At 42.7% G+C, this 250,979-nt stretch overlaps 1 protein-coding gene across 3 annotated transcripts; it reads right to left on the bottom strand.

Annotated features, from left to right (window-relative positions):
* Positions 1 to 27,510: 27,510 nt before the first annotated feature.
* AIG1 (androgen induced 1) lies at positions 27,511 to 202,931 on the bottom strand. 3 transcript variants are annotated; one of them, XM_025187614.3, is made up of 7 exons: positions 202,364 to 202,931; positions 185,042 to 185,119; positions 147,415 to 147,570; positions 131,826 to 131,927; positions 49,084 to 49,199; positions 35,577 to 35,740; positions 27,513 to 31,195 (listed from the first exon to the last, which is right to left on the bottom strand). In XM_025187614.3, the coding sequence occupies exons 1-7, from the start codon at positions 202,502 to 202,504 to the stop codon at positions 31,158 to 31,160; spliced, it is 795 nt and encodes a 264-aa protein (XP_025043399.3). In that variant the 5' UTR covers positions 202,505 to 202,931; the 3' UTR covers positions 27,513 to 31,157. The 3 variants fall into 3 exon arrangements, with proteins under 3 accessions (XP_075780453.2, XP_025043399.3, XP_006128853.3); XM_006128791.5 differs by lacking the exon at positions 185,042 to 185,119 and having other exon boundaries at positions 27,519 to 31,195; positions 202,364 to 202,902; XM_075924338.2 differs by lacking the exons at positions 147,415 to 147,570; positions 185,042 to 185,119 and having other exon boundaries at positions 27,511 to 31,195; positions 202,364 to 202,925.
* Between the last annotated feature and the right edge of the window lie 48,048 nt (positions 202,932 to 250,979).

Below are 250,979 nucleotides of genomic sequence, written 5' to 3'. Positions count from 1 at the left end.
TGACCAAGCAATTCATTAATATCATATTAACTTCTGTGAAATTAGCTGACATTAAATTAATTCCATGTTCACTTGTTAAATTATGTTCTCCTTCAGAACATTTTATCTAAAAAAAGAAAAAGGATAAAAAGACAACTACAGTCCACTAATTATTTCTAAATCGTATGCTATAGATTGATGGTAACTAACACTCTCCATTCTGTATTTATATTAAAATAACTATTTCATATGTATGCATCAAATATTATAGCAATTATACCAGCTGAAGAAATAAATTTGATATAAATAATAAATTAATGCCCATGTTACCATTTGTTAACATCACCTCTTTGCAAGAAATTCCTTTTTATTTCATACTATAGTATACTGTAAGGTTAATGCAACTACACAATATAACCGTATAATTTAGCTATATAGGCTTCTAAATACTTAGAACCCGCACATGAGCAATGAAACAGAACTCTAGGTTACAATATATTTAAATCAATATACAATATACTAACCAGAATGCCAGAGAATAAGAAATAATGTCAAAGTTAAATTTTCCTAGCTACTGGCACTTATTTGGCTAGATTCAGCCCCATTAACTTCAATGGTTTTAAACCCGGAGGAATATGGGATAACATTTTTAATAGCATCTAAATGATTTAGGGCCCAAGCTCTTGATCTATTCAGCTTTGGGATTAATAAGGCAAGGAACGGTTCAAGAAATGGCCAATGGAATCATTTTTCACTTTCATATTTCTGCTTTCAATCCAGACCATACTGTCTGACTGAAAGTTATTACCATCTGTTGGCTGTTCAGTGGCCCATGTGAAATGAGTTGGTGGTCTCATTCCCATTCCTAATTAACAAGGGGCAAATAAAAGAAGTGATTGTTGTGGGCATTCATTGGTATAGTTGCTGATAGTTTCACTAGACAGTCCACAATAAGTGGAGAATGAACTATCCTCTCCTAAAGGCTACATCTATGCTTAGAGCTTGGGGTGGGATTCCCAGTTTCTACAGGTGTACTCACACTACCCCTTAATGAGCAGTGGTGAGCAACAACACAGCCTAACCACCCTACGTATAACCCTGCCTGGAGTTTGTGGGTATGTATTCTGTGGAGCTGACCCATGCCACTGCTCACTACTGCCTGTGCTACCACAGGTACACTACTATTGTTAGCACACTAGCTCAGTGACAGCTAGCGTAAGCGTGTCTGCGTGAGCTGATAATCCAGGTGTCTGGCTGCTGGGGTAGATGTAGTCTTAGAAATGATGCCCTCAGGCTCAGCACAAGCATTTTGGCACAGCATTCTGTAGAAAGCTTGCTCTGCTGCTCTAGTGCTACAGTTTCCCCACATTGTCATAGGACCCTAAACTGGAAAAGATTTACTGTACTAAATGCTTGACACTTTTGCATCATACAACATGGAGTATTAAGTCTCCAAACTAAGCAACATTCTGGCTGGGCCTTTTTGATGATGCTATATCTGTACACCAGCTTCCAAGATTGGCCTTGTTAGGAACCGTAACAGCATAAAGCCAACCAACCAACCTAAGCCCCTTCTACTAAATGGAGGGATGAAAAAGTGAATTAATAACAGAGGGTATGTCTACACTACAAAGTTAGTTCGAACTAATAGACGTTAGTTCGAACTAACTTTGATAGGCGCTACGCTAGCGCTCCGTTAGTTCGAATTTAATTCGAACTAACGGAGCGTTTAGTTCGAACTAGGAAATCCTCATTTAAGCCTAGTTCGAACTAGCTAGGGGTTGGCCACTCTGGCCAACACCAGGGAAACTCATCTGCCCCCCTCCCGGCCCCAGACCCCTTAAAGGGGCACGGGCTGGCTACGGTGCCCATGCCAGGTGCAAGCCTGCCAGCACCCAGCCAGCAGACCCTGCACCTGGCACGGATCGAGCCACCCACCCGATGCCCCCCAGCCCTCCCCCTCTTCCCGGGACCAGGCTGGCGGCTCCCGGGAGCTTGCCCGGGACCACAAGAGGTGGGCACCTGCCTGGGCTAGTGCAGACATCGTGGACCTCGTCTACGATCTCCGCACTAGGCACAGGAAAGTGGCCGTCTAGGGCAGGAAAGCTGCCAGCCTGGCCTCCCAGGAGCAGGTGTGCAAGAGAATCAAGGGGGTCCACTGAGACCCCCGACCCTGAGCCCTGAGCTTACAATGGCCGTCCTAGGTCAGACCAAAGGTCCATCTAGCACAGTAGCCTGTCTGCCGACAGTGGCCAACCCTAGGGACCCTGGAGGGAATGGACCGAAGACAGTGACCAAGCCATTTGTCTCGTGCCATCCCTCTCCAGCCTTCCACAAACCTGGGGCAGGGACACCACTCCTACCCCCTGGCTAATACCACTCCATGGACCCAGCCTCCATGACTTGATCTCACTTCTCTTTAAACTCTGTTCTAGTTGTAGCCTTCACAGCCTCCTGCAGCAAGGAGTTCCACAGGTTGACTCTTTGCTTTGTGAAGAACAACTTTCTCTTACTAGTTTAAAGCCTGCTACCCATTCCTTTCCTTTGGTGTCCTCTAGTCCTTCTATTATGGGAACTAATGAAGAACTTTTCTATATGCACCCTCTCCACCCCACTCATGCTTTTAGAGACCTCTATCCTGTCCCCCCTCCGTCTCCTCTTTTCTAAGCTGAAAAGTCCCAGTCTCTTTAGCCTCTCTTCATATGGGACCTGTTCCCAACCCCTGATCATTGTAGTTGCTCTCCCCTCTCCCAGCCTCTCTCTTCCCCTCTCCCACCTCCTTTTCCCAGTCTCCCCCAGTTTTGTTCAATAAAGACAAATTCCATTTTGGAAGACATGTTATCTTTATTTTGTACATCAAGAAGAGGGGCTAGGGAAGCGTAAGTGGAAGGAGGTGAGGGAGGAATGGGGTACGAGCCCCCGATGGGGAGGACTGGGCTGGCTCTGCAGGTTTCTGGGGGTGGAAGCTCTCCTGCAGCCCCCCAATTGCCCCCTCTCCCCAGATGGCAGCCTGCGGCAAATGCAGCCAGGCTGATGGCCGAGTGGTGTGATGTGCCCAGTGTGGGTAGTCCGGGCAATCCAAGCCAGGACTGCTTTGCAAGCGGGGCACCCCTGAGAACTGTCTGTCCGGGGTGGGGGTTGGGACCCTTTAAGCACAGCCCTCGGCTAGCCTGAGAAAGCATCTCCATGCTCTAAGTTCTTCTCTGATGCCCTGCCGGCACTGCTTCCGGCCATCCTTAAGCCCGGTTCAGGGTCCACTTAATGTGGACATGCTAGTTTGAATTAGCAAAACGCTAATTCAAACTAGTTTTTTAGTCTGGATCCGTTAGTTCGAATTAGCTTAGTTCGAATTAACTAATTCGAACTAAGTTAGTTCGAATTAACGTTGCAGTGTAGACGTACCCAGAGATAATGAGGGAAGCCAGAGAGTAGGAAGAGAAAGGTGATTAGATTTAAACTGTCCTCTGCTCTTTATCTCTAATAACCTGAAAATCCAAGCTGTTCAATATTCCAGTTTTAGAACCTCATTGCCATTTTCATATAACTTCCAAAACATATTAGGCATTTCCCAGACATAAACAGACAACATCCCTGCCCTGCTGAGCTTAGTATTTGAATTATTAAGACATACTGAAATACCAATAAGCCACACCAGGAGGTACATCAGTAGGCTACTTATTGATGAGCTTTAGTCAAATGAATGAAAGGCATGTACCAGTACTCAGATAATACAGACACCATTATTGTTTATTGCTATAATGCATAGGAAGGGAGTGGTTGAGTAGCACTCCGGGGCTCTATTTCCACTTCTGCTATTGACTGTGTGCAAATAGCATAACCACTGAGTCTCAGTTTATCCCTCCATAATGCAGTGCACATGATAATGCCTCACAAGGTTGTTGTGAGGCTTAACGTTTGCAAAGCAATTCAGTGCCTTCCATTGAGATTCTCATTAAGCGTAAAGTATCTCCAGGGAAAGGCAGCTGATATAATAGATTCATATGTACCATAATGGATCCACAGAGCTTAGTTTGGAGATGGCTGTGGAAAGATTAAATTCAGTCACTGATAGCAACATCCCCTGGCTCCTTCTGTAAGTGCATAAGGCAAAAGTGTTCCAATTCCTATGGTTAAAGGGACTAGCAAAACAGAAATCCCTCATGGACGGTCTCCCTGTCCCCGTCCCTAGTTCTCTGCAAAGGAGTGGGGGAAGTTCTGGGCAGCCCAGGGAGTGGCAGGGATGTGGCCAGCTAGGACAAGCAAGGATCCATTGACTCCAAATATTGCACAGTTTGTGGGCACGATGTGCCGCAGCAACTACTGTCTGCATCAGACCCGGCCCTGCACCCTGGGGTGATGCTACGTTCCCAACTCCATCCTTGCACAGGCCACACAGCACAAAGCCCCTTTACTCAGGAGAAATTGGCCTGAAGTGCCGAATAAAAGGAAAGAAGAAAAGTGACTTTTTTTTCCAGTAGTCGTATCCTGGTTTAACTATGACTCAGCTCTGGAGAGTCCATAAGGTTCACATGAGTTGTGCTTTGTTAGCAATTAGGTTAATGCGTAGAAATAAAAGGCTGGTGGCGTTATTTGTTTAATTGCTTGATGCTGCCAAGAGCTATGGTAAGCACAGTTCAATAGTGCATGAAGGGAGTAAAGAGTGACGTTCACTACTCACTGTTACAATCTGCACATTTAAATACAAGGAGTGCAGCCCTCTGGCTGGAGCAGTAAATCAGTCTCATAGCTATCTGAGTGATTCAGTAGTAATTGTTCTCCATATAGGGTTTTAAACCTCTCTTCACTGAAAGAAATGGAGAAGAGCTAGGTTAACACTGAAACTTAGGGCTGTGTCTAGACTGGCCAGTTTTTCCGGAAAATCGGCCACTTTTCCGGAAAAACATGCCAGCTATCTACACTGGCTGCTTGAATTTCCGCAAAAGCACTGACGATCTCATGTAAGATTGTCAGTGTTCTTGCGGAAATACTATGCTGCTCCCATTCGGGCAAAAGTCCTTTTGTGCAAAACTTTTGCGCAAAAGGGCCAGTGTAGACGGCCCAGATTTTTTGCAGCCCCGATCGTGAAAATGGCGATCGGGGCTTTTTTGCAGAAAAGTGCATCTAGATCGGCATGGACGCTTTTCCGCAAAAAGTGCTTTTGCGGAAAAGCATCAGTGCCAATCTAGACGCTCTGTTCTGAAAATGCTTTTAATGGAAAACTTTTCCATTAAAAGCATTTCTGGAAAATCATGCAAGTCTAGACGTAGCCTAGCAGTATATTGTTCAACATACCTCAGAGTACACTGGGCAGTGTCTTTTGCCTTCATTTCTCACCTTGTGGTGTGAGAAGCTAACAAATAAATGTCCCTTTCAGACACCAATCCTCTCCCCCTCCATATTCACTGCTGCAGTCCTTGGTTGGCAAAGATCCAGAGTTCTGAGGTATGTTTCATGTGAGTTCACCTCCCATCCAGGGAAAGAAACTTCAGGCCTGAGACAGGGAAGAGAGAGGGAAAACGAAGCGTGGTCTGGAGTCTAGGGCAGGGCTGGGTGAGGGAATACTGGCTCTTCCTGGGGCCAAGAGCTGGGGAGAAAGGAGAAAAGCCAGTACCTCCCGGGTCTGGAGGGCAAGGGAAGGAAGCGAGCACTTCCCAGGGCCAAGTGGGGGGAAGTGAGCTTCTGTGCCCCCCAAAAGGGGTCAAATTTAGATGTCTGTGCACACCCCTGTAGCAAAACAAATACGTTTATTAGACGCAGAGAAGGGTTCTCTTTGGCCCTCCCTTGCATATTCAGCAGGGTTCTTTGCCTTTTACCTGAAAATGATGCTCAGTGTGACTTCTCAGTTGTGTAAGATCAAAAAAGAGTCAGGCCAAGGCACCAGCTATGCCAGAAGTGGGCAAGATACAGCCTGTGGGTCGGATCCAGCTCACCAACTCTTTTAATCCAGCCCGCCCACCCCTGCAGCATGGAGCAGTGCTGCTCAAAGTGGCTAGCATGTTCCCAGTAGGATCGGGAAAACCAGATGTCAGAGGCTGCTTAAAGATACAACATGTTCACTCATCTCCTGCATAGCGTGAGTCAATAACCCCTGCTACCAGGGCTGTCCACTTTCACTGACACATAGTGGGGCACAAAGGCAGAATCTGGGGCTTTACCATTAACCCTGCCTCTTTCTTATGCACTTACTCAGGAATATCCAGGGCACAACTCCAGGCATTGCACAGGACCTGGACACAAGATTGGAGTAGCCTAAAACAGGGATGAAATGAAGCCTTAGATCCCTTTACTGCCCTGCTTAGCCACATTAGGGCTAGTCACAAAGTGGACCTGGGGTGGCATGCTTTTGGGGGAAGGAAATCCATGTGCATTTGTATTTTAAAGCACCATGCACCCATATGGTGCTACCTTCCTTAAGTCATAAATCATAAACAAAGCAATACATATCTTTTTATAAATAAGCCTGCTGCCAGCTTCTTTGCCCACATCTCCCTTGCCCGGGTTCTAGGACAGCTTTGGTCAGGGAGCATCGCCAGCCTTGCACTTTCAGCCTCACCATCCTATTGAGAAATCTTTACCAACCAGATCTCACTTTTACTGCACTCTTTGTAATCAAGGCAAACACAGTGCGGGGGGAGCAAAGTGGGGAGAACTTGGCTCAAGCACAGAAATTGTATTTTGTTCCCCAAATGCACATCAGGTTCCTTTGTGGCCACAGCTTCAAGAATGGCTGATGATCAGGCAGAAAGAACAAATAACCTGGAAAGAAGACTTAAAGGGCTGGCAAATGAGCTGTAACAAAGGTGGAAGGAAAGGATTAAATGTTGCACTTGCATGTGAGCATGCACCACACCCTTGGTTCAGGCTATTTTTATCTGGTAAGTGTTAGTTGAGAGTCCATGGATCAGATATTTGCTTAACTGGGAATTATCCACATTGTTCTATATTTTCATTCTGATTATTTGTTTTGATCTATTTTGTTTGCTATACTTCAGTCACAGCTGATTGGGCAGGGTTTGCTTTCGCCTTGGCTGGTGTGAAATTTTAAAAATACATATTCTAAGTATGCTCTGTCAATTCTCTCCCTCAGGAGTTTGATTGGCAGAAATCAGAGGATAAAAGCAGAGCTTATTCCTGTGTTCTGAATATGAAATGGCCGCCTACATTTTATAGCACAGTTTATTCGGTTGAAAGTGCCTGTGCATGCTAAAACACACTGAAGGCCCATCCTCTTTTGTTTTCTGATTTAGGCTCTCTGCTAAGAATGCCCAATGCACTACTTGTGCATTGTTTCTTCTGCACATGCCACTCACACATCTTTGTATATTTACTTCCATGAAATATAAAGAGCAAACAAGAGTTAATAGACCTGGGTGCTGGTACCCATGTGCAGAAGAGGCGGCGGCTACGGGTGCCTGTGAAACACACCCTGCAGCTGATGGAAGTGGAAGCAACATGTGTCTTTGGAAATTAATAAGCAAACGGATATAGCGGTTGTTTATATTTCAAATATATCACCTTGGTTCCTTTTTGTTAAAAAGATTAATGAGTTCAAGAGATAATTAGATAATTTCACACTAAGGGGAGGCCTTTACTGCTTTCCATTTTCAGTCCATGCAGACAGTTTACTGGGAAAGCTAATATACTGGCACAGAGAAATGTGACCACTCCAGTGAATGCGGCTTAGGACATATAGAAGATCTACCCCCACTAATTATTACATTGAAATTTGTGTTGCCATGTGAGGTCAAAATGGCGTTTTTGTCCCAGGAGCTTTTGTCTATGACCTCTCAGAAAATAGACGGTTAGCAACTGACAATGTGTCTGTGACCAGAGGAGTTGCTCTGTCTGCATTAAAATAAGCAAAGGGCAAGTAGCTTGGGGAATCACATAGGGTATGTCTACACTACCACCCTCGTTCGAACTAGGGTGGTAATGTAGGCAACCAGAGTTGCAAATGAAGCCCGGGATTTGAATTTCCTGGGCTTCATTTGCATAAAGCCGGGCGCTGCCATTTTTAAATGTCCGCTAGTGAGGACTCTGTGCGGACTAGTGAAACGAGGAGTAACGGTAGTTCGGACTAGGAAGCCTAGTCCGAACTACCTAGTCCGTGCTGTGTGTAGCCGCGCGGCACGGAGTCCGCACTAGTGGACATTTAAAAATGGCGGCACCCGGCTTTATGCAAATGAAGCCCGGGAAATTCAAATCCCGGGCTTCATTTGCAACTCCGGTTGCCTACATTACCACCCTAGTTCGAACTAGGGTGGTAGTGTAGACATACCCTTTGGCTGTGTCTACACTGGCATGAATTTCCGGAAATGCTTAAAACAGAATAGTTTTCGTTATAAGTATTTCCGGAAAAAGAGCGTCTACACTGGCAGGCTGCTTTTCCGGAAAAGCCCTTTCCGCGATCATCATTTCCGCGATCGGGGCTTTTTTCCGGAAAAGACTACTGGGCTGTCTACACTGGCCCTTTTCCGGAACAGTGTTCTGGAATAAGGACTTATGCCCGAGCGGGAGCAGAATAATTTTTCCAGAATAGCGGCTGATTTTGTACAGTTCAACATTGTTGCTTTTCCGGAAATTCAAGGGCCAGTGTAGACAGCTCGCAGCTTATTCCGGAAAAGTGGCTGATTTTCCGGAATAAGTGGCCCAGTGTAGACACAGCCATAGGGTTTAATGTTGTACATCCCTTGTAATCTTTATTTCTAAGCATTTTAACATTTTATCATTTTACATGTAGTTTTATTGTAATTGTAATAGTTGTTTTGTTTTCTTGTACCATGGCCCACGCTCAATTGTTGTGAATACACATTTCTTTACTTCTGTAAAACATTGCATCAACTCTGCCTAACCGAAAGGGCAGTTGTTCCTGCCCAGATGCCGAGAGATTTACAGGTTTTTTTTACCTAGAACATGAAATCGTAATGATATACACCAGACAGTTTTGGGCTGTGTTCTGGCCTCTTTACTCTGCTCCAGTAGAGTAAAAGGACCAGAAAACAACTGGGTCTCACAATCCAGGAAGCCTCCCAGCACATAGGTGTACCATGAGTGCTACTACGACTGCTTGCTCTCCTTTTACATCCAGCACAGGGATAGGAAGAGGATCTGTTAGGAGATGGAGAGAACATGATCCTATTACTCTGCTCTCTGTGTTCTAGCTATTCTGGACCACCAATGCTTCCTTTTGGGACCAAGCTAGATGAGCTTCTAGCGCTGTTCCAGCTCATTCAAGGGCTGGCACTAGAGGCTCTTACTAGCCTGTGAATTCAGGAGCACACAAGGGTTACATGAAGCTACTTTCACCTCTTGCCTTACTATTTTGCCAGTCCTTCTGGGAGGCACAGCTAGAGCTTAGGCTTATGCAGGGGCCTGGGTGCATGCACAAGCATTTTGTTTATCCCTTAGATGCTCTGGATGTATACTGTGCACAGAGGTCTACTCTGATGCTGGCAGACCGAGAAGTCCCAGAGAATTCACTTGTCCATTAGAATAGAGCAAAGTTTTTGTTAAATGTGTCAGAGTGTATTTGGTGTTTAAACTGTATGGAAACTAGTGGATTGTTATTTGCATTTTTACTTATCTGTATCGTGTTACAAACATTCACACTGTATATATCTAGGTAACTAACTAACCCATTGGACAAAAAAGAAGACCGGTGAAAAACAAATGAAGAACTGTAAGGGTGCATCCTTACAGCACCGGAAACTTGAAATAAGATATGCGTAGCTTATTTCGAGTCTATTTCAAAATAGGCTATTTCAAAACTTGGCACTGTCTACACAGCACCAAATTTCGAAATAACGTGCTATTTGAGCCATCCCTTAATCCTTGTGCAATGAGGTTTACAGAGATGGCAAAATAGCGCACCAGTTATTTTGAAAAATATTTCGAAATAACGGGCATGTTTCTAAGACATGGGGATGTTATTTCGAGATACCTTGTTATCCTGAAATATCTCCGCTGTGTAGACGTGCCCTTACAAAAAAGTGCTAGTTTCAATGCAAGGGGTCATCGTGTGTGACCCCTTGACTGGAGGTCAAAGACTCAGAATGCATTCCTCACTCTCCAGCATCAAGGAAAAGCCTGTGGAGACAGTGACCCTGTCAGCTTTTTTTGTTAGAAGCTATAAGTAGCTGTAGCCATCTGGTCTGTGCCTTCTCCGCTGCCAGTGAGTGAAGCAGGGAGAGGGGGTAGTGGTGCCGGCAACATGTGGATTGTTGGCACTGGCCCTGACCCTCCTGCCCTGGAGGCATGGGGGGTGCATGTGCACCTGTGTGCACCTCCTATGTGTCACCACTGTGTCTAACGTCCTTTATTAACCCACAGCACAGGCAGCAGCACCGCTCATCTCACCACTAGTATGTTTCAGGCCTCACATGGAGGGTCTGCTAATAAGAGAAGTAATAGATTCCAAGGCCAGGAGGGACCATTGTGATAATCTATTCTGACCTCTTACATAACATAGAATTTTCCCAATACACAGGAGAGTTAAAACAAGACCCAGAGTCCTTGATCTTTCCATTGAGACTACCAGCTGTGGTGGTGTTTGTGGTCTGTCCCAAATGTCAATTTGCTAGGGAATAGGCTGCTTTATAGTATACTAATAAAAATACCACAACTAAATCCAGCTGCATTAACATTTGCTGGAAAAGGTAATATTTATTTTATTTGTTTTGCTTCCAGTATTTAATAACAAATTGCCTCTCTCCTGGCACTTGGAAGAAAACACAGTAAGGCTTAGAGGCGTGCCTTTTCATTCTGCAGAATGGAGCCTTGAACCTGAAATCTGTTTTGTGGCTGTTCCACTTCGTGTGTTTGGTGTTACATATCAAAGTGAGCACCCTCATGCTTGAACATCTTGTCTGTTTCCCGTAGTAAAATGGCAAAACACATCACTTAAAAATGAGAAGAGACAAAAAGTGAAACTCACTTCAAACATGTTTTCAGAGGAGATCATTTAGCGGCACCAGGGAAGCAAATTCTTGGCCTTGGGTCTTAAAATCAACCGCTTTGGGCTATTGCTAGGAATTGGAGTGAACACCAGGGTTCTTCTCCTGAGTTCTAGGGACCTATATGCTGAATCTTTCCATGGAATACGACCCATGATGCTACTGCTATGTTTATGTATTCTTATGTAACATAAGAACTATGGTCACCAAATTAAATTAATAGGTGGCAGGTTTTAAACAAACAAAATGAAGTATTTCTTCACACAATGCTCAGTCAACCTGTGGAACTCCTTGCCAGAGACTGTTGTGAAGGCCAGGACTTTAATGGGGTTTCAAATAAGAACTAGATAAATTCATGGAGGTTAGGTCCATCAATACTTATTAGCCAGGATGGGTAGGAATAGTGTCCCACGCCTCTGTTTGTCAGAATCTGGGATGGGTGCCAGGGAACACTTGATGATGACCTGTTCTGTTCATTCCCTATGGGGCACCTGGCCTTGGCCACTGTCGGATACTGGGGTAGATGGATCTTTGGTCTGACCCAATAGGGCTGTTCTTATGTTCTTATTTTTTTTTGCAGTGAAAATACAGAAACTGAGGTAACCTTTTCTAGTGAGCAAACGTGTTTTGTGGAAGAAAGCTAATGCCATATGGAAGATTTGATATTTGTGTTCTGTGAAAAAAGCAAACATGTTTTTAAGATGGACTAAAAGAAGATGGCAAACACCCTGGCTCTGGAGGTCAATTAGTTAAAAAGTGTCAGTATCCTCCAGTCACGTGCGGTTTGCCAATGCCAGAGTCACAGTGTTCCTCATTCCCCACACCCATCTTTCCAGGACCTTCCCTTGTTTTTCAGACATAGCATGTTATGACATATGTTTTAAGAGTAAAGATTTAATTGCAGCAAGGATTACAGTTCACCCAGCTCATGGGTCTTGCCAAACAGTTTCTCCTTCAAGGAGTAGGTCTGGTCCCCCTCTTCTCCCTCCTCCCCTCCCTGCCCTGTTTACATGCCAGTGAACTGTATGCCATTTCAAACTCCAAGTCTGGATCCCTTACACCCTTCCGGGCCCTACCTCATTAAATCCTTAAATTGTGCACTGGGATATCTTCTTTAGCTCCAGCACATTCTTGTGAGAAGCTTTCTTGGGCTGCTTTGCTTTGTCTCAGATATTATGCATCCCGGGATTGCTCCTTCAATGTTAAATCCAATCTGCAGCCTCTGCCATCCAGGCAGCCAGTGACTGCAGGGTCAACTCAGTTGCTTCTGTAGTAGAGATAATTTTAGCCATGTTCTCTGACATTGCTTTGAGCAATGGAAATACCTGCTCATTCCTCATGCCTGGCCACATGGCTAAGATTCCATTCTTAATGGTGGGTTTCTCTCATCTCAATGGTTACAGCAGTTTTTGTGTTGTCTGGGACCTCTGTGAAGATCTTGTTCATAGCATACAGGAGAAGCTTTTCGGGGCAAAGTGCATTACGTTTAAAAAAAATCTTGCCTCTCCAGCACTGAGCAGGTGACACCGTACTATCGTATCTGACAATTATTTAGGTGTTGCAGTTGATATGGCCTTCAATAGGAGGTCTTCAAATCAGTGGGGCTCTTTCAGGTCCACGGCACAGTCCCTGTGCACTAGTCTAGCAGCAGGAAGAGCTGCACAGCAGGAGTGAGGGAATCCTTAGCAGGTATAGACAGAGCCAGCTTAGCTGGCTCTATGCATTTCCCTTTTGTAGGGGCATGTTGGGGGTGTATCTGAAGAAAGGGGACCTTGGCAATTCCCAACTGGAGTAATAGCCCTTTGAAAGGTATTACTAGCCAGCATTAATTAAAGCAGCTCACAGTCTATGGGTTAGTCAATTTTGTGCAAGGAATTGAAACAATTCCCAGCATCGCAGGGTGTGGGGGAGTGCAGATGTGGCATACAGTTTCTTTTTCCTCCCCCTCCTCCAAGTCGTGTGCTCAGATGGACTCAGGGATTGGTGCCAGAGAACTTAACATACTAAATAAGCTTCAGAAGCCACAGTGAATTGGGGTGAGTTAAGGACATACTTTCCAGCCTTAATTCTGAGTTTCCTAGCTTTTGTCAGCTTAAGCCAGATTCTTAATGTTATTTTAATGCAGTTGTTTTGTGTGTGAATAATATGCTCTTGATGCCAAACCACAAGCCCTGGAACTAATATCTCATAAAAATGCTGAGAGCCCAAAGCTAATAGCTGTTATGTAGCAAATGGGGTGATGCCTAAAAAGTTACAGACTGATGTTATTCCCCCTGTGGAGATAAAATTAATTGTGATCAGTGATTGGTGCTGGGTTCTACTGAATGTATATGATCAGTGACTAGGGAGGAAATACCATATTATTAGTTTTAAACCAGACCTTGCCATGGTGCATCATTCAAAAGGGTGTATAAAATGTGCCTAAACTTTAACCGGAGTGCAGGGAATCAGAATTCAGGGCATTTGGGGATTTCCAGCTGTTTGTTCTTTTAAGGAGGCATTTAAAAAAAATGTTCATTTAAAATAACACTCCACCCACTGATGGGTCAGTACAACTCATCCTTGCCTGTAAGCATTGCTGTGGGCAATGGTTCCCTGGAGGGAGAACGCAGGACACCAAAAAGACTGATGGATCCTTTCGCCCAAGGTCAGTGGTTTTTGAGCGAATCACGGAAAGTGGTGAAGTCAGGCTCCTCAGTACACGGCAGCCCCTGCCAGCTGGACAATAAGCAGCAGTGGTGTCAGCTTAGGGGCAGGTGCTTGTTTGCCTTTCCAGCCAGCAAGAGTGTGTGGCGATGGAAATAGCAGCAAGTCATGAGGAGTGGGAGGGGAAAGAGTATGAAGGGGAAGGGAAGGGACATAAGAACGGGAATTCAGTGTTTGTAAGTTTCAGCCATGTTCATATCTGACTCAGAAATCAAGCCAGATGATGTCAGTACAGCCTGTGGGGACGTCTACACAGTTGCACGTAGCACAAAATGAGCTATGGAATTTGAGCTACGCAAAGTGCGTCACTTATTTCGAAATAGCTTATTTCAAGATTTGGCGCTGTCTACACAGCACTAATTTAGAATAAATTGCTATTCTGGCATCTTCTTTATTCCTTGTGCAACCAGGTTTACAGGAAGCCAGAATAAGATGTCCGTTATTTCAAATATATTTTGAAATAATGGGCGTGCTGTTAAGACCTGCAGAACGCTATTTAGGGATAACAGACGTCATCCTGAAATAGTGCCGCTTTGTAGACATACCCTGTGAGTGCCAAGATTTCGGGAAGGAGTTGCTATCTTTTCTCTAGGGCAGGGGTGGCCAACCTAAACCTGAGAAGGAGCCAGAATTTACCAATGCACATTGCCAAAGAGCAACAGTTACTTGTCACCAGCCCTGATCATCTCCCCACCACCACTCACAGCACATCCCGCCCACTGGCAGTCCCACTGGTCAGTGCCTCTTTCTCCTTTTCCTCCTGTTCACTGTGATCAGCTCTTTCTCAGGCCACATCTACACTGCAGAGTTTTTGCTCAAAATCAGCTGTTTTTGTGCAAAAACTTGTGGAGCGTCCACAGTACAAGCATGTTTTTGCACAAGAAAAAGTATAGTAGATCATCAGAAGACAGGGCTTTTTGCGCAAGAGTTAGTCCTCTTTCTACAAGGAATAAGCCTTTTTGCGCAAGAGCTCTTGTGCAAAAAGGCGTGTGGACGGACAACGGGTTTCTTGCGCAAGAAACCCCTATCAGAAAAAGCACAGGTACTCTGATGGCTGTTATCTTCTGTGGGGAACCAGTCATAGAGGGGGCTAAGACACACACCTGGTCTCTGGATTTCACAGATATTGGTGAGACTTGGGACTGCGGGTTCAATTCAAAGCTCTTCAGGGGAATGTGTCCTGCTAGTTATAGATCCTTCAGTTCTGTCCCCACCATGGCTCCAAGCCAGTCTTTGCCCACCCTCTCCAATCTACAGCTCCCCCCCCCTCCAAAGCGCCTCTTCCAGATCTCCTTCCTCGCCTTCTATCCACCCTGGCTCCTGCTCCTCTCCACCGTTTGGCCGCTGCAGTTCTCTCCCTGGCACACATCTCATTCACCACTCCTCCTCTGTATTCTAATCAATTGGCTTCTTCCTTCTCCCCTCTGCCTGGGCCCCAGTACACTGAGACATTTACTGCACAGGAGACACAACCTCGCTGCGTTTGATTCTTGTGCCTGGTGCCACTGCAGTCCCCTGCCACCAGGAGGCGCAAGTTCAGGAAAAGTCCTGCCCAGCCGCAGGATGGAGATGCTCACTTGCAGGGATGGTGCATGCTCAGGCTGCTCACGGGCAGCAGCTGGGAGAGGAGGAAGAATGTCTGGTGCAGGGGAAATGTTTGGAGAATTGAGGGCCCAAATTCTAGCAAGTCTCTGCTGAGTGTGGGTGAACTGAGATTTTTCAAAGGCTCCTAAGGGTATGTCTACACAGCAAAGTTATTTCGGGATACCAGAGGTACCCTGAAATAGCTACCCCATGTCTTTTGAACACATTTGCTATTTTGAAATTCTACGAGACATAAGGGATGGCTCGAAATAGCGCTTTATTTCAAAATTTGGCACTGTGTAGACAGCACCAAATGACAAAATAAGCTAGTCTGAAATAGATTCGAAATAATCTATGCAATTTGCATAGTGCAGATTGTTTATCTTATTTTGAGTTTCAGGTGCTGTGTAGACACACCCTAATTGACCAAATTTGGGCAGACTGTCACAGGTTCAGAAAAAGCCATAAGCCTAATTCTTGTGACCACCTTGCCATGAAATTTCATGACTTTGCTCCATAGCAGCAAAGTGCTAGAGTTTTTGAATGAAATGGTTAGACACTATTTTTTTTTAACATGGGCAAAACTACGTATTTTCCCCAACCACATTCTTGGAAACAACTGAACCATTTTAGTTTTACTTAAAAAAAGAAAAAAGAAAAAAAAAAGTGCTGCTGAAGGCAGACACCAGGCATGGAAAATGGTTAAAGGCTGGCAAAGTTATACTCATCTGAAAACAGTCTTATAACAGGAAATCTTGGGCAATCTTAATCATAGGGGGTGTTGCCAGTTCTTCCTCTAACACAGGAATCAATCTTTACTGCCACTGATATGTAACCACCTCTGGCAAGGAGCTGGCCTATTGGCGTAGTCACACAAAGCAGCAGTACAGAAATGTTTAGGGCAGGAAATGAAGTTGAATTTTATATCTAATGTAAAGATCACGTGCAGCTAGCGAAGCAGGATAGAAAGGGAGCCTCTTCCCAATCTGGCACGCCTAAGCAGGATTCCAACCTGGTGCGCCCTGAGCACTAAATGAGGACATCGTTAGTGAAACTGGTAGTGCTCCATGGCCCCAAGGTGGTATGACTCATTCGGCTGGAGGAGTAACCAACTCTTGCATCCCGTCACGTGTATAGTGCCAGTGGTAGCTGGCAAAGGGGAACACATTGCTCCCTTATGAAGCAAAAGTAATGAGTGCAGGATTACCTAAGGCATTCAGCCCAACACCAGTACAATGATTTTGGACCTGTGGGCCGCAGGGGACTTGCCTGTGTCTTTGGGGCTTCCTTAACAAGTTTGCAATTCAAAGGACTCAGGATAAGCTGGGAAAGAGCTAACTGCAGAATTCAATTACATCTCTATCTAGAGAAGCATCTGTATCATGGGAACCTGGGAAATGTATTTTATGGGGGCTTGTAAAGCCCAGGGCAGAAAACAATGTTGTGCCTATTCAAGGGAATAGATAAATATTATTTAACATTTGGTGAATTCAAAACATTTGGTGAGTTCCTAAGCGAAGGTGAGTTCATAAATGAACATGCTTGACTGTGGACTGGCTTGTTTGTTAACTTAATATTCAGTAAAGGGAGCAATTACCATGGCAACATTCACATCTTATGACACATATCATGCAGATTATGCAGTCAAAGAAGCACAACACACACACACACACACACATACACACACAGAGTGAACTTTAGTATTTATGATCAAATTAAAGAGCAAATACATCTCCCGTTTGACACATTTGTCTGCATTTTTTTATTGCTCCTTTTTAAAAAATAAAAATGTCCTCCCTCTACCCTTCTTCAAATTGTTTTCTCTCCATCCCACTGAAATGTTGAAAACAGCTCATGCCTCCCCCGGATCTTCAGATATATGTTCCTGACAGTAATCCTACGCTATGCAAATGTAAACTGCAAAGTGCAGGTTTTTTTTTTTTAAATTAAGTACATCCAGTGCAGTGTAAATTGTGAGTAAAAGTGCTAAGGGGAATAAAAGTCTTCTAGTGCCTGCATAATTATAGTTTCGTTGAACAAAAGCTCACATCATTTTGTTTCAGAGTTAATCTTAAATCTCTAGACATATGTGCCGACCATACCTACTATATTTAGAAGGGAAAGTCCTTATATTTTTAATTTCTTTCTATCTTTTTCTTTAAAAGTTTGTCTTTCACTCTGGAAAAACCTTAAAGGTCTAATGTATTCCAAGGGAGTTAATTGTTTATTCCTATTTTTCTCACAGATTTCCCTAATGATAGCTTTTAAATGTTTATGTTCAAGATCGAGGGCAATTAAGCCCTTACACCAGGTATCTTTAACCCTGACCCATTAAGATAATCCTTTCTGTTGTGCTGCAGCTTCCCCTAGGATGAATACTGAGCCTACCACTCCTTTTAAGCCTGTGTAAAGGGTCCATTTTAGAGTGCCAGCTGGTGTTACCTGGGATGGGGATGGGTGGAGGGGTGGAAGAGAAGGGGTGGAGGACACAGGGAGGTGCTGCTTGTACTCAAAGCATCCCAGCACATGGGGTTGCCTGGGAGAGGAAGAAGATGGAGGGGACAGGGAGCTGTCACTGGCTTTTATTCAAAAGCAGCCCAGCACAAGGAGCCTCCCGGAAGAGGGAGTGGAGGAGGGGGGCTGCTCCTATTTGCAGGCTCACTTTGGGTGCATTTACACTGCACTGTAACTTGAAAGAAGATACTCAATTTGAGCTACGCAAATTGCGTATCTTATTTCAATGCTATTTCTAAATAGCTTATTTCATCATTTGGCACCGTCTACACAGAGCCAGATTTTAATATAAAGTGTTATTCCAAAATGTCCCTTACTCCTCGTAGAATGAGGTTTACAGGGACGTTGGACTAGCGAGCTTGAAATAAAAGGCTTGTTGTGAAGACGCGGGATAGCTATTTTGGGATACTGCGGTATCCCAAAATAGCATTGCTATGTAGACATAGACGTAGCCTATGACAGCTGCCCAGCTGCTGGGCGTGGCTGAGAAAGAGGAGGTGCCGCTCTTACGGGCACAGTGATGGCAGCTGGAGCTGCTTGAGAGAGTTGGACTCTCAGAGTCAACTCTTCCTCTTCCACTTGGCCTCCCTGCGTACTCTCCCCACTCCTAATCCCCCCACCAAGACCACCAAATTACCTTTTTCCAGCTTCTCCATCTATAGCTGTGGTGTCCAACAGGCTAGGCACTAGCCATATGTGGCTATTTGGCCAGTTGAGCAGCTAGTTTGCTATAATGGCTACAGCTTCAGAACTGGCTGGACACCACAGATCTACAGGGTTAGGACTCAGGAGGAGATAGCTAATTAGTATAGGCATGCTGCACAGCTCCACTAATGAGGTAGACGGGTCTTAATTTCTTCCTGTGTGGCCACTCAGCTGTGCACTTTACAAGGAACTATGGCTAGAGAGATCAATCCACCAGCATTTGATTTAGTGAGTCTAGTAAAGACCCTCTAATAGACCGCCAATCAATCTCCTGTTGACTCTGGTACTCCAGCAAAACAAAATGAGTAAGGGGAAATCAATGGGAAAGTTTTTTTCTTTTGACCCTCCATAGTGTTGGCCCAGTGGTAACTAGAGCTAAGCTATGTCAATTTGAGTTATGCTACTAACATAACTCAACTTGTATAGCTTAAATTGACCTGTCCTTGTTGTACAGACCGACAACTATTCGTGACCTTCTGTTTGCTGATGACTGTACATTGCTGGCTCATTCAATGAAGGATGCACAGGAACTTTTTGATCACTTTGTTACTTCTGCTTATCATTTTGGACTCACAGCGAGCCTCAAGAAGACAGAAGTTATGCCTCAGCCTGTCTGGAAAGAGCCAACCACTCCAGTGATCACAGCTGCTGGTACAGTCCTTAAGGCTGTTGACAGGTTCTGCTACCTGGGAAGTATACTGTCCTCTAGCATAAACGTGGATTGTGATGTAGCTGCTCAACTAGCCAAAGCCAGCGCTCCCTTTGGAAAATTGACCAAACGCCTATGGAATTACCATGGTATTAAACTCCATACCAAGATAGCAGTTTATCAAGCAGTTGTCCTAAATGGCCAGCTGTATGGCTCAGAGTCGTGGACAATATATCATTGCCATGTTTTGAAGCTCGATCAGTTCCATATGTGTTGTCTGAGGAAGATTGCCCACGTGAATTGGTGGGACAAAATTCCTAATACAGAGGATCTTAAGATGTGTGGTGTCATGGGCATGGAAGCAATGCTTATGAACAAACAGTTTCACTGGATTGGTCATGTTATGAGGATGGATGATACATGGATACCAAAGATGGTCTTCTATGGCCAGCTTGCTCATTGAAAGCGCTCTATCGATGGTCAGTATAAGCGCTACAAAGAGATCTTAAAAGCCAATATGAAGTCATGTGGCATATCTCCCAGTGATCTGGAAACTCTAGTTCAGGACAGATTGTCCTGGTAACAAACCATTGTAAAGGCTCTTAATTGCTTTGAGAGTCAGCATATCCAAGCATTGCAGGAAAAGCACAGGATCAGATGAGAACATACAGCGCCTGCAGTTGGCGGCTTTTTATGTGACATCTGTAATCGCCTCTGTCGATCAAGGATTGGTTTAGTCACTCACCAACGGTGTCATAGAAGATGAGATCTATCAATAGACGGCTCAGTCCAAGAAGTATAGACCTGCCCCAAGTTTGTAATGTAGACCAAGCCACAGAGTCTAAACACTAAAAGCATTCTTACAAGTTCAACAGCCATCTTGAACCATATCAACATACAGGTGAGCTGGTCTGGTTTCCAGCTATGAATTTGTTAATGCTTGACTGACACCTATAGCCTTGGCAAATGCTGTCACATGGTTTGCCAACCTCACATTAGTTCTAATGGAGTTCTCATTTTAGGAACAGGAGTTAGATATGGGTCAAAAGATGGGTCCTTGGAATGAATGGTAGAAAGGCACCACCAGAAGAAGGTACACTGTTGACCAGAGATAATCCCCAGGACAGTTAGCAGGAGGTCCACAGTAGGGAGTCTATTCCATCACAGACAGGTTTATTTTAAAGTTTGCACATGTGCAGTGGGGTTGTTTACCTTAGACTGTAGTGGGGGCAGTTGTTCCAATCCTCTCAGACATTGGATGACAGCAGACGGAGAACCTCTAGCTTTGTAATCTGGAGGGGCAGCAAGAACAGAGTGAGGATTAAATAAAACCATACATAGCGCATTTGTACTCTTGGGCTATAGTATTGCCCAATAAACTATGCATGTTTTATGGAGCAAATCTCCTAGCTGGAAATAATGTAGTCCAGAACTTAACATAAGAACATAAGAACGGCCATACTGCGTCAGACCAGAGGTCCATCTAGCCCAGTATCCTGTCTGCCCACAGTGGCCAGTACCAGAGGCCTCAGAGGAAAGGAACACAACAGGTAATCATCATGTGATTCCCTCTCCCATCATCCATTTCCAGACAAACAGAGGCTAGGGACACCATTCCTACCCATCCTGGTTAATAGCCATTGATGGACTTTACCTCCATGAATCTATCCAGCTCTTTTTTGGAACCCTGTTAAAGTCCTTGTCTTCACAACATCCTCTGGCAAGGAGCTCCACAGGTTGACTGTGCGCTAAGTGAAGAAAAACTTCCTTTTGTTTGTTTTAAACCTGCTGCCTATTAATTTCATTTGGTGAAATTACCCTTATTAGCAGGGTAGCAAATTGATGCTTGAACAAGGACCCACAGGCTAAGAAACTATGTATCAGTCAATTGATAGTAGTATAGGCTCACTTGTGGGGAAGGTTGCAACCTTTCACCACGTGTCTAAAATGAATTATGAGTGAGGCCACTGCCCTGGCAGGACAAAACTTTGTTTGGCCTGGTACTTTACCTTGGATTTAGTGAGGTACAGTGGTGATATTGGCCACATCAACAACAGCAGAGGCTCCATGTAATGGCTGGGAGACTAGTCTAGGAATGACCTGTTTTGTAAGCTGTGCTTAGTGGCATACATGGTTGGAAAAGATAGTTAGGGAGTCTTCTCAAACTCACTGAAAAGAATAAAAAATGAGTTGCCTTAAAGGGACTTCATATGGTTGCCAAAGAAGGCTCCCAGCATCTAGGTGACGCTCTGGAGCAAATACTGGTTGCTGAAAGAAGTGGTTGCCAGTCAAGAGCATTGCAAACAGAAGGAGAAAATGCTTCCTTGCAGGCCAAGGTGCTTACAGATGCCCTAAAGCTTGAGCAACTGGTAACAGCTATTGCTGAGAGGAAATTTAGAAAATGAGAGACCAGAACCACACGTTAGACCAGAGGCATACGGCAGCATATGCTGTGGTTGTAGTATTTGACACACACGCACAGGGTGCCATGGTTGTTCATGCTGCATGTAGGCCAGAAATATTGTTGCAGCAGCAACTGCAGCAAGCCTGAGCTGTTGTTAGTGTGGTACATGCTCACTGCCCTCTCCTCTTGCCCTCGGGAACAAGAGATGAGAACCCTTATGACAATGATGATGATGATTTGTACTCCAGGCAGCGTGAGTGGGACAGTAGGATCATAGAGCCATTACTGCTTGTGGCTCACTTCCCTACACCCTTTTGAAAAAACAGTTGGCCTTTTTGGATCCTGGAGGAGATAACCTCTCCAGGGGCCCAGTAACCCTTCACTGAATATAGCTCAGGCTGCTTTCCTGAGGAGATCGGGGCTAGAAGTCCTCACCTGGCACCTCTCACGGAGAAAACATCTGCCTCCTGGATTTTGGGTTTAGAGCTGAGAAGAGATACTTATGGATGAATGAAGCCAGATGGATGGTGGTCTGGCTACTGACAGCAGCAATGAAACCTGTGGAAGGTATTACATGGACAGGCTCAGGTGGGACAGTGGTGAAAGGAGCTGAAGAAGGTTGCATGTTCCAGCTGTCCAATTCAATGGGATATATGAGTACTCAAATAACAGGAATACTCAGGGGATCCATGGGGAAAGTCAAGCAAAATATATAGATAGATCCAACAGGTGTTGTGTAAATTTAAGGATCTCTAGGCTACACCTCAGGTCTGCCTCAGGCTTTGGGTAATACCACATGATATATCTGGTCCAGGAAAAAGAAGAGGGGACATAAAAGAATAATCACCTTTGAAGGCCCTTGATGGTGTAACCTTGTTGGTGGTAGTGGAATACTTGCTAACTCCTTCATTTTTGTTGTAAATCCCTTCCCTGCAACAATGCATATCTCCATCCCAATTAGGTTAAACCTCACAGCTGATATTCATTGAAAGTCAGACTATTTATCTAAGTCAGTCATTATGGTATCAGGAGGGATCGTATGCAAAAAGTTCTAGTTAATACTCTTCACACTCAGAAGAGAGTAGAATTGTTTCTCAAAATGTGTCAGGGGCAAGTATCAAACCTGAGCATAACAAATACATAATGCCATTGCTGACAGAATGGGACAAGTGATGAGATATCATAGTGCCTCAACAAAGACTAACTAACAGAGATGGAGCACAGAGGGAGATGTGTTGCGAACTGTGAGCAAAATCTGAGTTATAACTTGGATTCATTTTGCCGTGAAGACCAGGCCTTAGATTTACTTGTTCCTTAAGCAGCCATGCCAAATCTAAAGACTTTATATTTCTTTACTTTTCAATTAGCTTCCTCTTTCCCCGTACCCCTCAAGTTTAGCATCATTGTACTAAATTTTGGTACCTTGCCTCCCTAAGGATGTTGGATTTAATTACACTGTGGTCACTATTGCTTAATGACTCATCTATAATTATTTCTTGAACCAATTCCTGCATTTTACTTAATTTTAAGCTGAAAATAGTCTCTCCTGTTGTGTGCTCTAGAACTAGCTATTCCAAGAAGCAATCTTTCAATGCGTCAAGAAAAACCTGCCCTGTTGTGACATCTGACCAGATAATATGCAGGTAGTTGAAGTCCTTCATTATTATAATTTTTGCTGCCTCTTTGATCTCTCTCAGTATTGTGCACTTAATAGCCTCTTCCCGATCTACCAGCTGATATTACTGCTGTCCTTTTTAATCCAACTCTATAGAAAACTGTTTCCAGACAAATAATAATAGAAAAGTTGTAAACTTCTAACTCTCCTACTCTAGTCACACTATTATGTGTGAATTTAAAAGCCAAATTGGGACCATTACTAAGTAAAGGCTATTTATTTTATTTTCACTTAATAAACCAAGACAATTAAATGTAGAAAATTATTCTGGCAATGTTATACTCATAGAGTAAAAAATAAAATAAAAAATCCAGAAATGCAGAAGGTAAATTTTCTTCAGCATCATTAACGCAATCAAGTTGCACAGCCTGTACATTTAATTTTACATGTTCATAAATAGACTATATAATAGTATGTCTGCAGGTAATCCCAAATGAGAGTCTTCAGATGTTACTGATAGTATCTTCTGAATATCAATATCATCTGAAGTTTTTTAGAATCACATTTAACAAGAGAAATAGAAATAAAACAAGCTGCATATTTGCTATTTGGTTTCTGATTCCTTTTCATTTTAACCATGTAACTGTGTATCTTTAACATCTACTATATTTCCCTGTATGTCTCTATAAAAAAAGTTCTGTTTTCTGTTTTGCATCAGTGTAAGAGACAGAATCTGGTCCAGTTTATATGTATTTGTGTGTGTTTAACTTTTATATATAGTATATATACACAGGCAGTGGGAACTATTTATACATTAAAAAGTAAACAAATTTTATATCATGGTACTGATTTTACCACAATATTCTCTATATTTAGAACATACACCACAGAGGTACAATATTTATGCAAAATCCCAGTAAAATGTTTACTTTTTAATGCACATACTATGTATAAAAGTCTGAACTTGGAGACAGTGGCTAGCTACAGTATGAACTATATGAAGAAACTACGGTTTTCTTTTTGCACCATTTCATTTTGTTTTAAACTACAGCAGATGCATCATTTGATGGGTGAAGAAATACGTGGCTTAGCTTCTTCATCACTATCATGGCATTTAGTAAGTTGAGTTCAAAATGTAATTCTGACTTTACAGCTGTGGTCTGAAAAAGAAAAAAGGCACTTTAGGGAATAAGACTACAATTTACTTCTTTGGTGAAATTAAATCAATTGATTTCCATCTGTCACTTGTGCAAAACAGAGTGTATTGTAGATAAAAATAGAATTGGTTACTTGGGAGCCTATTATATAAAATCTTTGCTGTTTACAGTCTGTATATTGTACTGTACTATTATTAGGGTTACTAATAGTGCAAATCAGAACAATCAGCTATGCTCACATTGTCTGATTTTGACAAAAGGCTCGAAAGGACATTGCATTTTACTACCTCCTATTATTATTAGAATTACAGAAAAGTGGGTGACTGAAGCCTCACTTAGGCCCTGATTGAGGAAAACATCCCTCTTCTGGACAGCATTTATGTATATGGTCAAGTTCCCCTTGAGGCAATGGGGCACTAGAATGTGTGTTTTCCTGAATCAAGGCATTAGCCAGCAGTTGGGGTAAGGCAGTGAATCCCACCTATTATGTAGGACTATATCTTTGGCAGGATACTTGCTTGCATTATCACTGAATGACAAATGGTTATTCATCAACTCCTGCACCTCTGCTGTAGCAGAGGGTACAATAAAACACATTGTTTCACACTGTCTCACATTTCACAAGCTGCATTTAGAGCATAACACACCAGTGCACACATTATAGTTTGTGTATTGAACCCAAATGCCAGATTTCCTGCACTCACTGTAACCCGATGCTTTGTAATAGCTTTGCTAGGATTTGCGGCTCACATTCCACATTGTGAAACCTCATGACATCCAGTAGCGGGATATCAGCCACTGACAAACACCGAGTGTGCCTTATAGTTCTCTTTTCATGCTGAGCCATCTTGATATGAAATGAGAGAAGCAGCACTGGTCATCAGAGTTTGGAAGAGTCTCGGTGCAAATTCAAAAGATAAAGCCAAGGGAAAAGCAGAAACCGTATGCACCATTGCTCTAAGAGCCTCTGCCATCACAGGCCACCTCCCATGGCTTTGGCATGCCCAGAACAGAAGCCTCTTGCCAGTGAGCTGAACAGTTGACAGAGATCCACAGCTCATCATTTCTTCTTTTGGCCTGCAATCACTGCTAACTCATTCACGTCATAAAGGAGGAGTAGTGTAAGAGGGAGGGAAAAGATGTGACTCAAAGTGGAATAAACATTTGACAATATAACCTACAACCATGAGACAGTACAACGGGCTTCTTTCTCACAGGAATTCACAGACTTCAACCACTGAAGTGTCATAGTTGGGGAGCAATTAGCAGATGTGTGGCATTTGGCTAGTAATGTTTAAAGACCTATGCACACAGGACATACCTACTTCTAGTTGCACATAGAAATTAGGGGCGAGATTTTTCAAAGCCAGCTTGGGGACTTACGCATAGAATTCCCATTAAAAGCAGTGTGAGTTGTGTGGCCCGTGAGTTGTGCCCACGAAAGCTCATGATACCATCCACATATTTTGTTATTCTTTAAGGTGCTACTAGACTATTTGTTGTGTTTTTAAGTTTTTCCAAATCTACTAGTCAGCCCTGAACATCTCAATCTATTTCTCTATTACCCAAAAGAAAAAAAAAACCCTGTTAAAATAACATTCTTAAGGTTGAAAAATCAAGCACTTAAAATTTAGAAAAGTACACAGCATCTTCCCCAAGCTCCCAGTCTCCTTGGCCAGTTAGGTGCAGTCTCTGCCCCACAACTTCCTGTCCCATCTTATCTCCCATCCTGCTAGCCTCCAGTCCTGGTCTTCCCTCCGGCTCCTTGTCTCAATCTAATTCCCTTCCCTAACCCCAGTTCTTATCTCTTCAGCATTCAATTAAGGCAGCTTCCTCTTCCATATTGTCTAGGCACCAGTGAGGGTGCTGAGGGCAGGGACAGCCAGGATCCCTGCTCTCAGGTCTGGTACCCAGATCCAGACCTGGAATGAGCTGAGCTGCTGCCTCCTACCCCACCCGCTCAGTGCCGGACTGAGCCACTGGTCTGACCCCAATGCCTGGCTTGCTCAAGCGTTGCCTTGGCCAACCAGCGGGCCTGAGCTCAGGGCCGCTAGCTGTGGCTGAGCATTGTCAGGCTTCATGTAGAGAAGGATGTTGGGGCTTTGGGGCACAACATGCATGGAGCCACGGCCAGTGTCAGGGTCTATAATACTTGTAGACATGGGTGGTGAGTATTATGAATTGTATATTTCTGAAGGAAAACAATCTTCTCTGCAGTTGTACTCTACACCAGCAAAAACTGTACAACATAGGTCTTGTATTAAAAGCTGGAATTCATTGCCCACTCTTTCTGTTCTTGAAAGCATCCAGGAGCAGTAGAACTTTTTGATATAAAGGGATAACCGAGTTCAAACCTTGCCAGATTACTTTGCATTTAGCTATCTAGCTCATATGACAGCTTTTATCTCTGTCAGCTCCATGATGGGCGTAGTCAGGCCTACTGGCTGAAGCCAAGCCAGACCAGATGCACCAGCTCAAAGTGGCACCAGACCCTGCAAAGACAACAGATGCAAAACCTGCAGACATATCTTCACAGTTACAATAATCAACACCCCCCACAACACCCTTTTCAAGATCTCTTGGTCCTACACATACCTATCAGAGTATGTGGGGAACCTCATCCAGTGCACTGAATGCCTCAACCAAAACTGTGTGGGTGAAATGAGACCACCACTACCCACTCAAATGAACTCAAATAGAAAAAAAAGCGATAAAAGGCAAAATGATCGGACTATCCACGGACAAACATGGACCTCTCAGTCCTTGTCCTCCAAGGAAATCTGCACAACACTTTCAAAAGACATGCCAGCAGCTTAAATTCATAAATTTGCTAGACATCAGAAAGGGTATGTCTACACTACCACCCTAGTTCGAACTAGGGTGGTAATGTAGTCAACCGGAGTTGCAAATGAAGCCCGGGATTTGAATTTCCCGGGCTTCGTTTGCATGTTGCCGGGCGCCGCCATTTTTAAATGTCCGCTAGTTCGGACTCCGTGCCACACGGCTACACGCGGCACGAACTAGGTAGTTCCACGAGGAGTAACGGTAGTTCGGAATAGGAAGCCTAGTCCGAACTACCTAGTTTGTGCCGTGTGTAGCCGCGGGGCACGGAGTCCGAACTAGCGGACATTTAAAAATGGCGGCGCCCGGCAACATGCAAATGAAGCCCGGGAAATTCAAATCCCGGGCTTCATTTGCAACTCCAGTTGACTACATTACCACCCTAGTTCGAAGTAGTGTGGTAGTGTAGACATACCCAAACATAGTCTTAATAAAAACATTGGGTTTATAGGTTTTTATAACAAATATGTAACCTACTAGCCCCATCTTTTTTGTCCTCTGACTGTAAAAGTGTTAATGGACCACTTCACCTTGAATGGTCCCTTTATGTGTTAACTTCTTATGCTAAACAATCTGTTCCATACTGAAGTTAGTTATGACACACTTGCGCAGGGGGAGGGCGGCTTGTCATCATGCACATTGCTACAGTGGGTTTCTCACACCGAGTGATGTAATTTTAGGTCTGTAATGTAGACCTGGTTTATGCTAGTGTTGTTGACCTAACTATGTCAGTGTATACACTACAGCCAATGTATGTGGCCTACTACACCACCATAATATATCTAGCTCTACGATAGGTGTAGGGTTTATGTTGGTGTATTTATGAAGATGCAGTATCAATATAAATGCTGCATTACTTACATTGGCTGTCTTGTCAATTTCACACTCCACGGCCAGGAGCTGAAAGCCCAGCTCCCCAACCCAGGGCTGCCAGGTCTCTGCTCCAAGCTGGGCTGTCACCCAGGTTCCTGAACTGTGCTGCAGCTGCCTCTACCCAGGTGCCCCAATTTCTGCTGGGAGCCCTGCTGCCCCCTGGGGTCCTGACTCCCTGCTCCCAGCAGGGAACCCAGCTGCACTGAAGTTCCCAGCTTGGAGCCTGGCTGCCCCCCAGACACTAGGTTCCCTGCCACCTGAACAGATTGTGGGAATGGATTTATCTCTGCCAGAGGCCCCTCGTGGCTTCCTCCCTATTCTTACTGGGCTCCACAGGGAGCTGTGCAGAACTGAGCACCCAGACCCTTAGCCCCTCACACTGCCTGTCTCTAGTCAGTGGAAAAGCTGCTGGTGAGGACACGTGCCATAGACAGAAGGAGGGTAGTGTGGACATCAGCCAGCACAGTAGTTACTGTGGTGGCTGTATGCTAACCTAATTGATTTAAGATTGTTGAGTAGACATACTCTTAGTTGCCCAGACCTGAAGAAAAGCTCGAAAGCTTGTGTCTCTCACCAGCAGAAGCATGTCAAATAAGAGATATTTCCTCACCAGCCTAGTCTCTCTAAGATCTTGGGATCAACATGGTTAAAACAATACTGCAACGAGGCGTGAGTAGGACAAGAATGTGGTGGAGATTTAATTCAGATTTTCTCTGTTACTGAAGCTGAAAGGAACATTGTAAAAATTGTAAGAGTTAAAACTTTTTCTATATTTTCATATTTATTCCATCTAGAATACCTAGCCAACTGTATTCTAAAACTATATTTTAAATAGGTCCTTATTTTTATACAACCAACTACCATATCCCAAAAATCTCTCTTTAACCTCCACCCCAAGAAACTCCAGCAATGTCTCTTATCATACTGCATGTATACCAAATAGTTGATAGTAAGTCACACTGCAATTTGCATGTCATATTCTGCAGTTAAATCCAGAATGTACACACTAACTGGCTATGTCTACACTGCAGGCTTCTTGCACAAGAACTGTTTTGCACAAGAGTTCTTGTGCAAAAGCTCTTGTGCAAGAGCACATCCACACTGCCATGTACTTTTGCGCAAGAGATGTGCTTTTGCGCAAGAGCATCCATAGCAGTGTGGACACTCTCTTGCGCAAGAAAGCTCTGATGGACATTTTAGCCATAGGAGTTTCTTGCGCAAAACCCCTGTTGCCCATCCACACTGCCTTCTTGCACAAGAGCTCTTGCGCAAGAAGCCCTCTGTTCCGACGCTTTACTGTAAATCTACTTGCACAAGAACGTGCATGCAGTGTAGATGCTCTACAAGTTTTTGCGCAAGAATGGCCATTCTTGCACAAGAAGCCTGTAGTGTAGATGTAGCCACTAAATTTAATCCAGATAAGGGCTACTGTCAAGTCAAATCAACTCCCTGACAGTGTTCCTCTCGCTAAAGATATATTAACAAATGTACACCACTTTGCACATTCAGAGTGCTTTACAAACACTTACGTAAATGCATTTTAGTATATTCAAAAATTCAATATCATCGTAAAGTGTGAGAGTGGAACATGAAGGTACTTGCATATATAGAATATTATTTTTTAAGTATAGCATCCTGTTAAAAATAATTCCATTCATTAATTTTATTCCCACACAGTGATTCCCTGGCTGTTACATTTTCCTCTTAATTGCCTGATAGTCAATTGGAATCCACAAAAAAACATAGACCATGGTAAGTACTCAAAAAATAAGGCCTTAAAACACGCAAGCGACTTCCTGACTGCATTCTCCCTGGTACAATCTGTACTGCCACTTACCTGTTAAGCGCTCAGGACTTGGTTACTCAGTTTCAGGATTTCAGCATATATTATACAACAGTCAATTTTGTATTAGAAATGGGAAGGAAACAACTTCATACAGAAATATCATCATCTACAGGCGATATAAAAAAAATTGGAAATATATTATACTGTACCTGCTATATCAATCCATCTGGAATTCTGAGAAGCAGCTTTCAGAAACATTAAACTGAATATATTTTGGTCTTTATTTATGTGCTTTTGTAGTTAAGAAAAACTCCATCAAATGAACAAAGGTTCTAATTACAGTTAAGGTCCGATTCAATTGATATAATGACTACTGGTCCAGATATAATTACTCTGTGGTCCAGCAACATCCGTGGTCCGGCAGAATTTTAGTTTGCCAGATGCCTGCTTATTGTGGGTAGGGCCAAGTTTTCTGTGGTCCCATAAAGGTCATTTACAGCCACCAGTCCTGGCTCTCAGTGTTCTGTGCTGTTATTTAGCTTTAATTTACCCCTAAATGTCTTCTGAGAGACCAGGAAGCAGTGGAAGTGCTGGTAATGCTGCTAAACATAAGCATGTTTTTTATGCTTTATCTACTTATTTCCTTGTGCCAATATAGTTGTTATGAAGAGAACTGATAAGCTTTGGCTAGATGTAGGCTTATATGTAGGGTGTATCAGTACAGTCATACATTACTAAGCAGCATTGCAAGCATTGTTCCGTTTATTTGCCTTGGCGAAATAAATCTAAAAAGAGACCCACTCCCTACAATATTGACCTTCCATGGTTTGGCATATTCTCTGGTTTCGCACCAGTCAGGTTCCAGGGTGCTGGACTAGAGAGGTTCCATCTGTATTAACATTGCCTACTTAAGGCACCTGTTCTACACTGGTACATTAGTATCTCATAGTTTGATTAGATTATTTCTTCAGGTAAGTTTAGGTAGTGGTCTTTTAATGGATCTTTACAACATATTCTGAAATATAAAGGTTTATTATATTTATCCAGAATAGGCTTATCTGCTTAACCTCTTTCTGAAAATGACACACAAATGGACCCATTATTCTTCCCACAATAAATGGAAATGTATTTTTACTGATATAGATAATAATACATGCTGAGGACATTGTGGAGATAATTAATGTACATGATATGGAAAGAGGAGGGTCAAAACATAGCTAATGGTTTTCATTAAAAATCAATTTTCCCCTAAACCAAGTAAAATCATCCTTGCATTGAGCACATGGTCCATAGAAACATCTTTCCAAGAAATTCATCTCCCTGCTAGCATCTGTTCAAGCTGAGAAGTCTTCCATGGAGGAACAAGTAAATACTCCTTGTTGCTTTCAATGCTCAGTCCATTTTAGGCTTTTCTTTTCCTTCTTCCATAGCTGAAACAATATGGAGAATAGCTTTCAAAACACCAGAATGAATAAAAACTGATTGTAAACATAGTCTGAATGAGTTCTCTCCTGACATCTTATGATGAACTGGGGAAGAGGATTACAGAAGCTGATCTAATTTGCATGGGCACCCCCACCCGCCTAAGTGCTCAGCATGATGGGATTGCTCGTCCAAAGGATCACTTTTGGCAGGTGTTGGATCCCCACTTTCCTTGTTTTTGGGGTTGGACTAATAAAACATTGTTATTCTTGTAGCATGAATAGAGGGCAGCAGAACTGTGCTTGGTTTATACTGATTAAAGAACTCACCCTCAACTAAGTGGCATTCATTGGGCCAATGAATGGGTTCCAAAGCCCAGTGAGTGGTTGTAGGCATTGACTGATTATTGTGTAATAGAAGAGGTAATTTCAATTCAGTGGAGGGTTTTGTTATGTGTTACAGGGCTGAAATTGTTGATTCTTATGCTTAAGTATTAGACTTGCTTTGGGACAGTATCTCTGGTATAAGAGAGTGAGTTCAGGAAGTGAGGCTTCCTTTGTAACAGCTGAAATCATTGAGAGTTATGTTAAACAATGGGCCCTGAAGATATGTTGGTGATTGTTTAGTATGGTGGCTGGTGGAGAGGCATGGCAATTGGCAGCCCTGCTGATAGGGGGCAAGGGAGGTAAGTGCCCTGGGTCCTGGTGATTCTAAAGGGCCTGGGGCTCCCAGTTGCCCTGGTCTTGGGGGGGCGGGGCTTTGTGGTGTGCTCAGGGCAGCACTGAGGGCTGGCTTCCTCCAGCCCTGCCCCCTCTGCCTGAAGCCCTGCCTATTCCAGGAGCATGGAGCATCTCCCCACCTTGCCCTGAGGCCCGGCACAGCTGTTGGCTCCCCTGGCAATTAGGTGGCTGGCAGAAAGAGATTGTGAACGAGTACCTTAGTAACACATAAAGAATCAATTACGGCTAATAGGGCTTTTTCCTCTTTAATGTCCATTCCTTTTAGTTATCTAGGTAGCATGACCACAGTATATACAGGCAGTCCCCGAGTTACGCGGATCCGACTTATGTCGGATCCGCAGTTACGAACGGGGATTTCTCGCCCCGGAGAACTAGAGCAGCGGGACGCCTGGTCCCGCCGCCCGCCTTCTCCGGGGCGAGAAAAGCTGCTCCCCGTCTCCCTGGTCTGCTGGCGGAGCCAGCAGACCAGGGAGATGGGAGCAAAGCGGCGGAGCACCGGGGGCCGGACCCGCGGCCACTTCCAGATCAGCTGGAAGCGGCGCGGGTCCTGCCGGGTGCTCCGCCGCTTTGTTCAGCGTCTCCCTGGTCTGCAGACCTTGTCAACAGCCTGAATACAATGGGCTGTGTATTTTGGGCTTGCCAGTAAGCATGGGATAGCCATAGTCAAAAAGGTCAAAAACAAAACAAATGTGCTGGCTCCAAAAGACTAATCTTGGATCCCTTGTGTCCTCTGTGTGAGGAACCTACCCAGTGGTTTCAATTGAAGCATTGTGTTTGTCTTTCAGAAAGGGCCTTTTTCCTTTCTTCTGAGGAATTCTCCTGCAGATGGATCAATTAGTTTGGCAGGAATGCAGGTATCTTCAACACTGAGAGAAGGCCTGTGAAAAGGGCAAATTTTTTCTTCCCCATGATGTTTGTGGTTTAGGTTGGAAAAACTAACTACAAAATCATTTAGTCAGTTCTGGGTTTTTTTCTTAATGCACCTCCGGAGGAAAAGGAACACAAAAATAAATGAAACCTTTTCAAGTCAGATTGTATTAATCTAGAAACCTCTCTTCAAGGTCTGGTTTCCAAACATTTATTTCTTCAAATCTTCCATATAATTATTATTTTACATTTTTATGGTTGTGGTATTGCTACCATACACTTTAGGTCTGAATTATATGCCATGTTTCATACATGGCAACACAGCAGGTGACTCATGCCATTTACATGTCTTTGAACGGAACAATTTGAATCAGTGTGTCCTAACCAACTGGGAGGGGGGGAAATTGAATAGTAGCTGAGCCTGTTGAGACGATGTCAATATTAACCTCTGTTCTCTTGGGTAAGGAACCAAAGTAACTAAAGTTTCTATTATACATACTATGGAACAGTGAGAGAGATTTTTTGAGCTATTTGTTTGTGGATTCAATCAGAACATATGTTGCTCCATCACATTATTATGATGTTTTCTATTATATGGAATTTATACACTGGGAAGCCTTCTTTTTTTCAATAACCTTTCTTTAAAGGACCTTGCCTGAATTATCTGAAGACAAGGTAAGTGGTTTAAATAGATATGAACATGAAATTGAATTACCGGCTCAGGGCCAGCCATGAGAATCGTGCCAAATGACCAGAGGCTCTCCAGCTTAGAAAAGAGGCACCTGATGTCTAGACTCTAGCACTGAAAAGGTAGAAGTGTGGTACACAGAAAAGGAGGTTTTGAAGCATGTTTCAGATTCTAATTACTTAGAATTGAAAGGTGACATTCCGGCCCCACCAATGTTAATGATGAAATGCCCTTTGACTTTAATGGGGCAAGGATTTCACTTGATTAGCTGCTGTTTCAACGTGATGATGAAGAAGACCATATGTGAGGGGGCACACCTCACTCTGTTAGAGAAGAGGCTAATGAGCTCTTCTGGGCATAGCCAGCACTAACCAGGCATATCTGCTAGGCTTGCTGTGCCTGAGGGAAGAAGCTTAGAAAGAAGCCTGCCACATGAAGGAGGAGTTGTGATGACTGCTGGCTACAGCAAAGAGGAACATAGCTGTAGAGCTTGCTACTCTTGAAACTATATGAACCAGGTTTGAAGTGGGGGTGACCCTAAAGGAGAGATTGGAGGCCGACTCTAACCCTAATTAAAGGCACTCTACCTGCAGATTAGCCACGCTCCAAAGGGGTGATAAAAAAATTGCTGCTGAAGAGACTGACTCCCCTTTATCCTTCTTTTCCAACTCTGATTCTGCCCTCACTCCCGGGGGAGGGAAAAGGACCTTGTTTTTGTTTGAAGAATCCCTTGTGTACCACAGACTGGGAAGAAATCTGTAAGTAGCTCAATCACTGTCTGCTGCGGATGTGGGCTGGGGTAATGTAATCTGTTTGTATGGCTGGAGAGAGGAAATCTATAAAAGTTTTATATGTGAGGAATCAGGGGAGCCTGTAGCCACACTGGGCCCCTGGGTAAGGTGGAGGGGGAGCTGGCTCCATACTCCCAGAAGAAGTGAGGCCTTGGGCAAAAGAAGAGAGGCTGGAACAGCCAACCCTGACTCCTCAGCACTTCCCATAGTGTGCCAAGCTGCCCTTTCCCCCCACCCCATAGAGTCGCACAATGCTCTAGTGGCAATTTAAAGAGCTTAGGGTTCTGAGCACTGCCACTGTCACAGTAGCAGCAGCTGGGAGCCTCGGGCCCTTTTTAATTGCCAGGCCTCGGGGCACTTGCCCCCTTTGCCTCCTGGTCACCTTCCACCCTGCTGCCAGGTCTGTGAGGGATCCACTAAGTTTTGTGCATGTCATTTTACATGCCTCATTGTTAGTGATTGGTTACCTAACTAGGATGCAGATATTTATCCTGTAGAATTCTGCAGTAAGGTTCTCTGTTATCCCTATTATTTGGACTGTTTGATAAGTACATATTTCATTTCATAGGGCAAACTGATTTATAAACAGTTAAGTATCTTAGACTTGAAAATGTCTTTAAAACAATCTTTCTTCCTAACCTCATGCATGACAATAAGATCATTTCCAAAGAATGGCACCTTATTCTAGCTAGATTTCACTGGTTCCTTAACTAATAAAACATAGTGGGTACATCTAGACTGGCAAGATTTTGCGCAAAAACTTGCCAGTTGTCTACACTGGCCGCTTGAATTTGCGCAAGAACACTGATGTTCTAATGTAAGAATTCAGTGCTTCTTGCGCAAATACTTTGATGCTCCCGGTCAGGGATAAGCCCTCTTGCGCAAGAATACTTGCGCAAGAGGGCCAGTGTAGACAGGCACCTTAATTTTTTGTGCAAGAAAGCCTGATGGCTAAAATGGCCATCGGAGCTTTCTTGCGCAAAAGCGCGTCTATACTGGGCATGGATGCTTTTGCACAAAAGCACTTTTTGCGCAAAAGCATCCGTGCCAATCTAGACGCTCTTTTGCGGAAATACTTTTAACGGAAAAAGTTATAAAAATGAATACATATTCATAGCTAATCATATTACCTACTAGACATGTCATTCATTTGACTCTTTTTAAGAGGAAGAAAGAAAAGTTACAATGAAATCTTGTCAGTTCCCCATGTTTTAATCCTCAAACTTCCATTGACTTCAATGGGAGCAGGATCAAGCCCAGGAGAGTAATTGCACTAGTTAGTGCTCCTGACAACAATACTTACATTTTTGTGTATCCCAAATGTAGTTGTTTAGAACCTCTCCCAGCAAGTAGATAATGTTAAGTACTATGGTGGTAGTTGCAAATAAGATTATCTTGGCACCAGGGCTGAGATAATCCAGGAGAGGATACACCCACACTCCTGTAACTTGATGGATCCAGCACACCCTAAAATGGAATATATAGAAGACCAGTGAAGATACTGCTTTTATACTGGTTTTAAAGCAGCTCTGGCTATCATCATGTTTACTGTTACCCATCAATGCATCAATTTTTCCAAAGGGCTACAAACTGTAATTCAGGGGTGGGCAATAATTTTTGATGGGGGAGCCACTCCCAAGATTTTGGAAAGGGCTGCATTCTTCCATGATATTAATGGAGGAGGTCCGGGGTCTGGGATAGAGGTTGGGTGCAGAAGGGAGCGCGGGGTAAGGGATTGGGGTACAGGAGGGAGAATGGGGTCTACGAGGGCATTTGGGTGCAGGAGTTAGTTGTGACCTAGGACAGGGAACTGGGGTGCAGGGGTTTGGGATGTGACCTAGGGTAGGAGGGGATTGTGATCTCAGGCAGGAGATTGGGGTGCCAGATCTGGGAGGAGGTATGGATGCATGTGGAGTTGCAGGGGCATGAGTTTGGGGCAGAAGGTTGGGGAAGGGAGGGGCCAGAGGCAGGTTCTCACTAGGGGTATGTCTACACTACCCCGCTAGTTCGAACTAGCGGGGTAATGTATGCATACCGCACTTGCTAATGAAGCCCGGGATTTGAATTTCCCGGGCTTCATTAGCATAAGCGGGGAGCCGCCATTTTTAAATCCCCGCTGCTTCGAACCCCGTGTAGCGCGGCTACACGGGGCTCGAACTAGGTAGTTCGGACTAGGGTGCCTATTCCGAACTACCGTTACTCCTCGTTTCACTCCACGTAGTGGAGTAACGGTAGTTACGGTAGTAACGGTAGTTCGGAATAGGCACCCTAGTCCGAACTACCTAGTTCGAGCCCCGTGTAGCCGCGCTACACGGGGTTCGAAGCAGCGGGGATTTAAAAATGGCGGCTCCCCGCTTATGCTAATGAAGCCCGGGAAATTCAAATCCCGGGCTTCATTAGCAAGTACGGTATGCATACATTACCCCGCTAGTTCGAACTAGCGGGGTAGTGTAGACATACCCCAAGAGACTTACCAGCCTGCCTGCAAAGCTAAAGGCTTGCAGAGCTTAAAATGTTTCTGGCTGCTTGACCATGTGCTTGAGTGAGTGAACAGTGGTTGTGCCTGTTATTCAAACCTCGTGGAATGAGGTGTAACAGTTAACTCAAACTAAGGACTTAGTTCGAGTTAACGTTTGACTGCTGCGTGTAGCCGCGGACAGTTAGTTCGGTCTAGGGGGATTTAAAAATGGCGCCTGGATGGGAAGATGCAAATAAACCCCGGGATATTTAAATCCCGGGCTTCATTTGCAAGTTCGAATGCCTATATTAGCCTCCCTCGTTCGAACTAAGGGGCTAGTGTAGACATACCCTCACTGCTTTCACCAGCTTGAGGATGGATTGAAATAAACTCTGGTGGCTTGGGTGAGTGGTGATAGTGTACTGTGTTCGAGTAGCCTCATGCTTTAAGGGAGGCCTGGGCAAAATTCCCTCTGCGGGCCAGATCCAGCCTGCCAAGCCACCGGATCTGGCCTCCCACATGCTGCTGAGAAAAGCAGCTGCTGCGGGGCTCTGATTGAACAGCTGAAAACCTAGGAGAGGGGGGAGGCTTTATACACTGTCCCCGCCCCCAGCACAATTCCATTGGCTTCTTTCCATTGGCCCTCACCCCCATGCTCATAGCTGTTCATAAACTTCTGCAGCCAGTATAGGGGCAGAGCAGGCAGGGAGTCTGCTTGAGAAGGCTGCTGGCCAGGAGTCAAGCAGGTGAGTGTCCTGGCCAGAGCCTGCCTCTGGCACCCCAACTCTCTGCTCTCCTACACCCCACATAACCCCAACTCTCTACTCCCATATCCTGCACCCTAATCCCCTGTCCCAACCCAAACCCAGTGCCCCCTCCTGCACCCATATTTCCTCCCAGATCCTGCACCCCAATCCCCTGTTCCAGGTCACCCCCCAGCCTTAGATCACAGCTCAAAGCCCACCAACCCCTTATGCACCCTAGTCCCTTGCCTCAAGACACAATCCCCTCTTGCCCAAAGTCACAACCCAAACCCCTGCACCCTCGTCAAGGTCACAACTGCTTCTTTTACCCAAATCCCCTCCCAGACCTTCTCCTGTACCCCAATCCCTTACTGCAAGCTCCCTTCTGCACCCAACCTCCGTGCCAGACTCTGCACCTCCTCCCTTGACCACTTCCCAAATTCTTGGCGTGGCCCCCTGTCAAAAAGTATTACCTACCCCTGGGAGATGTCTTGTAAAAATTGTGAAAAAATTCTCACCTTTACATTCACTGGGTGAAATTCCATGGCCTGTGGTATGCAGCTGGTTATGCTAGATCACAGTGGACATCTCTAGACTTAAAAATAATCTGAGCTCTCTCCATCCCACAGGCTCTACCTTAACCGTGGTCCTATAGATGGTATTCTCTCCTCCTTCAGCAGCTTGTTATAAAAGCTTTGATTATACAGTCACATCCCAAATGGCTAGAAACTTCATATAAGAATTAAAATCTTGGCAGTAGGTTAATTGGTGAGAGAACCATGACTGGCGGCTGACCCTAAAATGCCCTTTCTGAAGTAGCTTCTACTCTGAAATCATATACTGTGCTAGGCTGTGTTTGGGAAAAGGTAAAAGTGCTGAAGACTGTAAATGAATGACAGGTCCCAGTTGGTCACATGGCTTCTGGGGGAAGACTATAAAAGGAAGGAGAGTTGGGCCGAAGGCAAATAGTGTATTTTCTCGCATTCCAGCCAACTCAAAACAGAGAATCCCTATGGGAACTATTGCTTAGTGGTGTTTTTAGTTGATTTGATTTTGTTTTGTGATCACCATGGATAATAAAATGAATCTTGAAGAAAAAGTCTTAAAATGACTAATGCTTGGAGCTTTAGTTCCCTTCCCTGGCTGGTGAAGCTGCCCACCAGCTTATAGCACCTTTTAGAGGAAGACTAATCAAAGGGGTCTTTGATCTACTGCTGTGCTCTTGAGTGATTGGTTTATGAACCAAGTGGAGTGACATTTACTAGAATTAATTCATTTTAGGCACCAGAAATATTGTCTAAATCCAACTGAGTCACTAAAGAATTCTTGAATGCCATCTGTAGCGTGAGCCTTGCTTACATTCCAGAAGTTTTACTTTTTGCCAGCCAAAATAGTATACCCTTTAGCTGTTTTAACATATGATGGATGCAATTCCATCCAATTTAACTGTATGGGCTAGATTCATAAAGGTATTTAGGTTCCACTGACATTCTGAACACCACCATTTTGCTGCCATCTAACCATGTGCATAGCTAAATTTTCTTTGGGTAGGCAAAGATAAAGCTGCCTAAAGCTTACTGCTGCTCCTTGGCTAACTGTTTGGAGCCCTAACTCACCCCAGAGTTGTGGCAGCCTTCTTCAATTAGGCACTCCCTTGTCTATCACACCTGAGGGGGGTAATCTCCCAGGTGTGCTTACAGCATGCCTAAAGGATCAGGGCTCTCACAAGACACACATACACATCCTAGAATATCCAACAGTGTACTGGTTATGGCACTTACTTAGTATTTGTGAGGCTAAGGTTTGAATCTCCTATGTGCCTGATTTGAAGTATAGACCTGAAATGACATCTCTTGTGTGGGGACCCTAAACTGTAGATAATTGGGTATTCTTGGGCTTTCTATCCTAGTAGAGCTGTTCTAATTTGAATGTATAAATATTCAAGCAGGGACCTGAACCTGACTTTCCCACATGCCAGGGGGTGCCCCAGACAACAGGGCCACACTCTAGCTCAAGGACTTATTCTTATAGGGTATGTCTACACTACCCCGCTAGTTCGAACTAGCGGGGTAATGTATGCATACCAAACTTGCTAATGAAGCCTGGGATTTGAATTTCCCAGGCTTCATTAGCATAAAGCCAGCGCCGCCATTTTTAAAAGCCGGCTAGTGCGAACCCCGTGCCGCGCGGCTACACGCGGCACGGGCTAGATAGTTCGAACTACGTAGCCATTCCGAACTATCTGTACTCCTCGTTCCACGAGGAGTACAGATAGTTCGGAATGGCTACGTAGTTCGAACTATCTAGCCCGTGCCGCGCGGCTACACTAGCTGGCTTTTAAAAATGGCGGCGCCGGCTTTATGCTAATGAAGCCCGGGAAATTCAAATCCCGGGCTTCATTAGCAAGTTCGGTATGCATACATTACCCCGCTAGTTCGAACTAGCGGGGTAGTGTAGACATACCCATACAAAGTAGAACAGCTCCAAAGAGAGAGGCCCACCATGAGTAGGGTCGCCAGATAGTTTCACAAAAAATACCAAACATGACAGGGAAAAAATTGGTTGTGGAACCCCCCCCCCAAAAAAAAACCCAACAACTGGACACACACACAAAAAAAAGAGTCATGGCACCTTTACATCTCCACACTCCCTGTGCCCCCACCAAACGCGGCAGGGGAAGAATGTCCCAAGTGGCCTTCCGTCCAAGAAAAACAGAAAATACCGGATATTTTACATGTCGGGTGTTTTCTGTGTTTTTGTTTTTTTTACTGGACAGAAGCTGCAAATACCAGACTATCCAGGCCAATACTGGACACCTGGCAACCCTAACCATGAATAGGACACCCAACATGGGAGGCAGGAGATCTGGTTTCAAAGCTGTGCTTATGATCAGGTGGAGCAGTAATTGGAATCTGGTGAGTGCCTTAACCATGGGGCTATGTAGTGTGTATGCTGGGAGCTGGGGTGTTCCTAACCCACCCCCCACTCCCACTCCTCAGCCAAATTGATCTGGTTTAGGTGCCTGGCTCCAGTAAAGAGTTCACAGCTAAAAATCTTCAGTCTGTCAGCCAGGTACATAAGACCCATTTCTACAGCAATGAGGCTGCTAAGTATCTTTCTGAATCTGGGCTTTTTTCTCCACATTTCACTCCGGACTAGCATCAGTGGCTCTGCATTTATCATCAGTGGCTCTGCATTTAGCTTGTTGGCTTCTAAGAATTCTCTTCTTAGGCACTTAACTTTCTTCATATTTTGTATGGGGGAGCCTGGACATATAATAGAGGACAGAAGATTCTACTAGGTCTCAGGGCACCTAGGAATTAGGCATTGCAATGCCCAAGTCCTTGTGTGGATCCAGCTTTTATGTGCCTGTCCTTTGAGCATCATAACCAGGTCACTATCAGGACTAAAATAATAAGAACAAAATTCAAAAGTACACCTGACTAGCCATCCTAACCTTGTTGAAAATCAACCATACAGCCTAGTTTACTATGCTGGAATTACTAATATTGTTCTTCTTTCCACTGAGCAATGACACAGCGAGTATTCCTGCATTGTCTACACTACAAACGAGAATAGCAAAAGTAGGGCTGCTACCATGGAAACATTACCTGACGTCCTTTGTTAGTTTGTATTCAAGTAGGAATGAACTCACTAACTCAACACTGCACAATAAAAGGCTGATCAACCGTAGGCATATGTCTTCGATACAAGACTACTGACTATTAACTTTAATGAATGCCTTCAACATGGCAATTGTAGCAATCATTATTCTTGTTCAACCTCATTATTAGATAAGCACAGGGGAACATGCATTAAGACACACTTTGGCTCTCGTTTTGCGATCCAATTTCAGACCTTACTTTTGTACAGGTTAAAAAAAGCTGCTATTTGAGATATAGAATATGTGTATGTGTGCGAACTGGAGGCTGAGAGGGGGGGAAGGAGGAAATCAAACTAAAATGGGACCAGCTAACTTTGCACTAGGAAAAGTTAACTTAGTTGTATAATACACCTGTAGGTGCATTAAGTGGTTTGTGTTCACATGTGCAATGTTTGGGGTTTTACAGATACAAAAATATTAGAGGCTTAGAACCTCTGCATTCCCTCAGATTCTGTGATTGCATATACATTGTTCCTATTACACAACACATTGTTGGAAGATGATTAACTATTCCAGGGGTCCCATATAGCATCCTGCCATTATTATGAGTTCCACTGATGGTGAAGACATTTCTCAAGAAATTTCTTACGATATATTTGTCCCTATGCCTAAAGAAAAAATTGAAATCTATCAATCTGCTCTAAACTGAAGAAAAAATGTCTCTCTTCTTAAATAAACATTTTTGGAGGAGGAAACCAGTTTTATTATGGGACTCAAGAAATTGAGGTTTATCTATTTCTATTTTACTGCCACTAGTGTAGCTGATCCTCTGTCTCCCTCCTCTCAAAATATTGAGTCTTCCTCTGCCATTTTTCTAGTATATGCATTAAAAAACAAACTTTCTTGAGGAAGTGGAATATGCAAGGGGAAAATCTGTATCTCTATTGACGTAAACCAACTAAGCCAAAGCATGGAGTGAGAGATTTGTGTGACATTCTGTACACATCTAAATGGAAAAAAATCTTCACATGCAGAGTGATATAACATCTAAAACAATATGGGTCACATGAAGAAGAGCCTGGGTAAGCCTGAAAACTTGTCTGTCTCTCACCAACAGAAGCTGATGCAATAAAAAGTATTACTTCACCCAGCTTGCGTCTTTCTACTATCCTGGGACCAACATCTTGACAGCAACACTGCAGACAGTGGAATGTCTCCCAGAGACAAATGAGGGTGTTGTATCAGCTGAGTCATTCAAAACTGGAATGAATGACTCACTCAAGATTATAGTTTAGGGAACAACCCTGAACTTTCAGGGTCATGAACTCAATGACCCATAGTAAGTCTAGTCCAGTGTTTCTCAACCTTTTTGTTATAAAGTACCCCTTAAAAAAAAAAAAGGTACTCCTAGTACCTACAGTTTTCAGACACACAATTTTTTTTTCTACCATTGCAACACATTTGTTTAAACAACTTAATTGTAGCCGGGCAGGTGATTAAATTTTTGGGTATAAAAAGTATAAAAATAATAAAGCACTGTAAAACTTAAAACAAAAATTCAGTTTTCGCCATATTTCAGTTGTGTTGACATACCCCCCCAGACTTCTCTGAAGTACCCCTAAGGGTACTCGTACCACTGGTTGACAAACACTGGTCTAGTCTACCCCTGAGCTCTATGAGGTGGGGTAGATAGATTGAGAGAGCTGCTGTAACTTTTCTGCAAATTTGAGACCTGATCTGGTGACATACAGCTTGCTCCGAATTCAATGGGAACTGCAGGTACCCAGCACCTCCCAGGGTTGGGCCATATTAATGCTCTACAGGCCCCAAAACTCTAAACTAACAAACTTATATTGTTTAAGAAATTTCAAATTCTGAAAAATAAGTCAAACACTTTTAAAAATATAATTCTCATGTTTCTCCCTGCTTTAGATGTTGCCTCCTCCTTTGCTTTCCTTATGTTCCAACCCATCATTGTGATAACAATATATAAGGGCTCAGGTGTTTTGAAAAAACAGTTTTCTGAGAACTGAAGGTGCAAGTGATATTTCCTACTGGGCAATAATAATCTGACATGGTGATAGCAGCTTTCAAGAGGAACAAAACATAACAGCTTCCCTTTTAAATAGGAGTAGTTCCACTAGGGTGACCTCTGCATGGTCATTAGCAGGTATTTGCTGTCATGTTACAATTTTGTAAACAATATGTATGTTTAAACAATGCATGATCTATATATTTTCTATAGCCATATTTCCCTCAGATGAGTGAGATAACTCTTATTGGACCAACAAAAGTTGGTCCAATAAGAGAGATTACCTCAAGTATCTTGTCTCATTAATGTCCTGGGATCCAAATAGCTAGAATATCATTGCGTATGCAATACTTGAGCATGTCATATGAGATTTTATTATTATTCTGGCAAACCACTTGAAGTTGTGGGGAACATCATGCACCTAGAAGAAAGAAGCACAGAATGCAGTATTCCATGGTGAAATCAAATTTGTATTGATCCTGTTCTTCTCCTCTGTTTGTTTTGGAAGAAAGTAGCATGAACTTTAGTACACATGGGCTACGTCTACACTGGCCCCTGTTCCGGAAGGGGCATGTAAATTTCACCAGTCATCGTAGGGAAATCCGCGGGGGATTTAAATATCCCCCGCGGCATTTAAATAAAAATGTCCGCCGCTTTTTTCCGGCTTTTAAAAAAGCCGGAAAAGAGCGTCTACACTGGCCCCGATCCTCCGGAAAAAGTGCCCTTTTCCGGAGGGTCTTATTCCTACTTTTTATTTTTTATTTAAATGCCGCGGGGGATATTTAAATCCCCCGCGGATTTCCCTACGACGACTGGTGAAATTTACATGCCCCTTCCGGAAAAGGGGCCAGTGTAGACGTAGCCATGGGGTTTAAAAAAGAAAGGCAGGCTTTAGTAAATGAAACACCCAGCTCCCTGATAAATGGAGACACTACTGGGAGGGGACTAAGATGTAAGAGAACATATGGGATGCCTAAGATCAGTGAATGTAAATTTATTTTTTCTTTTGTATGTATTAAAACCTAACAACTTACTTTAAAAAAAAAAGTTACAACCCTCACAGAGCATACCATACAATGCAACTTCCCTTCCTCCCCTAATCAAATTAACATACCTTCCAAAAAGCAGCTGTAAGAGAATTAACGTGTTTTTCTAAGTACCTTTGAGTTGACATGCCGGGCCTGAATTGTTTGCTTTGTTTTATTAAGTAGTGAAAGAATGAGTCCTAGGTCAGGCAGGGGTAGCTCCCAGTGTACTGAATGTAGGAAGAAGAGTACTGATCAACTGCTTTAATCCCAGATACCTACTCCATTATGACTAAAGCACAGTCACATCCTTATGACTTGCTCTTTGGTATCCAGCATATTTCAGCAGCAGAACTACTCCTCTCTGGCTTCATTTCCTTTGTGGCCACATATGGCTCAGATTGTAGTTGCTATGAGATCATGCTTGCTCCAATGAGCAAAACATATCTTGCTATTTTTTCTGCTTTGACAATCGAATACACAGGCCCTATGGCATTGGAGTTTGTTTTTGGTAGCGGGGGAGAGGGGTATTCATAAGTTTTCTAGCATTAATGAAAATAAATTCTGATATTTTCAATCCCTGTGTATGTGAAACAAATTGGATTTTCATTATACTGAGGCCTTGATCCTGAAAGTCCACATAAGGTGGGCAGTATGAGGTGCAAGACTATTATCCCTTGCTGCAAAACAGAGAATTCTACACATGGCCATGAGAAAAGTTAATTAAAAGCTAAATCTTGTCCTTCCATACCAAATGACTCCAGTGTGTGCACCTGCTCTAGTCCTTTCATGAATGCAGGGTGAAAGAGTGAACATGTAGGGTTGCCAGATGGTTTCAACAAAAATACCAGACACACTTGACATTACATCACAACCTACATTACAGCTTATTTAGAAAATACTGGACATTTATATTTTCTCAATTTGTTTCCCAAACAGAAAGCTCAAATACTGGACTGTCCAGTTCAAAACTGGACACCTGGCAACCCTATGAGTGGGGGGGAATGAGCTTCAATGTAGGCCTCAGCACACAATTTAGCTATGCTTCTCTCTGTTGCTACTTGTTTGTTATTTTTGAACAATATCTATTAAAAAGCACCTCTTTTAGCACCCTAGCTCCTTTCTGTAAATGAAACAGACACATGACAGACACCTGCCTCCCCTCACCCCAAAACCAGAAAATACCCAATCACCAAAAAAGTCAAACTTAAACACTCAGGGTATGTCTACACTACCACCCTAGTTCAAACTAGGGTGGTAATGTAGGCAACCGGAGTTGCAAAGAGGAAGCTGGTGCTAGGCTTCCTAGTCCGAACTACCGTTACTCCTCGTTTCACTAGGAAGCCTAGTCCAAACTACCTAGTCCGTGCCGCGTGTAGCCGCACGGCACAGAGTCCGCACTAGCGGACATTTAAAAATGGCGGCGCCCGGCTTTATGCAAATGAAGCCCGGGAAATTCAAATCCCGGGCTTCATTTGCAACTCCGGTTGCCTACATTACCACCCTAGTTCAAACTAGGGTGGTAATGTAGACATACCCTCAGATCCCATGTGCTCCTTTCTCCCCAACAACTAGCTCCAGCCATGGATCCTTGCACTATGCTAGGAAGGTCACAAGAGCTGGGTGAGGTCAGACATATGCAGGAGGTTACTTTTTAAAACCTGAGCACAAACCACACTAGCACCAGCTTCCTCTTTTCTATCCAGGCTGTTCCAGCACAAGTGTAGGGTTGCCAGATGCTTGAAACAAAAATACCATCTCCCTCCTTTCCCTCCCCTCCCAAAAGGGAAAAAATTCAGTTGAAGGGAAAAAAAAGGGAGGGGAGACCAAAGTTGTTGAGCAAAAAAAAAAAAAAAGGACTCCAAGGACTTATTAAGACCCCCCCCCCCAAAAATTAAACACCATTAAATCACGTCTCCTTTAAGAGTGAGTGCAGGGATAGCAACAGGAGAGAAGTTGAGCACTAAGACCCAGGGGAAGGCATTGCTTCCCCTAGCTGTTTTGGCCAGCATCCATTTTGTGCCAGCAGCCTTGGGGAACCAGGTAAGTATGGGGGCTGCGGGTGTTGGGAGCCAGTGGGGAGAGGCCGGGCGCTGAGTGCTTTTAGGGTTGCCAGGTGCCCAGCATTTTTGCCTCCTGGCCGGGGAAAAATTCATTAAATACCGGACATTTTAGGTGTCCGGTATTCTCTGAATATTTTTACCAGACAGGAGCTGAAAATACCGGACTGTCTGGGTGAATACTGGACACCTGGCAACCCTACACATGTGCCTTTCCTGTGCTTGAGGGAAGAGAGGCAGTCTCTCAAGCAGGCAAGTCACAGGCTTTATAGGCAGAAGTCTCACAAATTCATGGTCATGAAAAATGCATCAGGGACTGTGACAACTGGTTTTTGGTCATGTGTGTGCTTTCACTCTCTGCTATGCAGATTTTTTTTGCGGGAGGGGAGATCAGTGATTCCCATGTTGGGGGTCCAGACCCAAAAGGGAATTTCTGAGGGTCACCAGGTTATTTTAAGTTTGTCAATACGTTGACTCTACTACTTCTGCAGTGCCTTCAGAGCTGGGCAGCCGGAGAGTGGTGGCTGTTGGCCCGGCCCTCAGCTCTGAAGGCAGCACCCCACCAAGCAGCAGCATGGAAGCCGGTCCACTAACAGAGGGGAGCAAAGAGGGGAGTTGCTTGCACTGGGTCCAGGATCTCAACCCTTATCCCACAGACAGGCTGCTACCGCCCCGTGCAAAAGAGGCAGTTGCACAGGGTAACAAGCAGCTGGTCTGCGATGGGAGCTGGTTTTTAAATGGCCTCCCACTGGGCACCCTGCGCTGCTGCCTCGATATAGAGGTAGCACTGCGGAGTGGCAGGGGGCTCCTTTGGAGTGAAGCCAGAGCGTACTGGCTGCCGGCTCCACCCTTGGGGACTAAAGAATAGTCGACTAACTGATAAGAATTCATGAGGTTACTCGACTATTCAATTAATCGATATTTAACATCCCTAATATGGAGGATGTAATGTAACCATGTAGAAGCTGCAAGATAATATATCCCCTAACACAGTGATTCCCAACCTTTTTCCCATGGAGGAACCCCTAAAATAATTTTTCATATCCCGAGGAACCCCTACCTATGAAAACGTTTGCAGGACAGAAAAAGTTGACAGCGGGGAGCGCAATTCAGTTGCTGCTAAATTATTGTCAAGAAAATGTATTCGTAAAGAGCTGTTGTATAGACATGTCAGCTTACATTGTAAGAATTTTTTTTTAAATGTATTTATTCCACGATTTCTTGCGGAACCCCTGATGATGGTCAGCAGAACCCCGGAGTTCTGCGGAACTCTGGTTGGGAAACACTGTCCTAGCACCTTGAATCACTGTCAATTTATGTTTGCAAAACACTCGAGAGAAAAAATAAACACGTGAAACAATTTTTTCATACTGATTTTGTAACCCTTCCTTAAAAAGCCCTTAAGACACTACTTGAATTTATTTCTACTTACACAAGTGAACTGCTTCAACTTTTCCATTCCTGTGGAATAATTTTCCATGGGCCTCATCACATGATTTTCACAGATTCATAGACTCTAAGACCAGAAGGGACATTTTGGGAAAAAAGACAAGTTGCCATACTAAAGCAGCCCATTGATTTATTAAGTCTGGTACCCTGCTGTGGTGTATTGTTCAGAAGAAAGTGAAAAAACACACGTAACATATCTAGCTAGTTGTGTAATTTTACATACGGGGAAAAAATCCTTCTTTCATAGAGCAATCAGTTCATGTTCTGATGCATGAGATTTGTTTATCTTTATTTCACCAAGCACAATTACAACTATTATTATAATAAAACTATACAGGTCTTTTTGAAACCCAGCCACAGAATGTGACTCTGATCTCCTGGAGCAGTGAATTCCAATCAACTTTCACTTTGGTTATTATTACATGATCATTCTCTGTGCATTTACAATGCTATACATGAGTATAATGTCTTCTTTTTTTCCTTGGTCCATAAGGTCAGAGAGCACTGAAAAGGTAGCACTTTTAACTTAAGACCCTAGGTTGCTTTTTAACTAATCCCTCCTTTTGATGGGAAAAAAGAGCATCCCTGAGTTCTGGAAGGAGCTATTTTTCGTTCTCTTAGTCTATGGGAAGGCTGTAGTGAGGTAAAGCCTCAGAGGAAGGGAGTAGAAGGAGAGGTAAACAGGACATCATAAAAGGCCTCTGGGGACGGGTGGGGAGAGAGAGAGGAGTGTGCGTGTGTGAATGTGTATGCATGGGAGGACTGGGGAGGCGAAGGGGAACAGACTTTTTAACCAAAAAAGGATTTTTGGGTGGGGGGGGGAGTGACAATGATTAAATAATTGCAGGGTTAAAAAAAAAGATGGGTAAAGTTGCTCAGTCAGATAAGTCAAATTGTTTAAAAGTGGAAAACTCCCCAAAGACCAAGTTTAGTATTGCTTATGCTTTCTTTATTTAAACATTTTTTTCCAAATATTTGCATTTGAAATAAATTACAGAATGTTTGGAATTCTGTAACTGATTCTAACCCAAGAATTAGTGAACTAAAAAGAAAAAAGCATTATCTTTTCTGAAGGGGCTTAAAATGCTGTCGCAGGAAATCATTTGCCCACTCTCAATCTTGGTCTGATAGAACAAAAAACCGTAAGCAATAAAACCAGGGTCCAAGTAAAACATTTAGTTTGTAAAAAGGCTGAAATATGTAGCCTTGGAAAGACCACTGCTTACATGGGATTGTTCAACAAATTCCTGTTGTGTGAGGTTTGGCATATACTTTCTAAAAATATCAGCATCTGGGGAAGCCAGACAAAACCCAGGTCTTGGACCAAACGAGGCATGCAGTGTGAATCTGTTAGTGATTATATTCATAATGAAATATGTGCCCAAATTTAGCAGTACAACCCCCCAATACAATATGAACACAGCATGTACAGTCCTTACCATAATATATAGCCAACCGAGAAGGTACATATTGCAGCCAGTCCACAGCTCCTGCTGGGATACTGATGATGTGTTGTTCTCATCTCGATTAATATAAAGGGCAAAACTGTTGTATGCTAAGGAAAAAACAGAACGCAACAGGAGAAAACCAGGTGATACAAAAGATTCTCACTGCATTTCAACACTTGTTCTACAACAAGAAATGTAAGAGCAAAGACTTCTCACAAGAAAAACAAAATTCAGAGATAATTTCTTTATAGATATAGCAAAACACAAAACTATATGCATGTAAAGCCAATCAAATTTAACCTCTGTTGCTTAAATTGGCCTCTTTCATGCTTACATGCTGAAGGCAGTGAAATAGTTTATTTTATTTTGTCTATGGGTGGTTGCGAAGAATTGTATTGTAATTAAGGGATAGGAACTAGATTGCACTCCCAATTTTGCTCTACAGTTGCTAAATAACCTTTGCCGCTTCACTTAGGCGAGACACATTCACTATTTTGGGAGGCCCAGCTTTCGACCCTGATGATTGAAAGCACAGAGCTCCTAGAACTCCAAGTGAATCAATGGAAACTGTAGGGCTACCTCTACATTGTACTCTCTTGCACAATAACATATGCAAATGAGGCGCGGTGATGAATATCGCTATATATCATTTGCATACTTAATGAGCCACCATTTTTGCATAAGGGAATACATGTTCTGATTTTCAATACATTAGTAATAAGCGGCAGAACGGCTCTTGCGCAAGAGGGTTTTTTTCATCGCTATGCCTCATTTACATTCGTTATTGTGCAAGAGAGTGCCTATGGCTACGTCTACACTGCAGGCTTTTTGCACAAGAACTGTTTTGTGCAAGAGTTCTTGCTCAAAAGGTCTTGCGCAACAGCGCATCCATACTGCCATGTGCTTTTGCGCAAGAGATGTGCTTTTGTGCAAGAGCGTCCATGGCAGTGTGGACGTGCTCTTGCACAAGAAAGCTCTGATGGCCATTTTACCCATAGGGGTTTCTTGCGCAAGAAACCCCTGTTGCCCATCCACACTGCCTTCTTACACAAGAGATCTTGTGCAAAGGGGCTTATTCTTCATGGGGAGAGGAATAACTCTTGTGCAAGAAGTCCTCTTTTCCGACGCTTTAATGTAAATTTACTTGGGCAAGAATGCGTGTGCAGTGTAGATGCTCTGTAAGTTTTTGCGCAAGAAGCAAAAAGCCGTCAGTGTAGACGTAGCTTAGGTGTTTAGCACATCTGAAATGGACCTAATGTGTCTCAACTTGAAGAACTAAAAATAGGGGGTAAAATAGGGATAAATTCCTTTCCTTATGAAGGTGGTGTGAGTCTCTACTTGCCTCTATAGGACCTTACAGATGACAGTCTATAGGACTTGTCCATGTTCAGAAGGGACAGACCTTCTTTTATCATTTCATCTTATGGTTTTCCTGTGCTGTACCTCCTAAAATGGTCGTGGCCAATTAATAGCAGCAGAGTGAAAAACAGTGTCTTCTCTCTATTGCCCAAACTATATATAATTTGATTCACAGATTGCAAAAAGTTAGCAGTCACGAAAATGTACATAAATGAGGAGTAAATATATCTCAAAGTAAGTTTTGGATTAAAATGTTCATTTCTGGCCATACAGCTCAGGCATAAGTGCTCTTTTTGGTGACTCCAGCAGCACACATTACATTGCAGACCTGCTGTGGATCTGTACACCAACCTCCTGCTAAATTCAAAGAGAGGGTTGCGGGTGTCAGGATGGCAGGAGCAGTCTAAATCATAAACCAGTTTCAATCCTTTCTTAATGCTGGCTCAGGAATGAGAAAAGAACATTATTGCTTACGGCCAAATGCTGTCATTAGATGTGCATGTGCAGCTCTCAATCATTGACTTCAGTGGAAGTCTCACATTAAGGTCTGAATTTGGAATTTAATAATTATACTGCAAACCGCTTAAAATGATACTAATATTATGATGGGAAGGGCAGAGATGCTAAACACATCTTTGTGGGGATGGCAGGCCTTAATGAGATAAAACAGAATAGTTTTTTTGTAGACTTGCTCTTTAACAACTGTAAAAAAAAATATTTAGATGGGAAAGACTAAAACAGAGGAAATATCTCTGGCTCACAGATGTAACATAATCTGGATTGGATAAGTGTTCTGATTTTCAATACACTAGTAATTAATGACTGGCATTTAGAGAATGTCAGGTGGATAGTATAGCAGTTAAGGGAGCTTTCAATTTCTTCATCTTTTAACAGCTTGTTCCACCCCCATCCCTTTAAACAATATAAATCAGCACCAAGGGAATGCATGCATGTTGTACATGTGGTCTATTATAGTGGCGCCCACTACTATCTTAAGGTCTATTAACTGTGCAAAACCTTCAGAGTGCACTGACAGGTGTTGGCACCAAACCAACCCTAGTATATTCATTTGGAGATTTCAGGTCTATATGTAAAACCCTTTAGATATGGCTCTGGTATCCAGCTCTATGTGCCTGGAAATAATGTGGTATAGCTGAAGCTGTGCAAAGAATTTCTCCCCATGCTCACTAACAGGCTCGCTGATGGGGAGTAGAAAAGGGGGCAGTTGTCCCAGGGCCCGGCAATTCAAAAGGGCCTGGAACTTCTGTCTGCTGTCACCAATCCTGAGGTAGAAGTAGCGAGGGGAGCCCTGGCCCCTTTAAATTGCTGCTGGAGCACCACACAGCATGCTCCAGGTGGCTCAGATGGCTAGGGAAGGCAACACACTGTGCTCTGGGTGGCACTGAGGGCTGGCTGATCTGGCCCTGCCCTTTCCACTAAGGCTCCCTTCTGCGAGTGTGGTGCTGGTGCTGGCCCCCTCCCCCATCTTGCCTAGGGCCTGGCGAGGAAATAATCTATTTAGGAATCAGGGATCAATAAATATGCTAGCCTCCAATCTCCCTCTCCCCTCCCCCCTTGATACTGTGCAGGTTATCACTTCTTTCTGATTTGTTCACCAAGTCTTAGGGCTCCTGATTTCAATGTGGCACTTCAGAGCCCAAGTTACAGACCAAGACTCCATTGTGTTGGGTGCTGTATAGAAACAACAAAAGTACAGTCCCTACTCCCAAAAAGCTAAGCATAAGAGTGACAACTGTCTATGTGGACTCATGGGAGAGTCCAAGGAAATGAGACAATATCTTTCAGAATGATAGGTTGTAGTGTCCGCACATTAGCAGCCTAAGGGTACATCTACACTACACCCTTAGCTTGAAAAAATAAGCGTAGCTTATTTCAAGTTAATTTTGTAATAGCTTATTCTGAAATTTGGCACTGCCTACACAGTGTCAAATTTTGAAATAACCCGCTATTCCGAAACGTCCCTTAATCCTTGTGGAACAAGGTTTACAGGGATGTCAGAATAGCACTCCTGTTATTGTGAAAGCTAATTTGAAATAATGGCCGCTCTGTCAAGACATGGAAAACGCTATTTCGGGATACCGGAAGTATTCCAGAATAGTGCCGCTGTCTAGACCCTCCCTAACTGTTGTCAAGTTCGCACTACATTAGTTTAATAACTGTCACATGGTATGTGTCATTATTCCCCAATTCCAGTGGCTGCTGTTTCAGGTCCTCACAATGGTCCTTAACGTTGAGGTACACAAATGGAAAAGGTCAGGGGAACTTCACTGTATTCCTTGCACAGATACATATAGCTCTGCAGCTCATCTGTGCCTTAAGTCAGCTCTCATTTTGACTCCACTCTTTGGGTATGTCTACACAGAAGGGAAAAACCCATTGGCCTGTGTCAGGCAACTCAGGCTTGCGGGGCTCTGGCTGCGTAGCTGTTTCCTTGGTGTGTAGACTTCTGGGCTCAGAACCCAGAATACGGCCTACGACACACTTAGGTGGGAGGGTCCCAGAGCTCAGGCTCTAGCCCACATCCAGAAGTCCGTGCTGCAATGAAACAGTCCTGCAACCAGAGTCGGCTGGTGCAGGCCAGCCCTAGGTTTTTCTTTGCTTAGTAGGCAAACCCATTGAATCACTGCACTAATGCTCTATCAATTTAAATCTTCAGAGGGGCAGCCGAGTTAGTCTGTAACAGGAAAAACTTAAAAAACAACCAATAGTCTAGTAGCACCTTAAAGACTAACAAAACATGTAGACGGAATCATGAGCTTTCGTGGGCACAGCTGTCATCTGAAGCCAATTTAAATCGTATGGCTCTCACCCTTCTACACTGCGCTACACCTCTGTTCCCACCTCTTCCTATTCCCCTTCTTGCTCTGCTGCTGCCTGCCTCTTTGTTCCATTCTGTATGCTTTCCCATGCTGCCTCTCCTGGCTGTGACCATCTCATACCTTGAGAGACAGGCAATCTTCCTGATCTTCATGCAAATCAGTCTTTAAAACACACTTCAGCTAAGCCTAGGCTAAAGTATTGTGGTTCACACCTTAAAAAAAAAAGCAGTGCTAACTACTCTGGACGTTAATGTGTTTGTACTGTTTCACATTTCTCTTTCACTCTTGTTTTAATTGAGTGGGGACTGTAAGTGATAGAGAGGAGAGGAATGGAAAGCATGGGGCCTCAAGGAAGGGGTGGGGTATTGGGGAAGAGATGGGGTAGATCTCGGCTTGCCCTGATATTTAAAAAGTTATCTTGGGTGTAAAAAGGTTGGAGACCACTGCTCTACTGGATTCAGAGGGAGACTGAGTTGTACTAAGACATATGCTCAAAAGACCTGTCAAAAGGGTATTTTTAAAAAATATCTCCCATTCCCTGCATGAGATTTGGAGAGAGAGAGACAGAGAGAGAGAGAGAGAGAGAGAGAGAGAGAGAGAGAGAGAGAGAGATAGTGTATATGTGTATTTATATGACTCTAGTGAAATTTTAGACTGAAAAATCATATTACAAATAGGCACATCTGTACTGCCAGCCCAACCAACTTAGATTTGATGTACTGTACTTCCCATTTCTAATTTTATACTGCAACAGATATTCAGAAGAAATGCTTTATGCAAATCAAACACATTAAGAATGAGTCTGTAATAGTCTTATTATTTAAAAAAATACTCCGGTATTGAAAGTCTGATTATGTTTTTTGTCTTCCACCCAGTAAATACTGCTTCAACACTATTTTCATCAGCACCGTACTTAACTCCCTCCCTCCCCAATTATGTTTTAAAATAAGTTTTAGGTGAATTATAAAAGGTAGTAGCTGTATTATCAGACTCACATATTAACATCTTTTTTCTGCAGGGCAGGTACAGCACCTAAAGTGGCTATGGGAGAGGTAGCTGTGTTAGTCTGTTTCAGCAAAAACAACAAGGATTCCAGTGACATTTTAAAGATTAAAAAATTTATTAGGGTACTAATACCCTAATAAATTTAAATGTGTTAGTCTTTAAAGTGCCACTGGACTCCTCGTTGTTTTGCTTAAATTGATAATGCAACGTTCCTCACCAATTTGATCCAATCCTGACCTGAAATGATCATCTTGGAGGAAGAGCACCTCTCTCCTGGCTATATTAGGTCCGTAATGCTTGGGATGGTGAGATGGGAACTTTGACAAGGCCCCTCTTCCTCAACTGCTGCACCTCCCTACTGGGGCTGGTACAAATGTGCACTCCTCTGGGCCCAACAGCTCCCTGCTGTAGCCAGGGGAGAGGCACAGTCCTCCGGCTTCAACAACACCAGCAGGGAGCTTTTGCAAAGGGATCTCAAAAAACTGGGGGAACTAGGCAAGAAAATGGCAGATGAAATTCAAAGTTGATAAGTACAAAGTAATGCATATTGGAAAATGTAATCCCAAGTCAGTGATCTAAATTAGATGTTACCACTCAAGAGAGAGATCATGAAAACAACGTGGATAGTTCTCTGAAAACATCTCAAACACCCGGTCAAAAAGAGGCTCTGGTGGCTCCACTAAGCACCACCAACTTGGCAGTTAAAAGTACACAGTCAGATGTGCGCAGGGCTTAAACAAGCTAGTCCCTATCTGTTCTAGCACCACACTGCATCCTGAAAGTGGCCAGCAGATCTGGTTTCTAGGTGGAACTGGCCAATGGGAAGAAGGCTTTTCCCAGTCTCTGCCATAGCTTTCCCCAACCCTTTATAGGAAAATCAATGTTCTCCATCAGGCCTCATCAAGGCTATTAAAACAACCCAGCTGGGTTGGAACAGTTCCTTCAGTTCTCAGAACTGGCTGGCCTCTGGCCTCCACATTGATACTGGCTGTAAGTTCTGAAGGTGTTTATTGTGATGTGGGCACCTGATCACCAGGACATGGCCTAATTTCACATTAGTCACTAAAGAGCCATCAGAAGATAATTTTGTTTGTTTGTTTGTTTTGTTATGTAGGGTATGTCTACACTACCACCCTAGTTCGAATTAGGGTGGTAATGTAGGCAACCGGAGTTGCAAATGAAGCCCGGGATTTGAATTTCCTGGGTTTCATTTGCATAAAGCCGGGCACCGCCATTTTTAAATGTCCGCTAGTGCGGATTCCTTGCCGTGCGGCTACACGCAGCATGGACTAGGTAGTTCGGACTAGGCTTCCTAGTCCGAACTACCGTTACTCCTCGTTTCACTAGGAAGCCTAGTCCGAACTACCTAGTCCGTGCCGCATGTAGCCGCACTAGCGGACATTTAAAAATGGCGGTGCCTGGCTTTATGCAAATGAAGCCCGGGAAATTCAAATCCCGGGCTTCATTTGCAACTCCGGTTGCCTACATTACCACCCTAGTTCGAACTAGGGTGGTAGTGTAGACATACCCTGAACTCAGGCTAGATTCAAAACTAAAGATCTAAAGATGAAAAATTGTTTTAGTTCAGTGGAAATCCCATGAGCCATCTTGTCTTGGTAGGAAAAGGGTTTAATTATGACAGGTATATAGCCGAGGCTTAATAATTAGTAAAAGTCAACAAATGGATGAAAAAAGGCAGTTTATGGCTTTGATATCAGAAATAAATCTTTTGTAACAACAGACTGTGAAGGTCTGAAGTATTGGCTTCTCCACAGAATAATAAGCTTGAATGATTCTACAGGAATTAATGAGTAATTATGTCTCTGTCCTTTGACGATAGAGTGTAGGTATCCATGGATACTATATACACCTATAAAGAACTGCAGTGCTTCATTAGCAGTAAGGGATGCAGCAGACCAACAGAAGTGCAGGAAACAGAATGTTATGGAATATTGCGAGAGGCCAGCATAACATGCTGTGGCTCTAGTGATAATGTGGCAGCAGCCTGGTCTTGGCCTGCATTCCTGAGCCCCCAGTATCCCTCCTGAAACCTGAACTTCCCATCTTCAGTTCCAGTTATCATATTACAGGCAGTATTTCTATATATACAACAGACACTTCCATGATTAATCAGAACATTTGTTCTAAAGCATTTCACTTATGAAAGTGAGACTTAGGCAAATCATTAGACTAAGATGACAGCACATGGTCTAAACCAAGCATGGGCAAATACCCGCCTGCAGGCTGGATCTGGTCGGCCAGGATTAGCCCCTGGAGGGTGCCCCACACCACCGTAGTTACCTGCGCCTCTGTGGATCACAGCTTCCATTGGCCGTGGATCGCCGTTCCCTCCCCATAGGAGCTGCGATCCCCTGTACCTGTGGATAAATATAGCGGCAGCAGCCCACCAGGGGCTAACCCTGGCGAACCGCTGCTGTTTTATTGTCCACCCCTTGTCTAAACTTACCACTTTGGGCTGTGATCCCACAAGATACAATACTGATCCAGCGCAGTACTTGAATGGGAGACTTCTATGGGTATTTCTTTGCTATGGCTGGGAGTGAGTCTCCAAGCAGTAGTAGAAGGACTTGCACTGGTGGGACTCAAATTACGATGCTAAAAATAGCAATGTGAATGTTCTGAACTAGGGTCTCAAGCCCAGCTTAGCTCAAGAGCCCAAAGTCCGGCCTGAACTGAAATATCCACATTGCTAGCACAAGTTTGTTTTCCCAGACTAGGAGACTGCAGCTCTATGCAGTGGTCAGCAGCTCTATGCAGTATAGCCATACCAGATACTGAATAATGCTCCAGAATGGTATTAATAAGGGATGCCAAAGGGATTGACTTTTGAATAAGAAACACTTCCAAGATCCTGATCACGTAGGGTAATTGAAAATATAATCTCATGATGCATTTTGTAAGGGCACGAGAACTCCTGGGGTGTTAACTTCTCTTATGGGCATCCTATTGTCTATTAACAGGGCTTAATGTCTCCCTCTGAAGCATTTGGTACTTCTGAGAGATAGGTTATTGGACCAGATGGACTATTGGTCAGTGTGTGGCAATTCCTATATTCCTAACCTCAGTGTCCTGACCAAATTCCAATAATATTTTGCTTTTCTAAATGTCTTTCTACCCTTTCAATCAGATATTATCCTTCTCTTTCTGTTCTAAATTCAAATGTAGTTGTGTGCTGTTAAACAGCTGCTGCATTTCAGAGTGGGTGAAGCACTCCACGTACCTCCCTCCCCTACTTCCCACGAGCATGTAAAACATTTTGAGATTAAAGGTGTTACAGAAATGAAAAAAAAAATAGCAAAATAACCTACATACTTTCTTCTACTAAATTTAAAATCTCTGCCTGTGTGTTCACCTTAGCAACACATATCTAAAAATTGCCACAATAGCAGGCAGCCACACTTGTAGAATAGCAGCTGTACTAATGATGCCTCCATGTTCTGTTCTTGGGGTAAAATGGAGAACTAGATAGCTATCTGATAAAACAAGGGGCAGTGTTATATTTTTTGAGAGCTGCAATCGTGGATTAGGGAATATTTGTGTCATTTGAAGGATGGCATCTTCTACCAATGCAGCATAATCCACACAAAGAACAGCAGGATATCAGCAATGGGCATGTTATAAATTGGAATCCTTAAGTGAGTCTCAAACCTTACTAGATTGAGTGCTGGCAGCACTTTCCCTTTTACCAATGAGAAATTGATGCACAGGATGCACTCTAAGGCAGCTCATTAATTATTATTGTACAGTTTAAGAGAGGAAGAAGTATTATGTGATCTAAACAAAGACCCATACTATCCGATGCCACAAGAGCCAGAGAAAACAATTTTCAATCAATATGTGAGTGTAATGCTCTTTGAAAAAAATTAACACTTTCTTTTGTGTTGTTATATAGACAGAACATTGTACATTTGAATTAACTGGCTTTGTACAGTAAGCCTTTTCACTTTACCCATTGTTGACAGGCTCACCCTCCTTCCTTCTGATAAACACAATAGATACTGTAATTAAAACAGCAATAGTGGTCCATTTTCACCATATTCCTGGATGGATTAGTGAGTGTTATTTAGGTATAGTTATTTATAGCTTTTCCAAAATCCCAATCACTGCTGTAATTGAACACTTCAAAAATATGAATAAACTTAGCTTCATAATATTGTAATAAGGAATGGAAAGGAAGTACTATAATTCCCATTTTGCAGAAAAGGAACTGAGTGAGAGGGAAATTAAATTACTTGCCTAAAGTCACTAAGGAAGTCTGGGGCAGAGCTGAGCACAGACATCAAGACAGAGTTTACTCTAGTGCTTTAACCACAAGAATATTCTCTCTAATACAGAAGGGAGACAGGGTAACAAAAAAGTTGGCTAAAATCATTTCCAGATCATAATGTCTGTAGCTTTGAGCCACTCTGGACTTCTCTGCATCTCTCAGTTCCTTTGATCCACCGTCTGTCCTTGATCCTCCTCTATCAGTTTTTCCAGGCTGCTTTGATTACCTCTCTCAGCTATTCCACTCCCATTTTTTTAGCTCCTGCTGCTTCAAGCTGCTCTTTCAGCTACTGTCCTGTCAAGCCAAGGTACTCCCCTCCATTACCTAATCTCTGTTTCTAGGCATCTTCCAGTTGTCACAGCGCCTCTCTTTTCAGAATTAAGTGTTTCCTCGAGGTATTCATAGTACTCTATAATTGGGCCACTTAAAAAACTTTGTCACTAAGGCTTGAAACAAAGTGGAATGGAAGTTTATGTAGCAAAATTAGCAATTTTTTATGTTAGTGCAATATTTCCACACACACAAACCCCCAAATAAAACAAAATTTTACAAGAATTCTGCACCTTTGATTGAAACGGCAGTGCTACATAATATATGGTAATATGTCTATCCTTTTTACCCTTTTGACTGATACAAGAAATAATAAACCAAGCAAATAATTTACTCTACTTATTTCTCCAATAGCAAATCCTACTGCTTTCTTCCCTGAGACCAAAAAGTACCTGTGAACCATAATTTAACTTTCTACATCAAGTCAAAACATTCACAGAAAAAAAATGCACCAGCAGAATATCTGAACTTTGGAGAATGCCACTTGTTAATAAGTGCCATAATTAGTATTTAATGAGTGTTTTAATTCATGAACCTCTTGTCTACTAAATTTGAGATCAGTTGGATGTTTTTTTCATCCTCATACCTAATCTTCCAGTTTTGAAGTTGATATTCCTTTGTGAATTTCAGAGGGAGAGGAGCAAGTTGGATGTATCATAGAAACTCAGTACAACTGTCACTGTGCAGCAGCTCCAGCCAATCCATTGTAATAATACACACATTGTGTGACAATTCTCATGTGATTAATTGCAGAGATATGATAAATTGCTTTTAACATGCACTTCTGAATAACTTACCTGCACTCTACTCACTAAACTATCTGCACTGAGACTACTTCAAACCAGTGCCATTTTTTAAAAGATCTATCCAAAGAAACCAAACCAAACCACCCAAACACCATTTTCTCATTTCTTGCAATTTCCCTCCAAAATCACAGTCCCAGTGCATTTATACAGAATTATGCATACCATAAAGTCTTGGCATGACTGTTGGATGGTTACTTTGTGCAGAAATGAATGCCAACAGAATCTTTATACCATACTGCACTGTGATTTTTTACTATGCCACATTTCATGAAAATCTTTGTAAGTGTATTTTAGAGATAATTATAGACAATATTACTAATATGAAAATAGTTTTACTCTCCCTGAAAAGCAAGGCTCCCTGAGTAGCATGAGTCCAACTTTACAGGTTTCTAATAGAAAGAAAAATAACAACCAATACCTTTTGTAAACCACTTAAAGTCATCTAAAATATAGCCACTACAATCTACCATGGCTAGAACAAAGCCATTGAAACTTGGGGAAGGATATTTCTGGCTTTACAAAGCTGAAAAGCTTCTGTTTCTAGTTTGGAGATACTGGACTTTGAACCTGTGTCTGATCCAGGGCTGAACATTGTGTGTCCTGGGCCACAGTCCAGTGTAATTTTGGAGAAGAAGTTCTACATTTGGGAAAACAAGCAACACTTCTTGGAAGTCTCTTTAGAGGTGTTAGAAGTTGCTTAGAAATCTGGACACTTGGAAGTGAATACTGAGGAGATGGATTTACTGGACATTGTTCAGGTGAGATAGCCAAAGTTACATAGTTGTAATCTATCACATGGTTCTACAATTCATCATGTGGTTCAACTCTTAATCTCAAGGCTATTGCCACTATATATATATATAATGTGCTTATACATTACACACATAGGGTGAGTCTAGACTACAGGGTTTTGTTGACAAAAGTGGACTTTTGTAGACAAAACTATACCTGTGTCTACACTACCACCAAGTTCTGTAGACATAACGTCGACAGAACTCGGCAGTTTTGTTGACGATGGTAAACCTCATTCTACGAGGAATAATGCCTTTTGTCAACAGAGTTCTGTCGACAGAAGGCATTATTGCATCTACACTGCCCTTTGTGTCTACATTCTCATGTCAACAAAGCAGCTTGCTTTGTCAGAGCTGGATGTAGTCTAGAAGATCTTTGTCGACAGAAGGTTTGTCGACAGTATCTGTTGACAAAGCCTCTGTTGACAAAACCCTGTAGTCTAAATGTACCCATATATACTATAACAGACAGTTTTACATAAGCCTGGAAACCCTTTCTCTCTGAAATTACAAAAAGAAACATGAAAATATGAATTCAGTACCATGAATGTGCACAGCAATCCAATTTGTAATTTATGTTGCATGATGTGTATGGAACTATACATTTTAAATAGCCAGTATTCCACTGTGAGAGAGATACAGCAATGTGTTTTGTCATAAAATACACATTTCCAACACATTCTGCCTATTGTGTTTCAAGCTTCTTTACTTCAAAGAGCTAATAGCTTATATTCGAAATGCAATTATTGTAAATTATTTTAATTTGGCATTGTTTATGTTAAAATAAATGTTATTTTGATTGATCTGCAAAAGTCTACAAGCTGCAGTAAAGACAATTATGTCTGCCATAGGGACAGTATAGAAATCTATAACCTGAACCTTTAAAACCTGACTTGAACCATCAAGTTTGACTTATGAGACCAGTTACAAAACTGTTTTATACAAAAAGCATTAGGATAATGCTGGATCAAGCAGTTTTACCAAACATGCACTGGCATAATTAATCAAGAATATTTCAGAAATGGATTGCCTGCAAGAGATTATTGACTTCCTGTCACGACATGTTTTCCTTATGAGGTGCTATGATGCTATGTATCTGAGATGTTTTGGCATGTATTTTTCAGTGACTAAGCCTTGATCTCTCTTCCTGGATTTCTGCCATTGGTGCACTGACATCTGAAACTACTCATGTTTGACAGCCTCATGCATGAGCTATGTGGCTTCCAAGTTGGATGGGATTAGTACAGGAGGCTTTCTGAATACTTCAAATTTAATTGAAAGCAGATAAATACAAGGGTCTCAAGAGGGTAGCATACTTCTTACAAATGGCATCACACTAAATCACACACAATCATGTTTAAAATGAGAAAGATTTCAGGGTTAACCAGTGTAGTATGCTCAAGTAATCATTTGCATTTGTTTTAATATATATGAATAATTCTGATGACACATCTTCCTAAGATATGAATGTGCTGCATAAGTGGGTAGATGCCAAATACATGCTGGTGCACACATTTTCTGGGGAACATCATTTCTTATTGTGACTGGAAGATGTTTTGCTTTCCATCCAAACTTTTATTAAGGCATTATTAGATTTCTTTTGTTAACCACGTTGGCTGTATTATGATAGCTGAACACAAACTATTCTGTAGTGCAATCTTAAAGTCGTACAGTTACCATTAAAAATGTCAGAAAATATGAAAGATAAGGTTCCTGTAACAGCATAGATTCAGCCACATTATTTATTTTTATATATGTAATATTTTATTTTCCTGTTTTTCTTAATAAATGTGCAAATTAAGATATTTTGAACATATTTATGGATCAGTAACTGAAAGCCTGTCTCAAACAGGTGTAATTAGTAAATTCATGTGTATAAAAGGTCTCAAAATTGTAGAGCATATAAACATTGGATGGTAACATGCCACAAATTGCAGTGATGACCCAACATTCATGATACTCTGAACAAAAAGAGCTCTCAATCATTTTTGTAGCTCTTTCCAGCACTTCACACTGACCCAACAGACATTAGAGGCTGCAGAAGGCTAATTGTGGTTATTGCATGTTCTGTAGTGAGGAACTATATGTACCTGTATTTGGAGTTGTTGTGTCTACTTGGTGTTGGGTGGGTGGCTGTGTTGATTTGTGTCCAGAGGAATTGTGCTGGGAGAATCTGTGTTGGTCTGTGCAGGTGGCAGTGGGGTACCCGTATATGGCCACGGGACCAAGTAAATCACTATCAGTGCAGTGTCCGTCATACATACAATGAAATTGTTGCTCCAAAAATAGTTGTAGAATAAGGATAATGTTTGAGTTATTTTTGATATCTCAGTGGTCTAGAACTTTCGCCGTTGCATAGATTCATGCCTTACTGTATCTGGACACTGCACAAGTGCAATGTGTAAAGTCAAAACTTCTGAGCGTTTAAAAACAGAATGGTAACAGACTGCAAATTCCAGTGATTGCTGATCCTGCTGATAGTCTGCACAAAAAAAATTAAATTAAATTAACACACACACACACACACACACACACACACACACACACACACACACACACACCTCTCTCAACCATGTTAGTAACTGCTTCCATTCCTTCATACTGTCTCAACAGACATTTTTTAGGCTTCAGAATAACACAGAGTGTCATCAGTGGAATTATACAGATTGACTATTTGCGGGATAGAAAATGCCTAAATTACTATTGCTGAATGGAGCTTATCTTTTGCATTTCCTCTCTCTTTTTTTTTTTTTTTTTTAAGATTTCAACTGTGCATACATAATGGTGCTTTAATGTAGAGTATGAGCTTAATGCATTCTTTTGGTAGAACAAATACTGTTGATCTCTGATATCAGAAAGCCCACCTATCAGGATTGTGCAATATGGGAAGACCCAGCAATATAGTCCAAAAAGCTGTGTAAAAGGTGGGTTGTGGGTAAAAGCATTCTGAAAAGTGACCTCTAGCATTCACCGTACTTCTGACACACCTTTCACCTCAGAATCTTGAAGCATTTCATAAACAATTTTCATAACAGCTTTGTGAAGTAGATGGGGACACATAAAGATCATGGTTACATGTGCTAACCACTAGCCTATGCTCCCTTCCTATTAATGATTATGTTGTATATAAATGCTCATCTACCTTGGAAAAGATGGGAATATTGTGGGTAGCAAAAGACTGCCCAATGTCTAGAAAAAGTTCAACATTGTGTCCTGCGTTGTTGCTGTTAAAACAATCACAGTAATTATAAGGTACATCCCTTTCTTGTTTGATAAATCTAATCCTTTTTGGATAATCTCGGCTGCCTCTTATACAGTACTTTTTATTTGGCTACTGTCCTTCACATTAACAGTCTTTGGACAGTGTATGCCATATTATGGGACAAGCTAGCTTCCATTCCACACTAACTTTTCATATACTTAGCCCAATGAAAAAAAAATCAATAACCTAAGTGTAATTTTCTTCTCAGGTCTTTTTCAGCCCAAAGGAAAACTTTTAGCTTTGCACTCATGCACAAGATAAAGGTGGCAATTTATTAGTTTATTGAAAGGTGACTCTACTACTTCCCATATGGAGTGTCTCATGAGAGGCACAGAGACACAGTTGGAACCAATTACCACAAAACCAAATCAAACCAGTATCCCAGGCAGATTGGACTGGCACCCAGGACTGAAAGAGACCCCAGCCATCCCACAATCCTTACTGGATCATCAGTGACAGCCACCTAATAAGTGGCTGCATATTTTTTATTAATACTTAAAGAGCTTTATATGAACTTTTCATTTTTATTGTGCTGTCTAGAAATATTAATTAATCCTCACATCACCCCTGTGAGATAGGAAAATACTAACAACTGCATTTCACCAGTGAAGAAACAGAGAGAGATACACAAGCAACCTGCCTAAAGCCACAGAGGAAATCCATGTCTGAGCCAGGACTGGAATGCAGAAATTTTTAGTGCCTAGTGACTCCTCAGCCCACATCTTTTTGCCTTATTTGATGGGGCTGAATTCCAAAGTGTCAGTGTGAGGTCAACGACTTTGGGCTGAAAAAGAGGCTGAGAGCACTAACCATATCTAACAATGGAAATAGGAGACAATTACATGTATAACATTCAGTAATAGGTTCCAAATCAAAACAGATTATCTGAAATGTTTTAATTAAATGTGTGTGCATCTGCCTATGTAAATGTCAGCATAGTCATGCAAGAGGAAATATAAGAAGACCAGAGGAATACTTTGGCCTTTCCCTGAGAAATAGATCCTTGCCAACTGCTTTTCTGATGAAAAACACCAAACAACTAAGACTTCATCTAATGGAAGCCTGAAGGGCGGATGTAGACAGGGTCTTTGGATCTAGTCCAGGAACTAGCAGAGTGCACAACGACCCACAAGGTTTGAATTCAGGGATCCATGAGGCTTCTTTTGCCAGGGAATTCTATGGTCTATCTTGGGAAATAGCAGAAGGTTAGCACTGGCAAACTAGGGAACCAGGCATGTCTCCGGCATTTCTGGGAGAGAGCTATTGTACTATCTCTAAATTAGTGGTGGGCAACCTGCAGCCCACGGGCCGTAGGCAGCCCATTTGGGGCTTTATATGTGGCCTGTGAGACATTTTGTTTACTGTTGCTCACATGCACGGTTGCCAGATTCTGCTGGTTTCCTTCCATGTGTGTTTTTAGCGGCATTATTACTGAAGTGACATGCACATAAAGCAAGGGCACTTGAAGTGAGAAGCATGCTGAATGCACACAATATAGACTGCGAGAGCCATCCATTCCTTCTGCATTCCCACCTCACTTTGCTAGATGCTATACAGACACCAAACAAAAAGATGGTGTGGCAGGGTCAGTCCCACTCCTGGGTCCCTGACCCCTGTTCAGCCCACTGTCCCACAGTCTAGAAGTCACAGTAATATGGCTTACTCGCCTTGGTTACAGTATAAAGATAAGACGTGAGACTGATGGATACAAGCAGATAGAAAGGGAAGTACATGGAAATGAGATAATATTGGTCAGCGTGACAGTTAATGGACCTGATACATTAGTGACCGGTGTGTTAAATTTTATTATAGGCATCACAGGCAAACGTGCATGGGCATGTCAAAGTGCAACAGCTCAACCAGCACACCAAGGACAGTTAGCAAAACTACTCTCTCCTAGGATGTTGTCTAGGATGGTTATGACAACCTTGTGGCCTAGAGATGAAGGAGGGCAACTCATGTAGACCACTCACGAGCCTCGGGTGCCAACTGCTGCTCTAAACTCTCCTTTTTAGGAAAAGTCACCAGACAGGGTGGCAACAACCACACATCAACACAAGTCAGCAAATGCTGGAAGTACAGACTCCTCTTAATCAGCCTTCACACAAGGTCACGGCATGGAGATGGGGCTAGCTGCATTAACGTGTGATCTCATTAGGGTGTGGATAGAATACAAACTTCAGTTGCTTACGTTACTCATTCTCTTCTTAGCTAGGTACTTGTGTTTCCCCCTCACCATAACATCCCTGCACCTTACAAACTTTTATGAATTCACCCTCCTAATACCCCTGCTAGTATGGTAATATCCCCATTTTACAGAGGAGGAACTCAGGAACAGAGATTAAGTTGTTGTGAAGGCCAAGACTGTAACAGGTTTCAAAAAAGAACTAGATAAGTTCATGGAGGATAGTTCCATCAACGGCTATTAGCTAGGATGGGCAGGAATGTCCTTAGCCTTTGACTGCCAGAAGATGGGAATAAGAGATAGGGAATGGATCACTTGATGATTGCCTGTTCTGTTTATTCCCTCTGGGGCACCTGGCACTGGCCACTGTTGGAAGACAGGATACTGAACTGCTAGATAGACCTTTGGTATGATCCAGTATGGCCATTCTTATGCTCTTAAGTAATGTGCACACAGTAAATCTGTGGAGGCATGTCTACACATGGGCTGTGTCTACACTGGCGCGATCTTGCGCAAAAGTGGCCGCCCTTGCGCAAAAACTTGCTGCCTGTCTACACTGGCTGCGTGTTCTTGTGCAAGTAAACTGACGTTCTACTGTATGAAATCAGGGCTTCTTGCACCAGAACTCTGATGCTCCCACTCAGAAATAAGCCCTTTTGTTCAACTGTTCTTGAGAAAGAGGCCAGCGTAGACGGGCAACATGAATTTCTTGTGCAAGAAAACCCAATGGTTAAAATGGCCATCAGAGCTTTCTTGCACAAGAGAGCGTTTACACTGGCATGGATGTTCTTGTACAAAAGCACATCTCTTGCGCAAAAGCACATGCACAGTGTAGACGTTCTCTTCTGGAAGAGTTTTTGCAGAAGAACTCTTCCACAAAAGAGTTCTTGCGCAAGAACCTGCCAGTGTAGAAGGAGCCTAGGGCTATGTCTACACTGCAGAGTTTTTGTGCAAAAACAGCTGATTTGCACAAAAACTTGTGGCGCGTCCACACTACAAGCCCATTCTTGTGCAAGAAAAAGTACAGCAAAGCTTAAGAACACAGGGCTTTTTGCACAAGAGTTATTCCTCTCCCCATGAGGAATAAGCCTTTTTGTGCAAGAGCTCTTGTGCAAAAAGGCATGTGTAGACAGGCAACAAGGGTTTCTTGCGCAAGAAACCCCTATGGCTAAAATGGCTATCAGAGCTTTCTTGCACAAGAGAGTGTCCACACTGCCGTGGATGCTCTTGCGCAAAAGCACATCTCTTGCGCGCAAGGTGCTTCTTACATGACATGATGGAGGGAATGACACTGCACCACAAAGATTTCCATAATTTCACTTATGAACCAGAGAGTGGAGGTGGTTGGCATCTACATCACTGCTTCTGCAATATCTATGAAACCACTTAGAGGCTGTCAGGGCTGTTCCCCACTCTGGCACTCCGAGTGCAGAAGATGGTGGCCCACAAAGAGCTCAAACCCCCCCCCAAAAACCTTTGCCTCTACCGGTTACCAAAAACTTCCCCCAGAATCACAATACACAGATTTTGGGGCATAACTGCCACCATCAAGTAATTTTTTTATCCTTAAAATTGGGGGTGAACAATGAACCGGGGGGGGGGGGGGGGAAGTATTCCAAGCTCTTTTGCTCCAAAAGATCTTGAAAAAAGACAAGCTGCAGTCTCTGTCGAAGGCATGCAGATACACACAGACAGACAGACCTTCCAGGACACAAGAATCAAATCATCACCTTAAAAAAGTGATTTTTTTAGTACAAAACAAAAAGATAAACTTGATAAAGCATACTTGGTTGCTAGATGTTATACAGCGACTAAGGAAAACAAATTAAAACAGAGAAAAGTCTCTGGGCACAGTGCTAGATGGTTAATGGGAAGAGGAGCCATAGATTCACACAGAGAAGTTCAAAACAAACCATAAAATAAAGAAAAATTACCCTGAACACGACTAGATTCACTTTTCCTTTTACTTAATTCCAATTTTCTCTTTGTTCAGTCCACTCCCATGCCCCAAATTCCTTGGAGACATGGTAGTCCTCCCTGGGTTTAAATCATTCTGTCTCTCTCTGGTTTTTTTCTCTCCCACATAAAGAAAGCAGAAAAGGAATCTATATCCAATTCAAACGTCAACACTCTATCTCGATTAGTTCTCACAGCCCCGTGGCCAACACCTCCGCTACCTAACTGAGTTTAACCCCTTAATCACCAGGTGCTGGTCAGCAATTCTCCTGTCTATTACAGAAGCTGTGACCAGAGTTGCTCAAAACTTATCAGTTGTCTTTCATGGGAAATATTGACAACCCCCCCCCCGCGCAAAAAAACCCCCACATAAAAATACTGTATTGAACTGCTAAAACTGAAACATGTTGTTATTAAGTTTTTGGAAGGCGGAGGGTGGAGGGAAGGGAAAACAGGGAGGTTTCCAGTAAATTTTCATTCAGTTCCGGAAAATTGTAGTTCTTTTGTTGTTTTTGTTATTGAAAAAAGTTTCAAAAACCTGAAAATGTTTTTTTATTTTCAATTTCCCATGAAAAATAGGAAAAGTACAAAAGAAACAAATTTTAAAAAATTGTTTCTTATCAAATATCATATTTCATTTAAAAAACGGTAATGATGAAAAATTGGTAAGAGGAGGAGAGCACAGAAATTCTTGGACAGCATTCATTTTGTTGAATTCAGTGACAAAAAGGGAGAGGGAGAGAAAGGAAGGGAGAAGACAAATAGCTGGAAAACACAACAACAACAAAAGAAAAATGTGAAATTCCAGAAGCTTTTTTTGATGGAAAAATAAAAAAATACATTTAAAAACTCATCCCTTATACTTTTAAAGAGAGATTTTTTATGTAAAAATATTAATTGGAAAATAGATGTAAGTGAAACATTTTGACTAGCTACATAAGTACCTTTCCTGTGCTGACAACTTTACAGACAATCTGAATAATCCATAAAAAATTAAAAATCATTTTATGATGCATTTTTATTATAATGTCCTCATCAAGATATATTAAAGATATCTTAGAGATATGGACTCTTCAGATTTCAATATTATCATCTTCATTCTAAGCTCTGAGGAGTCATAAATATGCAAAATATCGTCAACGTGTCTTGATGAGGGTATTTAGAAAAAATGCCTTATGCAACTGACACATTTTATTTTAACTCTCATTATTTTATGTACAATATAAAATTACATTTTTCCACTATAAGTACTTATAAAATATGTGCTTCTTTAAGTATTTTTTGTTTTATTTTAGATACATACTGGCTCAACTTCATTCTTTACATATTTTGCATGAGAAACTTTTTGTTGCATATTATTATTCAAATCCATATGCAACCACACAGAAAATATCTGTTATTCTCAAGCTTTCCATCATGCAAAACCTAGGACCTCTGAGGGCTGATCTAAACTACTGCTTAAATCAATGTAACTTATGTTGCTCAGCTGTGTGAAAAAGACATCCTTTAAGCAATATAAGTTACACTGACCTAAGCACTATCCATGGAAGACACTCTCTCCTGTGAAATTGCTTCTGCCTATCATAGAGGTGGAGTAATTATGTCAACAAGAGAGCACTCTCCTGTCAGCTTAGCACGTCTTCACCAGATGCAGTGCAGTTGGGTGATGCAGTGTAGTAATATATTCTTGCTCTTAGACACTTTATTTATTCCTCCCCATGTTTGAGTTCTGAGGTCAACTTGCTTGTGAAAGGATGAGTTAATACAGAGACATTATTCTTGTATAAAGAATACTGAACAAAGCTGGTCCATAAGTGAGATTGTTTTCCCAAATGTGGTTAACAAGTGCTTCTTTTCTACCTATTTCTGATTTTATAATTTTCAAAGCTTTATTGCCATAGTCTGGTAATGGCATCTGATGTGATCAAATAATTCCCAGAGACTACACGGAGGTGGAAATGATGTCACTCTCTATGCATATTCTATTGTAATGTTTATTACAATGATTGGTTGTCTAAAGCTAGTTAGATTTCCTTGGCGCAGGTTAAATTTACTAGTAGATTTTTGTTTTGTTTTTTATTTTATTAAGCAGTACTATTTAAATACTTCCTCCTAAGAATCTCTAAACTGCTTTTTGTGTTTTGGCTCACTAAACATTCATGGCAGGGCAGTAAATATTTAAGAAACAGCTTGAAAATGTCATCCTAATACATTTTTCAACAGCACGGTAGGCTAGAAAGACACTTTCCAGAATAATAATCTCCTTTACGAGACTGACCATAACTATCTCCTTTTTTTTTATTGCTCAGAAACCAAAGGATTATTAATTAATTCTGGTAGACTGCAACAAAATTAAATATGGGCAGAGGGGAGGAGAGGAGAGGAAAACACTTAACCCAGATCCTGCCATTGCGGTTGGTGAGGGATGGGGAACGGGGAAGAGATAGGGGGTATGTCTATACTGCCACCCTAGTTCGAACTAGGGTGGCTAATGTAGTCATTCAAAGTTGCAAATGAAGCCCGGGATTTAAATATCCCGGGCTTCATTTGCATCTTGCCGGCGCCGCCATTTTTAAATCCCCGTTAGTGCGGACTCCGTGCCCGCGGCTACACGCGGCACGGAGTAGGTAGTTCGAATTAGGCTTTCTAATTCGAACTGCCGTTACTCCTAGTTCGAACTAGGGTGGCAGTGTAGACATACCCAGAAGGCTTGGCTCCACAGTAGTGCAGACCTTGACCTGTTCCACCTCATTTCACCAGAAGAATTGGAGAGTAATTTTGTAAAGTGAAACTGACAGACTATTCCTCCCCTGGATCCTTCCAAAACCAACAACCAGTTCAGCAGAAGACTCAAACTGTTGCCAGTGAGTTTAAGGTCACCCATCTAACCAAATCAGAGCCATCTACAATATGATTTTTGCTGAGACATCTGACTTAAATTTCATCGCGAAGATCAGAGATACCACCACCTTTCCTGTCATACCTCAGCTAGTCCCCGTAGGAAATTCTATATAATACAAACCAAAAAGGACTTCAGTATGAGTCTTATTTTCTAATAACCTCAGATACAGAACTGGTCACTTCCCAGTAAACAAACTGTTTGAACACATCCACATGATCGGTGAGGCAAAACACTGAGGGTATATCTACACTACCCTCCTATTTCAAAATAGGAGGGTAGTGTAGACATACCCTAAAGGAACTAAAATCCCTAGTGATCTCCATACCCGTGCAAATGGATCTTCTCTTTCCTTAGCATGGTGCTGCTGAAGCCCAAAGTTCATTGCTGTCAGTGACTGCAACTTCCCTGCAGACAGTCTCCAAGGACGACACAGCCTCCAAACTCTTCTCCTGCACAGGTTTTGCACAAAGATCCCACACATGCAGCTAGGCACACGTTGGCCAGACCCTTGGCGGAGGAGCAGATGCACGGGAGGTAACAAATATTTGGCTTCATCTGTCTGAGTACTTGTATGCCTTTCTTCACCATAGTATCTGAGTACCATCCTGGTCTGATCTACACCTCATCCAGGCAAAGATTATTTCATTCCTTTTGTCTCACCAGGGGAATGAAGCAAGAAAGCAGGTTTGCATGCTAACACTGTATGTAGTTTTCAGCATACCCTGCAATCACTGCCTGGCTGTAAGGCCAAAGTGCCTATTAGATGATATTATGATCATCTGACAAATTAATCTTTCCACTCCTCAGCCACAAGCTGTCCCTCTCCACTCATGAGGGAGGGAAATCTATATGGCTCGCCTACAAACTATGAGTTAGGTTCTAGTAAGCACCTCTTGTGAAACTCAGCACAGAAGAGGCAGCCCAGGAACAGAGAGGCAAAGATAGCTTTTATGTTGCCATTATACTGCCCAGCGTGGGCCCTCAAACTCCCTGTCTGTCCCATTTTCCGTTAAGAAGAATCATTGCTGCTCTGTTCTGAGCAGGGAGCAGAAGTTGCTGCACAGAATAGGAATAATTTAACACACACACACACAAAACAGCTCTCATCTCACTATCTAACTTAAAAACTTTTGCTGGAGCCTATATAATTAAATGGATGAAAGGGTTTTTTTTTTAAATGCTGGTTACTCCGACAGACTGTGCAATGAAGCTGCAACAATTTCAAAGGCTTCCACTCCCTGCATAGAGCAGAGCAGCTGCAGAACAGTTCTTTGAAGAGGAAATGGCACCCAATGGGACATGCAGGCAGCTCAAGGCTGTGCTCAAACATCCCTAGAAATCCTAGGGAGCATCTGAGGACATCAAAAGAGGGAAGATCCAGGCTTAGCGAAATCTGAAATTGATCGAAAAGACTTCCCACCTCCCTGGAGTGTTCTTCAGTGCAAGCAGCAGTGATTGGAGGAAGGTGCCTTTCACAGATCACATGACATCTGACTGAGGCAGTCCTAACTATTGGGGCCTGCGAATTAAGGGTCCAACTTGAGTTGTGGCAGGCTTCTCAGGGTATGCATTGAAAATATTGATCTATACTTCAAACAATAACAGTATGTTTTTTAAAAAAAGACTTCTGAATTTGAGTCACATGGCGTGTCCTCAGAGCAGGAGAGGGTTTAAACTGGAGTGATTTGGACACACATTATTTAATTTGCAGAGAGCTAGGTACAGCAATAGCATGCACATGGGATGCTGTGCCTTCTTTCACCTAGCATCATTGTGTGCACAGGGCAGCCGCTTGCTGCATACTAAGTATGCAGCAGTCTCAGAAGGTACCCCATGGGTTCTTTGTGTGTCTGCTCAGCAGCATGCTTTCTGGGATTTTTCTTGCTCTGTCTGGCAGAAGCCTCCTGGGCTCCAAGTTTTTAAAAATCTCATGTTTCCATTGTCTTCACCTCACGCTTCATTTCCAGGCAAACTAGCACCATTTTCAAATTGCTGTGGGTCGGCATGGATCTAAAAATACTCCGCACTATTATGCTGGCAACTGCAAGTATGCAGAGGAGGCGCATGTGTATTTCAGCTCTTAAAGCCAGAGTAATTCAGCATTGGACTTCACCTGCTGGAGCACCGAGTGGAAGATGTGCCAGCAGCAGCAGATTCTGTGACCCAGAGGAAGTGAGGCAAGAATGAAACAGAGGAGGACTTACAGAAACTGATACTAGAGGAACACTTCTTCCCACTGGACAGCATTACTTCTGAGCTTGCAAAACCAATGTGGGTTGGTGGGGAAGTACTGCTGATCATCCCAGGTCTGCAGACCGTTGAGAAAGAATTTCAGGATAGTGAAGGAAACTTTTATTGAGATATCTGCTGAGCGAGCCTTGGAGCTGCAGTGGCAGTGTACCCCCATGCAGTGGCCTGTATCCATGGAGAAGCATTTTTTTTATTATGAGGTTTTTATTATTAAACACTGTATTCAATTAGAATACTGAAACCAACATTTACAGTCCTGCAAAGTGGAGGGCAGAACACAACTAGAGGAAGGGGATTCAAGTCCCAGGTATATTGTCTTCTCTCTGCCACTTCTTGTTCGTGGGTCTTCTGTTTGAGTGGTGCTGTTCTCAATGTCCTGGGTTTATGAAGGGAATGGCCTCTGAGAGCACAACTAAAGCGATACAGAAGGGAGGAATTGCTGGCATTGTTTACCCTGCATTGTCCAGGGAAGGGCTTATATTCTCATAGAATATGACCTGTTGGTCAGGGGACCCACAAGAGGTGCCAAGGGCTGAGAGCTTCAGCCCTGTGGGAGGCACCAGGGTTCAGGACCTTAGCCCCATGAGTTTGAAACTATTTACCAGAGCACCATTCTAGCTAGTTCCAAATGAATTTAAGCCCTGGTCCGTGGGCAACAGAACATTCTAGATCTGTATTTGCATCTCCCTGTCTTTTCCAATACCGTATTGTATTTTGCCATGGCAACATTGTCCCTAGTCACTGCAACACAGACTTTTGCCAGTCCAAAGATCTCTTTGGAGCTTCATTTCTTTTTCCATTTGCGTCCTCAAGTGCTGCTTCCACCTTTCTGCTCTTTTCATTTTCCTTTGGGACTCTGCAGTTATATCTGCAAACACTTCATCCTGTGTTTTCGGTCCCATCAAACTGTTGATAAAGGCCTTGCCCTTTAGGGTATGTCTACACTACAGAGATGTGTCCGAAAAACAGCTGTTTTTCTGACAAAACTTGAGGACTGTCCACACTGCAATTGTATTCTTCCGCAAGAAAATTGAAAGAACAGAGAGGGTTTTCTGGCATTGGTAAGCCACATTCTTCGAGGAAGAAGGCTTTTTGCGAAAGAGCTCTTTAACAAAAATGCATGTGTGGATGGGGAAGAGAGAGTTCTTTTGGAAGAAGAGGAAATAGGAAAAATCACAGGTGCCCTGGTGGCCATTCCATCCATAGCAATCACAGCTTACATGCGAGAAAGCATCCATTCAGTCTGGACGCTCTCTTTTGAAAAAACAGATGGCTTTTTTGATTCACTTTTGCAGTATGGACGCACTCTTTTGGAAGAAGTTTTTTCAGAAGATCTCTTCCAAAAAAAGCTTCTTTCGAAAGAAGCCTGCAGCGTAAACGTAGCTTTCGGGTCTGGCCGCAGCATTTTTTTTATATGCATTTCTGACTTTTACCTCTAAGGGTACGTCTAGACTACCGCGTTTTGTCGACGGAAGTTTTGTCGACAGATACTGTCGACAAAACTTCCGTCGACAAAGAGCGTCCAGACACATGGAGTTCTGTCGACAAAGCAAGCCGCTTTGGTCGACAGAACTCCGTAGTCTGGACGCAGTGTTACAGGCAATAACACCTTCTGTCGACAGAACTCTGTCGACAGAAGGTGTTTTGCCTCGTAAAATGAGGTATACCAGCGTCGACAAAACCGCGGAGTTCTGTCGACGTTATGTCGACAGAACTCCGCGGTAGTGTAGACGCTGGTATTGTTTTGTCGACAAAAGTCCACTTTTGTCGACAAAACTAGGTAGTCTAGACACACCCTAAGATTCTTTCCAGTCCTGAAGGAACAAGAGTGGTGTACACAGAAGGAGAATTATATTGGTATTTGTATCAGTGCAATCAGTTTAGGTTTGTTTTTGTGCCTTAAATGCCAGATGGAAGGAGCATGATGGGAATTATGTTTCCTGTTTGGGTTTTTGCTTATATGGCATCAGAGGGGAGGAATTAGTGAGGAGGTATCTGGGGTAAGGTGCATAGTAATTCATCCCTTTTAAGATGTCCTGTCTCTTCATGACATTACACTGAGGCTATGTCTAGACTACATTCCTCTTTTGAAAGAGGAATGTAAATGAAGCAAATCGAAAGTGCACATGAAGCACGGATTTAAATATCCCACGCTTCATTTGCATATTTGCATCCCAGCACTTTTTCGAAAAAGTTTAGATGTGCCCTGAAGTAGATAGGCAGGCCTCCAATGGAAAGACTAGTAAGACAGAGATATTTTGTAAAGTTATTCACGAGGCTGATTGCCCAGAAGTGTGGCAGATGCGGAAAAGAGTTGCAAGCTATTCTAGGGGGGTGGTAGCCATGAGGCACCTGCAACAGAAGCCAGCATGCTCAAATAGCACAATAATAAAGATAGGAATTTAAATGCTAAAGTTCCCTTGAGATAATCCTCTCCAGATCCCAGCTCTTGAACCTTTGACTCTCATTCCTATCCTTGTTTTATCATTTCTTGCCTCACCTGGCCCCTACACGAACCAGTGGCCCATGCCCTTAATCTCAGGACGGGATTTAGATATTCAGGTGGCCCCCCCATCCTCAATAGGTGCAACGTCCCTGTGCTCCCTGGCCTGGGTTTCTGATTGGGAATCAGACTCAGCTACTTCATTGCAGAAATTGGGCCTGCTATCTACCTGGCTGGCTTCAAGATGCACAGACCTGAAGATACTGGTTTTCCAGAGAGCGCTCTTCACTGGCCTCTCCTACTCATCCTCCAGTGAGTCTTGCTGGCTCTCCTTACGGAGGGTAGAGGGGTGTGGAAAGAGAGAGGGTTACAAGGTTCATCCTGGGTTGGGAAGTTGTGTAATTGTGCAAAATCCTGTCCAGCTCCTCAAAAAACAGACCGGTCACAATTCCACTACCTGACCTTTTTCTGGATATCCATGGTTTGAACATACGTCCTCTTGAGCTGTTTGCTCCTTCTACTGCACTGGCCAGCATCTTGGTTCTGCCCCCTCATGGTCATCTGCTTAGCAATGCCCATAAAAAGATCTTTATTCCATAGCTGGCCACAAGATCTTCCTGCATGGTCATCAATGAGATCCAGGGTCTCAGCAAGGGGCTCTCCCAGGCCCATTGTAAAAGTTTTTGGAGTACCACTGCACAGTGCTGATTCATAGAATCATAGAACCATAGAGCTGGAAGAGACCTCAGAAGGTCATCAAGTCCAGCCTCCTGCTCTAGGCAGGATCAATTCCAACTAAATCAACCGGGCCAGGGCTTTGTCAAGCCGAGACTTAGAATCATAGAATCATAGAATAATAGGACTGGAAGGGACCTCGAGAGGTCATCGAGTCCAGCCCCCCGCCCTCAAGGCAGGATCAAGCTCCGTCTACACCATCCCTGACAGATGTCTATCTAACCTGTTCTTAAATATCTCCAGAGAGGGAGATTCCACCACCTCCCTTGGCAATTTATTCCAATATTTGACCACCCTGACAGTTAGGAATTTTTTCCTAATGTCCAATCTAAACCTCCCCTGCTGCACTTTAAGCCCATTACTCCTTGTCCTGTCCTCAGAAACCAAGAGGAACAAATTTTCTCCTTCCTCCTTGTGACACCCTTTTAGATATTTGAAAACCGCTATCATGTCCCCCCTTAATCTTCTTTTTTCCAAACTAAACAAGCCCAGTTCATGAAGCCTGGCTTCATAGGTCATGTTCTCTAAACCTTTAATCATTCTTGTCGCTCTTCTCTGTACCCTTTCCAATTTCTCCACATCTTTCTTGAAATGTGGCGCCCAGAACTGGACACAGTACTCCAGCTGAGGCCTAACTAGTGCAGAGTAGAGCGGCAGAATGACTTCACGAGTTTTGCTTACAACACACCTGTTGATACAACCTAGAATCATATTTGCTTTTTTTGCAACAGCATCACACTGTTGGCTCATATTCAACTTGTGGTCCACTATGACCCCTAGATCCCTTTCCGCCATGCTCCTTCCTAGACAGTCGCTTCCCATCTTGTATGTATGGAACTGATTGTTCCTTCCTAAGTGGAGCACTTTGCATTTCTCTTTATTAAACCTCATCCTGTTTACCTCTGACCATTTCTCTAACTTGCTAAGGTCATTTTGAATTATGTCCCTATCCTCCAAAGAAGTTGCAACCCCACCCAGTTTGGTATCATCTGCAAACTTAATAAGCGTACTCTCTATCCCAATATCTACATCATTGATGAAGATATTGAACAGTACGGGTCCCAAAACAGACCCTTGAGGAACTCCACTTGTTATCCCTTTCCAGCAGGATTTAGAACCATTAACAACAACTCTCTGACTACGGTTATCCAGCCAATTATGCACCCACCTTATCGTGGCCCTATCTAAGTTATATTTGCCTAGTTTATCAATAAGAATATCATGCGAGACCGTATCAAATGCCTTACTAAAGTCTAGGTATATGACATCCACCGCTTCTCCCTTATCCACAAGGCTCGTTATCCTATCAAAGAAAGCTATCAGATTAGTTTGGCATGACTTGTTCTTCACAAACCCATGCTGGCTATTCCCTATCACTTTATTACCTTCCAAGTGTTTGCATATGATTTCCTTAATTACCTGCTCCATTATCTTCCCTGGGACAGACGTTAAACTGACCGGTCTGTAGTTTCCTGGGTTGTTCTTATTCCCCTTTTTATAGATGGGCACAATATTTGCCCTTTTCCAGTCTTCTGGAATCTCCCCTATCTGCCATGATTTTTCAAAGATCATAGCTAAAGGCTCAGATACCTCCTCTATCAGCTCCTTGAGTATCCTGGGATGCATTTCATCAGGACCTGGTGACTTGCTGACATCTAACTTTCCTACGTGATTTTTAACTTGTTCTTTGTGTATCCTATCTTCTAAACTTACCCTCTCTCTGCTTGTATTCACCTCTAAACACCTCTAGGGATGGAGACTCCACTACTTCCCTAGGTAACCCATTCCAGTGCTTCACCACCTTCCTAGTGAAATAGTTTTTCCTAATATCCAACCTGGACCTTTCCCACAACAACTTCAGATCATTGCTCCTTGTTCTGCCATCTGTCACTACTAAGAACAGCCTTTTTCCATCCTCTTTGGAACCTCCCTTCAGGAAGTTGAAGGCTGCTATCAAATCCCCCCTCACTCTTTGCTTCTGCAGACTAAACAGACCCAATTCCCTCAGCCTCTCCTCGTAGGTCATATGCTCCAGCCCCCTAATCATTTTGGTTGCCCTCTGCTGGACCCTCTCCAATGCATCCACATCCTTTTTGTAGTGGGGGCCCAGAACTGGACACAATACTCCAGATGTGGCCTCACCAGAGCCAAATAAAGGAGAATAATGACATCTCTGGATCTGCTGGCAATGCTCCTCTTAATGCAACCTAATATGCCATTAGCCTTCTTGGCTACAAATCCAATGCGCAAGTGAGCAAATTTTGGCCCCATGCTAGTTTTTAAAATGGAGGAGGGGATATCCAGTCAGCTTGACACTACTGTGCACATCCCACTGCTGTAAACAGTCAGGTCATCAATAGCTGCTTGCAAAGATTTTGCAGGGCCACCAAAGTAGTATGTAGCAGCAGTACTTGTACATAAACAATGGAGTGAACAAACACAATTCATGGTACATTTAGTTCACTTTGACTGTGCATGGGTGGGCGGTAATATAGACGAGGGAAGACACAGTCTTCCCAAAACTGCTTACATGCTCGAGCGCCTAAGGCTGGGGCCACCGCTGGAGAAGGCAGCCCAGCTCAGCAGCCTGGCCGCCGGGGAAGGGTAGAGCTGCCACAAGGCAGCCCAACTTTTCCCGGCTCCTTAGGAGGAACAAGCCACAGCACAGCAGCCCAGTTCTGCCTGGCTACCAGAGAGGAATAGAAACGCTGTGCAGTAGCCTCACTTTCCTCGGCTCCCAGGAAGGGATAGGGCTACAGTGCAGCAGCTCAGCTTCCTCCAGCTATCAGGAAGGGCTGGACCAGGGCCGCAGCATGGCAGCCCCAGCTCTCCACATGGCCCGGAAGGATTGAACTGGGAGTGGGTGTGGCCTCAGGTGGAAGGGGCAGGACGCTGGGCAGAAGGAGCGGGAGTGGGGCTTGCCTTCCCCAGCTGGACTTTCACCCGATGCCCATGGGACTTGTAGTACAGAGTTAATGGGCTATTGTATGCAAGCTCCTTCAACTTGTGTAACTGGATGTAATCTAGTGTCTCTGTCACTCACACGCATGCAGCCCCGCGTAGACGAACCCTTAGTGACAGATTAATTTTCTAGAAGTCAGTGAAAATAATCTGGGCCTTCAGTTCAGGATTAAGCACAGGGCCAATTCACCAGGAGAATTCCAACATCTCAAGTGCAGTGGTCTCCTCACCCCCACAGGTGAACGTGGTCCTAAGGATGCTCTAGGAGACATTGTATTTCAGGGCACAATACCTTCCCAAACAATCCAAAATGCAAAGGGCATGCGCACATTGCAATATTCCTGGGGCTGAAGCAGCCTGTTCCTCCCCAAGCACGACCAGGCAGATTTGTGGGCTAGTGCAAAGAGAAGAGGGTCCATGGTCTCAACTTCTTCCCACATACTATGGGATAATTTGAATCAAAAGGGAAGCAACTCTTGTGCTCTCCTAGTATCAAAAGCTGTAACTATTCTCATCCATTTGTGATGTTCATGAGGAGGTGGGGAGTTTTCTTTCCCCCTTTTCCCCCTTATTCTCCTGGAGGAATTCTGTGACACTGCACATGCAGAATTTGCACAGGAATTAATGATTTTTGCATAGACTTTCCTTTTCCTCCACAGAAATGGGCTGCAGAGCTGCTGGCTGCCACTATGGGCTGCTGGACTGGACAGAGCAGAGTTTGCAAGTTTGCCTAGGGGAAAGGGAGGGAGCTGGAGGGTTCCTGGCAGCTTTAGTTTTTAGCATGTCCTGAAGGAAGCAGGCAGAGCATAGGAAACTCTAAACAAGTCTGGGACCCTGCATCAGGCAGTTTTTTCCTCTGGATTTCTGGGGTCTAAGGGAGGAAGGAATGAGAGTATCTGGGCTGGGGCAGAGCTCGCAGCTGGGGTCTGGGTGAGGGGAGCCTGCAGCTGAGGTCTCAGGGCTCTTCTGGTGGAGGAGGTGGTGAGTGTTAGGGGCGCTTGCAGCTGGGATCTCAGGAGAGGGGATGTGATTGTCTGAGCTAGGGGGTGCCCCACAGCTGGGCTCTGAGGCACATGTGAGTTTCTGGCCTGGGCAAGGGGTTTCTCGCAGTTGGCTCTGGGCAGTAGGAAGTGCCTGGGCTGGGCTGTGGTGGGGAAGATGTGTACATGAGTGTCTGGGCTTGGAGGGTGCCCTACAGCTGTGCGCTGGGAGGCAGGAGGCATTGGTGTCTTGGCCCCCACTGGGTTGTTGGGGGAAGGATCCAAGAAACAGGAACTCGGCTGTCAAATGGGTTTCCTTAACTCTCTCCTCCTGGAAGAATTTTTTGATCTCTGTATTATTACAGACATCGTTGCTGAAAGGTGTTTTGAAATTAACTACCAATATAAATCAAAACTGATGTGATTATATAATGTTATTTTGATAAAGTGTGCAGCATTTTAATACTGTGCACAGAATTTGTATTTTTGGAGCAGAGCACCCCTAACACTCCATGCTATCCTTTTGAGTACAGAGACAACCTCGCCCTTTGTTAACACTCCATTCTACATGAGGTCTGCATCAATTACTCACACTCAACCTGTATAGCCAAAATATGCATACAGTAAACTTCCTGATCCGGGACCCTCAGGACCTGACTGGTCCTGAAGGAGGGACTTTATTGGAGCAGAGGAATTCCAACCTCTGGCTCTCCGGGGGGGAGGGGGGGGGTCATCAGTCTCTTGGCTGAGCTCTCCTCCTGGCTGCCGACCCCACTGCCAGTCCTGGCCACCAAGCTCCACTCCCAGCTGGGCTCCCTGCTCCCTAGCCCAGACTGGCTTTGCTCTCAACTGCTGGCCTGGCTCTGCTGCTGGCTGCCCATCTGCCACTGGATTCCCAGCTGGCCCTGGCTCTCTGGTCCTGCAACATCTGCAGTCCTGCCAGACCATAGATGTTGCTAGATCAGATAGTCTTGGACCAGAGAGGCTCAACCTGTACTGAAAGTACTTAACTACCACACTTGCCCCAGTACACTGAAGGGTTGTGTCTAGACTGGCCAGTTTTTCCGGAAAATCAGCCGCTTTCCGGAAAAACTTGCCACCTGTTGTGCCAAGGGTTGTGTCTACACTGGCCGCTTGAATTTCCGCAAAAGCACTGACGATCTCATGTAAGATTGTCAGTGTTTTTTGCGGAAATACTATGCTGCTCCCGTTTGGGCAAAAGTCCTTTTGCACAAAACATTTGCGCTAAAGGGCCAGTGTAGACAGTCCAGATTTGTTTTCCGCAAAAAAGCCCCGATCGCAAAAGTGCTTTTGCAGAAAAGCATCCATGCCAATCTAGACGCTCTGTTCCAAAAATGCTTTTAACGGAAAAGTTTTCCCGTTAAAAGCATTTCAGGAAAATCATGCCAGTCTAGACGTAGCCAAGGTGTTTGTATGTTGACTGATAAACACTCATTCTGAAGTTTGTACCCACTTTGCCCTCATAACACACTCATAACTACCTTTTCTATGTAAGAGATTGTTAGCAATATCAATACATAAAAATCAACAAATCTTCTTGTCACTCTGTGTGATTTCAGAAGCATTCAGAAATTTCAGCCTAATTCTGTAACTCACAGAACTGTCCGGCTCAATCTGTAACCTTTATTCAAATAAACCCAAAGCTGTTCCTTTGATTTAGAAACATAATTTTCAGTTGATTTAGTTTTTCTAATAGATGACATTTGTTTTAATATTTAACATCTCCCTCAGACCCAAAACACAAGTGAAATATTGGCTTCAGTACACTGATCTATCCTAATTAGAGTGCAAAATACCACCAAAGCCACAATACAAATAGTTCACTTAGTGCAAGGCTCACAGAACAAAGATATTAGAATGAATGCATATTCTTCTATGGAAGCTGTGCACTCCCTTTATTACTAAAATGTAAATAGACAATTTTAGTACACACTGCTACAGCACGTAATCAAAATGTTGTCTAGAAAAAGAACTGAAACAACACATCTTGCAATCGGCTCTGGTTTGTTGGATTGTGCTAATTATACACCCATCACATCAAGACACTCTCTCTTTGTCCTATAACCAGCATTCTCTTTCTTCCCTTGTCAATTTCATGCTACTCTTCTCTCCATAGTTTTCAACTTTATTCTGTGCCTGTGTGTGTGCACTCATATAAGAGGGAAGAAGTGTGTGTATGTGAGAAATAGTCTAAGAGGACTAATATCAATTAATTAAGCCAAACTGAACAGAGAGACTGTACAAATTTTCACAAACAACTTCACCTTTGCATATCAATTCCCAGATGTCCGGGAAGCCAGTTTTTTCCTTTGAATCATTATGAGTTTGACAGGGCAATACTTTGTCTTGCAAAGAACTACCCCCAGAATAATTTCACATTATAAATACGTTTGTGTTGGAGGTAACCTTTTGTCACAATGTTGAGGTGTCAGTCTCATATGATTTGAGACATAGCATCATCATATTGTGACAAACTGCATTATAGGAATGAATTTGGCTGAAGATCTTAATTTTGAATCTTAAATTTGAATTTATTTTTCTGGCTTGCAAGCTAAAAATACTATTGTAACTGTAAACAATTGCCCACTCAGTTTTCATTCTACAACACTTGGTCTCATCATCCTTTCAAAATATGATTAAAGGGACTGAGATTTCACAGTAGATCATTAGGTCAATAACTTTAGATTATTGACTTTTACTATTACAGTCCTTAGTCTCCCCTGATCTGAATGCTATATTGTGATGTCATATGATATAGACAAGTAGAAGAACGCACTACGATAAAATCACTTCGCTAATTTATATTCGAACTTTCTTCCTGGGGAAGGAAAGGTGTAATGATCTACTGTGATATCTCACTCCCTTTAAGCCAATAGAGAGCGCTCTTCTGTTGGCTTAGAGGTTCTTCATTAAAGCACTCCAGTGGTGCAGTTGCAGTGGTGCTCATCCAGCATTTTAAATGGAGACCTGCTGGATTAAAAAAAACTACTATAGAAAAATTAAGGTCGCAAAGCCAAGCTTCTGAAAGTGAGGAATTGTCACCTTAAATATGTCACTTTGTACTCATACAAATTTCTTAAATTTAGAAATTCCACCATGTGGAACCATTTTAACCCCCACATACATCATCTGCAGGACTGGGCTCTTTAGATCTACAGCACTGTCCTCTGTGACTTGACTTAAGGGACTAACTGGTCACAGATGAAGACTGTTGCCTTCCGTGTGGATCTGCCACTACAGGTGGATGGAGAAACACACATTATCAGTGGGCTTCACAGCAAAGAGCTACTGAGACTCAGGAATCTTAGTTTCCATTCCATGTTCTGCAAGGGAGTGTGTGCTTGAGAGGGCACAGACCCTTCACCACGTCCGTCCCATGCAAGCCTACTGCCTTCTGTCCATGGCCCCTCCAGCCTGTCCTTGTCTCAGTGCCACTCTCCACTGAGCTCTTCATCCCAGTCTTCAGTCCTCCCTACTCTCTTGACTCCTTGTCCCAGTCCCAGTCTTCCTACACTGCTCTACTTCAGCTTGTCTCAGGTCCAGCTCTGCCCTCTCATCCCCAAGTGCATATCCCTGTCCTTCGCCCTTATCCTGTCATCCCCTCCAGCCTCTTGTCCAAGTCACCTTCCTTGCATTCTTCTGCCCAGCCCAGCTCAGCTCCTCATCCTTCCAGTGTGATTATTTCTTTCTCTATAATTCTGCTCCATGCTGCCTGGGCACCAGCAAGTGAGAACTGGCAGGGATGAGGGCACTGGAGATCCAGTCTTCCTTCTCTCAATTCTTGCACTTGTACTTCTCAAGTTATTGCTCCAACTGAAATGTGGGACCATCAACCCTGTCAATCTGGTCACCAGCTATGAAGCTATACAAGAAAAGAATGCGAAGAGACAATGTGTATTTTTTCTTCCCCACAAAGAGCTTATAATTTCTGGATGGAGTGCCTCGGCTGTTGTTCATTTTGTGTTAGCCTATCTGACCTCATGGGATGTAGTTGTTTGATTTCTCAATAAGGATTATTTGCACCTGAATATGGAAAATTAGGCATTGGCAAATATACTAAATTGACAATAGGAGCTAGGAGAATTCTTGTCAGCCTTTATGTGTACAACTGCTGAGTCCGATCAACAGTCTCCCACATCCTCAACCTTAGCCTCCTCATACAGGTGCATGACCATTAAAAAACAAATCTTAATTTGGCTGTTTCCTGAGTTTCACATTCTTCTTGGCTGAGCTAGACTAGTTTTCCCAAATTTTCTTCCATGCCTTCATCGTGTACTGACAGTCAGCAAAGCAGTTGCTCCACTAAGCATCTCTTAGTTGTAAAAGTGGGAGTAGATGGGAGTCAGATAGAAGCAAAAGGAACAGCAAACATGCATGCCTAGGTCTGGGCCTTTAACCTTCAAACTTGGGTCATCTGCACCCATTAGGGACTGGAAACTAGATCCTCAGCACTACCAAGTTCCTTTTATGGCATTATCTTAAACATAGTGTAGGCTGCTGAGGATACCATCAACATGAGGAAATCCACAGTTGGCACAAGGCCTCCTCTACACCAGGCTTTGCTGACCCTTACATCCTGCTTCAGCGGGCATGTAATGGGCAATCAGTGCAACCTGGCCATTTTTGCTGGCAAACACTCCTCTTTCATGGGAAATCCATGTCAGCATAAATTAGCACAAGTTGTATCAGGGATTGGTTGGGCCCTTACTAGTTTTGTTTCTCCCCTCATCTCAATTCTGTGTAATAGAGGACTAAGCCATAGTAGAGGGGAATGGAAAGAGTGAGCAACCACATTAGTTTAATGTAGTTTTGCAATATAGTACAGGGCAAGTCCCTCCAGCCTGTTGAGCAAAGGGACTACAGCTGTCTAGCTTTTGTGCATGGGGTAAAGGGAGTTCCCAAATTCTCCCAAGCATAACTATTAAAGGGTCTAAGATAGTTTAGCCTAAATTGTGCAAACCTATTCTCTGCTCCAATCACCTTCCAGGGCATTCTTGATATAGTTAAATTAGCCAGTCAGACAAATACAGTGAATCCTTCCATAATTAAGTTTAGAAAAAAAAGGAAAAAGAAAAAAAATTCTGCACCCACTCAGTATTTACAAAAGCTAATAGTTTGGTCAAATCAAAACCAATTTCCTCAAGAACAATGAAAAGCATTGCTTCTTAAAAAGGGCTATTTTCATGCCATATTTCACTTTTCAAAACCCAGGAAGTTTGACTATATAGCTGATCAAACAAAGTTGCAAGAGTTCTTTTATTTTGAGAAACAACTATTCCCTATTCCATCCAATGCTTAAAAAATCCCCAAACAGTGAACATTTTATGATTTAAAGGGTTTTTTTAAAAATTATATTTAGGCAGAGATCAATTCTAGAATATTTCAAGCCCAAATGATGGATGTTTAAAGACAATTATGAGCCTCTGAACACAGATTAGAATAGAAACTATTTTGCAACCTCAACTGCAGAGGTCGCTGCTTCAGCTGCTACAATTAGCCAAAAGACAGATGAAAATGTGTTATACTTCATCTATTTCATATTTCATTTGGCTTGTTTAAGAACCAGCCATACACATCTAATTTTTAGTATCTTGTGAGTTAGGGCAGAAAATAAAAACTTGAGCAGATGGTTTGAGAATGACAAAATAAATGAGAGCCTACTGCTGTTAGAGGAAAATTATGACTGCCAGGTTGGCTGAGCTTCACGCTTGTCCTACAAACAGTGCAACTGGCTCAGGAAGGACTGGACAAGACTGAAGAGTGGGTGTGTGGCATTGAAGAGCTAATAGCATACATCAGTAGCTGGCCGACTCTGTGCTGGGCTCTCACATAGACTCATTTAACAAGGATACAAACATCAAAGTTATGGCCAGATAATATCTCTATAAAGTAAAGTTAAGTACACAAGAGGGAACCATAATAAATATCAACAAAGATGATGTGCAGCACATGCAAAAGCTAACATAATGCTGCATATGCAGAGGAGGTGCTGTTGCATGCTCCGACAGGACAGGAGTACAAATCAGCATGCAAGTGTTTGTGGATGCTCTACCGGAGGTGGTTCATGCCGGGAAAGGCAAAAAACTATTACTTACAAAAGCAATATTGTTCTTAGCATGTTGGTAACAGGCCAAGACTTTGTGTCAATTTACATGTAAAGAATCACGGAAGCAGTGAAGTCAGAGAGGGAAGAGTGGGGAAAGGCAGGATCAGTGTTCCCTCTATGCTGCGCGGCTGCACGGCTTCACCAGGGGATTAATCAGTCCTGCCCAGACAGAGGCTCAGGGCTCCATGCACAGAACTTGCTGACTGGGCAGGGCTGTTTAATCACCTGTGCCCCTGTGCTGCCCTGCAGTTTAGGGGGAACACTGATTAGGACATGCCCATTAAATCTCCAGGATTGGTGGCAAGACTCCTTCCTATGGCTTCTGGGTGGCTACTTCCTTTCAGAGTGGTGCAGGGCTCTGGGAAAAGAACTCTAGCATGTTCTCATAAAATCATAGAATCATAGAACTGGAAGAGACCTCAGAAGGTCATCAAGTCCAGCCCCCTGCTCTAGGCAGGATCAATTCCAACTAATCAACCTGGCCAGGGCTTTGTCAAGCCAAGACTTAAACGCCTCTAGAGATGGAGACTCCACTACTTCCCTAGGTAACCCATTCCAGTGCTTCACCACCCTCCTGGTGAAATAGTTTTTCCTAATATCCAACCTGGACCTCTCCCACCACAACTTGAGACCATTGCTCCTTGTTCTGCCATCTGTCACTACTGAGAACAGCTTCTCTCCATCCTCTTTGGAACCTCCCTTCAGGAAGTTGAAGGCTGCTATCAAATCCCCCCTCACTCTTCGGTTCTGCAGACTAAACAGACCCAAGTCCCTCAGCCTCTCCTCATAAGTCATATGCTCCAGCCCCCTAATCATTTTGGTTGCCCTCCGTTGGACCCTCTCCAATGCATCCACATCCTTTTTGTAGTGAGGGGCCCAGAACTGGACACAATGCTCCAGATGAGACCTCACCAAAGCCAAATAAAGGGGAATAATGACATCTCTGGATCTGCTGGCAATGCTCCTCTTAATGCAACCTAATATGCCATTAGCCTTCTTGGCTACAAGGGCACACTGTTGACTCATATCCAGCTTCTCATCCACTGTAACCCCCAGGTCCTTTTCTGCAGAACTACTACTTAACTGGTTGGTCCCCAGCTTGTAACTATGCTTGGGATTCTTCCGTACCAAGTGCAGGACTCTGCACTTGTCCTTGTTGAACCTCATCAGATTTCTTGTGGCCCAATCCTCCAATTTGTCTAAGTCACTCTGGATCCTATCTCTGCCCTTAAGCGTATCTACCTCTCCCCCCAGCTTAGTGTCATCCGCAAACTTGCTGAGGGTGCAATCCATCCCCTCATCCAGGTCATTCATAAAGATATTGAACAAAACCGGTCCTAGAACTGAACCTTGGGCACTCCGCTAGAAACCGACCGCCATCCTGACATCGAGCCGTTGATCACTAGCCACTGGGCCCGGCCTTCAAGCCATCTTTCTATCCATCTTACCGTCCATTTATCCAGTCCACATTCCCTTAACTTGCTGGCAAGAATATTGTGGGAGACCGTATCAAAAGCCTTGCTAAAGTCAAGGTATATAACATCCACTGACTTTCCCATGTCCACCGAGCCAGTTACCTCATCATAGAAGCTAATCAGATTGGTCAGGCACGACTTGCCCTTTGTGAATCCATGCTGACTATTCCTAATCACTTTCTTCTCATCCAAGTGTCTCAAAATGGATTCCTTAAGGATCCCTTCCATGATTTTTCCAGGAACCGAGGTAAGACTGACCGGCCTATAGTTCCCTGGATTGTCCTTCTTCCCTTTTTTGAAGATGGACACTACATTTGCCTTTTTCCAATCATCCGGGATTTCTCCCAATCTCCACAACTTTTCAAAGATAATAGCCAAAGGCTCCTCAATGACATTTGCCAACTCCTTCAGTACCCTCAGATGCATTAAGTCCGGACCCATGGATTTGTGTACATTTAACTTTTCTCCTTTGAGGCTACGTCTACACTATGGAGTTATCCCGGAAAAACTCTGCCATGTCCAGGGAACGTGTTATTTTGGAATCCTGTAAACCTCGTTTCCTCACGAGCATGAAGGGCTCTGCTGAAAAAGGAGGTTTTTCCAAAATTTGGCCTGGTAAAGATGGGCCAAATTTCAGAAAAGCTTCTTCCAAAAAAAAAAAAAATCAGAAAAAGGTACGCAAATTGCAGAGTGCGATTTGCATATCTTTTTCCAAAAAAGAAGTGTAGTGTCGACAAAGTCCAAGTCTCTAGCCATAGCAACCCCACCTGGAGCACAGAATCCAACCCTTGAGAGTCATGGAAGTACGACTAGAGTGATGCTGAACTGTGAGAGCAGACTGGGACTACATTCCAGGTAAGAGTGGAGGGAGAAGCTTGAGGGGGAAGGAGAACCCAACGGGTAGGAGTAAATTTGAGGGAGTAATAGAGGAGCCAGGGGAGAGGAAAAAATGGCAGAAATCCAAATGGGGAGGAAATGTGGGGAGCCAGAGAGAGCAAGGAAAGATGGGGTTGAGATACTTGATCAGGAAGAAACTGGTTGAAGCAGAGCAGAAGATTTTTTTTTTTACCATGCTGCTATATATGAAGCGGCACTATGCAGAGCCCAGTCTGTGACAGATGTTATAATTTCCTGCCATATCCTTCAGAGATCTTATTTAATTACATTTCAGTAGTTTTTAGGTCCACTGTATTAAATGAATAATTTATGTATTGTTGTGACAGGGGTTTCATGTTACCTCTCAATGGGGTAGATGGGACAGTTCTGAGACCTGAGGATAGGGGTTCAAAAGACTGTACTGAACAATATGCTAGACAAGAATGTATTTTCAGAACAAAAGCATCAAGTTGTTTTTTTAGTGAATATTTTGGGGGAGGTGAATATAAATTCCCCATTTCTGGTTATGCAAAAAAACAAAAACAAAAACAAAACAACCCCAGTCTTTTAAATCTACTTCCTGCAGACTGGGCCTTTATTTGCTGATCTTCTTTTACATGAGGCCAAGGTCAAAGCCACATGCTGCATAAAGGAAAGAGTTAACTATTCCTGAGTTCTGGTTCTGAATATGAGGCAGTTATCCACTTGTAATCATAGGGAAAAGCCAGTTGTGAATTTTAAACGATTTTAAAGGAGGTTGGAAGGTGGGATGGTAGCTAACAAGCTTTCTAGCATTTGTCATGGTTCTTTTATTGCTTTCAGTATGTTTTTACCTTTAGAATTAACATGAATGCTCATAGAGAAAGCAAAGCTCAGACACTGGCCTATTAAGACAGTCTTGCTTAATGGGAATACCACACTGTAGTCAGGGAACTGTCCAGGAGAGGTGATGGCTGAGGAGCTGGCAGCATAGAATGAGTGCCCCAGTGAATCATGAGGCAAGGAAATACAAGTACAGTTACTATGTACTGTGACAGTATCACCAATATTGATTTAAGAGTCCAATATGATCCATTTAGCAACTAAAGACCAGGTTGAACAAGTTTGGTTAAATATCCCAGATCTGAACTACTATTCATCCCTCAAGTAGAAACAAATTCATTTTTTGATTTTCTTTAAGGTTTAGAAAAGATCAGTAGTCTTTAGTGTATGTTTCACTGTAATTAAAAAATAAATAAGGAGCAAACTAGCTTATACTTGACAGTGAGCCAGGTGATGATTTGTTTTTATTTGAGTTTTTTTTTAGAAAGGATATTTATAAAATCCCAAATATAGATTTGCTACTCTGTATGCACATTAAGTAGAACATTTGGTTGCACTGTGGTCATCTCAGTGCTATTAACCTGCATTCCTATGATGTATTATTTATAACAGAACTCACTCTGAGGTATCAGATCACAGTCCTCATAAAAAGCAAAAGTTTGCAGTTATGAAAGTTTTGATCATTTTGTGGGAGGAGATGGAAAAGGGAGTGGAAACAGTCATCCTAATGGGAAGGGATGATCAGATTTTCTGGACATCTGTCTAGGAGGTTGCCAACTCTACTAAGTCTAGAGATGACTAAACACTCTAGTGGAGGGATGCAGGTTTGTCAAATGACCATGCCGAGCCCTAGGATATATATGGTTGTCACGGCCTTATGTGGACCTACAAACGTTGGCACAGCAAGTTAGCATCTGGCATATGTGCACCATTAATTTCAGCTAGCGAGATTCAGAAGCGTGAATCTCAAATCCTTACTTAGGCTGTAAGATCTTTGAGGTAGGGATCATCTATCTAGTATGAGTTTGTACAGTGCCTGCCACAATAAGGCTGGGGACTCTAGAGGCTACCATAGTATCTCACCTTCTGATGGCTGGCCTGAAGACAGGATGTCAGTATGTACCAGGCTAGATTCACTCCAGGTTGATAATGGCTTCTGTGGCACTATCAGCAGCTGAAATATTGTGATGTTGCTTATTTTGGTGCAACCCAAACACCAACTGACTCCTGGTGGAATATGACTTGGAACATGGTCTCTGACCTTTATGTTAATGCATGCAATTTGCCCCACAATGTGCTTGATGGGAAGGAGACAGGTGGTGAATGAAAGCTCCTTATGTACGGCTCACAGTAGATTGTTGTATTTTGGGGAGCTGATGGTTCAATACAATGATGCTCCCATATGCAAAGATTTTATAAAGTGTGAGCCGATTGTCACTGCTATTCACCTCCATAAAACAAAAAAAGATGTAGATAAAGAGACCTGGTACAGCAACTGGCATCATAGCTTTATACCCAAGCTCTCTTCACTCTATGGGCCCATTTACTTAAATCACCACAGGAAAGTCAGTAAAGTGTCTGTAGTACGCTAAAAAGGCAGCATGTATTTTGCTGGGAGACAGCATCCAGAATGAGCGGGAGCCCTTAAAAGCGGACAGCTGCCAGGTGGGCACCCCTACAGATTTCCCAAGACAGACAGCTTGAAAAAGGGATGACCCTCAGAAAACCAGAGCAGGCTGCAGCCCTCTCCACTGTCCTTTCTTCCAGAGAGATAATATAAACACGGGGACACAGACGATGCCAATTCTTATGGAAAGCACGAACAGGACCAGTGTTTGAATCACCACCATCACCTTACTATTCCCACTGGCGTCAGTCCCATTATTTCATACTACATTTAAATTTTGTGTGTTTGTAGCAGAAAATAGGACTTTTAAATTAAAACTCTTAGTGTAAGATTTCCTTGAGGCAAAGGGTCAGACCATTATTCCTCTGTCTTGCCAATCACAAAATATTTTGCGGACAAGTCTCAGAGGGGTAGCCACGTTAGTCTGTATCCACAAAAACAATGAGGAGTCCTGTGACACCATAAAGACTAACAGATTTATTTGGACTTAAGCTTTCGTGGGCAAAAATCACTTTATTAAATGCATCTGCCAAAGTGGGTTTTAGCCCGTGAAAGCATATGTCCAATAAACCTGTTAGTTTTTAAGATGCCACAGGGTATAAAATATTTTGGTGTCCATTGGTTTGCAATACCTAATTCCCCATCGTCACTATTTCAATGTCATTATTAATTTCAGGACTTGATAAAGAATCCAGAGCCTTATAATCATCACGAGCAGCAAAGTATTCTCTTTGGGGATGTGTACCCTGTCCCTTTAGTACCCAATCAGTACTTAGATCCAAACAGGTTTGACAAATCAAAGGTAAGTTTGTGAACAAATCCCTAAAATTTGCAGGTAAAGCTGCCAGGTAAGGAGATCACCAGTGCTAAAGAAGCTATATATAGATATACACATATACAGGCACACAAACGTGGTCCCTTAATAATGGCACATTTCATTCTAAGCTGCATCTCCTTTTCTGCAGATGCTCATCTTGTGCTGGCCTAATAATGTCTAATAATGAAGCAAGCACAGACATGATACGAAACATTATGGGTCTGAATAATAAATAAATCAGTTTCCTGGCAATAAGTGAAGTATTTCCATAAGACAGTAATACCAGGATGTGGCGAGTGGATTGTAAGTCTTTCTCCATTGAAACTAAGAGGAACTTATGTCAGAACAACTCCACAGACATAGGTACTGTGGGTGTAGAGGGGGTGCCCCTGCACCTTGTAGCTTGAAATAGTTTTCATAATATACAAGGTTTATTACAATGTGGTACTAGGACTTTCAGCTTCCCCACTATAACAATTGTTCCAGCATGCCTGAATAACAAAAAAAAAAAAAAGTTTCCAAACTATTTATGAAATGTAATAAACATACTTGACTATTACCTGCCAGAGTCAGAGATACAGGAGGAAAGATGAGGAGAAAATGGTTCTTCCTCAGTTTTTCTCCTGGATGACATAACTCAGCTGATATATAGGCTTTCTGACCTTAGATACGCTCACGAGTTACAGTGTGAAAACTGTAACATATGTGAAACAGCAATACACTGTGAAATGCTTGGTACAGATAGGATTGCCAAATGGTTTTAACAAAAATACCAGACACACTTGACATTACATCACAATCTACATTACATCTTATTTAGAAAATACTGGACATTTATATTTTCTCATTTATATTTTCTCAATTTGTTTCTTGAACAGAAAGCTCAAATACTGGACTGTCCGGTTCAAAACCAGACACGTCAACCCTAGGTACAGACCATGGATGTTGTGCTTCAAATCCATGGGGTTAATGACAACCAGACAACTACATGATAGTCTTTGTCACATTGCATAAGATACCATAGTAGTTAACACATTCTAATATAGTGTTATTTCCCAGGGTAAACAGGCATCCCCACCCCTCATCTGAGCTGTGCTAACTTTGCTTGTAGAAAAGACTCAGCCAGTTTGGGATACATGAAAAGTACTATGATGTGTCCTGAATATTGTCTATCCCAACAAACAGCACTTGAGCTCTACATTCCACCTGGAAAGTTTTGGGGATATGCAAATGAAGCAAAAGAAAGTGTAAATAAGATTTTCTCCCCCACCACTTGTGGAAATTGAAACAAAAATCCTGATGATATGCAGATAAGTTAGATAAAGGCTAGTTGTAAGCAATTTTTCACTGTAAACATGGGTAGTTACTGACAATTTTCCGGATTCCAACCCTCCTTTGATTTCATGAACTACCATTGTTTCTATCGTCAAATTAAGTGAAGTCACGTATACTTTTCGAATGATTCTGGGTGGAGTTAATATTCTCATCAAATATTTGGCTTCTGACAGAAATCTGTGCTTGGCAGGCCTCATTTAAGACTAATGTTAATCTATCGTGGGCATTCTCTTTTAGGGTACGCCTAGACTGTGGGTTTTTTTGGGATACTGTAGGTATCCCGAAAAAACTTCGCCGTGTCCAGGAAACGCATTTGCTCTTCTGCTTTTTTTTTTAGGAAGAGCGAACGTGCTCTTTCGGAAGCCTCTGTATTTTTTGTTCCACAAGGAAGAAGGGGGCTTTCGAAAGAGAGTTTTTTTTCCAAAATTTGGCTCAGTCTAGATGGGCCAAATTTTGGAAAAGCCTCTTCGGACAAAAGTATCAGAAAATGATACTCAAAATGTGGAGCGCATTTTGTGTGTCTTTTTCCAATAGATCCTCGCAGTCTAGATGTACCATCAGACAAAGTGGCAGAGCCACTGCTTTTGGATTTCTCATTTCAGAATTCATTTAAAAATACAGGACACAGAGACAGTGGACTTTAATCCATTGTCATGCTATGTCCAATTAATTTAAGCTAAAATGATATATTATAGCAAAGTTCTGAATGTTCCTACCCCTTAGGAAGACTCATAGTTTGATTGTTAGAGTACTCGCAGCTCAGACTGACTTCAATGAGATTTGAGGAAGAGCTGAAAACAAGGCCAAACTGAGTAGTCTTTCAGTGAAGGGTAGATCCTCCATTGGCCAAGGGTACAACAGCATTATGATCAGATTCTATTCCTGAGTCTCTCATCTTGTTACAAGAGGCTCTGTGCCAAACAACTGTCAAAAAATACGCAGTGAGGTCACACAAACACACTTCTTCATGTTGAGATTGCAATTTTAGAAGCAGTAGCTGTAAATGAATATTTATAGTAAGTCTTGGCAAAACTGAAAGGCCATATATGAAAAGAATTCAGAATAAAACATAAAAGTCTATGGCACTGATTTGTCTAAAGAAGGAATTTGCAAAAATATCTCATTTCACACTCACACACAAAACGAGGCCCTGACATCTAGGCAAAAACTTTTGAAATAAAGCAGAGCACTTAATGTCTAAAATATTCAGCTTTGAAGACCTGACAACCCATATTTACCTCTGAGTCTTTAAATGGAATTCATCAGATGGCCTCAGCAATTAACATACAGTAATACAATAGTCAAATAATTTATTCATTAAAATGAGGATTTCAAAAAGTTGTCTCAGACTTACAATACCAGAAAGTCAGATTAATGCATTGTACACCATATTAGCAGCACAAATTGACCTTCAAATGCCTGCAAATAGTAAGTGGATAGTTCTCTGTTTGCACAAGAGTTTCTGCTGCCTCCTACACCAGTTCCTCCCACCACTCCCAATGTAAAGGAAAGGAGGGGATATGTCAAGGGAGTTTCACTGGCAGGACCTGGGAAGGAAGAGGGTGTGTTGGAGTGAGGCTCCGCTATATCTCATCCTCACTGATATAAAGTGCAGTGGCTTATACCGGGGCTGCCATAATTTGCACCAAGCCATGAAGCTCTCAATCAGGAAACCACAGCCCTCTGCTGCCAATCTCCACTAGTTCTGAGCTGCGATCAGGGTCATTGTGTTATGCTTAAAGGAGACAATAAAGGCTCAATTGTCTGTTGTATCCAAGTGCTACTCAGAAGCAGTAGAGAAAGGGGGTTGCTGGAAACCAGTTGTGGATCCCTGATCCTCTGCTGCCTGGCCCCAGCATAAATCAGAATGGCTCTTGTCAAAGGTGCATGATTCCTAATATGTAATCTACATTAGAAAAAGCCTGGTGGTATAGCAGTATCAGTAGAGCTACTGTAATGCCAAAAGACTCAGTTGACTGTAGGCAGAATTGAACCTGGAACCACTGTCTCAGTGCCACTAGATTGGACAGTACACCACACCCAGAAGATAGTGTGGGTTACACATTACTCCTAGCTGAGGAAGTGTGTCCTGAGCTTCAGAGACATCCCAGATAAAATACTGGATGAGCCCCCACTTGTAACACTGGCAGATCCCAGTTACCTGCGGGCAGAATCAAACCAGGGACCTCTGGAGCTTAGTGCACAAGCCTCTACCATATGAGCTAAAATTCAGCTGGCTGTCAGCTAAAGCTGTAAATCAGACTCATTATTCTCTCTGTAAGTGGTCCCAGTGCCATTAGATGGGACAGTACACCATGCCCAGAAGGTATGCCGGTTACACTACGCTGGCTAAGCTAGCTTGTTCTCGTAGCTGGAGATGCGTATCTTAGGTCGACTTTCTCGTGTATGGTGAAGCCATATTTTCTGAGACGACTGCAAGGGAAGAGGCAGCAGAAGACCTTGTTGTATCTTCTCCGTTGCATTCTCCTTTGCATCAAATGTAACAGAGGCTCTCCATCTTACTGCTTCAATGCTTGACCATTTTGACTACTACTGATAGAGAAAGAAAGAGTTATGCAAAATTTTAAAAAACAATATAATGGAAAGGAAATCATATATGTTCGTACCTGGCCAGGACAACTCAATTATAGGAGAAGTTGGTTTTTTTTTTTAAAATCTCTGGTTCATCTTTTTCTATCAAAGCTTTACTGCTTTTTCTGGCAAAATTCCAACGTGTTACTGGAGGCAATATGTTGAGCTTTTTAAAGTAGTTCAGGAAAATGTAGCCCCAAGTCTTCCATTATATTAGGATATGAGGAGGATGTTCGGCTAAATCCTCCTGCACATTTTTTAAACCATGAAGTTATTGTGAGTTATTAAGGAATGCCAAAACAAAGGTAGTAATGATGAAGCTGATATTAATTTGACTAGCTTAAATAACAATGCTTTATCTGATTGTATGTTTCCTCAATATGTAAGGTTTGGTTTCTGTGAAAACAGTAGCCTAGATATTTACGTCATTGTTTCATCATGGGTGGGTTTTAAGAGCAGCTATATACACTGGTAATGTATAATTTTAAAAAGGAAATGTTCATTGATTTGTGTCAGTTTTGCTCTTATTTAGCAATGAAACATTAGATGCAACCACAGCAAATTGCTGATTTTATATATACACAACAAATAGAGCAATCTTCACACAAGATACTGAGAGGGTTTTCATTTGACAAAATTACATTAAGAGAATTGTGATCTAATTTTTTTTTACCATGCTTCCAATTTGTCAATGATTTAATAAACAATTAACCATTGATGTCAAAATATAAATTCTACATTTAAAATACTAAGTTATATCACTAAAAATCTCTACCTCCTGAGGTTACCTAAACATCTCAATAACACAGCAGTGAAAACATAGCCTGAAAAAAATTGCCAACTGATTTTTTATGTTTATATAAACAAAACAGGTTCAAGGAAACAGCATCCACAGGACTTTCGTGTCACTTAACAGGGCAGTGAGGTGACCAATCTTTATATAAAGTTTCCTAAACAAATTTAAACAGGTGGTCTTTCCTTTTCCACTTGGAGAGTGTGATATTTTGTGCCTGCCCTTATGAACACTTTGATCTGGATCAGTTAGCAAGAATCAAAGAATTTGCTTCCTTTGGGGCTCTGGACAGATGACAGCAGCACAATCTGCCTTGCTTTGTAGGGCACACTCATCCGCAACTCAGATTCACATCACTGTGATAAGGAAAGACATTTCAATCTGTTAATATGTTTGAAAAAAATCTCAGCCCCTCCAATCTCTGCAGTCACCCCACCGGTATCATCTGCTTCATAGAGAGATAGAAATTGATATTGATTATTATTTTTACTAGCAGGGGGAAACAGTGATATGACTTCAATGGATATGAATGCAATGGTAAGGGTGACAAAATTTTGTCACAAAACAATTACCTTAAGAAAATAATTTGGCTCTGACTCACAAGAGTTTAAGAACTGCTCTTTATTTCTGGAATTGTATAGTGAGGAAAATATACTGACATCTATATATAGCAAGCAAAAACCAAAGAATCTATGTGCCATAAATAGTGATGGCAGTACACTGCATTTCTTAAGCATGTAATGAGGTGTAATCTTATTTCTGGAGATATGCTACTTTATCTAAAAAGACAATGGTGGGTACTTAGCAGTCATTTCAGTGAAGAATCACATTGAGACAGCACATATACAGAAGAAAACCTATCTGGTACACTGTTTTGTCTACCTGATATTTTCTTTTGTATTGTCTGGGGACAATTTAGTAGGGTCAGTTATTTCTTATCCCATATATTTTTCAAAATAAGCAAGAAACAATATAAAAAATAATTTGTCCTGACTGACACACTTACACCATTCAGGTATGTTCACCTTTAAGATCTATACGTAAGTACTTCTAATGGATTAAGAACTGTTCCCTCACTAAAAATGTGCCCCCCCTCCCCAAGAAAAAAAACCTCAAACAATGCCAGAAGCAATCCACCTGAGATTAGAGACTCAGGTGTTTACTTCGAAAATATGAGATCAGCTTAATGAAAACAAATTTTCTGTAATGCAGTGCAGCTTTTATTCAGCAACGAACTCCCCTCATGTTAAATGTATGTAAAAATACATGTACAGTTAAGGTTATTCAGACTTGGATACCTCCTGTTTACATTATTTAGGACTTGGCTGCCTCCTCATCCCTCCTATATTTCAAGAAGTGCAACACAAGGAGTTGATGAAGCTCATTTCTCATGGCACTCTGGAAAATGATTCAACTAAATGGTTTGGTGAATAGGTCCAATTTTTTGCCTCATTGTCTGTGTTCAGACTCCAACCTTGTATAATATTTTGGAAAAAGTTATCCTTTTCTGTACTGAGCAGAGTAAATATTTTGTCAGTTGTTAAGGATGAGCTAGAGAGTAAGACCCAACAACGTATCCAAATCTAGCAGTAAGATTTGGAACCACTTAAGAACTTTTTCCAGATTGTGATTTGTAATGCATTTCAGAAGCCAGCAGAAATACCAGCAACTTGAACTATTAAAGAAAGGCTGAATGAACCCTTTTAAGAGCAACGAAAATATATTTTCCACCCAACTTTTTTTTAAAATAATTAAATTAGCAAAGAAAGGGTAGATGACAAATAGAAATACTTTCCTTCCTTAAAGTTCTATTGTATGGTATCTTGAAGAACAATTTCACCACACTTCAGTCTCAAAGAGAAGAATCGTACTGAATTAAGCAAAAGTTAAAAGATTACTTCATACGTATGGTTCAAAACCCAAATCATATAAGTGACAGACACAGGCATACAAATAAAATCTTCATGTAATAAGGAAAGAGTAAGTTTTGTCTGGTATATGAGTTGGGCAGTTAGGCTGTAATTGGCTGTAACTGTCAGCCTTGAGTGACAAATTATGCTTTTCCCATGGCTAAGAGGCACTTTAATATTTCCAAGGTAGGAAAAATCTTTAAGAAAATCAAATAAATTTCTTCTTATCTGATACTTGGTGCCAAAAGCCCCACTAATAATTATAAACTAGGACCAAAGACATTACAGTCAACCATTTGGTGCTGTGACTTGATCAGCAAGGCACGAAATATCCTAGTAAAAGCACATTGTTCAAGAACCAGTCCTTCCTTGTTTGCAGTTTTGCTATAGAAAATCTGGCACCTGTCATTTTGTAAATCTGGAAAGAGCTTCTTTTTTGTATAAACATGGTACAAAACAGGAGGTGATGATGCAGCTGGCATGACAAGATGTAGAAGCCCTAAGGCACTGCTGAGGATGAGAATGATGAAAAGGGTGAGGAAAATGACAGAGAGAGAATGACACCTCGCTAGTAGTCACATCAGAGGAAATTCTCCCTCCACTCCTACTCTGGGCAGCTGCACAAGTCTGAAAACAAGTACTTTACAGGTGATTACATTTAACACTTGATTCTGGAGCCTGAATTTTGAAGTGCAAAATGGAAGACATTAGTGAACCCTCCATTCCCCTTTGTCAGGGAGTTTGTTTGCTGAGGGCAGGCACATACAGATCAGAACCTCTTTAGGGCAGGGACTATATTTTTGTTCTAGAGCCACAAGTCAGACATGTGCTTCTTACACAGTAAATGTGCTAGCAGAGAAATGCACTGGAAGTGAGTATTACATCTGAGCAGCTTTACAGGAAGCTGGTTTGGAATCAGTTATGACATAAGCTACTTTCCTAACAGACAGGGTGGGACAAGATGCTGTTACATACCACCTTGAGGAACACAGTCAGTCTTCTACTAAGAGTCTTAGAGTTGCACAGCAGCGCAAATAAATAAATAAATAAATCTCAGCAGCCATTATGCCTCCCAACACTCGTCCCCAGTTAAGTCTGCAATTTGAAAGGAAACCATGAAGTCACTCAGGCTGTGTCCAGACTCAGGGTTTTTTTCGAAAAAAGTAGCCTTTTTTCGAAAAAACCTCACCTGCGTCTAGACTGCAGCCGCGTTCTTTCGAAATTAAATCGAAAGAACACAGCTTTTCTTTCGATGGCGGTAAACCTCAATTTACGAGGAAGAACGCCTTCTTTCGAAAGTTCCTCTTTCAAAAGAAGGCGTTCTTGAATGTAAATAGGGCTTCTTCGAAAGAGAGCATCCAGACTCACTGGATGCTTTCTTTCAAAAAAGCAAGCCGCTTTTTCGAAAGTTCAACGTGCAGTCTAGACGCTCTCTTTCGAAAGAGGCTTGCAGTTTAGACATAGCCTCAGGGTAGCCAACAGAATTGCCCAGGCTATGGGCAAGGTGGTAGTGGGGGCACAGCTGCGTGCTCCAGGAAGGGGTGTAGTCTCAGGCAGTAGAGGTGGGGTGGGACCAGCAGGATAGTGGGGCCAGCATCAGAGCAGGAGCCATCCTGGAGGCTGTTGGGTAGGTAGTGGCAGGGGGCCATAAATGACCTCCCTTGGTCTGGCAAAATCCCTCATCTGGAACAGGTCAGGTCCCAATGGTGCCAGACCAGGGCAGTCCAACCTGTATGCCAATAATGAAAAATGTGATATTATTCCAACTACATTTTAATTATTCCTTCATTCTGTTCAAAATTTCTGATAAAAATGTGAAAGAATTTCTCTGGCCTTTCCCTGCCACCCATAAGCACTTACAATGTGATCACAGGCATAAGCCTTAACATCCTCAACCGGCTCAGCTCTTCTTTTTGTGTGGAACTGGTCTTGTCAAACAAAAATATCATTGAGCTCACGTGCCACTTGAGCATGTGTTTCTAATTATTTTCTTCCAGTTCCTTATCCAACATTGGAAATTGTATTAGTGTATGAACAAAAATGTTCTCTCGTGGTTTATCTTCTCATCTTTCTGCTGGACCAAACAATGAAGTCATAAGAATATATTTATATATATAAAAATTAGCTTCTATTTCTATTTATTTTCTGATACAGTTAATTAAGGGACTATCTTTAAAAAAATGAAAAAAATTCCAAGTAAAATGTCTTGTTTAGACCAAAATATGCTAAAAGCCAATGGATCTGGAAAATCTCTGTCCCAAAATGAGCTCCATGTGTGTGTCTGCTAAGTAACTGGGCTGTGGGGCTGTGGGTGAACGCAGACTGACTTCCACAGGGTAAAGGAATAGAAGATGTAGTCTTGTGACCCCCTTTTAACCAGGGTCTGGCTAAAACTAGCCTGAAGTGTGCACAAACCCATATATCTCCATTGGTAGGCAATGCACCCATGTTTCACTCCCAACATTTTCCTGAATACCTGCCTTGGACATCACTTCTACAATATGTACATGTTCACATCATTTGCTTAGCAGAAATGCATAATTTCTGGGGCATTTTACAATTAAAGATTTGGTCAAGTAGGTTTAAAGTGCACAAATAAATGTATATGTGCTAGCAATTTCTGGGATTATTTTGTCGTGGATACAGATCCACAGAGAAATTCCCTATTGTGACTTAGGTAGCACGTAAGCCAACAGAGGTGGTGGCACGTGAGAAAGAAAAAAAAGTGGACAGCCTTATAGATATGTAGTCCTACAATGGACCTTGAGATATTAAATATAGCCCTTGATCTCAGACAAATAAACCTAGACACTTCATGATGAGTATTTGTCCAACGTGGTCTTAAAAGCCTCCAATGATGGAGATCCCACAATTTCCCTTAGAAGCCTAGACCAGCACCTTACTACAGTTATAATGGGAAAGTTTTTCCTAATATCTAGCCTAAATTTCTCTTGTTGCAGATTAAACCCATTACTTCTTGTCCAACCTATAACAGATATGGATAACAATTTGTCACAGTCCTCTTTATAATAGCCTTTAACATATTTGAAGAATGTTATTAGGTCCCTGCTCAATTTTATTTTCCCAGGACTAAACATGCCGAGGTTTTTTAAACCTTTTAACATTTTTATTGCTCTCTTTTGGACTCTCAAATTCATTCACTTTATTCCTAAACTATGAGGCCCAACACTGGACACACTATATCAGTTGAGGCTTTACCAGAGCTGAGTAAAGCAGGACAATTACCTCTCATTTCTTACATAAAATTTTCCTGATAATACGCCCTAGAACAGGGGTGTGCAATAAGCAGCTCGGACGTGGTTCACCAGGGTTAGCTCCTGGCGAGCCTCCGACACTTTATTTACTCAGGCATCCAGAGGTATGACCGTTTGCAGTTCCCAGCCAATGGGAGTTGCAGGAAGCTGTGACCCGGTCTGCACTGCTTCTCACAGCTCGCACTGGCCAGGAATGGTGATCTTGGGCCAATGGGAGGTGCAAGCAGCCAGTACTAATGTCAAGGACTCACACTGTTTTCATCTATAGGGTTAGATTAAGCTTGATATAAACTATTCAATTGGGGAAGGGCTCAAACTAAACAATAAAGAGTGGGTTTCTTTTTATTTTACATCTATGGCTTTTCTTTATCTGTAGAACTTCTGACTTGAATACAACTCTATGGAGACAAACATGACATATTCAATTAATTAAATTTCCCCTTTCAGAAATATGATTTACGAATGTTTCCAGAGTTATCTTGCACAGACTGCTGCAGCAAAAAAATGCAAGACCCAGTTGATCAGAAGATTCTCCTATTGGCTTGTCTAACCTCACCTAGAGTGTGGAAGGTTTATACAAAAAGTCTAAAGACTAAACAATGAAACTAGTGCCAAAATTAGTTTGACTTGGTCATTTTTTCTAGAAACTGATGCTTAGATCACCAGTGGTATAGTCAGAGATTCTTGCTCCTGACTTCAAACAGATTTTATATTTGCCTGTCACAATTCTAGTGGTTACTAAATTCCAATAAGCCATAGTTTTAAAAATGCCTCATGTCATAATATACTATACTTCATTTTTCCTCTTTAAAGTGTGTAAGAAGTGCCATTTTTAATAAAAATGTTATTAACAGGACATAGATTGGCAGAGTAAAATGTGCATGTTACATGAATGAAAGAAAGACATATGTTCAGCTTCTGATTCAGCTTGCACTTAAAGTTTCTGGATATGTAAGAACTTATAAACCTAAACCAGGGCCTTAAAAAGAAACCAAACCCCACAACTGTCCAAGAGTAACAAAAGAGAAACTACTTTTTAGCTGGAGTTAACACTGTAATTCCATATCTGTAACATAAGGGAAACACTTAAAAAACATTGAAATTGGGGTGTGGGGGAGGGCATTTAGAAAGCCATACAATTTTTGGCTAAGGTCAAACTAAAAAAAAATTAGAAAATATGAAAATTCAGAGTTTACATGTTCCAATTTTGTACTCCCTGCCTCTGTGTTCATTCTAAACAGACTAGTAAAGAGTGGCATGTTGGCTGGGGAAGGCTGCAAGATCTCTGCCAACTCTGATCCAGTGATTCAAACCTTTTTTAGGGAAGGCAAAGAGGCAGTTGTCTTCATTTCTGTCAAAGCTGTGTAACAGGATATACTGGCCCTTTAAGACTGAGCTGGGATGTCTCTGAAGCAATACTACTCCTTCACAGGTATAGTGTCTTTACAATGACAGAACTGTAGGATAAAGGGACTGATTGCCTTGGGACCAGGGATTTAAGTGTGGGCAGGGTAAGACTCCCTTAGGGTATGTCTACACTACCACCCTAGTTTGAACTAGGGTGGTAATGTATGCATACCGAACGTGCAAATGAAGCCTGGGATTTGAATTTCCCAGGCTTCATTTGCATAAGCCGGCCGGCGCCATTTTTAAATGCGGGCTTGTTCGAACCCCGTGCCGCGCGGCTACACGCGGCACGGGCTAGATAGTTCGAACTAGCAAGCCATTCCGAACTATCTGTACGCCTCGTAGAACGAGGCGTACAGATAGTTCGGAATGGCATGCTAATTCGAACTATCTAGCCCGTGCCGCGTGTAGCCGCGCGGCACGGGATTCGAACAAGCCCGCATTTAAAAATGGCGCCGGCCGGCTTATGCAAATGAAGCCTGGGAAATTCAAATCCCGGGCTTCATTTGCATGTTCGGTATGCATACATTACCCCGCTAGTTCGAACTAGCGGGGTAGTGTAGACATACCCTTACATCTTAACCAGAACAAATGCTGGAAAATGTAACCCCAGGGTCTGACCTCTACAAAAAGGCATGCTCGGAGAGGCTGCGTGGTATGATCCTCTCCTTTCTAATAACTTTGGAGAGTGTGGAGGAAACTGGAACTGCCTCTAACCCCTGAAACAGGGAGAACACTGCTTAATTTGACTTTAACTGCCAAACCTCTGCAGAGAGCCTGGTAACCTGGGAACACTTGACAGGAAGAACCCTGTGGGCAGGCCACTCTTTAACAATATTACGCAACTTTTCCATTTGTTGTTTCTTTACTGCAAGAGCTCTGGGGAGAGAAATCTCTCCAGTGAGAAGCTGTACTGTTTGTTTTTAAAATAGCTTAATAAGCAAGACCTCCAGGGAACAATGGTCTCTTACAGCTGGAATAGCACACACAGAATGGATTCCAAGGTTAATGCAAAATCAATGAGACAATTAATTAGGTTAATGCAAACCCCCATGCACCTAAATATTTGAACCTGGCCTTCCCAATACAATGAGAATGCTGTATTCCTGCATAGGGTACATTTTCAAACTAGAGATGTTAAATATTGATGAACTGAATAATTGTGGAACTGCATCAAAACTTAGCGGTTACACAGTTATTTGATGGTCCCCGAAGGTGGGGCCGGCAGCCAGTGTGCCCCACTCCCAGGGAGCCCCCTGCCATCTCACCTTGCTGCCTCGGATACAGAGGCAGTAGCGTAAAGCGGCAACAGACTCTGTCCATGGAGGGGTCCAAGGTCTGTGTTGACAGAGGCTGCTCTGTGGCTGCCCGCAGGATCCCCTGCCCCCGCATGCTACCTCTGATAGAGACAGCAGCGGGAGAGGGTGGGTGCTCGTGAGGAGCCGACTTGTGGAAAGCTGGCTGTCAAAACACAGGCCAAAGACTTTCACCTTGTGATTCCTGCAGTTGCTGAAATTATTCTACCATATACATATATGTGAATGTTATGGAGCACAATACCATGTGGTTTAACTGAAGCCCACAGTCTGCACTCCCATGTACACACACAAGATTTACCCATTCTCCATGGCCACCTTTCCAGTACAGTTCTCTTTCACCAGCCACTGGAAATTTTACAAAGGGCTGTAAGAATTTACCAACCATGTCTTACACCTACCCAAGTTTTCAAACTTCCTCTTCTCAGAAATGACTAATTTTTTATATGGGGCTTCAACTAACTTCGTCCAAAATTTAAATCTAAATCAGTTATCTTACTCTGACTGGCTTATTCAGCATCATTCCCTCCATTTCCCACTTTTATTGAATGAGATACTAGCCTGAAGCTGTAGTGTATATAAAAACGTGGGTGCATTTATGTAAATGAAAAAGGGTGACAGATGTTCCTTGGAAGCAATATATCAGCTGAAGCCAGAAGCCATTAGGAAAACAAAAACTACAATATCTTGTTTCTCAATTATGATGGGTATATCCAGAGATGGCACCTCTATCACAACCTACCAGCAGATGTCTCGGCTATGATAATAACACTAATAACAAGGAGAGGGATTTTCTTGTGCTCAGGCTCCCAACCTAGGGTATGTGTACGTGCCGGGACAAGGTCAAATTAAGATATGTAACTTCAGCTATATTAACTCTGTAGCTGAAGTCAAAGTAGCTTAACTTGACTTTTGGCGGTCTTTACACTGCAGGAAGTTGAAGAGCACACTTTCCCTTCAACTTCCCTTACTCCTTGTGGAAGCAGGACTACTGGCATTGACCGGAGTGCCCCTCTCATTAGATCTGGAAGATTGACAGTGGCAGCTTTAATCTTCTCTGTATTGTAGACATTCCCTTAGTGGCCTTGTCTTTGCATCTTCCTCTGACATGAATCCCAGCTGGAATCTCTCTCTCCAGTCACCAAATCTGATAACTTACTTGGGTTGGCCTTTACCATTTTGCCATCTGTTGGCTGCTAATCTTTTCCCCATATGCTCTGAGTGTGCAGTAGATATGGCCTATCAGACTCATGTAAAATTAGATTTACCAAAAGGAACTGGCTATTTGTTACTAACAATGACAGTATATTAGAGACTTTATCCTTTCTCCCTTCCCATGTTGATATTTCACCTTGGACCTGTCCTATGAAATAAATAGTGCTACCTCATTATATTTTCATGTGTTGTAGTTCATATCTGAAAAGGTCAAAAGCTAAAAATAATCTAACCAGGCCATCTCTTCTACAATTGTTCTATTTAAAAGTGGCTGGGTATGTGTACATGCACGTGAGTCAGTAACAGTGATAGTCCGAACTAAAATTCAAACTTGACTGTGTATGGTTGCAACTTCACTTGGATACTGACAGTTTACAACAAACTGTTTTTGCAAAGTCATAATTTGCTTCCATGGAAAGAATTATATTAGCAGAAAATAAATGTGTTGCTTCAAATCTTCAGGGAAATAAGTATTACTGGAAGAGGGGAAAAAAAAAACCTCTTGGAGCTACAAGAAAGAATCCAGAAAAACAGAGAGGGGGAAGGGAGAGGAGTTTGGGTGCACAGTTTTAAGATCCTGGCATGAAAAATAGTAACCAAGGCTTGGGTAATAACTAAAATATAATACTGTTTCCGCCCAAACTCTAGGTTCAGGAGAGGGCATATCTGATATAAAACTCTTTGTAGAATTGTATTTTGTTGAACATTCAAATTGTTCTTAGAAGAATACAGGAGGCAAAGATTTATACCTGAAAAAGTAAATAACAGGTAGAAAACAAAATAACAGACACACTTTTAAAATGATAAATGTTTATATTTTGAAAGTCACATTAGGACTGGTGAGTAGTGCCAGATTAATAGCCCAGGAGAGTGAGGTATCCATAAAATAATAACAAAGTGATCAGTGCAAGTGCACAATCTGCCTCATCTTATCACTGGAGAGATCACCTATAGATCTCAGTTGGTATAAACTGTAATAGCTCAACTGAAGTCAAGGGGGCTCTAGACAATTTACAGCAACTTAAGAACTATTCCTGTTTGTCAATTTTTCTGACAATTTAACTCTTGACCTCTCTGCTGAGACTGCCAACACAGTTTCCAGTTAGCTTTCCTATGTCCTGTCCTTTTTAGGCCCAATTCTGTGAACCACTTTTCAATATAAATTGTTTCTTGGTATTGTCCACACCAATGTAAGTTAGGAAGAGACACTTAATAATAAGGAAAAATCCACTGCAAACATTTACTTCTCCTACTACTATTAAAACTATTGTCATCAATAGTGTGAAAGTATTAAATGAAGATTACAGAAACATGTTATTTATGCTAATCTGATTCCACATCTCTAAATTATTATTTTTCTAGCTGTCCTCATATTTTGTCCTTGGCCTACAATCCATCATATCCTGTTTGAGTCCAGAAAGGATGAAGGTGATTAAGTGAGAGATATTTTTATTGCTAGCATAATACATGTGCACATAGACTCAACCAAAACTTTCTTTTACAACCAGAAAGAAACCAAGAATTACTTCTGTGATTCATCAGAAAATAGGATTAATTTTTTATTGATACAAGCTGAAGTACTGTTTGGAGAGAATGCAAATGGAAATTATTAGACAGTTTTGCACACTGGTCTTTATTTAAAAAAAAAGCACAGTTCAGAAAATGTTGGGGGAATTCTGAGGTGCGGAGAACTATCATCATGTTATTGGAAGGTCGTGAGTGGATGGCTCAAATTCTACTCTACTATAATAAAACCAAAGCAAGAGCTCTCCCCCCTTCAAATTCATATTATTTTGCTAGTAAGGACATATCCTACTTTTCAGAAATTGAATGACAGAAATCATGTTTAGAATCCAACAGTCCCAGTCTTGCAAGTTGACCCATAGACACAGACTCATCGCATTCAGAGAGATCCCTATTCAAGCCACATTATCATGCATCAGACTACAGGATCAGGCTTTTGTAACTGCATTCATAAGCTTTTTAATTACTATTTTTTTAAACTTAAAGGTAAATAGATGTGTACACCATATATATATTTTCTGGTATAAAAATCTTGGGAGAAAAGAAGGGTTTAGATATATACAAGATAAGGGAACACCGCTGAACTTAGGCAATATTAGTTATACTACACAGTAAAGATACTATTGTATATCAATGATCTCTTTTCCATCACTTCATCCTACTTGGTCCATTTTTCCTGCATTCGCTTACCTGTTAACAAATGCATTATAAGTCTTTTTAATTTCTCTTATTCTTGCTAAACATATTTCTATAGTGAGTTTTTATTTCTGCACCCACAGAAAGGAGATGCAACTCTTGTGCTTTTATTTTCCTCTTTAGTCTGTTTCATTCTGCTAACTCTTAATGCCAAAGTTAATTGATCGATAAAAATCACAGCAGTTATGTGTGAAAGGAAATGAGGGGTGTTTATAATTGTGAGAAGTCAAAAAATGGGGGGAATCATCTGCTTATAATTGCATATAACTGATTAAAAATGACTGCCTTATTCATACTCACAAATGAAAAAACTCCAAGGTTACGTCTAGACTGCAAGCCTCTTTCGAAAGATACTTTCGAAAAAGCTTCTTTCGAAAAAGAACATCTAGACTACAATCAGTACTTTCGAAAAAGCAAGCTGCTTTTTTGAAAGAGAGCACCTAGGCAGTCTGGATGCTCTCTTTCGAAAAAGCACAGTTTGCATTACATAGCGCCCTTTTTTGAAAAAGCACTTTCGAAAAAAGGCGTTATTCCTCGTGAAATGAGGAGTACCTCCATCGAAAGAAAAGCCACGTTCTTTCAATTTAATTTCGAAAGAACAAGGCTGCAGGCTAGACACAGGTGAAGTTTTTTTTCGAAAAAAGGCTACTTTTTTTGAAAAAACCCTGCAGTCTAGACACAGCCCAACTGAGATTCTTAACAGAAATTTTAAAAACTCCTGCAATTTTCATCTCAAGTTAAATGAAAAAATTGAAGTGCTGACATGATACATTTTTAGAATAGACTTGTCATTCTGAATGAGAAATTAGTTAACAGATTACCCAAAATGCTGTAGCTCTTCATTCCTCCCCAAGCCCTACCCTTCCTGCAGGAAAATTACCAATACATTCCCTCAGAAGCATGGGTCACAACCAACACTTGTCCTTTGTGAAGAGTGAAATCTATAACTTGTATTTTAGTTGAGAAACCATCTGCTATGGTCTCAATTCATGCTTCATCTCTTGTGCATGGTACAGAACAAACTACCCTGCAAAGGAATGGGAAGTAAAACAGACTCTAATTCCTTAGAAAAACAACAACTCCTGAAGAGAGTAGTATGTCTAGGCACATGGACAGATAGGAGCTAATGGTTAAAAATAGCTCCAACCTGGCAGCACAGGAGCAGCAACAGAAGTCAGACTGTGGCAACAGCCGGCTTCGCAGTGGAACTTTTAATCTTAGTGCCATCCTGCTTCTTGTCCTTGGAGATGCACTGAAAATGGGTCTGGCTCAGAGCTTTATCATTCTTTTCAACATGCTTTCATAAGGCTACACTAGTAATTTTTTAATGTCACATTAAAATATTGTGTTATTTGGTCTTTATTTCAAGCTAATGCAGCAACCTATCAATTTAACCGCTTCCCACCAAAACAAACCTAAATCCTGAAGGGCTTCAGTGTTCTTGTAAAGTTGAATGCATTCAAATTTGCAAAGAACATGGAGATATTTTCAAGTGGAAATTGTTATTTATTCTCTTTATTAGGTAAGCTAGTGTGCAATTGGAAAATCTGTACAGCTAGTTATTTGCTTTTCATGAATCTGACAAAAAAATTAGGCCAGTTTCTCAGGTGTTGTTTAGGATGGTGGGATGGAGGGTGAGAGGGCAAGGAGCAGAGGGCTCCTTTCCATCCCTCTGACAGACAGGGCAGATGGGAGAAAGAGTGTCCCCTACCATAAATTAGAGTAAATTTAAGTCTGCTGTAGCTTACATTGATAGTAGCTGCCTTATAGATGCCAATCTGTTTGTCCAAGATTCCAATCCAGTCACACACCCTCAAACCCCAGCAAGGCCTATGTTGGGCTGAGGTGAGACAGGAACTGGTGATCTTATCCTGGGATTTCCCCACATCAGCCGAGTCTCCAGATATCTATTTAACTCAGGTCTCCTTCTAATTTGTGCAATCATTAAGAGGACTAAGCAGGGAACTAGATTTGGCTAATTATTTTCATTGAGATTCACCAGCAGTGCAATTTCTCAGGGCCCTTCCTGGACCCAGGAAGCAGAGAGAAAGGCACTCTGACCACAAGATCAGCTATGACACACAACGTAAATCAGAGACCACTTTTTCAAATGCCAAAAGATATTAAAGAGTCTCTTCTTTTATTGTGAAAAGTTCTAGAGTGATATCATTTGAAGCTTGTAGGATTCTCTTTTTTCCCTCTTTTAGGATACAGGGTGGTCAGGATCTATAACATCCAGGTGGTATGTTCTCTATATAATCCTGTTTGAGATAAACAGCTTTCAGGCTCACTGAGAGGTACTCTTCTCCACAAAGTAATACCCATTAAGAGGCTACATTGTATTATGTTACATGGTAATGGTATTTCCAGAAAAAAAATGAATTACACATTAATAAAGCAATGAAAGTATGCAGGTAACCATGGCTACTGTTGTGGACTCACAAACATCTCTTATACAGCTGTTAATATTTGTATTATTGCCAATTAAGCTGCAGAGATCAGATTTGAAAAAAAGCTAGCAAACAATAATTTCTCATCTGAAGGAAGTAAATGCAGGCTTCTATATTAGATTACATCTTTTTCTACTAAACAGGCATCTTCTTCCAACCTTAAAATTAATATCGAAAAGTAATGAAAATATAACCCCTCCATGGCCCTCAGTTACATAACTTGTATGTCAGTAACATGTTATACCCAAGCTACCTCTTTTATTTAAGTTACCTAAACTATATTTTCTTTTCTGATGCCCTGCACAAACTATTGATCTGTAAGTGGATTTCCACAAAGCTTCTTGAAGAGGCTCTTGAAAACATGTAAGCGGCTTCTCAATCCCTTTAAAAATGTGCAACCAAAATGCTAACATTTCTGTAATGGATCATAACATCTGCCCCTTCTCCTTGGGGCCCGAAGCAAGAGTCTTGGGCCAGGTCTACACCGGCAGAGAAGGACTGATGCAAGATACATAACTCCAGCTACGTGACTTGCATAGCTGGAACAGTTGTAGCTTGCATCAATTTTCTGGGACGGCCTCACAGCAGGAGGATGATGGGAAAAACTCCCTCCATCAACTTCACATTGCAAGGAGTACTGTAGGGTGCCCTCAGCATTTGATTTAGTGAATCTTTACTAGACCCACTAAATAGAACCCTGGAAGATCAATTGCAAGAGTGTCAATCCTCTGGTAAGTGGAGATGTGACATTAGTCACCAATAGTATTACTTCAAAGAAAGTCTGAAGGCAGCTGGGAAGAGGAAGAGGCAGCACTTTCCTCCTTGATAGCATTTGCATTTCCAAACTGTTTCTTCCTACATCACCTTTCTTTTTAGATTTTCTCCTTCTATAGCCCAAATTACCATAGAGGAGAAGACATTCATAGGGAATTAACCCCACATTAAAAATGCACAAAATAGGACTGTGCATTTGGGATATTTTGGAAGTAGCAATTAAAGTTGAAAGTGCGTCTAGACAGAGGTGGCCAATAAGCGGCCCATAGGCCAGATGTGGTTCAGACAGATGTTTTATTTACTTGTACACCTTCAGTTCTTATTGGCTGTGATTTGCTGTTCCTGGCCAACAGGAGTTGTGGGAAGAGGTGACCTGCTCTGCACCGCTTCCTGCAGCTCTCTGTGACTGGGAACAATGAACCGTGGCCAATGGAGGCTGCGAGCGGCTCTACCTGCAGGCACACGGATAAATAAAGTGTCTGGCAGCCAGCCAGGGGCTAACTCTGATGAACTGTGTCCAGCCTGCAGGCTGCTTCTTGCCCATCTAGACAGATGTGTTAGGAACTTGAGAACAGTTTGCAAAGTGAGCCAGTGCACTTAGAATCAGTTTCCAGTAACACCGCTAAAACGAAAATAATGAAAAATGCCAACTGTAAGCAGGGACCCTCACATCTCCCCCTCTCCCCATTCAGAGATTGAGTCACTTTATCCTCTCAACAGAACTGCCAAAACTCTGAGTTTGAATCACATACAACTCTCAATCCTATATGGCTGTGTCTACATTGGCAAGATTTTGCACAAAAGCAGTCGCTTTTGTGCAAAATCTTGCCGCTTGTCTACACTGGCCGCGAGTATTTGCGCAAGAACACTGATGTTCTACTGTATGAAATCAGTACTTCTTGTGCAAATAGTCAGACGCTCCCACTCAGGGATAAGTCCTCTTGCGCAAGTGTTCTTGCGCAAGAGGCCAGTGTAGACAGGTAACGTCAATTTCTTGCGCAAGAAAGTCCGATGGCTAAAATGGCCATCAGAGCTTTCTTGCGCAAAAGAGCATCTACACTGGCACGGATGCAAATCTTTTGTGCAAAGGCAGTGCTCACAGATAGGTTTGTGTTTCTCCTGGTGGTGCACATTCAGTGCACACAAAATTTATTTCACACATAGATGTAAAAGATTACAGAGAATATTGTTCAGGGACAATTTATAATTGCTATATACATTTCACCATGGTATTATTGACTGGTAAGTTCCTAGTTTTCAAATGATACATCACAAGGTATATTGGGTACAAAATTATTAGAATTGTGTGGAAGGTGTGAATACATAGGTGCATTCCATCTAAGTGCTGCTACCATGTACTTTCTGGGGCACACTAGCACAGACAAAGAGCCAATAAAAAGACTCGGGAGCTCTGAGGAAATTAGTGACTTTGAATTCAATGAGGCAGGTAAAACAAAATGAGGACTACTAGAAGCATATTTATGTTTCTTTAAGCTTTGCATTGGCAGAGACAGTAAGAAGGAGGAAACCCCTTCTCTGCCAAGGATGACCCTGCACGATATACTTCACAGGCAATCAAATAAAACCAAAATTATATATTATGGCCTGGAATGAAATAGAGGGAAATTTTCAATATCCACTATAACTTTAAACTTTAAACATTTCTCACTTCCCTGTTAAGCTTTCTCCTCAGCAATGTACAGGACATACAATCATCAGTACCTCATTCTATGGCTCTTCTCAGCTAACTACAGTACTATCATCACCTCTTTATTAAAATATTTGATTTCCTCCTCATTGACTCTTCCCCTGTCTGTCTTGTACTGTACATTACTTGCACCTTTATCACCTTTTCTGACACACACCTTTCTTCCTCCATTTGGCTCTTTCTCCTTCCGTTTCACCTGCAGTTCCTCTGTCTTACATCTAGCAAAACATCCTCAACCTAATTTTTTGATTCAAGAATAGACATGTACATACATGTTTTTAAAAGATTTTCACCCAACTGGAATTAGCCATGTTTGCTAGTGGAAATCTTATCTTTGCATGAAAGAAACTTCTTAGTATTATGATAAAATAAAAGAATAGGGCTTACAGGAAATGTCATTTTCCAGTTCTTAATTTTAAGAAGTATCTTAAAATATCTGTCATGTTTGTTTCTTTTCTAACTAGTTTTATGGAGCTACATATTTCACCCTTCCCATAAATATGTCATAACGCTTTTCTACACTGCCTACTGTATTTGCAGAAGAAGCCACAAAAGCATGTACGGCTGTGACTCAGCAAACTGGAACTCTGCATATAATACGGTTTATGAAAAATGGTAAAGTTCAAGATAAAATAAAACTCCACAAATACTACTGAACAAATGAAATTCCTTCCTCTGGAAAGTGAAGGATATAATTTGAATTTTAGTCCACTTCGCATAAGAGAGCACTCCTATTTTGCATTCATTTTACCTAGTTCCCATAGATCACAGGGACTAAGTCAATCTGAAGCATTTTATGAGATATTGGCAATGCTAATCTTTGAATAAAATCTAGGAAAGTTTTATCATTTTAAATGGAAGTCATGTACACCCTACTGGAGACTAGATAGCAATATTAATTCATCAGATCTGGTATCCTGCCTTTTAGTGACCAATAATTAACATGCATTACAAAAATAGCAATAATTTAGACTTTTATATTACATTTCATCTGAGGGTGTTATAGATATTAACTGACAGTATTATCTATAGTTCACAAGGCAGACAAGCTAAGGCAAAGAATGTTTAAGGGTTTTATCTTGTATTCTTGCTCTCTCATGCTAGCTGGGATGTTAACTTTGTGGATTTAAATAACGTTAATTAAACTCATTGCATCATTTGTTCTCAGCAAAAACATCTTACTTAAGACATGTAATAATTAGTAGCGGTAACAAGAATAGGAGAAGGCATCAGCTTCTGGAATGCTTTTTTTGCCATTTGTCTTATTTCCTCACTTATTTCATTGCACCAGGGGCCACTACGATGGTCGTTCTAAGAGACAGGCACACAGCCTTCCTCTCCCTTGTGCTGATCTCTAACCATAGGGTACTAGAAATGCAAATGGAAGTTCTTATTTACATCTTACAGGGTGGGATTGGTTTATGGGAGGCAAATGGACCCTCTGAACCAAAGACAGGTCATAATCAGCATTCCCTCTAATCTTTTCCATCCATGTGCGAATAAAATTTATTATATGAACTGAAGCATGTACAAATGTGCATCACCAGGAGAAACACAAACCTAGCTGTGGGTGCTCTGCTAATCAGCTGGGCAGATTTCGAATCTCTCCTGAGTGACCACACAATCACACAGCTTAAAGGGAACCCTGGTCATAATTGATGTTCACTGTTGTCATAAGGTGGACTAAGGGTATGTCTACACTTTATGCTTATTTTGAAATAAGCTATTCCAGAATAGTTATTCCGAAACAGCTTATTTCGAAATAGCATGTCTACACTGCTGGGAAGCCTCAAAAGGGAAACCTCAAAATTAGTCCAAGGCAGGCTCCCTAATGTAGACGTGCTATCTCAATATAGAGCCCCAGGAGAAACTGGCGAGGGGGTATTTTGAAATAGCAGCAGTGGAGTGTCTACACAGGCCTTATTTTGAAATAGCTATTTCAGAATAGGCATTATTCCTTATAGAATGAGGTTTACAGATTTTGGAATAAGCTGTCCATTATTTCAAAATTATTTCGAATAACAGAATGGCTGTGTAGATGCTTGCATTGTTATTTCAAAGTAAGGCTAGTTATCTCGAATTAATGGCGTAGTGTAGACTCCAGAATTCTTGATTTTTGCAGATCAGCAGGATTACTGCTGTGGAACTAGTTCCATTAGTCATTTGGTGTTACAGTATTTTCTGCAGAATTGCTGCCTGTCTTCCAGTACAACTGAATATAAAAAGAGTGTTATTAGAAAAGTTAAAAGAAAAAACCACCGAACTTTAAAAATGCGATTACAAAACCAGCAGAAGATAATTTCTGATATTACTTCCATGTGCAATAATAGATCACTACTGCAATGATAAACAGGTAAAAATCTGGTCACTGAGTTGATGCATATGTCTTCAATTGTAGGAAATACTGTCAGCCAAACTTAAACCAAGTAGATCATAGGTCTGCGGGAAAAAATAATAACAAACACCGCCACCACTCTAATGGGGTGGAATCTAGTTGCTATAGCAGCAAATTAAACAAATAAATGAGATACCATGGAATGCTGCAAAATATTTGTGGTCTGATTTTGTCATATTTGCCACATGTGTAAATACTGGCAGTCAGGTTTTAGCTTACTAAGCAAAGGTTCAATACATGGAGTATAGTATAGCACAATTATGCATTTTATAGCGTTTATAGATTTATTATTACCTGGTTAAGTGCTAATGGGTGTCAGCTAATGTTCTCTAGCATACATAACACCGCATTTTGCTAAGGGTACAAAAAGTTATCATAAAAATATTTTGTCCTCTTATTAGATAGAAGTATACTTGAAATAGTATAAAATGAATATGTACAAAATGCATTACTTTTTCCACGCCTCCCTGTGCTTGTAAGAAATGTTAAAAATACAATGCTTTTTTATAATGATTATATTCAGTGATTTGCTTCTGGGTTTTTTAGAATAATTTAAACTCTGTTAAATTCTCAAATAATCACTTCTTCTCCAATTAATTTACCAAATCATTGAAGCAGGCTATTGTACATTACACATAGTTCATGCCATTTCCTCTCCAACCCAAGAAAAACTACATTTAAATTTTCCATTGCAATATACTGCATTGTTCCTCTTGTGGATGAAAGGCATTATCTCAATATAAGCTATTAGTCATAATAGTGTATCATTTTCAATTTTGATCCTATTGTCCGCTTATGTTCTCTGTAAAAAGAGGAATATTTGAAATATAAAAAGGTAGTAGAAATCTGTGATGTCAGAGGGCACAAAAAACAAGTTTTTTATTTTAACTGAGGAGGAAGAGGAAGGAGAGCTGATCCTTAGCCATATTACTATATGGTTCGCATTTCATTGTTACAGGCTACGTCTAAACTGCAAGCTTTTTGCGCAAGAACAATTGTTCTTGCGCAAAAACTTGCAGAGCATCTACATTGCATGTGCATTCTTGCGCAAATAAATTTACAGTACAGCGTCAGAAAACAGGGCTTCTTCCGGAAGAGTTATTCCTCTCTCCATGAGGAATAAGCCCTCTTGTGCAAGAGCTCTTCCACAAGAAGGCAGTGTTGACAGGCAACATGAATTTCTTGTGCAAGAAACTCCTATGGCTAAAATGTCCATCAGAGCTTTCTTGCGCAAGAGAGTGTCCACACTGCCATGGACGCTCTTGCGCAAAAGCACATCTCTTGCGCAAAAGCACATGGCAGTGTGGATGCGCTATTGTGGAAGACCTTTTGCACAAGAACTCTTCTGCAAAACAGTTCTTGCGCAAAAAGCCTGCAGTGTAGACGTAGCCATAAAGTACTTTATATTTATTTATTGAGAATCATAAGGTAAAATGTGAACTAGCATCACAAAAATGCACTCGTTACAGAAAACTACTGTACGGTTTAAACACCAAAAAAAGAATTGCATGTGCTCACAAAAAATCATGTAGTCAGTAATGCATCTGTGTTTTAAATAAACATTAAAAAAATTAAAATCGGCATTTCAGAGCTTTCTGCATTTGGCCACGTATCATCAGAATTATGGAAGTGCATTATTAAATTGTAAATCAGCTTCTACCCTATTCTATCCAGCAGTATTGGTTTAAAAAAATCACAGCAACATTTTTATGGCAAAATCCCTGGTTCCAGATAGAGATGTAAGGGTATGTCTACACTACCACCCTAGTTCGAACTAGGGTGGTTAATGTAGGCAACCGAAGTTGCAAATGAAGCCCGGGATTTGAATTTCCCGGGCTTCATTTGCATCTTGCCGGGCGCCGCCATTTTTAAATGTCCGCTAGTTCGGACTCCGTGCCCGCAGCTACACGCGGCACGGACTAGGTAGTTCAGATTAGGTTTCCTATTCCGAACTACCGTTACTCCTCATAGAACCAGACTTCCTTATCTCTGGTGTCACAAAGTGAGTCACTTTCCATCTTAATAGTGATCCCTAGCAAGTGGTTCATTTAACTATTTTACTGTGAAACACATACAATGTGTTGCAGCCAAAATGCACAAATGGGCCTTATTCTAAATTGGCGATATTCTAAGACAGGGGACTGAGATAACGTATGACACTACTAAATAAAAATATGGACAAAAAGAAGCTGATACCTAGAGATACTGACACTGCTCTACCAATACCTCACAGACATAAAAACAATGAGGAGTCCTATGACACCTTAAAGACTGAGGGTATGTCTACACAGTAAAGTTATTTAGAAATAACAGCCCTTATTTCGAAATAACTTTCCTAGCGTCTACACAGCCAAACTGCCATTTCAAAATTAATTCAAAATAGTGGAGCACTTATTTCGAATTTGGTAAACCTCATTCTACGAGGAATAATGCCAAATTCGAAATAGCTATTTCGAAATAAGTGCTGTGTAGACACTTATTTCAAAATAGGGGGCCTCCAGCCCTTCCCAGGGTGCCCTGGTAGAAACTCCAGCCTCAACCAAGAACACTCCTCTCCTGCCCGCCCTCCTCAGAGCCCTTCAAGGGGTAGACTCTGGCCACAGTGCCTGTGCCAGCTCCAAGCCTGCCAGCCCAGAGCCAGCAGTCACTGCCCCTGACCCAGTGGCCCCAAAACATGAGCCAGCAAGCCACTGGCAGCCAGCCCTCCACCACTCCCCAGGAGCAGTCTGCCAGCTCCCAGGAGCCTGCCAGAGCCTGGAGAAGGTGGGCACCTTCCTGGTCCAGGGTGGAGATCATGGACCTTATTCAGATTTGGGAGGCATGTCCCCAATGTCCATGATCTCTACACTAGATGAAGGAATGTGGCTGTCTATGGCAGGATAGCTGCCAGCCTGGCTACCAAAGGCCACATGCGAACCCGGGAGCAGGTTCGCATGAAAACCAAGATGGTCCAGCGAGACCCCCAACCCTGAGCCCTGAGCTTCCCTTCCCCCTTCTTCCCGTTGCTGCTGCTTCCAGCTCCCTCCTCCCAGGTTTCCCTCTTCCTCCCCTCTCCTGCCTCCTTTCCCCAGTCTCAACAGAGTTTCATCCCTCCCCCCCAGTTTTGTTAACTAAAGAGAGTTCGTGTTCATGAAAATACATGTATTTTATTTGACATCAGGAAGGGGGGTTAGGGAGGGTTAAGTGGAAGGGCGTGAGGGAGGAATGAGGCACAAGCCCCCAGTGGGGCAGACCAGGGAGGCTCTTAGTGCTCCTCAGGGTGGAAGCTCTCCCGCAGGGCCTCCTGGATACTGACAGCCCCTCGATGGACCTCCCAGATGGCAGCCTGCAGAAAGTGCAGCCAGGCTCGCAGCAACACGTCCAAGGGAAGCACCAGAGTGACCAGGCAGCTCTGGCTCCATGTTGCAGAGTGCTGTGATGTCCCAAGTGAGCAGTGGCGGATATAGGGCAGGGTGAGCAGGGCAGCCGCCCCGGGCCCTGCGCTTCAAGAAGCCCCGCGCATGCACCTTGTCAAAGGTGGGGAGGGAATGAAATTGTGCTGCCCTGGGCCCCACAAAATCCTCATCTGCCCCTGCGAGTGAGGTCAACCAGAGCATGCAGAGACAAAATGCTTTGCTGTCCCTCATCAAGGTATACAAGCAAGCAGGGAAACCTGAGAACCGGCTGTCCGGGGGGGTCCCTTTAAGCACAGACCTCATATAGCCTCAGGCAGCAGGCCTACACAGTAAGTCCTGACCTGGTGCCCTGCCGGAACTGGTTCCAGCCCATCTTAAATGCGATTCAGAGTCCACTCAGTGCGGACGTGCTATTTTGAAATAGCAAAATGCTATTTCGAAATGCATTTTGAGTGTAGATACGTTATTTCGAAATAAGCTATTTTGAAATAACACTGTACTATAGACATACCCTAACAGATTTATTAGAGCATAGGCTTTTGTGGGCAAACCCACTTCATCAGTTGAACTGAAGTATAAGTTACAGAGGCAGAGGCATATATAAAAACAGAAGAAACACATTACTTGTGTTAATGAAGCTAATCAAGTCTTCTTTGAAACACCTGGCCCCTGTGCAACTGCCCGCTTTGCCCCTCCCGGTCTGCGGGCCTGCCTGTTCATATATTTACATGTCCAACAGTAACACCAGCGATTTGGCTCAAGTCTCACAAGCAGCATCATTACACCATCAGCTTCCTCCTCATCCCTGTAATTAACTAAACTGTGGGATGGTTCCCTGAGGGCGTGCAATGCAAAGTAAGACATATGAATGAATATATTTTATTTTTCCTCCTCTTTCCTTTTTAGCTTCTGTAGTTGTCTTCTCACCTCCCACCCTCCCATTCATCTTTCACAATTTTGTCTCTCCTTGTCTACGCAATTTTCTGCTCCCATTTGATTCCCTCTCCTCATTTGTCATTTATTTATTTTGTCACAAGCTGGAGCAATATCTGCTTTTTGTTTTGTGATTTGTCCCTGTTTTTCCAATCAGATGCACCACCGCTGCCAGTGCCTGTCTTTCCATCACAGTTTTCTATCACTTGCTGACCTCTTTCATTGTGTTTTTTTTATCCCTTTCTTTCCCTGGGTGTTCACATTTCTTGCCATCATCTCTATTTCCTGCTAGAATGAGTTAGATTCCTTTGTGGGTAGTGATAGGTGGCTTGCACAAAAATGATATGACCCGGGGAGTTTAATTTCATACCAGCTTTTAACTTTCAATAATATTTTTTTTTCCTGTGGAGATCACATCTAGGAACATTCAACTATCATTAAATGATATAGTCTCAGAGGGTTAGCCATGTTAGTCTATATCCGCAAAAAACAAGAAGAGTTTTGTGGCACCTTAAAGGCTAACAGATTTATTTGGACATAAGCTTTCATGGGCAAAAACCCACTTCAGATTCCCATGAATCCAAATAAATCTGTTAGGGTACGTCTACACAGTAACCTTATAACAAAATAACAGTATTATTTCAAAATAACTTAGTCCACATCTACACAGCAAGCAGTTATTTTAAATTAATGTCAAAATACTGTCAAGCTGAAGGACTTCTTACTCTGACTCCTATAGCCCTCATTGTACGAGGGGTAAGAGAAGTTGGAAGAAGAGTGCTCTATTTCAAAGTAAATGCTATGTAGATGCTCCCCATTTCGAAATAAGCTATTTTGAAATAAGCTACACAACTGACATAGCTCAATTTGCATAGCTTATTTCTAGTGAAACCCTGCTCTGTAGATGCACCCTTAGTATTTAAGGTGCCACAAGACTCCTCATTGTTTTTAAGTAATCAAGTGCCTTTTATGAGAGTCTATGACACTCCAGGGTGGAAGCCAGACCAGTAAGGGTCTGTGTCACCACTTGATGGTGCAACTTCAGATGCCTCACGACGCTTTGCCCCCAGCTTTGCCCCCAGCCAGCGACTCTCCTCAGTCTGTCCAGAGCAACCCTGCTCACCCTCCACCGCTTGTGTAACCCGCCCCGCCCCCCATGTGTAACCCCCTTGGGCACAGCCCGCCACCCCCATTTGGAAAAGCCTCCTCCCTGGGCACAGCCTGCGCTTAGCTCCCCACCCCAAATTTGCAAATACATTTTAAAATACTATTTTAAGGTTGCGAAGAATTAACAATTTCATTTTCTAGGCCCTTCACCTCATCTCTGGTGTGAAAATGTCTGCCCTGACTTGCTGCTAGCTTGGATCACCCATTTCTAATATTCCAACAAACAGCTCCCCACTACCCTTATCTATCAAATGACCTTCCCATCAACATCCACAGCTCCTCCAACTCCCTCCTGAAAGCCTACTTGTGCTATAATGTGTACAGCACCCACAGGCGGGCAGTCGGTGTTCTGTGACAGCTCTCCTTTTCACGGTGTTCCTTGCCTTTTCTCCCCATCCTTTTTCTCAGTTGTGCTCATCTGTTGTCTCACTTACATTTGGAATGTAGGTTTGTTCTGTGTTTCTATAACACCTAACACCTTGAACACTCTTACATGAATTCCAGTCATATTGAATTTTCTAGAAGCCCTTCCAAAAACATTTGTAAAAAAGTCTAGCTCAAAATATATAAGTGGATCAAAACAAACGTTCAGAGTTTGTTTTGAGTTGAAAAACACTAGATTCAAGATAAAAAAGACAAAATAAAAAAACTATAAAAAAAACTTTAAAAAGACAATCTTTCTAAAAGTGCACCAAAAGACTAAAAAAATTTAAAAAGAGCACCCACAAAGTCAAAAATAATGTTTTAAGCTAACAATGTAGGAGAAAGACTGGATGGTTAACAGTCAGCAACTACCTTGAATTGTACTTTCTCCTACACTGCTAGCTTAAAACTTTATTTTTGACCTTTTGGTTCACTTAATTTTTGTTAGTCTTTTGATGCGCTTTTAGAAAAATTATCTTTTTAAAGTTTTTATGTACTCTTTTATGTCTAGTTTCTCTTTAGACTTTATGCACAATTACAATACTACCTGACAGTAACAAGAAACAGATAATCCTCTCAAAAACAAAACAAACAATTTAAACAAACAAGCCCAGCAAAACACAAACCAGATCAACCAAATAAAACAAACAAACCTCTCTGTATATAAACTAAAGCGATTGTAATTGTTATAGCAAAGAAAGACAGACACTGGTAAAAAAGGCAAGAAATACTGTAAATTTTACCCTGATTCAACACAGGCTCTAAACATGCGCTTATCACTATTCATGTGAGCCGAAGGGTTTTGCACTGTTCTCTGAAGCATCTGCTTTGGTAATGCCGAAAATAAGATATTGGAGTAGGGGGGACCACTGCTTTGATGTAGTTGGTAGTTCTTATCTGGTATTTCAATGGCTTCACTGGAACTGCTCTCATTCTGAAAGTGAGGCTCAGACTTAAGTACCATGATAAGTAGTATTTTTATTCAGATAACAACCTTGTTCATTTACAAAGTAAGCTTGGCTGGGCAGCAACTCTATCTGTCACCTCTATGGTGTGCAGAGTTCTCAATTTCTGCAGACTTTTACGTTTTCATTAAAATTAAGTTGATAGCCCTTCTTGTGCTTTCCAAGTATGAACCAAAGCAGTACTAACTTTGCGAGTCTACAGACTCAAGCAATAGCTCTAAAAGATATTAATTTTTATATCAACAAGGAGTGACTCTGAATCCTAAAGATCATAGTTTAAAAACCAACATCGGGAGGTGTTGGGAGCAGGATATTAGAGAGATAAGGTCCGTGAGGTAATATCTTTTAGGGTATGTCTACACTACAGCACTAATTCGAACTAACTTAATTCGTATTAGTTAATTCGAACTAAGGTAATTCGAACTAGTGCATCTAGACCTAAAAACTAGTTCGAATTAGCATTTTGCTAATTCGAACTAGCATGTCCCCATTGAGTGGACCCTGAACTGGGGTTAAGGATGGCCGGAAGCAGTGCCAGCAGGGCATCAGATTAGGACTTAGAGCGTGGAGCTGCTGTCTCAGGCTACCCGAGGGCTGTGCTTAAAGGGACCCGACCCCCACCCCGGACAGACAGTTCTCAGGGGTTCCCCGCTCACTTGTCTAATTCGATGAGGGACAGCAAAGCAGTCCTGGCTTGGAGTGCCCTGAATGCCCACACTTGGCACATCACAGCACTAGGCCATCAGACCGGCTGCACTTGCCGCAGGCTGCCATCCGGGAGGGGGGGGGGGGTCAGTCGAGGGGCTTCAGGAAAGCTTCCAACCCGAAGAGCCCGCAGAGCCACCCCAGTCCTCCCCATTGGGGGCTCGTACCCCATTCCTCCCTCACCTCCTTCCACTTACCCCTCCCTAGCCCCCCTTCCTGATGTACAAAATAAAGGACTCTTTATTGAACAAAACTCGGGGAGACTGGGAAAAGGAGGTGGGAGAGGGGAAGAGACAGAGTGGGAGAGGGGAGGGCAACTAAAATGATCAGGGGTTTGGAACAGGTCCCATATGAAGAGAGGCTAAAGAGACTGGGACTTTTCAGCTTAGAAAAGAGAAGATGGAGGAGGGATATGATAGAGGTCTATAAAAGCATGAGTGGTGTGGAGAGGGTTCATAAAGAAAAGTTCTTCATTAGTTCCCATAATAGAAGGACTAGAGGACACCAAATGAAATGAATGGGTAGCAGGCTTCAAACTAATAACAGAAAGTTCTTCTTCACAAAGCAAATAGTCAACCTGTGGAACTCCTTGCTGCAGGAGGCTGTGAAGGCTACAACTAGAACAGAGTTTAAAGAGAAGTGAGATAAAGTCATGGAGGTTGGGTCCATGGAGTGGTATTAGCCAGGGGGTAGAAATGGTGTCTCTGGCCTCTGTTTGTGGAAGTCTAGAGATGGATGGCACGAGACAAATGGCTTGGTCATTGTCTTCGGTCCATCCCCTCCAGGGTACCTAGTGTTGGCCGCTGTCAGCAGACAGGCGACTGGGCTAGATGGACCTTTGGTCTGACCCAGTACAGCCATTCTAAGCTCAGGACTCAGGGTCAGGGGTCTCAGTGGACCACCTTGATTTTCATGCAAACCTGCTCCTGGGTGGCCAGGGTGGCAGCTATCCTGCCCTAGACGGCCACTTTCCTGTGCCTAGTGCGGAGGTCGTGGATGAGGTCCACGATGTCTGCACTAGACCAGGTGGGCGCCCGCCTCTTGTGGACCTGGGCAGGCTCCTGGGAGCCGCCAGCCTGGTCCCGGGAAGAGGCGGAGGGCTGGGTGGGAGCGGGTGGCTGGCTCGAGCTGTGCCAGGTGCAGGGTCTGCTGGCTGGGTGCTGGCAGGCTTGCACCTGGCACAGGCACCATATCCAGACTGTGACCCTTTAAGGGTTCCGGGGCCGGGAGGGTGGCAGAAGAGTTTCCCTGGTGGTGCCCAGAGTGGCCACCAGGGAAAGCTGGGGAGGGCTAGCCTCCCACTAGTTCGAATTAAGTGGCTACACAGCCCTTAATTCGAACTAGTTAATTCGAACTAGGCGTTAGTCTTCATGGAATGAGGTTTACCTAGTTTGAATTAAGCGCTCCGCTAGTTCGAATTAAGTTTGAACTAGCGGTTCACGTGTGTAGCGCCTATCAAAGTTAATTCAAACTAACGGCTGTTAGTTTGAATTAACTTTGTAGTGTAGACATACCCTTAGTGATCAACTTCTACTGGCAAAAGAGACAAGCTTACGAGCCTACACAGAGCTCTTCATCAGGTCTAGGAAAGGTACTCAGAATGTGACAGCTAAATCAACATACAGCTAACATTCGTAGGAAATTGCAAATACAACGACCACATCTAATGTACTCTTTCTCCACTGATACATATTTGTTTGGATACTGAAAGTCCCAGGTTGAACACAATATTTTAATTTATTTATGGAAATAGTTTTAAGCTAGTAATGCAGGAGAAAGATTGGATGGTTAAGTACAATTTAAGGTAGTTGCTGACTGTTAGCTATCCAATCTTTCTCCTACACTGCTAGCTTAAAACTTTATTTTTGACTTTTTGGATGAGCTTTTTAATGTTTTTTAGTCTTTTGGTGCACTTTTAGAAAGACTGTCTTTTTAAAAAGTTTTTTTATAATTTTTTAAAATTTAAATGAGTTACCTCTACAGCCCAGTTTAACCAAAACTCTGAATTAGCTTTGATTAAAGAATAAAACTAGTTTATTTAACTATAAGAGAGGTTTTAAGTGAGTACAAGGACAAGGCATTAGAGTTAGAAATGATTATAAGAAGAATGAAGAGAAAATGCTTCATAATACTAAAACATACATAACTAGATGTAATTCAAAGGGAAGTCCTCTACCACGTGTTCCCTGTAACATTGCTGACCAAACAACCAGGCCAGGATCTGCTCCCAAAAACTGGGTTTCTTTTGTGATCTTAGGTGAAAGAGAGAAAGGATAGGGAGAGAGAACTTGGCATGCTTTTGCCCCTTACTTTTATCCTTCACTTACTCTGTGAAATGCTTTTTCCTGAGATAAAAGTTCACTCCCACTGAAAGGGCAGAGACATGGGTTATGATGGTGAAAGAGGTTTCATGTTAGTCTGCTAAAATGATGATCTGTTTGTCCCTACCCAGCTTTCTTGACAAAGGATGACCCCTTAGCAAATGACTTGGCCCATAATTTTTTGTGATGCCTGGCTAGAAGTGTCAACTTTTCTTTTGTCTTTGAAAAACAGGTCTGGAAAGCACAGTTCAGGTCTAATTTCAGTTTAGGTTTATAACTTTATGTATAATGTTACCACACACATTTCATCATGATATTACTGTCCAGTGAGTTAGTCGTTTTCAAATGATACCTCACAAAGGCATATTTTGTCTGGAGATTATTACAATAGTATGTTATTAATAGAGATGTTATTGCTATACTCTAGTTTCTTTTATAAGCCTTGGAGAAGGCTGTGTGTGTTTCCTGTAGACCGCAAAATGCACCAACTGGAAATGACAGATAATCAAGAGCACCCAACACATATGTCCAGCAAGGAGCTGTATCTCAAATACACACTACAATGAATAATCTCACTTGGCAGGTGAATAATGTTGTTAAGGCACAGAACCAACTTTACAGAAAATGGCTTGTGCTTTTCTGTATTAGGTAAAAGATCTTCTCGGAGCATCGGGAGATGTCACTTAGATAATCTAGTTTTCTTTATCTAATTGCTTCTCTCAGTTTACGGATGCTATACTGACATAAGTTCTGACATACATCCAGTTTCCAAGCACCCCCCATAAGTAACCGAAAACCAAGAACAGTTTTTATGTCATTGCTGTTTTTCTTCCCTGCATGTGGGGATAATTTATACTTCTGTATTCATGTGCCAGTGGTGGAACTGGAAGATAATGAGGAGATATATCAGGAGATGCAGCATAACCCAGCATGAACAGGCAAGAAGTGTTCAAAGCCAGGAACTTATTTTCAGTGTTTGAACTAAATATCCTGGGTACACAAGTGATGTCTACTTATTTGGTATTCTATCATTTAGACAACTAGTCAAGTAACGGGTATTTATTGTGTGTGAAACAGGATTCATTAGTTAATTGTATACTTTCTGTGCTTTCTATCAGTAGAAGTTTCAATTAATGCCATAGGCAAAATGTCTATACTCTGAAGCATTGAAGGTCCTATTTCTGAATCTTTATAATCAGCCTCTGCTGGTTATTTATCAGGCCCACCAATGGGGGAAGGGGAGGAAGCCAGCCCCTTCCACCTTGCCCAGGGGCCCAGCAATTCTATCACCTTCCAGATTATTTATATATCGCATACATACAGAGAGAGAGAGATCAATTAAACTGCAGGATCCTTGAGATGCTTAACATGGGTTTTAGGTATCAATCAAGCAGAGAGACTACATTACAATTCACTTCCAGCAAGCCTTTCAGAGGTTAGCCGTGATAGGGGTATTGAATAAAATGCCCCATAAAGGGGGTGCTCTTATACAAATAGTATGAAATGATAAATGTACTTTAGTTCACAGTCTTCTATTAGAGTCTGTCTGCAAAGGAACTGGGTGCAGCATGCTAATGCAAGACAATTTGGATGACACAAACAAAAACAAAACACAAAAAACCCACAGGTCATCTCAGTAGTAAGCAGTACCTCACAGAGACTGCTATGGAGCACCTGGACTGATGGTTTGTCAACAACTTTCACCTGTTCCATATAGGCCAGGTCATGATCAGCTTTGATCCAAGGAATTTTTCATGTAGCTTCCCTATTTCTGCACTGGCATGAATTATTCTTGAATGAAAAAGACAGCTGATTAACTGCTTTCTTCTGGCATTAATCCTGTGCTTTTCCAGAACCAATCTGTAAGATGTGTCTTATAATAAAAGTAATAATGGGACAGGTGACAGGACTTCCCCGCCCTTCAATTGTCTGATTCTTTAACATGAGCTGACAATAAAGAATAGGAGAGAGAATCTGTAAGAAAGACTGGGCAAGTATTCATTGTAGACAAACTCCATGCCATAATTCATTTCCATGTTTCCTACCTGGCCCTGTTTGGCATGTATGCTCTCACTTAAACTTAAGGGAGCGAAGTTGTCTTTTTAGTAATCATTTTGTTTTCAATAAACACTACCAAAGAATAAGCAGCATAAAAAATGAGAACATCACATTATACATTACTACACTGGTGCATGATCCATACAATAATCAGCTTTCTAGCACCATAAAGGCAGCGCACATTTCCCACAAGATTCTTTGTATTTTCATATGGAGACAGCTCATAATTTCTGCTCTTTGAACTCATTAAACTTGTTCCAAAAAAAGAGAAAAATAAAGGATAGTAAAAGGGCAAAGTATCCATCACTTACAAAGCCTCATTACAGCAGTATATCAATACCAGAGGTGATGGGACTTGGGGTGCTACCACACGCTCTGGCTTACAGTAGTAACAAGCCAAATACATCATTTATGCCTATAACACTGCACTGTTCCAGCACCACTGAGCCATACCATCCATTTCCAGTTCTTCTGGCCTGGGCTTGGAGAGAGAAAACACTCTTTCTTCTCAAGGCCCTCCCAATGTTTCAATTTCTATCCCTGCTTTAATAAACTCTTACTTAGCCCTTTTCCTGCCTATCCTGCTATGCTCTTTATTTTATTATGAAGCTCTTTGTTATATAGTTTTGTAATTCTTCACCATTAGGCCTGTCACCTCTTAGTCCCACTCACCTTTAGCTGTGGTTACCAAAGCTCTAATAGTCTCAGCATCAGGAAGCGAAACAAATGGAGAGTCTGTAGGCCAAGCCAGTCAGGAAAATGTTTACTACTTGAAAGACAGATACATTTGCAAAATACTATTCTTATCTTGATATTTGGTAACATTGCTAGGGAAAAACTCTCAAATGAGAGGCTATCCAAAATATGTCAGGGGAACCTCTTTATTTTTGGGGAAGATACAAAGATAATTAAAAAATAAGCCATATACTGAGAAGAAAGTTCCAACCTCATCTTAGGGTCGCTACCACCATTCCATAATACATTATAGATGCATTTCACTGCTGTCAGGAGGAATCAACAGGGGTTCCTCTTCAGCTGCTGTGCCTGCAGTTAATTCTGGCTGGCCTAAAAACCCAGGTAGGACTAACATCAGAAGGAGCAGTGATCAATGCCTGTTCACTCTGTGGGACTGCACCAAAGAAACCCCAGATTCCTCTAATGAGGATCTAAAATAAGATAATCCTCAAATATTTGGCTATATGCCCATACTATTACTGAGCATAATTAATCCGGGTTAAGACCCTGTGTGGTTACCAAGGCAACTGCAGATTTCATGGTATCTCCCATTTAAAAAAAAATCCAAAATGTTTTCCACTAAGGAATTTTTGCAAGTCAAAGGGTAGGGTCAATAGGATGTTAACTGGGACTTAGAGTTGTCAAAGCAACAAAAATGGCTTTTCAGCCAAAACAATTTTTAGTGTATGTGGAAATTTTCATTTTGATTTAAACTCTCTCATTTTAAGACAAAGCCCCAAACTGCAAATGATTTTGTTTCCTGGTATTTCCCAACCAGCTGTAGTGTTAACACTGGAGGAAGTTGCTGAGCATTGAGTGTTGAGCCATTGGTCTGAATGGGAAAATAATTCAGAATCTCATCAATTGCTCTTCAGGGGACCTAACCTCAATAAATGATTTCATTCCTTTGAGGTCGTAAGTCTTCTCTGTGAGCTTTGGTTTATAAAGTTTGGCTCCAATAAACCAACTCTTGTTTTCAAAAGTTATCAAAATGTACTAAAAATGTGGCAAATAAATGTTAATTTGGGTACAGAATATTGTTAGTAACTTTTGACTTTTCTAAACTATATTGCCAGGACTTCTGCCCTTTTCACCAATATCACCCCTGTGACATTTCCTAAAACCCGTCATGTCAAAACGATAGCCCTGCTCATAAATAAAGTGCTAATACACTGAGGGGTCTTCAAGAGCAGAAGATATTTATTTTCAGAAGAAAATCCCCCAAACATCATATTCTGATAGGCAACACGTCAGAATGAATTAGAATGAAAGCTGGTGAAGATAATATGATGGGTAAAACATCAGATAAAATTAGATTAAAAGATGCTGAAAAGCCCAAAAGCCAGAAGACTTCCTTGTGACCCAGCCAAAGGAATGCTTGGATAAACAGACTGACAAGGCAAACAATTCCTTCATAAAAGACGTTCAAATATGCCTCCTACGATACTGAAAGATGAAAATAAAAAATGCCTTAGACATTTGCATGCAATTCATTTCAGCAAATGCTACAATGTGCAAAGATTTTAAACAAAACATTCTTCAAATGTTTCAGCAAATCTACATTTCTTCAGAACCTGGGCTTAATTTGCTCTTTATATTTGTGGTCTGGATGATGAGTCTTCCTAAAAAAACAGTGTCATCTTCCCAATGAAGGTCCATGAAAAAAAATATCACAAGGAAGACAGTCTCAATATATGGATGTAACCTGGAAGGAATGTCCTTATAGTTGGAATGATGCTGAGTGGAAAATATGAATGCATGCACAACCTGGCAGCCTTTGGGATTGCTTAATGAATGATCTAAAAAATGATGGCGAGGTCTGAACAGACATGGAAAGACCCACCAGTAAGAGATCATGTTACATCATATTTAGGGATGTTAAATTTCAATTAATTAACTAGTTGACTGGTAGATGGAATTTCCTTTGACTATTCAATGAGTCGATAAGAACTACCGCGTTGTGCCTTTGAAATGTACAAGAACCCCAATAGGGGCTCTTGTGTATTTCAAAGATAGAAACGCTGCATGGAGACCCAGGACCAGTGGGGAGTCCCGCTGACCCCGGGCTCCAGCTGCTTCCACTTTGAAATGTACAAGTGTCCCCAGCGGGGGCTCTTTTGCATTTCAAAGCGGAAGTGCCACATGGAGCCTGGAGGCAGTGAGGGACTTCGAGTCCTGCGCTGGCCCCAGGCTCCATGCTGTGCTTCCTCTTTGAAATACACAAGAGCTCCTGCTGGGGACTCTTGTACATTTCAAATCTGGCATGCCGCGTGGAGTCTGGGGCCAGCAGAGAGCCCACCTTTCTGCTTTGAAATATATGGCGCTTCTGCAGTGCTTTTGCTTTGAAATATTCAAGAGTCCCAGCGGGATTAACACACCACATGGAACCCAGGGTCAGCGGGGGAGTCGCTGGCCCCAGGCGTTGCTTCCTCTTTGAAACAAAGAAGAGCCCTATTGGGGACTCTTGTACATTTCAAAGTTGGCCGCTGCTATGCCCCTACCCCCTCCCACAGAGCTGGAGCTGGGGGGAACCCACTTTTAAGCTGGCTCCCTCCAGTACCTCTCTCTTCCCTCCCCCTTGTGATAAAGGCAGCAAGGCGGGGAAGCGACTAGTGTGTCAACTATCCAATAAGCTTTTGCTTATCGGATAGCTGACTAGTTGATTAGTCGCTTACATCCCTAATCATATTACCCTCTAAAACTGGCATATACAATGGCAAAGTGTCTCATAGACACTTTAAAGCTTTGTATAACTGTAGTGATTCCAAGACTTCTTATACTCACATTTTAGGGAAACAATAACTAGCTGGAACACAAAGCAATTTTTCAAGATCAAATTTGTGAGCAGTTCTGATCTGCTGTGACTATGCAGTGCACACACCTTGAAGGACGGCCTCTGCTGTATCTATACATTAACAGAGCCAATGGTTGCTACATTCTGGTGCCAATGGAAAGGCATAATACAATCTCACACAGGCCCAGTCAGAGAAGCTTAATGAAACAAGGATGAAATCCGTAACCTCAGTATTGCATATAATGCAGTAAGCACCTAGTAACAAAGTGGACTCTCAATCAAATGCTTTACCTCATCCACAAAATGCCACATTATTTTGAAGGCTAACAAGAATAACGAACTTTTTCAGAGACAAATCACTGTTTTTTGAAAAAGGGATGGGACAACAATATGCCACTTTTACTGTAGCAGAGACACCATTTTTTTCTCCAAGAGCATTTTAAAAAAAACCACACACATCCTCTCACATTTTCAAAAGGTAGTCTAACATAGGTTCTGCTACTCAGTTTCAGCATAGTTAGGCAGTTAGCACTTTGTTTGTATTTTAACCATAAACAAAGGGTCCACTAAAATTAATTTCTTGAACAAACTTCTCACTTTCCAGCATTTTCTTAAAACATTTTTCATCACAAATTATAGTGATGTAGTCATATTAATTCCTTCAATAGGTCTAACAATCATACATTGTGATCAGTAAGGGCAATATTCTGAGCTAATATAAATCTGCATAGTTCCATAAACTATACTAATTTATGCCACTTCTGGTGCATAGGTTCACTGACTTGTGTGTGGAGGTTCCCATCAAGTGCAGGAGTCCATTCTGAATGTAGAATCGGGGACTTAAATTACGAACAGATTTTATAGTTCCTCAAATTTCATCTTTCATTAACGTGCTCTTTCATCAGAATTTTACAGACATTAGTATGAGATATGCATGAACGATTACATAGTGAAACCAGTTTTGTAAAAAATTTTGTTATGCAAAAAAGTGCTTGTGTCACTGTACTCACCATTCCATGATTCAGCCAAGCTGGTATAAAATTATCAAGAAGCTTTGGGTAAATCACTTCTCTGTCATAGATATAGAAGCTCCAGAACATTATCACAACAAACTGAGGAAGGAAAAAGGGAAAGAAAAGACCATTTTAAAAAATGCTTATGATCAATTGTCTGATTTCACTGCCCTTTTTCTAAACATCTACTTAAAGATATACAGATATTATTGCTTAAACCCAGTCTTCTTTTTTTTCCAGTGTGGTCTAGAGTATTCTTCATATTCTCAAAAGTAATGATTTTTCTTTTCTGTTTTTGACAATTAGACTGGAAAAATAATTTTACGTGTATACTGGGGGCCAAGATACAATTGAATACCTCATTTTAGTAGCAGATGTGGCATATTAATAATGTTTTACCACTAACTGTACAGAAAACAAAGTGAAATTTCACAATATACAGCACATATTAACATAGGGTAAGCAGGGCTCTGTTCATTTGCATTGAAATTCACTCTTGAACAGAAGGCCATCATCTCTTATGCCCCACTTTGGCAACCAAATATTTTAACCAAAAAATAAATTGAATTCTTTAGAGTGTTATGCACAGAATTTATGGACAGAGGTCCAAAAGAAAAAAAAAGTGGTTTCCAACATCCTACTCACTTGACCATATGAGACTCATCTGGGCTCTTGTCAAAGAAACAACTTACTAGACTCCCAAAGAGTGAGCATACATTCTCCTTTCTCTCTCTAACCTGAGGATGGACGAATGAGTTTGAATAAAATAAAATCTATCCTAAACCTTTAGGAAAAACTTGCACAAAACCTTTTAACTTCTTTCTGAGAAGCTGAAAACGTCTTCCCTTGAGGGCTGTGTCTAGACTGGAAAGTTTTTCCAGAAAATCAGCTGCTTTTCCGGAAAAACTTGCCAGCTGTCTACACTGGCCACTTGAATTTCCGGAAAAGCACTGACGATCTCATGTAAGATTGTCAGTGCTTTTTCGGAAATACTATGCTGCTCCCGTTCGGGCAAAAGTCTTTTTCCGAAAGACTTTTGCGCAAAAGGGCCAGTGTAGACAGCACAGTACTGTTTTCTGCAAAAAAGCCCCGATCGCGAAAATGGCGATCAGGGCTTTTTTGTGGAAAAGCGCGTCTAGATTGGCCACGGACACTTTTCTACAAAAAGTGCTTTTCCGGAAAAGCTTTCTGCCAATCTAGACGCACTTTTCCAAAAATGCTTTTAACGGAAAAGTTTTCCGTTAAAAGCATTTCCGGAAAATCCTGCCAGTCTAGACGTAGCCAATAACTTTTCACCCACCTCTGCATTTTCTCTTTCTATCCAAGACTATGAAAGTAGAAGTACTGAAAGGCTTTTCTCAGAATATTTTTATTCTAATGGAAAGCAATAAATATTAGAAATCTGGAGCTTCTAATTTTTTGAGGTTTGCTCATCATTAGTTTAGTTCCACTATCTTTCCCTACTATGTAACAGTGCTGCTCCTGATTCAGACCAATCTGCTCCTAATTCAGACTGATCTGAACACACCATCATCAGCCATGGAGATTTCATTGCTAGCTCACACCACAACACAAGGGGATGCTTCCCTGGGAGCTATGTCTTTATTATGAACCTGTTAAAGTATCTTTATTCCCCCTCCTTGAAAATGCAAACTACCTAAAATAAAGTAAAAACAATGTAGCAATATTAGTATTAGCTTAACTTAATACAACCCTGAATGTTGGAAAGAGATCATAGAACTAAATTCTTTGTACATATGCCATTTTCTTTTTAATTTGAATTCAGTTCAAACTATGTTCAGTGTTGTGGGGATAAAAGGGCTGTCACTTGCTATAAAAATGAATCTTTCACTGGTAAAGTTCAAGAGAGATTACAGGATCACTATGTGGAAGAGATTAGACCAAATTCAGACCTACAGCAATCAGGTGCAGCTCTCCTTGAAGTCAATGGGAGTATGTCAATGGGGCAAAGGATGATTTTGGAGACTAAAGAGTGGGAACAAGTAATGTGAGGAATACAGGGGCAAGGGTATTCAAGGTTAGTAAATTATCAGTGGATGTGGATGGGATGAGTATAATTCACTTCATACGCTCCTGGTTTTGGGAAAGTTAAAATTTAGGTTACGGATTACCACTGGCACCTTGTCCTAACCACAGATATGTACTCTTTGACAAAGACAGACATTTGGAGTATTTAGACTGATAAATTGTTCCTTCAGTATGCACACAGTACATAGTTCCCTAAGACACTTTCCCATCTGTTATTATGGATTTCAGTGCTCGAAATAAGTTTGAACACTTCAACTTGTGTGTAGGCGCCAGGAAAAAAAAAGGTTATGATGGACAGCTTGCAAAGTACTGGAAGTATAAAGTTCTCATCAAGAAGTCTCTCCTCTGTGTCAGTATTGGCATTGGCACCACAGAGCTCTTTACACACCTGGTGATGTTAATTGCCAAAAAATGAACAGCTGAACAATAGGGAAATTAAGCAATGTCTCCCAACTCCTTTGGCTTCTTTGAAGTCATGTTGTATTGTAGTGGGTCACTGAGAATATATTGAGACCAACTGGGATATTAAAACATATGTAGCTTGAAAACCAGACTTGAAAGCACTCTGTGTGGAGAAAATCCTACATCAAGCAAAGGCACCAAAGAGTCGTCTGAAACTTCTTAGAATGAATCTAGCTAAACTGGCAAATATGTGGGTCTGGAATTTTTGCACAGGACACAGTGAAATGATAGGTAAATGAGGTAAAGGTAAGAAAAGAGAGAAGGAACCATCTGTCTTTTAATCAAAGTCAGCCAATGGATGGAATTAGATCAACATAGCTGGTTGCAACCATCTGGTGCTACAGACGGCAAAGGCTGCTTAGCAAAGCACCGCCACAGGCGGACATAAGGAAAGACACAAAAAAATAAAACATTACAGTTCTAATGGAACCCAAAAAAAAAAAAAAAAAAGGACATTGAGACTCAAGGCAACCACACTGACCTGAGTCTCTTTAATTGGAAGAAGACTTCTCACATTGGTTGGTAAATGTCTTTAATTGGCTGACCCCAACTATTTTTTTTATGAATTAATATGGACAACAGAAAAGTCTCATTATTGGGACAATTTACATAGCTTCCTAGCCTCCATTACATGTTGCTTTGATTAATAAGCAATTGTTTGATAGCTCTAAAGAGGTTTAAAATTCTGTTTCATATTTAGCACTGTTTATATCAGCATTAGTGTGAATTAATTTCAGCTACACTCAGCTAGATTTTTGTGGCTGTTCAGGGGAGAGGGGGAGAGAAAATGAGTTTCCTATTTACATGTATTGCATCCCCTGTCCCAATGGGGGAGCACAGGTAGTAATACTCAGTCACTTCTCCCCTCTCTTCCCATAAGGAGCAATTCACTGCAATGGAAAAAGGAGGTACAGGGAGCTGGTAAGAGCCATGGATCACCCTTGCTTACACACTGGCCAGCACAATGGGCTAGCCATGCAGGGAGAAGCCATGCATAGCCATTTGTATACCTCCTTGTATAGCTGAGGCAGAATGGCACAAACCTCAGAAACTTCCTTCACTTTCCCTACTGGGGATACTCCTGGCATGAGAACCTACTGACAAAAAGCCATTGGAATTTGTTTCTGCACACACATACACACGTTGCAGCCCCTTGCACAGGGAGTATCTCAGGAGCCAGGAGGGACATGATGGGAGTGGGAAGAAGCAGTGCCTAGAGCACTATGCACTTCAGCAGACCCAAGCTTCCATTGTTCTTAGGCTATCAAGGCCAACTGGTGCAAATAAGAACTGCTCCCATGTTTCTCTGCTTCAGGACTGCAGCAAAGAGCCAGGCAGCTCTAATCCGTTCCTGAGGATATTCTCCCTTTCCCAAACTCTGCTGCACAAAGCAGATGCTAATGCTACAGAGAATCTGCCTCTGAGGATTTCACTGTCACAGTACAGAGCAATTGCACCTGTATTCTCCCTCAGGGACCAGCTCCCTCAGGCCACCTACTCTAGGCTTCCGGTTCCTCAGCCACCACCTTTCTCGAATGGAGATCTGAGTCTCTCTCCCTCCTGATCAAGGTGGGTTTTCCCCCCCAGTCTGCACAGTTTCTCACCCATACTGTGCCCAGGAAGACAAAGAGTCTAAGTAGGCCTACTTTGCTTTCTCTTCAGAGGTTATAAATAAGAATGGCAGAATCATGACCCGTGTTTATTCCTTCTCTCCTCTTCTGTGGGTAATACCCATAGGATAGTCAGTCGAAAGTAAATGCTTTCTACTTTTTTTCTACATAAAAGCCACAAGAAGGACCCTCCTTTGCTACTCACTGTGTTCTATGGAAACTCTAGACAAGTGAGCATTTCAGTTTTTCAAGTGGGCTTTGTGTTCTCTTTCAGAAGGAGTAACTGACTTGTAACATGCAACACAATATCATAAAACAATATACAGCAGCAGCAAAAGTGTTACTAAGTCCTATGAAACAATTTCCTTCTCCCACTTTAGAAAAAAACATTATTCAATTTCACCCTCACTTTTAAAGCTTTAGAAAACACAGAAAGAACACTCGATACTATTGAGAAGGAAATTGTAAAGCACGAATCAGGAAACTGTTAGTGACTCAAAATGAGAAACAACAAAGGGCATCAGTAAAACAACAGAAATGGAAACAAAGACAAAGTGACAAAGGGAAGCCAAAATGGTATAATTTGCTGTTTACGTGTACCTAAGCAAAAAACTACCATACAATGAATAAGATGGATTTTTAACTGCATATTTTTGGTTCAGGATAACCCGTACAATTAAATGTTACTTGTTTCCTGAATATTTTCTAAGGAAAACTGGATGCTTTATGTGTTCCACATGGACAGGATGACTTTCTGGTGGTTTTTTTTTGCAAGAATAAAGATTTTCTCCTATGACCTTGGGCAAAACTTTTTCTCCATGCATGGCTGAGCAGTTTGATGCAAGCTTTCTGGCTACCTCTCTGAGGTATGTCTACACTACCCCGCTAGTTCGAACTAGCGGGGTAATGTAGACATACCGCAATTGCAAATGAAGCCCGGGATTTGAATTTCCCAGGCTTCATTTGCATAAGCGGGGCGCCGCCATTTTTAAAGCCCCGCTCGTTCGAACCTCGTGCCACGCGGCTACATGCGGCACGAACTAGGTAGTTCGAACTAGGCTTCCTAGTTCGAACTACCGTTACTCCTCGTGGAATGAGGAGTAACAGTAGTTCGAACTAGGAAGCCTAGTTCGAACTACCTAGTTCGTGCCGCGTGTAGCCGCGCGGCACGGGGTTCAAACGAGCGGGGCTTTAAAAATGGCGGCGCCCCGCTTATGCAAAAAAGCCCGGGAAATTCAAATCCTGGGCTTCATTTGCAATTGCGGTATGCCTACATTACCCCGCTAGTTCGAACTAGCGGGGTAGTGTAGACATACCCTGAGATGGCTATAGTATAGTGGTGATTTATGTATATTGTTTTTAAGGATCTTTTGGATCCTTCTGGATGAAAGGCACTATGTAAATAAGGGATGTTAAATTGTGGGTAATCATCTAATTGAGTAGTCAGGGTCTTAATACATTTAAAAGGCAGAGGTGTAGCTGGGAGACCAGGTGCAAGATGGGAATCAACTGATTCCCAGCTCACGCCTGGTCCCCGCCGCTGAGCTTCTGCTTTTTAAATGTATTAAGACAGTGGACACCAACCAGTAGATCAAGATTTACCAGTAGATCTTGGAGCCTCTGACAGGGGATCCTGACTGGTTTGGCCTGGAAGCCAAGTGCTGACACTTCAGTTGCCCCTCCACCCACTGTCAAGCTGCTCCTTCCCACTGCCTTGGAGTGGCTCCCCTGGGAGCCTCTTGCTTTCTGTGCAGTGTGTGGGAGGGAGATGTCAGGGTGTCCCTCTCCCCCCACTCCTGCACCCTCTCTCCACACAGAGAGAAGGGGATGGAGGGAGTTTGGCAGTGAAAAACTCTGTCATTCTTACACCCTGTGTGTGTCTCTGTCATGCTCACAAACAGACACTGTACTTCACTCTCATTTCCCAACTAAACACGAGTGGGGGATTGTTGTTGTTACTTCTTTTACTGCTTGCAAAGTGTGTTATTTTTGGTTTTTGACTGGTCTGTGCATTTCATCATTTTCATTTCTCTTTTATGCTTAAATTTAATTCTTTGAGGAATAAGTTCTAAAATTCCTAACTTGTCACTGTTGGAGCAATTATCCCTGTGGTAATTGCTGCTCCTGGACATAACTGGCATGTCCATACAGCCCCTGAGAAAGGCAGAGCATGGGAGCTCCACGTGCTGTCCTTGCCTGAAGACATCACTCCTGTAGCTCCTATTGATCAATAACGGGGAACTATGGCCAGTAGAAGCTGTGGGCTCAGTGCCTGTAGATAAGGGGCAGCACATGGTGCCAAGGAGCCATTGCTGTACATGCCAGCTGCTTACAGGAATGGTGCAGGGCCACGGCAGGAGTAAACTTGCCTTAACCCCACTGCTCCACCACCTGGAAGCAGTCTCAATAAAACAGCGCCCACCCAGGGCCTGCTTCCTGAACCCCATCTTAGCCCTGAACCTCCTCCTACACCCAACCTCCTGTCCCAGATGTGAGTTTCCCCTGAACCCAATCTCCTTTCTAGAGCTTGCACCCTGAAACCTCTCCTGGACCCCAAACTCCCACCTTGGGCTAAGCCCAGAGCCCGTCCCATACTCCAAATCCCTTGACCCAAGACCAGAGCCTGCACTCCAACCCCCTACCCAGCCTGGTGAAAATAAGTGCGCAGGGGAGGGAGGAAAGGGGATGGAGTGAGCAGGGTGAGGCCTCAGAGAAAGTGTGGAACAGGGGCAGGGCATCTAAGAAGGGGTGGGAAGGAAGTGGGACAAGGGTATTTAGGTTTGAGGTAGATCTTACATCGCACTTAAATGAAAAAGTGATCTTGTGGTTAAAAAGTTGGAGACCACTGTATTAAGAGCTGCCTGGCCCTTAATACATTTAAAAAGCAGAGGTGCAATGGGCGGGGGGAAGTGGGGTGAGGGGGACCGGGAGTGAGCTGGAAATCAACTGTCCTGGCTCGCTCCTGGTGTCAGCCGATGGTCAGGGCAGTGCGCGGTGTGTGTTATACACCCGAGTCTTCAACTGCTAGGACCAGGGTCCCTTCGCAGCAGGTGGCCTAGGTAAGGCCGATGGATGCCCTTATGATCAGCTGGAGTTCTTTTAATTGTGTTTGGCTCTGTTACAGCAACAGGAGGAGTCAAGTTAAAACTTAAACAGTTACAGATTTATTAAAGAGGTTTCTAAAGCATGTGGTTACAGTGGCTATTGCTCTATTTCTTAACTGCTAGCAAATTCAGATCTTAAAATGGTTACAGAGGGAAAAGCAGATAGAAAATAATGGTACCAAGTGACAGCTTAATCTTTAAAGAGATCTGTTCTATGCATGCACTAAAACAAAAGGACACATACGGGTACAATTTTTACCCCCTTCTGTGTCTCTCGATTTCAGCGTGTCAGGCCAGGATCGGTGTCTCAATTCCTTGGAAAGACGAATAAGAGGTGGATGTCCCCATGGAACCTCGGGAAGCAATTACCTAACCCGACCTGCAGGCAGATGGTAGATTGACACTCAAAGTAAGTGTGCTGCTGGACCCATCTTTATACCCGTGAGGTCACGTATTCTCTTCCTTATCTATGATGCCAAATGGTGCTGGGTCGTCTTTGTGACGCCAGTTCTTATAAGGGAGTTGTGAACTTAATTTACACTTATAAGAGAGAGAACTAAATTGGGAGTACTGGACATTTTTTGCTCAGTGGGCAATTCCCCCCTCTCCCCCCCGCTGAGGACGGCTATGTGTTCGTATCAATATAGGTGCCAGCCAAGGCAGTTCTCACAGTCTCAAGGTCAGCAACTGGCGTATCTCTGTTTACAGCCATCCAGGGTCACAGCAGCCAGCATATCCGGGCCTTCTGTCAAGGCTTCAAAGACTATGCTGATTTTATTGCTTTCTATGCCTTGTATACTCCAGGCACCTCAGAGGGGCAAGCAAGATGGATGTTGGAAGGGGGGGGTTCCTGTCTGGCTACACCTGGTCCCCCAGCTATGCCTCTGCCTCTTTTGTGCCTTTTAAGCTGGTTCTCCCCAGCACCAGCTCCTGCTCCCCTGCCCCTTGCTGCCTCTCTCTGATAGAGGCAGCAAGGGAAGCAGATGACTAGTCGAGTCACTAGGTGACTACCTGATAAGCATATGCTTATCGGATAGTCAACTAGTCACTTACGTCCCTAATATCAGTGTGAATTTTTTTATGCCAATCCCCAGCTGATGTAAACTAGCATTGCATTGACGTACATGGAGCTACACCTATTTAGACCAGTTGACAATCCACCCAAATATATTTGCTAAAGGCCTATCAAGAAGGTCACAAAGGGCAGAAATAGAGGAACCGAGACATTCAGTGGTCCAGCCACCTTCTGCGCATTCCATCATGGCCCCGGGTCAAGTTACAAGCAGCGTACCTTAATTTCTCCCCTGGGATAGTTCAAATAAAACTTCACTTCAGGTATTTTCTTGGTCCCTCCTTGAAGCTTGGGTTTCTTAATATACAACTAATTGCAATAAAACAGAATCCCAAGTCTATTCACAAGTTCATACAATGCAAGGTTTCTCTTCCTCCTCCCCCAGGTCTTCGTGCCTGAAGCCTTTGCAGTCTCTCTCCTACTTGGACTGGATCTCTGCCAGGTGTCCTTGCCAGGGGAAAATCCCCTTGTGTCATGGTTTTCCTTAGAGAAGCTTTTCCTCATTCTCTGCAGGCCTGGTCATAGCTTCTTGAGCTTGAAAGGAGGTTTACTGATCTTGCAGAAAAAGGTTTTTTTGTGCAAAAAGAAAATGTTCCCACTGCTTGTTTTTGCGCAAAAAACCCAGTGCAAAAACGGATTGGCAGAAAATATGCAAATGAGATTGTGACTCATTAGCATAGTTGTTGCTGAGAAAACTCATAGTGTAGATGTAGCTGGCAAGTTTTAAGCTTTCATCTGGAGTATTTGGCATTGGTCGTTCTGGATGTTAAATATCAGACTAGGACACTGGTCTGTTCTAGTGTGGCAATTCCTGTTATTTATAGGCTAGTGGGGGTAGGGGTGAGGAGGAAGAAGAGATTAAAAGGGGACAGTCTGGTGAACATCTGCAGTAATTTTATTAGACTTAGAAGACAGGGGAAGATGATTTAAATTTACATCCAGAAGACCTACAGATCTCTTCCATGCATGGCCTCTAAGGCAGAATGACTACTAGTTATGTTTGTGCAGAAGTGATCTTTTCTGTGTTCCTCTAGCAAATAATCAATAGATCAGCTGTGTGTATGGCTAAAAGAATTTTTTTTAAAAGTGTATCCAACGATTAACGGTCAACATTTGAAAGTTTGTTTACAATAATCAAAATGGGAAGGACTAGGGAAAAGGGTATTTTTAAAGGTTATTTTTATATATTCAAGAAAAGGCTGAACTTCTCAAAGTACAAAAGAACTGCTTTAATCATCTAAAAATGCCTATTCAGCTTCTTCAACTACTACATGAATTACAAGAAACAAAATGATATTGCCATATATAGTTTACACAAAACACTAAATTAGCCATGTAAACTTGGCAGACTTTGTGATCTGTGACAAATAGAAAACAAAAGGGACAAACTAGAAACATTGATACAGACTCTGCCATGTTTATGCCCTTATTAGCTTTCAGATGCATTCATGTTCCCACTCATGCTACTTCATACTGCTCTAGCAGTGTAATTTACTGCCACTTTAAGGCCACTTTATAGTACTAGGTTGCTGGAAAATGAATTCAGCATAAATATGAAGTCTTTTGAGGAATACTTTAGTATGCAAACAGTGCCATTAATTTAATGGATTAGATTCCAATACTCTTACTCACATTGAATAGTACCATAGGCTACTACTTAACTGGAGTAAAGGTATCGAAAGCTGTCCAATGGGACTATTCACGGAAAAAACCTACTACTCAATATGAGTAAGAGCTGCAAAACTGGGCCATTATTTTCTGGTCTCATTAAATAAAAATAGAAAATGTATCACTAAAAGTTGTATTAGAAAGGACAACAAGGTAGTCAGCAGTGGTTATTGATTCCATCTAACAAGCTCTTGCGTTCCTCCCCCTCCCCCTTTTTTATACTCCTAAAAGAGATTATGTTTCATTTGAGCAGCTGGAGAAATATAGTACATAACATAAAAGAGGCAAGGTTTGATTTGCTGCAAAGACACTGAGGAGATTTTGCATATCTTCTGACTGTTGTTTCCATTGCAGTTGTTGTTGTGTTTTGCCTGGGGAGGGAGAGATTGGTTTCATTTTTTGTAGAGAGGGAGGAGGAGGATACTGACATCAAGTGACCCATAAGGCTGAACTGTAATACTTATTTACTAGGATACATAATATAAACAAAAAGCTGTATTTTGTTAAGGGTTCCTCCCATCCCGCATCATTATTTGACCTGGAAGAGGAAAACTGTTTTCCCATCTATTTTTCAGAACAATCCATTCTGAAGACTTTAGAAACTGAGAGCCATCTACAGTATTTAAAATAATTCTCAGAAACTTTCCAATTCTACCTGGAATAGCTTTATGAATTATTCCCTATAAAGAGCACAAAATAATGCAAATATTTAGGTAACGTTAATTTAGATGTGTATGGCAACTGACAAGTTTTCAAGCATGACCACTTTGGTTTCAATCAGAAACCTAACTAGCATTTTATTCACATCTGTTTAATTTTCTATTCTGGGATTCCAACATGCCTCTAATGCAAACCACTAAGAAGCCCTGTAGAGAGTTGCTTGGGTGCTTGTCAATGCAACCCATTTTCAAACATTGCTTTCTGTAAGGTGGAAGCTGTTGGGAAAATAGGGGAAGTCAGGACATTTTAATTTTTCTCTGCAGGTATTCTGGTGTATGATAATTTCTCTACAGTATCTGACATATAAAGACCCACAGCAGACCTATTCTACCTGTGGACACACCCTTAATCATACTGAACAGTATCTTACACTTCATTTAGCCTCACTCAAGTGAATGTGCCAGAATCTGCCTCCCTACATTTTGCCATCTCTCTCCATATTGGTTAACATCACAGTGGGTATGTCTAAACTACATCCCTCTTTCAAAAGAGGGATGTAAATTAGACATATCGAAATTACAAATGAAGCCGGGATTTGAATTTCCCACGCTTCATCTGCATAATCACATCATGGCATTTTTTTGAAAAACGCTATTTTGAAAGTGAAACCGCAGTCTAGACGCGGTTCATTGGAAAAGAAAAGCCTTTTTCGAAAGATCCTGTACTCCTCAAAAAATGAGGCTTACAAGATCTTTTGAAAAAGGCTTTTCTTTTTGAAAGAACTGCATCTAGACCACAGTTTCGCTTTTGAAATAGCGTTTTTCGAAAAAATGCCATGATGTGATTATGCAAATGAAGCATGGGAAATTCAAATCCCAGCTTCATTTGCAATTTCAAATATGTCTAATTTACATCCCTCTTTCAAAAGAGGGATGTAGTCTAGACATAGCCTGTGAGTGGTAACTGGTGAAGACAAAGTAAGGGGTTAGGTTTCAGGAGGGACCCAGGATTGGTTAGGGATCAGACATTCAGAAATGCAGAAAAGTGAGCTGAGGTCAGTGGTACGTTCACAGGTTCTCTCCCAGCAGCCAGAAGAGAGAGGGGAACAACATCGTCTTTTTAGGCTTTGCACAAAATTAAGAGCAAAAAGTGCTGCAAAGACATTTTGTTCCCTATCTAAAGGTCACCTTTAAAAAAAGGAAAAGAAGGAGAGAGAGACTATTTTTACAATATACTTAGCTAGTTATTTTCTGGTTTTCCTTTGACAATACAAGAAATGTTTTTGCACATTTTAGCCCTTAGGAAACTAGCTAGTTCCCAGGTGTAAACTGTATCCCCTGGGAACAGGTTAATTTACAGAATGCTCATTTGTACATCTCATTTAGAGAGAGCTCACAATATTTGCTAGCTCCTCTTTTACAGATGGCAAAACATGTAACTCCTGAAAGAAAAAATATATAGTTCATACTGCTTAGAAACTGCTTTGTTACCAATAGAAGTTGTAGCTAATGTCTTCATAGGAGGCCTCAAACAGTCTTAAAAAGTATCATGGCTGGGAAGACCAGAGGAGGTACTGAAGAAGAGCATGCAAAAGACTCAGGGTCCGTCTACACTACAACATTAATTCGAACTAACTTAGTTCAAATTAGTTAATTCAAACTAAGCTAATTCGAACTAACGCATCTAGAACTAAAAACTAGTTCGAATTAGCGTTTTGCTAATTCGAACTAGCGCGTCCACATTAAGTGGACCCTGAACCGGGGTTAAGGATGGCCAGAAGCAGTGCTGGCAGGGCATCAGAGGAGGACTTAGAGCGTGGAGCTGCTGTCTCAGGCTAGCCGAGGGCTGTGCTTAAAGGGTCCCGACCCCCACCCCGGACAGACAGTTCTCAGGGTGCCCCGCTTGCAAAGCAGTCCTGGCTTGGAGTGCCCGGAGTACCCACACTGGGCACATCACAGCACTTGGCCATCAGACCGGCTGCACTTGCCGCAGGCTGCCATCTGGGGAGAGGAGGCAATTGGGGGGCTGCAGGAGAGCTTCCACCCCCAGAAGCCCGCAGAGCCAGCCCAGTCCTCCCCATCGGGGGCGCGTACCCCATTCCTCCCTCACCTCCTTCCACTTACCCTTCCCTAGCCCCTCTTCTTGATGTACAAAATAAAGGACAATTGTGTTCAAAAATGGAATCTGTCTTTATTGTACAAAACTGGGGGAGACTGGGAAAAGGAGGTGGGAGAGGGGAAGAGAGAGGGTGGGAGAGGGGAGGGCAACTAAAATGATCAGGGGTTGGGAACAGGTCCCATATGAAGAGAGGCTAAAGAGACTGGGACATTTCAGCTTAGAAAAGAGGAGACGGAGGGGGGACAGGATAGAGGTCTCTAAAAGCAGGAGTTGGGTGGAGAGGGTGCATACAGAAAAGTTCTTCATTAGTTCCCATAAAGGAGGACTAGAGGACACCAAAGGAAAGGAATGGGTAGCAGGCTTCAAACTAGTAACAGAAAGTTGTTCTTCACAAAGCAAATAGTCAACCTGTGGAACTCCTTGCTGCAGGAGGCTGTGAAGGCTACAACTAGAACAGAGTTTAAAGGGATGTGAGATCAAGGCATGGAGGTTGGGTCCATGGAGTGCTATTTGCCAGGGGCAGGAGTGGTGTCCCTGCCCAAGGTTTGTGGAAGGCTGGAGAGGGATGGCACGAGACAAATGGCTTGGTCACTGTCTTCGGTCCATCCCCTCCAGGGTCCCTAGGGTTGGCCGCTGTCGGCAGACAGGATACTGGGCTAGATGGACCTTTGTTCTGACCCATTACGTCCATTATAAGCTCAGGGCTCAGGGTCGGGGGTCTCAGTGGACCACCTTGATTTTCATGCACACCTGCTCCTGGGTGTCCAGGCTGGCAGCTCTCCTGACCTAGCCGGCCACTTTCCTGTGCCTAGTGCGGAGATCGTGGACGAGGTCCACGATGTCCGCACTAGCCCAGGTGGGTGCCTGCCTCTTGCGGTCCCGGGCAAGCTCCCGGGAGCCGCCAGCCTGGGGGGCATCGGGTGGGTGGCTTGATCCGTGCCAGGTGCAGGGTCTGCTGGCTGGGTGCTGGCAGGCTTGCACCTGGCATGGGCACCGTAGCCAGCCCGTGCCCCTTTAACGGGTCTGGGGCCGGGAGGGGGGCAGACGAGTTTCCCTGGTGTTGGCCAGAGTGGCCACCAGGGAAACCTGGGGAGGGCTAGCCTCCCACTAGTTCGAATTAAGGGTCTACACAGCCCTTAATTCGAACTAGTAAATTCGAACTAGGCTTAATCTTCGTGGAATGAGGATTACCTAGTTCGAACTAAGCGCTCCGTTAGTTCGAATTAAGTTCGAACTAATGGAGCGCTAGTCTAGCGCCTATGAAAGTTAGTTCGAACTAACGTCTGTTAGTTCAAACTAACTTTCTAGTGTAGACATACCCTCAGAGAGTTAAAAGAGAGAAGAAAGAAACCTGGTATCACGAGAGACAGTGTGGATATCGAATAGCTGGCAAGAGAGCCAGAAAAGGCAGGAGAATGGTGTCTCTCAATGTACATAAAACTTATATTGTGTTTTTTTAAGAATCACTTAAAACAATGTCATGCTATTCGTAAGGGGCTTTCTCTTTTCTTGTAACAACAGTAAGGAAAGCATGTTATCAGTCACAATTGCAACTACTACATAACTCCCTATCTTCCTTAAAATGTAAATGTAAAAAATGATATTTTGAAAGCCTATTTCTGGATTTAAAAAAATGCATTTAATATTATTGTATATTTCATATGTGATAGCAGAAAAAAATGCAGCTAGTTAACCCAACATGCATAGCAGCAGCTACTCTTAGCCGTGGCTAGTAAGTAAAGTCATTTAAGGCTACCAAAAGGTGTTTCGAGAAGGGAATACCTGTACATGTGTTTTATATTTTCTAACCTTGCACAAGCATTCTGTATTTCTTCATGGACTGGACTGTAAAATATCAGGTTTTAACAAAGGTAAAGGTTTTAACAAAGCCTGCCCAACCATATCAAATTTGATATTTTAAATAAGTGTCTTAATTGTAGAGTTACAATGGATGCTTCACTGTTATGAAGCAGCATCAACAATGAGACATCATACAGTTAGCTAGATCAATACAAAGAGAACAGTGGTTCACAGGTAGCAATTAGAACTGAAAAACTTTCATAATGAAACTAAAATGAAGCATGGTTTCCAATTTCATTAAAGCTTGTAAACTTGGGCCTGTTTTTATTGTAAGGGTCACAAACGATTTGCTAGCATGGTCTAACTTTTGGACAAATCTGGGCCAAACTGAAGTTTTTGGGTGGAAAGCACTGGCTTAAAGTGCCCAGTCTTGTTCCACTGTGGTGAATGGCTGAAGTCCTGATGATTTCAATGCTGCAGAAGAGTAAATTTACTCTGCTGATAAATGCCTTTTTAACTCTGCTTATTCTGTGTACTGAAGAGAGAAATTTGTGCACCTTATTGACAAAAACCATGTTTTTACTTCTCTTCACTCTGTAGAGCCATCAAGGCTAAAAGGGAGGATACTAGATTCTCTTCTCTTTTGCATCAATAAAATTGCTTAGCAAACTCCTCTTGTGCAAACCCATGGAAGGCAGAACTTCTATATCTGATGAATATCTGCCATACAGAACTCCCAAACAATTTACATGCCAGTTCACACCATATTTGCAAAAACGTATGGGGTTAAGATCCTAATGTGTAAGTAGATTTTATTTATATCACAAATCCAAATGTCACAACAGAGGGGTTTTTTTAAATGACATGAAAAAATAACTAGAAGTTATCATCAGGATAAACCATTCTCTCATTTCCCCTCTTTTCCATAGTCATCTATCCCTTTTACTAATAATGTCAATCTTTTTACAATCAGGAAACAATGAACAAGTTACATGATGCACCCTGATTGGAAGTGAAATTAACTACTTAGCATCCATACTTACAACTCCAACAGGAAAGGCTAAAACAGCCATCATCCAGTCACGAAGGGAAATGAGCTTTTTTAACTGTCTTTCTTGTTCTTGGCAGTCACTTCCTTTGGTGAGAAGACTGGAGAGATCAGTCAATACGCAGATTCCAAAAAAGACAGCCTGGATAACCTGCGTGCAAATAAAATCCAGTCTTGAAGACTAAAAATCATCAGATACAATACAGACACAGATAAAGACTGATTCATCCCAGAACTTGAGTGTGTTCTTAAAATTAATGATATACTTTTAAGTTTTTTACTGAATCGGGACCATAAAAAAGAGCATAGTGCTGTATTGTCAGAAAGAAACTCCTCAAGTCAAATTTCAGCTCTGATAGAGACTCATTGTGTCACTTCGGGAAAGCAACTTAACCTCTCAATGTTACCGGTATGTAAAATGTGGATGATATAACAGGGAGATTCCAATATGAGGATTATTAGTTTCATGTTTAATCAGTGTTATGTAAGAGCTAAGCATTGTTATATTCAATAGAAAAAATACTTAGGTTCAGATCCCGCAAAGTATAATTAAATATGTGCACAAGTCTTGGCAGAATACGAACCTTATAAACCCTACAAGGACGATGGGATTTGAATTTATAATATGGAAGAAATAAAAGTGAAGAGACAATATGTTTCTAGACACAAGTCTACACTACAGAGAAGATCGAAGCTGCTGCTGTCGATTTTCCAGGGTTGGAATTAGCAAGTCTAGTTAAGACAGCTAATTTGAACTTGAGAGGGGCATTCTGATCGATGCTGGTAGTCCTGCTTCTGCGAGGAGTAAGGGAAGTTGAAGGGAGAGTATGTTCCAAAATTTGAGTTAAGATACTTCAACTTCAGCTATGCAATTAATATAGCTGAAGTTACATATCTTAATTCACCCTTATCCCATAGTATATACATACACTATGATACCAGGAGCTTTAGGGGGTAGCCGAGTTAGTCTGTTACAGAAATAACAACAAATGGTCTGGTAGCACTTTATAGACTAATAAAACATGTAGTTGGCATCATGAGCTTTCATGGGCACAGCTCACGAAAGCTCATGATACCATCTACATGTTTCGTTAGTCTATAAAGTGCTACCAGATCATTTGTTACTGATACCAGACAGAGGGAATTCAGAAAATTACAATGTAAGTGATTAAATGGTTGGAGGGACTGATTTGCAAGTGAGGGGTCCGTTAGGATTCAACATGAAAAAATGACTTCACTCCAAGAACTCTTCACTCCATTTTTTCTCCAGCTTGCTATCTTACCTAAGCTGTTTGGTGATGGCATTGCCAAAAGCTAGAAACTCGATATTTTTCATTACTGACTGTAAATTAGAAAACACCAGGCCTTCATGATCGCTTCCTGCAGTTTCCATTGGAACTACGGCCATTGGAAACTGTGGGGCTCTATGCCTGCTGGTCACTCAGGTAAACAAACCATCTGGTGGCCTGCCAGAGTTTCACCTTGATGAACCACATAAAACCAGCACACTGAAGATCCCCCACCCCTGCTTTCAACCAAGATTTAATCAGAAATTATCCTCCCCCCCAAATAGATGGCCTACTTATACAGGAAGATAATAACAGCTAAAAATATTTTGCCATGACCAAACAAGGACCAAAGAAGAGATAGATTAACTGTCCACAATTTACTCGGGGGTATAAGTATCAAGGAAGAAAAAGATCTTGTTAAGGGAAGTCTAGAGAAGTATAACTACAAATAATGTGATGAATCTGAGCATAAGAAAATTTAGGCCAAGTGACAGGAAATATTTCCTAACAGTGAACTCTATTAGACCATGGAATAGTCTCCCAGAGGAAGTAGTGGAAGCCTTACTGCTTGAGTCATTCAAAGTTAGATTGGACAGAACACTCAAGAATATACTGTAGGGACCAATACCGCACTGGCAGGGTTTGGATGAATGACCTAATAGGCTGTTTGCAAATCTAACTATGGTTTCCTGAAATCAGATCTATCCAAAGTTACATAGCCTGAAACACCCTCACTTTCAAAGGGAACTGAAATTGTACATTCCCTAACCACTCATAAACTGAGCTTCTTCTCTTAGTTAATCTGCTATGAGGAGAAAGTTACATGGAGAAAAAAATTAATACTATCGTAGCATATAGTGATTCATTTCTGAAAATACTGAAGAGAAGGAAGCTATCCATAGGTTACAAAGTTGTGGTATGAGGGATAATGTGTAGTGATAAACTTCACAACTAACAATGACAGTTACAGAAAAACAGAGACAGGAGGGGAAAATACACTTCTGGACAAAAGGTTACTGAACAGACCCAGGAATAAATATTTCAGAGTTTAAGGAGGAAATTTCCCATGCTTCCCCGTACCAATAGCATATACACCCACACTTTGGGTATGTCTACACAGCAAAATTATTTCAAAATAACTAGTGTTATTTTGAAATAACTTAGTTCGTCTCTACACAGCAAGCAGTTATTTTGAAATAATGTCGAAATACTATTAAGCTGGGGGACTTCTTACTCTGACTTCTGTAATCCTCATTGTACAAGGAGTAAGGGAACTTGGAAGAAGAGTGTTCTATTTCAAAGTAAGTGCCGTGTAGATGCTCCCAATTTCGAAATCAGCTATTTTGAAATAAGCTACGCAATTGACGTAGCTCAATTTGCATAGTTTATTTTGAGTTAAACCCTGCTGTGTAGACATACCCTTTCTTCTCTACATACAATTCATAAGGAGTGCTGTATTTACAATCGCCCTCTTGGCCCACTTTGGGGATTGTACTATGGATCTGCAAAGCGGAAAATATGAGTCTCAATAGCATGAAATAGAGCGTCAGTCTCTGTAAATTGGGGATTATAATAGATTAATATCCTCTTTGGGATCAGACACAAGACAGTGCCATGCAGCATGTGCCATTAGTGGGTTATACTATGAAACAAGTTTTTAGGACTTATGCTCCCTTCAGTGTAAATCACTATAATAGATGTAGAAGTTACCAATACATAACAAAGGATACTTCCTCCTAAACAATGTCCACTCAAGTACCCTAATGTTATCCCAGATTAAGGAAGACATTTTCAAAACAGAAGCCAGCTTTCAAATGGACATAATTTCAAGTAGCGTAGCTACAAAACAATAAAGGAAGCATGATATTATTTTTTAGAGATTCAAGCAATAAATTGTGAGATTACACCAAAAACAACACTGTTAATTTAAATATTGCAAAATGAACAGAAACTTTTTATTTTTAATTTGCAAGTCTCATCCAGGCACAAAAGGATACCAGTAGGCAATGAACAAAGTCTGAAAAGAGTACAGATATACAAAAAGAAATAAATAAAGTCCCATTATATAGAACAAACATGCAGTATCAGTCAAGAAGTAATTGACATAATGGATGAAATCACCTTTATACATTCCAGAAATGGCCCCCATTGTGCATAAAATTAATACATTTTTTCATGTACTACTGTCTCCCAGTTTACTTAGTTTTCAGTACAAAAAAATTTATTCATGAGAGATTCATAATTATGAGTCTGTGGCTATAATTCTTTGTTCTGAAAATATAATTCATATATACAAACTTTTAAAGCATTCCATTAGCAATTCCCAGATACTGTCAGTATCTGAACAAGTTGTCCCTTGAAGGCAGCCATATGTGAATTTGTAATCACTCTTTCTTCTAAGACAATAAGCAGCCCGAAACAATAGCACCAAAGTTTAGCTACCAGCATACAAAACCAAACTGTTGGGGGTCTGTCAGTCCACCTAAATTTCACTTTTTATAGTTTGCCAAAATTCATGATCTGATTTTTCTTTGGGGGAAAAAACAGAATATGATGTATTACCTCAGATTTTTGGTTACATTCCTTGTCACCTTTTTGCACTTTTGTTTTCATTCTTTCAGGCTTTTGACATGATGGATCGTTAAAATAATCTGGTGTTGAGCACAAATATTATGCTTGAGCAGGTAGCGTGGAAGTGTGATTTAAGACACATTGAAGTAATTTAGGCCAGACTATTTGTCTGTTTGGCTATTGTAAGTGTGATTGATTGGAATCAGTGTGACTGGGACCATGTAATCTACAACAGCAAAATCCTCCAAAAGTTCAAATATCCAGAGCCTGTTTCCTCTTATTGTTTGTCCTATAGGGGCCATATTGCTTGAGTTACTTTTTACACATCAAGGCTCTTGGTTCATGTTAGTTCTCCATATTGATGGCATTGGTTGTGTCAAAGCCCTTATTAGGAAGGATGGCATGAAGGTTGCCATTTATTTCCCATCTGCCATCAATCTGGATGACAAAGAAGTTGTTACTACCCTATGCAGTAATGATGGTTCGTTGAGATGTGTCCCTCTGTGGGTGCTCCATTCAGATCTTGGTGCGTCCTTGCACCACTGATTGGAGGTTTTTGGTGAGCAGACACACCGAGACCTGAGTAGAGTACCCACAGAGACATCACTCGATGAAGAACATGGATATTGACCTTTAATGTTGTTTTTTCAATTGCCAAACAAAAGAAGAATACTACTAAACATATAATTAAGTAGATTTACAGGGATTAAAAAAAAACTTACAACTATTTTTATTGGAAATTACTTGGAGTCTAACCTGCAAGGAATGAGGAAAAGCCATGTGTAATTAAGAGTCAGACACGGAAGAGCAGGAGCATTCTAGTTAATCTGCTGAGTGGTTAATGTTGTGCTGTGAAAGCAGAGCCCACTTAGGTTGGAGTCTCAAGAAGTGTTGTGGATGATTTATTATTCTTTCTTTGTTTTCAGGAGGTCGCACAATGTAGAAGGTGCTTTTACAACACAGAGCAGCACAGTTTCATGAGTCTCAAACTCAGGCCTGGGAAAACCTCTCACAGCTGCAGCCTTGTGGCTTCCACCAATGCCTTCTGAAACGCAGAGGATTAAAAAGCTACCAGCCAAGGCACCACTCACAGGCGCTTTGAATGGAAGATCACCTGGCTCCACGGATAGGTTGTAAGCTAGAAGGTGACACAGGAATTTTGTCTGAGAAACTAGGGTTTCTTGCTGTGTCTGCATAGGACCTGCTTATGCCTGCTTCCCTACACCCAATCCTGTTTCTGATTCCTGCTGTGCTTCGGGCTGCTGCCTCACCCCTGCCTTTGCTCCTGCTCCCACCATGGTCTTGCTCCGGGCTTTTCTCCAGTCATGTAGAGCAAAATATTTTGTGTTGGGTGCTCCACTCTAGGTGACTGTACAGCAGTAGCCAGTGTGCGCTCCGGATCAATGATCTTCTGCAACCGATAACACTGCCGATGCAACCACCGGAGTCTGCTGCTAGAGATCGTACTACAGCATAATGACGCATGAAAGAGATGCTGGAAGCCCAGGTGGCTGCTCTGCAAATATCACTCAATGGGACTCCTCGGTTGAAGGCCGTGGAGGTCGCTACCACTCTAGTAGAATGTACCTTCAGTCGTGAGAGAAGAGGTTTATCTCTTAACGAATGGCAAGTAGTGATGCATATGCCTATAAGTCTAGCTATACGTTGGCTAGAGAGTGCATTGCCTTTGGAGTGCTGTGCAATTGACACTAGAAGTTTGTCTGTGTGGCGCCACTGTCGAGTTCTGTCTATATAAAAGGAAAGCACCCGGCGTACATCGAGTGTATGTAGTAATGCATCTCTCTGTGATGAATGAGGCTTGGGATAAAAGGATGGAAGGACAATGCTCGCTGACTCTGCGTGCAGATGTGATCGCAAACAGAAAGACTACTTTCATAGTGAGCATTTGTAATGGTATGGTAGCTAGCAGTTCGAAAGGAGGTGTTGAGCACCAGGTCCAGATTCCAGGAAGGGGGTGGTGGGCTACGAGGAGGGTGCAAGTTCATTAGGTCTTTTAGAAACCTTTCGGTGGTTTGGTGTGCAAACACTGACACCCCTTCAATGGGAGAATGAAAAGCACTGATAGTTGCCAAATGTACTTTCAGAGATGAAAGAGAAAGTCCCGAGCTCTGCAGGTGGACAGTGTAGTCAGGGATATGGTGTAGAGGAGTGCCCTGAGGCTTGATGTTGCTATGAGAGCACCATTGCAAATATCTACGCCATTTTGGAAGGTAAGTACTCTGAGTGGATGATTTTCTACTGTGTATTAGTACTGTTTTGACTTGATCTGAACAGAGGTCCTCTCCTGGCCTGCACCAGTTAGGAGCCATACCGTCAGGTGTAGGGAATCTGTCTGGGGTGAAGGAGAAAACTGTGGTCTTGTGAGAGAAGATCTGGGAGGACAGGGAGCAGCCAAGGTGGCGCTACTGACATGTTTTGGTAGGAACAGGTACCATGGCTGTCTCGACCAAGCTGAAGCTAAGAGAATTACAGTCTCTGATTCTACTTTGATTTTTTTCCAATGTTCTGGGAATGAGGACTGTTGGGGGAAAAGCATAAAGGAGTGCTTTTCTCCAACTGATTAGAAGAGCATCCCCGAGTGAACCCTTGCTGATGCCTGCTCTGGAGCAAAAGAGGTGACACTTCGCATTGCTGGAAGTGGCGAACAGATCTAGCACAGGTGTTCCCCACATGCAAAAGATGTGTTGGAGAATATCTGTCCTTATTTCCCATTTGTGATCCATGGGAAATCTCCTGCTGAGAGCGTCTGCGATGACATTGCTGGTGCCAGATAAGTAAGACTCTGTGACTGTGATGTCGTTTCATATGCACCAATTCCAAAAACGCCTGCTTCCGCATGCAGGGAACATGACCTTGCTCCTCCTTGTCTATTTATGTAATACATTGCAGCTACATTGTCCATCAGCTCTCTGACGGTAGTGCCCTTTATGTGTGAGTGAAAGTGTCTGCATGCATGGAAGATGGCCCTCAGCTTCAGGAGGTTTACATGTAGATGCCTTTCGGTAAGCGACCATTTGCCCTGTATGCGTTTTCCGCTCATGTGTCCACCCCACCCGATGAGGGAAGCGTCCGTTATCTGAATGGATGGTTGTGGATGGTGGAATGGAATTCCTGTCATAAGGTTGCCTGACTTCTTCCACCAGCAGAGGGATATGTGAACATGATTTGGAGGAGCCACTATTTTGTGAATGCTGTGCTTTGAGGGCATGAACATGGTTGCCAGCCAGTGTTGTAGACACCGTAAGTGAAGATGTGCATGAGGGACAACGAATGTGGTCACGGCCATATGGCTGAGCAGCCTCAGACAAGTGTGTACCGAAATTGTTGGAGCCTGTGTGACTATGTGTACCAGCTCTTGAATTGCTTGGAATCTTTCCAGCGGAAGGTATGCCTTCGCAGTGAGGGAGTCGAGCATGGCTCCTATAAACTTTATGCTTTGGGTCGGGTTGAGGGTGGACTTTTGTTCATTCACTATGAGGCCCAGAGAATCGAACGTTTGCTTGACTAGCATCACCATGTGAGAGATATCCTGCCTTGTTGTGCCCTTGATTAGGCAATCATCAAGATACGGGAAGATGACCTTTAGTCAGCGGAGGAGCGCCGCAACAACAGCTAGGGTTTTTTAAAAGACCTTGGGGGCTGATGCCAGACCAAAGGGCAACACCTGATATTGGAAGTGCTCGTTGCCTATTACAAAATGAAGAAATCGCCTGTGCGTAGGGTGTATGGCGACGTAAAAATAAGCATCCTTTAGGTTGAGGGCTGCAAACCAATCGTCGTTGTCGAGAGAAAGAATTATCGTGGTAAGTGTCACCATCTTGAAACACTGATTTCGAAGGTAATGATTCAATTGGCATATATCAAGGATGGGCCTCTAACCCCCTTTTTCTTCTGCATTAGGAAGTAACGTGAATAAAACCCTCTTTCTCTAAATTGACTTAGGACCCTCTCTATTACCTCTATGGTCAGAAGGCTGTGCACCTCGAGGCATAAGAGGTCTTCGTGAAATGGGTCCCTGAAGAGCGACGGGGTTGGTGGGAGGAAGGGAGGTGAAGGGAATCGTGAATCCTGATCATACGATCTCTAATACCCATCTGTCGGACGTTATCTTGGCCCATTGATGGTAAAAGGGCCATAGACAATGGTGAAAGGGGGGCTGTGGCGGTGGTGGTCATGACAACGATTGGTGCGTGCAAGTCCTTGACCGAGGAGTCAAACTTGCTGCTTTGAGGAAGGTGGGTTGGTCGCATGAGGTGATTGGGGTCGCCTTCGTTGCGGTCGTTGTTTAGGATGCACCTGATCAAATGAGCGCTGCTGTTGCCTATGAAATCGGCAGTCATATCTCTTTTGGTAAGGATAGTACATACCAAGCGTCTGCAAGGTGGTACAAGAGTTCTTTCCCATGTGCAGGACCTCATCTGTCTTATCCACAAACAGTTTAAGTTTGTCGAAGGGCAGATCTTCGACTTTATTCTGCAGTTCTTTAGAAACTCCCGCTGTTGCTAACCATGACACCCTTCTCATGGATACTGCGGTGGCAACGGATCGTGCTGCCGTATCAGCCACATCCATGGCAATTTGCAATCCTGCTCTTGCACACGTATAACCTTCCTGAATCACAGCTCTCAAGAGTGCCTTATTGGCCTCTGACAGGTGTTGTGTGAGATTGGTTAACTTTGTGTAGTTATCGAAACAATGGTTCAAAAGTAGGTCAGCATAATTCGCAATCAGGAGCAGAAGTGTGGAAGAAGAATACACTTTTCTACCAAAAATGTCAAGTTTCTTTGCATCTTTATCAGCTCCTGATCCTCTGATCTGTAGGGTCTTGGCTCTTTATAGGGCTGCATCCACTACTAGGGAGTTAGGTTGGGGATGGGTGAACAGGAATTCTAAAGTAGTACTTTGTATCGGCTCTCTAAGACATTGGTGTAGTCGAGGCTGGAGTCTGCCAGATCTCTTTGGCTGACTCCATAATTGCCTCATCTATAGGGAGTGCAATCCTGGAACGTTGTTAGAGATGTACGTTTTTTAGGAGATGATATTGCTTGGCTTGCACTTCAGCCAGCTGCACCTCCTGAGAGTCTGCCACACTTTTAAAAAGATGTTGGAATTGCCTCATATCATCTGGAGGTGAGGTATCCCCCGGAAACCTGGCCTCATCTGGAGAAGATGATGAGAGATCCATGGGAGAGGCTTCCTGAGGTTGGTCATCATCTGATATTTGGCCCTCTTCCGGCTCTTACTGATGTGTTACCACCGGAAGGACCTCAGAAGGTGGGACCAGTGATTGTTTCCTCTGTTGGATGTGCACCGGGGGTGAGTAATGATGGTGTGATGAAGAATGACAACAGCATGAGGAATGGGCATATGAGTGAGATCTGTGATGCCCATGGGAGCTATGACGGTGCTCGTGGAAGTGATCTGAATATGCTGGAGATGATCTTCTGGAGGAATACACAGTCCCATGCCTATAATAGTATGTTGCACACGTGGAGTGGCTCCGAGAATGGGAGCTGCAAGGTGAGTACCTGTGTCATGGAGAGGATCGTCTGCGCACGTGAGCAGTGTGCTAAGGCGCGGAGTGCAGCGGAGGTGATCGAGGGGTGGGCCATGGGTGAGACTCCGAGATGACATGGGGTGTCCTCTGAGGGGATCTACGCACCAGCGGTGATGGGGACGGTGCAGGGGAGAATTCCAGAGATGGAGAGAGTGAAGGGAGGCGTGCTACAGATTTCCTAGCCACCTTCGTAGGAACTGGGGTGATCCCGGTATCAGAGTCATCATCCGGTTGCCTCAGTGCTGAAGTTTGCGCTCGCTCCTCGGTCTGCAGTACAAAGGAGTGCGATGTAGACAAGCATGGAGAGTCCATGCCCGGTGCCGAATCTGGCACCGTCTCTCGCGCCCTCTGCAGCGCCATCTCCAGTGCCGTCTCTCACACCCTCAGCGGTGCCTTATCGAAGAGTATCATTTTTAAATGCATTTCCCTGTCCATACATGCTCTCGCAGTCAGTTTTGAGCAGTGGGGGAATATGTGACTCTCCGAAGCAGCAAATACAGGCGGCATTGGCCGTCTGAAACAGGCATCGCATCCCAACACAGGGAACATTTCTTGAAACCTGGCGAGCCAGGCACAATGGGTCTGGGATGTAAAAAGGACCCTGAGCTAATATGATTAAGCTAACTAACACTAACTAATAACTAAGTAAAAACGTTTTTTTAAACTAACCGGAACAGTCTAACAGGAAAAACTAACTATAAAACTCTAAACTGTAACTTTTTTTCCCCAGATGACCAATCCGCACACTCAGGAGAAGAAAAGAGCTCCGCCAGCACCCAAGGATGGTTGAGAGGAACTGGCAGGAGCCGGAGTGTGCGACAGCAGACGGGCACAAACGGCGGAAGACGCTAACCACGCATGCGCGATCCGGCTGACTGCGGCTGTAAAATCCTCCAACCAGCAGTGCCGGGATGAGCCCAACGCCTAGAGTGGAGCACCCACGGGGACCACTCGAAGAAGAATTAACACTTCCTTTCTTAGTGGTTACATTAACCATTCTCCCTAGATGAAGCAGTAGCAGAATGGCTCAGGCATAATTATGTAACTAACGACAAGTTTCTATTAGCAACTGGTGGACTGCAGAAAGATTTGCATTGAGTCAGGTGGGCCACAGTCCAAAATGTTTGAGAACCACTTCTTTAGCCTGATGGTCAGAGCTTTCACCCAGGATGTGGGAATCACTGGTCGGGTCCAGTCCACCCACTCCAATCACTCTTTCATCATTTAACAGTTTCAACAGGAGAGACCGAGGGAGCCTCACATCAAATGCTCACTGGGTAGAGCATTGACTGGTGAGGTGGCTGATCTCAGTTCAGATCTCTTCTCCCCCTCACATGAAGCAGGCAGGTGAACTGGGTATCTCCCATGCCCCAGCTCGGTTGGTCCTAACCTCTGGATAAAAGCTCTGAAGGAAGTTCTTCTCCTCATCCCAGCTGCCCCAACTGCTGTGTATGAACTCACCTGAGGGACCCAATCTCATAAATAGCTTCTGAGGACACCTACTGAATCAGGCTGTGCATTAATTTTAGGCAACCAATGCATGACTTCTTCAGGTTGTGAACTGCTCTATGGCTTAGGCAGAAAATAGGTATCCAGACACCTAGAATGAGGTAGCAATGCACATTGCCAGGGCAGAAACATAGGTGCTAAGAAAATTTTTACTCAGATGCCAAGTGAGTTTTTGGTGCCTACAGGACTGGGTAGGGCAGCTGGCAGAGTGTTTTGCAGTTGTGCCGAAACCAGAACCCACGCATATAAAAGAAGGAGTTGAGCTACTTCCTTTTGTGCATTCAGGACTTAGTTAGAAATGCTATTCTGCCCTACCAGAGTCCGCTTTCTCTCAAGAATCATGTTGGAGATGTTATGAAACACTTACTTTTAGGCTCTGTAATTTTGCACTTATGTAATTTTAAAAGCAGTTTCTGTTACACAGTTAATATTGTTTCAAAACCATGTAAAGTTGTTTGGTGCTATGAACAGGGCTTGATTTAGGTAAGTCATCAAAAATCCTTAGAAATCCAGTATTTGGGTGGGGGTCATTAATGCATGTGGAATATTTATCCATATCTGTATAAAAACCTCAAGAAAAAAAATAATGACCATAAATTAATGGTTACTCATGAAAACCAATAGCTATGTAACTAGTGAAAACCTGATTTCAAAGTGTGATATCTCAGCTGTTTTACATAGATGGCATTTCCAGCATGATCTCAACATGACAGAAGTATATGCCATCTGGTTCAGAAGTGCTAACAGCCTGGAATCTTCTACCATGTAGCATATGAAGAGATGGAATGGACAAAATACAGTATATCACAGCAATATAAATAAGAATGTGACCAGATGCTGAGAATGGAGAGTGCTACATATTCTGAAATCATTGCAATTATTTTCACTTGTATCACTCCCTCCCACCCCTGGCAACACACATTCTAATCTCTCATCTCCAGCAAAATAGTTTACTTGGGGTTTTTTCTATTTAGATTTGTCTCCTATTTTACCTCATGTAACATACCTGAGGAAACATGAATTTCACTTGTACAAGCATTTAAGAAACTACAATTCAGTTTTTGTGTTTATCTTTTTTATTTTAACCTAAATTCATTTTGTAATAATCCCCATTGTAATAATCCCCATTTCCCTCCTTGTTTTCTTGTACTGTATATAGGAAAACTACCTATCATATCCTGCTTATAAAATATAACTAAATTAAACTTATATCATCCAGTTGGCCAACATGTGTAATACAGTTTATTCAGAATGTATTTTGATATTATTAGATTACATCTTTTATGTTTTTCTTTGCTATAATTTAAACTTATTAGTTTTATACTCTGCATAGAAAGTTATGTCATTAATTTGGCTTAAATGCTAATTTTACACATTTCAGAAGGATTGGTAGTATCCCCTCAGCAGTGCTCCACAATCAACAGGAAAGGCAGCACTCTAGGCAATGTCTGAGATAGTTAAGTAGGGTAAAAAGACTTGCATTGCAGCTGTCTCTACTAAACCCAGCTTCAGGATAAGGTTTCTGATGGCTGGAAAGTCCCTAAAACTTGACAAGTAAATTATGTATTCCCAAAAATAAATAAATTTGATTAAAGAGTAGTCTTCCCATACTTCCCTGGTAGCACACCCTCCCCATCACACACACTCTCAGTTCAATTTAAGTGCCCTAGTGTTTTGGAAGCTTTGCAACAGATCTGTCTTTTTAATATTTTTAAAAACTTGGCTGAAAGCCACAAGATGTGAATCATTCCTGTAGAAAAGACTTGAAAATAAAACACATTTTTTAAAGTGAAGAGAATGATTTAATGTGTTTTTTAGTCAATAAGGAAACAGCAACTTTTTAACACGTGACTCATCAATCCTGCATGTGTCAGTCATGTTGCATTCACAAATAACCATGACTGATGAATCTCAGTAATGTTGTGACAGCTCTGGAAATAGGAAAAGAAAGAAACACTGTCTTCTGAAAACCATGGTCCCAATAGCCCAGCCATGTATGGGATTTTCTCCACCATGCAGTGCTCAGTGCCTCTGGAGCAGCAACGGGGGCACATCTGCAACTTTACTCCCCTTTTCTTTCTACCCATAAAAGATGCTAGGACAAGTTAAATTAAATGAACCTCAGGCTTGCTCTGGTGACTCAACTCTACCACAAGAGCAGTTGCTTCACAAAGGCAACATGGGAAGGGGGCGGGAGGGGCAGAAGGAAACTTACAAAGAATCTTTGCAGCATGTTAGCAAATGTAGATTTTTTTTTTTAACAGCAAGGCTGTCTTGGTAATTAGAGCTCAGTAAAGGACTCTGATATTAAAACTTTCTTTAAAACAAAGAAGAGAAGACTAACCATTTTTGGTATTAATTATAAAGCCATGCAGGTTAACTAAAGGCAGTTTAGCAATTTTCCACAGTATTCAAATATGCTACTATTATTAATTTAAGCAAAGTGCTGTACAATTCAGCATTCTGATTGTAGAAAATTAGGAATTTGCTTGAGTGGGTTCTCTCAGAGAGGTTTTAGTGATATCATTTTGTAACATACTGAATTACGACTTTAATTATTGGGTCAATAGCATGATTCCATAATGACAACATTCATTTTTGAAATAAGTAAGTAAGTGTATGTCTACACTACAGAGGAAGATTGAAGCTGCTGCTGTTGATTTTCCTGGGTTTGAATTAGCAGTTTAGTTAAGACAGCTAATTTGAACAGAGAGGCAGGGATGGATATAGGGCAGGGAGAGCGGGGTGGCCACCCCAGGTCCCGCGCTTCAAGAAGACCCGTGCATGCGCTGTGGCGCAACCGCGCATGCACGTGGAGCCACTGTGCATGTGCCGTGTCAAAGGGGGGGCCCCGTGAAATTGTGCTGTCCTGGGCCCTGCAAAATTGTCATCTGCCCCTGCAGAGAAGGGCACTCCAGTTGATGCCGGTAACCCTGCTTTTCGAGGCATAAGGAAAGTTGAAGGAAACATGTTCTTCCTTTGACTTCCTGCAGTATAGACAGCGCCAAAAGCCAAGTTAAGCTACTTCAACTTCAGCTACACATTTAACGTAGCTGAAGTTGCGTACCTTAATTCGACTTTGTCCTGCAGTGACATACCCTAAGTAAGTTAATAAATAAATACATGTTTGACAATCTAATTGCCTTCAATTTCCCTTCCTTTATCTTATAAAGTTAACAAAAGTGTTAATTTGTTTATTCTCCAAAAACCCAAACACGCACAGAAAATCAAAACTGAAATAAGGTAACTTAATCAGCCTTAAATCTGACTATTAAATGACTAATTCTTTTCTAACACAGATAATACCTTTTAATATGACAGAGATGTTCTTTTCCTAACCTGGCTCTTTGCTTAATGATGTCAAAATTACTGCATCTAATATTATTTCTGCTTTAGAAAAATTATAAGAATCCTGAAAATATTGAGTTCAAAATCTGTTTAGGATTGCATTTTTATTAAATTAATTTTTAATTGAGATGTCAAATAGAAGATAATTCTTAAACACTTAATTATGTATATCATTCATAAATATCCTACTTCCAAAGAAAATGAAACAATGGTATTGCATTATAATCCAAGCCTTTTCACTATTCACCCAGGATAGAAAACTGGTGAAATACTTTAAGCTTACAATGTGTTCTCAAGCTATAGATCTCAAATGCTTTATAAAAGAAATTAGGTATCTTTCTCTTCATTTACAGTGATGAAGCTAAGGCACAAAGAGATGAAGTAATTTTCTTGAAGTCACACAACAAATTGGTGGCAGACCCATTCTCCCAGGATATGTCTACACTAGCCCGCTAGTTCGAACTAGCGGGGTAATGTAGGCATACCGCACTTGCAAATGAAGCCCGGGATTTGAATTTCCCGGGCTTCATTTGCATAAGCGGGGCGCCGCCATTTTTAAAACCCCGCTGGTTCGAACCCCGTGCAGCGCGGCTACACGGGGCACGAACTAGGTAGTTCGAACTAGGTTTCCTAGTTCGAACTACCGTTACTCCTCATTATTCCATGAGGAGTAACGGTAGCTCGAACTAGGAAGCCTAGTTCGAACTACCTAGTTCGTGCCCCGTGTAGCCGCGCTGCACGGGGTTCGAACCAGCGGGGTTTTAAAAATGGCGGCGCCCCGCTTATGCAAATGAAGCCCGGGAAATTCAAATCCCGGGCTTCATTTGCAAGTGCGGTATGCCTACATTACCCTCCTAGTTCGAACTAGGAGGGTAGTGTAGACATACCCCCAGTTCCCTATCCCTATGCTGTCTCCCATATATACACTCCTTTATTTTATGCATGGGGTCCTACCAAATTCATGGCTATGAAATCTAGTCTTCCATTGTGAAATCTGGCCTTTTGTGTGCTTATACCTTATACTATACAGATTTCACAAGGAAGATGAAAATTTCTCAAATTAGGGATCAAACCCAAAAGGGAGTTGCACAGGCTTAGGCAAAATACGGCCTGCGGACTGGATTTGTCCCAGCAAGCCACCGGATCCAGCCCGCGGAGGCAGCGGGGAGTCCCAGGCAAGGCTCCTCAGCAGCCCCATGCCAGGCAGAAACACTGCTGCAGGGCTCCATTTCTATTCTAAAACAGGAGGAGAAGGCGGAAGTTTTAGGAGCCGCCCTGCCCCCAGCACATTCCCACTGGCTGGTTTCTGGCAGAAACCAGCCAATGGAAGCTGCTTGTTAGAATAACAGGCAGCTACAAAGAATCACACTTGCTCTCCTTGGCTCATGAAGCACATGGCCAGGCAGGCAAGCTGACTGGCTGGGAAACATTTTAAGCTCTGCAGGTAGGCAGGCTAGTTTGGCAGCTGGCAAGTAAGTCTCTTGGCCACAGCCTGCTTCTGGCACCCAGCCCTTTCCTGCACCAACTCTGTCTCCCCCCACTCAACATACTCAACCCTCTGTCCCCCTCTTACACCCATACCCCCTCCCAGATCTGGCACCCCAATCTCCTGCCCCAGATCACAATCCCCTCCTACCCTAGGTCACATCCCAAACCCCGGCACTCCAGGTCCCTGGCCTAGGTCATAACCGCTTGCTTCATCCCAACTCCCTCCCAGACTCCAGTCTCCCTCCTGCACCCCAGTCCCTTACCCCAAGCTCCCTTCTGCACCCAACCTCCATCCCAGACCCTGTATCTACTCCATTAATATCATGGAAGAGTGCGGTCCTCAACCACTTTCCAAAATCTTGGCGTGGCCCCCCCAATCAAAAATTATTGCCCACCTCTGGAGTTGCAGGTGGTTACAAGGTTATTTTATGAGAGGTCAGCTTCATTCTGTGCTGACTTCAGAGTTGGGCAGCAGGAGACTCGGGGTGGCTGTTGGTCAGGCACTCGGCTCTGATGGCAGAGCTGCCACTAGCAGCAGTGCAGAAGAAAAGGGTCACTGTACCATCCTTTTCTCTGCACTGCTGCTAGTGGCAGCTCTGCCTTAACTGCTGGCCACCTGGCCAGCAGCTGCTGCTTTTCAGCTGCCACTCTCCAGCTGCTCTGCACTGAATGCAGTGCCATTATGAGAAGCAGCACAAAAGTAAGGGTAGCAGTGTGGCAATCGCCCACCTCCCCCGAAATAACCTTGCACACTTCTTTTTCCCTCCACATGAACACAAAACTCCATTTGGGATAGAACCCCTACAATTACAAAACCATCAAATTTCAGATTTAAACAGCAGAAATCATAACATTTACGATTTTAAAAAAATCCTATGACAGTGAAATTGGCCAAAATGGAGTGTGAATTTGGCAGGGCCCTAATGTCACATGTGGACAGACATATTTTAGCCACACACTGGAAAAAGATACCACATTTCTCATTGCAGGTGGAAATACCACAGGCCTTTTCTACCCTCCATCTGCAACCTTGCAACAAAAAAAATTCCCTTCTCTTTTGCTGCTCCTGCTATCTGGAATAATCTTTCTGTATCTTTCATCATTATTTAATGTACTGACACTTTGCTCTTGGCAGCTATCTGACCCCTCTGTTCCAAGCATGACAACAAACTAAAATTAACAAGGTCTGAAATGTGGCAGCTTCAGAGAGCATGCTAATTATACACTGCCCTTACCTTCTGTGCTCTTCCACCCTATTGCTCTGTTCTGATTCATAATAGCAAACATTTGGATTTCCAACAGTGCTAACACTGCAGAGATCTTGTTAATTTTACTTCACCTTCTCTGCTACTACTTTTATTTTCCAGTCTGTCTGAAAAATACTTTGTAGTGTATGAAAAATGCTATACAAAATGAAATTATTTTGAATAAACCAGTTTGTCCAAATTCACTCTGCCTTTATGCTGGTGAGAATGTTGGAGGATAGGCCAGAGATGGAAAATCTGCTCATTTGAAGAGAGGTTACAGCAGAAAGGCATAAATTCTGTTTTGGCAGGATTACATTTACTATAGGGAGTAACTGTATTGCAGGAAGTAAGCAAACAAAGACAAATGGGATGAAGCATGCATAGGGCACATGGTTGGTACTAGGTATCACTCCACTCTCTTCCCCACCTGAAAACTAAAAACAAACTGCAAGAACTTTGAGGGAGGGTGGCAACACTGATCAGTTTGTCTTTCTCTGCTTGGAGCCAGGGACAGAAACATCTGGGAGGGATGCAGAAGTGTCTTCAAATCACCTTTGCAACCGCCATATTCTGAGGCAACAGCCAACCTGCTCAGTCCCTGGTGTAAGTTTGAGGAGACTTTGTTTTGCCTCCCAGAACCTCTGTGAGAAGAGCCATCATGTAGTATGCCACCACTACCTCTTATGCTGGAGGTATGGGCTGGGGATTGGAGCAAGGGCAGCGCGGAACTCTTTTTGCAAGCTATAAGTGGTCTCAGGGAAGCCCACTCGCTATTCTGGTAGCATAGAAGACTCTGTATGGGCATACTCCCTGCATTCCCTTGAAGCTAATACTTACTAGGGGCTTTAGTGGTATAGCGAGAGGCAATTTACATCTCACTATGCCCAAATTCCATGCATCTGGCCTATAGTTTAGACCTTATGTGGCCTAGGAATTTATGTTTATAAGACTCCTTCAAGGCTACCCTTAGATCTGTTTCTAGGGGGTTGATGTTAACAAGATTTTTATCATTTACATGAGTTAATAAGCCAATAATCCACAAGGTAAATCTAATATGGGCAGAACAACACGCTTTTATAAGAACAGAACACAGAAATAAAACTTCAGTCCAGAAAAGCCACACACACTCCAAGTTAGATCATAGCTTTCAACTTCATAGCCTTTTCTATGAAAGCATAGTGGCTAACAGTCTGAGGAATATAGGAAATAAAGATTGCTTTGATCTTTAAAATGCCTGACATTCAATCATAAACTTCCCCAAGAAGTAATAAAGTGGCGGCTTCTTCTGTAGCCTTAGGTAAGGATTTCTTGTGGGTGAGAATAGTGGCTTTTGTCCTACTACAGATGTTGTAATAGTCCTCATAAAAACAACACACATTGAATTTAAACAAAAGATGTGAATACAGCATAACAGTACAGTGGAACGCTTAACAGCTGTATAAATTATACACCTATGGAACATTTTTTTGTGTTCTGAATACACATAGTTGCAACATTTTAATTTTTAATGTATAGGTGACAGGAATTAATTTCAAAAGAAAGTGCTGCAACCGTCTGCCCAAAATGAGTAATGTGTATTTTAATCTTAACTTTAGTAATTTTGCTAAAAGCTAATCCATCATGCCACTTATTTCCATAATATAAACTCAGTTAATTGGATAATTAAATGATCCATGGAAACACCCCAGAACAACAATACTACAACCGAAGCATATATTTCAATCTTTTCATTTTTTTTCTTACAGTCTGAATGGACTTCTGAGAGGATTTCCCACGTGACATTCTAGGGTTTAAAGCATTTTTACATTTTGCATTTTCTCTGGTGCTAGGATTGCTCTAAACACCAGCTTTCTCTTCTCCCTCCCTCACAGAACCTGCCATCCGACCTGCCTTCACTGGTAGAAGGATGGAGTAGGAGACATAGTACTCTTCATCCACCTCTAATTTATAGGACTCTAACATTATGTCTACACCTGCACAATTTTTTCACTGAGTTTTGTCAGTGATAGAAAAAACATTGGTTGGTGTTCACATTGTTTTCCAAAAGCATCAGAGTGTGTTTCCATATGCAGCACTTGCACTGCTGATGAGAGGAGCTCATTGTGGTAGCTGTCCCACTGTGCACTGCCCAAGGACCCAAAGCAAATCAGTGTTGTGGCAGGGATGGATATGTGTGACTGCCAAAGGAAGCAACAAATTCTGAGGCAGAAGCAGGGGAAGACCCTAATCTCAGCCCCCACTTTCCTCCCTGACTCTGCATAGCACATTCTGCTGCCTGCCTCTGTTCACATTGTGGGAGGCAGCAGGAACACTGACAGCACGAGCTGTCAAAAGTGAACTAAAAGGGAGGGGGGCCCATACCTGCAGGCAGAAATGTAAAATTTCAAAGAGCAGCCACCCCCATTCTGCATTGTAGGACAGCTCTGGAGGGGAGTTAGACCCACAAAACCTATCAAGAGTTTTCACGGGCACCTTGGCACAAAAAAAGACTCTCATTGGGGTAGTTTGATTTTTGCACTGAAGCTCATAAGTTTCAGTGCAAAATGTGGATTTCCAGTGAAGATGCTAGAGTGTTTTTCCGTACAAAACCCTGGCTTTTTGCATTCAAACTAGAAAACGTAGACTGAGCCTAAATGTTACACATTTAGTAGGTTTATTTTACACTGCATTGCCATATACTGATTGAACAAATGGGTTTCATTGCAGATGTTTAGACAAGTATTATGGACAGATTACATATTGTTAAAAGCCAACAATAAAATATCTAAAACTGCTGTGACATGTGCAGACATTTGACTTTTACAGCTCCCTCATCTCTCAGATCAATTAAATATGTTGCTAGAAAACAGCACAGAAGGAATAAAATAAAAATAAAGGTTTTAGTTTGAAATAATGCACTTAAGATGAGAAACTATGAAAGGAAAAGGTTGTGAAGCAAGTTATGTACAACTGCAGATAATATTATGCATTTATTTATACATACATATTGAAGAAGGTATTGATTTTAAATTCTAGACCCCTTTAACATTTATTTGAAGTACATAACTGCCAAGTCCAATAACATTGTGCTGACCATATACAATAATTGCAGGTTCATCCTTACAATAAGAAATCAATACACCTGTTACTCAAAATTTTATCTTAGGGTATGTCGACACTTGCCTCCTACTTCGAACTAGAGAGGCAAATGAAGCATACTGATGTTGCAAATCAAGCACGGGATTTAAATATCCCGCGCTTGATTAGCATAATCACGGCCGGTCGCCATTTTAAAATGCCGGTCACCCCATTTAACTTGCCGCGTGTAGACGCAGTAGTCCGATTTAAAACCCTTCCTTCGAATTAACTGTTACCCCTCATTGCATTCTGTTATATATAAATAACTATGATGGAAGATGATGTTTAATATTATATTATATATTTGTCCACAAGAACATAATGGATTCTTTTAGAATTAGTCCCAACTAGATATGGATAGATATAATGCCAAGAAGGAATACTGAAAAAAAAGATTTTTTTATGTGCAGCTAGGAGGTGATAGAATCCAATGACATACTGTACCCTAATCCTTGAGGGGTTATGAAGTATCATGAAGAGTATCATGTGAAGTACTTATCCACAAAACAAGATTTTCAACTATGAGATTACTAACAGGCAACATGTTGGGGTAGTTCTAATAGGCAACAATGAAAAGAAAAGGTGTTAGTGTGCTTGTATTAAAGAGTAAAATTGTGTCTTGGTTTTCATATAGGAAAAATATTCTGCTCTTGCCAGACAAGCAGGGACTACAATATCCGTTCTTAGCTATTAAGAACTGTAACATAAAAATTTCTAGTAGCTCTTGGGCAGATCTGGTTTCCCAGGGTTTGCTCTGACAGGCTTCCACTACTATATTTACATATGCCTCTACAGGTATCGGTGATTGCAGATCCCACTAGCCACAGATCGCCATTCCTGACCAATGAGAGCTGCAGGAAGCGGCACAGACTGGGACACCAAAGCACTGATGTTACTTATCACTGCCTCGTTGGTGTACTGCCATTCAGTTTACACTTTTTATGCAATATCTGGCAAATTGCCTCAATAGATTTACACCAGGTGATAGTCTAGCCCTAAGATTCTATGGAGTATAGGTACGATATTTAGTTCATTACTCTGTTAACACATTTGAAAATACCTCCAGTAGGAAACTCATTATAAAAAGCAAACTAACTAAGCTCAACTCTTCCATAAGTGTCAGTACAAGCTATCTCTGTGCCTTTGGATTTATATCCATTACCAGATGCTCAGGAGGAGTGAAGACAAGGGGTTAGTTGATTACTCGCCAGTTGTCTGATTAATAGGTTGGTGTGCTGTCAGGAGGTACTTCATTTTTAAAAAGTTATACATCAGTACTGCTTTGCAAAGCTGATTATTTTGTTTGTCAGCCAAAAAGTTGATCTTCCAAGGGTTCTGATGTGTTTGGTGTTAGCCAAAATCTGATTTTACCTCAGTGAAGCCAAGAGCAAAATTTATAGAAATACATGTGTATCTTTAATTTAAATGTAATTTGTTCTATAGTCTTGCTGTTTACCTGAAACATAAAGGTATCTCCTTCATTCAAGTATTATGTACTTCTTACCTCATGTTCACATTTATGTTATACTAAGAGTTATTCAGTGATATCTCTTTGAGGATATTTGATTCTGTGTTTTGGAGCCCAGGTACTACAATCTGGCTAATTCTGACTCAGCTGTCTGCACAATGCTCTTTTACATCACACTTGCATGAGGAAATATAAAGCCAATGACTTGTCTTAAGAAGTTCTGTTAGTTTTTTAGGCCATTAATTATAAGGGACTACGGCTATGTCTAGACTGCAGAGCTTTTCTGGGATACTGGAGCTATCCTGAAAAAGTTCTGCCGTGTCCAAGGAATGCGTCCACTTTTTCAGAACAGTTTCTGAAAAAGCCTACGTGTTCTTTCGGCATCTCTGTGTTCCTTTTGGTGAGAGGAATAAGGGATGTTCCGAAAGAGGACTTTTTTCCAAAATTTGGCCCTGTGAAGACGGGCCAAATTTCGGAAAAGCCTCTTTCGGAAAAAAAGGTGAAAAAGATACACAAATTGCAGTTCACAATTTGCGTATCTTTTTCCGACTTTCCCCTGCTGCGTAGACATAGCCTTAGACACACAAAATCTGGACATATTAAGGACTTACACACTAGAGAGAACTATTTTCTCAAATTTTATTGAAGATGCTAAAGTAATTCAAACTCATTCCACTTTTGAACATTATTTTTTAACTAGCCAATTAGCCAATTAGCCCATCATAAGACAGGATTTTTAGGTCTCTCCTCCATGTCGGTCTTCTCTCCTGAGCCTCCGGTCTGTCGCTCCGTCTCCCTCGCTCTCTTGCTCTCTCTCCTCCTCCTCCTGCCTCTCACTCGGGGGAACATAGAGTCCAAATGGCCTTTTGGGCTCCACACTCCCCGTGCTGCATGGGGAGCACGGAGCCCAAATGGCCGCTTGCGCTACTTGCTCCCACGCGGCAGCCCGGCTGAGCAGCGCAGAAGTCAGCCGAGCACCATGGCGGGAGGTAAAGGGGGGCAGGGCAGTGACATTCATGGCCAGGGGCCGCTGTCACGCCGCACATCACTGCCCCGCCCCCCTTAACCTCCTGCTAGGCTGCCACTTGGGTCAAGCGGCCATTTGGGCCCCACACACCCCATGCTGCATGGGCCGCTCAGAGGGAAGAGCCAGCATTTCAGAAACAGCACCACCCAGATGGAACAGCCAGCATTTCAGCATTATAGACTCACAGACACTGGGCTACTACATATAGACAATTATCAGTTGTGTGTCTCGGTGTCATTAAAAGAACACTTCAATATACACCCTTTGAAAATCTAAACCAAGGAGCTTTTGTGTAAATTACAATTCTGAAACAACTACATTGTGGCTCGAAGGCACAACTCACAGTAAGGGACAAGGTTTCTCTAAGTTGCATGACAGCACAGCTGCTTAATCAGCCCTGTCCAGTAAGAAAGCCCCATGTGCAGAGCTCTGAGCCCCTGGGAGGGTGGATCTCCTTATAGGGAACCTTGGTAAGAGTGGCATGGAGTCACGTGAAGCTTACAGCAAACCTGGATATGGGAGTCATGGAGTCACCCTGTGATTCTGCTAAAGCCAGGCACACTGCCTCTATAAATACAGGGAGCCCAGGGTTTGTAGGGCATTGCTTGAAAGAATGCATTAGGTATTTTCCCATCATTCCTGCATAGAGGTAGCTCTGCCGGCCAATATGGAGAGGGAGGAACCTCTTGGGGAGACTAGCACTTTTGGTGGCTCTTGACTCATGAGACCCTGTCAAGAACAGCCTCTATTTTCTACCCCAGCAAAAGGTCACAAGGGGATGGGAGAGGAGAAGGAAGCTTTTTGCAGTCTCTTCCTCTCTTCCCATTCCTACTGCAGAGTCAGGAGTTTTCATGTCTTTTATAGACTCTACCCTTAATTTGGAAAATTACCTATCCTCTTTGTACCTCAGTTTATCCTTTGTGAAATAGTTATATCCTAATACTACTAACTGGGACTTAACTCACGGAGTTATATTGTAAGGCTAAGTCAGGGGCCAGTAACCTTAAGCACATGGCCCATCAGGGTAATCAGCTGGCAGGCCATGAGACATTTATTTAATTGACTATTCACAAGCATGGCCTCCCGCAGTGCAGGGGCCTCAGTTTGTTGTTTCTGACCAATGGGAGCGGAAGGAGGTGGCAAAAGCCACAAGGACATTCTGACTGCTGCTTCCAGCAGCTTACAATGGCCAGAAAAAGCAAACTGTGGCCACTGGGAACTGTGGGGGCTATACCTGCAGAAGTCAATGTAAACAAAATGTCTCGGTGAATTACCCTGCTGGGCTGTATGCCAGAGGTCGCCAATCCTTGGATTAAATTAATCATGTTCCTGAATTTCCATTGCCTTGTACTTTGTGTTGTCATTTATAGTTATGCACAATGAGGACAAAAGACCAGCAAATCAGAACGGTATTATTTTGTGCTCACTTTAGAAAGAGGTAAACGGCAACTGCAGGTATAAGGTACAGGCCCTAATACTTAAGGAAATGTGCTACATAAGTTTAAATATTAACAGGGCTTACATAAGTTTAAATTCTCCAATAATGCTCAAGAGACTAGGAAAACATTTAAACAATCACAGGGTACGTCTAGACTACCGGGTTTTGTTGACAGAAGTTTTGTCGACAGTATCTGTCGACAAAACTTCTGTCGACAAAGAGCGTCCAGACACATTGAGTTCTGTCGACAAAGCAAGCTGCTTTGTCGACAGAACCCTGTGGTCTAGACGCAACTATACAGGCAATAACACCTTCTGTCGACAGAACTCTGTCGACAGAACTCTGTCGACAAAAGGTGTTATGCCTCGTAAAATGAGGTATACCAGCGTCGACAAAACTGCTGAGTTCTGTCGACGTTATGTCGACAGAACTCAGCGGTAGTGTAGACGCTGGTATAGTTTTGTCGACAAAAGTCCACTTTTGTCGACAAAACTCAGTAGTCTAGACATACCCACAGTTCTCAGAGATAAATTCTCAAAAGCAAATCTGGAGTATTATTAAAACACCTAAAATTCTTCAGCTGCCATGATTGTTTATCACTCATTAAGCCGATAATTTTTTCACACTCCATTTGCAGCAACATCTTCTGTTTGAAGTATTCTAAAGATGTTGTATTTGTCCAATACAGAAACAAACACTTATTAATTTTCCTTTTTGATGGTTCTAACACTTTGATCAATTCACTTCTTTTTAAAGCTCCAGGAAAATAAGCCTTGAGATATTTATTTAATATCCTGGCATGGAAAATAGTGAGAACTGGAGATATTAAATGGTTGGTGACAGCTAGCTGTGACTCTTGACATTGCTTTCTGTGTCCTCATTGTAGAGGTAAAATGCTATAAATCACTATTAATAAATAAAATAAAAAACAGACTACAAGATGGACCTCCCTGGTCTGGCATCCTTAGGACCTGAGTGGTCCCGGACAAGGGAGTTTGCCAGACCAGAGAAGGTCTGGAAGGGGGAGGTACCAGCCTCCCTGCTGGGCTCCTCTCCCCAGTCTCCCCACCCCGTAGGCTGCAGCAGCCCTGCCAGCCTGCCAGAATTTGCGGCAGCCTCGCCGGATTTTGTGGCAGCCCTGTCACTCCTCTGGAGCTCTCAGTGTCTCTGCTGGCTGCTGACTCCACTGCCCTGCGAGCTCCAGCTCCTCCTCCAGATTCTCTGCCCCACCAGCTGTGGGTTCTGGTGCCCCCACAGGATCCGCTGACCTGCTGGTTCCACTGGTGAGCTCCACTCTGAGGGTATGTCTACACTACCCCGCTAGTTCGAACTAGCGGGGTAATGTATGCATACCGCACTTGCTAATGAAGCCCGGGATTTGAATTTCCCGGGCTTCATTAGCATAAGCGGGGAGCCGCCATTTTTAAATCCCCGCTGCTTCGAACCCCGTGTAGCGCGGCTACACGGGGCTCGAACTAGGTAGTTCGGACTAGGGTGCCTATTCCGAACTACCGTTACTCCTCGTGAAACGAGGAGTAACGGTAGTTCGGAATAGGCACCCTAGTCCGAACTACCTAGTTCGAGCCCCGTGTAGCCGCGCTACACGGGGTTCGAAGCAGCGGGGATTTAAAAATGGCGGCTCCCCGCTTATGCTAATGAAGCCCGGGAAATTCAAATCCCGGGCTTCATTAGCAAGTGCGGTATGCATACATTACCCTCCTAGTTCGAACTAGGAGGGTAGTGTAGACATACCCTGAGTCACTTGCAACCTCTGCTGCTGGGGCTCTCTAGTCCTGCAACATCCCTTGGCCTTTTGGTGATGCTGCTGGACCAGGGAGTCCTGGATCACAGAGGCTTAACCTGTATAGATGTGTACTAACACTGCTTGTGTTTAGAGAATGATGACAGTAAACACAAACGTGGCAAGCACTTCAAAAACCGCTCATAACAAAAGATGATCCATAGAATTTTGCTGTATATAATAATTGCTTCCACCTGCCTTTTCCATTTTTCATATCTGTTTATATCTCCTTGCTATTAATAATAGAATGTTTTATGTGTACTTAGCATTTAGAAACAGATAAGAAGCATGATTCTAGCAAAGACCTAGCAACTTACAAGGTAACCATTAGAGGAGGTGTTCAGATTAGGAGCAGATTTTAACATCAGCTTCAGATCCAAATCAGAGGAAGGATTTAGGTTCAAGATTCAGCTGTGACAAAATTTTTCAAACTGTTCTCCTGAGATGTCAGATTAAAATGGCAGCAATTTATCAAAATCAGATGAACCATGGAAGACTTCTGTAATCTTATTAAAGTAGACATACAACTTTATGTGAACTTAAACTATAAAACACATCTTCCAGTTTGGGTTCCAGCCCATCACTTCACAGGGGCTTGCTGAGATCTGGAGAATGGATTCCAAGCCTCATTTTAAATTTTAAAAGCTTCTGTTTCAATGTTTTAGTTCTGTTCCTTGTCTTGTAAGAACATACTTTTGTTATTAAATGTATTCACTTCTATGTACATTTATAATTCTTGAAAATGTAATTCTTGAAGGTGTAGACATAAAACTTTGCATAAATTCACTTTCAATGTATGCCTTTTCTTCTCATTTTCTTTTCAGAACAATATTCTTTGATAGAACCAAAGTCATTTTTAGACTGCATAACAGAAGGGGAGCAAAATTATTCAGAAAATATTAATTTCATGCTCTGGTATGGAAATGTGAAAGGATGTATTCATTACAAAATATGCTTGGAAAACAGTCTTGAAAGAAAGAAAAAAAACTATAAACCCTTATACTCCACAGACAAAAGAGTATTAATTAATGAGATGATTGAAAATCATAAATACAAGACAAATTAAAATCAATCAATCAAAAAACATGTAAGAGTCTCTGAATTAACATGATGCTTTTTCCACTACACTATTCCAATGCATTACTTTTGTTGCACCCCATATTCTGCTATCATGATTTATATGTTGTCTATCTAGTCTGCAAGAATTTTGGGGCTGTGAACTTGCAATCTTAATCTCTCTTGAAAAAGTCCCTGGCATATTGTTGGTGGTATACAAATAGCAACTATAGTAAGCCAGGGCCTCTAGCATGCACTTCAGTGTTTGTAAGAAAAAAAAGTTGATAAATGAAAGAAACTGCCATACCAATATGTTCATCCTTACAGAATTCACATGCACAACCCAGTTCTCAACATCAAAACTTTACATGATATATATGAAATCTTCTTACTATGTATTTTAGAAATGTGCATCTGTCTGTCCTTCCTTCTGTAAGTCCATTTGTTCAAGAACTCTTCCTAAACAGTAAGAGCTAGGACTACCAAATTTGATATGCAGCTTCCATTTATCATAACTTTCAAGCAAGGTAAGGGTTTTGGTTGTGCCAGGGAAATGGGATGGGTCCAGAATTTGATCGTTTCTCATAAAATAGAAAGGAAAGGGTCTGGCAGGAGGGGAAGTTAAACTGCAGAATGACCACAGGGGGCAGCAAAAGGCCAGCTACAGAAACCAGAACAGCTATAACCCTATTTGGCTGGCAGGGGTGGAGAAAGGGACAGTTATCTATTAACTCTATTTCAAAGAGTTTCTCTGTTTGTTTGTGTGTCTGTATGGCCCCTATCTGGGAGATATGCAACCCTCCCCCAGTTATGCCTGCTGCAGCAGCCATGGACAGGAGCTTCTCACTTGGCCCCAAGCTGCTGCGGTGACAGAAGGCTGGGGTTGTCCTCTCTCACTGGTGCAGCCTGCATACTGAACCCCTCATCACCAGTCCCACCCCAGAACAACGATTTAAATGAAGAAAACCAAAACTTATTTGAGTTAAGGACCTGAGCAACACTGGGTAAATCTTCTAATTATATATAGAAAAGAAAGACAGAGGCCAATAACAGTGGAAACGTGAGGGTGAAGACAGAAGATGTTTTTATAATGGGGGCAGCCATGAAACTACAATGAATCCTTGCTAAACTAAATTTACACCAATTTAGTACCAAGCAATTCCCAGAAATCTCTTTCATTAATCTTTAACAATTTTTTAAGGAAAGGAATAATGTTTTTCTAGAATAGCCAATTGTCTGGCATAGTGAGGCAGTGAGGCATGGATATGAAATGTGTTCCTCATTTGCCTTTCCACTCAACTTTGTAGCTACGTGAAGTCTAACACAGTAAACAAGCCTCCTACTCAACACACTCCAAGTCATTCTTCCCACACACAGCTGCCACTATCATGCATATTTCAAAAATTCCATCTGGGCATGACAACTGTACCTTACTTCCCTGTAGCCAAAAGAAATACACATCCTACTCAAACATGCCTGGACAATATCACTCTATATACTTTCAAAAGAAACCTCCACTGACATTCTACAAGCCAGGTCATGGGGGTGGACTGCTTTGTACATTTTTCAGATAAAGGATCTCGCCCTTTTAAAATACACATAGCATGACAGAAATAACTACATGAAAAGGTATTATTCATCACATCTCTAGTCCAATAAATTTCAATATCTTTCCCACTGGGTCTGTGATTGCTTTAAATTATACCTTTCTGCAGAGAGAGGTTGTGAGGCTTAATTAGCTAATACTTCCAAAGTGCTTTGAGATCTTAGGATGAAAGACACAATAGAATTGCCAAGTAGTCTTGTGCTTTAGTAATATGTTTTATTGTTATAGTAATAGGATTTATTAATCTAATTTCAAAGACAAATCAAGAATTCTCCACCTATGCTTACAGACAGATATTTTCAGCAGTTTCTTGGACTATTTGGTACTAATTAGATGATATTAAAATAAGCATTTACAAGGTAAAGGTTAAAGGCTAAGCTCAGCAGTCAGCTGTCCTTAGTGTCCACTAATACTTCTCATTTTGCTACAGTGAAATCAGGAGAAGCTGCAGGAGCATTACTCCAGTCCAACACACACTTTCTAGATTCTAGGAGGAGAAGGGGAGAAGTAGCCTGGATCCCAGAGTAAAATCCTTTGCCATCTGATGTTTTTGCTGCTTCTCTCATTTCATCAATACTTCCAGCCAACTGAGAGGTGGCCTCCACATCTATAATCTAATCATGTAGGCACTAGGAATGTAAAATTGTTAACTGGTTAAATGGGATCCCACTCCTGCCCTCCCATGCCGGGCTGATGATGCCAGGCCCCCCACATGTGTGTGTGGGGAGGCTTCTGCTCCTGGACCCCTATGTGCAAGGCTCCCAGCTGCCACCGCCAGCTCCCCCAGCCACATGTATGGGGAGTCCAGCTTCTGTTCTCAGCCCTTCCATGTGCAAGGCTCACAGCAACTGGTGCCAGCAGCCATGTGCACGGGGCTCCTGGCTGCTACCCCCATCCCGTGGGGGGCAAGCAGCAGGAGCCAGCAGCCCAGTGGTGGAGAGGCTGGCGTCTGCTCTTGGCCCCTGCAGGGCTGGAGCAACCCTCCACCCTCAGCTGGCTGTCGGCAGGGGGCTGCTCCAGGGTACTGGTTAACTAGCACCCAATACGCATCACCCTGTAACAGTGATGTTTACTGGGTAACCAATTCACATCCCTAGTAGGCACTAAGATTTCTTTCTTTTGAATTTGTTGTAGTAATTTGGAGGTCATCCCTGCACTTTACTTAGTGTGTTGGTACTTTGCTTAGTCATTTCAGTAATTTCCTACAGTAAATTGGGAGAGGTTAGTTATATTATCAATAGAAGATGGAGCTGTTCTACACTCATCTACCAGGCTGGAAGAAGTCCTTTAAAAAGCTCACTTTTACCCTGGGGCATTTTGTAAAACCAGAGTTTGCAATCACAAAATCTAGGGAAAGTGTTCAATCTAAAACCAGCATACAAAAGCCATCTAGAAGTTGCAAACCAAAAAGAACAGAATGGAGGCTGGCTAGCCAGTGTTTATAATGCAGATTTATCCACAAGACCTCTTTGGAGTGTTTGCCACAAACACAGACCCTCCCAATGCAAATAGTTTCCTCCTAAGGCTGCGCTTCAAACAGGCCAAGTGTACACTAATGGAGAAAGCTACATGAATATGACATATCGTGAGCTGAGTTTCCGCGGCATCCCCACTGCAGGAAGTCAATGGGAGAAACTCATTAACTTTCCCTTACTTCTCATTACCCAGTGGATTACTGGAGTTGACGGGGGCGCCATCAGCAGTCAAGTTAGCAGGTCCTTATTAGACCCACTAAATAGGCCGCCAGGAGATCAATCTCTACAGCATCAATCTCCTGGTAAATGGAGACAAGCCCAGAATAATCTATCACCCAAGCCTCTTCTCTTCCACAGTGCCTGGAACTCTTATTGATCATTATTGAAGGTGCAAGAACAAACCTTCCAAATGTGCAGTAGGAAAAACAAGTAGGTGACCAGCTTGGATGAACGGTGAAATCTTTAGTGAGCTTAAACTCAAAAAGGAAGCTTACAAGAAGTGGGAACTTGGACAGATGACTAGGGAAGAGTCCAGATATGTTGTGAGAGTATGCAGGGGTATAATCAGGAAGGCCAAAGTGCAATTGAAATTGCAGCTAGCAAGGTATGTGAAAGGTAACCAGAAAGGTTTCTTCAGGCATGTTACCGGGAAGATGATGCTAAGGAGAGTCACGGGTCCCTAATCTGGTGCCAGATGATGTTGGAAAAGCTTAAGTATTCAATGCTTTTTTGCCTCTGTCTTCAAAGACAAGGTCAGCTCCCAGACTGCTGCCTCGGGCAGCGCAATAATGGGAGAAGGTGAGCAGCCTTCAGAGGAGAAAGAACAGGTTAAGCAGTCTTTAGAAAAGTTGGACATAAATAAATCCATGGGGCCGGATCTAATGCAGCCAAGTGAATTCTGATGTGAATTCAGAGCCATTGGCCATTATCTTTGAGAACTCATGACAATTAGGAGAGATCTCAGATGGTTGGAAAAAAGCAAATGTAGTGCCCATCTTTTAAAAAGGGAACTACAGCCTCACTTTAATCCCCAGAAAATCATGGAGGAATCCTCAAGGAATCCCTTTTGAAGCCCTTCGAAGAGAGGAAAGTGACCAGGAAGAGTCAACATGGATGCAAGTCATACCTGACCAATCTGATTGCCTTCTATGATGAGGTGACTGGCTCTGGGGACATGGGGAAGGCGGTGGACATGACAGATCTTGACTTTAGCAAAGCTTTTCCTATAGTCTCCCACAGAATTCTTGGCAGCAAATTAAAGTAGTATGGATTGGATAAATGGACTGTAAAGTGGATAGAAAACTGGCTAAATCACCAGGTTCAATAGCTCAATGTATAGTTGGTATCAAGCAGAGTACCTCAAGGGTTGACTCTGGGACCAGTTTTGTTCAACATTTTTATTCATGGACTGGGATAGGGGAAGGACTGCACTTTCAGGGAGTTCACAGATGACACTAAGGTAGGGGGAGAGATGGATATGTTGGAAAGTAGGGATAGGGTTCACAGTGACCTAGACAAATTGGAGGATTGGTCTAAAAAAATCTGATGAGGTTCAACAAGGACAAGTGCAGAGTCCTGCACTTGGGATACAAGAATGCCAAACACTGCTACAGGCTGGGGACCAAATGGATAAGCAGCAGTTCTGCAGATATGGACCTGGGGATTACAGTGGATGAGAAGCTGGATATGAGTCAACAGTGTTCTCATGTAGCCAAGAAGGTTGACAGCATATTGGGGTGCATTAATAGAAGCATTGCCTGCAGATCTAGGGATGTGATTATTCTCCTTTATTTGGCACTGGTGAGACCACATCTGGAATATTGCATCCAATTCTGGCCCCTCCCCGCCATTACAGAAAGGATGTAGACACACTGGAGAAAGTCCAGCAGAGGGTAGTGATTAGGGGCCTAGAACACATGATTTATGAGGAGAAGCTGAGGGATTTGGGTTTATTTGGTCTACAAAAGAGAAGAGTGAGGGGAGATATGATAGCAGTCTGTAACCACCTGAAGGAGGGTTCCAAAAGAGATGGAGGGAGATTATTCTCAGTGGTGACAGATGGCAGAATGAGGAGAAATGGTCTCAAGTTGCAGTGGGAGAAGTCTAGGGTTGGATATTATGAAAAACTATTTCACTAGGGCTACGTTTACACTGGCCCCTTCTTCGGAAGGGGCATGCTAATTTTGAAAGTGGGAATAGGGAAATCCGCGGGGGATTTAAATATCCCCCGCGGGATTTAAATAAACATGTCCGCCGCTTTTTTTCCGGCTTGGGGAAAAGCCGGAAAAAAGCATCTAGACTGGCCCGATCCTCCGGAATAAAGCCCTATTCCGGAGGATCTCTTATTCCTACTTTGAATAAGAGATCCTCCGGAATAGGGCTTTATTCTGGAGGATCGGGCCAGTCTAGAAGCTTTTTTCCGGCTTTTCCCCAAGCCGGAAAAAAAGCGGCGGACATGTTTATTTAAATCCCGCGGGGGATATTTAAATCCCCCGCGGATTTCCCTATTCCCACTTTCAAAATTAGCATGCCCCTTCCGAAGAAGGGGCCAGTGTAGACGTAGCCAAGGAGAGTGGTGAAGCACTGGAATGGGTTATCTAGAGAGGTGGTGGAATCTCTATCCCTAGAGGTTTTTAAATTCTGGCTTGACAATCCTTGGCTAGAATGATTTAGTTGGGACTGGTTTTGCTTTTAGCAGGGGGTTGGACTTGATGACCTCCTGCGGTCTCTTCCAACCCTATGATTCTATTCTCATTGGACTCAAGATCCAAAAAAGTCAAAATCTCCTATCTTAAGGGGAAAGAAACTGGCCAAGAACAGCTAATCTATTAGGAAATGAAATGTTTCTAATGACTCCACTTTCTCATCTACCATCCACAATCTACTGGTAATACAAAGCCTTACACTCATATGCCATCTCTCTCTCTCATTTTTCTTTCACTGTCACATTCAGTGTGTATGTAATTTATTTTACTATAGTCTGAATAATTTCTCTTAACAGAGTGAATTCCCTTGACAATAATGGATATTATAGGTGATTAGTACCTTGCAAGATCACGATGTTTCTGTGAAAATAACAGTGTTCTTATGGACAATCAGGCAAGGATGGTACAAATTTAAAATATTTATTAATAACTGAAGTCGGTCAAAAATTTCCAGTGGAACAGTTTTCCATTGGAAAATGCTGATTCAGTCAAATCTAAATATTTTGTGGGAACATATTGATTTAAATGAATTTTTTATTGGAAATTATATAAAATATTTTGTTTCTATGAAATTAAAACAAAATATTTTGACTTTATCAATTTGCCATTTATATAGGACAAAGTCTGGAAGATATGTGTTAGTCAGGCACGAGTTTTTTAGCTTCCTTCAGTAGTAAGTGGGTAAGATGTAATGGCCTGTGAAACAAGGGAGGTCATACCTTTTGGCTTTAAACTCTATGATTCAAAGCAATATATAGTGGACAGACTATTTCAAAATTGTTATTTCAGGAGTTATTATTTTGAAATAAGTTATTTGGAAATAATTTCCCAGTGTAGACATGCCCTGATAACAATGGGAGATAAAGATAAATATATTAACCATTAAAGGTGAGGCTTTCCAGTTAACCAGTTGACCTTTTATATCCCTAATCTGAAGTAGAGGATCCTGATGCAGAATCAGGACCATAGACCATAAGAGCCTTTTGGTTCCTAAAGACGGCAACAATTCTAATTTGAGGCAATGGTGGGAAATAAATATAAAATGGGAAATAAATATAAAATAAGAACAAATAAGATTTTATATCACTAGATATTCTACAGAAAGGCTACATCTAGACTGGCATGATTTTCTGCAAATGCTTTTAACGGAAAAGTTTTCCGTTAAAAGCATTTGCGGAAAAGAGCGTCTAGATAGGCACGGACGCTTTTCTGCAAAAGCACTTTTTGCGAAAAAGCGTCCATGCCAATCTAGACGCGCTTTTCCGCAAAAAAGCCCCAATCGCCATTTTCGCGATCGGGGCTTTTTTGCGCAAAACAGATCTGAGCTGTCTACACTGGCCCTTTTGCGCAAAAGCTTTGTGCAAAAAGACTTTTGCCCGAATGGGAGCAGCATAGTATTTCCGCAAGAAGCACTGATTTCAGACAGTAGGAAGTCAGTGTTCTTGAGGAAATTCAAGCAGCCAGTGTAGACAGGCTGCTTTTGCGGAAAAACTTGCCAGTCTAGACTCAGCCAAACTGTTTTCTGATGCATCAAAAATCTCCTGAAAGATCTTCTTTGATCCAAATCAAACGGTACAGTCCATTGTTTATTGTGAATGTTTACTTGTATTTCTTTTGCTGCATGTTTTGAAAGCCTGATCCAATGCCCTGTAAAGTCAATGCAAAGATTGTGTTTTACAGTAAAACTCCGATGATCCGGCATCTGGTGGTCCGGCACTCCTGATGGTCCGGCACCATCAGGAACCCGGGAAGTGCTCCGGGCAGCTGGACCATTGGAGCTGCTCTGCCCCCAGCTGTCCCCGATTCAGCCGCTGCTGAAACTGACCAGTGGCTGACTCCAGGAAGCCAGAGGCAGAACTGCTCTGCCCCGGCTTCCTGGAATCAGCCCCTGATCAGTTTCAGCAGCGGCTGACTTGGGTACACCTGGGACAGAGCAGCTGGGGTGCTGCCAGGTTGGTCTCGCAGCGCCAAGGGTTGGCGCTACCAGACCAACCCGGCAGCGCCCCAGCTGCTCTGCCCCAGGCATCTGGATTCAGCCGCTGTTGAAACTGACCAGCGGCTGACTCCAGGAAGCCCGGGGCAGAGCAACTCTGCCTCGGGCTTCCTGGAATCAGCCGCTGATCAGTATCAGCAGCGGCTGACTTGGGGACACCTGGGGCAGAGCAGCTGGGGTGCTGCCGGGTTGGTCCAGTAGCGCCGAGGAGTGACGCTGCGGGACCAACGCAGCAGCACCGCAGCTGCTCTGCCCCAGGCGTCCCCAAGAGCAGCTGGGGTGCTGCCAGGTTGGTCTCGCTGCGCCAAGGGTCGGCACTACCGGACCAACCCAGCAGCACTCCAGCAGCTCTGCTGCAGGTGTCCCCGATTCAGCCGCTGCTGAAACTGACCAGCAGCGGCTGAATCAGGGACGCCTGGGGCAGAGCCAGACTATAGGAAGGGGGGGCTATGAGGGGTCTGGGGTGGCTTCCCCCTCCACCCCAGACTCCTCATAGCCCCCCCTTCCGATAGTCTGGCAAATCTGATAATCCGGAACCCCCTGGGTCCTAAAGGTGCCGGATTATCGGAAGTTTACTGTACTTGACTGAGCACTGGATTAGGCCCCACTTTTCCCCAGTGTAAACAATTATTCAGATGACAAATTTAAACTTCCAATGATCCATGAGAAAAAGAATACTACATGACTCCAGGAGGGGGTACTGGAAGACTGAACCTGTCCAAGCTCCACTGCACTCACCAGGAGATGTGGGGGGAGGGGAGCACAAGCCAAGGACTTCAGCCACAGGAAGGGAGTCTATAACTTGAGTCCTGCCACTTAGGACTGAAGTCCTTGTACTATGTCTTTAACCTGGGCCCAAAACTCTAAGCCAATCCTGGTAATCCTAGGGGTCCCATTCCATAGTTTCAGAATCATTGCACTACACTCACTGGTCTGACACTCTTGGTACCTGAATGGTCCCAAACCAGGGGGTTTGCCCAAGGAGAGGAAGTCAATACTACCCTGCTGGTCCCGTCCCAGCTTTTGGGCTCCCTTCTGCTCCCTGCCACAAGCCCCAGCTACTGCGCTCCACTCAGGTCTGGACACGGTTCCCAGACTCTGGACTCCCAAATCGGCTCCCAAGCCAAGCCGCTGGGTTTTTTTGGTCCAGCAACATCCAGGGTCTGGTTGGTAGACCCGAGAGTCCCAAATTCCTAGAGCAGGGCTGGGCAAAATAAATCCCGGGGGCCGGATCCAGCCCGCCAAGCCACCAGATCCGACCCATGGACTACGCTGCTGGGACCCTCCGGCTCACGGAGCTTCCGCGGTTTAAAACACAGTCCCTGTGGCTCTCTGCTCTGCAGGGAGGGGGAGGCTTCATGCGATCTCCCCGCCCCCAGCCCAATCCTCAGCTGCCATTGGCCAGAAACAATCAACCAAGAAGAACTGACCTCAGCCAATCTCTTAGCTCCTATTGGCTGGAAACAGCCAGCCTATCAGAGCTGAGAGATTGGCCTGAGCGACTGGGGCAGCGTAAGCCTCTTCACCCATCCGGAGTTGAGCGCCATGTGGAGGGATCCGTCTGCAGTTTCAAGTGGCCTGGGGCTGCAACAGGCAGGGAGCCCAGCCTGCCGTGGGAGTGCTGCAGCCTGCTGGCCAGGAAACACTTAGGTAAACTCCTCCCAGCCAGTACCTGTCTCTGGTATCCCAACCCCTCCTGCACCCCAACTCTCTTTCCCACGTCACCATTCAAGCCCTCTGCATCCCCTGCCCCAGGTCACAACTCCCTCCCAAACCTGTACCCCTCCTATTTCCCTCCCCCAGGTCAGCATCCTCTCCTGCACCCCCACTCCCTCCCTGACCCTATACCCCAATCCCCGACCCAGGTCACAATCCCCTCCTCTACCCAAACACCCTCTTAGACCCCACACTCTCTCCTGTACTCCAGTTCCCTACCCCGTGCACCCTCCTGCACTCAACCTCCAACCTAGACCCTGCACTCTCTCCACAGAAAAGTGCAGCCCTTAACTATTTACCAAAATCTTGGCGTGCCCCCCCCGCACCAAAAATTATTGCCCATCTCAGTTTTAGAGGTTCAACCTATACTATATTATACCATTCTATCTCTGCAAAGAAATCCATCCATATACACATAAAGGGCTTGAATCTATACATCTATTTAAAAACAACAAAAGAAATCCCTACAATTAATTAATAATAATTAATAACCCAGGTTATGCTGTACATTTTAAAACATCTTTGTTCTCTCAATGAATGCTGTTGATGTCAACCTTCATGATAACAAGTATGCAAGTAAAATGAAACTTATGTTCCCTTTGAATTCAGTTCCAAGCTCTCAGATTATTTTATGCAATACAGAATTTTGTGAGCAACTGATCTTGGAACATTTTAATTATCCTGAACACCTGGCATAGTTGTGAACCCAACTGCTTATTTCATAAAAATATAAAATATCACTAAAATAATTTATCAGCATTTATTTGTATATTCACCTCAAATTGAAAAATGTGAAAAATCACAAAGAACTGAAAATGTTGGAAGAGTGATTGCTGATTGCCATGTACTATTAAGGTTATTAAGGTTCTCCAACTGTAATGTCAATTATGTTCAGGGGCTGACTTTAGTGCTGAAATCCCACTTGTTTTTTAAAAATAAAATAATAATACTAATAATACAACACAAGACAGGCCACAAAAATTATTTAAATTCCTATTTGCCTTCTGTTTCTCATGCTTTTAATGTTGATATTTTTAAAGCTTGTCTCTGATGCTATGAAGGTTAGAAACTTACATTAAAACTAGGCTGAGATTCTCAGGTAACCAAATACACCCAGGAGCTGGGGCTTTAAGGAAAACATCAAAGATTGCGACACTGATAATAAAATGGGAAGAGTTGCCAATACTCACTGATTTCTTTCTTGTAACTAGTTCAAAACAGATTCTGGTTCTGAATTTTTTTACTGGTATAGCAAAGTGTTGATAGTCCTGGCAAGCAATGAGATATTGGAATTTAAAAACATTTCATTCTAATTACCATTTCCCTTGTAGCAGTGAATTTCAAGATGATTTGCAGGGTTACTAACTCTCATAATTTTATCATTAAGTCTCATAATTACACGCACTCTTTCTTATAACATGAGTCCAGCTTTAACCATAGAAACTGTCTCTTATAGAATGTGGCATCATCACCCATTTCTCTCAGTGAAAATAAAGCCAGCCAGCCCTCAGACAAGTTTCTCTGTAGTCTCAGGGAATGTCTACACTAGGGAGTTATTTTGAAATAACTCCCCTTATTTCAAAATAACAAGGCAAGTTTCCACGCTACCAATCCTGTTATTTCAAAATAAAGGGCTTGTTATTTCAAAATAATAACCCCTGCTCGTGAAGAGGAATAGCACTATTTCAAAATTGTTATTTTGGGAGTTATTATTTGAAAATAACTTATTTCAAAATAACTCCCTAGTGCAGACATGCCCTAATGAGGAAATGAGACTATTCCTAGTAAGACTGCTGCAATTCCCTTTCTTTACAAAAAGACAGAACCCAGGCCATCCTTAGGGAAGATGGCTGTTGCTCACTGGTTAGGGGGAAAGATAGGGTGTTGTAAAGAGATGGGAAATTGGGGGTTGAGGGAGACCGAAGAGGTCAAGTGAAGGTAAAGACCAAGAAATGTATTAGAAGACAGAGGAAAAGACTGAGGGATTGCAGGAAATATGAAGGGTAGGAGAAAAGACTGATAGGAGTAGAGGAATGTGGGTTGGAGGGCAGAGATTGGGTGCAGAAAGTAGACTGGGAGATGTAATTAAATTTGTGGTATAGGAACTGGGATTTCAGAAGAATATGTAAGGCAGAAGGAGATGAAATGGAATGAGGGAATTTAAGGTCCGGGGGAAAATTTCGAAGAATAGGGGTATGTCTACACTGCCACCCTAGTTCGAACTAGGATGGCTAATGTAGGCATTCGAAGTTGCAAATGAAGCCCAGGATTTAAATATCACGGGCTTCATTTGCATCTTGCCGGGCGCCGCCATTTTTAAATCCCTGTTAGTGCGGACTCCATGCCCGCGGCTACATGCAGCACGGAGTAGGTAGTTCGAACTAGGCTCTCTAATTCGAACTACCGTTACTCCTCGTGGAATGAGGTGTGCCGGTATTTCGAATTAGATAGCCTAATTCAAACTACCTACTCCGTGCCGCGTGTAGCCGCGGGCACGGAGTGCGCACTAACGGGGATTTAAAAATGGCGGCGCCCGGCAAGCTGCAAATGAAGCCCGGGATATTTAAATCCCGGGCTTCATTTGCAACTTCGAATGCCTACATTAGCCACTCTAGTTCGAACTAGGGTGGCAGTGTAGACATACCCTAGGAGAGGTTCCTGTGAAAATATGGAGTGACTATAGGTCTAGATGTGAAAGAAGAGACTAGGAAAGTAGGCTAGCTGAGGTAAAGATAAAGATGGGGAAGGAACAGAGACAAAATAGCGATAAAGAGTGGAAATTGAGAGGGACAGAATGGTGGCTCCTCCACCATCAAAGTAATCAGAGTAAGTGGAATCCTCCTCCAAACAGCCAGCAGGATACCCACTTTTCAGGTTCAATTTTGAATCCAAGATACTCAGACACATGTTGGAGGCAGTTTCTCCCTAATGTGTCAAAACCCATGAGACAGTTAAAAGTCCCCTGTCACTCTGTCTGGAGTGGTTCACAAATGTGTGTGCCTACCTCATTGCAGACTCTCAGAAAACAGGGCAGAAACCTAGGGTTGCCAACTCTGAAGATATTCTATTAAAATCTACAAGATTGCTTTCAATAGTTTTCAGGAGATCGGTGCTGAATCTGGGAGCTCACAGGCCAATCCTGAATAGTTGGCAAACCCTACAGATACCTCAAACCGATGGGGTATTCTATAATTAGAATTCACCAATCCAGTGACAAATGTGAACTCCTGGCAGTGGTGAAAGTGGGACGGCGTGCCACATGGGCAAGTTATTTTAAGCTGGTATGGGGCACTGGAAAGACCCTCTGCTGGCCGTCCCGAGCCCCACCACGGAGTTTCTGTGTCTCAGGCTGAGACCTGGAGGCAGGGATGGGAGCACCATGGTAGCCAGAGAAGGTGCTGGCGTTCTGCTCCTTCCCCCATTCACTGCCTTTCCCAACAGGGTAAAGAGCCAAAGTGCCAGCCCCCTCTCTCCTCTCCAGTCCTGTACATAGCAACTTGGCAGCTCTGTGGAGGGGCAGAGGCTGGGATGGGGACCAGGGAAAGAAGCTGAACTGCCAGCAGATTCTTCAGCTGCTCTATTGCCCCAAGATTCCTCTTCTCCCAAGAAATGTGGGATGGGGAAGGAAAAGTATGATTGGAGCATAGATTTCCTGGGATGTTGCTAATGAGTCACATGGAGGGAAGGTCATGTGGCTCCTCTTGATTGGTAAGAATTTTTGTCCTTGTAAGAAATTTTATTTACTTGCACCACTGGCTTCTGCATCACTGTGCCAGTTTTACCATGGAGTCACAAACAGTCCCCTTACTCTCCAGTCTGTCTTGCAACACAAGAAAGCTCACTAATACCAAAAATCTGTATTCCATTTAGGTTGCTTCCAGTCCCAAAAGACCAGTCACTTACCCCAGAGTCAAAAGGTACTCTAGTTCTTACACCAAAGATAACAATGGTAGGCAATTCAATATAGGCTGAGCCTCTCTAGTCTGGCATTCTTGGGACCTGACTGGTGCAGAACCAGAGAATTTGCTGAACCATGGGAGTCAATATTGTCTAGTAGCGTTACCCACACTTCCACTGCTTACTGGGCTCTTAGAAGACATGTAGGGATAAATTAGAGCTAAATAATAACACAGAACACTGACAGCCAGGATACTAAAGGTTTATTAGCTAAGAAACATAAGTGAGAGTTATTGAGAGATCAAAGCAGGTAAAATATATGCACAGATGAGTCACAAGTCTGTAATTCCAAACGGTGGCAGTGTCCCAAATGTCTTTTCAGGATACTTATATTGTCTCTTAAGGATCTCTGCTTTGTATCTGGGACACTTCCCTGAAAGAGGCCAGAGATCCAGGATTTTTCCATAAACCCATATTTATAGCTTCTTCTCAAAGAAAAATAAACTGACGGGGTCACTACTCATTCCATTTGATGACAGGGAGCAAGGTTGAATTTTTGACTTCTGATTATCACACAAAATGACTACTTGCTTTGAAACTAGCACTTTTCTGTTCTTCATTTGCATTCACAAGGCTTCTTTTTCATTTGGTGGCCTATTTAGTTACAGGGGTGTGCAGAATGTAAATGTTCACTGCTACACTATAACTAAGGCTGCATGTCTGTCACAAAGGTTATGTAAGTAATAGATTCTGTAACTTTGTGGGACTTCCATGACTTCTGCAGCTGCAGATACAATTGACCACAGGGCTGTCAGCTGCTGGGATGGACCCCAGGGCTAGCCACACTACAGCAGCAGTCCTAGGAGTTGCCCCAGAAACTGTCAGAGCATCAGTCCCAAGAGCCTTAGATCAGTCAGCTCCCACTGCCACAGCAGGGGCCAGCTGTTGGCTCTCAGTGCCCCTTAGAGTAGTGTTTCTTAAACTTTTTAAGACTGAGGAACACCAAACAATATTTTTTTTTTATGAGAAGCATGAAAGATTTTTTGTTGAGAAAAAAAAAAAAAGGTTGGGGGGGGGGAGTTATTGAGGAAAAAAAGGGTTGGGGGAAATTTATTGAGGGGGAAAAAAAGGTTGACTGCCCCTTTAAGGGTGGCCATTTGGAATTCTGTTGTTCTCCACAGCACACTTCCATCTGCCTCGTGGCACACTGGTGTGCCACGGAACATAGCTTAAGAAACACTGCCCTAGAGCAACTGTGCCCTGAAACCACAGGAGCAGCTAAGTTTTCATCTGGGGTATTTTTAATAAAAGTCATGGATAGGTCATAGGCCATGAATTTTTGTTTACTGCCCATGACATAGCCATGATTTTTAATAAAAGTATCATAACTAAATCTCAGCCTTAATTCTAACAGGATACAAATAAGTGAAAACACAAGTAATTTCCCACTTCTTTTCATGAAGTTTAAATATCAAATGCACTCTTACACATTTACTCTACCACTGTCACCCTTCCTCCATTTATTCATTTAAAATATCATTACTTTAAATCCATTTGTGATTTTAGGGGCTTTAACTCAAGATTTCTGAGTTAGGATGGCAATATTGTGTTAGTGGCCTCTGTCTCAAACTCCTGGAGCTACAAACTATAACATACCCTACCAGAAAACCTAACATTCCATATTTTGACCAGAGTAGAACATTATTCCTTAACAGCAGCCTCTAAAATCACAATGACATTTAAATGTGTGCATGTGGAGGGATTTTATTATTGTGTATCTGGTAGTCATACAACAAAACAAGAAACAAATGCCAACTTTCTACTGATATAGGCGCATTCTTTTCTAGTCATGGTAGGTCTTGAGTTAGCAGACCTTAAGGATGACTCTAATCATTCAGTCAAGGAATGGTTTTTAATGCTCATCCAAGACTTTACAAAGGAAAATGTGGACCTAAGACCAGTGTAATATTCTGTCTCTGTTTCACTCAATCAATCAACTTTTATCAACTGAATATATGCCTATTACATCAAGTAGCAATTGTTTAATTTACTACTGTAAGGGACTGAAATGCTACTATGATGTGAACAGGGTAAGAGACTATATAGAACAGTTTTAAAAAACCCTCTTTTCCTCTTATGTGCAGCATGCCTAAGTAACAATCTGTCAAATGCTATTAAAAGATGCACATACTGTATGCCACACTAGCAAAAATCCCAGTTCTCTTTCAATCTCTTGAATGCCAAGTTTAAAAGTATACTGCTATATGATAGTTCCACAAGGTAAAAGTTTTCTTTGTGATTCATGCATTCCTAGGGTTGGTTTCCTGGAATATATATATATGAATGTAGCTAGTTGTGTCTACTGTGCATGCCAATTTTCAGTACTTGGAACACACTTATAACAAGAAAATTAAGGTCAAGCACATTTTCACAGCATAGAATTTTAATTTGTTTGTAAACTCAAATGAACAGCAAATGGGGACCTTTACATCTGCCAGTGCTTATGGTTTCTAATTGAGGGTGAAATTCTGCAGGCACCCTCCATGGTATAGAAGGGTGCTAAATAACTCTAGTCACATGAAGGGAAGGGTAGTGTGTGGCTGGTAAATGGAGGGGAGTCCCCAGAGCCAGCACTAGGCATAAGCAGGGTAAGCAATTGCTTAGGGCCCTGAGCAGCTAAAGGGGGCCCTCTATTCACTTCTTATTATAAGAACTTCAGTGGAAATATTCCTACTTAGTGGCCCCCCTGGGGCACAGGGGGTTAATAGGCTGCTTCTGCTTAGTAACATAGGGTATGTCTACACTACCCCGCTAGTTCGAACTAGCGGGGTAGTGTAGACATACCCATATGGACTCCAGAGCTCCGCTCCATGTTTCTTCACACAGGCCAAACAGTAGATCATCAGCATTAGCTCTAAACAGCAGCCTACCACAGGTTCTGTCTGATCCCTATTCCAAAGTGGTAATCATTCCTTTCACACTGATACCCTATGATGCACCTTTATCAGAGCCCAATTATGCAGTAAACCTAACCCCCATTCTTCCCTTTCTCAAGAAGTCTCTTCCAATTCAGCATTTCCCACTTTCTCTCCTATTTCCTGCTTCCTCTTGGGAACTATGCCCTTTTATGGTGAGACTCTCACATTGCATTTTCATGTGCATTAATTGTGGAATTAAAAGCCCCATCTTCTCTATAAGATAGGGTTGTATTAGAAATTCTGGGTTGGCCCCAGAGAGAAGCATTTTGCTCTGTGTGTTGTCTGCCAAACTTTCTGTCAGCTATCATTATTTAGTATCACATTTTAGTATTTAGTATATTTTTCTCTATCAAAAGGCTTCTGGGTAATGATATAAAGACATAATTACAAAATAAAATTCACTAGATAGCACATAAACAGTAAGATTAGAAAAAGAAAAATGTTAGCCATACAAAGATGGAGATTTTCAAAGCCATATAAGGCCACGTCTCTACTTGCCACACTGGAAATTGATCTTCTGATGTCTAATTTAATTGGTCTAGTAAGGACCTACTAAATCAAATGCTAAATGCCAGTAATCCTACTCCTCGCAAAGAGTAAGGGAAGCTTACTGAAGCATTTGCTTCTATCGACCTCCTGCTGTGAAGATTGTCTAAGCTTGGCTTAATATATATCAATTCCAGATACGCTATTTACATAGATGGAGCTTAAACTGATCTTCTGGATCTAGTATAGATCTTGCTTAAGAGATCCAGACACCCAAATCCCATTGCAGTTCAAATTGGGTTCCCTTGTAGGCTATCAAGTAAGCTCAAATGATCTAAAAGGCATTAGCCAGGTGTTAAAGGTCATTTTCAATTGATTTAATATTACTCACATGAGCTAACTCATTTGGGAAAACACAGCTTTTTTTACCTATGTGGACAGTGTGCCTTGGTTTATGCAGTGATTTAGACCACAATCCTAATTCCTTGCTGAGGTCTTGTCTTTACTAGGACATTTCAGAACACAACCCACCAAAAGATAAAGTACCACATGTGCTCATATCATTTTTAAGCTATAATGTAGACATGGTGCAGGCATTCTAAGGTATGTGACAAGTAATCCGGTCAGACAACTTGGTGGTAAAAACACCTATAACTTGTCTACAATTAAGGATTTGAAAATGCATTGGATAGGAAAGATTTCAGTGAGATGAGTCAATGGCAAGTTTGGGTATGTGGGGACTGCAGGCCTTGGAAATTTTATCTGAAATTTTACAACAGAGACGGGGAACCTATGGCCCTTGCCCAAGGCCTGCCTTGATCTGGCCCAGAAGCTTAGAGCTCCCTCCCTTCCCCAGTGATATGAGCCACCGATGATACTCCAGCCACACAGGAAGAGAGGGGCTGCAATGGCTAGAGCACCAGCACTGACACCCCACTGGGGCAGAGGGGCCCTGCACCTCACTGGATCCGGCCCATGGGCTCTGGCTGGCAGGGGGAGGAAGTGGCTCTGCACACTGTAGGGAAGCACTCCCTGAAGGGCACCACCGCCATTGCTCCCATTGGCTGGGAATTCTGGTCAACAGGAACAGCAGAGAGTGATGTCTGCAGAGAGTGCTTCTCAGCAGTGCACAGAGCCATGTGGAGTGAACTGTGGGACCTCAGGATCTATGTCAAGTAGGTGCTCCAAATCCAATCCCCTGCCACCTCCCACCCAGACCCCACGCTCCAGTCCACTTCTGCAACCTACCTACTGCTCAGACCATGCCCTGCCACCCCCAGCCTGCTCCTGCACCCAGACTTTGCACCTAATCCTGTTCCTGTACCCTCCCTTCTGCTCAGACCCTGCACCCTACCTCCTGTCCAGACTCCACATGGCCACCCCCAACCCATTCCTACACCCTACTTCCCACCCAGACCCCACACCTCTACCTACAGTCTGTTCCCTGGCAGCCCCCTCCCTCACATTGAACCTCTCATTTTGGCCCCACTCTAAAGTCTATAGAGGCCCCACAAAATATACTAGCCCCGAGCTCCCAGAAGAGTTAATCCAACCCTGGGGGTAAGCCTTTATTCTTGGCCTTTCTCCCACTTCTGTGAGGCTGGAGCTTGAGATGAGTGTGGTGATTAAATATGAAAAGTTGCAGCACAAAAAGAAAGAAGACTTCGTGCAATGGAAGGAATTTGGGATACTTTATTAAATCTATCTCATTCAGATGAATACTTGGCATAATAGTATCTTGTGGATTTAAAACAGTTTCTCTGCTTGTACAGGACATAGTTTATCTTGTTACACTGTACATATGTTAGTATTTAATCTGTTGCAATATGGTTTATTTTTACTGAACTGTGGTACTTTATTTTACTGTGCTTTTCCTTCCTCACTCCCAAAACAAATCTATATATATATGGACACACACACACACACACACACACACACACACACACACACACACACACACACACACACACACACACACACACTCTTTTTATATCATTTCATTGTTTTATTTAGTATATTTGTGCGTTTGTATGCCCATTATAAATACAGTAAGATGTTAGTGAAGATTTAAGCAACCTCTTATTTTTTATACACGACTCTTACTTTTAATATCTGGACTAGTTTTGTATGTTTGGTGTCTAATGATCAAATTCTACTTCATTTTTCATATTAAGAAATAAAATAAGTGACTATACATATAGTCTCTGATCTTGCAATTCTTTGGATGCATACAATCTGCTCCATGCACAGACCAACATAATGATGTCAATGCCTCAGAGTCTTGCTTCATTTTTAATGAAAATAAAGCTCAGGAACTTTCTATACTATCTAACTATCTTATTGAACAGGCTTTTTTAACAAAGTTAAACCAAGTCCATCGTCAAATATTTTGTCCCTGGATTAAATATATACACATTTTATATAATATACCAAGATAATTTTTCATAGGCATGTAATTGGTAGTAATAGTTTAGCTACTCGTATCACTAAAAGTCATTTTAAAAATCCAGAGGGGATTTGAAATGTCTCAAGACACCATTGTTGGAGTTTCCATTGTGTGACACTCTTCTAGCACATTATAGATTTCTCACCAAATTTAATAATGTACCCCTATTATGTAACCACGCCTATAACTTATGTAAGGTAAATGAGTGAAAGAATGCTGGTGCTACTAATTAAAGCTACTACCATCCCTATGAATAATATAAAAAACCTCAAATCACACCTACGCAAAAAAAGAAAATGCTATATGTTGGAAATTTCATAATGAACATAATCTGTGAATTTTTACAAAAATATATTAGAATCCAGTTGTAAAATAAAATTATATTGATATAAAAAATTTAAATGTAGCCCTGTAATAATATGCAATTTATAATAGCTTTACAAAAAGTAATAAGGAAACCGACTAAGAAATGCAAGAGTGATATTATTAAAATTTTATTACAGTGTCTAGGGTACTATTCAGAACTGTTTCTTTGACATGTTTACAATCCGAGAGGATGAAAGAAAGCTATAGAATATACAGTTATTAAAAGGTTGCTATATATATGCATTTCTCTTTCTCTCAAATGCATTAAACACCATTAAGAAATCTCACTTTGTTATCCCATGAAGAGCAATTCTGAGTTTCCTGCTCTGTGAATTGACAAATAAATAATTGCTCCTGATTGTATTCGCAACAGCTATACTAAGAACAGGATGATGTGAAGGACTGTATTACCCCTTTACAGGAAACACTGGAGATTACAGCTGGAAAAGCTTGGGTACACTCAAAGTGGCCCTGCCATACCCTAGAGCTGGGTTACATGAAAGAGGAAGCTAAGCAAACTATAGCAGGCATAGAAAACGATAGCAGATGAATTTTGCTCGGGCTGTAACAGACACAGAGATTGGTGTTAGAGATGTTAAGCTTCAGAGTTCTGAACAAGGTCTCTGAGGTAAGTATCTTATGAACTGTGCTATAACTGCTTCTGCGCTGACACCTTATAAAAGGGGATGTGCTGTTTTGTTAAAGTACGTTGGCTTTTTTGTCCAGACTATTCAAAGGAGTCTATTGCTGCTATAATCTGGGGAAATTGAGCAGGGGGTCCAACTGTGGCATTACACTGGGCTCCAAAGGGGCATGCAGGGACCTTTTACAGTGATGTGTAAACATACTGTTGACTCATCCTTAGGAAGAACAAATAATAATAGTTCACACTTTTATGTAATGCCTTTCATCTAAAATTGCCCCGCTGTTCTCAACCAGTCATTTGACAAAGGTGAATAAAAATCAGTATGCCAGTTTTATAGATTATAAAACCAGAAGAGGCCTCTGTGATAATCTAGTTTGATGAGCAGTGTTTACACAATTTTTTTTTCTACTCCAAGCAGAATTAATTTTGTTATTATGGAGATGATGTGCAACACATAACAAAATTCATGTGGTGGGCCTGTGCCCCAGGGAATCTGAGTGTGGAAAGGGGCTCAGTCCTGGGGCAGAAGTTTGAATTGAAGGAGTGTGAGGGCTCTGACTGAGGATGTGGGCTCTGGGGTAGGTCTGGAGTTGAGAGGCTCAGGGCTGGGTCAGATGTTTGGGGTGGAAGGGCTGTGGCTGGGGTTCAGGCTCTGGGGTAGAGCTGGGGATGAGGGGTTCAGGTCTGGGACTAGGGTTACCAGCTCAATCAGACTACAGTACATACCATTGCCACAAATGGTCCAGTCTGTCTAACTTCAGTATTGGGCAAACTGGTTGAAACTACAGAAAAGAACAGAATTGACAGACACATAAATGAACATAATTCATTGGGGAAGAGTCAACATTGTTTTTGTAAAGGGAATTCATGCCTCACCAAATCTACTAAAATTCTTTGAGAGGGGTCAACAATTATGTGGACAAGGGGGATCCATCCAGAGAATATGGTCTACTTAGGTTTCCAGAAACCTTTGATAAAATTCCTCACCAAAGGCTCTTAAGCAAAGTAAGCTGTCATGGGATAAGAGGGAAGGTCCTCTTATAGACTAATAACTGGTTAAAAGATAGGAAACAAAGGGTAAGAATAAATGGCCAGTTTTCAGAATGGGTAGAGATGACTACTGGTGCCCCCAAGAGTCTGTGCTTGGGACCAGTCCTAATCAACATATTCACAAATGTTTTGGAGAAAGGGCTAAATAATGAAGTGGCAAAAGTTGCAGATGATACAAAACTGTTCAAGATATTTAAGTCCAAAGCAGACTGTGAAGAGCTTCTAAAAGATCTCACAAAACTGGGTGACTGGGCAAAAAAATTGCAAATGAAATTCAATGCTGATAAATGCAAACTACAGCTGCTCCCCGAGTTATGAACAAGTTACGGACCAACACCTGGTCCGTAACTCGAAGTGTTCATAACTCGGATCATATAGAGTTACATGGTGACCGTGCTGTTCATAAACGCGGCTCGCCATTCGTAACTCGGATCTGCATTTATGACCACTTTGGTCATAAGTGCGGATGATCGTAAGTGGAGGTGGTTGTAACTCGGGGAGCAGCTGTAATGTGTATTGGAAAACATAATCCCAATTATACATATTTCTATTATATTTATTCTTAAAAGTATTCCATCTGATCCATCTTCTTCACATTTTACTGCAGGTAACTAAGTGAGGCCTGGTTAAATTTGTGGGATTGAAAAAGAAGGGAAGTGTAGCTATAAAGTAGTTTTTACCAGGAATAAGAAGGCATATTTACTTTTGAAGGGCATCCACCTTCTTATGCCAAGAAGAAAAATTTAAGAAGAGATAGTGGTTTGCAGAATCACAGGACAGGAGAGACTAATAATTCACACCTAAGGAAATATTTGGGAATGAACATTCAAATTCTATTACTATACTTGTTGGTAAGCAAAACAGATAAATACAAATATGGATACATTATGGTAAACACCCTGAAAGATCATCCTTTAGATATCTATCCTCTAACCATGTGACACAAAACAAAAATTAATTTTGATGGAAACTTGCCACTACAGGGTTTCATAGTCCATGAATTTCTGCAAATGCACAGGTCTTTTTATAAGCAAGGAAAAGGCTCTAAATCGACTTCAAAGACACAGTCCAAATTAATGAACTGAGAGTAGGAATGTTTTGGCTAGTCTTTGCTTCAATTGTCTTTCAGTTATTGAATAATATCATCTCATGCAAAATCATATCAAGAGCAGATAATAAGAAATGGGTTAAAGAAAGCATTATTGCAAGGGTATTATGGCCAGCTATATTCAGTTGCCTTATTCTTCCAGATCCTTGACTGATGCTGAAACTTATGTGCCAATTGGGAAGGAATGGCTCGTGATAGTCTGGGCATGGAAAAAAAAGGCCAAATTACTGGTTCAGATTATATTCCTATCCTCACTTCTGACTACAGAAACCTATCATACCCCTCATAAACAGCAAGTATTTGCACAAAGTGCCAGTCAGATGCCAAAGATCTAGTCTATCTTCGCAGAGGTACAATATGCAGTGAGAACATATCCCCACCAAGATTCTGTTGCCAATATTTTGTCTGCATGTGGCTGATGCAGGGATGTTGCAAATGGCTGAAGAAACTGAAACTTACAAAAGAGCACTGCAATCCAGAAAGCCATCGTACAATATCGTGCAAGTGTACCTGTCAACATCCAAACTTTCCTCCTGGAGAAGAGTAGCCTCACTGGCTCAGATGGCATCTTGTTTCCTGAAGACAAGGCAGTTAACTCAGCAGAAACAAAGAAATGTAGCCTTATATGAGACACCAGTAGGCCCACTTGGACATTACTAAATGTCATCAACAAATAGCTAGGAATTGAGAAAGAAATCCAAGTGATTCCATTTCTTGACCAAACTAATAATCAAGGGCACATACCTAGAGTAGGGATGTCAAATATCGGTTAATTGAATAGTCAAGTAACCTCATGACATTTTATCTGTTAGTCGACTATTCTATAGTCCCTGGGGGTGGAGCCAGCAGCTAGTGTATCAGAGGCAGCAGTGCAGGGTGACAGGCAGGAGCTGGTCTGCAAGGGGAGCCAGTTTAAAACACAGCTCCCCTAGCGGACCGGCTGCCAGTCGCCTTGTGATGCTGCTTCTGAGAAAGAGGCAGCAGCTCAGGGTGGCAGCAGTCCCTATCTGGGGATGGGGATGTCTGAGCTCCCATGCAAGACAGAACTGAGCTGGGCTATCTGCCAGTCTGGCTCTTATTACACTTTAAATGCAGACATGAAATGGGGGTAGATCCCGGACCCAGCATGAGCCAGGACTTAACCACACTGCCTGCCCACTCGGCTCCTAATACACTTTAAAAGCAGAGCTGCAGCAGAGGTAGGTCCCAGACCCGTTGCAAGCCAAGACTGAGCCAGGCTGCTGGCCAGCCTGCTAAAAAATTTACTGGCAGGGAGAGAGGGAGAAGGAAATGCATGTAGTGTTTAGCATTAACCTATAAGCTTTTGCTTATTGATTAATCGACTACACTATTACATCCCTCACCTGGAGGCCTGCAAATTTGCAGATATACACAGCTCATTTTTGCAGGTAGGGATGCAGATACCTTTTTTTATCTAGAACCCTGCAAATTTGCAGATATCCATTTTATATCTGAGGGCATGTTCGCATATGCGGATACCAATTTTGTATCTGCACAGTACTCTACACACATCCTATTTAAAAAAACATTAACATTTCTCAGTTGTCAGACTCAGAAAGTGGGGCATAAAGGGTGACTCTTGTGAGCTAAGGGACAGAAATATATGGCTGTAGTCAAGTACTTTATTAGATATTTAAAAACCACACATTTACCTGATGCTCTCTGACGATGTCATACAGAGACTGAAGAATGTGTCTGCATGGGTAGGAATAAATGGCCAGTTTTCAGAATGGGTAGAGATGACTAGTGTAGAGAATGGGTAGAGATTAATGTGTCTGCGTGGTGGAAAAGTCCACATGAACTTGTCACATTGGGCCATAATTTGTTGGGGAATAATTATTATTTACTGACAAGTAATACTTTTGCTACATTAAAAATAGTCTTTGCCCATTTAAGGGTGGTCCTCTTGTTAGAGCACTAGCCTAAAACTTAGAAGATGTGGGTTTAATTCCTTACTCCGCCATAGCCTTCCTGTGTAACCTCAAGCCAGGCACTTAGCAACTCTGTATCTCTATTTCCCATCTGCAAAATAGGGATAATAATACTCTACCTCTCAGAGATAACGTGAGATGGACTATGAAGCACTTTGTTATTTAGTTGTGAAAAACTATACGAGGTGGGTATTATTTGTTGTTGCTGATTTGTTATTAATTATGATTTATTAATTATTGATTATTAATTAGTAATTATTATTATTATTATTAGTATTAGTATTATTATTATGCCAGTGATTAAGTAATAATGTAAAGAGTGAAGCAGACCCAAAAACAAGACTGTCAGTTTTTAGATTTACACAGTTCTGGTCTGATCCAAGTACTATTAATGTAAATGGAAAGACTCTTGTTTGACTTCAGTGAGAGTGGGATTATTGATCCATTTCACTGGAGTGTAACCCAGCATCCCAAAGGGAAAAATCTAAAGCAAGCCAAATAGGATGAAAGAAGTCCAAAATATGCATATAAATTACAGATTGAGAAAAGGAATGCTATTAAGATGCTTCCTGAATTGTATCCTGGTATCTTGAGAGCAAAATCAGATAGTGACATATGTTAGATTACATACATGCCAAATTTCTAAAGGTTTTATACAGACAAGTTCAAGGCAAGTAAATACTGGAGGAACAGAATGTATTTGCAGCTCATCCGAGATCCAAGGTATGGCCTTCTACAACTTATCACTTAGTATTACAAACTAAGTCTTTGGGTAAGCTCCTTCAAGGTGATCCTTCTTCTGTGTTTGTACCTCACCCTAGCACAATGGTGGGCAACCTGCAACCCAGGGGCTGCATGAGGCCCACAGTGGACCCTCTGTCTGTGGAATCCCCCTCCCCACATGCCTCTCGAGCACTGGGGTGCTGGAGTCCTGCACTTTATTCTCTTCCCACTCAGCACTTCCGGGGTGCCATGAATCTGCTGATTCATGCTCTGTCCTCACTCTTCCCCCCAGAGCTTGAACAGCCAGGAACATCTGATTCACAGCTATTCAAGCTCTGGGAGGGAGGGGGCAGAGCGGGAATAGAGTGTGAATCAGGCAATTTGTGGTGCTCCTGAAGTGCTGGGATGGAGGGGGAGGAGTAGGAAATTCAGGGCTTCAGAGCCCCAGTGTTCCAGAGGGGTGTGGGAGATGAGGGCAGAGAGGGGATGAATGGGCCGCAGGTGGAACCCCAGTGGGCTACATGGTGCAGGTTGCCCACTACTGGTCATGCAGTCCACCGAGATGAAGGAGGGCCACTCATACGGCTCACTCAATATTCTTGCTTGCCATAGCACAATGAGGCCCTTGATTATGACTAGAACTTTTAGGCACTTAGTAATACAAATAAATAATAATAAATAAGGACAATTCTGCTTCTACTATTGAGGAATTATAGACAACCAGTAACGCAGCCAGACTTTCCATACTGAGATTACTACCAGGCTGCTAGAACTTTTTTAAAGTGTGGGGGTGTACTGAGTTGTTTTCCTCCCCTCCCCTCACACACCTGTTCATGCTTCTCACCGCCCTACAGTGAGGTCACATCTAAGGTTGCCAACTGTCCCAGACCAGACACCATAGCCACCGGATCAGCAGCAGGAACCCGTGTGGCAGTGCAGCCTACAGTGTCAATGGCCTGGACCCTAAGGATGGCAGGCTACTGAGCTTGCAGGGAAGGTGGGCAGCAGGACCCTGGGAGGTTCTAGAGCTGATGAGGACCCCAGGCAGTCAGCAGTGGAGCCAGGACCCAGGCACGAGAAGCAGGGTGAAAATCCTGGGGGCACTGCAGGACCTACCAGAACCTCCACTTCCCACATCTATGATCACTACACAGAGTCCTTTTTAAATGCTGTGAGCAACACATCCAGAGAATGAATGATCCGGTAACCTGAATATTAAAGAAACTCTTATATCAAAGCCAGAAGGGGCAAAATAATCTCCATTGTAGTTGAAGTCAAAGCGTTTGTTTCTTTTCACTTTGTTTAATACTGTATTGTGTTAATTACAAATGGTTTAAGAAATAGCATTGCCAACAACTCAAAGTTTATAGTAAGTGTGTGTAGAAGACCTATAATTCAAATATATTGGTTTTATTCTAACAACAATTTTTCACAATACCCTACTATACAGCTTAAAAGTTCAGAGAGTAGGAAAGAATAACATTTAAAATTAAATAAACTCTAGTTTAATTTAAAAAAAATTTTTTAAATAATGTAAACTTATTAGCTCTTCAATAGGAAAAGCCAAAAATAAAAACAACTCTGCATTTGTAAAGTTCAGTACAATAAAAAATTAATATATGTAAAATAGATCTTATTGGATATAGGTAAAAAAAAGGAATAGTTCCTCCGACCCTACCAGAAAAATCTAGATTCTGATTAATCTTAGTGTAACAGCCTTATAAAATCTTGTATCTGGCACCTGGACCCTGACGAATCACATAGGTTTTAGATTCTAATCTAAAAAAAATTTACCCTCAAAAAGACAACAAGTGGCTAGTGCAGAAGTAGTTACACATGTGCTCTATTTAGTTAGGAGAAATTGAGTTTGAGCAGAAAAAAATAATAGCATTGTTTAGTACAGGTTTTTGCTGTGGTCTTGCATCAGGGTCTGGAGTTTTATGATGGCCTGGTAATAGCATAATGTCTTGTCTTATTTTATAACCTAGTTTTGGGTTTTGGGAGAAAATCATTTGGTTCAGACGCTTCATATGAGGTTTGCCATTCTACTGCACCAGGATATGTCAGGATCTGTTTTTCCCCTGGTGGATTAGATACATCATCATCTGTCTATGATTATGGAGTTCAGAGATACAATTTTTGGATTCAGTGTGGTTGAAGTGCTAGTTATGGCTTTTCCTGGGATCTTATGGCACAATAGTAAAGTCTAGCTTTGTGCAGAACTGCAAGGGGAAACATTTGACTAATCCAACAAGTGCAGGGGGGAAGTGGGGAAGGGGGAAGCAAAAAGTAGCTGAATCTTGTTGCCAAATGTGTGGTCTGTGGCACTTTTACCTCACGTGTGTTAGGCTGGAGCTTATTCTGGAGGGCCAGCAGTGACAAGCCATGTTGTCTATTTTGACAGCATGTTTTGTGGTGTGGAACATACTCTCCTCTATTCTGCTTTAGCAAAACTATGCCTAACATTTCTGATGACACAAACATGGCTGCTGTGGCCTGTTTACATAAAAACAATAAGCAGATCCCAGGAGATTTTTTTTTAAATCCAACTAGTAGTGCTGCGGATTTATTGCTTGACTATCTCTGTTCGGTGTGTCCCATTTAATGAGTCACCAAAGGACACAGCTCTTTACTTCCTCTTCCCTAAGGTCGCCTAATTATGTTGTTGTCACGGGGGAAGTGGGACTGGGGGGACCCGTGCACAAGGGATCTGATTCGCCTGTGCCAAAAACAACAGCCTGGCCGGTGTCTCTCCTGCCAGAGCCCCCGGAGGCATTCACGCCACTTGCCAGGTGCACACGCAGGAGGGCGCCGCTTAGGCTGGGACGCACCCGCAGGTTGGGGAGCGAGGGCAACTTACCAGATCTATGAATGTCAGAAATTTCCAGCTCCCTCCAAAGGTGTGGTGCGCGGGCATGTCAATGGCCTTGTAAGTGCACAGGATGGAGAAGTAGGAGAGGAGGATGGCGACTCTCAGCACCTGGCAGGGCACGAGCGCCATGTTGTCACTTTTGCAAGCAGGCAGGGCCTGACAGCGGCTGCTTGCTGCAAGGCAGCGGGGGGGGGCGCTGGGAGTGGGGGAGAGCCGGGAAGCGCGCGGTGATCAGCCCGAGGAGAAAACGCGCTTGTTGTGTGCACGAGGGAGGCGCCCGGGCTGGGCAGAGCGAGCTCAGCCTGAGCCCTGCTGGCAGCAGGGCGCTTCCTGGGGCAATGATGGGCGGGGAGGGGAGGAGATGCTGGGGGAGGGGTTGCCATGGCAATCTGCTAACCCTGCCTGGATATGCTGCTGCTGCTGCTGCTTCAGCCTTAGAAGCCCGTGCAGCAGGCGACCCCGCCGGGCTGTGTGAGCGTGGCTCGTTGTATAGCCCTCCGGCCGGCGCTACACAAAGCGAGCCAAAGTGGCATGCAGAAATAACCCCGGACGGAGTCCTTGTCTTCTAAATCTTTGAGGTTTCAGCCTCGCTGCCCCTGCACTGATGGAATCCAGTCTAACTGCAGTCTGAGCATCTGTTCACAAATGCTGGCATGCACTCCTTCACACTCAGGAGGTGCCCCCTCTCCCCTGTGCCCCTTTGCACGTCAGTGGCCTTGTAAGTGCACAGAAGGAAAGGAGAAATTTTAATTACTAAATAGGGTGCCCCACATACCCCCCCTCCCTGCATCCTCTCCCCTGCAGGCATCAGTCACCACTGCCCCTGCATATGCCTGCACACAGATGCTTACATCACATATAATAGAGAAACTTGCTAGCATGCATGGACACAACCTGACACCCAAGTGTGTGTAATTTCCCCCCCCACACACACACAATTGTGCACATATGGTCAAAGATACAGAACCACACAAATGAACAAATTCACAGGTAGTTTACTATGTTCACAAATACATTCTCACACACAGATTGCTCTCACATCCGTTTATAAAGAAGAGTAGGTGAATGTGTGTTTATATGAGATGATGTACCTGAGTACATGTATAAATAAATGTATATTTGTAAATGCATGGTTGCATGCATTGTTTTTTGTCTTAGAGAATGGTGATTACGAACCTCTTAGAAATGTAGCTTTATTTTTCTTGTCTATAGATCTAATTAACATGTTTTAAATCATAATACAATGGTATTTTACATATCTGCTTTTAGGTCATCTGCAGTTCCGTGCAGGCGGTATTGCCAGAATATTTGCAAGGTTGCTGAGTTTGTTTTAGTCTAGGAAATTAGAGCACAATAGATGTATATATGTAGTTCAATAATGCAGAAAACCAATGACATCAGGTTTGTTTTTAAACTTGTCACTATTTTATTAAACACTTGGATCTCCTTCACCAAAAGGAATATAAGTTGAATACACTCCCAGTTTGCCTTCCAGTAAATGCTGTGAGATATCAGTTGCATCAGACTGTGGGTAGCAGATATTTATTTTACCAAGTCAGATGATTAAGTGTTAGCCAACTAAATATGGGGTCAATTTATGAAAAGACAACATAGGCATTTCCTGTGGGTCCATTAAAACAGGTGTCTACTCCAAATAGTCTGTGAGTCACAGGGTACATCTGTAGTGGGGGGTTTGAGGGAAAGGAGTGGGCAAATAATTTTGTGTTCATAGTCCCACTGCAGAGAATTGAAGTTGAACAGACAAAAGAATATAAATATAAATGTGCTCTGAATGCCTGGTTGTGCCTCAATGAAGTCAGTTCAAGCTTTACCTTTGACTTCAATGGTTGCAGGATCAAGCCCTGTATATATTCCTTATGTGAATGCACTGCAGAATTGCACACCAGTCCCATACCAATGTACTATTAGTAAGTAAACTGAAGCTTTTAGGACCATTGCTGTATAGCAACATTCACTTTTTTTTTAAATGAGACCTCCAGACCCTACATGTTTGCTGCCAATAACGAAGCATTCCCACCCATACTTCTATAAAACAAATTCTTGAAGGAAAGTACTAAAAGAGAGCTCTCTAAAAGTTCCTCAGACCAGGGCCTTGTCACCATCTGTGTATTTTATTGCACCAAGTACTCAATACTTAAAAAAAAACATAGTATTTTTATGAGATATGATGATGAGAGCTAAATAAAATGGCCTTGTATGGATTGATTTATTTTACTACTGTCACGAGTTAAGCTAGGCTTTTAATGGGTTCAAATCCCAGCTCTGATCTGTGCCTGGGGTTCCCCCTCCCTAATCACATGCATTGAGTGGTCAGGTGACTGCAGGCTTCTATTAAAAAGGAAGTTTTTCCTCTCTATAGGGAAGGTTAGGGTTGAGTCAAAGGTGAGGCCTGGAATGACTTGTGAAGGAATTGGCTGTCAGGAAAGAAAGGCTTATGAGGAAGTAGGACATAAAAGACCATGGAATAGGAGAATTAAGAGAAGAAAAATGCCTAGGTAATATAGTTCTAATATGAGCTGAAGGTCTAGTGTTGGTAACAGTCCTTGTTTAGGGGCCACAGGAGCTTCTGGAGAGGGTAGGAGGAAACTCCTTTCAACTCCTCTGTCAGCAGTGGAGGCGGCCAGGGCAGAACCCGAATGAAGGACTAGAGGCTGAATTGATGGGGGTGACAAAAGAAAAGATTATTGGGATTGAGAAGGGCTTAAGAAGTTTGTGTGTTTGGACTTTCCCTCACAGTGAAAAGGCAGACCTCTTAATGGATCTGAGTGGAGGAGTAAATATCAAATCAGTCTGCTAGCTTAGGAGGGCTATTGTTTTCTTCCTTCAACAGGCAGCAACTATGTTTAGGGTTGCCAGATGGTTTCAACAAAAACACTGGACACACTTAACATTACGTCACAATCTACATTACATCTTATTTAGAAAATACCAGATATCTATATTTGTTCATTTATATTTTCTCAATTTGTTTCCCAAACAGAAAGCTCAAATACGGGACTGTCCGGTTCAAAACCGGACACCAGCAACCCTAGCTATGTCTGGGCAGGGTGAGATAAAGTACAGCTGCTACTACTATCAACACCATGTGTACAGATCTGCCCTTTTCAATCAATACCAGAACAAACAATAAGGACTTTGCGATCTTTTCCAGTTATACTGATGCTATTTTAAGGTTAGGACAGGGTCTCAAACTTTATTGCACTGGGACTCCGTTCTGACAAAAATTTCTGTATAGGACCCAAGGAGGAGGAACTAAGTTTGCCCAAGCCCTGCTGCCTCAGGAAGGGGAGACAAAGACAAAGACTGAAGCCCACTGTTCCAGGTGGTGGGAGGGGCCCAAAGCCCAAGGGTTTCAGCCCCAGGTAGAGGGCCTGTAACCTGAGCCCCAGTGCCCAGGGATGAAGTTGTTGGGCTCAGGCTTTGCCCCTAGGCCTCAGCAAATCTAAGCCAGCCCTGGTGACCCTATTCAAATGTGTGTGATCCCACTTTGGGATCCTGACCCACAGTTTGAGAACTGCTGGATTAGGAGAAGCAGTAGCTCTGTGGCATGCTCCCTAACCTTACAGCTATCAGCTGAGGCCTTGGTATCTGAGTTCTGCAGTGTGCAGAGGGATAGTCAGGGAACCATCAGCCTCTGTGGCACACACTGTGAGCCCTGGCAGAAACAACACTGTCTTCAATTGGCCTTTTCAGTCAGGCTGTAGTGGTAGAGCTCTGGTTTAGCCAGCAGTCTGTCACATACCTCCCCTCTTATGAATTGCCATGTTCCGCCTGCCTCCGCCCTCTCGTGGGCCCCTACCCTGACACCTCGGTGTCTCCCACAGCTGAGTGAGTAGGAGCAGCCTGCCAGTCCTTAAAACTCTCTGCCCTTTGGGGTGACTTGTCTCTCTTTTTCTTGGGGTCCTCCTTGGGGAGCTGTCCCTTGCTCTTGGCTGGGTGATCCTTGGGGACCCTGCCCTGGGGTACCACCCTCCGTGGGTCACTCTGGTCTTTGCTAAGGGGGTCTTTTCCCTTTGGGGGAAAATTCCCAGTTGTGCCCAAGCACTCCCTCAGGACTTCTTCGGGAGGCTCCTTTGTTCACTACTCACAAAAATTACAGTGGAAAAGGCCTGGCCCATATAATTCAGGCCTTGCCCATAGGTCCACAAACCAAATGCACCTCTGTTGGGGCCCTTCCTCCAATACTGCTTCAACCTGCACTGTGCCTCAGTTTCCCTCATCTCTCCATCCATGGTTGATGTCTCCTTTTCTGGGGAGTGATCCAACTGTGCCTCCTTTCCTTGGGAGGGGTTAGGGCTACCCATTAGCCCCAGACACACTTCCCATCTCTGTCCCCAGCCGTAGCACTGATGACTATGCTTCTGTCTCTCTTCTGTCTCTCTCTTCCCCCGAGGCTCCCTTCTCTCCTCCTGTGGCAGACTGGTCCCAGTCCCGAACTACCACCACTGGGTATGGTAGCTGGTCCACTACGCCTACCTGCTTCCACCAGAATCTGCCCCTCATTTCCAGTGGCACCTGGGCTATTGGGTAGGATCTCTTGTCCCCACGAATGCATTCTAGCACCACCAGTGCTCCAGAGACCGTCCAGTGTGGCCTCACCAGCTCCTTCTGCACTAGTGAGTGGGATGATGTGGAGCCCATTAACCCTCGCTGGGTCTTTCTCCCCACCCGTATCAGGACAGTGGGCAGACTGTCTCCTGTCCGGTCCTCCCACTTGAGTCAACCCACAAAACCCGATATATCCATATTGTCCAGGCAGTCTCACTTCCTATGCCCTGCCTTCCCGCACTACCAGCAGGTGATTGTGCCACCCCCACAGGTTCTCCTTGGGTGCCTCCTTCTTCTCTGGGCTTTTCCCAGAAAGGGGCTCTTCCAGCTTCCTTCCTCATTCCTTGTCCTTGTGGGTCAGCTTTCTCTCCAGGGAACCTCTGCCTCGGTATACTCCTCCACCAGCCTGACCGCTGCATCCACTGTGTCAGGCTGGTGGCATCTGCCCCACACACGGATATTCTCCGGCAGGGCTTGCAGCAACTGCTCGAGTACGAGCGAGTCCATTTCTTCTTGCATTGTCTGTGTCTCTGGCCTCAGCCAGCAGGTTTCCCAGTCTATTAACTTTTGAGCAAACGCCTGGGGCCTTACTGCTGCTGTCCATCGTGCTGATTGAAATGTCTGCTGGAACTTTTCCATGAACAGACCCACCTGGTCCAAAATGGCCACTCTCACTGCCTCATAGTTGTGGGCTTGATCGTCCCCCCAAGGCCACATAGGCCACCTGAGCCTTTTCTGCCAGGTGGGGAGCCAGATGCAGGGCCCAGGTAGCCCTCTCCCATCCAGCACCCATTGCTACCCTCTCAAACGTCCCCAAAACAGCATCCAGGTCATTTACTGGCCCCATTTTACAGAGTTCCAGGCCTGGTGTCCGTGTGCCACTCCCTCCCCCAGGACTCACCACTTGTTGCAGAGGTTGCTCTGCGCCTTGCTTTGCTCTTTAATGAAGTCCTGCAGGCTTTGCTGCTGCTCTGCCTTGCCTGCCAGGTTAGCAAGGCCTGTCTCTCCGCCTGTTTGGACTGCTCAAAGCTTTGCAGGGCCTGCTGCACTTGCTCTTGCTGCTTGATTAACCACTACAGGGTTTCCTCCGTCTTTGGGCTGCCAGCCACGTTCTCTGGTGCTGGATCCCACCCCTGACACAACATGTGGCAAGGTCCTCACTCAGCCTCTCACCCTGGGACACCTTCTTTGTCCACAAATCAGCCAAAGACCTTTTCTGGTGCAGCCACCCGTACCTTTTATTGTCAGTTTCCCACCATCTTCTATTTACAGCATTTTGGAGTACAGAAAACTTAGCCAGTGTTGCCTTCTACCTGGGGCACACATTCAGGCACACCCTGTCTCATTTCCCCTCTAGTTGCCTTATACTGTATAGCCCTCTGGCTAATGAGGCACATAGCTGCATCCATTAGCCCATTAGGCCTGGGCTTACTCAGCTGCCTGCAATTGGCCTTTTCAGCTAGGCTATGGTGGCAGAGCTCTGGCTGAGCCAGCAGTCTGTCACATTGGCTACGTCTACACTGGCATGATTTTCTGGAAATGCTTTTAACGGAAAAATTTTCTGTTAAAAGCATTTCCGGAAAAGCGCATCTAGATTGGCAGGATGCTTTTCCGCAAAAGCACTTTTTGCGGAAAAGCATCCGTGGCCAATCTAGACATGCTTTTCCGCAAAAAAGCCCCGATTGCTATTTTCACGATTGGGGCTTTTTTGCAGAAAACAAATCTCTGCTGTCTACACTGGCCCTTTTGCGCAAAAGTTTTTCGGAAAAAGACTTTTGCCCGAATGGGAGCAGCATAGTATTTCCGCAAAAGCACTGACAATCTTACATGAGATCGTCAGTGCTTTTGCAGAAATTCAAGCGGCCAGTGTAGACAGCTGGCAAGTTTTTCCGCAAAAGCAGATGATTTTGCAGAAAAACTTGCCAGTCTAGACACAGCCAACATGTAAAGTATAGCACAGTATAGGTCCTAGAATTTAAGGGCCTGGTATGTAATGTATTGTGTAAAGCAGGGGTGGGAAACCTAAAGTGCGGGGCTGGATGCAGCCCCCAGTTTGCCTGGATCTGGCTCCTGAGATTCAGGGTTCACCCACAGCATTAGGGAGCTTGTGCTGGTGCTCTAGCCCACTCCCATAATCTCCCTTTGGGGCTGGAGCAACTGAAATCTACCAGCCTAGGCCCCCCAAGGTTCTGATGTGCGAGGGAGATGTAGGGAGTATCTTTTTCCTTCTCAGTCAGGGCCCATGTCTGTGTATCAATTACTTTAACAGAAGCACATTCTTGATGGTGATTTTCTTTATAGGAGCATCCAGTGAAATTCTGGGCAATATTAGGAGAAGTGAAGATAAAATACCCTCTTACGTAGAAATTGGTAGTAAGTATATTCACATACTGATTTGAGATTTGGGCAAGGAGCTTCCTTTTTTATTATATTTATGAAATAGTAAATCTGAATGGAAATGTATTATCGACATGGTACTCTGCAACAAACAGTTGTCTCCCTCAGTAGGTAGCACACAAACTGTTTGAATTTGTAGGAAATTTATGAAAATTGTCTCATTGCAATGTGTTCACCCTGATGTTTCTGATAATATTGCCATTTTTAGTGCTTGAGGTGGAGTGCATGCGATCTGCCAAAGCAAACTCTCTTGAAAAATGGCAGAAAATACCCTTCAGTTTGACATGGGTGGAGGTGGAAAAAGGAGGGCTTTCTTACAATGGACGCAAAAAGGTGACTCTTGGCAATAACAGTGAAGAAGACACTAAAAAGCAAGCCTGCTTGCATGTACTAATGAAAATAATTTTTAGAACTATTGCATGTCCAATATACTTTCTTCATCTAATGACAAAATCCTGTTGTCTTTTTGTGAGTAAATAGTGTAAAGGGAATAGGATTTTTGCCTGAATAACAAGGGCTGGATTTGTCACAATGTCATCAACAAAGATGCTCACTTAGCTCACCTAAATTGGACTTCAGATTTCTGTTGTAATTGGGACCATTTAGTTTTCTGTTTCTTAGACGAAAACAAGAAAATCAACCCTGTAAGGTTGTAAATTATTGCCCAAAGTGGAAGGCAGTGGAGAGGGCAAAGGACAGCTATGGGATGATACATGAATGTTTAGTTTGGTCAGTGTTCCTCTTCTGTAGCTAAAGATTTGGCTTCTGTGATGCTGTTTATGTATGCAATAGCTGAGAATGGTCACAGTAATGTAGTTAATGGATTTAACAGTCACTATCTGTTCCAAGAGCACAGGTGTCAATAAAATATGTTTTGCATTGGTACTGTATAGTATAAAAGCACCCTCACAATGGGGAAGAGATTAGAGGCAGAAACAACTCTTGTACTATTCAAAGAAAAGCCAGAGTGGAAAAAAATTAAAGTAAACTAATTTCCAACACTCCATTTCTGGTTAAATTGGATGTTAAGTTGGTTAAGTTTCCAAAATGTCTTGAGAAAAAAAGCAAGGAAAACTAAGAGCAGATTGCTGCTCACCCTCTGCCAGCTCAGGCTCCCAGTAAGAGTGGCTGCCTAGCAGCCAGCCACATCTCTGGCTTGTACCACCTGCCAGCAAAAGGCAGCAGCAACAAGGGTCACTCCATCATCAGCTGGAAGCTCTTCTGTCTGCCTAGGTTTGTATATAGAGCTCATGCCCATGGCATCTGTTACCCAACATGTGGCTACTGTTGCTTGTATTCCTTTCCTCCCTAAGTGGTCCTGCTGCTGTCAGATGTTTTTCTGTGCCAAGGCTCTCTGCTATCACTCTTTTGACACAATGCCATGTATGGAGATGGTTCCATACGGTATTTGTCCCAGGTACTGATGCTTCTTGCTTCCTCTGATACAGTGTCTGGTAATATTTTGATCCATGTTTTGGGGAGGCTAAAATATGTAAGGGTATGTCTACACTACCCCCCTAGTTCGAACTAGGGGGGTAATGTAGTCATACGGAGTTGCAAATGAAGCCCGGGATTTGAATTTCCCGGGCTTCATTTGCATAAAGCCGTCCGGCGCCATTTTTAAATGCCGGCTAGTTCGGACCCCGTGCCGCGCGGCTACATGCGGCATGGACTAGCTAGTTTGGATTAGGCTTCCTGGAACGAGGTGTACAGCTAGTTCGGATTAGGAAATCCTGGGCTTCATTTGCAACTCCGTATGACTACATTACCCCCCCCCCTAGTTCGAACTAGGGGGGTAGTGTAGACATACCCTAAGAGCCTTTATGTTCCTTGAGCATTTTCCTTCTACTGCTTTCTACCATTTCCTTCTTCCTGCTTTCTGTACTAAATTATCCAAGTGACTGGCTTCCTGACTCACTTATACTCTTCCTCTCCTAACATGCTTTCATATATATTTATGGTGGGGTTACCTGGGAACCTGACCCTTTTTAAAGTATAAATACTCATTCCTATACACACAAAGACAGTATATGGGAGATGTGTGAGCATATTGGTGTGAATATGCTCCTTTACTTGCTTGCTATTTATCTATAGTTACACAACTGAAAGAAACCCCTGAAACACGCTTGCAAACAAACGTTATTCACAAACATATGTGCCAGATCCAAATGGCAATTAAGTGTGACTGGATTTCCTTTTTCACTTTCCTGGCACATGTTTGTGAATAACTTTCTCCACCATTTGCATAGCTCACTCTATGCATGTGGTCTGATGATCAATTAATTGAACCTGATAGCAGTCCTGGAATGGAACACTCTGTTCTTTCTCCTTTTTCATATAGTCTGCTAGGAGTGACACATGATTATCAAGAATTGACCATGGTGAAGGGTAAAACAAGGGAAAGTCAGTAGGCTGATCTTCACATGAAAGCCAGCTGTAATAAAATTTTATACTCTAAGAAGGGTCAGGTTCTCAGATAATCCCACCATAAATATATATGAATAAAATAACTTTTAATTAGTAATTAACTCATCTAAATAGCTTTTTTTAAATATACCCTTCCACCATACTGGTCAATACTGAGAGTTCTATACAATAACTTTTATGTGGTGTTCCTGCATTAATGAGCCTCATTGCTTGCTGGTCCATAGTGTGAGACCCTGACATAGCACTCATTTCTGTACAGAACAAGTGAAACATGAAATAATTCCTGCTTCCCTGGGACAATGGCTCTGGGTTGCAAGAACAAGTTTAGAGAGGATAAAAATGGGTTTATATAGAGTAATGAGAGACAGAGAAGAAAAGCTATTGATTAGTGTAGGAATGTTAAGGATTAGTTGACTATCCGATAAGCATTTGCTTATCAGATAGTCTGTCGACTAGTTGGTTCCCCCCATATAAGAAAGGGGTAGCAAAGGGCGGTGGGGAAGGGATACTTCAAAGCGGCAGCGCCACACAGCTGATACGCGACTCAGCTCTGCGGCACTGCCCCTTTAAAATGCTGAAGCGTCATGGAGCCCAGGGTCAGCCAGGCTTTCATGTGAAGATCATCCCCAGTTAACCCCAGGTTCTGAGCAGCATTTCCCCGGAAGCTGACCCTGGGTTCTGGGGAAAGGCCATGCAGAAACAGGGTCAGCTGGGGACTCCCCAGCTAACTCCAGGTTCTGCACAGCATTTCCCCTTGGCATTTCAAAGGGGCAGTGCTGCACAACTGAGCTAGGGTAGGGCTCTTGTACATTTCAAAGGAGGAATCCAGAAGTGCCTATCGACTAGTCGAGTCATCGATGGAAATTCCATCGACGACTCGACAAGTCAATTAACCATATTTTAACATCCCTAGATTAATGCATTGAGCAAATAATTGGCAGACATGATGCACCTGAGTTCACATCTCAAAGTTACTTGCTCACTGCATGGGCTTGGGCAAATCACTTTCTCTTTATTTCTCCTTCTGTAAAAGGAATATAATCATACTTACCACATGGGATCATTTTGAGAATTAGCCAATGTATCTAGGTAGTAGGTAACATTATTAGCAGTGTTAAGAAAATGTGGTTTAACTAATAGAATGGGAAGTCAAAACTAAGAGAGGAATAGGATGGCATTCCTGGACATAGTCTCATAGTCGGGGGATATCTTATAGTCTGTGGAAATGACTAATTGATTTGAAAGCCTGAAGGGATCCTTCTTAAAGAATAGTATCTCAACAAACTAATTACATAAATTAACCCATTACAAAACTAACATAAGTAGGTAACAGTTCAGTACTTGCCTGAGCTCATTATATTAATTTAAATCTTAAAATGTAGTTGGGGGCAAAAATTTGAAGGGAAGGGAAACAAAATGTTTATGATTTTTTGTGTGAAATCCCATTTTTCAACCAGCTTTAATGCTTGTATCTATCTTTATGCCTCCTAACTCACCATCATCATAGTATCTGAGCAACTCTCAACCATCTTGTGAAATAAGAAAGTATTTTATTTTTGCAGAGAGATCCGAGGTATCCTGCCCTATTCAAAAACTGTTCAAGCCAATTAAAAAACCCTCATTTAACTTCCATGGGCTTCAGAGCAAATCACAAAACCATCCATTAATTCTATTTTATAAAAAAAAAATCCAAACTTTTTTTCCATTCTTCTGTATTTATATTTTTCCCCCTTTATAAAATGTACAGTCATGAATCTGTGCCAACAAAGTATAGTTTTTAAAGTGTACATACTGTATACTTATGGAACTCTTCGTTCTTCTTCTTGTCTTTTAGCACTTATAACTATCTAACTGCATCCATTACATGTGCTGACAATCTATACGCTGGTATGGGGTTCCATAAGTTAGAATTAGTTGAAAGGTTGATTTGATGTGGATACAGTGGCAAAATCAGCACAGATGCATAAGTGGAATTAGGAGGCAAGCTGCAACTTTTATTAAAGCTGAATACAGGGGAAGAGTATGCCCATCACCCATACTCTCCTTTAACAGTGATAGAAATGTAGCCGTGTTAGTCTGGGGTAGCTGAAGCAAAATGCAGGACAATGTAGCACTTTAAAGACTAACAAGATGGTTTATTAGATGATGAGCTTTCGTGGGCCAGACCCACTTCCTCAAACCTTCTCCTTTAACAGGCATTTAAGTGGTTCCAGTGTGGGAATTAGAGGCCTCTTTACCGCATAACCCATTCACTGACACCAAAGTCATAGGGTTCCTTACCATATAATCCATACTACAGGGGTGCTCTCCTTAACCTACCTACCATCCAGGACTCAACTCTCTGAGTCCTTGTGCCGTTCCATCGCCTCCCCCGCATGAGGGTGCAGCAGGGTGGGGAACCAATTTCTTTAGGGCCACAAGGTTTGACCTCAACCCACATAGGTCCTTATGACATAAGCCCAAAGCCCAGCACCAAAATCCCAGGTATTTTTACCTTGGAGAACTATTCATTTATTCTTTTAATCACCCGGGAAATCAGCCACAAGTTGGAGTGAATAAAAACCACCGCCCCAGTTCGTTAATTAGGTACTAAGCATGTTCCTGTTTAACCGTGGCTTGAATGTGCTGCAAGGAAGGCAAAAAACTCCTTGGTCCTATACCCACTGTCCCATGGCAGAAAAAAAAATTGCTTCTTGACCCTCTAAATAGGTGATCAGTTACATCCACAGCAGCTGAGAGGCCAGGTTCTTATTCCCAGTTCAGTTAGGTAGGGTGGGCAGCTGGACCAGAATATCAATAAATCAGCCAACTGAATACAAATTTCAAATAACTAACCACCTCTTATGATATATTGTTTTTATATATTTCCTATACAAATGTAAATTACTTTTATTTTGGTTTATTTAATAGTAATGTCCAAAATTGTAAGCACTTAAACCTGTCATAACTTCCATTGGTTTTAAATGTGCAGGATCAACTTCCAAATATTTAAAGTTAAGCATGCGCTTAAGTGCTTTGCTTGTTCAAGACCAGTTTCCTCATGGCTTTAAAAACCAAAATAATGCAAAGAACATAGGTAGGATTAATCTAGAAAAGAATAGAGCTTGAATAACACTACTTCTTATTAGACTCATCAACAGTGTTCTTTGTTAACAATTTACCCGAAGGTAACAAATCAAAAAGGAAACAAGTAAAACAAAACCAAAAAGCAGCTCAAATGAAACAGTATGTACAAAAGAAAACATCCAATAGTTTCAGGATTAGTTGTGATTTTATCATAAACCCCCCACCATTTTTCACATATTCAACTAGATATATTGTTATTGCATTATTCCAGGAATTCTATCATTATAACATTAGCCCAGCAAGTAATACATCACAATCATTTAATTTGCACAGAAAAAACCCCTTGTATTATTAGAATGAATCCATACACCATGTGGAGTTACTTATAATTCACTAATTTTCAATTAATTTAAGATCAGCTCTTCTTATTCTTTAATTGTCAGTAATCAGTGTCACTCCTCTATGAAAGCACCTCTGCAGTCTAGACAGTATATACTCATGTGATAAATAATGGATAAATACTGAGTGTGCCATTAGTCATTAATGTAGTGGATTGATTCCCTGCAGCACACACTCTCCATCCTCATTTTAGCCACCTGTCTCGTGCACTTATTGTAAGATACTTCAATAAGAGCAAATGGGGTTTCCTGATCATTCTTAATTTCTCACTTTTTATCACCTCATAAATATGCTGACAGAAATAAAAGCCCATATTTCTATAACAACACAGAAGGAGGGACAGTCTCTTAGATGCCACAGGCCACCTTGTTGTTTTTGCAGATACAGTCTAACACGGCTACCCCTCTCACACAAAAGGTTTATTAGGATTGTTGCTGTTTGTAATGTGCTTTTTAACACAATTACTTGTGTGCATTATTTGTTGCTAAGATAGTAAACCCAACTCAATTTTTCCCCATTAGGAATGTTTAACATAAAAGGGCTAGTGTCCCAAAGTTCTATCCCAAAGGATGAGTCAGGAATATCACTAGAAGCTTGTTTTCCCATCCTACCAAGTATAAGAAGAGGAGTTCTGAAGGAAGCAATCAGCATTTCACTCTCATTTCAACAATGGCAGGAATTGGCATGGGAAGGGAAAAGAGGCTGCTAGCAGCTGATACCCTTTGTCAGGAGCAGGAGCTGTTGGTTAATCTCTCTCTAGACTCAATCTTGCTCCCACTGAAGAAAATGGCAAAACTCAATTGTGGGTATGACTGGGGCCTCTGGTAACAGAATGGATTGGTTGACAACACACACACACATTTCATTTTCTAAAAGGCCGTGAGGCTAATTTTCAATTTAATTTACACTAAAAATTCCTGATGTGATTATTGTATTGTATTTTCTGGTTCAGCATTCTGAGCCTAATTGTCCTGCATCATGCATAGAGCAAAAGTGTTAAAATTGTGTCTTACTCAGGAAGAAAACGAAGGCAAGTATCTTATACATCCATTCACAGCAGCAATGAACCCAAAACAGCACTGTCGTGATTCTCCAGTTAATAAAACATGGTGAGCAGCATTGTCTGGTGATGCACACCTGCTCAAAAATAATGGCATGTCAAAAAGAAGTAGAAGTTTGACCAAAGGAAACAGACCACTTTCTCAATTAACCATGTCAGAATTGTCCTTTTTTCTTGATTACTGAATCTTTCAGACGTGCATACAAGATCTGTATACAAACAGCTCTAAATAAAGAATACACTAGAAAGCTTTAGTCTGCATTTTATCTAAAGATCTAGTTTCCCAAACTGCAGCCTCCACCCTGTTATTTGTGTGCCAATGCCATGCACATCATGGTGGCCAGCAGAAAACAGGAATACAGAGAAAAGTATGCTATATTTATCTGTCAGGCTATGTCTACACTCGCGGCTTCTTGCGCAAGTACGGGTGTTCTTGCGCAAGAATCTGCAGAGTGTAAGAATCTGCAGAGCGTCCACACTGCCTGCCTGCTCTTGCACAAGGAAATTTACAGTACGCCATGATAAGAGAGGGCTTCTTATGCAAGAGCTGTGCTCTTATTTAACAGGTGTAAACCAGTGTTTCCCAAACTATGGGCCGCGGCCCGGGAAAAAAATACCGGACCTCAGCATGGCTGGTGGCTGCCGACGGGGCCGGCCTTAGGCCAATTTGGGCCCCGCGCCCCTGAACCTGGAAGTGCCGGTGAGTTACAGAGCCGGGGGCCCTGTTCCACTAATATGTAGAGCTGGGTCTCTTCCCCCGGCTCTGACTGGAGCGGACCCGGGCCCCGGCCCCCCGTGCATCCTCCCACCCTGCCCCTAGAGTGTCCCCGCCATGCGTGGCTCCTCCTCACTGCCTGCTGCTGCCCATGTGCAGCGTTACACGTGGGTGGGGAGGACGCCCGGGCATGACGTGATGTCATGGCCCGGGATTTTAAAACTCTTCGGAGGCACGTGGCTGGGCCACGCTGCCTCCGGGGCCAGCCTCCGGGGCCTGAGCGTGGCCTCTGGCCCCGCAATGTGGAAGGTAAAAGATAGGGAACGGGCTTGGGTGGCGGCAACGGGCTTGGGCGGAGGCGAGGAGGCAGCAGCAGGGGGGAAGGCACCAAAGGACAGGGTGCAAGAGAGAGGGTATGTCTACACTAGAAAGTTAGTTCGAACTAACGGACGTTAGTTCGAACTAACTTTCCTATGCGCTACACTAGCGCTCCGCTAGTTCGAATTTGAATCGAACTAGCGGAGCGCTTAGTTCGAACTAGGAAAACCTCATTTTACGAGGACTAACGCCTAGTTCGAACTAGCTAGTTCGAACTAAGGGCTGTGTAGCCCTTTAGTTCGAACTAGTGGGAGGCTAGCCCTCCCCAGGTTTCCCTGGTGGCCACTCTGGGCACAACCAGGAAAACTCTATGCCCCCCTCCCGGCCCCGGACCCCTTAAAGGGGCACGGGCTGGCTACGGTGCCCGTGCCAGGTGCAAGCCTGCCAGCACCCAGCTAGCAGACCCTGCACCTGGCACGGCACAGAGCCACCCACCCGATGCCTCCCAGCCCACCCCCTCTTGCCGGGACCAGGCTGGCGGCTCCCGGGAGCTTGCCCTGGACCGCAAGAGGCGGGCACCTTCCTGGGCTAGTGCGGACATCGTGGACCTCGTCCACGATCTCCGCACTAGGCACAGGAAAGTGGCCGGCTAGGGCAGGAGAGCTGCCAGCCTGGCCACCCAGGAGCAGGTGTGCATGAAAATCAAGGGGGTCCACTGAGACCCCCGACCCTGAGCCCTGAGCTTACAATGGCCGTCCTGGGTCAGACCAAAGGTCCATCTAGCCCAGTAGCCTCTCTGCCAACAGCGGCCAACCCTAGGGACCCTGGAGGGGATGGACCGAAGACAATGACCAAGCCATTTGTCTCGTGCCATCCCTCTCCAGCCTTCCACAAACTTTGGGCAGGGACACCACTCCTACCCTCTGGCTAATAGGACTCCATGGACCCAACCTCCATCACTTGATCTCACTTCCCTTTAAACTCTGTTCTAGTTCTAGCCTTCACAGCCTCCTGCAGCAAGGAGTTCCACAGGTTAACTATTTGCTTTGGGAAGAAGAACAACTTTCTCTTACTAGTTTCAAGCCTGCTACCCATTCCTTTCCTTTGGTGTCCTCTAGTCCTTCTTTATGGGAACTCATGAAGAACTTTTCTGAATGCACCCTCTCCACCCAACCCCTGCTTTTAGAGACCTCTATCCTGTCCCCCCTCCGTCTCCTCTTTTCTAAGCTGAACAGTCCCAGTCTCTGTAGCCTCTCTTCATCTGGGACCTGTTCCCAACCCCTGATCATGTTAGTTGCCCTCCCCTCTCCCAGCCTTTCTCTTCCCCTCTCCCACCTCCTTTTCCCAGTCTCCCCCAGTTTTTTTCAATAAAGACAGAGTCAATGTTGGAAGAAACGTTATCTTTATTTTGTACATCAATAAGAAGGGGGGCTAGGGAAGGGCAAGTGGAAGAAGGTGAGGGAGGAATGGGGCACGAGCCCCCGATGGGGAGGACTGGGCTGGCTCTGCGGGCTTCTGGGGGTGGAAGCTCTCCTGCAGCCCCCCAATTACTCCCTCTCCCCAGATGGCAGCCTGCGGCAAGTGCAGCCGGGCTGATGGCCGAGTGGTGTGATGTGCCCAGTGTGGGCACTCAGGGCACTCCAAGCCAGAACTTCTTTGCAAGCGGGGCACCCCTTAGAACTGTGTGTCCGGGGTGGGGGTCGGGACCCTTTAAGCGCAGCCCTCGGCTAGCCTGAGACAGTATCTCCACGCTCTAAGTCCTCCTTTTATGCCCTGCCGGCACTGCTTCCGGCCATCATTAAGCCCTGTTCAGAGTCCACTCAATGTGGACTTACTAGTTTGAACTAGCAAAACGCTAGTTCGAACTAGTTTTTAGTTCTAGATGCGTTAGTTCGAACTAGCTTAGTTCGAATTAACTAATTCGAACTAAGTTAGTTCGAACTAGCGCTGTAGTGTAGACGTACCCAGAGAGACAAATGCCAGGGGGCCAAGTACAGACAATGAGGGAAAGGGCAGGAGGGGAGGTGTCAGTGGGAGGGGGGACAGGGTGATGCTGGGAGAGGAGAGGAGAGGAGAGGAGAGGAGAGGAGAGGGGCATTGGGGGCTGGAGGAGGAGGTGCTGGGAGAAGGCTTGAAAGAAGGGGTGGGCATGAGGAAGGCCAGAATGGAGCAAGTCATGTGTGAGGGCACAAAGGGGCAGGAGGGGAATGGGGCAGAGAGTGGTGAGGGAGTGGGTATTAGGGAATAAGAGGGCAAAGGGGGCAGGGGCAGTAAGGGAAGGGGGAGGCACCAGGAGGGTGCAGGGCTAAGGGAAGGTGCAGGTGCCAGGGGATTCTGGGGTGAGGAGGAGGGGAGAGCTGGGGACACTGGGAGGCCGGTGGAAGCAGGGCTGCCGGGGGGTGCGAGGTTGGGGGCGGGGAGCTGGCTCGGGAAGATTGGCGGGGGCGGGGGAGAGAACCGGCCACTGGAAGGAGGGTTGGACGCGGGCAGTGGGGCTGGACAAGGTAGATTGGGAGGAGAAGCGGGGGAGAACTGGCTGCCCCGGAGAGGGTTGGGGGAAGTGGGGCTGGCCAGAGGCGCAGCAGGAGGAGCAGAGGGGAGGAATGAATCGGCCTGCAGGGAGTGGGACTGATCCGGCCATATGTAGATCTTGGGGCACTGCCCTGTTCTCCACACCCCCCCGCAAAGCACAAAGCATGAGTTAGTCCAGCCCGGGAATTCTATTGTCCCTCCCCCCACACACACACTCCTCGAGTAGTTGCGACCTGTCTGGCTGGTAGACACACTCATGCAGCCTGAGCACATTTACCAGCCAGGCAGTTCGAAACTACAAACTGATACATCTAGTAATAATACAATTTACCTAATGAGAAAATACCAGACATATTATATGTCTGGTATTTTCTCAGTTTGATTTTTATGTGTTTATATTTTTGGGCTGCAAAAAGCAGTACTGAAAAAAAAGGGTTCCAACTAAAGTAAAATGTTTGGGAAACCCTGGTCTAACCAGCTTTCTGTCTGTCTTACAGTCCATTTATCCAATCCATATTCCTTAACTTGCTGGCAAGAATATTGTGGGTGGCCATATCAAAAGCTTTGCTAAAGCTGGCACTGGGGGTTTTGGAAGGACCAGAAACAACTTATTTGAATATTCATCATTTGATTAATGAATATGCAAATGAACATAACCGGTCCTCCAAAAGTTCGTGAATGGATTTACTGGTCCCCGTGTCAAAAAGGTTGGGAACCCCTGGTGTAAACCATCTTGAACAGGAGCTCTTGCGCAAGAAGGCAGTGTGGACGCTCGGCAGGGATTTCTTGTGCAAGAAAGCCCTATGGCTAAAATGCCCATCAGAGCTTTCTTGCACAAGAGAGCGTCCTCACTGCCATGGGCGCTCTTACACAAAAGCACAGCGTGCACAGGGCAGTATGGACTTTTTCTTGCACAAGACTTCTTGCACAAGAACACTTGCACAAGATATTCTTGAGCAAGAAGCCGCCAGTGTAGACATAGCCACACAGTGGTGATAATGGAGCATCCCACAGGGTGCACCTCTATAATCCGGGATTCTCTGGTCTGGCAACATCTGTGGTCCAGCATGACCACAGATGTTCCAAAATCAGGAAGTCCTGGCATGCTGCACGGGGGGTGGGTGCCCGAGATTCAGCGCATGGCTCAGTTGGGATGGGCAGGATCCGGCGCACAGCTCATCTGGGCAGTGGAGGGTGGGGGCAAGGAGCCAGAAGCTGGCATGAAGCTCAGCTGGGCTGCAGAAAAGCCAGGAAGCCTGGTGGGTGGGACGTCAGCAGGAGAGACCTCCACTGGTCTGGAAAAATCTCTCATCCAGTGGGAATGTAGATGTCATAGCCCATAATCAACTGGTTGTTGCATGATGCTGGTGTGTGTGTTGATGTTGTTTGTACAGTGTTTGATGGATGTTGATGGATGTTGTTTGCTCAGTGGTTGTTGTGATGAATGTGGTGTAGTCACATGGCCTGTGTCTACATTGGCATCCCTTTCCAGAAAAGGGATGCTAATGAGACACTTCGGAATTGCAAATCCGCGGGGGATTTAAATATTCCCCGCGGCATTTGCATTTACATGGCTGCCGCTTTTTTCCGGCTCGGGGTTTTTGCCGGAGAAAAGCGCCAGTCTAGACGCGATTCTCTAGAAAATAAGCCCTTTTTCGGAGGATCCCTTATTTCCTACTTTTTATCCCTTTTGTATGGGGATAGTATGATTAAAGAAGTGCTACCCATTTTTGTACTCCCTTGCCTTATCTCCAACAATCCTCTCAGGGCATAGTGGAAAGATTGGGGCCAATAACTAAACATTATTCAGTTAATGCCTGTCCGCCTCCTGCATGTACTTACAATGCAATATCTGAATAAACAGAGGAAGCCACTGTTAGACATGTCACAATATATAAAAAAGGTAAAAACATATCAATGGCTCTTTTATACTATAGAACAATGCACTTCATCCAGAATTTTCTGAAAGGTTCAGCATCTATAAACCAGGATCTGATTTTTCCAAAGAAGCTCAGCAGATTGGGTACTGAGATTCTAATCTGTCCGTCTGTGTAGTGGACATGTAATGTAACATTGAAACATGTGATTGTACAACAGGAAAACAAGAACTTACTTAAAACTGCTCTTGAGTTCTGTTTGCATGGTGCTAGCTCTTCCAGACTCAGTTCTTCAAAGGTAGAAGTGCCTTTCAAAGATATTTGCTTCAGAAAGAAGAATTAAATTTTCTTCCAAGTCAATTTGTCTTTTCTATAAAAGGCAATAGAAAACTATTTTGTTAACTTTCTAAATGATTTTTGTCATAAAATTGATTCCTGCTTACTTTCTGCCAACACTTACGTCTTGCAGAAATATTTCCATAAGAACATTAGACATTAGGACAGAAGCTCTGGGGAAATATTTCAAAGTGGTACACACTGGAACTAAATCACAACTCTTGGATGTTGTCAAAAGGAGATTATTGAACAAAGACCAGAGCTCTCCTGTGCCAGCCATGTCCATGGTGAAAACCAGATTGTTCGGGCTCAAAAATATCTGAAGACTCCAGGCACTGATAAGTGTCCCACAAGGAGATTAACAAGAGGATAATTGGTAATGTAGTCCCCTTACTAAAGGGGCCTCTGTTTTATTCTGAAAAGACCCTGTGTGCTACAATCCAGACTACAATTCCCATGAGCCCTTGGGAAAAACAGGAAGGAAGGACTCTTGTGTGGGAATCATAGAATCATAGAATCATAGGACTGGAAGGGACCTCGAGAGGTCATCGAATCCAGCCCCCCGCCCTCAAGGCAGGACCAAGCTCCATCTACACCATCCCTGACAGATGTCTATCTAACCTGTTCTTAAATAACTCCAGAGAGGGAGATTCCACCACCTCCCTTGGCAATTTATTCCAATATTTGACCACCCTGACAGTTAGGAATTTTTTCCTAATGTCCAATCTAAACCTCCCTTGCTGCACTTTAAGCCCATTACTCCTTGTCCTGTCCTCAGAAACCAAGAGGAACAAATTTTCTCCTTCCTCCTTGTGACACCCTTTTAGATATTTGAAAACCGCTATCATGTCCCCCCTTAATCTTCTTTTTTCCAAACTAAACAAGCCCAGTTCATGAAGCCTGGCTTCATAGGTCATGTTCTCTAAAACTTTAATCATTCTTGTCACTCTTCTCTGTACCCTTTCCAATTTCTCCACATCTTTCTTGAAATGTGGCGCCCAGAACTGGACACAGTACTCCAGCTGAGGCCTAACTAGTGCAGAGTAGAGCGGCAGAATGACTTCACGAGTTTTGCTTACAACACACCTGTTGATACAACCTAGAATCATATTTGCTTTTTTTGCAACAGCATCACACTGTTGACTCATATTCAACTTGTGGTCCACTATGACCCCTAGATCCCTTTCCGCCATGCTCTTTCCTAGACAGTCGCTTCCCATCTTGTATGTATGGAACTGATTGTTCCTTCCTAAGTGGAGCACTTTGCATTTCTCTTTATTAAACCTCATCCTGTTTACCTCTGACCATTTCTCTAACTTGCTAAGGTCATTTTGAATTATGTCCCTATCCTCCAAAGAAGTTGCAAAGTTGCAAAGAATGTGCATGGAGAAGAGAGGCCTAGCAGTCTGGGACTCTGCCTTGGAGTTTGGAACCGAAGGGGGAGCCAGGCTGCTGCCAAGGACATTGATCCAGTCCAGGGGCTGTTGGCGTGCAGCTACAGACCGGGACTACATGCCTGTTGGAACTGGGATTTAGCAGGCTGCTTCCGATAGGCACAGCATGAGGCAATAAGTTTCTGGGCCTTGTTGGAAAAGTACTGCCTGGGACAGAGCTGCTGTCTAGCCTGGACCGAATCTCCACTACAGCTGCAACATCAGCGCGCCAACGCAAGCAAGTGTCTGGGACTGTGAGTCCAGGGGTGTTCACACACTGGGGTGGGGTCACTGTTAGTACAAATGTTAGCTATATAAGCTTCAATTATTGTTATGTGTTTTGTTAATGCTATTCATTGCTAAATCTGTTAATCCCTGTTTATTTAAGTTAAGTAAAGATTGTTTATTTTAAAGTATTGTATTAGATGTATATGATTTGTAGTTGTTCTGGAATTAGATCCAGATTTATGTTGGAACAGGTATGTTCCTGGAGGCTCTCAAGGCACGCCAGTGAGTGTGTACAAGGCCAGCCAGGTGGAGGCACCGCCATTTTACATTTATTACAAGTAAGGGACTGCAGCAAGGGGGTAGATAGGGCTTTCCCCAACTAAACACCATCACCACTGGGGTGCTCAGGAACTCTTTTGGGTTAAAACATCAGGCGCCCAGGCACACCTGTGAGTGTGACCTGCTCCCCAGTAACCCGCGGAGGAAAAGGGGGGTTACAGTAAGATTCTCAAGAGGTTGATTCTTCAGCAAGGGCACGTCTATACCTACCACAATATCAATGCTTTGGAGGTTGATCTTCTAGCGTTCAATTTAGTGGGTCTAGTATAGACCCATACATCAAATGCTGAGGGCAGCACCCTTAGGCATCCGGTTATTCCTCCTTTTGCAAGGAGTAAAGGAAGCTGACAGGAGCATTTGCTCCTGTTGGCCTCCCACAGTGTGGTCATCACCACGACTCAGCTTAAGGTAAGCCAACTCCAGCTATGCGTTTTGTTGTTTATCTTAAGCCGACCATCCAGATCCAGTATAGACCTGTCCTGACGGCCCAGTTGGAGGTTTTTTAAGAGATGCTGATAGCTTGTTCTTCTGCACAGAAGTATTGACAGGATTCCTCCAATAACTGAGCGAATATATCATGTCTCTTAGGGTATGTCTACGCTACCACCCTAGTTCGAAGTAGGGTGGAAATGTAGGCAACCGGAGTTGCAAATGAAGCCTGGGATTTGAATTTCCCGGGCTTCATTTGCATATAGCCGGGCGCCGCCATTTTTAAATGTCCGCTAGTGCGGACTCTGTGCCGCGTGGCTACACGCGGCACGGAGTCCGCACTAGCGGACATTTAAAAATGGCGGCGCCCGGCTATATGCAAATGAAGCCCGGGAAATTCAAATCCCGGGCTTCATTTGCAACTCCGGTTGCCTATATTACCACCCTAGTTTGAACTAGGGTGGTAGTGTAGACATACCCTTATAGTCTCTTACTCTACACTAGCCCTGTCCCAGCTCCCTGTATTATTTTAGCATTTATTAGATTGTTGTCAGAATATTTCCCTTATGTAATCTGGGTTGTATCCCTGCCTGCATTTCTACTTTGAGACACATTAGCCGCACAGCCCCCCCCTCCTCTCCTCCATACACACACACACTCTACTGGCACAATTTACTTCAAAAGCTTCTTCCTGTTGGTGTCTGCATACCCACCTACAGTATAAAGCCAAGTAAAACAGGAGGTAAGCTTGCAGATCAGAGCCTGAATCTCCCAAGTACTTCTAGAATCAAAATGAGTTACACAATCTAAAACTAAAATAGAAAAGACTCTGTAATTTTATCCCTGATATACTTTAAAAAACATTCTGGCTTGAGTATGAGAGTTTTTTTTCCTGTGGTATAAACTGAAAATCTTGAAGTAGAGTTACAAGATCCTAGAATAACCGGCAGTAGAAAAACTATTATCATCCATGTGGTCACTGAAGTCAGTCAGAATAGTAAGTTTTAATGACTCCAATACACTCTGAACCCACACTCTGCCATTTCCACCAGAAACTCTGGGCTGGTGGGAAGCTTTCTAACAAATCCATTTTTAAGCTCCCTCCCAACTTTCACCCACAATATGGATATATGATGCTGAAAATTGTTTTTGGCGAGAGGGACTGTAAAAGAGGCTTACCCTCTGTCACACAAATGAGTTCAGTCTCATTGGATGGGTCATTTAGTCTGTCAATAAAGCAATTCCTCTATCCCATTGGCGGGGTTAAATGAAACTCCAAGTGAAGTCCAAGTCCAATGGAAGGTCAAAAACTTTCACCTAATCTACCCCCTGAATCACAGTTCTCCCTTGAGGGTCTTTCAGTCTCCACCCTTCTCTGGAGCATAGGAGAAATATCTTGTATTGGTCCCACAGAAGCAAAAGGAACTCACTTCCTTTTCCAAGCACTTTAACCAGTTCTCTATAATACGTGCACAGTGGGGGCCTTGTTTGTGGTCAGAACCTCGATGATATTTATCATACTGGCCTCTGATTTTGTGTTAGACAGAATAATTGAAGCCTTGGGACCCTGTGAGATAGTGTGTGCACATTCATGCATGTACACAGAAAAAACACATACAGATAAAAGGAATTATGGGGAGAAAAGTATAAGGCCCGCACAATATGGCCACTGATTAATGCAGACCATTTTGTTATCCTAAGAGCCATGATTGTGTGCTCTGACTCACAGAGAGACACATTGCCTTTAAAAAGGTGATTTTAAAGACCCATTAAATCTCTCCTGTTCACATCTGAGTCCCCTCTGACTTTTCCAGTCTCTCTCTAATATCAGACTGTCCCAACAGACTAACAAATGAACCCAGAAAGTTAGCTCAAACAGTGCTCTGACTCAGCGAGAATAGTAATAACCATGATTGACTTAGAATCTAGAATACTCATTTAACATTCTATCTCCTAGTTTTCCAAATATTTTCTACTAGACCTTCATTTTTTTAACTTAAGGCTCATAAAGTTTGAAGTGGAAATATAGTTAAACTTCATAGTGGTCAAGGGTTAATTGCCTTGGATAAATTGGGGCATATAAAAAGTCCTGTAACTCTAGGGGAAAAAAGAGGAATTATTGATCACAGTAGCTATAAAACATTCTGAAGAACTTTTATGAATTGTGTTTTATATGTTATTCATGTCAATTTATCACAATTATAAATAATAGTACATCATAGTAAAAATCTGATTAATGTAAATCCGTATAAAATATATTCCATCAAGCAGCACAATAACTCATGTTGATGGTTTTAGTCTTCCATTACTAACCTTACTGGATTTTAGGATATTTATAGTGGATTTAATTTATTAATAATAAGATACTTGTGCCAACTATACTATACAGATTAATAGGTTTTAAATGGTTAGTACTCTTTAATGGTCTTTCCATCCACAATGAGAAATATGCACTGTATGTTGAATGATGGAGGCAAATCATTCAAGCAATATCATTCCATTGGCATCAACTTGGAAGATTTTGGAATGTTTCTTTTTAATGTATTACCAGGTTTTTTACTCTGCAATGCATAACAAAAGCACTGTTTGTTTTAAAAGACTAACTTGAGTTTATGAAGGGGAAAAGGCCTCTCAGTGTTTAATGGATGGAATAGAGAATGTAAATAACTGATATAACACAAAGAAGTTTTGTACTGTTTTGAATGCCTTTCCATTGCTCATGCAATCTGTCATGCGTATCTTCATGAAAGAAACATTTTTCAGAAACATTTGTCCTGAATATGCAAATTATTATAATTTCTTATTTATTTCCAGTCATGTAAATGGATCTGTTTTTAAGCCATTTTTTCATAAAGGTATTTGTACATTGCCTGTTTCAGAAACATTTGCCTACTTGAGAAAAATAGTTAAGATGCTGAACTTAAGCATCCCTATTCAGGAAGAGTGCTTAAGCACCTGCCTAACTTTAAGTACAGGCAGTCCCCGAGTTACGCGGATCCGACTTATGTCGGATCCGCAGTTACGAACGGGGCCCTCCCTCTCCTTGGTCTCCAGCAGACCAGGGAGAGGAAGCAAAGTGGCGGAACACGCGGGCAGCGGACAGCCCAGACGCGTCTGGGCTGTCAGCTACCCGCGTGCTCCGCCGCTTTGCTCTGCTATGCTCCCCGTCCCCCTGGTCTGCAGACCAGGGGGACGGGGAGCAAAGCAGAGCAAAGCCACAGAGCCTGAGGGCAGCAGGACAGCCACGGCGCATCTGGGCTGTCCCGCTGCCCCCGTGCTCCGCGGCTTTGCTCTGGACGCCTGTGGTACAGCAGCTGGGGCGCTGCCGGTTGGTCCCGTAGTGCCGCTCTGGGCGCTACTGGACTAACCCGGCAGCACCCCAGCTGCTCTGCCCCAGGCGTCCTGATTCAGCCACTGCTGGTCAGTTTCAGCAGCGGCTGAATCAGGACACCTGGGGCAGAGCAGCTGGGGTGCTGCTGGGTTGGTTCAGTAGCGCCGAGGAGCGGCGGCGCTACTGGACCAACCCAGCAGCACCCCAGCTGCTCTGCCCCAGGCGTCCCCAAGTCAGCCGCTGCTGAAACTGACTAGTGGCTGACTACAGGAAGCCTCTGCCCCGGGCTTCCTGGAATCAGCCGCTGATCAGTTTCAGCAGCAGCTGACTTGGGGATGCCTGGGGTTCTTAAGTTGAATCTGTATGTAAGTCAGAACTGGCGTCCAGATTCAGCCGCTGTTGAAACGGATCAGTTTCAGCAGCGGCTGAATCTGGACGCCAGTTCCGACTTACATACAGATTCAACTTAAGAACAAACCTACAGTCCCTATCTTGTACGTAACCCGGGGACTGCCTGTATAGGAGAAAGGGGGGGTGAAGAAACTCGGAGCCCAGTTCAGGAAGGTACTTGAATACATGCCTACCTTGAAGCACATGTTCCAGGAAGGCACTTAAATACATGCTCAAATAAAGTGTTTTCCTGAGTCAGGGCCCTTTTCTTTCCTGGTTTCACTCAATGCCTACACTCATTCCATTCACTTGCATTCTTTCGTCGCTCTTTCATCTCCCTCTTCACTTGCCCCATCCTTCCTTGCCTGCTCTCTATTCCAGCCTTTTTTATTTTCTTACTGGTCCCTCACTCTTTATAAGCTTGATCCACATCTCACTGAAGTCAAAAGCAAAAACCACATTTACTTGAGTGGGCTTTGGACTAATCCCCAAGCTCCCCAGGTGCCCAGTGCTCCCCAGGTGCTGTGGAGGCAGCATCTCTTTCTGCATCAGCTCCAGTTGCTACACCATCCCCCGATTCCTTGAAAACTCAGATCCAGGAGCAGAAAAGTTTCTAAGAATTGCTGCAATTAAGTGAAACTGTGTTTCTGGGACAACATCAATAGAGATTGCAAAATCACAGGCAATTAGGTCACCTGCTGGCTGAGGTGACTGCCATTGCTTCTCTAAGGGTATGTCTACACTGCATTCCTCTTTCGAGAGAGGAACGCAAATGCAGAGGAACAAAATTGCAAATGAAGCGTGGATTTGAGTTTCCCGTGCTTCATTTGTATAATCGCGTCCGGGCTTTATTTCGAAATACCCTATTTCAAAAAAAGAAACCCTGTCTAGACTCGGTTATTTTGAAAGAAAACCTTGCTTTCGAAATTACCCTTACTTCTTGTAAAATGAGGTTTAAGAATAATTTCGAAAGAAGGGTTTTCTTTGCTACTGGGGTGGCCCAATTTTGGGTGGCTGAGGTCAGTTGAACCAGGCTTACAGGGCTCAGGCTGGGGTTAAAATTGCAATGTAGATGCTTGGGCAGGAGCTTGGGCTCTGAAACCCCATGAAGTCGGTGGTTCTCAATGCCATGGCTCCAGATTGAACCCAAGCTTGTACTCTGTGGCTGTGCCTAGACTGGCAAGTTTTTCCGCAAAAGCAGCTGCTTTTGCGGAAAAACTTGCCAGCTGTCTACACTGGCCGCTTGCATTTCTGCAAGAACACTGACTTCCTACTGTCTGAAATCAGTGCTTCTTGCAGAAATACTATGCTGCTCCTGTTTGGGCAAAAGTCCTTTTGAACAAAGATTTTGCGCAAAAGGGCCAGTGTAGACAGCTCAGATTTGTTTTGCGCAAAAAAGTCCCGATCGCGAAAATGGCGATCGGGGCTTTTTTGCAGAAAAGCGCATCTAGATTGGGACAGACGCTTTTCTGCAAAAAGTGCTTTTGCGGAAAAGTGTCTGTGCCATTCTAGATGCTCTTTTGCACAAATGCTTTAAACGGAAAACTTTTCCGTTAAAAGTATTTGCGGAAAATCATGCCAGTCTAGACGTAGCTTGTGATTCTGGGTGAGTGTGCACTTCAACAGAACCCTGGGGTTAGTGAGATTCAAGTCAATTGAGCCATGTTAGGGAATCCAAGGCCTAAGCATCTGCACTGAATCTTAACCTTATATATAGAATTTTCTAAAGTGGGCTTGAATCTGCAGCTCTGATGTCTACGCTGCAGGATGCAGACCTGAGTCAAACCAACCATATCACAGATTCCGTAGTGACCACCCAAATGTGGCCACTCGAGCCCTTTGATGGTGTTGCACTCTAGGAAAGCTGTATTGCCTGCCCTGCACATGACAAGAAGTTCAAACAGCCAGCCAGCACTGCCTGCTGAGGAAGATGGAGGAGATCTCTTTTCAAGAAATTTTCTTACTTGGGCTTTCACTCCTGTGTTAGGCAACAGGCATAACTTCCATGAGGTGGTAGTGGACATTTTGGAAGCATTTTCTGACCCATCAAAAGTGTGAGACAAAGTTTGGGATGGAGTTGGAGGAGAAGGAAGAGTAACCTAGCATGGCAGACTCACACTTGCTGATGCCACTCATTACACTCACTGTAGACATTGATGCTCCCTATGAAGACTGGTGCTCCTGGTGCTGCCACAAGCATTGGGATCACATAATCATAGGGACCTTTGATGACTAGATGTGGGGTTGGAACTTTCACACACAAAAAGGTACATCTCTGAAGCGTTGTGAGTAGCTTGCTCCCAATTAGGGATATTAATTTGTGGGTAACTGACTAATCGAATAGTCGATGCAATTTGCATCGACTGTTCGATTAGTCGATAGGGCATCTCTGCCTTTGAAGTGTAGAAACAGCCCTAGGGCTCTTGCTACACTTTAAAGGCAAAAGTGCCACATGGAGCCCAGAGTGAGCTGGGGACTCCCAGTTGACCCAAGGCACCATGTGGTACTGCCACTTGAAATACTGGGAAGAACCTGATGCCAGGCTCCTGCGGCAGCATGTCAAAGCATCAGTGCCACGTGGAGCCTGGGGTCTGTCCCCAGGCTCCACGTAGCACTGCTGCTTTGAAGTACCCCTTCTGCCCCCCCCCCCCCTTGCTGCCTCTTTCTAATAGAGGCAGCAAAGTGTGTGTGTGTGTGGGGGGGAACAACCAGTCAACAAGCTTTTTGACTAACTGATAAGCATTTGTTTACTGGATAGTCAACTAGTCCTTCACATCCCTAGTCCTAATCCTTCAATGTAAAGGCATGAGGGCACCTTTGCCAATTGAGAGGTTGCTGTCTGGAAGCTGGCTACCCCACACTGCTACTGGTTTGTTGTTTATGAGTTTGAGGCTTGAAAGTTGACAATGGGTTCAGTGGTGACACAGCTCTCTGAGGCAGTCAAGGGTTTGGTTTACTCCAAGGTGACAGGCATATAAAGATATTCTTTGGAGTAATTGCTGGCTTTGAGAGAATGCCCCACGGTCATAGATGAGACCCATGTGTCCACAGTTTGTCCTCCTCAAGAAGCACGAGTACCTAAACTGCAATGGGGATCTATTCCATTGTTATGCAGGCCTTTATGTACCACGAAGGTCAATATGTGAATGTTAATGCAGTTTGCAATGGAAAAGTTCATGATGCCAGGGTTTTCAATGGGACTAATCGATTTGGGGAGGGTTCAGTCAGTGCTTGGAAAGAGGTGGGGGATTAACTTCCATGCAACATAGTTATGTTATGACAAGACAATTTATGAAATGCAGGGAAGTGGGGAAGAGTACAGATTCATATAAGAAAGCGATTGCAGAGTGAATTGCTGTACCTAACTATATAGAGGAAAGTGTTTGCTTGCTAATTCCTACTTATTCTTGATCCTTTATATAATTTCAAATAGGGTGTGTCTAGACTACACCTTTCTGTCGACAGAGAGATGTAGATTAGGCACATCAAAATTGCTAATGAATCCGGGATTTAAATATCTTGTGCCTCATTAGCATAAACATGGCCACCACTTTTTTTCAAAACGGCGTTTTTTTGAAAAAAAATGGCAGTCTAGACACGGATCTGTCAAAAATAAACTGTTTTTTGACAGATCCTATAAGCCTCATTTTTTGAGGAATACAGGATCTGTCAAAAAAGGGTTTATTTTCAACAGATCTGCATCTAGACTGCCATTTTTTTTAGAAAAAACTCAGTTTCGAAAAAAGCGGCAGCCATGTTTATGCTAATGAAACATGGGATATTTAAATCCCGGCTTCATTAGCAATTTCGACTTGCTTGATTTGCATCCCTCTGTTGACAGAGGGATGCAGTCTAGACGTAGCCATACTGTTTGAATGATGAGAGGCAGTGGTAGCAATAAACTTTCTAGATGACATAAAAAGCTTTCTTTGTAAACAAGCATTCATACAATACAACAATCACCCTTTGACAGGCAGGCAAGTTTCCCTTAAAATAACCAAGCACCGTGATACAAAAGAACATTTCTAATAGAGTACAAAACAAAAAATGCTTGAAAAAGTTCAAACATAAAAGAAGCCCTCTACTGGTGCATAAACCCGGACAGCTGTTCTCCTTTGCCTGTTTTCTACTCATTTGGCACCAGGAAAGGGCTGGAAGTATCCACCAGAAAGTGGGTCAAGAGGGAGGTCTGTATGGGGTTTAGATGCCCTGTCCAGCTGCTCTTCAAACCTGATTGCATAGATCCCCCAGACAGGAAGATTTCCAAGCTGTTTTAGGCCTGAGAGTACATCATGGGGGAAGTCAGGCCATGGTGTCTGGGAGAGAGCAGGTACTCTTGAAGCCCTCATTGATATGAGCTGGTCAAACAACTCTTTCTCTGCTAAGCTCTGTCCTCCTCCATTAGCTGCTGTTCTTGTTCTGTGTAGTAAATGCCTGCTCCGGCACTGAAAGCCTATCCTCAAGCAGTGAGGTGAACCTCAGCCTTTTCTCCTGCCTCTTGGAATGCATTTTCTCTAGTTATCAGCAATGTTCCATCTGATTTTTCCCATGCATGTGGGGAATGAATTCATTATGTGGGTCAATATGGAGGTGATGTGGGGCAGAGTGGGACTGAGGCGTTCAGAGTATGGGAGAGGGCTCAGGGCTGGAGCAGAGGATTGAGGTCGGGGGGAGGGCACCAGTTGGTGGTGTGAGCTCTGGGGTGGGGACCAGGACCAACGATGACAGGTTTGGAGTATAGGCTACTTTGGGGCTGTGGCAGGAGGGGGCCCCCTCCCCAATCTCTCTCCTTGGGCTGGGAGGGAGAGGCACCTCTCTCCACCACAGCAGCTCTGGGGCTGGGGGAGAGCCTCTCTCCCTACTGTAGCAAGTCCAGCAGCCCTGAATGTTTGCACAGTCCTTGATAGGCTGCTGCATGGTAGTACAGCATAGAGGAAAATTAGGTAATAAATCCCTTTGCGTCCATTATTAGACCTGCTTATTGGCCCCCTTAAGAACTTCAACCATAAGTTAATCCCAGAAATGCTTCCTCTTGGAACAATAATGAAGATATGTAGCTGTCCTAGGACTACAGTGAAGTTTAGCTGTGGGGGTACAGCAGCCAGTAGAGGTTGAGGGTCCCACAATAGGACAAAGACACAAGTTATTGTCCCAGATAGTTCAGTGGAGAAGCGCAGAATTAATTCCTGTGGAATTTTAAGGACATATAATGTTTCATTTCACAGCTGAACTTCAGTATACTGTATAAGGGATGCTTTAGTCCAAGAATCTCCCTGGACACAGCCTGGTTATTCACAGTTAAAGTGGTGCAAGATGTAATGCTGACAGACCCCAATCAGCAGTGGCTGAGATCAAACCTGGAACTGCTGGAGCATGAGGGGCTACTGCATGAGCTAAGAAATACATCTCTCTTAGTCAAGGCTGCAGTAGACTCATCAATCTCTAGCTGGGTGAGCTGCCACTAGAGGAGGACAGAGTATCATTCCAAGCCAGCACTGGAGAAGAACCATACATTAAAAATCCTAAAATGGCTTCATTTTACAACAATTAATAGCTATTTGAGTTGGGGGTGGTCAGTGGCCAGTGGCCTTGCTATGAAAGTTTTTTCTGTTATTTCAGGCCTTTCACATTTTGGAAGACATGACTGTTCTTGTGATCTTGTGATGCCTGAGGAAGGTATTGTTCCAAGCTGCTGGTGAGGAAACCTACAGTCTGTTCTAAGTATTCAAACACAGTGATGGACAGCACATTTATGTGTGGAATGGGCTGGTCAGCTACTGAAGTATCCTTGGCAAATATGCCATTCCCTGCAAAGTGACTACAGCTTGGAGCTCTGTTGCCTGGACTTCTGTAGTCTGGCAACATCTGTGGTCTGGCATTCCCATGCTCCCAGACCCCATGCTCAGCAACTCCTCCGCCTGCCCTCACAGAGCTTCTGGAGTGCCACAAAGCTCATTTGTGCCACTCAAGCTTAGGGGGGAGGGCGAGGAGCAGCAATAGAGGGACTCTCAACGAAGCCCCGTGAGGCTGCACACCTAGTCCCTGGCCACAGGGCTCCACAGATGCCCTGCCTCTTCCCTGAATGCCCCCTGTTCAGTCAATGCTGACCCATCTGCTTCTGCCAGAGTGGAGCCCTGCAGCGGGGCTGGCATTGATTGAGCAGGGGCTGGAGGAGTGGGGGAGTACTCACGGGAAAAGGCAGGATGGCTTTGGAGACTCCTGGCCCCCAGTGGGCTCTGCAGTCGTCCTGCCTTTTCCCCCCAAGCATCCTCTATCCCTTATCAATCAATGCCACACCTTTGCTTCTTCCAAAGCAGAGCCCCACAGCCAGCAGCAGCAGAAGGGCCAGCACTGATCTCCTCTGATTTGGGACTGATCTGGTCTTGAGGATGCTGGACCAGGGAGATGCAATCTGTAATTATCTGGAGTTCCTAATTCAGGGACAGTTTGCAACTATCAGTACCCAAGACTGAGTCAGATCATTACTCATGAGGGAATCAAAAGGATGTTGTGTTAGCTTCCATATGACTTACATGTTATGACTGCATGCAAACACACAGAATTCCAGTTTTCCTCCTTCTCACTCCATGCACATTTCTGGACAAAAATTCGAACTGCAGTTATACTGGGGACAAATTATTTGACCACTTTTGGACTGGATGGATTACCTTTAGCAGAAATGGATGGGATTTGGAAGTGGAAAACACTTCCCAAATCGCACACACAAATCATTGTTCCTGCATGACTCCATAGACGGTTGAGTACTTACAGAGTGGCAGACAGACAACGAAATGTCAATGTTTAAAAAATAGGAATGGCCATAGCAAAAATGGTAAAAAAATTTCTTTGAGGGCATATTTTGTTTTGTGTTCTGTCTCTGCTGATAAAATGTAGTGGGTTATTTCCTTTTATTTGACTGAGGGTGTGCTTTAAGCTAATGATTTACATGATTTTTTCCACAGTAACTTCTACCTTTCATCTAATCTGTGCACTGAAAGTTGTTTTTTATTGAGCGCTTATGGCCAAATTCTGTGCTGATTTACACACCAGGCATTTCCATTGACTGAAGAGGGATTGCAGGGGTCGTAAGTCAATGCAGTATTTGGTCTAGTTCATTTTTGTTCTCAAACTAAAAACCCCATTTTGCTCTTTTGAAGATAAAAGCACTTTTCTAAAAAATGTAACGGACCTCTTTGCATGACCAGTGCAGAGAAAATGGCACAAAATTATGCCCTTTTGATTTTGTGTGTGTGTCTGTATGGAAATGTCTGTGAGGCTTATAAAGATAAAGATATATATAAAAGCTTCTACATTCATACTCTATTCTGAATGTGATGTGTATTTGATAATGCCAGGGAGAATTTAAAAAATGTTGAAATGTAAGTGAAAATTGGGGGAAAATTTCTGTAATGGTTTGCCTGTTTTCTTCCCTGCTTTTCTGATTTTCACTAGTTCTAGTATCTGTTCTATGCAAACATTCCAGGGTCCTGTGTATTGCAAACAATGTGTCATGGAGTCTACCCTTACTTTGTTGTATATTTAAAAATAATAATTTTAATGAAGTTGTCACATAATTTCCAGACTGTTGCATGAGAGAGCTGCAGTGGCAAAGGAATACTAAGAGTACACAGGAGTTTGAGTATGCCCCATAAATGAGCTCTACATAAACAGTGTAGGATCCATCATGTGACCTGTTCCAGCTGTCCAAACAGATCAGACTTCCAGGTAATTCCTTTATTGGATATAGTCATTATACTAGTAGCAAGTGTTTTTAGCACTGGAGTAAAAATAAGTAATTCTGTAACTTGCTAAATTAGGGCCTAGCTAAACTGACTATACTGTACTATAAAGATCCAACTTAGGGATGTGAAGGACTAGTTGACTATCCGATAAGCAAATGCCTGTTAGATAGTCGACAGGATAGTTGAGTGTTTCTCAACCTTTTTTTTTTTTTTAATAAAGTACCCCTTTTTCAAAAAAAAAAAAAAAAGTACCCCAAAACCTACCATTTTCAGACACAATTTTTTTTTCTACCATTGCAACATATTTGTTTAAACAACTTAATTATAACTGGGTGGGCAATGAAATTTTTGGGTGTAAAAAGTACAAAAATAATAAAACACTGTAAAACTTTAAAAAAAAATCAGTTTTCTCCAAATTTCAGTTGTGTTGACATACCCCCCAGACTTCTCTCAAGTACCCCTAAGGGTACTCATACCACTGGTTGAGAAACACTGGGATAGTCGCTAGTCACTTTCCTCCCCCGTAACTGCCTCTATCAGAGAGGCAACAAGGTGGAGTGGAGGGAAAAGAGGGGGTACTTCAAAGCGGCAGCACTGCTTGAAGCCTGGGGCCTGACCCCAAGCTCCACGCGGTGCTGCCACTTTGAAACGCCGCGTGTAGCCCACGGCCAGATGGGATATCCCCAGGCTGCACACAGCGTTTTGAAGTGGCACTGCCGCGTGGAGCCCAGGATCAGCTGGGTACTCCCCAGCTGATCCTGGGCTCCGTGCGGCAACTGCAGCTTTGAAACGCCACAAAGAGCCCGGCATCAGGCTCCTCATGACATTTCAAAGAGCCTGGGGTTAAGTGGGGGAGTCTCCAGCTGACCCTGGGCTCCACGCGGTGCTTTCGCTGTTGCTGCACTTCAGAGGGCTGTTGCTACACTTCAAAGGCGGAGGCGCCCTATTGACATATCAAATAGTTGATGCAAAATGCATTGGCTATTCGATTAGTCAGTTACCCAATACTTAACATCCTTAATCCAACTCCTATTGAGTCAGGTCCTAAGTGATGTTGACTACTTCATTAGAGAAGTGCTGTTTCCATTACAAGTGTACACCGTTTTTAATATTTCAAAACTATTATTAAAATACGTAGTTTTAAAATGTATTTTATCTTTATAAGAAGCAGATTGCTACTTAATTGGCAACTGTCATGTATCACTAGATGAGAAATGTACTTACTGAATATGATTAATGAGTCATTTTTCTTCCATATTAGTTTATTACAGCTGAATGATGTATGGATTATAAATTTACAAAATATATTTTGAACTTGTAAGTGGAGATACAATATGTTTTAAAATAGTCGTAAGAAGTTAAAAATATTTTCAGCTAATACAAAAGCTTGTTGTCCATAATAACTCACATTTATAAACCTGTGGCATTCAGAAAAGAGATTTTACATTGATGTTTTAAACACTAGAATTGGCTAATTCCTAACAAAATCAATACACAATTATTGGGTTTTTTTAAAGCCAGGTTTATTTTAAATGTTTCTGTTTCAAAAGAGGGTAATATAAAATATATTTGCAACTGTTGTTGGACTCTCAGAATTTAAAAAAAGCCATTTGAAGAAAAAGCTTATTATTTTATTTAAAGCATCTGCTTACAAATGTAGAATAGAAAAATTTGAAAAAACTAAAATGTTTTCACAAAAGTGTATTTTTTTTAAAAAAGGTGATTTTATTTGAATTTTTAAACACATTTCCACCATTCTAATGCTGGTGTCTTTTTTTCTTCAGTTAAGGTGAAAGACTGTCATTTATAAAAGGACAATATGAAGACTTATTTGCTGAGAGTTGGTGGAAATTTCTTATATTTTCAGAATATAAATGTATAACTTTTATAAAAAATGTTGCTCCTTTTTTTACCAACTGATGTGTGACCATCTCTTAAAAGACTTATGGTATTTCCCGAAAACCACACATTTAAATGAAGTAGGATTTATAGGCTCAAAGTTTGTCACCATGTATAAAAACTGTATTTAGATCAATGACTTAGAAATGAAAGGTTCCTATAATGAATACCTTTAATCACTGGATCCTCTAAATTGAACTAATATTTATTTGACCTGAAATAAGAGTTTGATATCAAAGGGACTGACTTAGCTACTATTTAATTGTTTATTTAAAACTACTAATGGTCCAAGGACCTTAAAATCCTATTATACTTTCTATAAGTAGAAGACCAGATAAGTACAAGTGCTAAAAGGATAATAAATCATTATTAAATATATGCCAATATTTTTTTCAAGATTCCATTATAATTTTTCAGTAATATTTCAGAATCACACATTTTGCAGAATAATTTAACAACATAACATACAGGTAACCACAAGAAACTTTCTAGGTGCATTTAACAGATTATGACAGATCATGTGGGGAATTTCCTTTGTTCTTGCTCAATCAAATGAGTAACTGAGGAAAGTGCACAAAGGGAACTACTATCTGACAATGAAGCAATACACTAGAAGGTGTTCCCTAGTTTGTTAGGACACATAGCTAGCACATACTTTCAAGGGTTGTACACTAGCTAATCCAGTTGATGTAGAAATCACACAGGAATTTTAGCATTTGAGATGTTTGCAGTTGCAGAATTCATTTTTGAGACTTGTACAATTGCAATTGCAGCAGTCACAAGTTAGTAGGCATAACATTTGCACGGGATTTCAGAGCTAAGAATTGCATTTTATCTCAAGTGACAACATTACTACAGCTGTAATGAGAATTGGACTGAATCAGTCTGTAATATGTTTGTTCATGTTGGCAGTGATCTCTTGGGGAGCTGAGTTTATTAGCTTTCACAAACTAAGCAGTGTGAATGAAGCCTAGTCAGTAGGTTGGATGAGCTATCTTCAAAGAAAGCCCTCTTCTGCTGTAGCAAGTAATATAAGTCATTCAGTAGGTGGCACACTTCCCTATGAGACAGTAATGAGATGCACCAGCATAGCATTTCAGAGCATTGTGCTGTGGGAAATATCAGATATAAAACCAAGGCCCTAACCACTTACGCTTGTTAAGAATCCCATATCCTATTTCAGAAGAAAAATAGTATCAGCCTTAGTAATATGGGTTAAAATTCAGTTGATTAGTTTGGTTAAATTTAATTTTTCCTTCCTGTATGCTTCCTCCATTCAAGTGGGTATGACATTCTTCTTCACCTATCCTCAAATTGTCAAGCAGTATTACTGTGTACAGTTTCAGCCCAAGCAAAATTCTCTCTATAGATATAAAGCCTTCTAGAATTCTTTGAAATGAAGATATTCTAAAAATTGAAGTTGTCTGTTTGAGAAGGCTAGTTTTGAGAGGATATCAGGTACTAAGGAGAATGTAAATAGTTAAGCTTTAAAAAATAAATCCATTTAATTATCAAGGTTATATAACTCAGATGTTGTTAAATCATGCCATGCTTTTGGCAAGCTCTTACTTCATCTGTGCTAAGGAAAATGGGGGAAAAAAAGACTGAATACAATATGCAAAATAAATTTGAGAACTGTTTCACTTGAAAAGAAAAAGAGAGAAGTGACCTGTGCCTGTTAGAACAGCTTAGATGTTGACAGGGGATTTTTTTCTCCTGAAAATAAAGGTTTCTTTAAAAAAAAAACCTAATCTGAGTCGGATATTAAAATGCAAGATCAAAGACAAGCTGGGGGTGGCACTCAAGGGATTAATCTATTTTAAATTAGAAGTGCTCTTAATGGCTTGGCAGAATACACAATGCTGCCTGTACATTCTCCTATCCAGCTTGCTAATTAGCTATGAAAAAATGTGAAGAGTAAAAGTTATATTATTCAAAATTTTTCCAGGATTGGTGGGCCTCAAGTAGTCCTGAAAGGACCAGTATCTATAATTACAGTTTTCAGACATTCCCCCCCTCCTCATTTTTCCTAATAACCATGTCAAAAGGTGATTTGTTACTATCAATGTACAGATATTCATACATAGCAAGTTAGTTCTGCCCTGAAAATATTTAATTTAAATAAAGGTATAGATTTTACAAAGGAAATCACATTTTAATAGACAGGAGATTTAATTTAGTTCTATGTAATAGACAGAGAAACATTTTCCTCAACAAAATGGTTCCATTAATGCTTTGCCATAAGAAGAGCACATCCCTGAGGAGGAGAGGAGGGGCAAAGATCTGTAGTCACATCGCACACCTAGTGAGTCCCTGGACTGGACTGGGGAAGCTAATGATTCAACCAGTGGACCAAATTTGGTGATGAATTGTGGTCCTGTGCCTCCTCAGAGACATTGTGAGTATGCTAAGAAGCAGCACGTCCCTTCTACTAAGCACAAGTCCAAGATTATTTACACGCTTTGTAAAGCTAAATACCTTCACCTTTGTCCTCTTCCCACTGTTTGAAGTCAGCTCTGCCTCTATGTAATGTCTTGCATAAAGATCTGCTTAGTGTGACTTTATTGGATAAAATTGAAAAGTCATGGGAAAACTTCCATATGAGGAAAGATTGGTTCTATTTGGAGAAAGGATATAACAGAGTTCTTAAAATAATGAATGGGATAGAGAAGGTAAATTGGGAGCACCCATTTACCTTTTCTTAATATAAGAACACAGGTAGCATTCAACCAAAATGAAAAGCAACACATTTAAAACTAATAAAAGGAAACATTTTTTGACATCATGAATAGATGACTAGTGGAACTCACTATCATTAAACATAACTGTGCACAACAGTTTATAAGCATTCATAAAATGATTACATGCTTATATGAATAAAATTACCCCAGTCACCAGAGAAAGAAGTGATTTATGGAGAGACCCTTCTGCTAACTGTGGCAGGTGAGAGACAAATATAAACAACTACTTTCTGCAGCTTCCTCCCCCTGAACTTCTAATGTCCTCTCCTCCCTGTTCCTGTCTTCAGAGCAACTGCTGACCAACCCTGCTTCTCCCTGTATCCCGCTTCCAACAGCAGCTCCCTCCTCTTTGTCCCCATCTCCAGAACACATGATGAGTGGCTGACTGCCAGGCTATGTGTACACTTAACTGATTACCAGATTCTCCCTTCGACTTCCCTTACTCTTTGTGGAAGCAGGACTACCGACATCGATTGGAGTGCTCTCAGTTTGAATTAGCTGTCTTAACTAGAAGTGCTAATTCAAACTCTGGAAAACCGACAGCAGCAGCTTTGATCGTTCTCTGTAGTAGAGACATACCCTTAAAGACAAGAAATACACTCTCTCCCCAGCATTGGAAAGACGTCCCCGGGAAAGACATCCCCGAGAGTGAAAGGAAGTGTCTTTATAGGCCTGATGGAAAGTGTGTGAATGAATACGTGGGTGTAGAGGGAAGTGAATGTGACATGACGTGTGGGTTTGAGGGAGCAGTAAATGAGAAAACAAGAAAGGGAGGATAAGACATACCAAAATATACAGTCAACTAAAGTTTAAAAAAAAAGGATAGAAGGAAAAGGGAAGGAAGTATAAACACAAACAATATGTGATACATCACAATAATAATCATATAAATTATGTCTATTAATACTGGTTTATTGATTTAGATTCTCATTAACAAAAGGTTTCATATCTCCAGTCCACAGAAAAAAACATAGTTAATGGAAGAGTAATAATAAAACTACTAAAAAATTGCATTTCTTCCTTTTGAGGCCATCAGATGAGTTTATCTATTTGAATTAATTTAGCCATGACATGACTATTTGAAGCAGGTAAATATCATCACCTTCTTTCTACAAATGGAGAAATTGTACTAATACATTATTTCTGCAATAATAATACTTGTATCACAAAGTATTCTAGCCCTCAAGTGTACAGAGTAAAATTTTCTCAATAAATTAAACTAACATTTAAAGAAATACATATTTTTTCTCAATAAAAGAAACAATATATTTCTTTAAATGTTAGCTATTTTAAATGTTATTTTACATTTCAACTCAATTGTACTAGATATAAGAAAAATAATATCACTTTTATTGTCTTGTGGAAGCAGCAGCAGTTTTCAAAGCTGACAAATAATGTAAGCTCCAAGATCAAATCACATTTTAATATAAATTGCAATGTTTAATACATTGTGGACAGTGCTGCTGATTATCATTATTAATTACATTTAACTGTAGCACTGTCTCTGGTATGGCAGGTGCTTTCCACACAGTCAAGAATGAATGATCCTAGTGACCCTGAGAATTTTAAAGAACAGTTGTAAATCTCACTCTTTGGACTTCTCTTACTTTTTTATTAAATTAGTTACAATAAGAGCTTTGTTTAAAAACAAAACAGTAAACATGCAAAGGTAATATTGTCACAGAGCCTGGGAAGGGGAGAGAGCGGGTGATTCAGGTGCCTCATTTGCTTCTGCATGAAACTGCTAGTGGCAGTTTATAAAAGAACCTGCTCTGGTATCTTAGGCCATGTCTACACTGTGGGGACTACAGTGGCATAGCTAAGTTGCTGTAGCTATACTGGCATAACCTTATTATGTGTAGACGCAGCCTACATAAGGGAAGAGTTTTTTTCTGTCAATTTAGGAACACCTCCTCCCCCCAGATATGATAGTAGGTCAAGAGAAGAATTCTTGAGTCAACCAAGCTGTGCCTGCACTGTAGTTAGTTTAACATAACTGCTGTGCTCAAGGGTGTGGATTTTTCACACCCCTGAGTGCTGTAGCTATACCAACTTAATTTTATGTAGTCCAGTGGCACTTTAGGGACTAACAAAAATATATATAGTATCATGAGCTTACTTTCATGGGCAAACCCCAATTCTTTAGTTGAGCTCTTTTGTTATTGAGGAGTAACGTTAGTTCTAACCAAGGGCTTTGATTCAAACTAACGTGGCCTGGAGCGCACTTCCTGGTTCGAAACAGCTGAGCTCTGAAACAGTGCGTGGGCAAAATTATGCTAATGAAGTGTGGGCTATTTAAATCTCCGCTTCATTAGCAATTTCAGTCTCCTACATTTGCTTCCCTAGTTCGAACTAGGGTGCAAGTGTAGATGTATCCTAAGACTAGGTCTACATTAGGGGATAAGTTTGAATTAAGATGCAAAACTCCAGCTATGTTAATTGTGTAGCTGGAGTTAAAATAGCTTAAATCGAATCTTGGTGCCTTCCATACTGAGGGAGGTTGGCAGGAACACACTGTCTCTTCAACTTCCTTTACTCCTGTAGGAGCAAGACTATTGGTGTCAACAGGAACATCCTCTCAGTTCAAATTAGCACGTCTTCACTAGACTGGCTAATTCTAACCCTAGAAGATCAACTGTGGCAGTTTCGATCTTCTCTATAGAGTGTACGTGGCCTAAGGTGCCACAGAACTACTCATTGTTTTTAAAGTTACAGACTAACATTAAGTAAGTAACACTAAGTCCCTCTGAGACTTTTTAATTTTAAGTGTAGACCCAGACCAACCCAGGACAGTGCTTCCACCTGACCTTCACTGGTACTGGATCTGTCAGGATGCATTAGATCAAATTCCCTCCTAATATGGTGTGCAAAGAAGTAGTGAGGAATTAAATAAACATGCACAGACTTGTCTCTGCCATGCTATAGGGACCCCATCTAAACTGGGGCCCCTGAAAATGTAGGCTATGCAGCCTGTCAAAAATAGCTTTGGAGCCAGAACTGAAAGAGACTGTCATGATTATGAGGGTTAGCCAGCAGCCTGGGGATTAAGGAGTTAACTACACCTAGCCAGGTGGAGTGACCAGTAGGAATGTAGGTGGGACTTTCAAACTGGGACAAAGGAATTTGGGTTTTTTCCTTTCTTCTTTTGTCTCTCTGAGAGAGCTCTCTGCAGCTACAGAGAGGGACAAGCATGTCTCTCTCTCTCTCCAAGACACCATTCTTCATTTTCTGTAAGTAGGGTAAAGTTTAGGTAGAAGCTTAAGCCAGACACAGACCATCCCAAACAGTTTTGTTTTTTTATAGATTTCGGGACAACTGGATAGCTAGGGTAGTTAAGGCAGAATGTCCAGCTCTAGGACAGATTCATACCGCAAGGAGAGGGCAGGAGCAATGTACAGTACTGCTGCTCCTCCCTCACCTCTGCCGTCTCTATGGGAAGCTGCCTGTAAGGCAGTTGGCAGACCTCTAACTCAGAAAGAGGTTGAGCTTATCCTAGGGATAGAGGAGAGGTGAGCACAGACTGACGGTGAGAAACAAGAACACCAGGCAAGGCTAGCACAACAAGAGGCCGAGGAGAAGCGTGCCCAACAAGAACATCTGGAGAGGCTAGCAGCAATAAAAGTGGAGACAAGGCGAATCGAAGTAGAAGCACAGGCCAAAATAGCCAAAATAAAGGAAGAAACCAGATGAATGGAAGAACAAAAGAGACTGTATACTCATGGGGGTTCAGTGTACAATCATGTGGGGAAGGGATGCGATTATAGCATGGCTAATATGTGTAATTGGGCTGATACCTTAACCCAGAACATGTATGAGGTTTGTGAATGGGATGAGGGTAGCTCTGGGGAGTTGTAGGTAACTAGTCTGTCCTGGGAGCAAGGTAAAAGTTTCTCTGAGGGTACGTCTAGACTACATGCCTCTGGCGACAGAGGCATGTAGATTAGGCTACCCGACAGAGTAAAATGAAGCGGCGATTTAAATAATCGCCGCTTCATTTAAATTTACATGGCTGCCGCGTTGAGCCGACAAACAGCTGATCAGCTGTTTGTCGGCTCAGCGCGATAGTCTGGACGCTCCCCTGCCGACATCAAAGGGAGCTGTCGACAACCCAGGTATGCCTCCTGGGATGAGGCATACCTGGGTTGTCGACAGCTCCCTTTGATGTCGGCAGGGGAGCGTCCAGACTATCGCGCTGAGCCGACAAACTGATCAGCTGTTTGTCGGCTCAACGCGGCAGCCATGTAAATTTAAATGAAGCGGCGATTATTTAAATCGCCGCTTCATTTTACTCTGTCGGGTAGCCTAATCTACATGCCTCTGGCGACAGAGGCATGTAGTCTAGACGTACCCTGAGTGTTTGCCTGAGGGAGATAGTTGTGTGTCTGTGAGTGAGACCTCTACAGGTCTGCCTGGAGCCTCAGAAGAGAGGCTGGAGTTAGATTTTTGGCCTCTCTCTGCCCTATTTCGGGAAAATGACCCTCTGGAGCAGTCTGGAGTGGCTGACCAGAGTGAAAGTTTAGTTGGGGAAAAAGATCAAATTCTGGAGGGGGTTCAGTGCGAGCAACCTCTGTGGGTATGTCTACATTACCCTCCTAGTTCGAACTATGAGGGTAATGTAGGCATACCGCATTTGCAAATGAAGCCCGGGATTTGAATTTCCCGGGCTTCATTTGCATAAGCGGGGAGCCGCCATTTTTAAATCCCCGCTGCTTCGAACCCCGTGCAGCGCGGCTACACGGGGCTCGAACTAGGTAGTTCGGACTAGGTTCCTATTCCGAACTACCGTTACTCCTCGTGAAATGAGGTGTACCGGTAGTTCGGAATAGGCACCCTAGTCCGAACTACCTAGTTCGAGCCCCGTGTAGCCGCGCTGCACGGGGTTCGAAGCAGCGGGGATTTAAAAATGGCGGCTCCCCGCTTATGCAAATGAAGCCCGGGAAATTCAAATCCTGGGCTTCATTTGCAAGTGCGGTATGCCTACATTACCCCGCTAGTTCGAACTAGCGGGGTAGTGTAGACATACCCTGTGTGTGGAGCCTGGCAGTTTGGCTGCTGAGGAGGGCGGTATGCATATGGGGGAAGGGTTTCTTCTCAGTTCTTTGTCTACAGGAGGTGCCTGTCAGCCTGGATTGGCTGAGGAGAGTGCTGTGGGCCCAGATTTAGCTCTGGGGGCAGCTGAAGCCCAGAAGGGGGAGAGAGAGGTCTCTGATCTTCCCCCAGGGGAGTCTGTGTGTTTTCCTGAAGGGGGGCTGTGTGAAGACCTGCCTGTTCAGGGGATAGAGGGATCACAGGAGGAGTCATAAGGAAGAGGATCCTTATGGTGAGGTTGGCCAGCAGGTTGCTGTGCCTAAGGGTGGTAAAAGTGACTTGGGGATAGAAAGATCCTGTGAGGAGCAAAGGAATTCCATAGCCATTGTGAGCAGGGGAGATAAACACAGCCAGGCCTATGTCTGTGTGGGAGGGAGTTCACAACCTAAACCAGGCATGTCCAAAGTCCGGCCCGCGGGCCAATTGCGGTCCGTGTTCCGGTTTAATACGGCCCCACAGGTAATTTGGCAATATCTATCTTTTAAGGCCCCCAACGAATCCATATGTATTGAGATGAATACATTGTAAATCTCAGTTAATGTCAGTTGGTCTAAATCAGTTATAAATATATTTGGACACAACATGGATACTTGATGTTATGTTCCTGTTCATATTTTTTGAACTTAAAAGTTGACAGACAACCTTTATTACCAATAATATGTAATGTACTTTACAATGTTCCTGACATATATTTCAGCTTACTGGATTTTTTTTCATCTGGCCTTCAGATATGAAAGGCAGAGTGATTTAACACCTGTTTAGATTTGTCATCCATGTGATGAAATGAAAAGTATGCCGTTTGCAATAAACTTTGCATAAAATAGTTAATTTGTATTTAATTTTAATGGTTCAAAGAATGTCAGGCAAAATGGTCGGCCCTCACGCATGTTTACTTCATCAAATCTGGCCCTCTTTGAAAAAAGTTTGGACTCCCCTGACCTAAACCCACAGGGCATGGGAGAGGGGAAAGACTTGTGTTTGCCCAGGAAGGTTGCAATTTTTTAAATCTAAAAAGCCAGAATTGTCAATGTACACTTGGGGTGGATTTGTTCCTACTGCTTATGTTAACTTGCATAACCACTGTACTGCTGCTACTAAGAATGGTAACGATGTCCACTGTGCATGATTTTGTACCAAAACCCTGGAAACTGTCAAGAGATTGTACCCAAGGACACACTGTATGTTCAAAAGCCTTGTGACACTGGTATTTCACTGTTAATACTTGTAATTAGTGTTGGAGCTTCTCACCTGAGAAGGGGAATCCAAAAATAGGTGTGCTATGTAAAAAGGGAAACTGAGGCACGACTACATTTTTCTTTTCATGGCTAAGTGCCAAGAGGTCTACGTTATGGGGAACAAGGAGACCTACATTGTACTGGTGTTAATTGGATTTCAGACCATTGCCAAAGTGGGCATGGATAAATTTAATAATTTCACTAATGGGTGTTGGGTCCAAATGCTGAGCAAAGGGGCCCATGTAAGGTGTCGAATGAAAGCTTGTCCTCTGCTGATTCTATATATGATACTTGTGTATGTGTGTGATGTTGTATATGAAGTTATGGAATGGACTCTGTTCTTGGATGTTAAAATTTTTTCTGGCTGGAAAGAAGCAATGAAAATGGACTGCTTGCCTGTGACCAACTCCAGTTGGAAGACACAAGAAACATCAAAGGGCCCTCTGGGGCTGACACTAAAGACTGCTAAGCTAGAAGTTGTACTATCTTTGTTAACCACCTGCATCAAACACTCGGTGACTGATGTATGATAAGTGTTCTCATTAACAATCTTACTCTCAACATTTTCTTTCTTTTATTAATGTATCTTTAGAGTTTAGATTCTAAAGGATTGACCCAGCGTGATCTTGTGGGTAAGATCTAAAGTGAAAATTGGTTTGGAACTGTGGCTGAGTCCTTTGGACCAGGAGGATCTGGTTGGAGTTGGTGAGTGGGGGTTTTATAACCTCTCACCTGTGTGTGAGGCCTAAGTCTGGTGATCGCACCAGGAAACTGGAGTGTCTAAGGGGTTTTGCTGGTGAGGCTTCCGGCTGACCGGGGAGGCAGCTGAAGTGCTCGGTGTAATTTGAGGGGTGCCTAGGGAAGGACCCCAGTTGAGGGCGGTAAGTAGCCCTGGTTTTAAGCAATTCGCCCTGAACTGACACCCTCAGCAGTGCCAAGACCTGGCCTGGTGTATGACAGCGGTGAATTTCACAAGAGGCACAGAACCTGGTCAATTGAACTTTAGATCAAGACCCCACGCTATTCTAAATTTGATTTTGAGACTGAGAGTTTGATTAATTAATGAGGCATTTCTGGACTCAATTACTTAGTATACTTTCTGTATATCTGTTATGGTACTCCATGGATATGGAAGCATTTTGTTTACTTTTCATGTATTCAATAGTCTAGTCAAGTGTGCATAAATGTATTTACTATGTTTTATCTCAGACCTCCAGGAAAAAATCACAGCCAGTGTGGCCAGAGGCTGTCCAGCACCATCTGTGATTTGTGGGGCATGTCATAATTATGAGGTCAAGTATCAGAGGGGTAGCCGTGTTAGTCTGAATCTGCAAAAGCGACGAGGAGTCCTGTGGCACCTTATACTCTAACTGAAGTGTAGGAGCATAAGCTTTCATGCATCTGACGAAGTGGGTCTTTGCCCATGAAAGCTTATGTTCCTACACTTCAGTTAGTCTATAAGGTGCCACAGGACTCCTCCTCGCTTTTGCATAATTATGAGGGTTAGCCAGCAGCCTGGGGATTAAGGAGTTAACTACACCTAGCCAGGTGGAGTGACCAGTAGGAATGTAGGTGGGACTTTCAAACTGGGACAAAGGAATTTGGGTTTTTTCCTTTCTCCTTTTGTCTCTCTGAGAGAGTTCTCTGCAGCTACAGAGAGGGACAAGCATGTCTCTCTCTCTCTCCAAGACACCATTTTTCATTTTCTGTAAGGTAGTTTTGTTAGGCTTTATTGTTTTAAGGGTTGGGTATGGGATCTGATATCTGGCACTGCTTAAGAGATGTTTGGCTTTTCTTTTTAACTAAGTTCTAGCCCATGGTGTAACTCCTCTATGAGTATATTTTGTTACCTTTCCATCTGATCCTTATGTTTGCAACAGGAATGTTGTAATAATAAAAGTTTTCTCTTTTCTTTTTATTAACCTGGCACTGGTTACTTGTGTGTCCTGATTTTTATAATAGGGGTGAGATTTCCCAAATGATCTTTCTCCTAATCTCATTATTAATATTTGGGTGGTGGCAGCAGAAGTTTTATTCCCAAAATCTAGATTTTTAAGATTTTGGGGAAAGTTTTATACCAAAGCCTGGTAGATAAGGCTTTGGGGTACACTTGCTGGCCCCCACTTCTGCATTTATCATGCCAGAGTGGGGAAGGAGCCATGACAGAGACCTTCATGGCATTGCCTTAAAATAATGAAACTTTAAAAAATAATTAATGCTGGGTTCTTTTTGTCTTCTGGTGTTAGAGTCTTTTTATGCTTGTCTTTGCAACTATGAGGACTAGAAACTTTGTAAAATGAAATCTGAGATTGTCATGTAATAATATGACAGCAGGGCTATGTCTAGACAGGCATGATTTTCCGGAAATGCTTTTAATGGAAAAGTTTTCCGTTAAAAGCATTTTCGGAAAAGAGCGTCTAGATTGGCACGGACGCTTTTCCTCAAAAGCACTTTTTGCGGAAAAGTGTCCCTGGCCAATCTAGACGCGCTTTTGTGCAAAAAAGCTCTCATCGCCATTTTCGCGATCGGGGCTTTTTTGTTGAAAACAAATCTCAGCCGTCTACACTGGCCCTTTTGTGCAAAAGTTTTGCGCAAAAGGGACTTTTGCCCGAACAGGAGCAGCATAGTATTTCTGCAAAAAGCACTGATTTCTTACAGTAGGAAATCAGTACTTTTGCGGAAATTCAAGCAGCCAGTGTAGACAGCTGGCAAGTTTTTCCGTAAAAGCGGATGATTTTCCGGAAAAACTGGCGAGTCTAGACACAGCTCACAAGTTGGGGATTTAAGAAAATCACCAAATGTTACAAGATTACTAATAAAATTGCAAGCTGGCAATGCTGTAATATCTGTTTAGTTTGGGCCTGAATTTTTCTTACAGTTTACAAAACCTATTATGAAGACAAAGTTTTCAGTATGAAAATTAGATTATAAATACATTAAAATAAATATTCTGCTCAGGTACAGAGAAGTCAGACAATAAGACCATTGTGCTATTCCCTAGAAACAAAAGTGAAACTAGCTAGTAAAAAGGTAAGATCAAGAGTATAAAAGGTTACAAATAACTGATTGGTAATATCCATATTAAACCAATATTTAATTATAAAAAATATTATTACACAAGCAAGGAGTTTTATTTAAGTGTATGACTTTGTTTTGACATTTTTTCTCTGTTTTATTACTGGTTGGAACACCAAAGATTTTTTTTATGAAGTAAGAAAAAAAGTGGAATGAAGATATAAAAGTTAAAGCATATTAATTTGTTTCTTTCTTCCTTACATAATACTTCCACAGAATATTTCCCTGAGTTATGTGCTTATTAGGGACTAACTATATTAAGAAAACAGTGGGCACTGATATTCTAGCACAGGATGAATTGGTCTGCCCTTCATATCTCCCTCTACTCCTTCAAAAATGAGAGCAGTAGCAGCTGATATAATATTGAATCCTCATTGGCTGGCCAGGGTCACCACTTAAGCTAAAAGCAAACCAGAGAGACCATATTGGGCACAAGTGTTAGGGGCACTTACCCTGTCTCAGCCTTTTCACTGTCTGCTGTAGCCTGCAGGCCTGTATGCTAAGAGCAGCAGCCATGAAAAGAAATACTGCTAACAAGTTCACATGTATGACATTAAGGATTTTTTAAGGTGAATGTAACTGGACTGTTACCTGTAACATGGAAAGCAGGGCTCACTGCAACTGATAATTGTTGTATTATTTTTGGATATGTATATTAAAAAAAGCTATTTAATTATTTAAATTGTTTTCTAGTGACTTCAGGTAAAAGGGTATAAAAATAAAACATTTTAAAACAAGTAAACAAAATAAACCCACAAAATTGTTAAAGCTGAAGATTTTCCTTTGAAAATACACAAGTTCATAAAGTGACATTCAATTTTTCAGAGTATGCTGGAAAAAGCTAGTATTACCAGCCATTTAAAGAGTAATGAATCAAGTGCTGAGAATTCTATAAGCCTTCCTTTTGGGAGAATGGGGCAAAGCACTACAGGCTTTAAAATTTCAGGACACGTTAGACAAACTACTTGGGCTGGAGTC

This window comes from Pelodiscus sinensis, chromosome 3 (assembly GCF_052426305.1).
Source record: "Pelodiscus sinensis isolate ZL-2025 chromosome 3, ASM5242630v1, whole genome shotgun sequence".
Taxonomy (NCBI): domain Eukaryota; kingdom Metazoa; phylum Chordata; order Testudines; family Trionychidae; genus Pelodiscus; species Pelodiscus sinensis.
Note: the sequence above shows the minus strand (reverse complement) of the source record. Positions and strands in the feature narration are given on the sequence as shown.

Excerpts from the sequence above, each read along its gene's own strand:
- AIG1 (XM_025187614.3), bottom strand. The coding sequence starts at position 202,504 with ATGGCGCTCGTGCCCTGCCAGGTGCTGAGAGTCGCCATCCTCCTCTCC. Across the intron at positions 49,200-131,825 it reads CTTGGCTGAATCATGGAATG|CATACAACAGTTTTGCCCTT; the intron begins GTGAGTACAGTG and ends TTTTTTCCTTAG. Across the intron at positions 31,196-35,576 it reads CATTTGGGATACACAAAAAT|CTATGGAAGAAGGAAAAGAA; the intron begins GTAAGTATTGTT and ends ATATTGTTTCAG.